General features: G+C 37.4%; 1 long non-coding RNA gene across 2 annotated transcripts; it reads left to right on the top strand.

Annotated features, from left to right (window-relative positions):
- Positions 1-46,625: 46,625 nt before the first annotated feature.
- Positions 46,626-204,444, top strand: LOC149238048 (uncharacterized). Of its 2 annotated transcripts, none has more exons than XR_016245333.1 (5): positions 46,626-46,762; positions 46,910-46,985; positions 47,092-47,177; positions 185,566-185,717; positions 203,982-204,444. It is a non-coding gene; the product is annotated as an uncharacterized LOC149238048 (long non-coding RNA). The 2 variants fall into 2 exon arrangements; XR_016245334.1 differs by having other exon boundaries at positions 46,701-46,762; positions 46,903-46,985.
- The last annotated feature ends 83,914 nt before the right edge of the window (positions 204,445-288,358 follow it).

The following is a 288,358-nucleotide window of genomic DNA, read 5'->3' as shown; positions in this document are numbered from 1 at the left end:
GTGATCTATGATTGGGGTTATGATGGTTACATATGGTTTATGATGTTCATGGTTATGTTTTGAGCTAACAAGATATGATATTTTGTACATGTTGATTGGTCAAATGTGCTAGTTTGACTTGTTGCAACTAATGTAGGGAAATTGCAGGAAGCAAATGTTCAACAAGAACACAAATACATTGGAAGAGCATGAATTTCTTCCTATTATTTAAATACAATGAAAATGAAGAATCATATTTAACTGGCGAAAAATATTAACCTGTATTTACACAAGTAGAAGTATTGTATATCAAGTTATAACATTAACTGTGGTAAAAAAAATTGAGTCTTGTTTTTTATGGAATCTAACAAGATGTTCGTGGTTATGTTTTGAGCTAACAAGGTATGATATTTTGTACATGTTGATTGGTCAAATGTGCTAGTTTGACTTGTTGCAACTAATGCAGGAAAATTGCAGGAAGCAAATGTTCAACAAGAACACAAATACATTGGAAGAGCATGAATTTCTTCCTATTATTTAAATACAATGAAAATGACGAATCATATTTAACTGGCAAGAAATATTAACCTGTATTTACACAAGTAGAAGTATTGTATATCAAGTTATAACATTAACTGTGGTAAAAAAAATTGAGTTTTGTTTTTTATGGCATCTAAAGTCTCTCACATAATTGATTGAAAAAATGTGATAGGTAGAAATTGAAGGACAATTGCCATAGAACTCCTTTGTAAACTCTACATCAGAAGATTTGATTTAGGTGGCAAGGCCATGGGAACCTGAAAATTCGGAAACAACTAGTTGTGAGCAAGGAAACAAATTGTAAGATGCAGTGGCACACCGAGGGCGGCGTAAATTTAAGGGTAGGAGTACGTAACAACCCACCGTTGTATGTAACACTTTGTTACTATCATGCCATAATGTTGAAATGGCTACAAGAAACCTCCAAAATTTAGGTTTGCATGCAAATTTCAGAGCCTACTTTGGATCCTATGATTGATCATCCTTGGTCATTTGTTGGTAAGATGATGATTTCAAACTCCTCACCTTGATCATAAGGGTTGTCCATGTTTTCATCTTTATGCAGCATATGTCATTTTTGGCCATTGGGGTTTTTGTTTGTCACGCAAAGGGAATGATATTTTGCTTCAAGGGAAAGCATGTGCGCATGAGTGGTTGTCATCACATAGACATGGTTCACACTCACCTCATGCACTCTTGTCACAAAGGTTGTTGCATCAAGAAAAGTATGTCTTATGCATTATGGATGGTTTAAATTGTCTGACTAAGTGTTTGTGTGCGATCAGAGTCAAGTCGTATCATGTTTACATATGTTATACTGATCTCACACTTAGCCATTTTCGAGAGCAACCTAGCCTCATCCATCTTCCCTGAAATGTGCACTTTTCTTCTGTAACCATCAATCTTCCTCCCTTGCCTACTAAAACCTCACTGTGCATAGAAACACCAACCTCCTATACCTGCTAAAACCCCGTAGGTCATAGACGCCCCAACGAGCAATGCTCTCTAAAAATACAAAGAGAAGTCTAGTTTCACTACACTTAGAAATTGCGTAGAGGTGTCCTCCCAAGACCCCTGTCCCATAGCAGTGCTTTTAGCCTCAAAATTGCATAGTGTTGTCCAAGTTGTCTTGTCGATCTTGCATGCAAAAATTGTGGAGATGGGCCTCATTCTGGCAGTAGTCACTACCCATTGAAATTGCATAGATCTACCTCTGAGTGTCTACAAGAAAGGGTGACATGCTGAAATTGCTTCCAAGGAGTTGAGGAGAAGGACCAAGGAAATGAGTAATGGAAAATATCAGTACCACATGCATACTCCATCGGATGCATGATCATCTTGAGGGTAAGTATGGTATGTACGGAACATCATTCGAAGTACACCTCTTACATGAGTTTGCAGGACTACTTGTCATTGTCATATCACCCTGTCCTCAATAACATGCATGTGCACAAACGAAAAAAGTCATCTTATGTGTTTCTTCTATATGTCTTGCTTATTTTTCATTTGTTCGACCAATTGTCATATTTCACATGTTGATTGGTATGAAATTCTTGAGACCTCATTTCAGTGAGATTGAAGGTTATGTTTGAGTTGTGTTCACCATGTACACATATATCACACTAACACATGATGTTGTATGACCTGTCACACAAGCGTCGTCACGTTCGTTCAATGATCTAACACAAGTTTCATGCTTGTCACTCAAATCATCGGTTAGTCACGCTGAGTATATGTTGTCTTGATTGTTTGGGGTGTCTTGTTGGCGAGTCATGTTGAGTGTGTATGCGTAAGGTCATGTATGCACAAGTTCACTCATCCACACACTTTGTCATTTTTTTATAATTATAATGACCATATCACCCTACAACAACAGAACCCTCGCTAGCTGCATTGGGCAGTTTTAGCCCCTAGTGAACATGTATTTTTGCCCATAACTGCACAGAGCTTGAGCTTGTCTCCCAGGTAGCCTACACTGCATAATCATGGAATCGACCGGATCGAATATCATCTAGAATAGAGCAGAATTTCCTCAACAATACATCTCAATCTGCACTTCCTACAAGTGAATCATCCAACCCTCCAGCTGGTCAACTAGAGAGTTCGAATAGGCAGTGACCTTGAGACCCACTCCCCCCAAAAAATTCATAAAAGCGGCAGAAATTGCCACTCCACTAACTAAAGAACTTTTGTTGACATGCTAGACATACAACCTATGTTCGTTCTTGTCTCCCTCAAAAAATTTCACATTTTTTCTAGCCAGTCACTCAGACAGTCGGCCTGCTGCTCACCTAGAAAACTACGCAGTTATCATGAGAAGTCAACCAGCTACCCATCATCTTGCTTAGCTCAGAAACTGTGATGTGATGTTCAACGTGCCAGCCTCCTAGCGATTGTGCATTTTTCACTAGCAACACTCCTCGAGCCTACTGCTAGCTCCCTAAAAAAATGCGCATTTTTTCTCGGAAAGCTTCCTGCAGCCCACTGCTAGCTCCTCAGAGGAAATGCGCAGTTTTTCTGCCAAGGCCCTTTGTTTCCTGCACTGCTTTCCCCAAGAAATTGCACAGATATACCCACCAACCAAGCCAAATCTCGTGTAGAGTCACTACTGATTTGGATTGTCCATCTCAGTCTCCTAGTGATTTCTGTGCAACTTTCACCGGTAGTTCCCAGAGCTCGCATGCCAACTTGAAATCTGCCTTACACAGTCTCATAGCCTTGTCCTCTCTCTTGGTCATATGCATCCATAAGAAAACAATAATGCATCATGGTAGACTAGGAGGTTTATGGATTTGACGTTGTCTCATCATGTGTGATTGTACATACAAGTACATGGATAAGACATGAGGGGACAATAGACAGGATGAACAAGGAGAGCACATGCGAGGAGATTTGTTCACAAATGGATGAACGAACAATGCATTTGAGGAGATTTTCTTGTGAACAGATGATGCATGCGAGCATAATTTTTTGTGAATGAATGATGCATGCGAGTATATGTTTTCACGAACCGACGATGCATGCGAGGAGATTTTCTTGCAAACAGACAATGCATGCAATGAGATGTTTTCGCGAAGGGATGAACATGCGAGGATATTTTTTCATGAATGGAAGAACATGTGAAGTAGGCCAAAGTACACATAAAGGAGTGAAGTGCACATGCAACGTCAATTGAACACCAAGACCATCAAAGACTTTGCACACCTTTCCATATGGAGATGAAGTTATGATACACCAAGAGAATACCCATCACTCAGTAGCACTGCAGCTCGAAATGGAAACCACCAGCAGCATGAACATACCAACACCATTGTTTCAAGTCAGGTCATGAGTCATCTAGGCCACATCACTACTGTGGGCCATACTATTGTAGTTAATGTAATGTAACATGGAAGTCTAGGAGACCCACATATAAAGTTGAAGAGACATGTAAAGTGAAGAGTCATGTAAGTCAAACAGTCTTGAGGGAAGTTGAACAGTCAGAAGGGTCAGTTTCACACTTGGCTATAAATACCCCTCATTTGTACATTCAAAAGGCTTTTCACCTTGGCTCCTCCCACATAGCCTTGAGAGTCTGTAATATTTTATTTGAGGAGTGAGCAGTGGCTCTAATGCCCCTGTTATGGGGTTAGTGATGTACAATGTACCGATGTATCTTGGAACTTTCACTTAATTTAGAAGCCTGATAACATGCCAACACGTTTTTAGACATGTATTGTAATTGTTTGTAAGAATAATATTGGAACACTTGTGATGCATGTTACTTTAACCTGTGTTGAAAAAATTGAACTGTTTCAGCTGCTCTAATACATATGTTTATGAAAATTTGTTGTATAAGTTTCTAATGTTGTCTTGCATGTGTGGGCTGCCTCACTGGACATCAGACGAAACCTTTCCCATGGACTTGTTATAACGACCGTCGCACTTGCGCAGACTGCTCCACTGGGTGTTGTATGTGTTATCCCTTCATTAAGTGTTTGTGAATGCCACATCTGTGTGGACTACTCCACTAGAAGCTATGCATGTCCTGTGCACTGTGTGTCTCAGATAGAGTTGGGACTCTTACCTTTTAACTAGAGGCTCACCTCCACCCTCTCCCTCTGTGGTGAAAGAACCTTGACACAAGTAACACTAACACTCACCAAGTACATGAACCTCATTGTTCAAGGATGAAGCATACCACTCTCATGTGCTAACAAACAAGAGATAAGGCATATATTTACGATAATGGAAATGGGGCCATTGTACTATATGAGACTCCTACACCAAATGGTGTGAGGTCTAGTTGGGACATCATACCAGGGATATCCCCTGAATGTTGGCGTGTCCAATACCATCAACATTTTAGCACTAGAAGGAGGGCCAGATGACAAATTTAGTCCTCACAATTTGTTTTGAATCTCTGCATACTTATCATGACTAACTACAGAGTTTCTCTTCCGAAGTGTATGTCTTATGGAAATGACTTTGAAGTCTAGGAAGAACTCTCAGATAACTTGTCATATAAAACATACGATGGTGGAGGCCAAGTATCCTTGGTGAGACACATGGTTGGCATTGTAGGCTCTTGTGAAAGACATGAAATATTTGAAGATTACATGACCTGCACGTTGTTCACATACACACTTTGAGGGCACCCAATGCATCGGTGTGTCACGCTACATGAAAAATCTATTCACTCTCTCTCTCATGTGGTGGTAGAGGTAGACTATTCTTTCAATCATTTTGATCGTAGAGCACTTGATAAAGAAATTATGAAATTATAGAAAGCACCTGATGAAATGTTGAACAATTTCACACATGCTTTTGTAATCTTGCATAAAAATTTCTTGAAGATGAAATTAATTGGGAATTTATCGATGGAAGATTTTAGTATCTTCTTTACGTATCTGAAAATCTGCAATTCTTGGAATCATTCGAACCCCTCCCAACAAACCTAGTTGTTAGAGCCGCCAAATATAAGATGGACGAGGTCTATGTCACAAGCGACTGCCCATCCTCTTCTCATCAAAAAGTGCTAGCTCCACGGTGCAAGGTGGGAGAAGGTGCGCACACATCGATTGAATTGTCACATCCTCCTACACCACTTTCTCTTGATATCTACACATATTTATCTTGCAAGCCCACTAGTTGTCACATGGGTTCATTCTCTCAACCTCCATCCACATGTTACATTAATCCTCTGGATTGTACTATCTTGTGTTCTTTTGTTTTGGACTCCACACTTGTTGTGAATGAGGATCAAGTTGTTGACAGAGTTGGTGTTGTGCAACCAACTTGTGCTATCATTCATGATGAGTGTGTGCGGGAATCTAAATAAGAACCCATGGTGAAGGATGAATCCCTTCCATATGTGACTCATCTGCTTTATCCTAAGATCCCTTGTGATTCTGCCATTATTTATTTCCCCTGTGAAAACTCATTTCTAGATGTTTCTACCTCTAATAATTGACAAGACACATCAGATGTCAGTATGTGATTACATTATAGAGAGGACACATCTTCCTCTGAAAATTTGTCTAATATGTCATCTATAATTTTTGAAAACACAGAGGGTGAACATTCTTACTTGTCATCTACCTCTCTGCATGATACATCAAATCATGACGATGTTGATGAAAATCCCGAATTTTTTTATCGTGGTTGACGTGATCTATGTACTTCGTCATTTGATCACGATGTTGATTCACTCGTTGTTACTATGTCTAGGCCACTGGTCTCCGATGATCTACCAATTGACGGAGTGGAAACCCCACTGGCTATCGAGGCACTTCAACCTGGGCTAATGGTTATGTCAGCCCCTCACTATCTTGAGGTTAGCTCCACTTCTGATCAGAAATTTTTCAAAACACCCAAGGCTCCTTATCACTCTCTACTCCACATTAAAGATCAACCAAACACCCAGATTTTGCTTCCTCCACTCAAATCATATGATCCCATCGCTTAAGATTTAGAGGAATCTTACACAATGAGCATGCTTGCAATGCATAAGATATTGGTATTTCTCATGTTCGATCATATGTCCTAGTACAAGGAGTGTGCATGTTTATCATCTGCACACAGTGTGTCATAGTGCCATGTTAAGTCCACAAAACGTTTGTCTTGTGCACTTACTCATTCCTTTTCCGTTGATGTTTTAGAACTCAGAGCGTGTTGTCCTTCATTATTGTATCTTTTATGTTTTCTAGTTCTCTTGGTTGTGCTTCTCGTGAACCATGCGTTCACCAACATGGGCCAACCAATGGGCCAGTGGCTGCATTGGAAATATCACTTCCCGTAAGTAGGCTCATGCAATGTTTAACATAGGATTAGGAGTAATGTTTGCTTCTTTTCTTTGCTTTGATTTCTTTCTTAATTGCTTATTTTTTCTTGCTTTCTTGCTTTTCTTACTTGTTTTGTTTTCTGTTTACTTCTACTTTTTTCTTTTTTTTCTTTCTTGTACCTATAGGTTAGCCTCTTGTGAAACCGTGTTTGGCTCTCGAGACAAGTTGCGCAAATCTAAGAGGACTTGTACATCTATCAACATATGTTTATCTATTGTACTCTCTCTTTATGAAGAACTTGTTTTCTTTAGTTGATGATGCCTTAACGGAAAATACATTATGTTTAGAGCGAGTCTTGGTGAAAACACAATGCTTGCACTGTTAACTGGTACCGCCTACTTTATTCGGTCCTTTGGGTTAGCCATTGTCATCTCAGTCAAATAAAGTAAGGTGAGGGGGAAAACCTTAACAAGTATGTCAAAGATCTACATAACATACTTCTCTGAAGGAGAAACCTCTTTTTATCTCAATAAGTTGGGATCCCTCTTTTGCATCTAAAATAAATAAATGCCTATGCAGAGTTCTTAAAAAAAATAAAAAAAATTAATAAGGTGAATGAACAGAAAGGCTTCATGTGCAGAGAGTAGATGCAAGTAACTCTGCCGGAGTACTGACCAGTCTCAATGGAAGCGGAGTGATGCTTGTGTTCCTATGTGACTCTGTTGGGGTACTATCTAGGCCTACTAGCAATGGAGAAACACCAGAGATGAAACCTAAACTTTGACAGTCATATTACTTGTGCACCAATATACCCCTCATCCCTAATCAAAATAACTAAGTTTACTTGGATTGGAATGTGTGCTAACCAATCAAGAGAATGGTAGGGACTACATACTTCACACAAGATAGTGCAGAAACCATGATCATCAAAGAATTGAACAATACTTCCAGAATGGTTAGACTCGCTTTTCACGAAAAAAGGTCCATTTAGAGAGTTAGAGTTCTACCAATGTGTCACCAAGTGTTGTAGCGGCAACAACCACCCTCCAAAATTTTGGCTCGCATGCAAATAGCAGAGCCTACTTTGGGTCTTACGATCGATCATCCTTGGTCATTTGTTGGTAAGTTGTTGATTTCAAGCTCCCCTGCTTGATCCTAAGAGTTGTTGACGTTCTCATGTTTATGAAGCATATGTCATTTTTAGGCATAATGGATGTTGTTTGGCATGCAAAGGGAATGATGTTTTACTTCAAGCGAAAGAATGTGCACATGAGTGGTTTTCATCACATAGACATGCTTCACACTCACTTCACACACTCTTGTCACGAAGGTTGTTGCATCAAGAAAACTATGTCTTATGCATTCTAGATTGTTTACTTTGTGTGACTAAGTGTCTGTGTCCGATCATAGACCAGTCCTATCATGTTTAAATATGTTTTATTGATCTCAGACTTAGCCAATTTCCCAAGAAACATAGCCTCATCCATCTTCCTTGAACTGTGCACTTTTCTTCTGCAGCCGTCAAGCTTCCTCCCTTGCTTGTTGAAACCCCGCAGTGCACAGAAACACAAACTTACCTTGCCAGCTGAAAGCCTGTAGCCCACAAAGGCCCCTGCCAGCACTGCTCTCTAAGAATGTGCAAAGCAATCCAGATGCACTACACTCAAAAATTACACAGAGGTGTCCTCCCAGGACCCCTGTCCCATAGTAGTGCTTTGAGCCTCTAAACTATGCAGTGTTCTCCAAGTTGTCTTATCAGTCATGCATGCATAAATTGTGCAAACGTTCCTCCCAGGGCCTCATTCCGATAGTAGTCACTGTTTACTGAAATTGTGTAGATCTACCTCTTAGTGACTAGAGGAAAAGGTGACATGCTGAAATATCTTCCAAGGAGTTGACGAGAAGAACCAAGGAACTGAGTAATGGAAAATATTAGGACCACATGCAAACTCCATCAAATGCATGATCATATTGAGGGTAAGTATGGAAAGTATGAAACATCTTTCAGAGTACGCCTCTTAGTTGAGTTTGCAGGACTGCTTGACTTTGTCATATCACCGTTTCCTCAGTAACATGCATGTACACAAATGTTGAAAGTCATCTTATGTGTTTCTTCTACATGTCTTGCTTCTTTTTCACTTATTCGACCAACTGTCGTCTATCGCATGTTGATTACTATTTCATGCTTGCAATCTTGTTGTGGTTATTTTGAGGGTTGTATTTGAGTTGTGTCCACCATGTACACATCTATCGCACTCACACACAATGTTGTATTCCCTATCGTACAAGTGTCATCGTGGTCATTCAACGATCTATCACAAGTGTTGCACTTGCCACTCGCACCATCATTCGGTCAACTGAGTATATATTTTCTTAATGGCTTGAGGTGTCTTGTCATCGGGTCATGTTGAGTGTGTATTTACATGGTCGTGTATGCATAAGTTCACCTACCCACACAGTTAGTCAATTTTCGAGAAATTCTGACGAGCGGATCACCCTTTAACAACCAAACCCTCGCTAAGCTGCATTTCGCAGTTTTAGCCCTCAGTGAACATGTACTACTGCCCATAATTGCGTAGAGCTTGAGGTTGTCTCCTAGATAGCCTGCACTTCACAATCTTGCAATCGACCAGACCAAATTTCATCCAGAATAACGCAAAAATTCCTTAGCAAGCCATCTCAATCTGTGTTTCTTGCAAGTGAATCAACCAACCTTGTGGCTTGTCAACCGGAGAGTTTGACCAGGTAATGACCTTGGGACTCACTCCCCCAACAAATTGCACAAAAACTACAGACCTTGCTCGCTCTTGTAACTAAAGAAATTGCACTGACATGCCAGACAAACAACCTGTGTCCATCTTTGTCTCGCTCAAAAAATTACATAGTTTTTCAAGCCAATCACCCAGATAGGTGTCGTGTGACTCACACGAAAAACATCGCAGTTTTTATGAGCAGTCACCCATCTTCCTAACATCCCACTTAGGTTAGAAACTACAATAGGATGTCCAGTAGGCCAACCTCCTAGTAATTGCACAGTTTTCACAAGTAGCACTCCTCCATCCTGCTACCAACTCCCTGGAGGAATTGCATAGTTTTTACTTCCAAGCCCTTCTGCTGCCTACCCTACTTCCCCACAAAAAGTTATGTAGATATTCCCACCAGCCGAGCCAAATCTCGTGGATAGTCACTACTCATCTAGATTGTCCAACTTAGTCTCCCACTTACTTTTTCCTAATTTTCACAAGAAATGCCCGGAGTCTGCATCCTAGCTTGAAATATGCCTTACGCAGTTTCATAGCCTTGACCTCTCTTCCAGTCACCTGTGTCCATAAGAAAATGATAATGCATCATGGTAGACCAGGAGGTTTATGGATTTAATGTCATCTTGTCACGAGTGATTGCAGATATAGGTACATGGATAAGACATGACATGACGAGAGATGGGATGAACAAGGAGAGCACAGGCGAGGTGATTTGTTCACAAACAGGTGAACGAATGATGCATGCGAGGATATTTTCTCACTAACAGACGATGCATGTGAGGACACTTTTTTGCAAATGAATGATGCATGTGAGGATATTTTTTCGCGAACAGAATAACATGCTAGGAGATGTTTTTGTGAATGGATGATCATGCGAAGCATGCCAAAGTACAAGAAAAGGAGCGACATGCACATGCAACATCAAGTGAACACCAAGACCATCAAAGACTTCCCACACCTTGCCATTTGAAGATGAAGCTATGATACACCAAGAGCACACCCATCAGTTAGCATCACTGCAGCTCAACATGGACACCACTAGCAGCATGAACATACCATCACTGTTGTGTTAAGTCGTGTCATGAGTCATATCGGAGACATCACTACTGTGGGCCATGTTGTTGTAATCAATGTAATGTAATGTGGAAGTCCAAGAGACCCACTTTAAATTTGAAGAGTCATGTAAGTGAAATATTCATGAGGGAAGTTGAACAGTCAGAAGTGTCAGTTTCACCCTTGGCTATAAATACCCCTCATTTGTACATGCAAACGCCTTTACACCTTGGCTCCTCCCACATAGCCTTGAGAGTCTGTAATATTTTCTTTGAGGAGCGAGTAGTAGCTCCAACTCACCTCTTACATGGTTAGTGATGTATGGTGTACCGATGTGTCTTTGAACATTCGCTTAATTCAGAAGCTTGATAACAGGCCAACACATTTTCACACATGTATTGTAATTGTTTGTTAGGTCGCTATACTACTAGTGTAACCCCTTATTCTTATTAATGCAATGCCCTTATTGTATTATTGTGCCCATATAGTCCCCATGTTGTTATTATTATGCCCCATAGAATCCCACTATTGTTATTGTTGTGCCCTTACAATATTATTTTTATGTAGGCTTAGATTTTATTAGGACGAGGAGGCCTTGTCATTTGTATCATCCAAGAATTGTTCATTTATGTAATGTAAAGGAGGTCTCCCCCTCAAGGAGGCTGATTTTTAAGTCGTTGATATATATTTACTATCTTTTTGTGAGCTGGTTTCATAACATTTTGTATCGGAGGTTTGGATTCTAGGGTTACGCAGCTCCAAATAGGTCATCGTGGAATTTTCACTATAATGTTTTCACTACACAGTTTCAGAAGCTAAAAAAAAACCCATTTGAGTTGAACTCATCTTGAACCTTGGGTCTGAATTTTAAATCTTGTCTTTGTACATTGTCGGACATATGATCTGAGGAGCTTAGGGTGTTTGCAACCTCCATAATTCCATTTCAAATAGGTCATCATGGAAATTTTGCTATAATTTTTTTCCTACAAATGTTTAGAATTTGAAATTAAAACCCATTTGAGCCTAAATCTTGGTGAAGATCGACCCGTATTTCAGATCTTATTTAACTATATTTTTGGAGATACGGTTCAAGACATTTAGGGTTTTTGGAAACTCCCGAATTACATTCCAAACATGTGATCTTGGGAAAATTGTCATAACTTTCTCTCTGAGAATTAGATTGAAATTGCGTAAGAAGTTACAAAAAGTGGACTGGCTTTATTTTTTTTTGTATTTTTTCAGGTCCAAAGTGCAAGTTTTAACCCTGTACAAAAATTACTTGCATAAGAATTCTAAAACATAGAAAATAAATAATGTGAGAGCATAACACATAAAACATATATACACATAGATTTTTCCCTGGATCCCAAAACCAGGACTACCAGTTTGATTTTTCATTATGTTCATTTCAATGTTATAATACATATTTATACATGCTGAAGCATCGAATACCATGGACCAAAAACCATCGCATCCAAAGCCATGGACCGAAAAACATCGCATCCAAAACCATGTGCGAAAAATCATGCACGAACCCCCTGCACCCCTCAAACCCCTTGTGAGCCACCCTCGCTACGCAATCGGCACAATGAAGGGGGGGGCTCCACGCCCCTTCTAACCCCCTGGTTAACTACGTGTGCTAGTCATGGAAAGAATATAACAAAACCCAACATTATCCCACTTGTTCTTTTCTTTCCATAGGGGGTCACAAGAGAGCTTAGTCATTTATATAGCCCTGCAATGCCCATTGTTTCTCTACACCAAGAGAACTTCTCAGAGCTCACAAATTTTGTAAATGCATCTGCAGTATTCTTCAAAATGTCCACCCTTATAGGCAACATGTTTTTGTCTTCTATCATATCCCTCACAAATTGATACTGAACATCAATGTGCTTTGTCTTTGAATGATATGCAGGGTTCTTTGCCAAGAAAATTACACTTTTGTTGTCACAGTCTATCCTTATAGCTCCCTGTGCTAACCCCATACTTGAACACAATCTTTGCAACCAAACTACTTCCCTACTTGCATGGGTGGCTACCATGTATTCTGCCTCTATAGTTGATAGTGCCACTACAGATTGTTTCTTACTCATCCAACTGACTGCACCTCCAAATAGGTTAAACACATACCCGCTTGTAGATCTTCTTTGATCCAGATTTCCAACCTAGTATGCATCAACAAAGCCATGAATATCCAATGCTCTATCCAATCCTGGTCTTCCTTGGTAGCACAAACCATAATCACGAGTGCCACGCAAATAACTGAAAACCCGTTTCACTGTTGTCCAGTGCTCCTTCCCTGGTTTTGACATAAACCTGCTCAATACTCCCACTGCATGTGCAATGTATGGTTTAGTACAGACCATCACATACATCATGCTACTGACCGCACTTGCATATGGAACACGAGACATGTCCTCTTTCTCTTCTTGTGCCTTGGGACACTGTTCAGCATATAACTTTACACCTACAGGAATAAGATCCTTCACCGGTTTACTATCCTGCATATTAAACCTCTGTAATATTGTCTTGACATACTTCCTCTGGTTTAACTAGAGCTTCCTCTTTGTCTGATCTCTTTTAATTTCCATGCCAAAAATACAGTTTGCAGAACCAAAATCTTTCATGTCGAATTTGGAGGACAAATGGGTCTTCAAATCCTGGATAATTTCTTTGTCATTTCCAACTAGCAACATATCATCCACATACAATACCAGATAAATAACACGATCACCAAATAATTTAAAATACACACAGTGATCTACTTTGCTTCTAGTGAAGCCAAGTCCCCGTATAAATGTATCAAATTTCTGGTACCACATCCTTGGTGACTGTTTTAACCCATACATAGACTTCTTTAACTTTCATACTAGTTCTTTCTTACCCTTCACCGCAAAACCTTCAGGTTGCTTCATGTAGATCTCCTCTTCCAGATCCTCATGACGAAATGTTGTCTTCACATCCATCTGTTCTACCTCAAAATCAAAAGCAATAGCAATAGATAAAAGTAATCTAATAGAAGCTACCTTGGCAACAGGAGAAAAAATATCACCAAAATCAATTCTCGACAACTGGCAATAACCTTTTGCTACCAACCAAGCTTTGTATTTCTCCACCTTTCCTTTGAAAGATGCCATTTCATTAACCATGGTCTCTTTCCAGAGTTTTCCGTCCTCTAAATCTACTGCTTCCTTCACAGTTCTAGGATCATCATCAGTAATAGATAAAGGAAAATTTGAACAGAAAGCAGATGGACTATACGCTTCTCACTGCCTTCTTTCTCAAACTAATCTTCTCACACCAGGAGTTTGTGGATCTTCATCTTCTCATTCCTCCTCTGCTGTAGAGTCTGATTCTTCCTCCTTTAGCTCAAACTATATCTTCTCAGGTTCCCTTGAGAGGAATTCATGTTTAGTGACATCTTTCACCTCTCTAAACACCACTTCTCGGCTGTACACAACCTTCCTTGTTACTGGGTTCCAAAGCTGATAACCCTTTAAACCATCCTTATACCCAATAATGATGCACTTTTCATATTTACTATCCAACTTGGTTCTTTTATCCTTTCGAACATGTACATATGCATCACATCCAAATACCCTCAGATGTGAAAGAGAGGGTTTCTTACCAGTCCATATATCTTGTGGAGTCTTATCCTCCAACACACCTGAAGGTGATCTGTTGACCAGGTAAAATGCTGTTAACACTGCCTCTGCCCAAAATTCTTGTCCTAACCCGACACCACTGAGCATGCTTCTTGCCCTTTCCATCAACATCTTGTTCATTCTTTCTGCAACTCCATTTTTCTCAAGTGTATATGGAGTAGTCTTCTGCCGTGCTATACCACACTTCTTACAGAATTCTTCAAATTCCTTACTGTAAAACTCTCCACCATTATCTTCCTCAACACCTTTATCTTCTTCTCTATCTATTTTTCCACCAGAGCCTTAAATTCTTTAAACCTGTCAAAGACTTCAAATTTCTTCTTAAGGAAATAAATCCATGTATTCCTTGAGAAGTCATCTATAAATGATACATAGTACACATACTTACCCAGTGATGGAACCTTCACAGGTCTAAACACATCACTGTGCATAATATCTAATATTTTTTTTGCCCTCTTACCACTAAAGGGGAAACTCACCCGATTCTGCTTCCCATATATATAACTTTCACAGAAATCAAAATCCAGAGAGCTATTACTCATACCTTCTACCATACCTTTACTATGAAGTATTCGAAGGCCCTTCTCTCTAATATATCCAAGCCTTTGATGCCACATCATGGTCTTCTCTCCGAAGAGCCATTGAAAGCGGGTTCTCCCTCACTAAAAGACCCAATGCGATTTCTCCCTGACCCCCCCGCTGGAACCACTGTCTATCGATAAATAATCCTCATTGCTGAAGACACTCGCTTTCATTGCTTAGTTAGCGCCTGGTTCCAACCTTTCAAACAAACCCCATGGATTCAACTTTCTTTCTATTATAGGAATAAGAATATGGATATTCTTCAAATATGGAGAAGAAATAATAACATACTTAGTCTAACTGAGATATCAGAGCTATCTCTCTCACCCATCAACAACAATTCTACCTTGCAGCTTGTACAGAGTTCCAATCTAAACTCCTCGCATTAATACGAGTGCTTCCTGAACCATCTTAAGGTATCCTTCTCTAACACTGTTTTTACACCTACATCATCCAACTTGCTTACGAAAATCAGATTTTTGGCCAACGCAGGAATATGTAGAACACCCAGAAGTGTTCTAACCATTCCACCTTGCAAATTCAACTTTACTTTTCCATGACCCATGATTCTAGCCTTCCTATCATCCCCCAAGAAGACATCACCACCATCATATTTCTCATACTCGTAGAACTACTCTCTATGGGGAGTGAAGTGAAAGGATGCACTTGAGTCAATCAACCTTGCCTCATGATCTACATGTGTACTTGAAGAAGCCAAGTACACATCCCCACCTTCATCTGAGGTGGTTTTAGCCTCTGCAGAAGGAGCATCATGAGATCCCTTTCCTTTGTTAGGAGCTTTAGATTTTACCGTCCCTTTTTTAGTGCCCTTCCTTTCCGCATTTCCAACTCACCACCTTTACAGGTTTTCCTGGAGATTTTGATCTCCCTCTAGATTTAGATCTCCCGCTCAATGACTTATTTTTGTTTCTATTCTGGGACCGTTCTTGTACAGACAAGGCATCAGCATTCTAGCTCCCCATATTTTTCCATCTCATCTCCTCCGTCAGCAAGGATGAGACTATTTCATCAAACTGCAAGGCATTTGTATTGTTAGCTGTTGCAATAAATAGACTATCCCACAAATCTAGTAGAGAACACAACAAACTGATTCACTTATCTTCATCTAAAATTTTAATATCAACAGATAATAACTGACTTACCACAATGTTAAATGCATTCAGATGTTCTGTCACTGAGTCTCCATCCTTCATCCTCAGGTTACACAACTTTTTCCGTAGGAACAATTTATTCACCAGAGACTTAGATTGGTACAAAGTCCCTAACTTGTCCCACAAAGCGTTCGCAGTAGCTTCCCCTGAAACATTCAGCAATACTGAACCTGATACACACAATTGTATTGTGCTCTTAGGCTTCAAATCCAAATTCTTCCATTCTTCATCAGACACTCCTGTTGGTTTAGTAGCTAGATCTACCATGACCCATTGATATTTATCCACTAACAGATCCTCCATCTTGAGTTTCTATAACTTCAAATCTCTGACCATTAAATTTCTTGATCTCTATCTTTCCACTGCTCGCCATCCTCTTTCACCACCAGAATCAGTCTCGTAGATCACCCACTGAATAGGGTATACCACAAGCACGAGCGAAACCCCTCAGTAACAAAGGCGTCCCCTTGAAGCCAAAAAAACTATGATACCAAATGTAGGTTTTAACCCCGTACAGAAATTACCTGCATACAATTTCTAAAACACAGAAAATAAACAATGCGAGAGAATAACACATAAAACACATATACACAAAGATTTTCCCCTGGATCCCAAAACCAGGACTACCAGCTTGATTTTTCATTATCTTCCTTTCAATGTTACAATACATATTTATACATGCTGAAGCATCAAATACCCTAGACCAAAAACCATCGTGTCCAAAACCATGTGCGAAAAATCATGCAGAAAACCATAGGTAGGTCCGCGCAACCTAATATAGGGTCTAAAAACAAAATTTTCTGGGCGCTACCCCGGACCTCATAGAGTTGGGTTACCTGCACCCCTCAAACCCCCTATAAGCCCCCCGCTACACAATCCGCGCAACGAAGGGGGGGGGGGGGGACCTCATAGAGTTGGGTTACCTCCACCCCTCAAACCCCCTATAACCCCCCCGCTACACAATCCGCGCAACGAAGGGGGGGGGGGGGGGGGGGCTCTGCCCCCCTTCTAACCCCTCGGTTAACTATGTGGGCTAGTCATGGAAAGAATATAACACAACCCAACACAAAGGTCGAAACAATGACATTTGGTAGGTCGTACAAGTTCTCTCTACTGAACTAGTATATAATCAGGCCATCGTAGGACATTTGGCATAACACTTTATTGAAGAATCCAAATTTGATTAGACTAGTGGGGTTAGAAATAGGACTCAGAGGGCTACCATAGGTCAAAAATTTAGAATTTCAAGATCTAAAATTACAGAGTTATAGTCATTTAAATATTGAGCTCCTAAAAGAAATAAAAATAATGACTTGAATCAAGAAAATAGAAACACCTAGTAAGCAAAATTGGATGGATTATTTGAAGAATGATATCGAAGCTAAGATGAATAGTTTTATATGTGTCATGGAAGCTAATATATATGGTATGGAAGTAGATTTTAAGAAAGACATGGAACATTTGAAGAAATACATGGAAGGTTTGAAGGAACGTGGGACAAAGGTGCTACAAGAAAGGCCCCCTAATGAATAAAATGTAGTAGAGGAAACTCATGATGAGAAAAAATAAAGTTTATTCATGATTACATAGAATCTAACATTGGATTGAAGACCCAACATATTCCAAAGATAGATATAAGGAATTTTGATGGCAAGGATCCCATAACAAGGATACTACAGATGGAGAAATATTTTGATCTACATGATGTGCAACTATTACAAAAGGTACGTATTGCATATTTATATTTAGAACAAAATCATTTTTTATGGTATAAAGGGATTTTTTCTCGTAAACCACTTGTCACTTGGTCAATTTTCATGGAGGAAATGATAGCACATTATGAGGATATAAAGAGGAACACCTTCTTTAGCCAATTGATAAATCTCAAACAAAAGGGTTCAATGGCAAAGCACATTGAGGACTTCCAAAAATTGAATATGAGGGGTAAATGATATTCCAGATAAGTATAGTATTCATGTCTTCATAGGGCCTTTAAAGGATAACATTCAACATGAGGTTCGACTTTGGGAACCTGATTCATTGGAGAAGGCATTTAGGCTCGAAAGAAAAATTGAAAGAAAAATTATGCAACAAGAAATCCTACCACTCACAATTATATAGATGGAAGTGTTGTTGCTCCTAGCCTTCCACAACCTACAAGGTTGACACCACAACAATTGGAATAAAAATGAGAAATTTTCCTTTGTTACAATTGTGGTAGAAAATACACTAAATGTCATAATTGTGTTGAGAAGAAATTATTTTACATTGATTATGAAGAGGAGGAAGAAAAGGATCAAGAAACGTCAAAAGAAGATGATATACACCAGGAACCAACCCTAGAGAAAGAAGAAATGAACCCAACCATATCTTGTAATCCTTTGGCAGAAATTAACACTACTCAAACTCTCAAGATAGAAGGACATATCAAGAATGAAAAGGATAACCTCACTTTTGCGCATAATCGAATGAAACAAAAGGAATATCAACTTCGTAGAAAAAGAAGTTTTGATATAGGTGAATCAGTATTTTTACGAATACAACCATACAAACAAATGTCCCTCAAGAAAGCTAAGAAGGATAATAAATTATCACCAAAGTACTACGGTCCTTACAAGGTGCTACAAAAGATTAGTACTGTGGCATACAAATTGGAGCTTCCTGCATCTTCCTGAGTGTGCCTAGTTTTCCATGTTTCATGCTTAAAAAACATTATAGCTGACAAGCTCCCAGTTCAAACAATATTTCCAGAACTTGACAAGCAAGGAAAAATCACATTGGAATTCGAAGCAATCACGGAAACAAGAAACTGATAGCTAAAAAATCATTCAATTTCAGAGTATCTCAACAAGTGGAAGAACTTACCCGCTGAAGATTCCATATGGGAGGAAGAGAATTTTATACAGAAGCATCCAAAACTAGTCAATCATTGAGGAAAAACACTTTTTGAATGAGAGGGGCATGTTAGGTCCCTATACTATTAGTGTAAACCCTTATTGTTATTAGTGCAACCCCGTTGTTGTGCCCATGTAGTCCACATATTTTTATTATTTTTCCCCATAGAAGCCCACTATTGTTATTTTTGTGCCCTTACATTATTATTTTTATGTCGGCTCTGATTATATTATGACCCCTTAGACTCCGATATATAGAAAGGATGTCTTGTGATTTGGATCATGCAAGAATTTTTCATTTGTGTAATATAAAGGAGGTTGTCCCTTCAAGCATGCTGATTTTTAAGTCGTTGACCTATCTTTTCTATCTTTTTGTCCACTGGTTTCATAACAGTGATGCATGTTGCTTTAACCTGTGTTAAAATAATTGAACTAATTTTGTTGCTCTAATACATATTCTTATGAAAATGTGTTGTATAAGCTGTTAATGGTGTCTTTCCTACGTGGGCTGCCTCACGAGACATCACGTGAAACATTTCCTATGGACTTGCTATAATGACTGTCACACTCGTGTGAACTACTTCACTAGGTGTTGTACATGCTATCCCTTCATTATGTGTTTGTGGCTGCCGCATTTGTGTGGACTAATCCTCCAGAAACTATGCATGTCCTGTGTGTTGTGCATCTCTGCCAGAGTTCAGACTCTTCCCTTTCGACTCAAAACTCACTTCCACCCTCTCCCTCTGCGGTTAAAGAACCTTAACACAAGTAAGACTAGCACTCAGTAGGCACACGAACCCCTTTGTTCAAAGACGAAGCAGACCACTCTCACATGCTAAAAAGAAAGAGATAAGGCATATATTTAAGATAATGGTAACCAAGACATCGTACCAAATGGGACTCCTACACCAAATGGTGTGAGGTCTAATTGGGAATTCATACTGGGGAAATACCCTAGATGTTGGCAGGTCCAACATTGTCAATGGAGACCTAATCTAAGACTAAGTTGTAACAGAAAATCTAGGTATGAGGTGTACAATGAAAGTAAATACTTTGTTACTAAATAATTAAAGATAATTTAATCGCCTGGAAATTGATACACCAAAAGATGATATTCTTGCTAAATAAAATCCCATTAGCGAATGGGAATGGATAATTATTTCATAAGACTTCTAGAATCCAATTCTAAATAAGCTTAATGTATTGGGAGATAAATATCAATTAAGTTACTTAGGTGGATAAAGATGCTAATTTTAAGAAAAACATAAAAGCCTCGTGGGAGAGAAAGGAAAGGTTTTATGAAGAAAAGCCTCACAGGAGAGGAAGGAAAGATTTTATGGGAAAAGCTTAGGAAAATGGACAAAAAAGTCCATAAAAGAGAGATGCAGCTAAAGGGAACCATATCATGAAAGAGATTATTAAATATCTATTGAAGAGATCAACAACAAGAAGTTAATCCATGGCAAGAACTCTCAGCTCGGGGGTGAACTGGAGGAAGGCAATTCTAGGTTTGGTGGCGGTGCTTGATTTTCCAAGTGACATTCTTTCAGTTACTTTGGTATGATTCAATTTCATGGGATGTACTGTATGTTTTCTCCTCACTCTTTATGTTGTTGAATCTATAAACATATGTTTATAGTTGCATGTGTTATCTTGTTTATGAGAATGATTGAATACTTATGCATGTGACCGCTATTGAATATAAATGAAATCAAAGTGTAAATATAGTGATGGGAGCATAATAGGTGGTTATTAATATTGGGTCAAGGAGGTATGTGACAACATACTTCCCCCCTTCTTTTAACACTCTCCTCGGTGTTTACTTCAACTAATCATGCTCATTGAAAAATGTTGGAAAATGTTTTTGCATCTCATCTTCTTGCTCCCACGTGGCCTCCTGAGGAATATAGTGCTTCCACTGCACTTTAACGTAAGAAATAGATCGATTCTGAAGCTAGATCTTTTTCTGATGAACAATGCAAAGTGGTTCTGTTGTCAATACTCCTTCAGGCTCCACTTGTAACATTTTCCAATCAATAATATGAGCACAATAATGTACATATTTCTTTAGTAAAGAAACATGAAAAACATTATGAACCTTAAAATGACTGGGGAGAGCTAGTTGATAGGCTATAGGTCCTATTATGTCTAGGATTTCAAATGACCCACACTAATGGGGTGCCAATTTTGGGCAAGAACCAGTTCTCTAGGTGATTTTCTTGGGGTTTACCCGAATATACACATGCTCCCCAATTTTAAATTCCTTATGTAGTCTCTTTTTGTTGGCGTAACTATTTTTCCGATCTTGGTCAACCTTACTATTCTGCTAAATTGTGTGCACTATTTGTTCCATTTCCTATAAGGCATCTGGTCCAAGGATCAACCTATCCTCTGGTTGACTCCAACTAAGAGGGGTATGGCATTTTATGTCATACAGGGCTTCAAATGGACTCATTTTAATTGTTGCCTGATATTTTTTGTTATAGGAAAATTCTCCCAAATGTAGAAAATCTTACCATCTAGTTGGTCGATTAATAAAAAAAATGTGAGCAAATCCTTCAAATCTGGTTGGTTCTTTTTGCCTGACCATCAGTTTCAGGATGATATGCACTAGTAAAGTTTAATTTAGTGCCCATATCACCAAACAATTCTTTCCAAAAGTTAGAGGTGACTTTAGCATCTCTCTCAGACACTATCATTTCATGAACCCCATGGAGTAAAGAAAAATCCTTCATAAAATCTGCGAGGTTTGTGCAGTTCCAAAGGTAGACTGTACTAACAGAAAATGGATTTCTTTAGTTAGTAAATCCACCAGTACCATTATAGAATCATGATAACCTTTTGCTCTAGGTGGTCCTATTATGAAATAAAACAATATTGTTTCCCATTTCCATTCTGGAATAGGAAAGGGGTTTAATAGCCCAGTCGGGAATTGGTGTTCCACCTTCACCTATTGGCACTCTAAACATTTTCTTTGAAATTCTGCTATGTCTTTCTTCAATCTTGGGAAAATAATTTATGTCTTAAGGCTATGACCATCTTCTAATATCTTGGGTTTCCTGCATAAGGTATTTTACAATATTTATCAAATATTAGTTGTTTAAGTTCTTCCATTACAGAAATATACAATATGTTTCTATATATCAATAATTTTTCTGCATTTTCACTATACCCCGGAACATTACATTGTTGTATTTTTACTTGTAATTCCTGATACTTTGGGTCAACAAGTGTACATTGTCTAACTTTCCCAATAAAATGGGTAGTAATTCTGCTACTATTGATGTTCATTAGGTTATGAGCATGTCGACTCAAAGTATCATCTATTTTGTTCTCCTTACCTTTTATATGCCTTATGGTGAAGTCCAACTCGCTAAGAAAGGCCATCCACCTCGCTTGCCACACATTTAAATATGGTTGACTAAAGAGGTATTTAAGGTTGATGTGATATGTGGTTAGGATGAATTTCTTGTCTAATAGGTAATTTCTCCACATGTTTAATTCATGTATAACATCAACTAGCTCTAAAGCATATACTGCATAATTTCTTTCACGTCCTTTTAAATTTTTGGGTCCGTAAGAAATTACGGAGTTCCCTTGTAGAATCACTCCTCCTAATCCTTCTAAACTAGCATCCATACACACTATGAAGTCTTCATTATGTCTGCCAGTTTTAAAATAGGAGCTGTCATAAGTAAGTATTTAAGCTTATCAAATATTTTCTAGCATTCTGCAGTCCATTCATACCTGAATCCCTTCCATTGTAATGAGGTGATGGGATGAGCTATTTTTGAAAAACCTTCAATCAACTGGTGGTAATAACCTCCTAGCCCCATAAAATACCGAACAACCGATACATCTTTTGGTATGGTCCAGTTCACCATCGCCTTCACCTTCTTCGGATCAACGACTAACACTTCTTTAGAAATAATATGCCCCAGGTACCATATTTTGGTTTTGTAAAACTCACGTTTGTTGTACTTAGAGTACAAATGATTTTCCCTTAATGTCTACAAAACTAGTTTTAAGTGCTCCTTGTGTTTCGCCTCAGTCCAGGGGTAGATCTGGATATCATCAATAAATAAAAATGCAAAATTTTCTAGGAATTTTTTGAGTATGTTGTTCACTAGGCACATAAAATTTGCCGGAGCATTGGTAAGGCTGAAATAGTTCTGAATGTTGTTTTATGGAAACGATCCTGAAATCAATCTTTGAAAACACCATTGCCCCCCTTACTTGGTCAAATAAATTATCAATGCAGGGAAATGGGTAGTTGTTTTTTATTGTTAACTTGTTCATTTGGTGGTAGCCTATACACATCTTGAAGGTACCATCCTTTTTAACAAACAACACTCATGCCCTCTATGGTGACACACTTGCTCTCATATATCTCTCGTCTAACAATTCATGCAACTGCATTCTTAATTACAGCAGTTCAGGTGGGCTCATTCGAGAAGGAGCTCTTGACACTCGGGATGCACCAAGTACCAATTCTACTGTGAAATCTATATCCATGTGTGGTGGTAAGTTGTAAATTTCTTCCAGGAACACATCTTGAAATTCATTAATGACTGGTAATGTATCCAAAGTCAATTCTTTCCCTTGCTATTTACATTCCTCCACCTGCACTAAATACAACTCACAGCCTCTCTGCACACACTTCTTCATTTGCATTGCGAAAATTTACCGCATCGATACTGTCTTGAGCACACCCTCTATAATCTGGTTCTACCCATACTACCCTAAACAACTTACTGGATTTGTCAAGTAGTTTATTACTTCTCCCTACTTTTTAAGCCAATAAATACCTATCAAAATGTCGTGTGATCCTAAGGGAAGAACATTCAGATTTATCATGGTCGTATATACATGTAAATCTAGAGGGCATTGTCTAACTTGAGTAGTTACTCTTCTCTTAGTACCCATGGCTAGCTGTACTAACCATGCAGTTTTATATTTTTCAGTTTTAAGAGAGGATTTTTCTACTATATGGGGTCCAATATAGCTCAAACTAGCCCCATGTTCAATTAAAATAGAAAATGGTTGGTTTAGGATAATACCTTCAATTTCAATCATGGTTGATCAATTTTTTGTTTGTATGTCTTCTAAGGAATCACTTATCTTGGGAATACTCTGGGAAATATCATTTACTAATCTGAAATTTATCTAGGACAAAGAATTAAAGGTATTACAGACTCATGTGCATGGATGTGCTTAGGTTATTTTATGCAATGGATCGATAAGATTGTGAAATTCATAGGCATTGAGGCAGTTAGAGAAAACATAACAGTCAAACATTCAAACAAAACAAGTTTAATAAACCCAATACTCCTAGGCTACGTCTCCTGATCCAGCCTTTCAGTGGTGGCCTCTCTATTATGTTTTCAAGCAGAGTTTTTACAACAATGAGCTCGATTCTAGACTCACTAAACAGAATGAAATCAGTAGGAATGGAGTGCACAGACTCTCCTTACTGAAACTTGACCTCTGAGTGATCTGATAATATTCTATGAGTGCCATCAGTTAAAGATTTATTAAAACAAAAGGTATTACAGACTCATGTGATGGTGTGTGTGTTCTGTGTTATTGAAACAACGGATCGATCAGATTGCCAATACACAGAGAATAAATGGAAAGACAACAAAGAAACTCAGTAAGCAATGCAAAGACACAAGAATTTTTTAATAAGGAGTTCACCCTATTCTCCAGGGCTACGTCTCCAGTCCAGCCTTAGTGGTGGCCTTGTTTTATTATGTCTTTAAGCAGAGATTTATAAATATAGGGACTCAATGCGAGTTCTCTTGAAATAGGTTTGCTTGGTGGGGTGGTTCTTGGATTCCCCAAGCCACTCAGAGTACACATACTCTTGTTCTTCCTACCAGCTCTGTGACCCTCGTTCTATAGTGGAAAGAGCCAACTATGATGCTCAATCCAGATAGATTCCTCTATGGGAAGGTTTGAATCTTCAAGCTCTCTGGTGCTTAATGCTACCTATGGTAAGCTCGGCCCTCTGTCTCCTCTGCTTGGCTTTACTGTTCTCTGTGTTCAGTCCTACTCTCAGGGTTCACTGTTCTCTGTCTTTCTTGGTTGCTCAGACTCCTCCCTATTCCTCCCTAATTCGACTGTCTCTGTTCATGGCTTTAGCCATTCAATCCTCATGCATGTTCGATTCCTCTCCCGCCTGCGTCGATTCTCCTTTCGCCTACGAGCTAGGAGTTCCTTGTTCATTGTCATCATGAATGCTCGGGAAGTAGCCACGTGTCCCCATTGGAACAGCGCCAGCCTGCTCGTCGATTCATTTCTTCCGTTACGTCGTGTATGCATTCTTTCTCCACTGTGGCGGTCAAACGGATTCCAAATCCCTTTAGAACACAGCTTAATTTCCTGTTGATTCCGCTTCTTTCCATCGAGCGTAATCTCAGCCGTCCGATCTGGGCTCCTCCAGATTCAACGTCATACGCATGTCGAGCATGGTTGACTTGCTCGACCGATAATGCATGATCATAGCAGTTTTTCTCTCACCTCCGCTGCCACGCATCGATCGCTGAGTGTGATCGCTCTGCTTCCTCCAAAACCTCTTACCGTTCAAGGGCACCCTGATCAAAACTGCTGGTTTCTAGGGCGCGGGTCTCGCCTTCGTACGTTAGCCCATTTTCCTTTTTCCGCCTGCGGTCCTTTGGCTCCCAACATGACCAAGGGATTAAGGCCCCTCCATTTCGACCCTATTTGCCCAGCGATAATCGCGCATCGAAAATCAGCTCCTTTTCCCGTTCCGGGGCTCCCAAGGGCTACATCGACCTCCTGTGCAGTCTCCGTGGGCCTCGGTTAGCGCGCTTTGACCGAGGTCCTCGTCGTTCCATGTCGGCTGCCATGGCCACTGGTTCAAGGTGTTTTCGATTGCTGTTTTGGATTTCATTATAGATTTGTTCGACCTGATTTAGTCATGGTTCTTTGATAGTCGTTTATGGATCCGATTTGAATCACAGCCTCCCTATTGAAAAGCTTTTGGACCACCAAAAGTTGGTTTTCTTCAAGCATCAACTAAGTCAGGAAACTGCTGTCTCACTTGTCCAATCTCAATCCACTTTGCACTGCTCGGCTTCAAACCTTTAAGCCCAATCCTGAGGTATTCCACTTGTCCACTGTGCGTCGCCCTTACCTTCCTGTCCAGCACTGTATCGTAGCAGGTCGTCAACAGAAGGTAATTGACTTTGCTCTTCAGGGACCTCAATCATTGAAGGTTCAAACAACCTCAAGCAATCTATGTTCATGACTGAGTAGATGTGCATGTAAGCTGGTAGATCAAGGTGAAAAGCATTTTCACCAATCTTCTCAAGTATCTTGAAGGGTCCATACCTGATAGGTTTTAGCTTTTTACCTTCACCTTGCATCCTGTCATTGCTAATATACAGCCAGACTTGGTCTCCAACTTGAAAACTAGGCTCCATCCGATGCTTATCATGTCGAGGCTTGTACTTGGCCTGGCTCCTTTCCAACTATTCCTGTTCTTCCTGGTGGATCTCCTAGATCTGTTCAATGAACCTAGTTGCCTTGTCCACATCACTGTGTTTATCAACCATGGTATCTTTGCCAAAGACAAAATCCAAAGGATACCTTGGTATGAAACCAAAACAAGTCTCAAAAGGAGATCTCTATGTAGACGAGTGTTTGGCTCTATTGTAAGCATGCTGCACATAGCACAAGTGCTCATCCCAAAGCTTAGGATGTTTGCTGCAATATCCTCTCAGTAACTGGATCAACGTCCCGTTAACTACGTCTGTCTGGCCATCTGTTTGTGGATGAAAAGCTGTTCTTTTCTTAAATTTGGTGTCCATTAGTTCCCACAGACTTGACCAAAACTTCCCCACAAATCGGGTGTCTCGATCAGATACAATAGAAGTGGGCAATCCAAAATGAGCCCATACATGTTCAAAGATAATTTTGTAGTTTGTTCAGCTATAATCTGTTTACTACAGGGTATCAAAATACACATTTTGCTGAACCTATCTACAACAACATACAAATAGTCATGACCTTTCCTAGATTTAGGCAGTCCTCCAACAAAATCCATGGAAATGCTTTCCCAAGGGTGAGAAGGAACTGGTAATGGAGTGTATAAGCCTAGTTTTCTGTTACTGGGCTTGCTTTTAGCACACATAGCACATCCCTTTACATATCTAGAAACTGTCTCATTCATTTTCAGCCAATAGCAGAACCTTTGCAGCTGTGCAACTATTTTAGTTACCCCAAAGTGACCTGATATCAGAGAAGTATGTGCTTCCCTAATTATCCTTACTCTCTCAGTTTGTGGAATGCAGAGTTTCCCACAATGATATAAGAGTCGGTCCTTCACATGATAGTCCAATTATTCTACTCTTTTGCCTTGACTCAAAGTTGCATATACATCTTTAAATTCCATGTCCTGAGCATACTGTTCTATGTAGCTTTCATGCAGCACAGAATTATGCTTAAGTATGGTAGATGCATTTATAATGGGTCTAGATAACATGTCTGCAACCTTGATATGTATGCCCTTTTTGTATCTGATGACTAAATGAAACTGTTGTAGAAAACCCATCCATTTGTAATGTCTTGACTGTTGCAACTTAGTTTGGGAGTGTAGATATTGAAGTGGTTGATGATCACTATGTATTACCGTTTCTTTTCCCATTAAGTAATGTTTCCACTTTTTCACACTCTGAACTAATGCATACAATTCCTTATCATAGGTAGGATAGTTAACTACTACAGGATTAAAAGTCTCAGAATGATAACATATGGGTTTACCGTGCTGTGTCAACACTGCTCCCATGGCATAGTCACTGGCATCAGTTTGGATCTCAAATTGTCTTTGCAATCTGGAAGTGCCAGTACAGGTGTTGTACTAATCTTTTCTTTCAAGGTGTCGAAGGCTTTCTGTTGTTTGCCTCCCCACTGAAACACCTTGTTCAATTATATCAAAGCATGTAAGGGAGCTGCAATTGAGGAAAAATTTGAAATGAACTTCCTCCAATATTGTGTTGCTCCTAAGAAGCTTCTCACTTCTGTAGCAGGCTGGGGTTTAGGCCAGTTTACAATGACTGCCACTTTAGAGGGATCTATTTTCAATTCACCTCCCCCTACTATGTGACCCAAATAATTTAGAGAGGTTTTGCCAAATTTACATTTGGAGAGTTTAACATAAAGTTTTTCTCTTCTCAAAACATCTAATGTCTGCTTAAAATGCTTAAAATGTTCTTCCCACGTTTTACTAAAAATCAGAATGTCATCCAGATACACAATAATGAAATCATCAAGAAAAGGTCTCAATACATCATTCATTAATCTCATGAAAGTAGCAGGAGCATTAGTTAGGCCAAAAGGCATAACCAACCATTCATACAATCCCTGCTTTGTTTTGAAAGCAGTCTTCCATGCATCTTGTTCTGCAACTCTGACCTGATGGTATCCACTATGCAAATCTAGCTTGGTGAAATAAACAACTTCCTTCAATTGAACTAAAATATCATCTATGCGAGGAAGAGGATAACGATTTTTTATTGTTATCTTATTCAGTGCTCGGTAATCAATGCACATTCTCCACGAGCCATCTTTCTTTCTCACCAAAACGATTGGTGACCCACATGGTGACGTGCTAGGCCTGATGAACCCTTTCTTGAGCAACTCCTGCACCTGCTTCTTGATTTCGGCATTCTCTAAAGCAGATAACCTGTACATCCCAATGTTAGGCAAAGGAACATCTTTCTGCAAAATAATATCATGTACTATTCCCTTTTTGGGTGGCAGACCTTGTGGTTCTTGAAATAAGACATCATACACTGAAACAATCTTTTCTATATCAGCTTGCTGATCAACATTACATCCCCCAAATACATTGGTTTTATCAGATTTCTTTTCCTTTACAACCATTAGTAAGAATTGTTTGCATGAATTTATCATTCTTTTCATCTGTCCTGAGTTTATGAGAGTATAATTATTCTTGAGCTTATGAGCCCTTACAAAGTATTCGATTCCATCTTTAACAAGTAGATACTGGTTCTTAGCTCTATATAAAATAGCTATTCTATCATACAAGTAAGGATTTCCTAAAACAATTCCACATATATCCAAAGGAATTAGATCTAACTCAACCTCATCTACAAATGCTGGCCCAAAAGAAAACTTGAGTTTGCACTATCTAGTCACTTGTAGTTGTGCTTTATCATTCAACCATCCTAATGGGTATGGCTTCTTGTGAGGCGTAGTTGCTAATCCCAATTTCTTTACAATTGCCTCGGAAATCAGATTTACTTGTGAGCCACTATCAAACAAAGTATCAATCTTTTGATTTTTGGAAATAACTCGAATATGGAAAAGCTCATGTCTTTTTCTCTCATGTTCTTAATCAAATATAGATTAAGCAGAATTACTAGTAGATGCTTCAGAATTCTTACCTTTTATACCTGTGGCTGCAATGATTATTTCATCTCCCGAGTCTGACCCTAAATCTTTCTGAATAGCTGCAACAATCTTCTTCTTCTTGCCCTCAGAATTCTTAGGTCTCAGCTCTGGATGCAGAATCCAACAGTGCTCGTCATCATGCCCCTCCTTTTTACAGCAGGTGCATGAAGCTTTTCCTTTTTGTACAGTGTTAGCCTTCCTTGCTTTCCACTTCTGCTTCCTTTTCTCCTTGCTCTTGCTTACAGTGGGTTGGGATGGTCCCCCAACTTCTGGATTTCCATTCTTTCCTCTAGCTTCTAGATGAGTAGCTTGTACAGATACCTCATCTATACTAGTGGGATTAAACATGAGGATGGTATGCCTCATGTAGCTGTGTAGACCACCAATGTACTTCAAAAGAGTTTCTGGTGAGTCTAATGAGATACTCAACATCAATGCTCTCTTTCTGAACTCTTGAGTATACCCTTGCACACTTTTCCCCTTCAACTACCGAAGAGTTTTCCAACTCATCATGGCTTGTTGCATGTAGGCCAATGGATAGAACTGCTTTTGGATTGCAGCAACAAATTCACTCCAGATAGAGATGGCCTTACCATGTATTTTCATATCAGCTTGGGTTCTGCCTTCCCACCAAACCAAGGCAGTGCCTCCTAGGCATAGGCTTGCCAACTGAATCTTCCTCTTGTCTGAGTCTATGTTCCGTACTCTGCAATACACATCAATTTGTCTAATCCAATTGTCCAAATTTTCAGCATTTAGCTCTCCATCATATATAGGAAAATCAAATTTAACATCTAGTTTAATCAAAGATGCTTTCTTATTGTGCACAGGGTTATTAGGAGGTGTAGGGAAGCTTTCTTCTTTCCCCTTTCCTTTTGAGTTGTCATGGGAATGAGATTCATCTTCTTCTTTATCTTTCTTAGATCCTGATGAATCTTCATCCTTATGCTTTCTAAAGTCCCTATACATTTTTTCTACCATAGAATTTATAGCTAGGAAACTTTCTATGAATTGAGGGTCTAGCCCTATAGAACCTTCTTCTGACATTGTCTTCCGAGAATAGACTCTCCCAATTTCAGGATTAGTTTCCACCAACTCTCCTTCTCCTAATTTGAGATTTGATCTAGTGAGCATTCATAGCTAAACCAACACAAGCTTGTCTAACCTTACAGCCTAGAGCTCTAATACCACTTGATCCGATAATCACTCTATGAGTGCCATCAGTTAAAGATTTATTAAAACAAAAGGTATTACAGATTCATGTGATGGTGTGTGTGTTCTGTGTTATTGAAACAACGGATCGATCAGATTTCCAATACACAGAAAATAAATGGAACAATAGCAGAGAAACTTAGTAAGCAACACAAAGACACAAGAATTTTTTAATAAGGAGTTCACCCTATTCTCTAGGGCTACGTCTCCGGTCCAGCTTCAGTGGTGGCCTTGTTTTATTGTGTCTTTAAGCAGAGATTTACAAATACAGGGACTTAATGCGAGTTCTCCTGAAATAGGTTTGCTTGGTAGGGTGGTTCTTGGATTCACCAAGCCACTCAGAGTACATAGACTCTTGTTCTTCCTACCAGCTCTGTGACCTTCGGTCTACAGTGGAAAGAGCCAACTGTGATGCTCAATCCGGATAGATTCCTCTATGGGAAGGCTTGAATCTTCAAGCTCTCTGGTGCTCGATGCTGCCTGTGGTCAGGTCGGCCCTCTGTCTCCTTTGCTTGGCTTTACTATTCTCTATGCTCAGTCCTCCTCTCATTGTTCACTGTTCTCTGTCTTTCTTGGTCGCTCGGACTCCTCTCTATTCGTCCCTAATTCGACTGTCTTTGTTCATGGCTTTAGCCATTTGATCCTCATGCCTATTCGGTTCCTCTCTTGCCTGCGTCGATTCTCCTTCTGCCTGTGAGCTGGGAGCTCCCTGTTCAGCGTCAACATGAATGCTCGGGAAGTAGCCATGTGTCCCCATTGGAACAATGCTAGCCTTATCGTCGATTCATTTCTTCCGTTACATCATGTATCTGTTTTTTCTCCACCGTTGCGGTCAAACGGATTCCAAATCCCTTTAGAATGCGGCTTAATTTCCTATCGATTCCACTTCTTTCCATCAGGCGCAATCTCAGCTGTCCGATCTGGGCTCCTCCAGATCCAACGTCATACGCACGTCGAGCACGTTTGACTTGCTCGACCGATAATGCGTGATCATGATGGTTTTTCTCTCACCTCTGCTACCATGCGTCGATCACTGAGTGTGATTGCTCCGCTTCCTCCAAAACCTCTTACCGTTCAAGGTCACCCTGATCAAAACCACCGGTTTCCAGGGTGCGGGTCCCACCTTCGTACGTTAGCCCTTTTTCCGCCCGCGGTCCTCTAGCTCCCAACATGACCAAAGGCTTAAGGCCCCTCCATTTCGGCCCTGTTTGCCCATATTGTGCATCGAAAATCAACTCATTTTCCCGTTCCGAGGCTCCCAGGGGCTACATCGACCTCCTGCGCAGTCTCCATGGGCCTCGGTCAGCGCGCTTTGACCGAGGTCCTCGTCATTCCACGTCGGCTGCCATGGACACTGGTTCAGGGTGTTTTCAATTACTGTTTTGGATTTCATTATAGATTTGTTTGACCTGATTTAGTCATGGTTCTTTGACAGTCATTTATGGATCTGATTCAGATCACTGAGGGTCACAGTAGTATGACAGGCCTATGCTGAGGAGTTTTCTTGAACCTCTCAAGACTCTAATGGAGTACATAGACTCTTTGACTCTCTCTCGCTCTGTCTGGCTCGATGTTGCCTTTAGGTCAGCTCGGCTTCCACTCTCTGTTCTCTGCTATTAGCTTCCTGTGTCCAGCTAACTCTTGTTTGCTCTCCTATCTTCTGTCAGGTCATGGCTTTAAAGCTAGTTTGTTCTTTTGACTATTTGTTTTCGATTCCCGGCCTTCTAGTTTCCTTAGCTCTGTCCATTTGAATTCCTCTACTTTGCGTCATCATCACTGGGTAACGCCTCGCAGGGAGGTGGCCACTTGTTTCCCAATGAACTGGGTGTAAGATTCCTTGAATCATTTTTGAATGGCTGTTAATTATATTTGCTTCAAGATCACCTGCGAATCATGAATCGTTTACCAACTCATCATCCACGTCAGACTTCAAATCCCCTGTCATCTTGCTTTTTGACTTTGTCAAATCCGGTCAGTCATTGGGATGCATCTCCGCCGTTGATCTGGGTCCCCCAGATCCTACGTTCATCCTTCATATTGGGTGGAAAAGTCGCACGATGTTTACCCATCCGATGCGGGCGGTTTTCTCTCTCATTTGCCGGATGCTTGTTGCTCGATGTGTGGCATCAGGTGGGAATCATCCAAAACTTCTTACCACCTCGAGGCCTTCCGATATCCTGCCGGTTTAGGGAATCCCGTGCTACGGAACTGAATGCGTTACTTTTTTGAATTTTATAGCAATTTCGACTATGGGCACTTCGGGGCTTTCCTTCGCTGAGGGGGATGCCATGTGATACACAATTAACACTTAGCACTAATTACATATCAGAAACCACCCTCGTTTCTCGATTTGGCCTCTGGATTTGCTAGTTTGCGCCGGTGCACATTACCATGGGCCAATGGTTTGTGCGCTCGACCGAGGGTCCTCGTTTTTCTGCTCTGGCCACAACTGCAACTGTTATGAGGATTCCTTCTGATAGCTTTGTTTTTATAAGACTTGAATCTTTCAGCATAATTTGAAACAATCATAAAAACTTACAGAGTGTTCTAGGATCCAATTTGGATCACGGCCTTCCCACTGAAAAAGCTTTTGGACCACCAAAAGTTGGTTTTCTTTTAAGCATCAATCAAGTGAGGGTATTTCTTCCTCGCTTGCTCAATTTCTATCCATTTTGCACTGCTTGGTTTTGAACCTTTGAGTCCAATCCTGAGGTATTCAACATCCCCTTTGCGCATAGTTCTTACCTTCCTGTCTAGAACTATATCTTCCTGCAATTCATTAAGATAATTAGGCAACAAATCATCAATAGAAGGCAATTGACTCTGCTCTTCGACATCTTCGATTAATGAAGGTTCAAATAGCCTCAAGTTTTCTGCATTAACGACTGAGTAGATGTGCATGTAAGCTGGTAGATCAAGGTGAAAAGCATTCTCACCAATTTTCTCAAGTATCTTGAAAGGTCCATACCTTATTGGGTTTAGCTTCTTACCTTCACCTTGCATTCTGTCTTTGCTGATATACAGCCAGACTTGATCACCAACTTGGAAACTATACTCCATCTGATGCTTGTTATGCCTTTCCTTGTACTTGGCTTGGCTCTTTTCCAGTAGTTCCTATACTACCTAGTGAATCTCTTGGATTTGTTCAATGAACTTGGTTCCCTTGTCCACATCACCATGTCCATCAACTACTATGTCTTTGCTAAAGACAAAATCCAAGGGAGACTTGGTGTGAAACCAAAACAGGTCTCAAAAGGAGATCTTTGTGTAGAAGAATATTTAGCTTGACTATAAGCATGTTGCACATAACATAAATGTTCATCCCAAAGTTTGGGATGCTTGCTGCAATAGCCTTTGAGAAACTAGATCACTGTCCTATTGACCACTTCAGTTTGGCCATCTATTTGCAGATGAAAAGTTGTGCTCTTCTTTAGCCTGGTGTCCATCAATTACCACAAACTTGACCAAAATTTTCCAACAAATCGGGTATCTCGATATGATATTATGGAAGTGGGTAATCCAAAATGGACCCATACATGCTCGAAGAACAACTTTGCATTTTTCTCAGCTGTAATCTGTTTGTTACAAGGTATTAAAATACACATTTTGTTGAACCTATCCACAACAACATATAAATAGTCATGAAATTTCCTAGATTTAGGCAGTCCTCCAACAATGCCCATGGAAACACTTTCCCAAGGATGAGAAGGAACTAGTATTGGAGTGTACAAGCCTAGTTTTCTATTGATGGGCTTGCTTTTAGCACACATGGTACACCCTCTTACATATCTAGAAACCGTCTCATTCATTTTTGGCCAATAACAAATTCTTTGCAGCTGTGCAAATGTTTTACTTACACCAAAGTGACCTGATATTAGAGAAGTGTGTGCTTCTCGAATTATCTTTACTCTTTTAGTTTGTGGGATACATAGCTTCCCAAAATGATACAAGAGTTGGTCCCTAACATGATAATCCAATTCTTCTACCCGTTTGCCTTGACTTAAAGTTGCATATACATCTTTAAAATCTATATCTTGAGCATATTGTTCAATGTAGCTCTCATGCAATACTAAATTATGCTTAAGTATAGTAGATGCATTTATAATTGGTTTGGAAAACATATCTGCAACTTTATTGTGTATTCCCTTCATAGATCTGATGACTAAATGAAACTGTTGTAGAAAACCCATCCATATATAGTGTCTTGATTGCTGCAACTTAGTTTGGGAGTGTAGATATTGAAGTGGTTGATGATTATTAAGTATAACTGTCTCTTTTCCCATTAAGTAATGTTTCCACTTTTTCACACTTTGTACTAATGCATACAATTCTTTATCATATGTGGGATAGTTAACTACTGCAGAATTAAATGTCTCAGAATGATAACATATGGGTTTACAGTGCTGCATCAACACTGCTCCCATGGCATAGTCACTGGCATTTGTTTCATTCTCAAATGGTCTTTGAAGATCGAGCAATGCTAGTACTGGGGATGTACTAATCTTTTCTTTCAAGGTGAAGGCTTTATGTTGTTTGCCTCCCCATTGAAACACCTTGTTAAATCCTGTTAAAGCATGTAAGGGAGCTACAACTAAGGAAAAGTTAGAAATAAATTTTCTCCAATATTGTGCTGCTCCTAAGAAGCTTCTAACTTCTGTAGTAGATTTGGGTTTAGGCCAGTTTACAATGACTCCAACCTTAGAGGGATCTATCTTCAATTCACTACCCCCTACTATATGTCCCAAATAATTCAAAGATGTTTTGCCAAATTCACATTTTGAGAGGTTAACACAAATATTTTCTCTTTTCAAAACACCTAGAGTCTGCTTGACATGCTTTAAATGTTCTTCCCACGTTTTGCTAAATATAAGAATGTCATCTAGATATACAATAATGAAATCAACAAGAAAAGGTATAAGTACATAATTCATTACTCTCATGAAAATAGCAGGAGCATTAGTTAAGCCAAAAGGCATAACAAACCACTTATACAGTCCCTGCTTTGTTTTGAAAGCAGTCTTCCATGCATCTTGCTTTGCAACTCTGACCTGATGATAGCCACTATGCAAGTCTAACTTGGAAAAATAAAAGCTTCTTTCAACTGATCTAGTAGATCATCTATGCAAGGAAGGGGATAACGATTTTTGATCCTTATCTTATTCAATGCTCGGTAATCAATGCACATTCTCGACGAGCCATCTTTCTTTCTCACCAGAACAATTGGAGACCCGCATGGTGATGTGCTAGGTCTAATGAACCCCTTCTTGAACAGCTCCTGTACCTGCTTCTTGATTTCTGCATTCTCTAAAGCAGACAACCTGTAGATTCTGATGTTAGGCAATGGAGCATCTTGCTGCAAATTAATATCATGCACTATTTCCTTTTTGGGCGGCAGACCTTTAGGTTCTTGAAACAATATATCATATTCTGAAACAACTTTTTCTAAATCATCTTGCTGTTTAGCATCACAACCTCAAATACATAGGTTTTATCAAGTTTCTTTTCCTTTACAACTATTAGTAAAAATTGTTTGCATGAATTTACAATTTGTTTCATCTACCCTGAGTTTATGAGAGTATAATTATTCTTGAGCTTATGAGCTCTTACAATATATTCGATTCCATCTTTATTGAGTAGATACTTGTTCTCAACTCTATAGAAAATAGATTTTCTATCATACAAGTAAGGACTTCCTAAAACAATTCCACATATATCGAAAGGAACTATATCTAACTTAACCTCATCTACAAATGTTGACCCAAAAGAAAACCTAAGTTTACATTGTCTAGTCACTTGTAGCATTGCTTTTTCACATAACCAACCTAATGGATATGGTTTCTTGTGAGGTGTGGTTAATAATTCCAACTTCTTTACAATTGCTTTAGAAATTAAATTTACTTGTGAGCCACTATCGAACAAAGTATCAACCTTTTGATGATTGGAAATAACTCGAATATGAAAAAGCTCATGTATTTTTCTCTCATTTTCTTCATTATCAGTAGATTGTGCAGAATTACTTGTAGGTGCTTCAGAAGTTTTACCTTTTATACCTGTGGCTACGATTGTGGCTTCTTATCTTGAGTCTGACCCCAAATCCTTTTGAATAGCTGCAACAATTTTCTTCTTCTTGCCATCAAACTTCTTAGGTTTCAGCTCCAGATGCAGAATCCAACAGTGTTCATCATCATGTCCATCCTTCTTACAGTGAGTGCATGAAGACTTGCTTTTCTGTACAGTGTTTGTCTTCCTCTCTTTCCATTTCTGTTTTCTTTTCTCCTTATTTTTTGTTTCAGTGGGTTTGGATGATTCCCCAACTTCTGGGTTCCCATTATTACCTCTATCTTCTAGATGCATAGCCTAAACGGATACCTCATCTATGTTGGTGGGATTAAACATGAGGATAGTGTGCCTCATGTAGCTATGTAGACCACCTATATACTTCAATAGAGTCTTAGGTGAGTCTAAAGAAATTCCTAAAATCAAAGCTCTTTTCCTAAATTCTTGGGTGTAACCTTATACACTTTGCCCTTTTAGTTGTCAAAGAGTTTGCCAGCTCATCATGGCTTGTTGCATGTAGGCTACTGGATAGAATTGCTTTTTAATTGCAGAAACACATTCACTCCAGACAGAAAGAATCTTACCATATTTCTTCATGTCAACTTATGTCCTGCCTTCCCGCCATACCAAGGCAGTGCCTCCAAGTCGTAGGCTGGCCAGCTGAATCTTACTCTTGTCTGAGTCAATGCTCTACACTCTGTAATAAAAATCAATCTGTATGATCCAATTATACAGCTTCTCTGCATTCAACTCTCCATCATATATTGGTAAATCAAATTTAACATCTAATTTAATCAAATATGTCTTCTTTTTATTTTCAGGGCTATTAGGAGGCATGAGAAATTTTTCTTCTTTCCCTTTGCCTTTAGAGTAGTCATGGAGGAGAGATTCTTCTACTCCTTTGTCTTGTTTGGAGTTTGATGAATCTTCATCTCTGTTTTTCTTAAATTCCCTATGCATTTCCTCCACCATGGATCTCATCTTCATAAAACTATCCATAAACTGGGGGTCTGATTCCGACAGATTTTCTTCTGACATTTTCCTCATAGACTTCCAATTTCCGAGTTAGTTTAAGCCAACTCTCCTTATACTAATTTAAGCTTTGATCTAGTTAGCATTCAACAACAAGATCCAACACAAGATTGTCTAACCTTAGTAACCTGGCTCTGATACCACTTGATCTGGAATTTATCCAGGACAAAGAATTAAAGGTAATACAGACTCATGTGCATGGATGTGCCTAGCTTACTTTATGCAATGGATCGATAAGATTGTGAAATACATAGGCACTGAGGTAGTTAGAGAAAACATAAAAGTCAAACATGAAAACAAAAAAAGCTTAATAAGGAGTTCACCCAATGCTCCTAGGCTACGCCTCCTAATCCAGCCTTTCAGTGGTGGCCTCTCTATAATGTTTTCAAGTAGAGCTTTTACAACAGTGAGCTCGATTCGAGACTCACTAAATAGAATGAAATCAGTAGGAATGGATTGCACAGACTCTCCTTACTGAAACTCGACCTCTGAGAGTCACAGTAGTATGACAGGCTTATGCCGAGGAGTTTGCTTGAACCTCTCAAGACTCTAATGGAGTACATAGACTCTTTGACTCTCTCTGGATCTGTTTGGCTCGATGCTACATTTAGGTCAGCTCGGCTTCTACTCTCTGTTCTCTGCTATTAGCTTCCTGCGTCTATCTAACTCTTGTCTGCCCTCCTGTCTTCTGTCAGGTCACGGCTTTAAAGCCAGTTTGTTATTTTGACTGTTCATTTCCGCTTCCTGACCTTCTAGTTTCCTTACCTATGTCCATTCGAATTCCTCTACTCTACGTCATCATCACTGGGTAACGCCTCGCAGGGAGGTGGCCACCTGTTTCCCAACGAACTAGGTGTCAGATTCCTTGAATCATTTTTGAATGGCTGTTAATTTCGTTTGCTTCAATATTGCCCACGAATCATGAATCATTTTCCAACTCATCATCCATGTCAGACTTCAAATCCCCTGTCATCTTGCTTTTTGACTTTGTCAAATCTAGTCAGTCATCGAGACGCATCTCTGCCATTGATCTGGGTCCGATGAGGGCAGTCTTCTCTCTCATCCTCTAGATGCACGTCACTCGATGTGTGGCATCGGGTGGGACTCAGCCAAAACTTCTTACCGCCTCGAGGCCAGTTTGGGGAATCTCGTGCTATGGAACTGAATGCGTTACTTTTCTGAATTTTATAGAGACTTCAGGTTTGGGTGCTTCAGGGCTTTCCTTCACTGAGAGGGACGCCCTGCGATACGTGATTAGCACTTAACACTAATCGCGTATCAGAAACCACCCCTGTTTCTCGATTTGGGCTTCGGTTTTGCTAGTTTGCGCCAGTACGCGTTACCATGGGCCAATGGTCTGTGCGCTTGACCGAGGGTCCTTGTTGCTCCGCTCTGGACACAACTGTAACTGTCACGAGGATTCCTTCTGGTAGCTTTGATTTTTCTAAGACTTGAATATTTTAGCATAATTTGAAACAATCATAAAAACTTAGAGAGTGTTGTAGGATCCAATTCGGATCATATATAGTGGTGGTTTCTTACAATATGCAGATTACGTACAGATCGAAGATTGTGGGGACAATCTCTTAGCGAATGAGGCTCACCACATCCCCAGCATTTTAGAGGTTCTCTTTCTTTCCCTCCTCCATTTTTCCTTCCATCCAAGTTCATCGTCCTTGACCCCACTTGAGACTATTCCAGGGGATTGGTATTTCCCTTATTAAGTCTTTTTCGCATATGATATTTTCCAAAAAAATTCAGATATGTGGGTTTATATCATTTTGTGCCAGTAAAAATTTTACTCCAATCCATTTTTGACAAAGCTTTCAAGTTTTCCCCTTTTTTTCTGAAACTATTGATAGAAATGGTGGGCTTTTCTAACCGCCTCTTCCATGGTCTTCAGGTTATCAAACTCGATCCACTCCTTATACATGGTGGGAAGATAGTTCAGGAAGTATTTTACCTTAACTTTTTCTTCTTTAATGTTGGGTATATATCACAGCAGGTTGGTGGATTTTGCAACAAATTCATCCATTGAGAGTTGTCCCAACCTGAGTTCACGAAATTCGTTATCTCGGTCATCATAATATTGTTCGCTTAAGTACCGATTTTTAAACCATTTCTAGAATTCTTCCCATGAAACAGTCCTCTCTTCGAGCAAATGTATTCATTTAGCTTCCTCCTATTAGAGATATGCCTTCCCCTTTAATTGGTAAATAGGCAACCGTGCCTTCAAATTACTCTCATATTCGTATACCTGAAAGTATTTGGTCATATTTAACAGCCATGATTCTACATCTTCTTCCTTTTCTCCATCAAAGGTAGGGGGTTTTATCTTTCAAAATTCTCCATGTAGCTCAACTTGATTATTTTTCTTCTGATTTTGTGGTTAACTTCTATTAGAATCCCCACCACTTTCAGGAGGTTCTAGCTCATTCCCTTCTTTCCCTGTTTTCTCTACTTCTGGTTACAGTGTTCTGTGACTAGACTTTTCTGTCAATACCCTGATTATCTTCTCTTGTCCCTAAGTTGTACCAATTATTGCTGTAAATTTTTTATAAGTTCCAGAAATTAAGTATTTTTTGGGGTGGCCCCCTGGCCTAGCTCAACATATAATCCCACACCTCCATGGTATTGGGTGTGCAACTTGATTATCTTCTTTATTCTGAGGTCTTTGTTTAAGCCAGATGTATACCCCAAGAAGAGTGTACACCCCTCCATGACGGGGGGTGTGGGGGGGGGGACTTGTCCCCCTTACAGGGGTCCAAGGGGCCCATCCCCCCTAGTGTGGGGGACCAGGGGTCAGCAGGGGTTCGGGGGTGCTACCCCTGAAGCTAAAAAATAGATGTAAAATTACCTTGTAAAATGTTGTAATTTCCTAGTCAATCTGATTTTTTCATTAGGTGGATGATCTCATGGTAGAAGTTATGTTTAATTTAGGTTTTATTTCCCTAGAAGGAAACCCCTTGATATATATGATTGAATTGTATTGCGGATGTGAATATGTGTATTCTGAGTGAGAAAGAGAGAGGGGATTGTGTGTGTGAGAGAGGAAATTACAGTGGATCTGATGCAGGTTGTATCTCTTCATTTTTGTCAATAATATAAAAGGAAGGACTAACTATTTCTCCATGAACGTAGCCCAAATTGGTTGAACCATGTATATCTATGTCTTTCTTATTTTATGCATTTTTTTGTGTGTGCATTTCTACAATATTTTATGTGTTTCATTGCTCTATAATATATAATTTTCTAACAACTTGTATGAGAGCTAAAGGTCTATTTGGCTAATAAACTCATAGGAGAGAATGGTTCCTCGTTTGAGTTGCTCGCCAGAAGATGGTAGGTTTAGGGTTGAAAATTTTAATGGCCAAAACTACTAGCCATGTGAAATGGATATGGAATATTATCTATATCAAAAATACCTGTACCTACCATTGAGTGGAAAGGAAAGTAAGCCGACGAGTATGACAGACAAAGAATTGGATATTCCCAATAGAAAGGCAATTGGAACAATACGATTGTGCTTAGCAACATCAGTAGCCTTTAATATTTTAAAAGAAATGACAAGAGAGGGCTTAATGTTAGCATTGTCCAAACGATATTAAAAACACTCTTCATCAAATAAGGTATTTCTTATGAATCATTTATTTAATATGAATATGTCAGAAGGTGGATATGTTTTTGATCATTTAAATTAATTTAATACGATTGCATGTTAGTTAATTTTTGTAGGGGTAAATTTTGATCATGAAGTTAGAGATTTGTCATTTCTATGCTCATTTCTGGAAAGTTGGAATGGATTAGCTATGGCCATTAGTAACTCTGTCTCTCGATCTAGTACTTTAAATTTTGATGATGTTGTCGGTGCAATTCTTAGCAAGGAAATGCGATGGAAAAGCTCAAGTGAGAAATGAGGTAATGCTTTGACGACAAAGACTAGGGGAAGAAAAATGGGAAGAGGAAAGAGCTCAAGATATCATAGTAAATGAAGGAAAGGTAGATCCCAATCTAGATCGGGGATAGTGTGTTGGAATTACGGGAGGAAAGGACACCTGAAGAATGTTTGTAAGTCTCAGAAGGGAAAAGAAGGAGACGTGCAACAAGAAAACAATGATGAAACGAATGTGATAGGTGATGTGTTGCAAGATGATTTCATTATTTCATTAGAAAATATTATTGATGCCTAGGTGGTAGATTCAGGGGCCTCATTCCATGCCACACATGATAGGAAACATTTTCATGACTATGTTTAAGGAGATTTTGGACACGTTTGTTTGGGTGATGATAAACCCTGTAAAATCATTGGAATGGGTAAAGTTTTCATTAAAAAACATAATGGAAACCAATGGCTATTCTAAAGAAAAATCTAATTTCAACAGGGAAGTTGGGAAGTGAAGGTTGTGTAACTACTTTTACAGATAAATTTGGAAGGTCACTAGAGGAGCCCTAGTAATAGCGAAAGGAGAGAAGGTTGGTGCATTGTATTTATGCAATGAAATTTCTAATATTGTTAACTCTTTAACTTCTATAGGAGAATATACAATATTGTGGCATCATAGGCTCAGCCACATGAGTGAGAACTAGATGAAGATTCTTCAGTCAAGAAATTTGTTGTCAGGTTTGAAGCATGTTGGTTTGGAATTCTATGAGAAACCAATGGTTATTCAAGGAGGTAAGGCATGTTCCATATTTGAATAAAAATCTAATTTCAATAGGGAAGTTGGAAATTGAAGGTTGTGTAACTACTTTTACAGATAAAACTTGGAAGGTCACTAAAGGATCCCTAGTAATAGAAAAAGGAGAAAAGGTTGGTGCATTGTATTTATGCAATGGAATTTCTAATACTGTTAACTCTTTAACATCTATAGGAGCAGATACAACACTGTGGCATCATAGGCTCAACCACATGAGTGAGGAGGGGATGAATATTTTTCAGTTAAGAAATTTGTGGTAAGGTTTTAAGCATGTTGATTTGGAATTCTGTGAAAATTGTGTCAGATTTTTTAGAGTTGGGACAGAAAAGAAGAACACAAAATTAGAGCTTCTACATACAAATATATAGGGACCTTCTCATGTATCATCTCTCGATGGATCTCAATATTATGTTAATTTTATTGATGATGCAACTAGAAAAACCTGGATTTATTGTATTCTAAATAAATATGATGTATTTGATACGTTCAAGAAATTGAAATATTTGGTTGAGAATGAGAGAGGGAAAAGGTTGAAGTGTCTCAGATGAGGAAATGGAGGTGAATATTGCAATAGGGAGTTTGATAAGTGCTGTTAAGAGCGTGGAATTTGCAGAGAGAATACAATTCCAGGAACACCACAAGAAATGGTGTGTTAGAAAGGATGAACATGACAATCATGGAGTGTGAAAGGTGCATGAGATTGCATGCAATATTACCTTTACAATTTCCAGAACATGGTGTTAGTTATATAATAAACAGAGGGCCGCCAAGTTCCTTGGATGGAGGTATTCCAGAGGAGGCATGGACAAGCAAAAAGGTACGCTACTCACTTTTAAAGACTTTTGGTTGTGAAGCCTTTGTCCACATTAATAAATAAAATAGAACAAATCTTGAGGAAAAATCAAAGAAATGTACCTTTATCGGATATGGTGTTAATGATTTTGGTTATCACTCGTATGATTATGAAAATCACAAAATCATTAGGAGAAGAGATGTCATATTCAATGAAAATGTTTTATATAAGGATCAGATGCGGGAAAAGAAATAGGAAAAAGAAAATAGAGAATACATAGTGCCTGATGAGATCATAGAAAAAGTAAAGGTGACTGAAAATAATAATGATCAAAACTAGAAAAACAATAGAAACCAAAAGAGCAACAGGCACCTAAAACACCTGAAAGTGGTGTTAGAAGATTTGCGAGGAAAAGTAAACCACATGAATGATATTCTCCTTCATTATATTATGTATTATTTATTGATTCTGGTGAATCAAAATTCTATGAAGAAGCAATGAAGGTATAAACAAGGAAGAAGTGGAAGATCGCCATGAAATAAGAGATGGAATCCTTGTTACATAACTAGACTTGGGACTTAGTCATGTTGCCTACACGTAAAAAAACATTATAGAGTAAATGGGTTTACAGATTGAAGAAAGAAGATTGAGGTAGAAAAAGGTATAACACTAAACTTGTGGTGAAGGGGTTTCTATAGAAAAAGGGTGTAGACTTTGATGAGATATTTTCTCCTGTTGTTAAAATGACTTCAATCAAAACTATTTTAAGTCTAGTAGCAGCAGAAGAGTCGCATCTTGAGCAATTAGACGTAAAGATGAACTTTCTCCATGGGGATTTGGACGAAGAGATAAATATGCAACAACCTCAAGGATAATAGGTCAAAGGGAAGGAGAAACTAGTGTGCAGGTTGAAGAAGAGGTTGTATGGTTTAAAACAAGATCCAAGGCATTGGTATTTAAAATTTGATAGGTTTATGTTTGAACAAGGTTATACTAGATGTCACTTTGATCATTTTTTTTATCTGAAAATGAAAAATGAGGGTGGTTATATTATATTATTATTGTATGTAGATGACATGCTTGTTGCAGGTTGTAACATGTAGGAAATAAATGTGCTCAAATGAAAATTGGCAAATTCATTTGCAATGAAGGATTTGGGTGCTACGAAACAAATACTTGGTATGAGAATAAGTAGAGACACAAAAAATCACAAATTAACGTTGTCTCAAATTGAGTACAAATAAAAGGCGTTGAAAATATTTAATATGCACAATGCAAAACTAGTTAGTATACTTTTGGCTAGCCATTTCAAACTAAGTAAGGAGTTGTGTCCCAAGACTCACGAAGAGATGTCTAAAGGTCCATATGCATGAGCAGTTGGAAGCTTAATGTATCCAATGGTCCTCACAACACCTGATATTGCACATGCAGTGGGATTTGTAAGCATGTACATGAAAATTCCAGGAAAAGGACAATGGATGGTAGTGAAGTGGATTCTCAAGTATTTGAGCAGTACCACATATCAATAAATATGATTTGGTGGTTCAAACATTGCTCTACAGGGATATGTTGTTGCAAATATGGCAGGTTATAGAGATAATAGTAGGAGCACCACAGGGTATGTGTTTACTGTAGGCAGAACAACTATGATTTGGGTTTCAAAATTGCATAGACTTGTTGCACTCTCAACAACAGAAGTAAAGTATGTTTATAATACAAAGGATAGTAAAAAATGATTTGGTTATAGAGGTTTTTGGATGAATTGGGTAAGAAAAGGAGTTGGGCAGGTTGTACAATTCCATCCAGAGTGCCATTCATCTTGCAAAAAACTCATCATTTCATTCCAATACTAAACATATACAACTCAAGTACCACTTCATAAGGCCAATGTTGGAACATGGACAGTTGAAGTTGGAAAACATACACACTAGCCTCATCGTGCAAATATGTTAACAAAAGTTGTAACCAGGGAGAAACTCAGATTCTGCTCGTATTCAATTGGTCTTCAAATATGATGATAAATATGAGAAACAACAAGGTCTAAAGTGGAGTCCTTTTCCAGCAAATGAAGCAGTGGTGGAATTTCTATAATCAATCTCGAGGTGGGAGGTTGGTCGGTGTTAGCCTAATTATCTTCTTTATTCTAAGGTATTTATTTCAACTAGATGTATACCCCAAGAATACTGTACACCCCTCCATAGAGGGGAGACTTCCCCAACCCCCCCTGCAGGAGTCCAGGGGCCAGAGAGGGTTTGGGGGCATTGCCCTCGAAGCTAAAAAATAGATGTAAAATTGCCTTGTAAAATGTTGTAATTTCATAGCCAATATGAGATGTTCATTAGGTAGATAATCTAGCGGTAGAAGTTAGGCTTAATTTACGGTTTTTTTCCCTAGAAGGAAAACCCTCACTATAAATGAGGGAATTGTATTGAGGTCGTGAATATGTGTATTTTGAGTGAGAAAGAGAGAGGAGGTTGTGTGTGAGAGAGAGGAAATTACAGCGAATCTGTTGTAGGTTGTATCTCCTCATTTTGTTGGATAATATAAAAGGAAGAATTGGTTATCTCTTCATGGATGTAGCCCAAATTGGGTGAACCACGTATATCTGTGTCTCTCCTGTTTTATCATTTTCTGTGTTTGTGTTTCTACAATATTTATTTGTTCCATTGCCGTGTAATATATAATTTTCTAACACAGGGTTGGTTGGGATTTCCTCCTCCAATTAACTTTTCTACTTAATACATTTACACAAAACTAATTTAGTATTATTTGAAAATAATTGAAAGAAAATCATTAAATCAGTAGCAAAATTTGTGTAATAAATAGTAAATCAATCTTTCCCAATTACGAGGTCAAGTGGTGTTACTGGGTTCTGATACCATATGTAATATACCTATCTTTAGATTTTTTTCTTTACTATTGTGAACATTCTTAATATCTACTTAATTTAAGGTCCACGTGGATTCATTTATTTATTTTTATATTAAGGGTACCCCTAATTCGATTATGCATGTATATCAACATCATGTATCACACATGGTCCAATAATCAATTCAATGTTGATATCTGATCGGAATTATATTGTATCAAAACAATGTTTTGTGTGCTAGAATGTCACAAGTCTTATGATCATATTTTGTGTTATTACATTATTAATGCTCCCTAAAGTATCCCTAACTCCTCTCTAAATAACACTATCGGGAGATGTCATAAAGGTATTTACCTCCTCGTTTAGTTAAAAAGTTAATTGCAACTATGGTAACCTATTTATAATTCCCCCTCTTGAATGATTGATTAATGTAACCTATCATATATATCGCTCCTCCTTAATGGTTCCTTAATATATCCTTTCTTCCACATGTTAATGTTCCTTCCAAAGTCCAGGTGGATGAACACCTCACTGCCAACTAGTCTAACCCACATGGGTGGACATGGCATCTCCTCATTGGGATGGGTGGATGGCTGAGATTGTATGGATTCCATCGAAAATTCAGATTCGATCTCCTTCGCTTTTGTCACTCTAACCCTAACTTCGCCTCTCATTTCTTCTTTTGGCTTGCCATGTTCCTTTGATGCTACTTCTCCCCTGCGAGTTTGTCCAAGGCTTCAATATTTTCGAAGGTATTTCCATGAAATCTATGGTATTATTGGACATGCATGAGGACTTTGTCTCTGAAATTACCACATTTTATATTCATGCTATGGTTAAACTGTTTCGGCACTAACATATGGAAGTTTCCTATGTTTTCTTTGTCGAGGAGGCTCTAGCTATTACGGCACTGCTACAAGTATGCATATGTGTGGCACACTAGGGAAAACCTTAATGTTCCAAAAAATCCTTAAGGTAATGGAGGTATTCTTACCATGATTCCTTGTTAAGCTATTTTTGATTTGACGTTACTGGGTATTTACTAAAATGGTGCCTTGCCACGCTTTATGGGTCATTACAGGCATACTCACAATGAGAAGAGGATTCCCCCAACTTCTTTGATGGATAGAGCATGAACCCCTTTTCAAAAGCACCATCCATCTCCAGGTATGGTTCATAGAACCCTTGATTGATGAATAAAAACCTCTTCTTTACATTATTACTCTAAGACCATAATAGATAGGGTGATTGTCTTAGAGGATCATAAATTTTATGGACACACAATGTTCTTTGTGTTTATCCTCGGATACTCCTCGAACCCATTTTGAGATTTCCTGGTTACAGTTTACATCATTTTATTAGTTTAACACTTCCTATATATGTTATGTTTTTGTGACCCACTCGCGTAGCGCTTTCTCATCTGCTTTCCTCATCTTTTAGGTTAACCCCGATGGCTTATCCCTAATTTATTTTCAGCATCCAATTGCTCTAGCCCAGACCTCTCTCCTGTATGTTCTATGGTGGGGTTATACTACTTGTGTAACCCTACACTTCCATTGTAGACTAGTTTTATTCATCGGTCTGCACAGAGAGATGTTGTCCCTCAAGTTTGCAAGTGAATTATTTTTGTTTCTATCTCGTCGTCAGGCCTAAGGCCGAATACACATTTGTAAGCTATATAATTTTTCCATTTGAAGTACAATACTAGCAATGAGATGGATTGCCACAGTAGCCTGATAGTATTAGTACTAACTGTGATGCCTCTCTAATGGTTCTTCAATTTAATATAGAACAACATACTATATCTATCTTTTAGTACCTTTCATTTCAGTGGTTAATGCATGGCTCTGCTTCTATAATTATTAAGAACCATGGGTCTTTCTTTCCTGATATATTTTGGCGTAATTAACTAATGGCAATATTAGATATATGATTCACTCTTTTATAATTTGTAGGCGTAAGAGTTAATTAAATTATATAAATTATATCTTCTTGGAATTTCTCAATTTGGGTACTGTTCATTAGGCTTATATTTTTTGACTGTATACTTATGTAACTGTTGTTTAACCAAATTCCTGTATGACGACTTCTTTTCATGTTTTAATCATTTGTCTTGAATGGCACTCTGTATTCACTCATTTCCAGGAAATATAATTGCTTGGAGTGGTGTCGTTTCTCTTGGAAGTCAATTTTATTTCCCCCTTTTATTAGTTTATTTTTCTGAAATTAATATTTTGTGACAGCAACAATGGTACTCTCATTAAATAAGAGGGATATTATTATACATTACTCATTTCACTTACAATGTACTCATGAGTGAGGCTTTTATTTAATTGTAAATACGTTTCATTTAAGAACCGAGGTTGCATTTTTACCATACCACTTTGTAATGTTGATTTTTGTGTCACTTGGAATGTACACCAAGCCCTAGGGTTCGGGGTTTAGAGGGAAAAGCACCATAAGGGCAGGTTGTGTGCATGGAACCCAAGTGTGGGGTTTTTTCACCAATCGATATGTGGCACAAAACATTGATGAATTTACGACATGTGATTGATGAGGATGATAGTTCTCGGAAAGACAATTCCAACACATAAAAAATTGTCCAAATCCAAGTTGTCGTTAGAGAGATATGAATTTTTGAAGTTAACATAATTATTATTGGCTGTCAAGTAGGCTGACTTGAAGAACCCAATGGACATGTTGCGTCAAGCATGATGTTTTGGAAGCCATTATTATGCATATAAATAAGAGGTGATTGGAGTGTCACTTCACTCATCCAAGAAGCATCTTTCATAGACTACACATCAAGAAATCCATCTCGAGTGTGGCCAGTGGGAGTATGGGAACGCGAATCGAGGAACATGCGAGTGCAGGAATGCAGGAGTGCAGGAATGCATGAAGGAACGTGTGAAGTATAGGAACACGTGATTGTATGAACACTCAACTATAGAAATGCAAGTGAAGGAATGTGAGTACAAGAACATCAGTGTAGGAATGTGAGTGCAGGAGCATGTGAGTGTAGGAATGCATGACTGTAAGAATGTGAGTACATGAACAAGCAAGTGCATAAACGGGTTAGGTATGTATTGTATTGATGTGTTGAGGTTGAATTGATGCTAGTGGATGATGTCCTAAGAGAGGAAAATTTGGAAGTGTGTTAGAAGTAATGTGGAATGGTTTTTGAGGTGTTAGATGCCCTAACTAGGGGAATATGCTATAGAGAGGATTGGTCACTCATGGAATATTGGAGGGCTATCTCAAAGTGGACCAAGTGTGGACATGATTGGGAACTTATGGTATATTGGAGGACAACAAGATAGTGTCGAAGTTGGAGCTTAGTGAGAAACACCTTGATGGACAAAGGTAGTTGTGAGAGAGGAAGTTGTTGAGCTCAAGGGTCTGATCACTGAGGAGCAGTTTATGGAGCCCGAGACATGTTTGTGGAGAGGGAAATATACATTAGATGATGGGTATTCCTCCTAGCCTGTGTGTTGGGCCTTGAAATTGTCATACATTTCCATTACACTTTCACCATTATGTCCATTATATCACCTCCATTTCACCTTCATTTCACTACCATGTCACTACATTCATCTCACTTTCATTATCATTGGGTCACATTTATATGTTTTTCTAGACTTTATTAATTCTTAGCCTTTTTAAGTGAATTTGTGGTTAAAAATTAGAAAATAATGTGCATATGATTATACCTAACAAGTGGGTTGAGATTGTTGACACGTGTAGGTCAAAAGGAGGCTTCTAGAAGACCTTTATGTGGCACCCTAAGGCCAAATTCGAATTTGAATGGAGAGGATCATGGGATCATGAGGATATGTGTCACATTTCCTATTTGTATTGAAACTCTAAGAAGACATGTGTCTTATCATTTCCTATTTTGATTAGAACTCTAGAGGTATAGGGAGAGATTCATGGACTCTCATTAATGAGATGACTTCTCATATTTTTGTATAAATAAGAGATATCTCTCCTTCATTTGGTAGTTTTTTTGGTAGCTTTGGAAAGCTTTGGAGAGCTTTGTTGTACTTTATAATTTTGAAGAATTTGAATAAAGCTCGAATGTTCTCAACATGGAAGGAGATGTGAAGTAGATGTCATGGAGCATATTAGAATGTAAGGTAGAGTAGATTTTGTTTTGTAGTTTTGCTCTGATTTCATTCAAGTATGTCATTTTATTGTTTTCAAGTTTAATAGTTTAGATTTTCCATTCATGCAAGTTTAATTCATGCAAGTGTGTTCAACCAGTTGATTGTAGATTTATCTAACTGTGTAATCTATGCTTAGAAAAATATTCCAAGAAAGTATTTTCCAATTGGTGATTGGAGCATTAGAGCACACAATAGATTAGTTTTCCTTTACATGTTTTTGTATTTGCTTATTAGAGTAGTCACTCATTACATAAATAGATATTTCCAGAGCCTTTCGTTGATGGTTTATCCTCAAACTAAATGGCGAAATGTTAAGTTTATGAATGAGATTTCTTGTTGTTCAATGCCTTTTTCTTCTTAGTGTAGTCACTCATGATATAAACAAATATTTCCAAAGCCTTTCATTGATGTTTTATCCTCAAACTAAATGGCAAAATGTTGAGTTTATGAATGAGATTTCTTGTTGTTCAATGCCTTTTTCTTCTTAGTGTAGTCACTCATGATATAAACAAATATTTCCAGAGCCTTTCATTGATGGTTTATCCTCAAACTAAATGGAGAAATGTTGTGTTTATGAATGAGGTTTCTTGATGTTCAATAGCTTAGAGTTAGATAGCTTAATGCCATTTTCTTATCAATTTAGTAACTCATGATTTAAATAGATATTTCCAAAATCCCTTCGTTGATGGTTTGAACCTAAGACTAAGTGGTGAAATGTTTTACTAATGACTAAGTTTTTCCTTGCATTTTCATGTTTACTTCTTTTAGGATGATGAAGATTTTGTTTCAATTTCATGTAGCTGTTATCATTTTTTTTTGCTTTCATTTCATAGACATTTTGTCGTCTTAGATTAATCTAACTGTTCAAAGTTTTGATTTGTTTCCTTTTCTCATTTTTTTAGAAATTAGATTTTAACATTGAAAGTTATTAGATTTAATTGTCCATTAACATTTAGAGATTTCACCTAGAAGCATTGCTTTTCTTTCTTAAATTAATTTCCTTAAGCATAAGAAACAAAACCCCCAAAAACAACATAAACTATAAAACAACGAAGTAAGAGAGAGGTTAACTAAGCACATATGGTGCACCACACTTCATCAGTTTAGGATACCTAGATTGATAATTTATGTAGAAAAATTTAGGACACTAAATTGAATAGACACCATGTTCATTGAAGGAGATGGACATGTTGTAGTGATAGGTGGAAGCCCTTTGTTCCCTATGTTGGTATTCATCGGTGAAAAACATGAAGACCATAGTGGGCTGAAGTCCCTAAGTAGCTCAAGAGCAACAGTGGGTATATCGAGAGTTTTTCATATATGGAGCTGTGAAAAACTCGACAAGAGTCTCGATTTGTTGATGCATTGATGGAAAAAGGCACAACTAGTGAGTAGATTGCATAGCCAAGATTCATTGACTAGATGGACTTTGATTGATAGTGGTATGAGCTGCAGATCAGAAGCCGAAGGATGAGGCAAGTACACGGTATGACCGAGGGGGGCTGAGAAAGTCGACAACATTAGGTAGATGGTAAGAGTATATTGTTGAGGGTAGATTTGTTGTCGATGGACTAACACCAAGCCATAGTTTTGTATCTTGTACTAGTGGATTTATGAGGGCCATTATCCCTCGTACGGGAGCCCTAGACTGTTTTATTATATATATTTTTAATATAACGAAGTTGGGTTGAAAATTGTAAAAAGTTGTCTATATTCTGTGCATGTGTGGTTTAATGTTGTTTATATTCCTCTATTCAAAGTAGTTTATGGTTGAGATTCTTGGTTTGGTAGCGTCAAATATTTTAAGATTCTATCCTAGATCCAAGATCATGGAAATTCAACATGGTATCACATGGTATCTGAGCTACTTTGAGGGACAATGAATCAGAGAGTGCACAATGAAGCAACTCAAAGGGAGTCGTGGGTGACTAGATCATGGAGCAGAGAGTTCAACTGGAGAAATGGTGATGTGGTATCGATATACTACATGATGATTTGGGCTAGGAGTTCTCGTGGATTGATGGTGAACCTATTGCACTTCAGTATGTTGTGTGGCAGTTTGTAGATCGTGGACTTCCTATGTCTTTTAATGGATGGTTGTGACAACTTGAGGGTTTCTTTGGCATGGACGAGATTAGGTTGGTCAAGATGGATTCATGTGATGGACTTCAGATTGATAGGCTAGAGTATTCATCGGATTGTGATGTTGCATATCTGAGACTAGTGGCATTTTCACGAGTGGTATTTGATCCAGGAGGATGAGTGTTTGCAGGACTAAGCTAGTGGAGATCGATTAGGCTCAGAGGGAGTCTAGCCTCAGAGGGAGAAGCCTTATGGAGGTTTAGGATATTTAGGTTTAGATATGATGAGGTAGAGGCACTACCGTCATTGCCGGATTTATTCTATAGGGTATGCTGCAGTGATGGATGCCAGATGGGCTAGTGTCGTTACCGGATGATGATGGTTACTTCATAGTCTTGGAAGTACCTCCCTTGCTAAGAGGGAGTGTTAATTTTTTTTTAGCTTGGGTGGTACTCCAAGCCCCAAGGTTCAGCATTTGGAGGGAAAAGCACCATAAGGGAAACTTGTGCACTTGGAACAAAAGTGTGGGGTTTTCGCATCCATCGAGATTTGGGACAAAACATTGATGAATTTATGACATGTGATGGATGTAGATGATAGTTCTTAGAAAGAAGATTCCAACGCATTGAAAATCGTTTGCATCTGATTTGTCGTTAAAGAGATATGAATTTTTGAAGTTAACCTAATTATTATTGCATGCCAAATAGGCCGACTTGAAGAACCCAATGGACATGTTAATTCAAATAGGAAATTTTGGAAGCTCTTGTTGTGCATATAAATAAGAGGTGATTGGAATGTCATATCACTCATCCAAGAAGCATATTTCATAGTCTACACATCAAGAAATCCATCTCGAGTGCGGGTAGTGCGAGTACAAGAATGCAAGTGCAGGAACACACGAGTGCAGGAATGCGTGAGTGAACAGACACGAGTATAGGAACACACGAGTGTAGGAAAGCACTAAGTTCATGAATGCGAGAGTGAAGAAACATGCGAGTGCGAGAACGAATGAGTGTAGGAACGCGAGTGCGGGAATATGAGTGCAGGAACAGTCTAAGTATTTATTTTATTGACGTGTTAAGGTTGAATTGATGTTAATGGATGATGTCTTAGGGGAGGACAATTTGGAAGTCTTTTAACAGCCATGTGGAAGGGTTTCCTAGGTGTTGGATGCCCTAACTAGGAGCAGATGCTACAACGAGGATTGGTCACTCATGGACTATTGCAAGGCAGCGTGAGAGTGGACCAAGTGTGGATGTGATTGGGAACTTATGGTCTGCTAGAGGACAGCGAGATAATGTCCAAGTTGGAGCTCAGTGAGCAACACTTTGATGGAAAAAGCTAGTTGCGAGAGAGGCAGTTGTTGAGCTCAAGGGTCTGATCAACGAGGAGTAGTTTATGGAGCCTCAAATGTCTGTGTGGAGAAGGAAATCTATATTATATGATGGATACTCCTCCTAGACTGTGTTCATTATAGGAGATGGACATCTTGTAGTGATAGGTGGCAACCTTTCATACCCTATGTTGGTCTTCATGAAAAAAACACGAGAAGACCACAGTGGGTTGAAGTCCCTAAGTATCTGAGGAGCAGTAGTGGGTAGATCGAGATTTTTTCACAAGTAGAGCTATGAATAACTCTACAGGAGTCTCGATGTGTTGATGCCTTGATGGACTAAGGCACAACCAATGAGAAGATTCGATAGTCGAGATTCATTGGTGAGATGGACTTAGATCATTGATAGAGGTAGGAGCTATAGATCTCGAGCTGAAGGATTGGGAATGTACAGGGTACGACTGAGGGGAGCTTAGATATTCGACTGTTGGGTGTGGAGCCTGATTATCTTCTTTATTCAGAGGTATCGCCGCATTCAACCCCAATTTGTAATGTGGTGTCAATGCGCTCGTAAATGTGCGCCGCGATGGGGGGTCATGGTGATTATTTGTAGCCTTGGGGGCAGTGCCCCCAAAGCTAAAAATAGATGTAGAATTGCCTTGTAAAATGTTGTAATTTCGTAGTCAATCTGGGTCTCGTTCATTAGGAGGAGATCTCACTCTAGAAGTTATGTTTAACTTAGGGTTTTTTTCCCTAGAAGGAACCCTTTGCTATATATGAAGGAATTATATTATGTATATGTAGATCTGTATTCTCAGTGTGAAAGAGAGAGGAGATTGTGTGAGAGAGAATAAGGAATTACAACGGATCTGGTGTAGGTTGTATCTCTTCATTTTTCTCGCTAATAAAGGACTCACTATTTCTCCGTGGACGTAGCCCAAATTGGGTAAACCACTTACATTTGTGTCTCTCTTGTTTTATGTGTTTTGTGTGTTTATATATTTCTGCAATATATTTTATGTGTTCCATTGCTTTGTAATATATAATTTTCTAACATCGACTACATAAGCCAAATGGTGAGAGTATCTTGTTGAGGTTAGATTGGTTGTGGATGGACTCACACCAAGCCCTAATTTTGTATCTTGTACTAGTGGATATATGAGGGCCATTATCCCTCATACCCTAGACTGTTGTATTATATGTTGTTTAATATAATGTAGTTGGGTTGAAAAGTGTAAAAAGTTGTCTATATTTTATGCATGTGTGATTTACTGTCATTTATATTCCACTGTGCAAAGTAGTTTATGGTTGAGATTCTTGGTTTGGTAGGGTCAAAGATTTTAAGATTCTATCCTAGACCCAAAATCGTGGAAATTCAACATGTAATATTTAAGTGTCACTTACTAAATATTTACGTCTGCATGCTAAAGTTTACTACATAGAGTAGTAGGATTTTAACTTATAATTTTATATTTATAGTTTATAATTAGCTATGCATTTCCTTCCAAAATCGATGCTCATACTAGTGCTAAGTTTCTTTTCTCTATATGTCATCTATGACATATCATTCCTACTGTTTTTAATTTATATAAAAGTCATACTACACTACATTACAATTATGCAACAATATTTTTACATAAAACTACAATATTCTTTTAACTCCATCATTAGTAGTTTATTCCTCATTTTGCACTAAAATCAACAGAAATATTGTAATTCAATAACTAGTATTTGAACCTAAGCTTCTGTTGGAATTGATAGTAATATATTAAACCAATAACCCATATGTTAATTTTCTGTTACAACACTATACACAAAATTTATTTATATACTATACACCTAATAATTACCCATATGTCATCTATAATTAAAACTACCTCTAACTTGAGATTATCTTGCATTGTGTAAAAGTTTACATAATTGAAATTGTATCCAACATAAAATAACATCAGCCAAACTAGAGGATTGAAGGATACACTATCCTCCCAACCAAAAATTGCCTCTAGTTCTCCCTCGAGCTCAAGTGTAAATTCTGAGAGAATCAACAACCTCCCAACCATGAACTGCCTCTAGTTCTCCCTCAAGCTCAAGTGTAAATTCCGAGAGAATCAACAACCTCTTGTTGATCTCCTCCAAGGGTGTTTAATTCCTTTTCTTCATGATAATGTTTCTATTTCAATGACATCCTTTTTTTGGTAAGCTTACTTGCTTTCTTGCCTAGGATTTTGCTCTTAAAGCCCACCTTTCTCACCCACCGTCCTTTAAAGGAAACCAGGCTAAACTTTTTCTCCTGTTGAGATGTTTCTAAGGGACTTTATCTCCCTCCCTTATCTTATTTAGAATCTTTAAAGATTCTAATCATGAAGAATTTACAATCTTATCTCATGTGTCTCATGGGTGAGTGCACAAATAATTATTTCTTTTATAATCAATTATTTACAATAATCAATCCAATTGTTTGGCTCTATCCCCATTTATTACATACCTACTTAAAGTAATGAGTAGTTACTAGGGGATGTCACAATTTGTTTCCTATACAGTCAACTTATAATCCAATTGTTTGGCTCTATCCCCATTTATTACACACCTACATAGAGTAATGATTAGTTATTAGGGGATGTCAAAATTTGTTTCCTATATAGTCAACTTATAAAAATGTTCAAATTGCTCGTATTCATGAGAGATTTTTTTTCATTTACATGGTATACCTAAAGCAGTAATTTTTGATAGAGATGTGAAGTTTAACTCTCATTTTTGGAAGGCTCTTTTTATAATATAAGGCATTCAAGTACAATTCAATATTTCCTTAAAGCCATAGACATGTGGGAAAACTGAAGGAGTTAATCAAGTGTTGGAAGACATTCCAAGGAAGTACATTATATAACAACCAAAGAGAAGGCTTGTAGACAAAAGGTAGCTAAATATTGACAAAAACCATGTAGAGAAAAGAATGGCCTACACTAAATTTTAGGTAGGTGATCATGTGTATGTGAGGGTCAAGAATAAGAAGAGCACTTTGTGGTGGGGAAGTTGTGAAAAATTGGCACCCCTATTATGTGGGTCTTTCCAAATATTAGTTCGAATTGGACTTGTAGCCTATGAGTTGGATTCTCCTAGTCATATATGTGTACATAACATGTTTCATGTCTCTCTATTAAAGAGGTATGTATATGAACCTAGACACATAATTATTTGACAAGATGTACAAGTAAAACAATCAAGTTGAGATGATTTTATATATGTTTCTTCTTTGATTGGAAACTAATGAGAAATCTAACCAATGTGATTGTAGTTCAATCTGGATGGAGAGTTCCTTTTCAATCTTTTACAGAGAGAAATCATGTGAGAAATCATGTTATGGAAGGTAGTTGTGTTGTTAAAGTGCACTGAAAGCACTTTAGTCAAGAACAAACAACTTGGGAAGATGAAAATTGAATGCATGAAGCATATCCCAAAAGTGCAGTGAAAGCACTTTAGTTAAGAACAGACAACTTGGGAGGATGAAAATTGAATGCATGAAGCATATCCCAACCTATTCTAAAGGCCTTAAAATAAACACTAAGTACAATTCTTTGATAGAGGGGGGAAGATGTAATACCCCTGAGTAGATTGTAAATATTTTAATTTACTTTTATTGAATAACTTGACAAACTATAATAAACATGAATGCTTATATTTTTAATTTCATTAATAAATTAGTTATGAACAACTATGGAAATTAGCTAAGAAAAATATACTAAATGAGATTTTCACTTAAGAGACAATTAGAATGTAGTTATTCCTCTTCCTATAGATAAATCATCTCATTTGGGGAAAAATAAGCCGATAGGGTGCGAGGGAAAAAAATGAGGTTGCCTAGACCCATTAGAGGAAAATTGGAGGTTGGAACCTTAGATAAGGCACTACTAAGGGAGGCACGGAGGAAAGGGAATTCTTGAGTTGAGAATTCCTAGTTAGAGCTATAAGGCCTCTCAAACACTAGGAAAGACCTAGTGTGATCATATAAGCCCTAGGTGGACCTAGTGTGGTCTATATCAAAAGAGTGCTCTAGAAGTGAAACTCACTTGGGAGGGAGCTCTAGTAGTGAGTGTTGTTCTCATTGGTTACATGCACTAATCTTCTTCCTGTGCTATGCTATTTCCCTGGAAGCCTAAACTATTTTCCTCAAAGCCTAAATTGAATTAGGAGATAAGTGTCACATACATGTAATGTTTTGGTTTCCTTCTAGTTGTATATTTTTTTGTATAAATTCTATGGCATGTTTCTTTCATAATGGATAAAGGTATGTATATAGGACTAATGGAATAATTAATATTGTTCTATCAAGATCTAATGTATATAGGATTAATGAAACAATTAAAGTTGGTCTATTATGATCTTAATATTAGTCCATGAAATAATTATTTCCATGTGACAAGTTAGATTAGTTCTAGAAAAGACTAGAAGCTTGGAAATAGTAAAAAAGAGCTATAAATTGTATAGCAAAATTTGTAACTAATTATATAATCTCATCATAAGTCACAAGAATAGGGAAATAATTTACAACTTCAAAAAGTTATTTTGCTAAATACCAAAATATTAATATAGTTACAAAAAAAAATCATATAGTCCCATAATCAAAAGAATCACTAAAAGTATAACCTGGGTGAACATGGCTAAGTTGGTAAATCCATAACTCGAAACAAATTTCTGATAGAATGATAAAAATTAAACGAATATCAGTTCTTCAAACTTATAATTTCCCAAAATTACACAATAAAAGTTGGTTTGTGTATTTGAATGCAAGAGAGACTCATGTATACATATGAAATATAAATTTGGAAAAATAATCCAATATACATTATCCCCCAAATATTTACAAATCCCCTTGCAACAATAACCTAATCCCCTTGCAACAATAACCTAAGCTTGTAAGCGCTGCCATTAACAAAGGATTTACAACAATAACCTAAGCTTGTAAGGGCTGCCATTAACAAAGGATTGACTGTATTAATTAATCACTTAAGAACTAAAAATTAGTTTTGCGACAAAATCTCAAATTTCCTCCGCGAAACCCTTTAGGATACTTCCCTCGGGTTCGAGGTCTAGAACATTCCGCAACGACTAGGGAACGGAAGTATTAGGGTTCCACTATCGGTGTCAAACCCTTAGGAATTTCACAAAACCTGTAAACGAATGAGGGAAAGCATACAGAGAACCTAGATTGTAGAGGAAAGCAATAATTCCCGGAAGTTGAAAACGTATGATGTCTGTCAAACGCTAGGTATGAGGGTAAAATCCTACCAAAAACAACAGAAAGGGTAACATTATAACCTACACGTGGGCATAAAAACACAAAGAACGTAATCATGAGTGATGTGAATAGGCATATACCTGTGGCTATGCAAGGAACAAAATTAATAGGCATATAACAGAGGGTTTGAACACAGACTACAGATCCTAACCAGTAGACTGGAGAGTGCAAATGGGGGTTGCATAGAGTGACGGCAGAAGGGGATAGTTAACCAATTCTTAACATTCTTGGGTGTGTTGACACTTAGATGGCATTCCAGACACGACACGTCTCTAAGGACAAAGCAAGGCAGAGAATGTCAGCGAGCGTAGGGCTCAAGTGATATCGTATGCCTCACCATAATGCGGGCGCCCCCTATGACATCGATTATACCAAAGACTTGCTGCAATGCAAAAACACAAGGCCAAACGAAATAATCGGTCATATATCCACGTCGATATATGATATGTTCAACAAGGTTAACAATTAATTAGCTTAATGATGGAAATAAAAATAAAAAAAATAACATTTAGAGAGTATAAACTTTACAAACACCTGTATACAATTAATTGCTTAGGATCGATGATTGTATTCAAATTTTATAAAAAATAAAATTATTGTGAATAGGAAGAGATGTTATAAAATATGTATATAACTATTATGGTTTAAATAACGAAGATTAAGATGGAGATCAACTCTGTAAATACCACCAAATTTTAAATTTTAAATTTGTGTGGACTCTTTAGGTGGTGTTATGCAATAAGTTGATTTTCGCTTTAATTTTATTTTTACTTTATATAGAAATAAAAAATAATATAATTGAAAATAAAGGAAAAAATAATTTGTTTTTAAATATTAAAGAGATTAGAGATATATGTAAAAATAATAAAATATTTTATTGTTAATCATCAATAAAATATTTCAATATCCACTTTAAATAACATAGTTTTATGTCAAATATATACAAATAAAAGAAAACTAATATATACCATTCAAATATAAGCTTCACATTATATACATAGATATTTGTTATGGAATATAATTTATAGCATAATATAATATTATTATATTCTAATAGAAGTCATATCATATAAATCAGAGTGATATTTTCATTTTTGAAAAGATAAGTGCAAGTTATATAAGGGAAAAAAATATAATAATAAAATAGAAATATATAAAGGATTATAAGAATTAATTCTATTTAGGTAGACAATATTTTTAATTACATAAATAAGTGTTTGTTTTGAAATATGATTTATAATACATAGAGATCCCATAAAAGATAATCATTATAGCCAAAAGAAGTTAATCTTTGATAGAAATAAAAAAGATCTCTTTCTAAATGAATTAAAAACTAATTTACTTCTTTTATCTAGTATAGATAACATAAAGGATCTCTATCATAATTTTACTACAACCCTCTCACATTCTATTAACAAGTTGTCAATTGAAGTTTCAAGTAACAAAAGAAATAGCAAAACCAACCCATGGTATGACAAACATTGTAAAAGTGCGAGGAGAGCAATTAAGGAAGTTGTTGATGAATCTCTTAAAATTGGCAAGATAAAAATATACAAAGCCCTAACTAAAAAGAAAAAAAAAGGTAGTATATTTGTAAAAGACAAGAGAATCTCTTACACCGCTCTAAGGTAGCTCCTAAGAAATTCTAGAGGTAGATTCTAACTACGAAAACTAAAGATAATAATAAAATTGCTTTACATGACTAGAATTCCTATCTTAAAAAGCTTCATGAATCTCCAAATGTCATGGTTAACTTTGTAACCCTACTCACAACGAAAGACGTTTTCTCATTAGAAGACATTGATTTTGGGGTTAATCCCTTGGCTAAGGGGAAAGCTAAGGAAACTGAAGGTTACCAGGCAAAAATCTTAAAAATTGGAGGTCATTTCCTCATCCCCCACATTCACAAGCTTTTCAATCAAGCGATCAAGCAAGGGTTCCCTAAAACATGGACTCATAGCCTCATTATCCCTATTTTTAAAAGTGGGCATACAAATAACCCGTCTAATTATGAGACAATTATGATCAACCCTCTCCTAGCCAAGTTATATGGTATTATTTTGGAAAGGAAGTTGAGCATATGGCTTGAAAGTGAAGGTAAGTGGGCTAAAGGCCAAGTGGGTTTTAGAAAGTAGCACTCAACAATAGACCACCTCATTATGCTTAGGATCATTGTGGAGGAATGCCGCAATGATAAATCCAATCTCTTTTGTTGCTTTGTGGACTTTAGAAAGGCTTTCGATATAGTTCCTAGAAACAACCTTTGGAACAGATTAGAAGAGCTAAAGGTTCCTTTTGAGTTGAGAGCTACTCCTATAAGGTTATATGAGAATGTAATTGCCAAGTTAAAGAGCAATGACGGGTGGTCTAAAGATATTAAGTGTAATATCGGAGTTAAACAAGGTTTCCCCCTCTTCCCTACCCTATTTGGCATTTACATTGACAAGCTAGAAGGTTGTTTAGAGGAAGCGTGATGTTCTGGCATGATCTTAGCTAGGGTAGTCATCATCCTTCTTCTCTACGCTCACAATATTGTTCTTCTCGCAAGGTGCCCATTTGATATTGATAAGCAACTTATACTTCTTAAGGATTTTTGTTCTACCATGGGTATGATTGTTAACATGCACAAAACAAAAGTTATGATTATGAAATCCAAGAAGGACACTTACGCTAATTTTATGTATGACAATAATAACTCGGAGGAAGTGTCTTCCTATAAGTACCTAGGAATTGATATTCATCACAAGCTCAAGTGGAATTATAGCATTGAGAAAAGGATTAATGGGGAATGGAAAGCTTATTTTGGTCTTGAAAATAATTGTAAAATGACAAACCTCGTAATGTGGGATAGAAAGAAGTTCCTCTTTGAAACTTTAGTCACTCCGGTTATCTTATATGGATGTGAGGTTTGGGGTTGTAGCATCTCTAAAGAATCCTCGAGAAAGATTGAGCAAATCCAGAAGCATTTTATAACGTATAACCTCAAAATTAAAAGAAACACACCCTAACATATTCTCCTTATAGACGTGGGTCTTTCTCCTATCGACAGCCTAGCTATGACTAGGCTTCTATTGTACAAGCACAAACTCAATAGCATATGAGACCATAGACTTCCTAAGCTAGCTTTAAATTCAAGCCAAAAACACCTAAGGCTCAAACAAGGTTGGTATAAAGACACGGGCCTCGTTAAACCATTGGAAGATCGACGAGAATGTTACATTGCAAAACATTAATAACATTAAAAATATTGTTACTTCTAAGTTCAAAGAAAAAGTGTGGTGTGAGAAAGATTTAGCAGCTAAAATAAAATTAAGATATTATAAGGAGGTGATCAACCCCACCCTAGAAGATCAAAAGTATCTCTCTCTTTTAACTAGCTCAAAGAAGAAAATTAATATAGACAAGATTAGTTATAAGTATGGAGTCTCGAGTCTCAATGGTAAGCAAGAAAAATACATTTGGGAGTCTACCAATTACCCTATTATTTGTTTTGGACACACCTCTTATGGATTTTATGGTGTTTATGCCATTGCTATATGCCCTTTGCACAACTTCTATGTAATTATTACTTATAGGTTTTACTTAATCAATTTGAAATGTTACAAACAATATTGAATGTACATCCCACCAAATTCTACTTCTAGCTAAATAAATTTATTTTCCCTTAAGTAAATCATTGCACTCTGAATATATGTGTGTTCTACAAAAGTCTTGCTTCTCAAATTTTTGCTATGATTCCATTTGAATACTAAGATATTGAAATGTGAGACTGAAAATCAAGTGATCCTCAATAAACCATCATGAAACCTAACACATCATATCTAGCACAAAATTTACATTTAACATTGTTATTACTAGCTCTAGCTGAAATAATGTATTTTTTATTCTTCTTCGTGTGGAAGTGAGGCCTTCATATACATAGATCTTAACAGTTTCAACATTCTAGATTCTGATAGACACAGGGTGTTTGCTGAGGTTTTTATTATTAATTGGGTTATTGTGGCAGCGGGGTAAACTAGGGTCACAAATACCAACTTTATCTCCCACATCTTTCTTAGAACATTTTATGTACCACTCCAATTGGGTTCTTTGATTTGAAATAGGCTCCCTACTAGTATTTATCTTGAACAATCCTATTATTAATTGAAAATAATTATCACTGCATCATTTTCATACTAAGGAATAGGTTATTATAATATGTAATTCTCTCTACAATATCTATAATTCATTTTTAATGAAGTTTTTTCAATTTTGGGTGGAACTAATCTTCGAAACTGCCCAAATGTTTCAGTTTGTCTCTTAGTGGACTTAGGACTATTCTCTAAGCTATCAAATAATCAACATGGCTTGCTAGCTAACGTGGGTCTCGAGTTTGAATTATCTAAAATATTACCATATCTAGTATATATGAAACAGAGCTCGTGATTTGTCAATCACATTATTATAACTCTAAAATCTGGGAAGGATTTAAACAAAGCACTCTTGAAGAAAAAAAAGCCCTAACACAAGTTTGCTCCAAACATGTGCAATATATATATTAAAGCACAATGTCAAGCATAACATGGAAGAGTCATATTTTTCCCAAATTGCAACACAAATATTCGCCATCGAAGGTTTATTTACCAAAAGAATGAAATAGAAAGAACATTAAATTGCACTATATATGTTATATAATATACTGAAACAACTAAAGTATGTCTTGGGTAATGGGTTACTTCTGCATCAATGTTTTCCTTCGCTAATCCTCCAACGTTAAACTTGCAAAAAAAAACATATAGGGTTACTTCGAACTGAACACAAATTTTTATTTTTAACACAAGGGATTAAGGGGTTTATAAGTACAAGAAACTTCCTCATACTCTAACCTCACAAAAATATTCAGAGAACAATCATGGCCTTGGTCGTTCTAGAAATTTCCAGCAACTAGCTCTCCTATTTAAAAAGGAAAAATGAGTGCTACCTAGTGACTTATGGAAATAAAGAAGAAAAAAACCATTTGGAACAAGGAAAATTCTTTGAATGTTGATAGAAAACTAGCTAATCAATCTAACTGTTGTAATCTACACCAGAAGAGGGGTCGACGAGGAGTTAATTGTGTGGAGTTTACTTTCCTTTATCCATAGTAATTGCATAGAAATGATCGACACACAACGAGGGGGCATCCGAGCTTCATGTGATGTAAAGGAGGAGGGTGGATACTTTGTAGCCCCCTAATCCTTATTCAACCGTCTAATTCAATTCACCATTCCCAAGGGTGTCAAATTGCTAGGTGGCACGTAATCCAATCCCTTCATGATGATTCAAGAACCATTGTTCTGACATCAAGACTATATAATATTATTCACAAGTGAAACTATTCAAGGATTGTTGTGTAAGAATGTACACTTTCAGGAGTTAACTCACCATAGCCTTGGGGTCATCCATGGAATAACTTAAAATAACACTCACAATACAAATCATAGGGGTGGAAAAGCATAAATTTAACATAAACCAAATTAAATAGTATGTAGGCTAAATTATTACCTTTCCATTATGACTCATTGTGGATTAAATGCATTAACCTAAAATGGGAAGGTTACTTTATAATATGTATAATGAAATATAACTAGACAATAAGGGGGGTTTTGCCTCATATATGTGTATAAACATAATGATCTAGGTGGATATTGGTGGCAACCCGCCTATTCCTCTTGGATACCCAAGACTGTCTCTTTGAGTTTCCTTAATTGTAGCACAATTTACTATTTTTTGTTAGGATATTCCGACACATAGGAAATAGTTAAGTATAAATTGGTTTACCGTAGAGTTAGGTAAAGTGTGTTTCTTTACTATGTACATTTGTAACTTACAATCTGATGGTCATGATATGTTCTAGACATGAAGTGGTCTGATGGTTCATTCTCTCCTCGGTATTTCTGACACTTGATCCGTGGCTTAACACTCAATTGGTCCATGATCTCTATTTAAAGAGAATGGAGGGTAATTTATAGGGTGACTGTTCATGAGAGAAGCTTATGTAAATTTTCTTTCTTTTATTAATAAATTTCCTGAATTGGCCACATTGGCTCACGCCGTGGACTGTTTCCCTCTTTGAGGGTTTTAACCATGCCAAGAATACTGGCGTATTGATATGTGATATGTTTGTGAGTGGTTTCATTTGGTGTTCTATCTGAGGAACATACCCTGTAAATTCCTACATGGTATCAGATCTATTTGAGGGCCACATCTGTTGGTGATCCAAATCCGAAGCTGGTAGAACTGCATACGACTGTCATTTCCTAGATCTATTGTTTTTGATGTTGGAAATCATACTAAGATGGGGGGAGGGTGAATCAGTATGAGAAAATAAATAGCTTTTTCACTTCCATAATTAGATTCATATACGCTACTTTAGTTAAGGGAACCCACGTGTACATGCAACTATGTTTAATGCAACTAGCGTATATTCAACAAACTTATGATTCAGTTAATTCATCATATGTTGATCTTTAATTAGTGCATCAGTACTTCGTTAACCATATAAATAGTAACCGGGTGCAGTAAAAATAGAATAGATCATCACACATAAGACACACACATGAACACCATGATATAAGGTGGAAACCCAATGCGCGACAAAAACCACTTGCTGTTGTTTTCTTTAAGATAAGAAAAACCTGTTTACAATCTTGTACTGGCGCAGACTCATACCAATATGCAGGCACCCACCTGCAAAGGGCTACGACCTTCTCTCATTCTCTAGCTTCTACTGGAAGGGAGCTACAACCCCCTAGCTCTTGTACTAGCTGATATATTTACTAGTACATAGGGGGCGACCTACAGAAGGCTACGACCTTCTCTTTTCTTCCAAGGACCATGTTTCATAAATTTTCAGACTAGATCCATCATTAAAAAATCAATCACCACTGCAATACGGCCATCAACTATATCTGCATCATCAATCTCTGAATCACCCAATTACTGAATCACTGAAACCCTGTCGTCAAAACACAGTCACCAAAACACAGAGCAGAACCCAGAACCCTGCAACAACCACTAGAACCAACAACAACCTCAAATATTAAATCTCATAATGTATACGCTACTTGGCTGTGTCGAACCAACATGTATACGCCCTTTCACCAAAGGGAACCAATGTATAGATCTGAAAATAAGTACTTATACCTTCACTGCAATTTTCTACTTCAGATATACCTAGATCATCAGATATAAAGGATAAGACATGCATAAGTATTTAGATATGAACTATTCATGATCATACCATGTAATGATAATTCATTTTAGTCTTCATGATCTCGGTCCATCAACCTTCACTCGCCACATAGGTGCATCCTTAACAAAGCATCACACAGCCATAACCTACATACTAGATCTCACACTTCATCAGATATTCATCACTTGCACACCTACACTTTGGCCTAATGATCTTCATCTCCTTATATAGGTTTAGGCCTCTCTCAATACCATGGTCCAAAACCACATAGGATCGATACCTTGGACCCAATACCTGCGGTCAATACCTTGGACCAAATACCATGGTCGAAATACCATGGACAAAAACTTAGTTTTCCAACATGTAAGTGCCTTTCCTTATGTGAAAGTGCGTGTATACATTATACGTGCCTTTGTATATAGTGAACCTGCGTGTATACGCAACTTGGTATATAGTGAACCTGTGTATACCTTTTTGTACATGTGACTTTATATACAGTGAACCTGTGTGTATAAACGACTTGGTTAATGGTGAACCTGCGTATACCTTTCTTTCTTCATTCTTGCTGTTTACCTGCTACACTATGATATTTCATCTGAGAGATTTGCCATCAAGGACAACACTTGTGTCATACCTGTATTATAATGCCAACAATCTCCCCCTTTGGACTTGATGGCAACAACCACACCAAGTCACTCTCCCCCTTTGGATTTGATGGCAACAACCACACCAAGTCACTCTCCCCCTTTGACGTCAAGGGCAAAGGGCGGACCAAGATATTCTCTCCCTTGATATACATTTTGCTGTCCATACTCCCCCTAAGTACATGTTGAAATCTCTGATTGAGCTCCCCCTTTGTACGTGCTAAGATGTATCAATCCATCCATGCTCCCCCTGAGCACATGCCAAGTCTGCAAAAATATTTTTCAAATGAATAACATGACTCTACAACTCAACTAAGTATGACCTTCCTATCACCAATGACCCACAGACATAAATCTCCCAACTAAGTCGGGATATACCACTTTGACTCATCCATCCAACCAAGTGGGGGTATACCAAATGTTTATACATGATTGAAAATATAAATTATTACATCATGCTTCCCATGCATAGTGGGGGTACAAATTAGGTCTTTGCAAGACCTTTACACCAAATGATATTCATGGTTTTTATAACAAAGACCAGTAATCTAAACAAGACCATGATAGTCATCAGCAACTATCGTACACCATATATGATCTGCACCATAACCATCTATCTCCAACATCCAGACCTATAACCAATAATAAGTGGCAAGATGTATCATTTAGCCACATAAGCATCATCACCAAATATTTCTAACCATAATTCCAACGATGCATTATTCGATGCATATTTCCCCCTGAACCTGTGCCAACCAAAATATACCATGACCAAACCATATCAGACTTGTTTTCCTGAATCTATTCTGCTGCTTTTTCTTTAGAGCTCCATATACGTGACTCTGTAGCACTTAACACGCGTATATACGCGACTTCTTTTCATAATAGCTGCATATGCAATTTGGAATACTGAAGGTTTACACTTTCAGCTTCCCCTGGGTCTATTATGTCTGCTAACTGAGTTATGCCACATATTTCTGACACTAATTCTGTCTTCTGCAATACCTGGGATTGAGATGATGTATGCTCCTTTTGCTTTGGTGTCAGAACTTTGCTCCTGCATTCCTTTACTTTATGTCCAAAATTGTTACATGCATAACATCTTACATGTTTCATATTCCTTTTATTGCAATCAATAGCTTTGTGACCAAACATATTGCAAGAAAAAAAATATCCCTTAAAGTACCTAGAACATGATGATCTTTCTATGTGATGGTCTTGAACCATTCTACTTCTGCATCTAGCTGAAACATGTCGAATATTATGACATTCATAACATTCAACATTACTCATCGGAGGAGATAACTGTCTATCACTTCCACAGTTAGGAGAAAAATATTTTCTTTGAAGAATTTCTTTCCCTGGTTGTTTTTGGGGTTGACCTCTTATCTCCTTGTTGAGAAATTGAAGTTTTTCATTATAGTTCCTTGCCTCACCCTGTGAGTTAGATTCACCTTCAATAGTTTCATAAAAACCAAGACTAGTTTTGATAGAAAGGGATCTTTGACTACTATGAATATCATCCAAAATCTTATTGTTGTCTTGAAATCATAATTGTTTATCCTTTTCTTCTAATTTACCTTTTAAGATATTTACCTCAACCTGATGTTGTTCTTCCTTAGCTTTTCTTCCTTTTTCCACTTGTTGCCTTAATTCGAGCACTTCATGTTCTTGTTCTTCAAGAGCTTCTTCATTCTACTTCTTTGATTCTTAAAGATCTTCTTTTAGAGAGAGGATCTTAGATTCAAGTCTCTAGATTGTTATGCTCTAATCTTTTACTACATCCCGCAGCTACTCCCTTACTCTGGTTACTGTCTCCAGCTGAACTTTTAATATGGTAACTTCTTCTTTTTCTACATCATTATTTTCGTATGCCATGAGAAGTTTAATGTTTTGATTATCCTCATCACTATTGGATGAGTCATCACTATTATCATGAGTATAATAACTTCTATTACCTTCTTCAGACATCTTTCCTTTGTTATGAGGGCATCTAGCAGCGTAATGACCAACTCTACCACAAGAAAAGCTTTTGAGAGCTAGCTTACCTTTGAACCTTCCAGATCCCTGTTGAAGATTCTTGACAAAATTTACCTCACATTATTCTTTTGAAATGTATCCTGATTCATTGAGTTTTTCGTTTCCCTTTGTTGATACTTTAAATGCGGCTCCTCTCATATCTGACAGTCCTCCTTTTTTCATTTCAAACGCAGTTAAGATTCTGTGAAGCTGCATCATAGTGATATTCTACAGATCTTGCTTTTCTTCTATGGTAGAAAATTTAGGTTCAAATTTAGCAGACAAGGATCTCAAAACTTTCTCAACTAAGACAACTTCCTTAATTTCTTCACCCAGATTCTTCATAAAATTGACAATCTCATCTATACATAAGAAGTAATTAGCTATGCTTTCATCACTCCGCATCTTAAGAGTTTCATACTAAATTCTAAGAGTTTGAAGCTTAGAACGGTTTACCTGAGCATCTCCTTGGTAGCTTAGAATGATTTTGTCTCATATTTTTTTGGCTGATTTGAGCTGCATGACCTTGACAAACTCTGATCTTGACAAACTTGCTAATAAGTTAGTAACAACATTGGCATTTATTTCATATTGCTTTCTACCTGTCGTATCTGTAGGAATTGCTGATGGAAATGTATATCCTCCTTCCATGATTTCCCAAATATCCATTCCAAGCGATTGTAGATAGGTTGTGGTTCTTGTCTTCTAGTAAAAACAAAATTGCTCCCATCAAATATTGGTGGTCTGATGGATCCCTCTCTTTCTTGATTACTTATGATGATGGATCTTCCTTCAAGCGATCAAGCTTCTTCTGAAGGACCTGCTCTGATTCCAATTGCTGGAAATAATACTGAGAGGGGGGGGTAAATCAATATTAGCAAATCAATATCTTTTTCATTTCCATAATTAGATTCATATACGCTACTTTAGTTAAGGGAACCCATGTGTACACGCAACTGTGTTTAATGCAACTAGCATATATTCAACAAACTTATGATTCAGTTAATTCATCATATGTTGATCTTTAATCAGTGCATCAGTACTTCATTAACCATATAAACAGTAACTAGGTGCAGTAAAAATAGAACAGATCATCACACATAAGACATACACATGAAGACCATGATATAAGGTGGAAACCCAATGCAGGACAAAAACCACCTGCTGCTGTTTTCTTTAAGATAAGAAAAACCTGTTTACAATCTTGTACTGGCACAGACTCATACCAATATGCGGGCACCCACCTGCAGAAGGATACGAATTTATCTCATTCTCCAGCTTCTACTGGAAGGGAATTACAACCCCCTAGCTCTTGTACTAGCCGATATATTTACTAGTATGTGGGGGCCGACCTAGAGAATGCTACAACTTTCTCGTTTCTTCCAGGGAACACGTTTCATAAATTTTTAGACTGGATCCATCAATACAAAATCAATCACCATTGCAATATGACCATCAACTATATCTCCATCATCAATCTTTGAATCACTGAAACCCTGTCGTCAAAGCATAGTCACCAGAACACAGAGCAGAACCCAAAACCCTGCAATAACCACTAGAACCAACAACAACCTCAAATATCAAATCTCGTAATTTATATGCTACTTAGCTGTGTTGAACCAACATGTATATGCCCTTTCACCAAAGGGAACTAGCATATAGATCTAAAAATGATTACTTATAACTTTGCTGCAATTTTCTATTTCATATATACCGAGATCATCAAATATAAAGGATAAGACATGCATCAGTATTCAGATCTGAACTATTCATGTTCATACCATATAATCATAATGCATTTTAGTCTTCATGATCCTGGTCCATCAACCTTCATTTTCCACATAGGTGTATCCTTAACAAAGCATCACATACCTATAACCGGCATACTAGATCTCACACTTCATCAGATATTCATCACTTTCACACTTGCACTTTGGCCTAATGATCTTCTTCTCCTTATATAGGTTTAGGCCTCTCTCAATAACATGGTCCAAAACCATGTAGTACCAATACCTTGGACCCAATACCTGGGGTCAATACCTCGGACCAAATACCATGGACCAATACCAAGATACTATGGTCCAAATACCACGGAACAAAACTTAGTTTTCCAACATGTACGCACCTTTCCTTCTGTTAAAGTGTGTGTGTACATTATACGCGGCATTTTTATATAATGAACCTATGTGTATAGGTGACTTGGTATATAGTGAACATGCGTATACCTTTTCGTACACATGACTTTCTATACAGTGAACCTGCGTGTATACGCGGCTTGGTCAATGGTGAACCTGCATATACCTTTCTTTCTTCATTCTTGTTGTTTACCTGCTATACTGTGATCTTTCATCTAAGAGAGTTGCCATCAAGGACAACACTTGTGTCATACCTGTATCATAATGCCAACAATCTCCCCCTTTGGACTTGATGGCAACAACCACACCAAGTCACTCTCCCCCTTTGACATCAAGGGCAAAGGGCAGACCAAGATATTATCTCCCATGATATACATTCTGCTATCCATACTCCCCCTGAGTACATGCTAAAATCTCTGATTCAGCTCCCCCTTTATACATGCTAAGATGTATCAATCCATCCATGCTTCCCTTGAGCACATGCTAAGTTTGCAAAAATATTTTTCAAAAGAATAACATGACTCTACAACTCAACTAAGTGAGTATGACCTTCCTATCACCAACGACTCATACATATGTCAATAAGTGGGGACACACCACTTTGACTCATCCACCCAACCAAGTGGGGGTATACCAAATGTTTATACATGAAGAAAATAGAAATTATTACATCATCCTTCCCATGCATAGTGGGGTTACAAATTAGGTCTTTGCAAGACCTATACACCAAATGATATTCATGACTTTTATAACAAAGAATAGCAATCTAAACAAGACCATGATAGTCATCAACAACTATCATACACCATATATGATCTGCACCATAAGCATCTGCACCAGCATCCAAACTTGTAACCAATAATAAGTAGCAAGATGTATCATTTAGCCACATAAGCATCATCACCAAAGACTTCTAACCATAATGTCAACAATGCATTACTCGAAGCATATGCTCCCCCTGAACCTGTGCCAACCAACATATACAATGATCGAACCATATCAGACTTCTTTTCTTGAATCTGTTCTGCTGCTTTTTCTTCAGAGCTCCATATACATGACTCTGCAGCATTGAACTCACGTATATACGTGACTTCTCTTCATAATAGATGTGTATGCAAATTGGAATACTGAAGGTTTACACTTTTAGCTTCCCCTAGGTCTGTTATGTCTGCTAACTGAGTTATGCGACATCTTTCTCACACTAATTCTATCTTATTCAATACATGGGATTGAGATGATGTATGCTCCTTTTGCTTTGGTGTCCGAATTTTTCTCCTACATTCCTTTACTTTATGTCCAAACTTGTTACACGCATACCATCTTACATGTTCCATATTCCTTTTATTTCAATCAATAGCTTTGTGACCAAACATATTGCAAGCAAAACAAAATCCCTTAAAGTACCTGGAACGTGATGATCTTTCTATGTCATGGTCTTGAACCATTCTACTTCTGCATCTGGCTGCAACATGTGCAAGATTATGACATTTATAACATTCAACATTATTCATCGGAGGAAATAACCATCTATCACTTCCATAGTTAGGAGCAAAAGATTTTCTTTGAAGATTTTCTTTCCTTTGTTGTTGTTGCGGTTGACCTCTTATCTCCTTGTTGAGCATTTCAGGTTTTGCATTAGAGTTCCTTGCCTCACCCTGTGAGCTAAATTCACCTTCAATAGTTTCATAAAAACCAGGACGAGTTTTAATAGCGAGGGATCTTTGACTACTAAGAATATCATCCAAAATCTTAGTACTGTATTGAAATCATAACGGTTTATCCTTTTCTTCTACTTTACCTTTTAAGATATTTACCTCAACCTGATGTTGTTCTTCCTTTTCCAGATATTGCTTCTTTATGTTTTCTTCATATTTTCTTCCTTTTTCCACTTGTTTCCTTAATTCAAGCACTTCATATTCTTGTTCTTCAGGAGCTTCTTCATTCTGCTTCTTTGATTCTTCAAGATCTTCTTATAGAGAGAGGATCTTAGATTAAAGTGTCTAGATTGTTATGCTCTGATCTTTTACTACATCCTGCAGCTGCTCCCTTACTATGGTTACTATCTCCAATTGAACTTTTAATCTGGTAACTTCTTCTTTTTCTACGTCATTATTTGCATATGCCATGAGAAATTTAATTTCTTAATTATCTTCATCACTATTGGATGAGTCATCACTATTATCATGAGTATAATAACTTCTATTACCTTCTTCAGAAATATTTCCTTTGTTGTGAGGGCATCTAGTAGTGTAATGACCAACTCTACCACAAGAAAAACATTTGAAAGGTAGCTTCCCTTTTAACCTTCCAGATCCCCATTGAAGCTTCTTGACAAAATTTACCTCATATTCTTCTTCTGAAATGTATCTTGATTCAATGAGTTTTTATTTTCCCTTTGTTCATACTTTAAATGCGGCTTCTCTCATATCTGATGGTCCTTCTTTTCTCATTTCAAAAGTAGTTAAGATTCCTTGAAGCTGTGTCATAGTGATATTATGTAGATCCTACTTTTCTTCTATGGCAGACACTTTGGGTTCAAATTTAGCAGACATGGATCTCAAAACTTTCTCAACTAAGACAACTTCCTTAATTTCTTCACCCAAATTCTTCGTACAATTGACAATCTCATCTATACGTAGGAAGTAATTAGGTATGCTTTCATCACTATGAATCTTAAGGGTTTCGTACTGAATTCTGAGAGTTTGAAACTTAGCATGTCTTACCTAAGCGTCTCCTTTGTAGTTTAGAATGATTTCGTCCCATATTTCTTTGGCTGATTTGACCTGCATGACCTTGACAAACTCTGATTTTGACAAACTTGCCAATAAGATAGTAATAGCTTTGGCATTGATTTCATATTGCTTTCTACCTATCGTATCTGTAGGAATTGTTGATGGAAATGTATATCCTCCTTCCACGATTTCCCAAATATCCATTCCAAGTGATTGTAGATAGGTTGTGATTCTTATCTTCCAGTAAACAAAATTTCTCCCATCGAAGATGGGTGGTCTGATGGATCCCTCTCTTTCTTGATTACTCATGATGATGGATCTTCCTTCAAGCGATCAAGCTTCTTCTGAAGGACCTGCTCTGATTCCAATTGTTGGAAATAATACTGAGAGGGGAAGGGGGGGGTGAATCAATATTAGCAAATCAATATCTTTTTCATTTCCATAATTAGATTCATACACTCTACTTCAATTAAGGGAACCCGCGTGTACATGCAACTGTGTTTAATGCAACTAGTGTATATTCAGCAAAATTATGATTTAGTTAATTCATCATATGTGATCTTTAATCAGTGGATCAGCACATCATTAACCATATAAACAGTAACCAGGTGCAGTAAAAACAGAATAGATCATCACACATAAGACACACACATGAACACCATGATATAAGGTGGAAACCCAATGCCAGACAAAAACCACCTGTTGTTGTTTTCTTTAAGATAAGAAAAACCAGTTTACAATCTTTTACTGGCGCAAACTGATACCAATACGTAGTGTTATTGGGAAAACTAGTGTCCATTCAGAGCTGCTATTCCCACTAAGACGGGTAGCTATCTTAGAAATAAACAAACTAAAGTTACTTGCGTTTCCCTTTATGAGAAGTAGATGAGAGAGAAGCAGAGAGTACCAACCTCAATATTTCGCTTGGCTCCTTGCTTGTTTCCTCTCCCCTTTGACAGATCTTTGCCACTCTTTCCTCGCTTGTCCTGCTTCAAAGAACACCTGTAGAGTCAAAGCAGCATAATACCATCAAAGCATAGAGATCTAAAATCATAAACAATATAGGATCAGATATATATTGACCATAGCAATGCGTATATCAACTCAGACATACAAGAATATGGAGGAAAACTCAAATAGCTTTATTGATAGAAGTGGTAGAAGAGAGGATTACAACCCATTGATCTAACCCAATGCCATCCTCCCAGCATGAAATCCCTTCTTCACCTCATGAAAAGCTAGATCACCCAACACTATGATTTTCCACAAATAAACCAACAACACTTCCTTACAAGATGCAAAATTCTAGCCTCTGGATCTCTAGGATGAGGAATCCATATATAAATGTTTGCAGGTGGGTGAGTCAGCTTCTGGGTTTTTGATTAGTGTCATTTCTCTGATAGTTCTCAATTCCACTTGGAGATTTCATGATGTCTTACTCATCCCTAGGCAAATTCAGAGAGGCAAGTGTCACAGGAGAAGTTTTTGGAAGATTTCATGATCATCCACCTTGCAAACTGTCTCTACCATTTGTCTACTCTCACCCATTGCACCCCATAGAAGGGCTTTTAAGTATGCATTGCACCCCCCGTGTGCATTAGGTGGGATGCATCGCACTTTGACCATGGAGCAGGTGAGATGGTCTAGTTTTGACCAGTTCTGAGCTGTTTTTCATGGAAAACTTCTAGGAGATGATGTAATTAGATGACCTTGTTCCTTTAGGGTATGAAACAACACTTTTAGGGACTTATAAGCCCTTGTTTTATGGACATATAAGATTGGGGTTGCAGTGCCCAAATATGTCTATAACAGTTGCCCCCTAAAGCATGAGGTCGTAAATCTTTTGATGTCGGGTGAAATGCTTTATCATGAGGATCCGAGGTTTTTCCAAGTAGAAGGTGACCTGTAATAAGATATAATACAATACATTAACTTCATAATATTTTCATGATATAGCTGAGGTGGGCATTCCCATGCTCATCTTTATAAATTCATTTTCATGTACATAGGACAGACAACCGTCTGTGTGGTAGACCGATGATTCTGGTAGAGCCATCATCCTTTGGCTTGGATGATTACCTATGTAGCAATGATGTGCATTTGATGTCTTTATTTTCCTAAATATATCGCAGCCACGATGGATGAGACTAGATCCGCGGTCTTCAAACTCATTCAATATTCGCTCGAAGTACAAGTCGATCCATGTGAAAAGATGTTTTGAAGTCGAACATGGAAAGACATCGCCTAATTACCAGCCAACGATGTAAGTTGTTAACATGTGCGAGAGGAATCACCGATAATGATAATTACCCTCAAGGTACTGCAGTACAATTCACATGGTGTGAAAATGGGACTTGACGTCAAACACCGTGCAAAATCTTTCGGTCAAAGGCCATTGATGTAAACCTGTTGCCAGAAGTGAGAAACTTGTCATTGAGGCATGCAAGCTTCAAAGTACTAAAAGGTTTGTTCCTAAGTCAACTTCTTGGATAATGAGCTGATGTCGACAAGAAGTGACCCATTGTAGGAGGGCCTTAATGAATCCCACATCTACGACATGAAATGGAGCAAATGATTTTGTGGAGGTGAAAACGATCCGATGATACAAGGTTTAGGATGGCAGTCATGAAAGAATGAAGGGTGAAGGTATTGCAGCGGATGAGACACAAGCTGGGTTGGTGAATTCTCTAAGCGACTTATCTTGAACATATTGGCAACACTGAAATGGATTGGTAGCGTTAACCCCAAATATGGATGGTACGGTGGACCAATGGTGATATGACCGGTGAATAGAATAACCCAACCCGACTCAATCATGGTGATGGAGTGAAAGTGTCATGTTCAAGAGCGACTTGCTACCAATAAATTTTCTTCAAGTTTTCTTCCCAAATTTTCCCCAGTCATTGCTGACCAGTACCTCTTTATTTTTTTCAAGCTTGAGGAGGATAACATATTCTTGTCCTATAATTTTCCCTTTGGGCAAACCCGTCGCCATGTTTTAACGAGCCTAGCGAAAATGAAACTTGTCCTTGTCTACATGGACAAGTTTGTCGCTATTGTTTTAACGAGTTTAACGACATAGAAAACTCGGTCCTTTTCAATTTTAGAGAGTCTGAAAAGAGTTGGAAAGAAAATTCCAGTAATCCTTTTTCGTAATATAATCCCTTAAGTCTGAAAAAGTATAAAATAATACGAAAGGGATGACTTTTCAATCGTTTTAATGAGCCGAACAAGACAAGTGCTTGATCTTTCTGTGTAATGATCCCTCAGGTCCAAAAATATTAAAATCTAGAGGAGGGATAGCACTTCCGATCATTTTAACGAGCTGGAGAGGCCAATTGCTTGGAAATATTTTCATATTTTATGAGTCAAATGAAAAGTGCTTAAAGGAGACTCGTTTTTTAAGGAACGAGTGATATTTCTGGGTAGTAGCTGGTTCTAGGTGAGCCTTGGAACTTTTCAATCACGACAGTGTAAAGAATATGGCTAACATAATCCCTCATCGTAGCTGTTGCTCAAAAGCGGTAAAGAATCAAATGGAGGCATATGATCGGCTAAGAGGTGATGGTAAGAACACGACCAAGTCTCAAAAGTTGATGATAATGCGATCACAATGGTTATTTACCGAAGGTGGGTTCATTTTTTAATGAGCTTAAACTCTGGTGGAACATATGCTCATTACTAGGTTTATTTTTTAATGAGCTTGAACTTCACGTAAAACTGCTCATGATAATGATCATTGATATTCGATTCACCATTAACACTATTTTCTTTTGATGGTTGTACTACCTGTTCAATTGCTCCATCAAACTGATTAGAAATGAGAAGACATGCTTGAAAAATGAGTTTAAAAACTAATAACTACTTGAATTACGTGAAAAGTAACTTAAAAGTAGTTTTTACCCCTCATTTTATCATTTCATTTGAATTTGGGATTGTTGGAGCTCTGGAGGTGTTTTCCCCCTTGATTTTCATCAGCTAATTCCGGAAGATTATGTGGACGATTTTTGGCACCGTTTAGACTAGGTAGGAGCTAAACCTGAGCTCTTCAATTACATTATTTCCTTTCTGAATTCTGAGCATGCTTTCCTACTTTTCTAAGCCTATGGGATTTGAAAAATTCATTCTACCTCCATGGCACCTAGTATACATCGAAAGGTGTGATGTATACTAGGCTAGCCACTAGCTAGCCAGTACATAGCTAGGGTCCGATGGGCACAAGGAGGAAAACTTTTGCACTGAATTTTCATGGAAATTTTGCCTGTTTTTTGCCAAATCAGGATCCTAATTCTTCTCTTATTTTTTTTTTAGAGATTCATCGAAGAAAAATGGTTGTTACATGGCATGAACGTGAGCATGAAGAAGAGGAAATGGTTGCCTTACAAGATCCAGGTATGGTAACTACATTGCAGAACTGTGGCTTGCTCAAGTTCTTCCGCATATCTAGCATGAGGGAACAAATCAACTTGTTGCAATATTTCCTCGATGCATGGGATCCTACCAACCAAGTGTTCCAAATTAGAGGAAAATCCATCCCTTTAACTGTTGAGGACATCTACTTCTTGACTAGTTTATCGAGGTGTGGTGCCCCTCTCTCACTATTAGGTTCCGCCCGTGGGGGCGAATTTGTGAGGGATTATATTCACCGATACTGTAGAGAAGGATCTCAGCTGAGCAGGGACGGCAATATCAGTATCTGAGATGTCACTAACTGGTCCTTGAGGACTATTTTATTCACCTTTGCTAGATTGGCTAGTAGCGCGACCCTTCACTTGGCCAACAGGTCCTATATGCAGTACGCCTTGGAATGCCTCGAACCAAAGGTATTCAACTGGTGTGATGCAGTACTTCTAGTGATAAAAGAACAACTTACCAAGGTGAAAAATGGAAGATCCAATAACTTTGGCTATGGTTCTATTCTGACCGCTTTTGCCTTGGAGAAGATCCCACTAATGCAACCACAGTACATTTCACTCGGTCTGCCACCATTGACTGAGCCACGGATGCAGAGATGGGTTGACCTTATGGCCAGACATGCTGGTCAATCGTAGGTTTCCTTCTCTGATGCCTTCTTCGAGTGGTTCAATCATCAGTAGATGGTTTATGCCGAGTGTCCGTATGCTGGGATGGATTTCCGGGGTGACCCGGATTTGGTGTTGCTGGCTGGCAAGAAGTGGGGTGTCATAGGTAAAAATCTCTAACCATATCTCTATTTATTGCTTTTATAATGTTATTGTGCTTTTTATATGTTTATCAAGACTAATCAAAACTCATGTGTTCGTGTAGATATTGGACTAGTGCGACCAGCAATGCGCCTGAGAACAGCAGCTGCTGTTCCAGCAGGAGAGGCTGTAGGGAGGGTTGTCCTTCGCGATCTGGATGTAGCTGAGAATCTTGCAGTGTTGCAGGATTAGATCGAGGGTCTCACCCTTGGTATTCAGGATGTGAGGACTGATGAGTTGCCTCTAAGATTACAACACCATACCACTGGTGTGCTGAGCCGATGGACTAGGCTCTTACACATGATTGCACATGCGGTGACCTGTTATCACCAACACCATTAGACTAGGGTGCGCCCTAGAATTTTGAGTTTTTGGGTCATATGACCAATTTTGTCCTGGACACAGAACACTATGTACAAACTATAAATAGTTATATATATTTTTGATTTTCGGAGCTTTATTTTGGTTAAGTTATATGATCCTGATGCAAATATTGATGAAATGTTTTTCTTTTATAAATGTTGCAAATGTCTATCTAACACATAATTTGCTAATGAATTGGTTAATGTGTTTAAGTTTCTGGAAATGTGTTGATATTGAATAGAATCAAACTGCCTTTCCAAAATATTGACCCTTAGGAACATAAGATAGATAGCTATATTCCGAATGGAATAGATGCCAGTAAGTTGTAGAATGATGAGTAGTGAGTCTAGCCTGACAAAAAGTCGGTGTATGCCATGCATGATGGCATCAGAGAGGAGCTCTATCAATGCGCTGTATTCAGTGATGTTGTTCGTCGATCGACCAATACATACCCCTCTAAAACTCACTAACTCGCCGCTTGGATCAAAGATGGCCCGGGCTGTAGAAGATAGGTTCCGCGTACTACGACTTGCTCCGTCAGAATATCCAACAAATGATTCCAATAGGTTTGACATCTGCAAAAAATGAAAAAGTGGATTACCTAACCAAAACGATCACTCTTAACAAAAAAAAAATGTAACAAAAGCATATGAAGAGGTTACTACGCTTAGTCAAGCATAGTAACACTTAAGGTACAACCCATTTCGGGGTTGCGACAGTAGAATCCCATCGTAATCTACTAGATCGTAGGCTCCTTTTGCTAATACACGCTTAACAATATAGGGACCCAACCATAAAGACTGGAACTTACCTGCTCCCAATTTATCGGATTCCTGATCGTAAAGTAAGACCAGGTCACCTTCTGAGAAGACACAGAGTTTGACATTCTTGTCAAATTGCACCTTGACTCATTTTTTATACCCTTCGTTAGCCATGGCGGCGTCACAACGGGTTTCATCCAGTTGGATTAATTCCAAGAAATGAGCCCTCTTCCTCTGAAGTTCTGGGGAGAAGGTTGACTACGAGCTTAAGAGATGAAATTTCATACTGAACTGGTAAGACTGCTTCCATGCCATACACCAGCTGAAAAGGTGTAAACCCAGTTGAATTTCTCATCGATGTCTAGTATGCCCACAAGGCTGAGTACAGGATTAGGTGCCAACTCCATTTATGGACTCCAATCATCCTTTGTAGCATGCACTTCAGGAAACCCGGTTGCATTTCTCACCGATGTCCGGTATGCCCACAAGGCTAAGTATAGGATTAGGTGCCAACTCCGTTTATGGACTCCAATCATCTTTTACAGCATGCGCTTCAGGACTTTGTTGATCACCTCAACTTTCCTGTTAGCTTGCAGATAATATGGAGTAGAGCTATCATGGGACAGTTCTAATTTGGCAACCAATTCAACCATCATGTGATTGCGGAAATGCAATCCATGATCTGTGACTATAGCTTGTGGAACACCGAATCTGGAGACTACATAATTGAAAAAGAAAAGAGTAGCCGTTTCACCGCTGTTTTTTAATGTAGGCATCACCTCGGCCCATTTCGTAAAATAGTCAATTGCGACTATGATATACCCATGCCCCCCGGCCATGGTGGGGTTACATGTCATGAAATCTAGCCCCATTTGGTGAATGGCCCAACAACAATTACTGGATGTAGAGGTGCAGGTGGTATTCTAGTTTTGCGATCGTAGATTTGACATGCATGAAAACGTTTGACTACGGTTATGCAATCTTTGAACATTGTTGGCCAGAAGTAACCTGCTCGTAAAATCTTTTGTGCCGTAGCGTAACCAGATTGATGCCCCCCACACACGCCTGAGTGACAATCATTTAGGACTTTTTCAGCCTGCTCATGGGTGAGGCACCTTCACAGAACTGTATCGATACCGCGACGGTAAAGTGTATCACCGACAATCATGTAGTCTTTTGCTTGGTATCGAGTACGTCATTGTTCTGAGTGAGAGGTATTAGGCCTATATGTTTGTGTTTGGAGATAAATGATTATATCTCCATACCACGGATCACTCAACAATATCAAGAAAAAGATTCATCCACAATTGTTGCTTTGGATGTTGAATCGTTGGATGACGATGGGAAGTCGAATAGTAACTCCGTGAAAACCAGAGATTTCTTTGATTTGGATTTTACGAATTCCAGATCAAACTCTTGCAAAATAGCTATCCATTTCGAATATTTTCCCCCAAGCAACTGTAGCAACAAGATGTAAGTCATTAGGTTGCAATCTGACAAAATGGTAGTTTTACGAAAGAGGATATAATGTCGAAATCTTGTACTGCTTGAACAACTGTGAGAGCCAGCTTTTCAACATAGGAATACTTGCTTTCAGTATCATTTAAGTTTCTACTTAAATAATAGACAGGATCTTCGATTCCATTGTCTTCTTGAACTAAAACCATTGCGATGGTCGTATCTACTGTAGCTAGATACAGGTTAATGTATTTTTGATAGTCAGGGGCGTACATTAATGATGCTTTTATTAGGGATTCCTTTAGAGCATCAAAGGAAGCTTGCGCGACCTGATCCCAGTTGAAGGGAACTTATTTTTTCAATAGATGCGTATAACCTTTAGCAAGTTCGGCGTAATTTGGAATGAATCTCCTCAGAAAGTTTGCTTTCCCTTGGAGTTTCTAAATCTGAAGCAAATTTGAAGGTGGAGGAAAATAGATGATTGCATGAACCTTACATGGGTCAAGGTGAATCCCGTCCTTTGAAACCACAAAGCCAAGTAAATGACCAGAATCGACACAAAACACACATTTTTGCGGATTGAGTCATATCTTGTAGTGTCGACAACGTAGAAATATAGCTTTCAAATTCCATGGATGATCAGTCCACTTTCGCGAATGAGCCGGATGTTCTTGATGTCATGGAAGGCGTAATTCATAGCCCTCTGAAAAGTTGCCCCTGTGTTCTTTAAACCAAAAGGTAGCTTGCGGTACGTGAATGTGCCCCACGGACAGATAAATGCAGTCTTTGACTGGTCCTGTGGGTGGATATTTATTTGATTATACCCGGAAAATCCATCCATGAACGAAAAGATTTCGCATTTGGCGCATTCATCAATTATCTGGTCGATGAAGGGTGTAGGGTAGTTGTCATTTGGACAAGCTTGATTTACATCCCTGTAATCGACGCACACTCTAATCGTTCCTTGCTTTTTCATCACAGGAACAATGTTCGATACCCAATCAGTTAGAGGAACTGGGTAAATGAAACCAGCATGGAGAAGTTTTTCAACTTCTGCCTTGATGGCAGCGGCTTTCTTCGGGTGCACCTGCCGAAGCCGTTGTCGTACTGGTTTGACATCTGGATACATCTTAATTTCGTGTTCAACTATGCTTGAGTCAATGCCTAGCATTTCTTCATATGACCATGCAATCTAAACTCAAGAAAGAGAGCGTAATATACTTCTAGTTCTGAAGAAGAACAAGATTTTCCGACATGAATATTCTCTACAACATTTGGTTTGGTCGAGATATTTATGGCAATAGTTTCTTCAATATTGGATAGATTTCGATCGGAATCCATCATATTTATAGTATTTGATAAAAAATCAAAAACTGAAGGATGATTAAGGTCACTGGAAGAATCTTCGTTGTAATCAGGAAGATTGGAAAGATGGTGGAAATTTTCCCATGGTGCCTCCCCTATCATCATCGATTGAACAATTCGTTCTTCTATATAATGTAATTGTGACCAAGGATTTGAAGAGGTACCATATTCCTTAGTCCTATCTACCCAAACGCTCGATGAGTGTTTCTTTGGGTTTGCCACCCAAGCCGAGAACATTGATTGCTACAATATTTCTATGGGGCTTGGAGGCAGCACCTGGTGATGATCCATGTTAACATCATGTTCGGAAATCCTCTGAATAGAAGATACCATATTGCAAGTTCCCATTATGGCCACTTCCACCAAATTGTTTGGAGGTGGTAGGGAAAAAGTACCCATCAATATAGGGTCCTTTAGCAAGCCTACCCTGATATTTTGAAGTGATTGAGAGCTTTCATGGATCATCAGAATGCTTCCCGTAACTTGTGAACTGTTGGGGAGAAAGGTTTTTTGGTCAACGATTGTAATTCCACCTTGAAAAGGAAATGCAATCTTTCTGAATTATCTCAACACGACAACAGCCATAGCATAAATCCAGGGCCTTCCCAGTAGGATGTTGTAATCGAGGTTTCCATTGATAAATTCAACATCAATTTCTACTGTTTTTCCCTTCAGTTCAACTTGCAAGTTACTTAAAATCCTATACGAGGTGTATGTCCATCCATTGAATGCTTTTAACATCATTGATGATCGTGACAAGGGTGGTGATCCTAAAGTTTTCCAGCAACTCATTGAGATAATGCAGGTAGATGCCCCCTCATGAATGATTGTTCGATGAACAGTTTTGCAAAGGGCTTTCACTTGAATGAGGAAAGCGAGTTGAGTTGGTAATTGAGGTTCATATCCTTTATGATTAAAGGCCACTAGATTGGAATCCGCTGGGTCAATCCCACCTATTGCTGATAATAGAGCCTGCTTTTGGGAGGGGCAATTTTGCAGTACCTCAAGTGTTGACATAGCAGACGGTGATTGGGCCAGGTCCTCCACTATATTATAATTCGGTGCTCCTCTGGCACGAGGATTAAATGTCGATTTGTGTACTACTCCCTTTGGCAGCTTTATCGTTAGCTCGGGAATGATGGGTGGCACAACTTCGATCGAAGTTGTTGTCGAACTACTAGGTTGATCAGTGGCCTTGTTGTTCGACAACTTTGGATTCCCGTAATCTTTATTCCTTATCGATATCAAAGATTCATTTTTCTGTTTCGAAATGGACAACATAAGCACTTGGGATGGGAAAGCATTGTTGCTAGCAACCAGATTGGTTTCTAGGTTTGGAAATGGATCGGTCAATACCACTGAAGTTTTTGAATTCTTAAAGAATTTTTTAATTTCAACTTTATGTGGACAATCTCTTGTCTAATGATCCTCATTGCATATCTGACACCCCGAAGGAGGTTTCCTTTGCCCAAAAGGGTTTGCAAAAGATTTTTCAGGAGAAGGATCATCCTTTTTCTTCTTTTTGCTTTTCACTTTCTTCTTGCCCCCTGGTTGCTTCAGTTCTTTGCCCTTGTCAGTTGACACGGCATTAACCTCCGAGGCAAGAAGTTCTTCATTTGCATTTTGACCAGAAACCATGTGGGCTTTCTTAGATGTAGCCTTTGCGATTTTCGTGCTTGTCGTTCCTATCACACCCTTGCCGGAGGAGGAACGGAAAGCTCTGGTCTAGGAGCATAAGGGATTTTGTCATAGAGTGTGCTAGATTGAGTATAGATCAAGTCTAGATATTGTGCATGAGCGATGACTTGCTCTTTAGTGACAACCCCCCCTTTAGCCACATCTTCCGTAATAGAAGGTAACAATGACTTAATAAACCATTCAGCTAGTAGTTGATCAGGGACATATGTTTTTACCATTCGACGATGACGTCACCACTCATGAATATGATCAGATATGTGAGTGGCTGTCATCTACTTGAAATTGGTAAGAAGCTCCATTCCTGTTTCATACCTTATTGGTAACTGAAAATGGGTTAAAAAGGTTGTGGCAAGGGCACTGAAGTTATCGAATGAAGCTCTAGGCAATTCGATGTACCATTTTGCTGCCGGACCAGTTAACATTCGTTGAAAGAGGCGAAGCCTAATCGAATCATCATTGAGAGTGTTGAATGAACACCACAAATGAAAGGTCATCACATGATTTGATGGATCTTCACCCGGATTTCCAATGAGTTTAGGAATATCTGACGAAAGTTTATGAGGAATCGCCGGCCACCAAGGGGCGTAAGCAATTAGATAAATTGTTAGTCGATTTAGATATGGTAATTCTAAAGTCACAATGAAGGGCAACTGTTGATTCAGGTTTGGCGAATCATACCCAATATAAGATGGGATTGCCTGAGCAGTGGGTCTTTGCATACCAACATAATGTGTTTGATGCTGATAACTTTGATAAGGTTCATGGGCATAACCATTATGATATGATTGATGGTGACCATTTTGAATATATGGCTGCCCATTCCCCGCAAAGCTTTGTTGCTTAGGTCCTCGGTAGGCTTGTTGGAGTTGCAGTTGTTGATATTGCACTAGCCATGGTTATGAAGCCATTTGCTGTTGTCCAATACCAGATGTTTGACCAAGATGAGGGGTAATAGTACCTATTTGAGCCTAAGTCGCTCCAGTTAAGGAGCCACTAATCGACGATTGCGTTTGTGTTGTGGAGACAAGAGGCTGTTTTATTACAACCTGAGAAACTTGAGGTTGACATACAATAGGCAATGCTTGTACTTGCAACACCGTCACAATAGCTGGTGTAGTGGGGATATTCGACATAGGTAGAATCGGTTGCATTGAATATACAACTCTTGGTTGTTGAGGTAGTATTGACACCCAACCACTGGATGTGATTCCAGCTTGACCCAAATTTTGTTGTGAACTCTCATACGGTTGTTCTCCCGGAGGGAACAATGAAAGGGCATACTTCCCCCCATATGGTGGCAATCTAGTGTTCAAAGGAAAGATTGGCCTTTAGAGATTGGACTGTCCAAATTGATACTACTGCGAAGGATCGATTTACTAAGACTCAACATAAGAAATTCCAGATATTATTCCAGACGAATAAAGGGAACAGACCATACTGTCGAAACAGTCCTTGGATGGACTTCATTTAGCGGTTGAGAGCTAGTTTGGACAGATGGTATACCAGCGAACATTGTCGGAGTGGCAGCAGGAGGTTCTGCTGCTGCTATGTCGAATGACACAATCCTAGATGTCGATGGTTGTTCAGAGATATCGAGTCTATCCAAAATATTTCTTAATGATTCTATAGGAACTTGCAATGAAGGGAGACTAACCTCTGAAGTAGAAGGATATAGGTGGATCCCAGTTCCAAAATGCAATGGAGTACTGGATGGGAGATCCTCCGTAATCTCTTCTATAGCAATCAGTCTAGGTGGAAGAGGTAGACTGTCAGGTCCATAAAATATTTATGGTGCCTAAGAAGGTATAGACTTTGCAGTGATAGATATTGGAGGGGTAACACCTTCCGAATCAGCCCTAGATGGAGTTGGTTCAGAAATAGAAGTGTTTACCGTTACACTAGGATCAGTTCTAATGTCCTCTTGTAACTGTAGAACTTCTTCTATAGAGGCAAGGATACCAGAAATTGTTGGAGTAACTGCAGTTTCTGAGGATGTCGAAACACAAGTTTCAAACAAACCAGGAGACTTTGACCCAGTTACACGAGTTTGCTTGGCCCGGAATGGTTTTGTTTCTGGAGTGAAAGATGGTTGACTCGTTAGTTTCCGCGAACGATGGGGTTTTGATTGACTTTCTTCCACGTTTGCGGATTACTTGATCAACTCAAAATAAAAAGGGGAAAATGTTATTCCAAATTAAATGAATTTTATAATGCTTTGACACAACTTGCTTTTTCAATTTTTAAGAGTCAAGAAAAAGCTAAAGATGACTCTATTCACCTTCGGTTTTTAATGAGCCTGAAGTGACAAGTGCTCAGATGGAAATTTTCTTTTAAGGAGTCTGAAAAGGAATGAAAGTGACTACTCTAGAAATCTAGATAGAGGGATTACCAAACCAATCGCGAAATTGTAGAATACTTTTTACGGTACGACAGTCAATATTCCTGAATGTCGTGTTCAATGCATTACGATCGATAGGGCAGTAGACACAGCTTCCTAAGGATAAAGGATATAGCCTATTGTGGTCCCCCAATATATAATCAACAGTATGTGGGAGCACAAGTCCGTACTGGCACTTGTCATCTCAAAGAGGAGGAATCACCCAACCTATGATGAAAGGGATAGTTACCAAGCTTTACGGCGCCAGAATACGTCTCTAGGCTAGACTTCTAAATGTTGTGCGTTAGGTTCCAAAGCATTTTTATGTTCATTGAAACTTATCTTACAACTGATCTTTCTTAAGAAGTTTGCCTTTAAGGTTCACCGCGTGATGTAGATATACAATTCCTAAAAATGCAATCGAAGATGATAAACAATCGTTTACTATTCTCTTTTTGCAATGAAAATCCTAGCTACTAAGGAAAGAGAAGCGAAATTCTTTCCACAAGCAGTCTAAATGCAAATGCACTTGCATATATTTTTTTTTTCTTTCTTGATGTGTGAATGACAAAAAGAATGCTAAGGACAAATTTGAACTATCTTTTCTCTCAAAGTGACAGTACTAACAATTTTCTTTTCAAAAGACGAAAGGAAGAGAAGGACAACACTTTGCGATTTTGAATTGAAACTTCTTTCGACACTTGAAATACTATTAATTCAAATCAAATACAAGAGTAACAGTGTAATTGACTATCAAAAAGAGGAGGATTCTTTTCTCTGACTGAAAACGACACTTGCGACACTTTCCAATCAAAAGACGACAGTTCAATTAAGCTACTGTTTGTAAAGGAGAACTGTAAATGGCGAAAAATACATAAAAACATTCATAATTCTTCATACAATGGAGGTTAAATAATGCAAAGGAAGGGAGTTTCAACAGTGGTATACTGATCACAGACAAAAAAACTCCTAAATAAAGCTGAAGAGAATGAAGAAAAACCAAAATCTGGAGGCAGAAACAGTCTTATCTGATCATCGCACCTGTAACATAGGGAAATAGGGATGCATCTCACCTACAGCACACGAGAGGTGTGATGCATCCAGACTGTCAAAACAATACAGTGGGATGGTCCAGGGACGAGATTTTAACTTGGTTTTTGGTCATAGTTTGTAGCTTAGTTCAGGGATTTAGGCTGAGCTAATGATAGTCAGTAAATACAAAACATAGGGGCTGATCTAATGAGGTTACTTGAGCAACCAACAAGGCACTTAGGATGTTTGCAAGTTAGATGTTCAATTCATAAACTAACCTAGAGATTGGTTGAAGCAACGTTTATCTACTTTGCAGTTGCATAGCAAAAGCAGTTCGAAGGCTAGTTGGCATAACTTCAGGCTCCGTCTGTAGTTTATAAAGTAAACAAACTAGGAATAAGCAAACAAGCTATTCGCTCCCCAGTGGAGTCACCATTTTGTTATCGGGAAACTAGTGTCCATTCAGAGTTGCTAGTCCCACTAAGACAAGTAGCTATCTTAGAAACAAACAAACTAAAGTTACTTGCATTTCCCTTTATGAGAAGTAGATGAGAGAGAAGTAGAGAGTACCTACCTCAGTCTTTCGCTTGGCTCCTTGCTTGTTTCCTCTCCCCTTTGATAGATCCTTACCACTCTTTCCTCTCTTGTCTCGCTTCAAAGAACACCTGTAGAGTCAAAGCAGCATAATACCATCAAAGCATAGAGATCTAAAATCATAAACAATATAGGATCAGATATATATTGACCATAGCAATGCATATATCGACTCAGACATACAAGAATATGGAGGGAAACTCAAATAGCTTTATTGATAGAAGTAGTAGAAGAGAGGATTACAACCCATTGATCTAACCCAACACCATCCTCTCAGCATGAAATCCCTTCTTCACCTCATGAAAAGCTAGATCACCCAACATTATGATGTTCCACAAAGAAACCAACAACACTTCCTTACAAGATGCAAAATTCCAGCCTTTGGATCTCTAGGATGAGGGATCCATATATAGATGTTTGCAGGTGGGTGAGTCAGCTTCTAGGTTTTTGATTAGTGTCATTTCTCTGATAGTTCTCAATTCCACTTGGAGATTTCATGATCTCTTACTCATCCCTGGGCAAATTTAGAGAGGCAAGTGTCAAAGGAGAAGTTTCTGGAAGATTTCACGATCATCCACCTTGCAAATTGTCTCTGCCATTTGTCTACTCTTGCCCATTGCACCCCATAGAAGGGATTTTTACTATCCATCACACCCCCTGTGTGCATTAGGTGGGATGCATCACACTTTGACCATGGAGTAGGTGAGATGGTCCAGTTTTGACCAGTTCTGAGTGGTTTTTCATGGAGAACTTCTGGGAGATGATGTAATTAGCTGACCTTGTTCCTTTAGGGTATGAAACAACACTTTCAGGGACTTAGAAGCCCTTGGTTTATGAACATATAAGATTGGGGTTACAGTGCCCAAATATGTCTATAACACGTAGGCACGCACCTGTAGGAGGCTACAACCTTCTCTCATTCTCCAGCTTCTACTGGAAAGGAGCTACAACCCCCTAGCTCTTGTACTAGCAGATATATTTACTAGTATGTAGGGGCTAACCTACAGAAGGCTACAACCTTCTCTTTTCTTCCAGGGACTACGTTTCATAAATTTTCAGACTGGATACATCAATATGAAATCAATCACCACTACAATATGACCATGAACTATATCTGCATCATCAATCTCTGAATCACCCAACTACTGAATCACTGAAACCTTGTCATCAAAACACAGTCACCAGAACATAGAGCAGAACCTAGAACCCTGCAACAACCACTAGAACCAACAACAAACTCAAATATCAAATCTTGCAATGTATACACTACTTCGCTGTGTTGAACCACTGTGTATACACCCTTTCACCAAAGGGAACAAGCGTACAGATCTAAAAATAATTACTTATACCTTCGCTGCAATTTTCTACTTCAGATATACCTAGATCATCATATATAAAGAATAAGACATGCGCCAGTATTCAGATCTGAACTATTCATGATCATTCCATATAATGATAATGCATTTTATTCTTCATGATCCTGATCCATCAACCTTCATTCACCACATAGGTACATCCTTAACAAAGCATCACATAACCATAGCCTACATACTAGATCTCATACTTCATCAGATATTCATCACTTTCACACTTGCACTTTGGCCTAATGATCTTCTTCTCCTTATATAGGTCTAGGCCTCTCTCAATACCATGGTTCAAAACCACGTAGGACTGATACGTTGGACCCAATACCTGGGGTCAATACCTCAGACCAAATACCATGAACCAATACCAAAATACCATGGTCCAAATACCACGGACCAAAACTTAGTTTTCCAACATGTACGTGCCTTTCGTTCTCTGAAAGTGTGTGTGTACGTTATACGCAACTTTTTATATAGTGAACCTACGTGTATACCCGACTTGGTATATAGTGAACTTGCGTATATCTTTTCATACACGCAACTTTCTATATAGTGAACCTACGTGTATACGCGGCTTGGTCAATGGTGAACCTACGTATACCTTTCTTTCTTCATTCTTGTTGTTTACCTGTTATACTATGATCTTTCATCTGAGAGAGTTGCCATTAAGGACAACACTTGTGTCATACCTATATCATAATGCCAACAATCTCCCCCTTTGGACTTGATAGCAACAACCACACCAAGTCACTCTCCGCCTTTGACATCAAGGGAAAAGGGCAGACCAAGATATTCTCTCCCTTGATATACATTATGTTTCCCACACTCCCCCTGAGTGCATGCTAAAATCTCTGATTGAGTTCCCCCTTTGTACATGCTAAGATGTATCAATCCATCCATTCTCCCCTTGAGCACATGCCGAATCTGCAAAAATATTTTTCAAAAGAGTAACATGACTCTACAACACAGCTAAGTGAGTATGACCTTCCTATCACCAATGACTCATACATACATTAATCTCCCAACTAAGTGGGGATACACCACTTTGACTCATCCACCCAACCAAATGGGGGTATACCAAATGTTTATACATGACTGAAAAATAGAAATTATTACATCATCCTTCCCATGCATAGTGGGGTACAACTTAGGTCTTTGCAAGACCTTTACACCAAATGATATTCATGAATTTTATAACAAAGACCAGCAATCTAAACAAGACCATGATACTCATCAGAAACTATCGTACACCATATATGATTTGCACCATGAGCATCTGTCACCAGCATCTAGACTTGTAACCAATAATAAGTAGCAAGATGTATCATTTAGCCACATAAGCATCATCACCAAAGACTTCTAACCATAATTCCAACAATGCATTATTCAAAGCATATGCTCCCCCTGAACCTATGCCAACCAACATATACCATGACTGAGCCATATCAGACTTCTTTTCCTAAATCTGTTCTGCTGCTTTTTCTTCATAGCTCCATATACACAACTCTGTAGCATTTAAATCGCATATATACGCGACTTCTCTTCATAATAGATGTGTATGCAAATTGGAATACTGAAGGTTCACACTTTTAGCTTCCCCTGGGTCTGTTATGTCTGCTAACTAAGTTATGCCACATCTTTCTGACACTAATTTTGTCTTCTTCAATACCTGGGATTGAGATGATGTATGTTCCTTTTGCTTTGGTGTCCGAATTTTTCTCCTACATTCCTTTACTTTATGTCTAAACTTGTTACATGCATAACATATTACATGTTTCATATTCCTTTTATTGCAATCAATAGCTTTGTGACCAAACATATTGCAAGAAAAACAATATCCATTAAAGTACCTGGAACATGATAATCTTTGTGTGTGATGGTCTTTAACCATTCTACTTTTGCATTTGGCTATAACATGTGAAATATTATGACATTCATGATATTCAACATTATTCATCGGAGGAAATAACCATCTATCACTTCCACAGTTAGAAGCAAAAGAATTTCTTTGAAGAATTTCTTTCCTTGGTTGTTGCTGGGATTGACCTCTTATCTCCTTGTTGAGCATTTCAGGTTTTGTATTAGAGTTCCTTGCCTCACCCTTTGAGCTAGATTCACCTTCAATAGTTTCATAAAAAAAAAGACCAGTTTTGATAGCAGGGGATCTTTGACTACTAAGAATATCATCCAAAATCTTAGTACTATCTTGAAATCGTAATAGTTTATCCTTTTCCTCTAATTTACCATTTAAGATATTTACCTCAGCCTGATGTTGTTCTTCCTTTTCCAGATATTGCTTCTTTATGTTTTCTTTAGTTTTTCTTCCTTTTTCCACTTGTTGTCTTAATTCGAGCACTTCATGTTCTTGTTCTTCAAGAGATTCTTCATTCTTCTTCTTTGATTCTTCAAGATATTCTTTTAGAGATAGGATCTTAGATTTAAGTCTCTGGATTGTTATGCTCTAATCTTTTACTACATCCCGCAGCTGCTCCTTTACTCTGGTTACTATCTCCAGCTAAACTTTTAATCTGGTAACTTCTTCTTTTTCTACATCATTATTTTCATATGCCATAAGAAGTTTAATTTATTGATTATCTTCCTCACTCTTGGATGAGTCATCACTATTATCATGAGTATAATAACTTCTATTAACTTCTTCAGACATCTTTCCTTTGTTATGAGGGCATTTAGCAGCATAATGACCAACTCTACCACAAGAAAAACATTTGAAAGGTAGCTTACCTTTGAACCTTCCAGATCCCCCTTGAAGCTTCTTGACAAAATTTACCTCATATTCTTCTTCTGAAATGTATCCTAATTAATTGAGTTTTTCTTTTCCCTTTGTTGATAATTTAAAAGCGACTTCTCTCATATCTGATGGTCCTCCTTTCCTCATTTCAGAAGGAGTTAAGCTTCCATGAAGCTACGTCATAGTGATATGTTGCAGATCCTACTTTTCTTCTATGGCAGACACTTTGGGTTCAAATTTAGCAGACAAGGATCTGAAAAATTTCTCAACTAAGACAACTTCCTTAATTTATTCACCCATATTCTTCATACAATTGACAATCTCATCTATACGTAGGAAGTAATTAGCTATGCTTTCATCACTATGCATCTCAAGAGTTTCATACTGAATTCTGAGATTTTGAAGCTTAGCACGTTTTACCTGAGGGTCTCCTTCGTAGCCTAGAATGAATTCGCCCCATATTTCTTTGGCTGATTTGAGTTGCATGACCTTGACAAACTCTGATTTTGACAAACTTGCCAATAAGATAGTAACAACTTTGGCATTGATTTCATATTGCTTTCTACCTACCATATTTGTAGGAATTGTTGATGGAAGTGTATATCCTCCTTCCACGATTTCCCAAATATTTGTTCCAAGCGATTGTAGATAGGCTGTGGTTCTTATCTTCCAGTAAAAAAAATTTGCTCCCATCGAAGATTGGTGGTCTAATGGATCCCTCTCTTTCTTGATTACTCATGATGACAGATATTCCTTCAAGCAATCAAGCTTCTTCTGAAGGACCTGCTCTAATTCTAATTGTATTAAATAATACTGAGAGGGGAGGGTGAATCAATATTAGCAAATCAATATCTTTTTCATTTCCATAATTAGATTCATATACACTACTTCAGTTAAAGGAACCTGAGTGTACAGACAACTAGTGTATATTCAACAAACTTATGATTAAGTTAATTCATCATATGTTAATATTTAATCAGTGCATCAGTACTTCATTAACCATATAAATAGTAACCAAGTGCAGTAAAAACATAACAGATCTTCACACATAAGACACACACATGAACATCATGATATAAGGTGGAAACCTAATGCGGGACAAGAACCACCTGCTACTGTTTTCTATAAAATAAGAAAAACTTGTTTACAATTTTGTACTAGCACAGACTCATACCAGAATGCAGGCACCCACCTACAGAAGGCTACGAGCTTCTCTTGTTCTCCAGCTTCTACTAAAAGGGAGCTACAACCCCCTATTTCTTATACTAGCCAATATATTTACTAGTACATATGGCCCGACCTACAGAAGGCTACAACCTTCTCTTTTCTTCCAGGGACCACGTTTCATAAATTTTCAAATAGGATCCATCAATACAAAATTAATCACCACTACAATAAGACCATAAACTATATCTGCATCATCAATCACTGAATCACCCAACTACTAAATCACTGAAACCCTGTCATCAAAACACAGTCACTAGAACATAGAGCAAAACGCAGAACCCTGCAACAACCACTAGAACCAACAACAACCTCAAATATCAAATCTCATAATGTATACACTACTTGGTTGTGTTGAACCAGCGTGTATACACCCTTTCACCAAAGGGAACCAGCGTACAGATCTAAAAATAATTACTTATACCTTCGCTACAATTTTCTACTTTAGATATACCCAGATTATCAGATATAAAGGATAAGACATGCACGAGTGTTCAGATTTGAACTATTCATGATCATACCATATAATGATAATGCATTTTAGTCTTCATGATCCCGGTCCATCAACCTTCATTCGCCACATAGGTGCATCCTTAACAAAGCATCACATACCCATAACCTGCATACTAGATCTCACACTTCATTAGATATTCATCACTTGCACACTTGCACTTTGGCCTAATGGTCTTCTTCTCCTTATATAGGTTTAGGCCTCTCTCAATACCATGGTCCAATACCACGTAGGACTGATACCTTGGACCCAATACCTTGGGTCAATACCTCGGACCAAATACCATGGACCAATACCAAAATACCATGGTCCAAATACCACGAACCAAAACTTAGTTTTCCAACATGTACACACCTTTCCTTCTGTGAAAGTGCGTGTTTACATCATATGCGCCTTTGTATATAGTGAACCTGCGTGTATACATGACTTGGCATACAATCAACCTACGTATACCTTTTTATACACTCGACTTTGTATACAGTGAACATAAGCGTATACGTGGCTTCATCAATTGTGAACCTGCGTATACCTTTCTTTCTTCATTATTGCTGTTTACTTGCTGTTCTGTGATCTTTCATTTGAGAGAGATGCCATCAAGGACAACACTTTTGTCATACCTGTATCATAACGCCAACAATCTCCCCCTTTGGACTTGATGGAAACAACCACACCAAGTCACTCTCCCCCTTTCACATCAAGGGCAAAGGGCAGACCAAGATATTCTCTCCCTTGATATACATTCGGTTTTCCATACTCCCCCTATGTACATGCTGAAATCTCTGATTGAGCTTCACCTTTGTACATGCTAAGATGTATCAATTCATCCATGCTCCCCTTGAGCACATGCCGAATCTACAAAAATATTTTTCAAAAGAATAACATGACTCTACAACTCAAGTATGTGAGTATGACCTTCCTATTACCAACGACCGATACATAAATCAATCTCCCAACTAAGTGGGGATACACCACTTTGACTCATCCACCCAACCAAGTGGGGGTATACCAAATGTTTATACATGACTGAAAAATAGAAATTATTACATCATCCTTCCCATGAATAGTGGTGGTACAAATTAGGTCTTTGCAAGACCTTTACACCAAATGATATTCATGAATTTTATAACAAAGACCAGCAATCTAAACAAGACCATGATAGTCATCAGCAATTATCGTACACCATATTTGATTTGCACCATAAGCATCTGTCACCAGCATCTAGACCTGTAACCAATAATAAGTAGCAAGAGGTATCATTTAGCCACATAAGGATCAGCACCAAAGACTTCTAACCATAATGCCAACAATGCATTATTTGAAGCATATGCTCCACTTGAACCTATGCCAACCAACATATACCATGACTGAACCATATCAGACTTCTTTTCCTGAATCTGTTTTGCTGCTTTTTCTTCAGAGCTCCATATACGCGACTCTGCAGCATTTAACTCACGTATATACATGACTTATCTTCATAATAGCTACATATGCAAATTGGAATACTGAAGGTTTACACTTTCATCTTCCCGTGGGTCTGTTATGTCTGCTAACTAAGTTATGCCGCATCTTTTTGACACTAATTCTATCCTCTTCAATACCTAGGATTGAGATGATGTATGCTCCTTTTGCTTAGGTGTCTGAATTTTTCTCCTGCATTTATTTACTTTATGTCCAAACTTGTTACATGCATAACATATTACATGTTTCATATTCCTTTTATTACAATCAATATCTTTGTGACCAAACATATTGCAAGCAAAACAATATCCCTTAAATTACCTGGAACGTGATGATATGTCTATGTGATGGTCTTGAACCATTATACTTCTGCATCTGGCTACAACATGTCCAAGATTATGACACTCATAACATTCAACATTACTCATCGGAGGAAATAACTGTCTATCACTTCCACAGTTAGGAGCAAAAAATTTTCTTGAAAGAATTTCTTTCCTTGGTTGTTGCTAGGGTTGACCTCTTATCTCCTTGTTGAGCATTTTAGGTTTTGCATTAGAGTTCCTTGCCTCACCCTGTGAGCTAGATTCACCTTCAATAGTTTCATAAAAACCAAGACCAATTTTGATTGTAGGGGATCTTTGACTACTAAGAATGTCATCCAAAATCTTAGTACTGTCTTGAAATTGTAACAATTTATCTTTTTCTTCTATTTTACCTTTTAAGATATTTACCTCAACTTGATGTTGTTCTTCCTTTTCCTGATATTGCTTCTTTATTTTTTCTTCAGCTTTTCTTCCTTTTTCCACTTGTTGCCTTAATTTGAGAACTTCATGTTCTTGTTCTTCATAAGCTTCGTCATTCTTCTTCTTTGTTTCTTCAAGATCTTCTTTTAGAGAGAGGAACTTAGATTCAAGTCTTCGGATTGATGCTCTGATCTTTTACTATATCCTGCAGTTTCTCCCTTACTTTGGTTACTATCTCCAACTGAACTTTGTAACTTCTTCTTTTTCGACGTCATTATTTTCATATACCATGAGAAGTTTAATTTCTTGATTATCTTCATCACTATTGGATGAGTCATCACTATTATCATGAGTATAATAAATTCTATTACCTTCTTCAGACATCTTTCATTTGTTATGAGGGCATCTAGCAGCATAATGACCAACTCTACCACAAGAAAAACATTTGAAAGGTGGCTTACCTTTGAACTTTCCAGATCCCCATTGGAAGCTTCTTGAAAAAATTGACCTCATATTCTTCTTCACAAATGTAACCTCATTCATTGAGTTTTTCTTTTGCCTTTGTTGATACTTTAAATGTGGCTTCTCTCATATCTAATGGTCCTCCTTTTCTCATTTCAAAAGCAGTTCAAATTCCATGAGGCTGCGTCATAGTGATATTCTGTAGATCCTGCTTTTCTTTGATGCAGACACCTTGGGTTCAAATTTAGCAGACAAGGATCTTAAAACTTTCTCAACTAAGACAACTTCCTTAATTTCATCACACAGATTCTTCATACAATTGAAAATCTCATCTATACGTAGGAAGTAATTAGCTATGCTTTCATCACTATGCATCTTAAGAGTTTTATACTGAATTCTAAGATTTTGAAGCTTAGCATGTTTTATCTAAGTGTCTCCTTTGTAGCTTAGAATGGTTTTGTGCCATATTTCTTTGGCTGATTTGACCTACATGACCTTGAAAAACTCTGATTTTGACAAACTTGCCAATAAGATAGTAATAGCTTTGGCATTGATTTCATATTGCTTTATACCTACCGTATCTATAGGAATTGCTAATGGAAATGTATATCCTCCTTCCACGATTTCCCAAATATCCGTTCCAAGTGATTTTAGATAGGCTGTGGTTCTTATCTTCTAGTAAACAAAATTTCTCCCATAGAAGATTGGTGGTCTGATGGTTTCCTCTCTTTCTTTATTACTCATGATGAAGGATCTTCCTTCAAGCAATCAAGCTTCTTCTGAAGGACCTGCTCTAATTCCAACTGTTGGAAATAATACTGAGAGGGGGGGGTGAATCAATATTAGCAAATCAATATATTTTTCATTTACATAATTAGATTCATATAAGCTACTTCAGTTAAGGGAACTCGCGTGTACGTGCATCTGTGTTTAATGCAACTAGTGTATATTCAGCAAACTTATGATTCAATTAATTCATCATTTTGGTCTTTAATCAATGAATTATTACTTAATTAACCATATAAATAGTAACCAAGTGCAGTAAAAGTAGAACAGATTATCACACATAAGAGACACACATGAACACCATGATATAAGGTGGAAACCCAGTGTGGGACAAAAACCACCTGCTACTGTATTCTTTAAAATAAGAAAAACTAGTTTACAATCTTGTACTAGTGCAGACTCATACCAGTACGCAGGCACCCACCTGAAAAAGGCTATGACCTTCTCTCATTCTCCAGCTTCTACTGGAAGGGAGATACAACCCCCTAGCTTATGTACTAGCCGATATATTTACTAGTACGAAGGGGCCGACCTACATAGGGATATGACCTTCTATTTTCTTCCAAGGACCACGTTTCATAAATTTTTATACTAGATCCACTAATACAAAATCAATCACCACTGCAATACGACCATCAACTATATCTACATCATCAATCTCTGAATCACCCAACTACTGAATGACTGAAACCCTGTTGTCAAAACACAGTCACCAGAACACAGAGCAGAACCCAGAACCCTGCAACAACCACTAGAACCAACAACAACCTTAGATATCAAATCTCACAATGTATATGCTACCTCGCTGTGTCGAACCAGCATGTATACGCCCTTTCACCAAAGGGAACCAACATACAGATCTGAAAATAGTTACTTATACCTTCGCTGCAATTTTCTACTTCAAATATACCCACATCATTAGGTAGAAAGGATAAGACATGCATCAGTATTCAGATCTGAACTATTCATGATCATATCATATAATGATAATGCGTTTTAGTCTTCATGATCCCAGTCCATCAACCTTCATTTGCCACATAGGTGCATCCTTAACAAAGCATCACATACCCATAACCTACATACTATATCTCACACTTCATCAGATATTCATCACTAGCACACTTGCTTTTTGGCCTAATGATATTCTTCTCCTTATATAGGTTTAGGCCTCTCTCAATACCATGGTCCAAAACCACGTAGGACCGATACCTTCGACCCAATACCTGGGGTCAATACCTCAGACCAAATACCATGGACCAATACCAAAATACCATGGTCCAAATACCATGGACCAAAACTTAGTTTTCCAAGATGTACATGGCTTTCCTTCTGTGAAAGTGCATGTGTACGTTACACGCACCTTTGTATATAATGAACTTGCGTGTATATGTGACTTGGTATATAGTGAACCTGCGTATACCTTTTTGTACACGTGACTTTTTATATAGTGAACCTGCGTTTATACGCGGCTTGGTCAATGGTGAACCTGCGTATACCTTTCTTTATTCATTCTTGATGTTTACCTGTTATACTGTGATCTTTCATCTGAGAGAGTTTCCTTCAAGGACAACACTTGTGTTGAACCTGTATCATAATGCCAAAAATCTCCCCCTTTGGACATGATGGCAACAACCACACCAAGTCAATCTCCCCTTTTGACATCAAGGGCAAAGGGTAGACCAAGATATTCTCTCCCTTGGTATACATTCTGCTGTCCATACTCCCCCTGAGTACATGTTGAAATCTTTGATTGAGCTCCCCCTTTGTACATGCTAAGATGTGTCAATCCATCCATGCTCCCCCTGAGCAAATGCCGAGTTTGCAAAAATATTTTTCAAAAGAATAAAATGACTCTACAACTCAACTAAGTGAGTATGACCTTCCTATCACCAATGACTCATACGTACATAAATCTCCCAACTAAGTGGGGATACACCACTTTGACTCATCCACCCAACCAAGTGGGGGTATACCAAATGTTTATAGATGACTGAAAATAGAAATTATTACATCATCCTTCCCATGCGTAGTGGGGGTACAAATTAGGTCTTTGCAATACCTTTACACCAAATGATATTCATGACTTTTATAACAAAGACTAGCAATCTAAACAAGACCATGATAGTCTTCAACAACTATCGTACACCATATATGATCTGCACCATAAGCATCTGTCACTAGCATCTAGACTTGTAACCAATAATAAGTAGTAAGATGTATCATTTAGCCACATAAGTATCATCACCAAAGACTTCTAACCATAATCCCAATAATGCATTATTCGAAGCATATGCTCCCCCTTAACATGTGCCAACCAACATATACCATGACTGAACCATAACAGACTTCTTTTCCTGAATCTCTTCTGTTGTTGTTTCTTCAGAGCTCCATATACCCGACTCTGCAACACTTAACTCGAGTATATACACGACTTCTCTTCATAATTGCTGTGTATGCAAATTGGAATACTGAAGGTTTACACTTTTAGCTTCCCCTGGGTCTGTTATGTCTGCTAACTGAGTTATGTCACATCTTTCTGACACTAATTTTGTCTTCTTCAATACCTAGGATTGAGATGATGTATGCTCCTTTTGCTTTGGTGTCCGAATTTGGCTCCTGCATTCCTTTACTTTATGTCCAAACTTGTTACATGCATAACATGTTTCGAATTCCTTTTATTGCAGTCAATAGCTTTGTGACCAAACATATTACAAGCAAAATAATATCCCTTTAAGTACATGGAACGTGATGATCTTTCTGTGTGATGGTCTTGAACTATTCTACTTCTGCATTTGGCTGCAACATGTCCAAGATTATGAAATCCATAACATTCAACATTATTCATTGAAGGAAATAACCTTCTATCACTTCCACAGTTAGAAGCAAAATATTTTCTTTGAATAATTTCTTTCCTTCGTTGTTGCTGGGTTTGACCTCTTATCTCCTTGTTGAGAATTTCTGGTTTCGCATTAGAGTTCTTTGCCTCACCCTGTGAGCTAGATTCACTTTCAATAGTTTCACAAAAGCCAAGACCATTTTTTATAGCAGGGGATCTTTGAATACTAAGAATATCATCCAAAATCTTAGTACTATCTTGAAATCGTAACAATTTATCCTTTTCTTCTAATTTACCTTTTAAGATATTTACCTCAACCTGATATTTTTCTTCCTTTTCTAGATATTGCTTCTTTATGTTTTCTTCAGCTTTTCTTCCTTTTTCCACTTGTTGCCTTAATTCGAGCACTTCATGTTCTTGTTCTTCAAGAGCTTCTTCATTTTGCTTCTTTGATTCTTCAAGATATTCTTTTAGAGAGAGGATCTTAGATTCAAGTCTCTGGATTGTTATGCTCTGATCTTTTACTACATCCTGCATCTACTCCCTTACTCTGGTTACTGTCTCCAGCTGAACTTTTAATCTGGTAACTTCTTCTTTTTCTACGTCATTATTTTCATATGCCATGAGAAGTTTAATTTCTTGATTATCTTCATCACTATTGGATGATTCATCACTATTATCATGAGTATAATAACTTCTATTACCTTCCTCAGACATCTTTCCTTTGTTATAAGGGCATCTAGTAGCGTAATGACCAACTCCACCACAAGAAAAACATTTGAAAGGTAGCTTACCTTTGAACCTTCCAGATCCCCGTTGAAGCTTCTTGACAAAATTTACCTCATACTATTCTTCTGAAATGTATCCTGATTCATTTATTTTTTCTTTTCCCTTTATTGATACTTTAAATGCAGCTTCTCTCATATCCGATGGTCCTCCTTTTCTCATTTCAAAAGTAGTTAAGATTCCATGAAGCTGCGTTATAGTGATATTCTACAGATCTTGCTTTTCTTCTATGGTTGACACTTTGGGTTCGAATTTAGCAGACAAGGATCTCAAAACTTTCTCAACTAAGACAACTTCCTTAATTTCTTCACCCAGATTCTTCATACAATTGACAATCTCATCTATACGTAGGAAGTAATTAGCTATGCTTTCATCACTATGCATCTTAAGAGTTTCATACTGAATTCTGACAGTTTGAAGCTTAGCACATTTTACTTGAGCGTCTCCTTCATAGCTTAGAATGATTTTGTCGCATATTTCTTTGGCTGATTTGAGCTGCATGACCTTGACAAACTCTGATTTTGACAAAATTGCCAATAAGATAGTAACAACTTTGGCATTGATTTCATATTGCTTTCTACCTGCCGTATTTGTAGGAATTACTGATGGACATGTATATTCTCCTTCCATGATTTCCCAAATATCCATTCCAAGTGATTGTAGATAGGCTGTGCCTCAAATCAAGTGCCTCGCCAATGGGAGGTCACAGGGTCGAATCCCGAAAGCTCTTGGGCTTAGGTCAGTAAATAGGCCGAGGGGTTTTGATGCCCTTTGGGTGGTGTCCACTCAGTGTTGAAAAACCCTGGACGTAGCGGCTACCCACTGACCCGGGTATCCGTGAACCAGTAAGTGAAAAAAAAAAAAAGATAGGCTGTGCCTCTTATCTTCTAGAAAAAAAAATTGCTCCCATCAAAGATTAGTGGTCTAATGGATCCTTCTCTTTCTTGATTACTCATGATGATGGATCTTCCTTCAAGTGATCAAGCTTCTTCTGAACGACCTATTTTGATTCCAATTGTTGAAAATAATACTGAGATGGGTGGGGGGGGGGGGGGGTGAATCAATATTAGCAAATCAATATCTTTTTCATTTCCATAAGCAGATTCATATATGCTATGTTAGGGTCCCACCCTAACCCCCTTATTTATGTAATGGGATCATGTCATAGTCAAGAGTCAATAAAGCCCATATTAATAATTGTAAGTGGTTAACCTGCAATTAATGACGGGACCACAGTTAGTTGCAAATGGGCCGTAGTATTAGATAGATGGTATTAATAAAACCCATGGTATTGATCCATGGTATTGCATGTATGAGTCATATATAAAGGATAGAGACTCCCTGCGAGGAGCATCGTGTCTTATTTTGTAATCAAGCTCTGCTCTATCGGAGGTTGCCCCCTCGAAGAGGCAAGTGAACATTACTCTCTGAATAATAAAATCATTGATGTTCTATGTTCTGGGTATCTTCTCTTCACATATTCTGTATTTGGGTATCGTTTTTCAGGTTAAGAGCATAACAAGTGGTATCAGATCACTTTCCTGGGCCGGTGGGATCTCCATTTCTTAGCAATTTTTTTTTGGCTAGAGACGTGTTCCGGCGTCTTTAAACCACAGGATCTATTGTTGAGTGCATAAACATGCAGATTTGGGGAGGCATGCACGCAGGAAATACAAGAGGTGGTCACGTCTGTTGGACTCCCTTGTAACCCCTGTGGGTACCCCTTCGAGTAGTTGCGCATTAGACAGAACCGCGCATGGACTGTCTTCCACGTACCCTCTGGGTATATCGGAAGCCCCCTAGGCTCCCTTGAAACCTCACCATAGATAAACTGTCGGTCGTCTTGAGGCTACAGTACACCGAGAAGAGCACTCACAGAGATTACTCGCCCGTACGATAGGGTAGTCAGGTTGTACGGCTAAGGGTACGGTCAATTCTCCTTAGTTAGAGCCCTGAAACATTGGGCCGAGTACTACTGCCAAACCCTTATGTATATTGCGATCTGTAGCACCTGACACTCCTCAAGACCATAGTTCCCTTTTCTTTCAGGGGATCACACATCATCTCTTCTAGATCCGCTTGTGCAAAGGGGTGCAGCAGCAGCAGACATCAGTCCCACAGTCTCGAGTTCGCAGATCAACCATTCCAATCTATTAGATCCATCAGATCAACAGCAGTAGTCTGTTCTGCAGCCCAGAGCTATCCGATCCGCCATTCAGATATCTCAGATCCACCAGATCGGACTCGTTGTGAAGGGTTCCTATACCGGGGTATAATTTTCGCAGGACTTTTGACTACATTTACATTTTGAGGAATTGGCAATTGCAATATTGATAAAGGAGGAGTAAAACTCTGTTAGGAGTTTACAAAAAAAAAAAAAAAATTGAGATCTTCCGGGGTGCTTATTGGTGATCTAGCCCATCAGAATCAGGACGATGAGCTGAGCACAGTGGTACCATTCAATTCTTAGTGAAAATTTTTTAGGCGGTCCCAACTTTCAAAAAAATCAGGTTGGTGTATGGTAGAAACTAGAGCTCAAGCAATGGCCAATGAAAGGATGGACAAACTTGAAGAATCCATGCAAACCGTCCACGTTCAGCTTAACCGACTAAGTAGCCTGGTCGAGGGCATGATCTAGAAGGGCAAGGAGCATGCCCATGAGGAGGTGTATATTGGCAATGGACACAATGAGGGTGAGTCTAGCCACTCTCCTCACATCTGGCACACCCACCAACAACCCCGTCAACAACCTCCCAAGTTGGATATGCATAAATTTGATGGTTCTCACCTGTCGGCATGGATAGCCCAAATGGAGCAGTATTTCAATTTGAATCACATCTTAGATGATGAGACTCAGCTTATGGTGGGGAGCATGTACTTGGACAATGAAAGGTGGCAATCGTGGGAATGGCATCAACGTTGCAATGGACTTTTTAGGACTTGGACCAAATTCACAAAAGCTCTTCAAGACCGCTTTGACCAGGAATCTTCTTTTTTGGGTCGTCCTACTAAGCTCCGACAGACTGGTACAGTGGATGAATATATTACAGCTTTTGAAGCCTTAGCCTTCCGCACTTGGGGTCTCTTAGATGTGTTCTACATGGAATGTTTTATCAGCGGTCTTAAAGAAGCTATTAAAGCCCAAGTCCTACTGCACCACCCTCCCACATGGACAGAGGCTTGCAAGGTAGCTCGTAACGTGGAACGTGCATTAGCAGCCCAATACATTCGCCCAAATTTCTTTGCTAAAGGTCACCCCCCACAGGCTCACAACACGACTCAAACACTTAAGGTCCAAAAGGTGTCACCTACGGAAATGGCCGAAAGAAGAAAGCAAGGCCTATGTTACTACTGTGATGAAAAATACTCCCCAGGTCATAAATGCAAGGAGCCCAAATTTTTTCAAATTGATGCCACTGACTACAGCTCAACAGAGGAAGATCCACCACTTGAGGAACATGAGCCGCTAGAAGAAGACAACCAAAAGGACAATGTCTCTAATGAACCAGTTATTTCGTTGCATGCTTTGGCAGGGATTTCTTCCCCTCAAACTCTCAAAATCAGAGGTTTTATTAAACATCGCCTAGTAGTAGTCTTGATTGATAGTGGAAGTACACATAATTTCATCCATCAAAAAGTCGTAGAAGCAGTGGATTGTTTTGTACGAGTAGTTTCTAACTTCCAAGTCCAAATTGCGGATGGAGGCACAATGAAATGTGAAGGCCGCTGTGAAAATGTCAAACTTCAAATGGGGGATTATCAGTTGAAAACCCACATGTTTTCCATACACATGGGGGGTTGGGACATTGTCCTCGGCGCTGAATGGCTCCGCACTCTTGGGCCAATCACAATGGATTTCCAGGAGTTATATATGAGTTTTAAGCAAAACAACTACACACATACCCTCCGTGGACTCCAGGCGGGAGCCCCCTCTATCATCATAGGATGGAAAAATTGTTAAAAAAGGGAAATCATGGAGTTGTAGCTCAATTTAATGCCATCCAGGCAGTCGAAACCAAGCCTCTGCCAATTCATCCTGAGATGCAACAGATTTTAAATAACCATCTGCCGGTCTTTGACAAGCCTCATGAGCTTCCACCCTCGCAAGGGGAACATGATCATAGCATCACCTTGGTTCCAGGGGCCCAACCCCCAAATGTGTGCCCATACAGATATCTGTTCACCCAAAAGAATGAAATAGAAAAAATAATCAAGGAACTTTTGGAAGTAGGTGTCATTCATCCCAGCATTAGTCCTTATTAATCCCCAGTGGTCATGGTGCTCAAGAAAGATGGGGAGTGGCGGATGTGTCCCGACTTCAGGGCCCTCAATAAGTTGACAGTCAAAGATAAATTTCCCATCCCGATGGTTGACGATTTGTTGGATGAACTCAATGGGGCTCAATTATTCACTAAGCTGGATCTTCGCTCAGGCTACCACCAAATTCGCATGAAGGAAGTTGACATTCCCAAGACTTCTTTCAGAACTCATGAAGGCCATTATGAGTTCCTGGTCATGCCATTTGGTCTTTGTAATGCCCCCTCTACTTTTCAGAGCCTTATGAACCACATTCTCAAACCATATCTCAGGAAATTTGTCCTTGTCTTCTTCGATGACATCTTCATCTATAGTTGCACTTGGGCCGCACATCTTCAGCATGTAGATCTACTCTTGCAACTACTCTGTAAGCATAAATTATTTTTCAAGATGTCCAAGTGTTCGTTTTGCATGGAAGAATTTGAGTATTTGGGCCACATTGTGGGGCGTGAAGGTGTCAAGGTGGACCCCAAAAAGATCCAGGCAATGCAGGAATGGCCTCAACCTAAGACCTTGAAGAGCTTGAGAGGATTTTTGGGTCTCACAGGCTATTATCGTAAATTTGTCCGCAACTATGGTCGCATAGTGAAGCCCCTCACCCAACTCCTAAAGAAAAATTCATCCTTCTGGAATGAGGAAGCACAACAGGTCTTTACAGCTCTAAAAAATGCCATGTTGTTCCACTCCAGTCTTAGCACTACCTGACTTCACCAAATCTTTTGTCATTGAATGTGATGCTTCGGGTACAGGTATTGGGGCAGCCTTAATGCAGGAAGGGCGACCTTTGGCCTTCACAACCCAACAACTAAGTGGGAGGAATCTGGGCCAATCTACCTACGAGAAGGAAATCATGGCCATCTTACATGCAGTCGAGACCTGGCGACCTTACTTATTGGGGTGACGTTTCCAAATCTGCACAGATCATCACAGTCTTAAATATTTTTTGGAGCAATGCCTATCCTCCCCACAACAAAATAAATGGCTCGCCAAAATGTTGGGATATGATTATGAGATCATTTACAAGAAAGGGAAAGAAAATAGTGTAGCAGATGCCTTATCTCGCCAATTTGAGGAGGAAAGTACTCTGCTAGCAATTTCCCTCCCCATTCCAGAATGGATTGAAGAGGCTCGCAGGGAATGGTTTTCACACCCCGGGCTCTCCCAACTCATTTCTCAACTGCAAGTAGATCCAAATTCCACCAAGGGCTACTCGTGGCAGGATGATATTCTTCACTACAAGGACAGAGTCATAATATCACCAACATCCACCCTCAAAAGTCGCATTTTGGCAGAATTGCACTCATCTCCCATTGCAGGACATTCAGGCTTTCAGAAAACGTATGCTCGCACCAGAAGATCATTTTTTTGGACAGGCATGAAAAAGGACATCCTTACTTTCGTAGCAGAATGCGATGTCTGTCAACGCCACAAAGGGGAAACCGTCAACACACCAGGCACATTACAACCATTGCCCATTCCGACATCAATTTGGATGGAGGTTTCTATGGATTTCATTACAGGTCTTCCAAAGTCAGGGAACAAGTCAGTCATCATGGTGGTTGTGGACCGACTGTCGAAGTATGCTCATTTCTGCGCCCTACCCCACCCGTTTACACCAACTTTGGTCACTCAATCTTTCATGGATCAGATCTTCAAATTGCATGGCATGCCCACTTCTATTGTGTCCGACTGCGACCCGATCTTCACCAGTAATTTTTGGCAGGAACTCTTCAGGATACAAGGCACTCAACTAAAACTCAGTACTTCCTATCATCCGCAAATGGATGGCCAAACCGAAGCCGTCAACAAATGTCAAGAAACCTACCTTAGGTGTTTCACTTCAGAAAAGCAACACCTTTGGGTATAGTGGTTACCTCTGGTTGAATGGTGGTATAACACCAACTATCATGCCACCACCAAAATGACTCCCTATGAAGCAGTATATTGTCAACTCCCACCTTCGCCTACTTTGTATCTTAAGGGTTGCTCAAAAGTACAAACAGTGGATCAACTCCTACAACACCGCGCAACCATGCTCGACCATCTTAGAGAGAATCTTCATCAAGCTCAGAACCGCATGAAGCAACAGGTAGACCAGCATTGCTCAGAGCGCCAATTTCAAGAAGGGGATCAGGTCTTTTTACGGCTACAACCATATAAGCAAACATCACTCAAAGACAAGGGGTGTTAGAAACTATCTCCCAAATTCTATGGACCATATCAAGTACTTCAGCGCATTGGAGAAGTGGCTTACAAGTTGGCCTTGCAACCTACTGCAAAAATCCATCTAGTTTTCCATGTCTCATGCCTCAAGAAAGTGATTGGGAACAATTGCAGAATTCAGACCAGTCTACCTGAATTGGACGAAGAAGGGTCCATCTGGCTTCAACCCGAACAGGTCCTAGACACACGAGACAAGCAACTGCGCGGCCGCATGATTAAGGAAGTCCTCGTCAAATGGAATGACACCTCTCCGGAAGATGCAACTTGGGAACCAACCACTATTCTGCAGTAGTTTCCGCAGCTTCAGCCTTGAGGACAAGGCTAGTCCTAAGGGGGAGGGCATGTTAGGGTCCCACCCTAACCCCCTTATTTATGTAATGGGATCACGTCATAGTCAAGAGTCAATAAAGCCCATATTAATAATTGTAAGTGGTTAACCCGCAATTAATGACGGGACCACAGTTAGTTGCAAATGGGATGTAGTATTAGATAGATGGTATTAATAAAACCCACTGTATTGATCCGTGGTATTGCATGTATGAGTCATATATAAAGGATAGAGACTCCATGCGAGGAGCATCGTGTCTTATTTTGTTATTGAGATCTGCTCTATCGGAGGTTGCCCCCTCGAAGAGGCAAGTGAACATTACTCTCTGAATAATAAAATAATTGCTGTTCTGTGTTATGGGTATCTTCTCTTTGCATATTCTGTATTTGGGTATCGTTTTGCAGCTTAAGAGCATAACATGCTACTTCAGTTAAGGGAACTCGCATGTACACGCAACTGTGTTTAATGCAACTAGTGTATATTCAACAAACGTATGATTAAGTTAATTCATCATATGTTGATATTTAATCAGCACATCAGTACTTCATTAACCATATAAACTGTAACCAGGTGTAGTAAAAATAGAACAGATCATCACAGATAAGGCACACACATGAACACCATGAGATAAGGTGGAAACCCAATGCAAGACAAAAGCCACCTGCTGTTGTTTTCGTCAAGATAAGAAAAACCTGTTTACAATCTTGTACTGGTGCAGACTCATACCAGTACGCAGGCACCCACTTGAAAAAGGCTATGACATTCTCTCATTCTCCAGCTTCTACTGGAAGGGAGCTACAACCTTGTAGATCTTGTACTAGCCGATATAATTACTAGTACGTAGGGGCTGACCTATAGGAGGCTACGCCCTTCGATTTTCTTCCAGGGACCATGTTTCATAAACTTTCCGATTGGATCCATGAATACAAAATCAATCACCACTGTAATATGATGATCAACTATATCTGCATCATCAATCTTTGAATCACCCAACTACTGAATCACTGAAACCCTGCCATCAAAACACAGTCACCAGAACATAGAGTAGAACCCAAAACCTTGCAACAACCACTAGAACCAATAACAACCTCAAATATCAAATCTCATAACGTATATGCTACTTGGTTGTGTCGAACCAATGTGTATATGCCCTTCCACAAAAGGAACCAGTGTACAGATCTGAAAATAATTACTTATACCTTCACTACAATTTTCTACTACAGATATACCCAGATCATCAGATATAAAGGATAAGACATGCATCAGTATTCAGATCTGAACTATTCATGATCATACTATATAATGATAATGCATTTTAGTCTTCATGATCCCGGTCCATCAACCTTCATTCGCCACATAGGTGCATCCTTAACAAAGCATCACATACCCATAACCTGCATACTAGATCTCACACTTCATCAGATATTCATCACTTGCACACTTGCACTTTGGCCTAATGATCTTCTTCTCCTTATATAGGTTTATGCCTCTCTCAATACCAAGGTCCAAAATCACATAGGACCGATACCTTGGATAAAATACCATGGGTCAATACCTCGGACCAAATACCATGGACCAATACCAAAATACCATGGTCCAAATACCACGGACCAAAATTTAGTATTCCAAGATGTATGTGCCTTTCCTTCTGTGAAAGTGTGTGTGTACATTATACGCGCCTTTGTATATAGTGAACCTGCGTGTATACGTGACTTGGTATATAGTGACCCTGCATATACCTTTTCATACACACAACTTTGTATACAGTGACCATGCATGTATACACAGCTTGGTCAATGGTAAACCTGCGTATACCTTTCTTTCTTCATTTTTGTTGTTTACTTGTTATACTGTGATCTTTCATATGAGAGAGTTTCCATCAAGGACAACACTTGTGTCATACCTGTATCATAATGCCAACAATCTCCCCCTTTGGACTTGATGGCAACAACCACACCAAGTCACTCTCCTTTATTATGAGGGCATCTAGCAGCGTAATGACCAACTCTACCACAAGAAAAACATTTGAAAGGTAGCTTACCTTTGAACCTTCCAGATCCCCATTGAAGCTTCTTGACAGAATTTACCTCATACCCTTCTTCTGAAATGTATCCTGATTCATTGAGTTTTTCTTTTCCCTTTGTTGATACTTTAAATGTGGCTTCTCTCATATCTGATGGTCCTCCTTTTCTCATTTCAAAAGTAGTTAAGATTCCGTGAAGCTACGTCATAGTGATATTTTGCAGATCCTCCTTTACTTCTATGGCAGACACTTTGGCTTGAAATTTAGCAGACAAGGATCTCAAAACTTTCTCAACTAAGACAACTTCCTTAATTTCTTCACCTAGATTCTCCATATAATTGACAATCTCATCTATATGTAGGAAGTAATTAGCTATGCTTTCATCACTATGCATCTTAAGAGTTTCATACTGAATTCTGAGAGTTTGAAGCTTAGCACGTTTTACCTGAGCATCTCCTTTGTAGCTTAGAATGATTTTGTCCCATATTTCTTTGGCTGATTTGAGCTGCATGACCTTGACAAACTCTGATTTTGACAAACTTGCCAATAAGATAGTAACAACTTTGGCATTGATTTCATATTGCTTTCTACCTGCCGTATTTATAGGAATTGCTGATGGAAATGTATATCCTCCTTCCACGATTTCCCAAATATCCATTCCAAGTGATTGTAGATAGGTTGTGGTTCTTATCTTCCAGTAAACAAAATTGCTCCCATCGAAGATTGGTGGTTTGATGGATCCCTCTCTTTCTTGATTACTCATGATGATGGATCTTCCTTCAAGCAATTAAGATTTTTCTGAAGGACCTGCTCTGATTCCAATAGTTGGAAATAATACTAAGAGGGGGGGTGAATCAATATTAGAAAATCAATATCTTTTTCATTTCCATAATTAGATTCATATACGCTACTTTAGTTAAGGGAACCTACGTGTACACACAACTGTGTTTAATGCAACTAGTGTATATTCAACAAACTTATGATTAAGTTAATTCATCATATGTTGATCTTTAATCAGTGCATCGGTACTTCATTAACCATATAAACATTAACCAGATGCAGTAAAAATAGAACAAATCATCACACATAAGACACACACATGAACACCATGATATGATGTGGAAACCCAATGCGGGACAAAAACCACTAGCTGCTGTTTTCTTTAAGATAAGTAAAACCTATTTACAATCTTGTACTGGCGCAGAATCATTCCAGTACATAGGCACCCACTTGCAGAAGGCTACGACCTTCTCTCATTCTCCAGATTCTACTAGAAGGGATCTATGACCCCTTAGCTCTTGTACTAGCCGATATATTTACTAGTACATAGGGGCTAACCTACAGAAGGCTATGACCTTCTGTTTTCTTCCAAGGACCATGTTTCATAAATTTTCAAACTCGATCCATCAATACAAAATCAATCACCATTGCAGTATGACCGTCAACTATATCTGCATCATTAATCTCTTAATCACCCAACTACTGAATCACTGAAACCCTGTCATCAAGACACAGTCACCAGAACACAGAGCAGAACCGAGAACCCCGCAACAACCACTATAACCAACAACAACCTCAAATATCAAATCCCATAATGTAGACACTACTTAGCTGTGTCAAAACAGCATGTATACACCCTTTCACCAAAGGGAACCAGTGTACAGATCTGAAAATAGTTACTTATACCTTCGCTACAATTTTTTACTTCAGATGTACACAGATCATCAAATATGAAGGATAAGACATGCGTCAATATTCAGATCTTAACTATTCGTGATCATACCATATAATGATAATGCATTTTAGTCTTCATGATCCCCGTCCATCAACCTTCATTCGCCACATAGGTGCATCCTTAACAAAGCATCACATACCCATAACCTGCATACTAGATCTCACACTTCATCAGATATTCATCACTTGCACACTTGCACTTTGGCCTAATGATCTTCTTCTCCTTATATAGGTTTAGGCCTCTCTCAATACCATGGTCCAAAACCACATAGGACTGATACCTTGGACCCAATAACTATTGTCAATACCTTAGACCAAATACCATGGACCAATACCAAAATACCATGGTCCAAATACCATGGACCAAAAATGTTTTCGAACATGTACGTGCATTTCATTTTGTGAAAGTGCGTGTGTACGTTATACACGCCTTTGTATATAGTGAACCTGTGTGTATACGCAACTTGGTATATAGTGAACTTGCGTATACCTTTTTGTACACATGACTTTGTATATAGTGAACCTACGTGTATATGTGGCTTGGTCAATGGTGAACCTGCGTATACCTTTCTTTCTTCATTCTTGTTGTTTACCTGCTATACTATGATCTTTCATCTGAGAGAGTTGCCATTAAGGACAACCCTTGTGTCATATCTGTATCATAATGCCAACATATAATTTCTTTCAGGCCGAGAGTACTGTTCGATTGTGTTAGGAGAATTCGTTTCAGTGAGGAACGCCTTTCATTTCACACGTAAATGTTTCTGGCAGCCTTAGCTATGTCATTTCTAGGATGTGCAGGTATACAATCTTTATTTACATTTTTAGTTATTCATCTCTATCTTTATTTCGGTTTATTTATCTTTCTGTTTTCTATTACCGGATCTATACCTTTCATTTCTGCGTATGCTCTTTGCCCCGTGACACTATATGATATGGGCAAATTAGAAATACAAATGAAGAATTTTTCTCATGCGTGTGCTCTTTCTTGCCGCGCCTTAGTGTGATCTCAAAAAATGAGAAACATTGAGGAAAATATTTAGTTTCTCACGAAAGCTAACTTCAGGCCATAAGGTTTTGTTTTTTTGCATGTCCATGCTGGGTTGTGTGTTCTTTTGTTTTGTAGGAAAAAAGGGTTTTTTCAAGTAAGCATGAAGCCCAAAGCTTCAGTGACAAAAAAAACGAAAAACAAAAAAAAAACCCTTCCTCTTTTCCAAAAATTACTAACCTTTTAAACTAGCTCACTTTTTCCTAAGTTACTTTATGAGAATAGAGGTCTTGGGTTCAAGTCTTTCTTTTTGTTCAGTTACTTTTTCAAAAAGCACATGTAACTTATGTTTTAAATTTACTTTATGTAAAAGTGTTCTCATCCATTATAGAAAGTGAGTCACTTATAATTCTAAAGTCTCTTTATCTTTTATTTAAGTTACAATTTAGTGAGAAGCTCATAAAGTACCATTGTAAAAGTTACTTTCACTTATTTATAAAAGTGGGTCACATAAAATGTTTTTTTAAAGTGATATAATTAGATTAAGATTGGAAGGAGGGGGATTTTTTTTAAATATAACATTATCATTCACTTTCGTGCCTTCATGCACTTCATCGGCATCTTCAACAACTTTTCTTTAAAAAGCCATAACTTCATCTGAAAGAAGTTTTCAGAGCCGTTTTTTTTAATCGGCCTAATTTTCTGAGATCTCTCCTTTGGAACACTTAGTTTCATCATTTATGGCTTCAGTTTCTACTAAAATGAAAAGTCCATTCAAAGTTATTCTTGACAGCACCAACTACTTCCAATAGTGGTCTTACTTTGTTGATTTACTTAGAAGTAAAGGTCTTTAGCCTCATGCTAAGAACTAAACCTAAAGATGAAGATAAGGCAACCAAATGGGAAAATAGGAAAGATCAAGCATGTGGGTTGATAGGGATGTCTATTTCTATAGACCTTAGATTCCATATCACAAAACTTGATACCCCTAATGAAGCAATGAAACAACTCACCAAAGTTTTTGGAATTAAAAATGAAATTAGAGCCCATCAACTCGAAAATGAGTTGCCTACATTGGACTCCAATAATTTTTCTTCCATTGAAGATTTTTTTTCCAAGTTCAAGACCCTTAGACTTCTCTTGGAAGCTGTTAAGGTTAAGAAAGAAGATGGCAGCCTTATATATTCCATTCTCATTAAGTTGGGACCAGCCTACTCTGTGTTTGTTTCCACCTTCCATTCTTCTAAAGAAGCATTTATTTCTCAAGGACAAGACTACAAGTCTCCCTCTTTTGATGGCTTTTGTTATTATTTAATAAGAGAAAAAGAAAAACTCTTACATCTTGGTCTTCTTAATCTTGGAAACTCCTCTAAGAAAGCCTTAGCCTCACAACAACAACCAAATTCAAAGAATCCTAAGAAGCAATATCATAAAAAGAATGGTCCTAAACCAAACAAGGGTCTTAAGCAATTTCAATCTCAAAATGAAAAATCAATTCAACAAAATGATAAGGCAAATAAAAACAAATGGAATAAGAGTGATAGACATTGCAACTTTTGTAATCGAGATGGCCACTTAGAATCCAAAATATTTAACAATATGGATGCCTTGGAAGCAGCAATGAAGAAGCATAACATCCATTTGGAGTACTCATCAACTTCAACTTCATCTTCAGGAATTGTACTTTCTGCATGTGGTTGTCAAGCATCTTGGTCTGGTTATGCACTAAATGTATCTTCTTCTTCTCATTCTCATGAGTGGCTCATTGATTCTGGAGCTTCTTATCACATGCCCAGAAACAAAGCCATGTTTTCTTCTTTAATTGATTGTAACACCAAAAATGTATATGTTGGTGATGATAGATATCTTAATGTTGTAGGGACTAGAACTATTCATGTAGACAATGGTCAATTTAATGATGTATTATGTGTTCCAACCTTATCGTGCAACCTTCTATCTGCATATGAGATAACTCATTCAGGTGAAGGTAAAATCGTTGAATTCTCACCTCATGATGTTGTAATTAAGGACTTAAGAGATCCTAGACAAATTTTAGCTATTGGCATTGTTGATGATTCTAGAAGGTTATATAATTTTAACAACTCTGGGTCATCAACTCTTCCCTCGGTATTTGTTTCTCATAACGAAGAAGTGAGTGAACTTTGGCATGAACGATTTGGTCACTTAAACTATCACTCCCTTCAAAATCGATGTAAAGAAAATATAGTGACAGGTCTTCCTATAGTATCTTATAGAGATGGTGTTTGTTCTAGACGTGTACTCATAAAACATCATCAGGATAGTTTCGAAAAACATGCCTCTTGGCGTGCCTCAGCCCCTTTACAACTTGTGCATAGTGATTTATGTGGTCCACTTCCAGTTGTTCATTCTCTGGCTACAAGTATTTCTTAAATTTCATTGATGATTTCTCCATACGCACTTGGGTATACTTTTTAAAACCTAAGAGTGAAGCATTTAAGATGTTCTTGGCCTTTAAGGCATTCGTTGAAAAATAATCTGGACATCAAATTCTTAAAATAAGATCTGATAATGATGGAGAATATGTTAACAACAAATTCATCAACTTTTTCATTGAGAATGGAATTCAAATGAAACATATTGTTCCATATACTCCACAACAAAATGGTGTAGATGAAAGGAAGAATCACACATTAAAGTAAATGGCTAATTATATGCTTCAATATAAAGGACATAGTCTTAATTTTTGGGAAGAAGCAATTAACTGTGCAAATTACATAGTAAATCACACTCCTACTAAAGTTTAAAGAATATACTCCAGAAGAAGCATGGAGCTCAATTAAACAAGATGTAAGTCACTTTCGGGTTTTTCAAAGTGAAGCACGGGCCCATATTCCAGATGAGAAACATACATATTTAGAACCTAAGAGTGAAAAATGTATTTTTGTTGGATATTCTGAAGATGTCAAAGGATATATACTTATTCCACTTAAGTAAAAAAATGTTATCATTAGAAGAGATGTAAAGTTTGCTGAAAATATATCAACCTACAAGCCTAGTTCGGAGGATGTGACACCTCTATTTATCCCTTCTACTTCTGAAAATATTTCTTCTTCAGATGAAAATAGCGAGGATGACAATCCTCCCCCACCTTCTCAGGATCCTCCTTCAGCTCCTCCTCTTCCAAAGTGGGTCCGTGCTACTTGTGATGCACTAGGTGCTCTTGTAGGTGATCCTACAGATTAGCGATGTACACATTCTCAGTTCGATAGAGCCTCTTCTTTACTAGCTCAAGCTTTAGTGAATTATGATCCTTACACCTTTGCAGAAGCTTCAGTTCATCCATATTTGGATGCAACTATGAATGAAGAATATCGTTCATTATTGGCAAAGATAAATGGGATCTTGTTCCTATTCCAAAGGGATGAAAACTTGTTAGATGCAAATGGGTTTACAAAACCAAGTATGGACCAGATGGAAAAGTTGATAAACATAAAGCTTGTCTTGTTGCTAAGGGTTATTCACAAGTTGAAGGCATTGACTATACTGAAACCTTCTCCGTTGTTTCCAAAATGAACTCTATCCGCCTTACTCTGTCCCTTGCTACCTCTTTCAAATGGGAATTCCATCAGATGAATGTTAAATATGCCTTCTTGCATGAGGACTTGCATGAATAAATGTATATGGAATAACATACTATCTCTACATAGACAGACTCCAGCCTTGTATGTTGGCTTAAGAAATACCCTTATGGTCTGAAGCAAGCCCCTCAGGCTTGGTATGCCAAAATGGATATCTTTCTTTTAGATACTGGCTTTTCTAGGTGTCATTCTGACAATACTGTCTACACCAAGAAAGTGGGTAAGTATCTTATCATTCCTGTTCTTTATGTTGATGATATTATCCTTACTGGTAGTGATCCCAACTTTATAAAACATGTGAAGTTGAGCCTTAAAAAGAAGTTTGAAATGACAGACTTGGGACACTTGCATTATTTTCATGGCCTTCAAGTCTTGCAATCCAAGGAAGGTATTCCCCTTTCCCAGTCCATGTATGCCTATGATCTTCTATACAACTTTCACATGGAATACTGTAAGCCAGCCCCTTCTCCCTTTTAGTCTAGAGCCAAAATTTCAGTCACTTGTACTTCCCCTAAAGTTGATGCTACCTTATATTGTCAGCTTGTAGGAAAATTTTTGTATTTGACCCATACCCATCTTGACCTTTCCTTTCCTGTTGGCCTTATTGCTCAGTTTACGCAAAACCCACATGAAAGTCATTGGAAAGCAACTAAAAGAATACTTCATTATGTTTGAGGTACAATTTTGTTTGGGATTCATTATAGTGTAGAAGCATTTCCTCTATTGGTTGGTTTCACTGATTCCAATTGGGCTGGTGACCCTAATGATCGGAAGTCTACTGTAGGTTATGTCTTCACTCTTGGTTCTAGACCTATTACATGGGCTTGCAAGACATAAAGTGCCATTTCTCTTTCTTTAGTAGAAGTAGAGTATCGTGGTGTCGTAGAAGCTAGTAAGGAAGACCTGTGGCTTCATTAGATCCTGTCAGAGTTTGGCTTTTAGCAGCAGCATCTGACTGCACTTTGGTGTAATAATCAAAGTGCCATTCAACTTTGCAAAGATCCAGTCCAACATCAGCGTAGTAAACACATTGAACTACACATGCACTTCATTAGAAAGCTCATTCATGACCATGTTCTTGAAGTGCAATATTGTTCAACCAATGATCAAGTTGCAAACATCTTTAAAAAGGCTCTCACAGAGGCAAAGTTTACGAAACTTCGATTTATGGTTGGAGTTCACGAAGTTGGAACTAAGGGGGGATAGGCTCTAATGCCTCCTTCCTTCTCTTATTGTGTCATATTTGTACATCCTTCAATCCTAAAATCCTATCCCAAGTTTTTCTTAAGGGGGGATGTTAGGATATTCCGACACATAGGAAATAGTTAAGTATAACTTGGTCTAGTGTAGAGTTAGGTAAAGTGTGTTTCTTTACTATGTATATTTGTAACTTACAATCCGACGGTCATGATATTTTCTAGACATGAAGTGATCTGATGGTTCATTCTCTCATCGGTATTACCGACACTTGATCCGTGGATTAACACCTGATTGGTCCATGATCTCTATATAAAGAGCATGGAGGGTCATTTGTAGGGTGATCTTTCATGAGAGAAACTTATGTAAAGTTTCTTTCTTTTATTAGTAAATTTCCTAAAGTGGCTGCATTGGCTCAGGCCGTGGACTGTTTCCCTCTTTGAGGGTTTTAACCAGGTCGAGAATACTCGTGTATTGGTCTATGAACTGTTTGTGAGCAGTGTCCTTTGGTGTTCTATTTGAGGAACTTACCCTGTAAATTCCTACAGTTTTGGGAGTTTTTTCGGGTTGTGAAATTCTAGAGTGGTTTTGAGGCCCTAAATGACATTTTTAGGGAAAACCGAGGGATTGAAAAAGTTTCATCATAGTTGATTGGAAATTTTTGTCTTCCTCCTTGAGCTCTTCCATGTCTTCAAAATGAGGTATTATGATAGCCAAACAGAGATTGTATGCAAAAGCTACAAGCCCGGGAAGTTGATATACGAATTTACCCAAACATGGCCCTTGAGCCTCATTGTAACAAATTTCAAAGGCATGTAGCCACCACATCTCTTCTTAGAGATAAGCTACCATTGCTCAAGCTATTTTCTTTCCATTATATGTATAAGCATATTTCACTATTTGATATTAATGAAATGAAATTTTATTTCTATTGCATCTTTGTATTTACGGTTATATGTGTGATTTGTTGCATTCTTGTTTAAGTTTAGATGAGTGGTATGAGAGAATTTTTCTCTTTCTTTGTTTTTATTTGCATGTCCACAACAAGGTCGGGCTATAAGGAGTTAGGGTTCGAACTCGTCGAACCCTTCTAAGACGAGCCTCACAAATCCCGACAGCCTCCCATGGAAGAGGATAAGAATGACAAGGGGCAGCAGATCCTTTCAAAATCTTGCTTGAAGAAGCCCGCGAGTGATAGAGGAATGAAATGATGGAAAACTTTGTTGAGATCCTTCAGCATCTTCCGAAAGGTGACACATATTCTTCAAGCAGCCACTCTTGTACAAGTTAAATTTGACATCCACTTATTTGAAGGTCAGATAGGCATGAACGTTGTATATAAATGGTTAAATCTACTAGAAGGATATTTTTCTATTCATGATTTTTCAAGCTGGGAAAGGATTAATTTTTCACTTGTAAAAGCCGCCCCCCACATCAGAGACTGGTGGGAAGCCTACTATGAGAAGAAGGATGTAATTACACCCTCACTATTTTTAGCCCTAGCCACTTGGAATTCATTCTGGGATGCCATCAAGGAGTAGTACTACCCTGTCGAGAGCTATGAGGATTAATACATAAACTCAACAACCTTATCGCAGGGAAGGGACCAAGACATGTCGATGTTTACCAAAAAATTTCATACTCTTCACATGAACTTGGGTATCAAGGATTTTGAGTGATAGTTGAAACTCAAGTACTACAACTATCTACACGGATACATCCAGGACAATATGGAGTTCCTAGACATCTCACTCGGCACACCATACCAATATGTTGTCAAGATTAAGCAGAAGTTTAAACAGAAGAAGCAAGACTTTGGATGTACAAATCTAAAGCAAGGGAAGGACACCACGAGACTATAGAACAAAGGAAAAATCCAAGGTGGGGCAACCCAGGACAACCCTCCAAATTCGCAAGAAAAGAAAAACACCTCAAAGACAAAGAAGGACATGGGAAAATTGTGTGAGTTCCATAAGAGCTTCACTCACAAAAAAAGTGAGTGCATGGCCAAGCAGTCACTGGTGGCCGAGCTGAAGGCTTCCTAATCAAATGCATGTTCTAACTCTGAATGAGAGCCAAACAAAGGGAATGACAAAGGGAAGTATATCATTAACGTGGAGCCTAGTTCCACCATGGCCACCAACAATATCCAGAAGAATGAACGTGAATATCTAGAGGAGGGGAAACACCTCTTCCACTCATAGATGTGGTTGAAGGGTTCTCTGCTGCAATTCATTGTCGACAACCAGAGCTGTACAACTTCATTTCAGTAGAGGTCATGAAGTTTCTGGGTCTCTCGACCACAACATATCAACTACCATACACCATCTGGTGGCTTCATGAAGGACGAGATCTCCATGTTAGGTAGCACTATCACCTTCCCTACAACATCATGCCCTTCACAGATGAGGTGCTGTGTGATGTTGCTCCTCTTGAAGTTTGTGATGTATTATTAGGAAAACCATACTTGTGGAAGCAACATGTTGTATATGATTCTAGACCTTTCTTTGTGATTACTACTTTGGGAGAAAAATTGTACAGGATACGGGCTGTAGCCTCGCCTACCACCATCTCATTGATATTTGTAAATTAATGCAGTAAGATCATTTCATAAACTAGGAAATTTGTTTTCCTTATGATTTTCTATCAAGGGAAGAAGAATATTGTGGCCATGGTTTCCAAACAAGGCTCCTCCGCACAACAACAACAAATCAATATCATCGTCAAGGAGTATAGGGACACTTTCGCCTCACTTACAGTGGTGCCTTTGCACTGTGAGGTCAAGCACTCCATCGATCTGACCACGAGCGCACCACTACCCAATGATCTAATCGATCAACGCTCTATTCTAGAGAAGGATGAGATCAAGAGGTAGATTCAGGAGATGTTGCAAAAGGGGAACATAAGGCCAAGCTCATCACCTTGTGGGAGCCCAATTGTATTGGTATAGAAGAAGGATGGGACTTGGAGACTCTGTATTGATTATCAGGTGCTCAAAAAAATCACTGTTGGGAATAGGTACTCAATCCCATAGATTGATGACATGATGGACCAGCTCAACGGGGCCAAATATTTCAGTAGGATTGAATTGAAGTCTCGTTATCACAAGGTGCCCAACAAACCCTCCGATGTGTGGAAGACTACGTTCAAATCCAATTAGGACCTTTTTGAATGGTTGGTGATGACTTTCAAGTTGACGAATGTGTGTGAAACCTTCATGAGATTGATGGAAGACATCTTGCGAGCCTTCACCAATGCATTTGTTGTGGTTTATTTAGATAACATCTTTATTTTCATCTAGAGTTGGGAAGAGCACCTCCATCATATTCAACATGTCCACCAAACCTTGCGACAACACAAGTTGTGTGAAAATATGGAGAAATGCACTTTTCGCATGACCCACTTTTAATATATTGGGTACATCATTGATGAGAAGGGTGTGCATGTGAATGCATCCAAGATATAAGGAATTTGGGATTGGCTAGACCCAACCAGTCTAACAGAGCTCTACAGCTTTCTTGGCCTTTACCAGTTTTTATTGTAGGTTCATGGTGGGGTTCTCTAATATCACTTGGCCTTTAAGTCAAGTCACCAAGGGTGGATCAAAAGTGAAGTTCTTTTTGTGTGAAACCCAACATAAGGAATTTTTTGAGTTGAAGCGACACCGCTATGTTGCACCAGTTCTCACATCACCAAACTTGCAGTAACGACTTGAGATTGAGAGAGATGCCTCTGACTATGCTATTAGTGCAGTTCTTCCTCAACTTGGGCATTAAGTGGCTTACCATAATGAGACACTTTTAAACATAGTCCATAAGTATCCTACGTATGACAAAGAAATGTATTCCATTATGCAGGCTTGCCATCAATGGAAGTATTATATACTTGAGAAGGAAATGGTCATCCACACAGACCACCGACCCCTACAGTTCATAAAAACACAAGGGAAGTTGCGGAACGATCGCCATCCGAAATGGTCCACATACTTGCAAGAATTCCATTTGAACATTAAGTACAATAAGTGCAGCGCCAAGAATGTTGCAGACTGCCTCAGCTGACCACAATTCATGGCGCTGATCACTTTTCTCGACTCATTTGCGCACAAGACTTAGGGGTTATTGCATCTTCATTAGAGTGATCCAAAATTTGGTAGCACATACCAAACACTCCTCAAAGGTAAGAAAGTTCCAAATTTTCACCTCTAGGATGCATTGTTATCCCACCTGGGAGACATATGTGTTCCTTCAAGTGATTGTGCTAAGATGATTTTGGAGGTTCCCTACAATTGGGTCACTGGTAATTTTAGAGTACAAAAAATAGTGGTAGTACTACATAAGTATTTTTATTGGTCGAACCTTCATCAAGCTATTGGGAGGTACATTAAATCCTACACTTCCTGCATCATTGCCAAAAAAACAACCAGGAAGCAAGACCTACATTCTCCTCTACCTACTCCTAGTTGACCTTGGGAATCCATCTCCATGCATTATATGTTAGGCTTTCCTTCTACTAAACATGGAAACAACTGCATTTTCGTAATCATCTACAAATTCTCTAAGATGGCCATTATGGTGACCTGTAAGAAGAGTATTACATAAGAGGCCATTGCTAAGCTCTTCTTTGACTGAGTGTTGGTGCACTTTGGGATCCCACATTCCATTGTCTTAGATTGGGAAAATAGAATCCTAAGTGCATTTTGTTCAAGTCTCTAGTCGATGGTGGATACCAAACTCAGTAAGTCCACGACTTTCCATCCCTAAACTGATGGCTAAACAGAAGTCGTCGACAAGATGATTGTACAAATTTTCAACATGTGAAACTAAAATCATCCATGTACATGGAATGAAAGCCTCCCCTATGTCCAACACATCTACAACAAAGCTCCACACATCTCAAAGAGCCACAACCCCTTTCAGCTAGGGATGTGATTTCAGCCATTATGTCCCATTGATGTGGCCATACCATTTGAAGCTACTCAACCAGATTCTGATAATGTCAATTGTGAGGCTGAGAGGGCTAACAACTTCAATGAGTGTATTCAACACATCTGCCAGTAGTTCCATGATATATTGGATAGAGTCAATGCTAAGTACAAGAAGCACCATGATCAGCATTAGGTATCGAACAAGTTCGAGGGTCGTGACAAGGTTTGGTTACATTTGTAGAAGGGATGTCTCGCTAGACCCCACCACAAGCTTTTCCCACTCTAATATGGTCCGTACACCATCACCAAGGTTGTAGGGGACAATGCCTTCGAGCTCATCATTCCACATTCTTTGGTCTTCACCTAGTGTTGAATGTAGACTTCCTTTGGCCATACTTTTTACCATTCCTTGACACATCCGATATTGCATAAAAACTCACACCAATAGAGATAAAACCATACTTCATGGAACATGTCACAACTCATTGGATCATAGACACAAAGATCAAGAAAAATTGCCAATAGAAGATCCAAATTTATCATGTTGTTAAAGCTGGCCAACTCCTGGACCAAGGCAAGTGGCTCACGAGGGACCAAATTCAATAGAAGTTTCCCCATCTCATGGAGGCACTCAACACAATGGAGACCATTGCTTCCTAATGGGGGAGGATTGATCTGGGTGAATATTGGTGGCCACCCACCTATTCCACTTGGATCCCCAACATTGTCTCTTTCATATTTTTAGTTTCCTTAATTATAGCACAATTTACTCTTTTTGGAAGTTTTTTGGGTCGTGAACTTCAAGAGCCATTTTGAGGCCCTAAATGACTTTTTTATGGAAAAATAAAAGAGACTAAAAAAAATCCCTCGCTAGATTATAGATAACCACTTAGCCTACTCTTTGAGATATTTGAAATGAAGTATTATGAAAGCCAAACAGAGATTATATGCCAAAGTTATGACCCCGGGAAGCTGATGTCCCAATTTACCCAAACGGGGCACACACTTTTGGCACTTCATCTCCTAGGGTTAGGTTTTTTTATGTTTGTGGTTTTCCATTATTTCTCAATAATCAATAAGCATTGGAGCCTCATTTTAAAATAGTTCAAAGACATGTAGCTGTCACATCTCTTCTCATAGATAATCTACAATCGATTGAGCTAGTTTATTTCCATTCTGTTTGTAAGCATATTTCGGTATTTGATATTAATGAAATGAAGTGTTATTTCTACTGCATCTCTGTATTTATGGTTATATGTGTGATTTGTTGCATTGTTCTTTAATTTCACACCACATAATGAAATATGTTGCGAGAAGTGTTAAATGGAAAAAAACAAATATTGAGAATTTAAGTTATTAAGTCATGAGGGATAAATTGTACTTATAATTGTGGCAAATCTTATAAAAAAATATTGTGGTGAGGGAGGGCTACAAGTTGTCTAAAAGTTGAAGGGTTAAGAAATGTGGCTTGACTATCATGTGTTGACATAAACACCTATACAAAAAAAAAAAAAACTTATTTTATATACATATGAACAGAGAATACTATTATCATTGTATTATTTCCTTGGTTTCTATCTAAAACTCCAAGAGTTTTCTGTCCTTAAACCCACTATATGTGAAATCTATTTCCTATGATATTGTTTGTTCCTAAGTGTGGATTCCTTTTAAGGAGCTACTATGAATTACTATGTTTGTGCATTCTTCCCTCATTGGCATTTCGACCAAAGGTTAAATATTAAAGGGCCTATAGCTTTACCATAGTAGAAGAGATAAGATAATTTGTTAATTATGGAGTGTTTTTTCTTATGTAACCATCACATGGATTGAACCTATTATAACCATGTTAATTTATTGATTTCAATAACCAAAGTTCTATCTCCAGGATACTGATATACATCCTGCGCTCTGTGAGAGATATGTCATTTAATTTCAATGCTCCATTCCAAAACCTTCTAATCATATGCCAAGTGGAATCCTTTGACTTGTTCACCCAATTAATTGGGTCCATGAAACCCTACCCATGTGGTTTACCACCTCCCTTGATGTGAATTCTAAGGGTTTATTTACCCTGCCTTAGGATTGGCATACTGTGACATAATGGGTGGCCAATATGGTTTCAGTTAGATCCAACAATATGCATTTGAGGTTTGAAATGCTAATACCTCCTATGTGTCTTTTCCAACGCCTTTGGGTTGCAAAATGATGAAAGGTGTCTTCCTCCTCCTCATCTTTCCTACAACTGCTAAAGGTGTCTCTTCCTTTGAGATTCTCTCCCTTATGTCAACTAACATCTAGACAAGGATGTGGTATTGAGACAGGTCTTGTTGTAAGACGAGGGAATTGTGTATGCCTACGATGAGCTCTATTTTTTTTATTATCGATTATTTCCTATTGTTAAGTTCTGGCTGGTTGTTACCCCTCGGTCACAGGTTATGATGGTGTTGGAAATAGAGGCAATGTTTCCAATAACTTATCCAAAGTGGCCCATGTGGGTTGTGTACTATCATCAGGAAAGGTCAAAATGCAAAAGTGGATGGGTTGATGCCACTTAACCAGATGAAACAGGTCCTAGGACTCATTTGGTTTAGGTCAATTTTTTCTGAGTTTTCCCTTTTTCCCTCTCGGATGGGTTTTTTTTGTTTCTTTTGTCTCAAGTTGAATGTTAACCATTAAGTTTTTTCTTCCTTTTTCTTTTTATTGGGGCACTAAGAAATTCTTCCTTCCCTACAAGAGAAGACATAGATCAAGTATCCATTCACTAGGTATAATCTGCCACCTTCTATCCTGATGGTTTCTTCTTTTGCTTTATTTTTTATTTTCCTTCCTGCTTCCTATCTTATTCCCCTGCTTTCTCACTCCATCAAAGGTTTAATATTGACATATCTCTCCCTATCCAGGTACCATAATGGCGACCTTGGAAGTTCCTAGCTAATCTCACTCAAGTTTTTCTCTTTTGTTAGTTGATCGTTAATATATTTTATTCCCACTCGAGATTGTTGCTCTATGCTTGTCCTTAAATATTTAACCCTTTAGTGATGAGCTTAGGGTCGTTAATTAAAGTGGAATTCAACCCACAGATTATCACATGAGAAAAATATTTTCATTTCTAATATTATGATGATTCTCGTGTGTGTTAATCACCATATAGGATGTAGGATTTGTTTAATAACTCACAATCTTGTTTTTATTATTTTGGAAGGAAGTTCCTTTCAGTTTCTGAAAGAACACGTGAAGTGATGTACTCACTATAACCCATTTGGGAATTAGTCTGTAAATTATCATTACCCACTGTCTACACTATGGTTTATTTTGAATTTTAGAACAGTTTTATATTTCTTAAATTGAGAAATTTTATTTATATATGATGATGTCATTAAGTCTAATCCGAATTGCATCCATGAAGAAAAATCAGAGAACCATGATTGTATCAGATCAAGAGAAAACTCTGAATTCAAAGAGAAAGGAGCGATCAGAAAAACCTCTGAATAGTGGCAGTTGGCAGCCAGTTTGGAAGGCCCATGGAGACTTCGTAGGAGGCGAAACTAGCCCCTAGGAAGCCCAGATCGAGAAAAGGAGGTAAGCCATTTCTCGCTCCAAAAACCAGCGGTATTTATTGGGGGCACCCTTGGGTGGTAAGCAGATTTGGCAAAAAAGGAGTGATTCCACTTAGCACCCAACGTGTGGCAAGCGGAGGAGAGAGAAAACCACCACTCATTGCTAGCTAATGGTCAAGCAAGTCAACCACGCGAAATGAACGAAAGGTGTCAGATTTGGGGGCTCGAGATCTAACGGCTGAGATTGCACCTGATGGGAACGCTGGAATTGACAGGGTATTAAGCTGTTAAAAAGAGAAATTTGACGTCCGATTTAACCACCAAAGTGGTAGATGACTTATTCCACGATGTGACAAAAGAATCAAACTGACGAGGAAAAATCTGGCGCAGTTCACAAGAGGACAAGTGGCCACTCCCTCTAAGCCTGATGATGATGCCGAGACAGGGAACTCTAAGAAAAGCTGCAACAGGCAATCCGATGGAGGTGGAAGGGGAATCAAATAGCCATGAGATCGAATGGTTTTAAAGCCTAAACAAACAAAGAAGAAGACACTGAAGATGGAGAAGAGAAGAAAAGGAATAAGACAGAGAAAATGAAGGAGAGATAGTGAAGCAAAAAGCAGAAAGAAGACAGAGGGCCGAGCTGACCAAAGGCAGCATCGAGCAATAGAGAGGTTGAGAGATTCAAGCCATCCTTGAGAAGATCTGTCAGGACTGAGCACGAAATTGGGATCCTTCCATTAAATACCAGAGAGGTCAAGAGTTGGTAATGCAAAGAGTCTGTGTACTCTAGTGTCTTGGAGAATCCAAGAACCACCCTGCCAAGCAATTCTATTTTAAGAGACTTGTATTGAGCTCCTTCATTGTAATTCTCTGCTTTAAGACACAATAAAATAGGGCCACCACTGAAAGCTGGACCGAAGACGTAGCCTTGGAGGATAGGGTGAACTCCTTATTAATTGTTGTGTTCTTGTATTTGCTTACTGTGTTTCTCTGTTGTTTTCCATATTTTCAGTTTCTGTGTATTTTGCAATCTGATCAATCCGTTGCCTAAATAACATAGACACACATCAGCACATGATTCTATAATACCTTCATAAATATTTAACTGAGATCACTCATAGGGTGATTTTCAGATCAAAGTCATTCAAATGAAGACTACAATTCTAGTTCTTGTGCATATGGGTTGCATTTTCTCTGGACAATATTCATTGTTATTTTATATACCCTCCTTGACTCTTATAAATTGCGATGTGGCCTTAAATATCCTCCTTGACTATTATAACTTATAAGATCCAACCTGACATATTTATTTTACTACTCAAGAATCCTGAAGTATATAAATAATGTAACAGCGAATTATTAGTACTTTAGTTTGATTTATTTGGGTATAGTTGGCTACGTGTTTCTCTGCATATAATTTTTCTTCAATTTTTATTTTTTTACAATTGCAGAGAGTACATCAATTTATTTAAAACAAGGTGTCATCAACTTACATAGCTTTATACCTTTGTTAATGTGTTGTGATTTACCTAGGTTTCTAAGTCAATTTGGAATCGACATTTAATAATACACTTGTTAACAACTCTACATCATATCTTTTGAGTTTATGATTCATGGTCAAGAAATCCTTTTGGAAATTATGAATTATATACTAACCCCTAACTCAACCTTTTAGTTTTCCTGGGTTTTACATATTTTGTATAATAACTGGTATAAACTATATAACCCTATTTATTAATTATCTACTTTATTTTCATCTTAGATGTGGGATACTATATAAGTGCAATTCAGTTGCCTTGACTGAGTTTACCTTTGCATTGGTGCCTTACTTCTCACTAATAAAACTACTGAAGCTAATTGTTCCTATTTTAGATATTTTCATCAGTGGTTTGTAGCGTGGATTTGGTCTTAAGACTAAATTCCACCTCGTTCCGTGAGAACAGAGTCTCACGAGATGAAAGGTTTGAAATTACAAAATACTCCCTTTATTATGATTATTTTCTTTCTCTTCAAACTATTCTACCATGTGGGATTCATAATGGCCTAACCAATTTGAACTAATACCTAGATTATAAGGGTTACTACTAACACCCTTCTAAAAAAAATAGGCAATTTTCAATAACCATTATTTTTTTTATCGAATTGGAGTACCTGTTATCTATATTATCCACAGTTCTCAAATACAATTAGGCATCTGAGCCATTAAAATGGATTTGTGTAGCTTAAGAAATCAATCGATAACTTAGTAGGATGCAACATACTTATACATTCACATGAGAATATTAATTACTACTTCTTCTATCGAGGATCATATTTTTTGTGGATTTACACATCATTCATATTTATGTGTAAGAATGTATTCATTAATATTGTATAATAGAATCACAATAACCCAAACAGACATTTTGCATTCACATTTCCTGCTATAGTTTTTATCTCAGTTTAAACTTTTGTAGACTATAAACACAAAAGGCCCATGCTCAAATAAATTATTACTAATTTATCCATTCCATCCATTATAATAACTATAGCATACCTCAAGAGATGTATTAATAAATTTCATAAACAATACCCATGAAGTTTAACTTTGGGTTTCAAATATACAAAATCCACAATTTAACACTAAAGAGAATTTATGACCGACTATTGGGTGAGTATTGACCTGGGAAAACACTTTTCCTCCCAACCTTGAACTAAATCCTTAGGTTCCCCCTAAGCTAAGTTGCACTTTCCTAGAATCAACCACCTCTTATGATTCCGAATTATGTATTTTAAACATTATTTCTTAGAAAAAATTTCTTAGCAGTGTCCTGCCTTCCATGGGTCTACCAGTCCATGCTTCTAGGCTTTTTTTACTTCTTTTTTTTTTTTTTTTTCCTTTCAAGCCTTCTTTTCTCTCCTGCAGTGCTTTACTTTCCCATTTTTTAGTGTTTTTCTACAACTGAGAGATTTTAAGGAAAAATTATCTTACTTTCCCATTTCTCAGTATTTTTCTACAACTCAGAGCTTTTAAGGAAAAATTATTTTGATCCTATCCACCACATTGGTTTCTAGATCTTGGCAGGCATCTCTTACTCAAGTGTTTCTTTACTAATTAATTTCTAGCCTTTTCTCTTTCCATTAATAAAATTCATTTATTACATCATCATACTCTATTGTTTATTTGATTCAAGTCGACCATGGCTTCCTATCATGTAAATCTAAAAATAGTTTAGTCTAGAAACAAAATATATTTACATAGAGACAAAGGGGTATTACATTTCCACCCTATTAAAATAACATTATCTTTGGTGTTTCTTATTAATTTTCATCTTTATCAAACAATGTCGGGTAAGATTATTTCATTTTATTCTCAGGCTCCCCAATCAGCTCATGAGGTGTAAAGTGTTGCCACTGCACTTTAATGCAAGCGACGACTTGATTCTAAAGCAAGATGTCTTTTTGATATAATATGCTGAGTGGCTTTAGTAGAAAGTCTCCTTCGGGTTTTAGCTATATCAATTTCCAATCAACCACATGGGGAATATATTGAATATATTTTTTTAATAAAGATACATGAAAAACATTATGAATTTTAATATCATTGGGGAAAGCGAACTCATAGGCCACTGGAACAATTATGCCAAAGATTTCAAAAGTTCAACAAAATTTTGGTGCTAACTTTGGACACATTCATGTTCTTAAGGTACTTTTCCTTGGTTTTACCCTCGATAAAAATGATCGCCAATTTTGAATTCCGTGTGTGCTTTATTTTATTCTACATAGATTTTTTGTGGGTCCTATGTGATTTTAATATTCTATTGAATCCTCCGTACTATCAGAGGAAATTCCATCTTTTCTAAAGGCAGAAAAGAGATGCCTATTGTCTTTCATACCTACAACCTTCACTTCAGTAGAAAGTGTTTCCACTTCACTTGATTTTGTGTTATAGCTCAACTCTGAAGCACACATATGCTTACATTTATTTCATGCTCCTTTTCTAGCACATTTTCATACATGTTAGACATGTGCTTAATGCATTTCACCTGCACCCAACAAACTATCCAGATGCATCCAATCAAGGTTAGTAACCTCAATATAGCATCACAACAATACCATAAATCCTTTTTTGAACATTTATTCATAGTTATACCAAGTGACGTGGCCATTATTGAATCCATCATTCAAAGTGTGGAATTACCACTTTTCCTTTCATATTGCTTTCAAAGAGGAAATCATAATTAATAGACTAGTTGCATCATTTTATCTTATGTTGTTATTTTTATACCATTGTGTCAAACATGCATCTATCATGCATACTTAAGTGTAATACAATCTACTATCTTAGCCACTTCCATGGTTATATTTTTTTCTAGTTCCATTTAAAGGTGGACCTATTCAAGTACATTTTTTGGTTTTGCCACTTATTTCCATATCCTTCCATAAACTCATAAAAGTATGAGGACATAAACAAGGAATTCACAACACCAACTGAGATAATTAAAGAGTATTTTTGTATGCTTAAATTTCATGTTTTAAGTGACAAGTCTAATTTATGAGGACATAAATGAGGAATTCACAACAACAACTGAGATAATTAAAGAGTATTTTGATATGCTTAAATTTCATGTTTTAAGAGACAAGTACAATTTCCCAAACCTATAACACTCCTTTTCTTTTTACATCTTATTCACTATTGTGTTTTAACTCACTCAATTGATTTGTATAATATTGGCCTACACCATTTAGCAATTTTTCATTTTAAAGTATGTTAGGTCACTCCAAAGTAATTCTTATCAATATTCCTAATTTTCCTAGTGATATCATTACAATCCACCAATTTATAGTCATTTTTATTTCATTTGACATCTAATTTACGAGGTTTCTGACAAAACCATAATAATGATCTCTAATCCCACAAAGTTTTTATATTTAAAATTGATGCCCAATCAAGGATTTCGTCACCATTTTATGGTCTATTCAGCTTCACCTCAAAAACCTCGTTTTTTAAATCTTGATTTTAGATTTGGTCCATTTTACCTTATTCATTTATATGTAAGGCTTATGGTTTATTCATCATTTTAGAACCCTCTTTGAGTGTCATGGTGTTTTTTTCTAGTCTCTCAGGCTCTTAAAATACCAATATTACAACTATTCTCACTTGATAGTTTGTAATTCATCTATATAATTTCTTCATTTTTGGATTACTTTATCCATTAACCACAATTTTCAGTGATATTCTATCTTGTCTCACGTATATTCCACTTATTTAGTAGATTCTTCACCTATCTCTTGTGTGCACATTAAACATGTCCCCACCTCGTGTAGTGTGCACACTTTATACAAGGCTTCCACATCTCTTAGGATTGGCCAACCGAGCTCCCCAAGGTCTCTTTTTGTGAACAAATTTTATTGGTTATTAATGCTTTATATTAACATGTATAACTTTTGAAGAAAACTTAAAATAAACCTTTATCAAGTAGGTTTGAATCTGAGAATTCTATTTATGTTTTTCATTATAACATCATGGACTTATTTCGTTAGATAGTTCTTCCTTCTTTTACTATCAAGAATAAGTTAATGAGGTTCCCCTATTCGCCTATTCATGTTTGTTTGTTTTTATTACTTGTTACATGAGCTTAAATATTGGCAAATAAATCTTCGAAATATGTTGGTGTACTCAATTTGTAGGAAATTCTTACCTATGTTTCTTTTAATCCTCTATTTAATTCTTTCTCCCACAATACCATTTTACTATAGGATTTCAAGTGTAAATTTCCACTTTCTATTTATTTACTTGTAAATTTACATTTTTTATTTATTTACTTTTACAGTATTACATTCCATGGTTCCATTAATATCATTATAACTAATCCAGAATCGAGAGTGTGTTAAGGTGCATAAATTTCTCCTATAATCAACCTATTTTGGTTTCCCAACTAAAAATGAGTATCTTTGTTTTCCAAAACATTGTTTCAAAGATTATTAAGGAAATATCAAATTAATTATACACTGTGTGCACCCATGTGTTTGTATTTGTGTTAATTTATGTCACTGAGTTGTTTGATGTTTTCAGGAAATCAACAATGAAAAAAGTTGTAGGTGGACTTTAACTTACCTATGAGGATTCTTTATATTACATTCTCGAGTCTGTATATTTCAAGTTTGTCGTAAGAAAAAATTCCATAGAAAAAATTCAAAACTTTAAATATGTTTAACCACAAGAAGAAATTTAGCATGTTACCAACCTGTTAGCGTCCTCTACCAATAGGGTTTCATTTTTCATGATTGACAGTGGGAGTGCCAAAAATGTTCATCTTTGATGATACAAAGGTTCCATTTTTGTGAAAGAAACAAACAGTTAAAACATGTAAAGAGGGTATGCCTTAAAAGAATAATCAAAAGGCAAGAAAATGAATTGGTCAGAAAAAATAATTGAAATGAACCCCAAAGAAAGACCAGGAAAGTGGCCAACCCAAATGCCACTGCTATCTAGATGGATGGCTCAACAGTTCAAGCTGGGCCATGTCATGTTTTAAATTGCCTGTTCTAGACTAGAGAATGAATACCTGTTCAAACAGTTCAAGCTTGACAGATGAGTAGCTGGATAGAGAAAGGAAGGAGCCCATCAGCTTAATCTGGGCCATTGGAAGATATAAGGGTAGATTTAGATAGGAGGGCAGCAAAACGAAAAGAGCATATGAGGGTTTGCAAGTCTAAGTGCACCCTCCCTGAAGTAACAAACAATGCTAGGTACTAAGCTGGGTAGGTAGCCAGAAGTTGCAGAAGCCTGATTCTATTCACTTTTGGCCTTGATCAAGAAGGCACATATTAGCATTTGCAAAGGTATCTATGCAACATTTTGATGACAAAATATGGAAGCATGTCTAACTTCCCCTGCTTTCCCCAGAGACTCTCTTTCTAACATCCCCTTGAGGACTTTAGGACCTCCCTAAATAGTCCTTCTTGTATTTCTCCTTGGAAAAATTCATGACAAGTTTTGACCTTCTTCTCCGAAAAGAAGCCACATTTCTGGTGTAAAAACATTCCTCACTTTCATCTACTTCTAAATCTAAGTTTACTCTTTAAACTTAGCTCGTTGTTCCTCTTTCACATCCCCAATTCACATTGACTTCTAACCCTATTATCTAACTCCCTAAGTGCTCCTCTTCCCCTACTATTATAGCATTATTGTGAAAAAACCAAAAAAAAATAAAAAATATGTAAATACACCCCCTTGGGCATTATAGCCATATATTTAAAGTTCGGCAAACATTACAAAATCAAAGGCTTTCATGTATATAGTTCATACTATAATTGGGGATTAAATTAACATTTGGTTGGTTTAATAACCCTTACCCACCTTATAAACTGCAATGTTGTATTCTCCCCGCTTATTATGTGAATTTTTGAAAAAACCCACTCTAAGCCATTTGTCCAATGTTTACATTGCGGTGCGCTTCACAAAAAAGAAAAAAATATTAAAAAAAAACCCGCCGGGTCCCGCCGTATCGCGCTGACATATTCGCAGCCCGTCATCCGTCGGATTCGGGCCCTCCCATCCGACGGTCCACGTCGATTTCGGACCTCCCCCGATCGTCGTCCTTTACCGCCCGAAATCTGTCAGAGGGTGACGTAGGGCCTGGGACGCGTGCCCATTTGTTACTGGATCGGGCGGCCTCTGACCATTACCGAGCTCATACCTTAAGCGGTCTGATAATACCGCTAACCACCCGTTGTTACTGCTCTCCCTTTCCGCTCCACGTCATTGCCGCATCAGCGTTATGTCAGCTTCCATTCCTACATTTTTCCGACCTGTCTGCCACGTCGCTCGTCCACGTCGACCCAATCACCAGTTGACACGTCATTCCTTCGTACCCGACCGGACCAATGACGTCATGCTGTCGTCATCCATCAAAAAGGCACCAAATACGAATTTTTCCATATTATCGCGCAAAAATCATTTTTTTCCCATTTTCTTACCAAATGCGCACTGTATTTCCTGCATGCCGTTTACGTCGTCCGTCCGCCAACTCCAAAGTTCGCTCCCTAGCTTCCAGCGCTGTGAGTTCAATCAATCTTCAACACCATCGGCCACATAGTCCCCAGGTATTTATCAATTCCCTCTGCATACCCTGGTCCTTCCAAGTTCACTGTATTAAACGAGAGGAAAGAAAAAAGCATAAGAACTGCTAAAAAATTCCTAAGCATGAAGAACCTCCATCTCCCACTTTAAGCCCCAAATTCACTTGTAGGGGCTCCCATTGTTCAAAATTTACCAAGCTCCCACAGCTTCTCGCGCATTTGCGACTTAAAGCCATTAGCAGACAAATTCCACTGTAAAAGCAGCACTCAGTCCCAGCATTGGCTCTTTTAACCTCTCTCAGCAGCATTTTAACTCTGTTTCACCCCAATTTACCCGTGTTCTCTCTGCAAATTGCCTTATCCATCGAAATTCACTGCTCTGTGTTACCTTTTTCTGAAAGTCAAGTTCAATACAACTCCAAATAACAGCTAAACAATGGAGACCCCTGTAGCGTTGAATATTGCACCTCTGAATGCCCCACATAAAGACCTAGAATGGTTGGCCCTTGCTGACAGAGATTATCAAATGAAGGAAACAATTGAACTATGTAACAAATATCACATAGAAACCGTTTGTGAGCTAAAGAAAAAACACAGAGATGGTACTGACATCTTGGGAATCTGGAAGTCCCACTTACCAATCTATTATCTCCCTCAGGTGAATGATTTCCCTGATTTGATTCACCAACGCTGCACAAGTTATGACCCCAATCAAAGGGTTGTTCTGAGTCCTTCAGGCTCTGTATTATTCCATATCACTCCTGAAGCCATCAACCAAATGCTACAGTTTCAATCTGCAAGGCCACTTACTCCTCTTTCTATGTAACTTTTGCTGTAGCAAGGTGCCAAGCTGTCCAACTCACAAATTACAAGAATTGGCCAATTGTTCATGCTCCCACATTACCAGCCCGGGCAGCCTCCCCCTTATCTACATGTCTGGTTCAATGACATAGGGAGACTGCTAGTAGACATGATATCCTCCATCTTAGGATTCAAAACCAGTGAGTTTGTGGATGAGACAACCTTGGTAATGCTATCCATGTTCACTCCAGGACAGCCCCCTGTTTTCCAGTATGACTATGCTACATTTATAGCCGACAAGATTCATGAACAGTTCATGAACCTGGAGAGAGAGAGGGTATTCAAATACACCTCCTATATATATCATCTGCTATTGTACAATCAGCCTGATAGCTTTCCTGTTTTCCTCAAGAAGTTAGATGCAAAGGGAAACAGAAGATCTATAATGTTCTGGACATTAGTCTGTCACCATATTCATTACTCACCATACAACTACTGTGAGTTCATTGACCTGTTCATTCATCCAGCCTTGTCCCTGCTGCAAAGTTCCCCTCCTCCTAGACTCACCAATGATATGCAGAAAATCCTCCAGCTTTCAAAGAACTATAGCATTGGAGATTGGTACTTCTACCAAGACCACATAGTGATCAGAATATATGGCTGTGAGCTAGCCCCATACAGACTGCCAAAGTACGTTCCCATGAGACTTTTTGCATTAGAATACTTCCGGCAGTTTGGCAATGCAGACATGATCCACTTTCATAGCAGAAATAACAAAGCACAACTGAAAATTAAGCACCAGCTGGGTCCATTTATCTTTAACAAGAGCGAAGAAGCTTGGGAAGAGGCAGACAATATTCTAAAAAGCCTCCTTCTTAAGACAAGCTTCTATTGGGCACCATATGACCCTAACCATTTCATAAGCCTCAGAAGAATCAAGTATATGCTTGCTACCTATGATCACTTTAGCATTCCAGAAATTGAAAAACATGCTAACCAACTAGAGTGGAGAGAAGGCACATTAGTGGAGGATTATTCTAAAGAGGAATTAGCAGAAAGAGCCATTAAGAATTTAGAAAAATCAGTTGACTTGGAATATTTTGGACAGGTTTGGTCTTCAGCCCCTCAGCATCTTGGAGAAACTGCCTCATCGTCCACTGTTCCCCAACAGTCTGCCAAAGCAACTGATCAAGCAGCAAACATTGCTAAAGGCAAAACTGTACAACAAGAGGAGTCACCTCTTAATTTGGAGCAGCAAGTAGAACAGCAAGAAGGCATGGCTAAGACACCTACCTCCACAGAGCAGCAAACACAAGAGCAAATCCCTCTAAGGCAGGAGGTAACAGTTGAGTCTACAGTTTTACAAACACCAGCTAATGAGGAAAGAATGAGGAAAAGAGATAGGCAAGAGGATACTCCTCCTACCACTTCAATGGATCAGCAAGGTGAGAAAAGGCAAAGGTTAAATCCCTTCTTTGAAGAGGAAGTGCCTGAAAGACCAACCGATACTATGCTCCCTCCTAGCATTGAAACATCGGCTAGCTCCTTGCAGCAAGAACAAGAGATGCAACATGGGACAGAGGTAAGTTCTTCGAAGCAGCGGTCCAAGGCAGACTCTAGCATCAAGAAGCAGTTCATAGACATCAAGAAAAGAAATGAGCCTCTCAAATACCAGATCTACAATCAACTTTTAAAGATGGCACCAACTAATCAGCAGAGGCTAATGTCGGCTTATGATATTCAAGAACAAAAAATGACTCTCAGTCATTTTAGGCCTACCATGCAACAACCTTAATCAGCTGCTGACTATATCAGAACTAACTTGGAAATTTTTGCCAAAGACATCCACCCCATGGACCAGATCGAGCTACACAGGAAAAGAGGGGAGATGCTCTATTCCACGTTGGCTGATAAAACTCTATTGGCACACCGATTACAAAATTCTCTACACAATACTACTGCTCAGCTAGAATTAGAAAAGGCATCATCTCAAGCCAAGGACAACAGAATCAAGTCCTTGGAAGAAATTATTATAGAGCTGGGACATGATCCAAAGGACCCTAAGGGTGTGCAGGCACTATTGAAGAAAAGAGATGAAGACATAGCAGCTCTGAGAAAGCATATCAAGCTGCCAGCTACCCTTCACCCTCAGACTGAAGAGGTTGCAGAACAAAAGAAGGATCAGGATGTGGTTGCTTTACTCTTGAGTTTATATAAGAGATTGATGGAGACAGAGGGTGCATTGGAGGTAGCATTAAAAGAAAAACAAGGTGAAGTACCAACTCAGCCAGCGCAGACATCTACAGCCACTGAAGATGTGCCACTTGCAACTACTGCAGCAGGTCCTCCCACCGGACAAACATCAGAGGCAGCCCCTTCAGGTTCAGCACCAGCTACAGAAATGACAGCACCAGCAACAACATCAGAATAGGTACCAAGCCTTGATATGCAAAATATGATGAAATAACTTCAAGCTCTTGAGGCTCAGATGGCATAACTAAATGAGGCTAAAGAAAATTGGTTATGCTTGAAGAAAAATATGACAAATCAAAAAAGAACATAGCTGAGAGGACAAGGGAGGTAAGGGCTCTTGAAAAAAGAATAAAGGAACTAGAAAAAGAGCTTACTCTTGATAAGGTTATAGCTGAAGTTAAGAAAATCCTATGGGCCAACATTGGTCAATCCATTACAGACCAATGGCAGTATATTGAAACTATCCATGAGCATATGGATCTCCTAGGTAGCGCCCAATCAGAAAATCAGAGAGCCAGGGCATCTCTAGGGAATATGCCTGAAATAGCCAACAGAATGATTAATGTCCTTAACAATCGCACTGGCCCCTAGCTGGCAGGAATAGGTATCACCAGTAGAACTAATACTATTTTACTGATAAAGAGCGTGCTTACCTTAAGAAATTATGTGCAGACATTGGATAGAAGGTGTCAAGAAATGCAGGCAGAGGTGAATAAATTTATTGAAAAAATCACAGCATTGCATAACAGAGGTCTTCCCAGCTTGGTAACTAGTGGAGGAAGGTTACTATCACATGAGCACTATGCCAAAAGGGTCAGTAGCTATGCCACAAACCAGATCACTGCATCAGCAAGTGCCCCAGAGGGAACAGGGCCTCCATATTGGCAGAGTCTCTATGACAATCTAGAAAATTTATTCTTTATTATGAATGAGATGAAACATCTTTTTGAAGTGCCTCCAAACTATTACAAATACACTGAGGCAGATGAGACCTTAGGTAAAATTCTGAGACACCAATTGCGTACGCAGGAATGGTGGATGGGCATGATACAAACTTTGCTGTGAAGAAACAGGTTTATTTACCAGGTTTGTCTGTATCGATCACAAGTCAGCATTTTCAGAATATTGATATAGTTGCTTTGACTGGGAAAGGAGTGGAAAAGGCCAACTCAGCAATCAAATTTGGCGATCAAAGCAGGACCTACAAATGCAGATGACGGGGCTAAGACAGCCGCACCATGACAAGGCAGTAAAAGGCAGATTTCTCAAGATAAATGCAAAGCACTCGGCCGACCCCGGTTTCCTCCAAAAGTCAAAGGATTTCTAACAGAAGTGAACAGCCATTGATTATTCACTTAAAGTAGCAATAACTATTGCATCTAATATTTTTGAGAGTTGGTAAATAAAGTTATTAAGCAAATGACTCATCGTTAAGATATTTTTGTAAAACAATTGTACATATATCCCCACACATAACTTGTTGGTTTTTGTTGATTCTCTTCTGAAGAGCTATACTGTAATTTCAGACTTTCAATATAAGAAGCTGATGGAATTTCTGAAGTTCTGCGTTGTTTGAAGTGCTGTGATGAGATTGCTTGCTGCTGTAGGATTCCTACGTTATTTCATGTTACAATAAGTTTTTTGAACCGTGTCATTATGTTCTCTTCGCTTACATAATCCGCCTATGCTGTATATTTCTTAGTCTTAGCATTAGAGAAAAAGAATAGTTCAGGATTTGTTTATTGAACACCCTAAATTCAATCACTATTGTTAATCATGTCTTCTTTAGAGTTAGTTATGAATGTGAAATTCTTAATTGCTCACATTTACACAGAATCTTTCATAGTAAATACTGTTCAGGAATTCTGAGTTGCTCCTGAGTAATATTTCATTTCTCCATATCACCAGCATAGTGAAAGATTCTTAAATGCCTCTCACTGGCTGGTAACAGTCCATATTCCCAAATTTGAAGATTGTTTCTTGAGTGCCCATCTGGCTCTACAGTATCATCATTCTCACTAAATACCTCAAGCAACACATAATCACAGACTCCAATGCCCAACGGACTAAAACCCTCTGAACATTGCATTTCAGTTGTTAGAAGTTATCATTCAACCAAACTTTAAACAAAATTCAGTGCATCATAACTAGCCTAAAACATTACAAAACAAAGCTAAATCAGAAAGAGAGAGCCCTCTCTGATTGCAGGTGGGCTAGAACCTGCAATCCAAAGATTGGTTTGTGGTTACCTCGGCCATATTCCCTTGCGAGTCAAAGGGAACAACCTAAGTGATAACATAACTGGTGACTCAACTGGGGACAGAAAGAATTTTTCAACTACTATCTGCTTTAGATAGCTGTTCCAAAATTTGAGTAGTTCCTTGAAAATTTGGAAAATATTCTTAAAAATACCAAAAATAGGTTTGGAAGCTGGCTCCTAAAAAGAGAACTAGGCATACCAGGTCAAATCCTGACCCAAATCCTCCACCTGTTTTCGATAATCCTAATTTGATTCCCAAGACTCTTAGTGATCCAGGTGGATGTTGGTGGCTACCAACCTATCCCATTTGGACCCCCACAACTCTCTCTTTCAGTCTTTTCAGTTTCCTAAATTGTAGAACAGTTTACTATTTTTAGCAGTTTTTCGAGTCCTGAACTTTCGGAGCCGTTTTGAGGCCCTAAACGACGTTTTTTTGGGAATCTAGGGCAACATGGGTCCATGGACCGATGTTGCCTCCCAAAGTGGTAGTTCTCAGATAGATCTTTCTAACGAGCTATCAAACGCGTCAAATGGAGATTGTATGCCAAAGTTACGACCCCGGGAAATTGATGTACCAATTTACCCAAACGGGGCCCACAATTTGGCGTTTCATCTTCTAGGGTTAGGTTTCGGGATGTAATAGGTTTTCCATTGTTTCTCAACAATAAATAGGCCTTCGAGCCTCATTGTAACACAGTTCAGAACAGTTCAGAGGCATGTAGCCACCACATCTCTTCTCAGAGATAAGCTACCATCGCACTAGCTGGTTTATTTTCATTTCTGGTTGTAAGCATATTTCAGTATTTTCCATTAATGAAATGAAGTATTATTTCCGCTGCATATCTGTCTTTATGGTTATCGCATCTCTGTTTTTATGGTTATCTCTGTAATTAATTGCGTTCCTGTCTAAATCCGGATCAGTGGTATCAGAGCGGTCTGCTTTTTCTCTGTTTTTCTTTGCATGTCCCCAACGAGGTCGGGATAGAAGGAGTTAGGGCTTGAACTAGTCGAACCTTTGCAAGACCAGCCTCGAAAATCCCGATGGCCTCCCATGGCGGATGAGAAGAAAGACGAGGGGGCAGGAGATCCTATCAAAATCTTGCTCGAAGAAGCGCTCGAGCGGGAAAGGAACGCGATGATGGACAGCTTTGCGCAGATTCTTCAGCGGCTACCCAGAGGCGACACATCGGCTTCCAACGGCTACTTTGGAAATGCCACACCGTTTAAGGTACAAGTTAATTTTGAAATCCCCATCTTCGAGGGTCAAATAGATGCAGATGCCGTAGATAAATGGTTAAATCTGCTAGATGGGTATTTTTCTGTTCATGAATTTTCAAATCAGGAAAAGATTTTTTTCGCTCTTCTCAAAGCAGCCCCCCACATCAAGGACTGGTGGGAAACCTACTGTGAGCAGAAGGATGAAAGTACAGGCTCACTATTTTCAGCCGCACCCACTTGGAATGACTTCCGGGATGCCATCAAGGAGCAGTACTACCCTGTCGGAAGCTATGAGGACAAATACATCAAATGGACCACACTGCGGCAGGGATGAGACCAAGATGTGCCGGAGTTCACAAACATTTTTCATACCCTTCGCACACAGTTGGGTATCAAAGATCCTGAGCTACATCTGGTACTAAAATACCGCGGATGCCTACACAGATACATCCAGGAAGAGATGGTGTTCTTGAACATCTACTCACTCGGCACAGCATACCGATACGCTGTCAAAATCGAGCAAAAGTTCAAACAGAAGAAGCGAGACTTTGGATCTACAAATCCGAAGCCCAAAGGACAAAGCCAAGGCGGGGTGACCCAAGACAACCCGTCGAAGCCGCAAGAAAAGAACAATACCACGAAGCCGAAGAAGGACACAGGAAAGTGGTGTGAGTTCCACAAGAGTCCCACTCATAACACAAGTGAGTGTCGGACCAAGCAGTTGCTGGTGGCCGAGTTGTAGGCTTCCGAATCAGATGCATGTTCTGACCCTGAGCCAGAACCTGAAAAGGGGAATGGAAAAGGGAAGCAGATTATTGATGCAGATCCTAGCGCCACTGTTGCCACTACCAAGATCCAGAAGAATGAACCTGCAGATCCAGAAGAGGGGGAGTGTCTTTTCCACTCACAGATGTGGGTGAAGGGGTCACCGCTGCAATTCATTGTTGACAGTGGCAGCCAAAAGAACCTCATTTCAGCAGAGGTCATGAAATGGTTGGGCCTACCGACTACACCACACCCGCAGCCATACAGTATCGGGTGGCTTCACGAAGGACGAGATCTCAAAGTTCGCCAGCAGTGCCGCCTTCCCTACAGCATCAAGCCCTTCACAGATGAGGTATTGTGTGATGTTACACCTCTGGATGTTTGTGATGTACTATTAGGCCAGCCATACTTGTGGAGGCGACATGCTGTGTATGAGTCTAGGCGTCGTGCTGTCATTATTTCATTGAATAATTCATTATACAGGATACCGGAGGTAGCCCCACCTACTGCCACATCTTTGATCACTACCAAGAAATGCAGCAAGCTCATATCAAAGACCAGGAAATTCATCTGTCTGGTTCACTCCCAAAATAAGGGGAAGATCGTTGCTACATCCATGACCCCTGCAAAGGGTTCCTCCATGCAGCAGCAGCAGCAAAGGGATACGGTCATGAAAAAACACAGGAACAACTTCTCCTCACCTACACGGGTACCACACAAGTTTCAGGTGGGCAACAAAGTCTGGTTGCATCGACAGAAAGAACGCCTTACCAGAACCCATCAGAAGCTCAGACCACTCCGACATGGTCCTTACAGCAGTACCAAGGCTATGGGGAACAATGCTTTGGAGCACATCATTCCTCCATTCCTTCACCTGCACCAAATGTTCAATGTGGACCATCGTCGACCATGCCTCCTACCATCACTGGACACATCAGAGATTGCAGGACAAGTTCAGCAGATGGAGGAACTCAACGCAATGGGGACCATTGCTTCCTAAGGGGGGAGGAATGATCCAGGTGGATGTTGGTGGCCACCCACCTATCCCATTTGGACCCCCACAACTGTCTCTTTCAGTCTTTTCAGTTTCATAAATTGTAGAACAGTTTACTATTTTTAGCAGTTTTTCGAGTCCTGAACTTCCGGAGCCGTTTTGAGGCCCTAAAAGACGTTTTTTTGGGAATCTGGGGCAACATGGGTCCATGGACCCATGTTGCTTCCCAAAGTGGTAGTTCTTAGATAGATCTTTCTAATGAGCTATCGCGTCAAATGGAGATTGTATGCCAAAGTTACGACCCCGGGAAATTGATGTACCAATTTACCCAAACGGGGCCCACAATTTGGAGTTTCATCTTCTAGGGTTAGGTTTCGGGATGTAAAAGGTTTTCCATTGTTTCTCAACAATAAATAGGCCTTCGAGCCTCATTGTAACACAGTTCAGAACAGTTCAGAGGCATGTAGCCACCACATCTCTTCTCAGAGATAAGCTACCATCGCCCTAGCTGGTTTATTTCCATTTCTGGTTGTAAGCATATTTCAGTATTTTCCATTAATGAAATGAAGTATTATTTCCGCTGCATATCTGTCTTTATGGTTATCGCATCTCTGTGTTTATGGTTATCTCTGTAATTAATTGCGTTCCTGTCTAAATCCGGATCAGTGGTATCAGAGCGGTCTGCTTTTTCTCTGTTTTTCTTTGCATGTCCCCAACGAGGTCGGGATACAAGGAGTTAGGGCTTGAACTAGTCGAACCTTTGCAAGACCAGCCTCGAAAATCCCGATGGCCTCCCATGGCGGATGAGAAGAAAGACGAGGGGGCAGGAGATCCTATCAAAATCTTGCTCGAAGAAGCGCTTGAGCGGCAAAGGAACGCGATGATGGATAGCTTTGCGCAGATTCTTCAGCGGCTACCCAGAGGCGACACATCGGCTTCCAACGACTACTTTGGAAATGCCACACCGTTTAAGGTACAAGTTAATTTTGAAATCCCCATCTTCGAGGGTCAAATAGATGCAGATGCCGTAGATAAATGGTTAAATCTGCTAGATGGGTATTTTTCTGTTCATGAATTTTCAAATCAGGAAAAGATTTTTTTCGCTCTTCTCAAATCAGCCCCCCACGTCAAGGACTGGTGGGAAACCTACTGTGAGCAGAAGGATGAAAGTACAGGCTCACTATTTTCAGCCGCACCCACTTGGAATGACTTCTGGGATGCCATCAAGGAGCAGTACTACCCTGTCGGAAGCTATGAGGACAAATACATCAAATGGACCACACTGCAGCAGGGACGAGACCAAGATGTGCCGGAGTTCACAAACATTTTTCATACCCTTCGCACACAGTTGGGTATCAAAGATCCTGAGCTACATCTGGTACTAAAATACCGCGGCTGCCTACATAGATACATCCAGGAAGAGATGGTGTTCTTGAACATCTACTCACTCGGCACAGCATACCGATACGCTGTCAAAATCGAGCAAAAGTTCAAACAGAAGAAGCGAGACTTTGGATCTACAAATCCGAAGCCCAAAGGACAAAGCCAAGGTGGGGTGACCCAAGACAACCCGTCGAAGCCGCAAGAAAAGAACAATACCACGGAGCCGAAGAAGGACACAGGAAAGTGGTGTGAGTTCCACTAGAGTCCCACTCATAACACAAGTGAGTGTCGGACCAAGCAGTTGCTGGTGGCCGAGTTGAAGGCTTCCGAATCAGATGCATGTTCTGACCCTGAGCCAGAACCTGAAAAGGGGAATGGAAAAGGGAAGCAGATTATTGATGCAGATCCCAGCGCCACTGTTGCCACTACCAAGATCCAGAAGAATGAACCTGCAGATCCGGAAGAGGGGGAGTGTCTTTTCCACTCACAGATGTGGGTGAAGGGGTCGCCGCTGCAATTCATTGTCGATAGTGGCAGCCAAAAGAACCTCATTTCAGCAGAGGTCGTGAAGCGGTTGGGCCTACCGACTACACCACACCCGCAGCCATACAGTATTGGGTGGCTTCACGAAGGACGAGATCTCAAAGTTCGCCAGCAGTGCCGCCTTCCCTACAGCATCAAGCCCTTCACAGATGAGGTATTGTGTGATGTTACACCTCTGGATGTTTGTGATGTACTATTAGGCCAGCCATACTTGTGGAGGCGACATGCTGTGTATGAGTCCAGGCGTCGTGCTGTCATTATTTCATTGAATAATTCATTATACAGGATACCGGAGGTAGCCCCACCTACTGCCACATCTTTGATCACTACCAAGAAATGCAGCAAGCTCATATCAAAGACCAGGAAATTCATCTGTCTGGTTCACTCCCAAAATAAGGGGAAGATCGTTGCTACATCCATGACCCCTGCAAAGGGTTCCTCCATGCAGCAGCAGCAGCAAAGGGATACGGTCATGAAAAAACACAGGAACAACTTCTCCTCACCTACACGGGTACCACACAAGTTTCAGGTGGGCAACAAAGTCTGGTTGCATCGACAGAAAGAACGCCTTACCAGAACCCATCAGAAGCTCAGACCACTCCGACATGGTCCTTACAGCAGTACCAAGGCTATGGGGAACAATGCTTTGGAGCACATCATTCCTCCATTCCTTCACCTGCACCAAATGTTCAATGTGGACCATCGTCGACCATGCTTCCTACCATCACTGGACACATCAGAGATTGCAGGACAAGTTCAGCAGATGGAGGAACTCAACGCAATGGGGACCATTGCTTCCTAAGGGGGGAGGAATGATCCAGGTGGATGTTGGTGGCCACCCACCTATCCCATTTGGACCCCCACAACTATCTCTTTCAGTCTTTTCAGTTTCATAAATTGTAGAATACTTTACTATTTTTAGCAGTTTTTCGAGTCCTGAACTTCCGGAGCCGTTTTGAGGCCCTAAAAGACGTTTTTTTGGGAATCTGGGGCAACATGGGTCCATGGACCCATGTTGCTTCCCAAAGTGGTAGTTCTTAGATAGATCTTTCTAACGAGCTATCGCGTCAAATGGAGATTGTATGCCAAAGTTACGACCCCGGGAAATTGATGTACCAATTTACCCAAACGGGGCCCACAATTTGGAGTTTCATCTTCTAGGGTTAGGTTTCGGGATGTAAAAGGTTTTCCATTGTTTCTCAACAATAAATAGGCCTTCGAGCCTCATTGTAACACAGTTCAGAACAGTTCAGAGGCATGTAGCCACCACATCTCTTCTCAGAGATAAGCTACCATCGCCCTAGCTGGTTTATTTCCATTTCTGGTTGTAAGCATATTTCGGTATTTTCCATTAATGAAATGAAGTATTATTTCCGCTGCATATCTGTCTTTATGGTTATCGCATCTCTGTGTTTATGGTTATCTCTGTAATTTATTGTGTTCCTGTCTAAATCCGGATCACTTAGGAACCAAAAGGAACCAGAAGAATTTGCTTAGTCCAGCCCTGAGGCAGTTCAGCAAAGTTATATCCCAACCCTTGCTAAACCATCGGTTCATCCTCACATAACCAGTCTTCCCTCTCTTCCTCATCCACTTCCCAAAATATACTATTCACACCTCCACCCAATACACAAACTGCTATTGTTGTTCCTGTTGTTCTAGTCGTTCCCCTTCTACCTGTTGTCGCATTGATCCCTGCAAATATGGCAAATCGTTATGCTCCCCTTCAGCTACTTGCTAATCCTGGGGCTATGCCTCAGGACTACCAAAGTAAGATCACTTATTTTTATGGAACTAATACATACACTGCCTTACAGCATACCAAGAAAATGCAAGATTACTTTGAAAACTATGAAATAGACGATGATGATGTGAGAATGAAAATTTTTGTCCAAAGTTTAACAGGTGAAGTAAGAACCTGGTTCAGAGCACTTGCTGCAAATTCCATAGCTAATTCGAGCGCTCTTTATCAATCCTTCCTGAACAGATGGGAAAAGAAAAAGGATCCTCTACACATTTTATCTGAGTATGACACCATAAGGAGAGGCCCACAAGAAACTGTCCTAGATTATTGTACCAGATTCAACACTGTTTATGATGCCATTCCTCAAAATCTTAGGCCTCCACCTGATTTAGCCTTAATCAAATTTCCGGATGGGTTTGATGCTGATATGGCATATCAACTAAGGGAAAGAGCCCCTGCGACCCTGGCAGACATGCAAAACATAGCTGTAAGTGTAGAGGCAAATCTGATTGCCAAAAGAAATCGGGCAAGAGCTGAAAGAAGAACCACTTTTAAGGAAGAACCCTCAGCATTTGAGCAAAAGCTAGATGCAATCATCAAAGGTATGGACAGACTTGGGGACAGGGTAGAAACCATAGAAAGAAAATCATCATGGGAAGGTCAACCAAGCACTGCTAGAAATCCAAATTTTAGAAAGAATCAAAATCCAAATGTTGGAAGGACTGATCTTGACCAGCACATTAGACCTCCTTTCCAAGAAAATTATGCTGAGGCCTCAACATCTAACGAACCAACTGAGGAGCCTCACATCAACCTAATGGGTTTAGACAGTGAACATCAAGTCTTTTTAACACAAGAAGATCAAGAGGTTTATAATGACAATCAATTTCACACTAAGTCAGGAGAATCATTTGATTTTAGAGAAGGTTATGATGCAGCGGTCTATGAGGTACAAAAATAGTATAAACTAAGGAGTAGAACTATAGATGCAGCTGAAACTCTTAAACCAAGGGACAGTAAGCAGCCAAAAAAGACTAATGACAAGACTGTCCTTCGAGAATCTACTGGCAACTCAAACCCACATACCACAGAAGTCACTGTGGAGGATATCTCAGAACAAAAATCCTCTGAGAACCAGCCAGCCCCACCCCATCCTTTAAAGGTAAGGTCAAATAACATCCCTGAAAATAAATATGGTACCAAGTTCACTCAAAATCGTACCAACCAAGAAGAAAGGACCACTGAAAACCCAGCCGAAAAGGAAAAACCTGTTGCACTTAATGCCAAGATTCAAATAGAAAAGCCCTTTAACTTGGAAACAGAAATAAGTAAGCTAAAGATATCAGTCCCTCTTTCTGAATTGGCCAAACATCAAGTGTACAGACAGCAGATTAATAGGTCACTCCAAATATCAGACAATAAAGATGTTGTGAATGTCCTAGATGATCAACCAGAGTTACTGTTTGGTCCTGAGGTTAACGGAAAAATAGCTAATGGAGGGGTTCCACCCTTCTATGTCAGCTTAAACATTCATGATAAGGTTCTACACAATGCAATGTTTGATTCCAGGGCCTCACACAACTTAATGCCCAAATCTGTAATGGAAAAACTCGACTTAGACATCGCAAGACCTTATAAAGATCTATTCTCGTTTGATTCAAGCCAAGTCAGGTGCTTAGACTTGATTAAAGATTTATGTGTCTCCCTGGTCCAATACCCAACCAAAACAATTTTGATGGATGTGGTGGTAGCTGACATTCCACCTAAGTACAGTATGCTCCTATCCAGATCTTGGGGGGCCAAACTCCAAGGATCTTTGCAATTAGACATGTCCTATGCTACCATTTCAGTCTTTGGACAGCCAAAGAGATTATACTGCGAAACATTAATGAAATATGTGGTAAGCAGTCAAGAGAAAGCCCAAAACTTCCCCATCTATTCAATACATTCAATACATTCGGACATGGATTCATTCATTTTGTATAATGATTACATATGCACCAAAGCTTATTCCAAATTATTAGTGGCGGCACAGACAAAGAGAGTGAATCAACTATGTGCTTCTCAAGATCAAGGAAATTTTCATATAGATAATACAAAAGAGAAGGATGATGCATCAAATGACTTGCAAGAAACCAATCTGCCCATAATCCAACTTTCTAGGAGTCTCAATCCAAGCCTTGACCACGAAACCTTATGGTATTTAGAATTTGATGGTTCTATAAATAAGTTGGGAGCTGGGGCAGGAGTCTGGATTCACAACATGCAGAATGACCAGGCTGAGGGTCATGCATATAGGTTAAACTTTCAATGCACAAACAATATGGCTGAGTATGAGGCCCTTTTGTTAGGTCTCAAACTCATAAAAAATCTGGGTGCAACCAAAGTTTCAATCTTAGGAGATTCAGATCTGATCATACAACAGATGAAAGGAAACTTTACCACAAATGATCTAAGGTTGAGAGCTTATAAGGGAGCAACTATCCAGGTACTCGATACCTTCTCCGAATCTCAGTTAACTAAAATTTCTAGAGAATTTGAGATATCATTTGAATCAAACAGATCCTCCAAAGGGGTTAAAGCATTACCACCTAATCAAAAATTGAAATACATTGAGTTATTTAAAGAGTTCCAAGATGTCTTTGCCTGGAGCTATGAGGACCTCAAATCCTATGATACCTCAGTCATCCAGCACACCATACCTTTAAAAGAAAACCAAAAACCTTTCAAACAAAAACTTAGAAGAGTGAACCCTATGCTCCTTCCTCTCATTGAAAAAGAAGTTAAATGTATGTATGAAGCATGAATCATTGCTCCAATCAGGTTCTCAGAATGGATTTCAAACCTAGTGCCTACTAGGAAAAAGATGGGAGAGATCAGACTGTGTGTTGACCTAAGAAATTTGAATAAAGTCTCTCTCAAATACCATTACCCCTTACCAAAAATGGATCATATCCTACAAAGGGTAGTGGGAGCCTCTAGGATCTCATTATTAGATGGATTCTCTGGATTCAATCAGATTCTAGTACACCCAGATGATCAAGACAAAATTGCCTTCACAACACCTTGGGGAACTTTCAAATATGTCAAAATGCCTTTTGGGCTTAAGAATGCGGGGGCCACCTTCCAAAGAGCAATGGATATAGCCTTCGCCAAGGAAATCCATGATTTTCTGGTGGTCTACCTGGATGATCTTACTGCCTTTTCAAAATCAGACCAAGAACACTTAGAACACTTGAGGCAGGTTTTCATAATTTGTAGAAAATATGGCATATCTTTAAATCCAAAGAAATCACTGTTCGGCCTGGAGGAAGGTAAACTCCTAGGGCATATCATCTCAAAAGATGGTATTAGGATTGATCCAGACAGAATTCAAGCCATCCTTCAAGTGCCTCACCCGAGAAATATCAAAGAACTACAAGGCTTTCTAGGAAAGATCAACTTCTTGAGAAGATTCATTCCTAATCTGGCTGAGCTCATAAGACTGTTAAACAATATGTTGAAAAAGGATTCCAAGGTCAAATGGACCATGGAAGCTAGACAAGCCTTTGAGGATATCAAAAGAGCATTGACAAACACACCAGTCCTAACAAGCCCCAGGTTTGATAGAGATTTCATCATTTTTTCTTTTGCATCTGAGCATACAATTGTTGCGGTACTATTACAAAAAGATGACCAGGGCTGTGAAAAACCCATTGCATTCTTTAGCATAGACCTTAGAGATGGTCCCTTGAAATATCAGATCATGGAAAAGCAAGCCTATGCATTGGTAAAAGCCATCAAAGACTTCAGAATCTATATCCTATACTCTCATATAATTGCCTATGTCCCAAATGCAGTGGTTAAGGACATTTTAACCCAAGAAGGAATTGAAGGTAGGAGGGGCAAGTGGATTGCCAATATCTTAGAATATGACATGGAAATCAAGCCTACCAAACTAATAAAAGGACAAGGTCTAGCCAAGTTGATGACTGAAACCAATTTCCAAGCCCTTGATATTAATGAACTGGACAACGAACAGGAGATGGCGACTCCACAGATCAACCAAGCCATTATGCAATCTCCCTGGTATGCTGATATATGTTTTGTATTGTTAAACCTGCAAGCTCCTCCAAGGTTGTCCAGAACTAAGAAAAGGTTCTTGAAAATGAAAGCATCTAAATTTTGTATCATAGACAATGTTTTGTTTTGGAGAAATCATGAAGGAATCTTACTTAATTGCCTAACATTGGATGAAACTGACAATGTCCTCAAGGAATTTCATGCAGGTGACTGTGGAGGACATTTATACTGGAAATCCACAGCTGATAAAATCCTAAGGGCTGGTTTTTATTGGCCCTCCTTGTTTACTGATGTGAGAAAATTTGTAATGTCTTGTCACAAATGCCAAATCTTTGAAGGGAAGAGAAAGCTGTTGCCTTTACCACTCAAACCTATTTCAACTGAGAGACCATTTCAGCAATGGGGTTTAGACTTCATTGGTGAAATCCACCCTTCATCCTTTGGTCAGCATAGGTGGATTTTGACTGCTACAGACTATTTTACTAAGTGGATAGAGGCATCCCTTGTAGGCAAGCCAATGACTACATCATTATACAGTTTCTACAAACCAACATCTTGTCCAGTTTTGGCTGTCCAGATAAAATTATTACAGACAATGCTGCTGCTTTCAAGTCCAAAAAAATGATCAACTTTTTCCATAAATATCATATGACCTTGGGTCATTCCACAGCTTATTATCCTCAAGGAAATGGCCTAGCTGAGTCTTCCAATAAAAGCCTCATCAATATCATCAAAAAGGTTTTGGAGGAAAACAAAAAGAATTGGCATAAAAATTTAGTGAATGCACTATGGGCAGACAGGTTGACCACCAAGAGATCCATTGGCACAAGCCCATACGAACTAGTTTATGGAATGGAAGCTAGATTTCCTTCATCTTTAGGCATTCCGATAATCAAGTTACTACAGGAGACACAAGCTGAGCCAAATGATATTCAAAGAAGGATCAACTAGACAATTCACCTACAGCAAACAAGAGAGGAAGTCTACCAAAGAACTCAAGTACTGCAGGATAAGCTCAAGAGAATATTTGACAAAAGAACCAAAGCTGAAGACTTCTTCATAGGAAGCAAAGTGCTGAGATGGGATTCCAGGAGGGAGGACAAAGGAAAACATGGTAAATTTGATTTCTTGTGGAAGGGACCTTATGTAATTTATGTTGTACAAGGCAATAACACCTATTTTCTGAAAAGTTTGGATGGCCCAAACACTGAAGAAGGCCCAGTCAATGGGAGGATGCTCAAGCATTATTTTGACCCCCTTTGATCAAGCACTGCTCAATTGTATATTGTACATAAATATTTGTATTTTCAGTGTGTTTATTTACAGCGGATAGATGAAGGTCCAAGTGAAGTAGATTTTGAGAAAGACTAAGGTGCTGCACCATTTTTTTTATATATATTATTGACCTTGTCATGGGAAAGCAAGAGAAGGTACTTGGGAACTATCTAGGTGATGAGAAACACTCAGAGAAGCAAGACTGCAAAAAGAATGGAAAAACAAGGCGGTCTGACCTGCTGATCTTGACTTTTCATCTGGAAAAGTCATCCCCAAGTGGAGCCACTGTTAGCCTCCTATACCAATAGGGTTTCATTTTTCATGATTGACAGTGGGAGTGCCAAAAATGTTCATCTTTGATGATACAAAGGTTCCATTTTTGTGAAAGAAACAAACAGTTAAAAAATGTAAAGAGGGTATGCCTTAAAAGAATAATCAAAAGGCAAGAAAATGAATTGGTCAGAAAAAATAATTGAAATGAACCCCAAAGAAAGACCAGGAAAGTGGCCAACCCAAATGCCACTGCTATCTAGATGGATGGCTCAACAGTTCAAGCTGGGCCATGCCATGTTTTAAATTGCCTGTTCTAGACTAGAGAATGAATACCTGTTCAAACAGTTCAAGCTTGACAGATGAGTAGCTGGATAGAGAAAGGAAGGAGCCCATCAGCTTAATCTGGGCCCTTGGAAGATATAAGGGTAGATTTACATAGGAGGGCAGCAAAAAGAAAAGAGCATCTGAGGGTTTGCAAGTCTAATTGCACCCTCCCTGAAGTAACAAAAAATGCTAGGTACTAAGCTGGGTAGGTAGCCAGAAGTTGCAGAAGCCTGATTCTATTCAGTTTTGGCCTTGATCAAGAAGGCACATATTAGCATTTGCAGAGGTATCTATGCAGCATTTTGATGACAAAATATGGAAGCATGTCTAACTTCCCCTGTTTTCCCCAGAGACTCTCTTTCTAACATCCCCTTGAGGACTTTAGGACCTCCCTAAATAGTCCTTCTTGTATTTCTCCTTGGAAAAATTCATGACAAGTTTTGACCTTCTTCTCCGAAAAGAAGCCACATTTCTGGTGTAAAACCATTCCTCACTTTCATCTACTTCTAAATCTAAGTTTACTCTTTAAACTTAGCTCGTTGTTCCTCTTTCACATCCCCAATTCACATTGACTTCTAACCCTATTATCTAACTCCCTAAGTGCTCCTCTTCCCCTACTATTATAGCATTATTGTGAAAAAACCAAAAAAAAAAAAGATATGTAAATACCCCCCCTTGGGCATTATAGCCATATATTTAAAGTTCGGCAAACGTTACAGAATCAAAGGCTTTCATGTATATAGTTCATACTATAATTGGGGATTAAATTAACATTTGGTTGGTTTAATAACCCTTACCCACCTTATAAACTGCAATGTCGTATTCTCCCCGCTTATTATGTGAATTTTTGAAAAAACCCACTCTAAGCCGTTTTTCCAATGTTTACATTGCGGCGCGCTTCACCAAAAAGCAAAAAATATAAAAAAAAAAACCCGCCGGGTCCCGCCGTATCGCGCTGACATATTCGCGGCCCGTCATCCGTCGGATCCGGGCCCTCCCATCCGACGGTCCACGGCGATTTCGGACCTCCCCCGATCGCCGTCCTTTACCGCCCGAAATCTGTCAGAGGGTGACGTAGGGCCTGGGACGCGTGCCCATTTGTTACTGGATCGGGCGGCCTCTGACCATTACCGGGCCCGTACCTTAAGCGGTCCGATAATACCGCTAACCACCCTTTGTTACCGCTCTCCCTTTCCGCTCCACGTCATTGCCGCATCAGCGTTACGTCAGCTTCCATTCCGCCATTTTTCCGACCTGTCCGCCACATCACTCGTCCACGACGACCCAATCACCAGGTGACACGTCATTCCTCCGTACCCGACCGGACCAATGACGTCATGCTGACATCATCCATCAAAAAGGTGCCAAATACCAATTTTTCCATATTATCGTGCAAAAATCATTTTTTTTTTCCCATTTTCTTACCAAACGCGCACTGTATTTCCTGCATGCCGTTTACGTCGTCTGTCTGCCAACTCCAAAGTTCGCTCCCTAGCTGCCGGCACTGTGAGTTCAATCAACCTTCAACACCGTCGGCCACACAGTCCCCAGGTATTTATCAATTCCCTCTGCATACCCTGGTCCTTCCAAGTTCACTGTATTAAACGAGAGGAAAGAAAAAAGCATAAGAACTGCTAAAAAATTCCTAAGCATGAAGAACCTCCATCTCCCACTTTAAGCCCCAAATTCACTTGTAGGGGCTCCCATTGTTCAAAATTTACCAAGCTCCCATAGCTTCTCGTGCATTTGCGACTTAAAGCCATTAGCAGACAAATTCCATTGTAAAAGCAGCACTCAGTCCCAGCATTGGCTCTTTTAACCTCTCTCAGCAGCATTTTAACTCTGTTTCACCCCAATTTACTCGTGTTCTCTCTGCAAATTGCCTTATCCATCAAAATTCACTGCTCTGTGTTACCTTTTTCTAAAAGTCAAGTTCAATACAACTCCAAATAACAGCTAAACAATGGAGACCCCTGTAGCGTTGAATATTTCACCTCTGAATGCCCCACATAAAAACCTAGAATGGTTGGCCCTTGCTGACAGAGATTATCAAATGAAGGAAACCGTTGAACTATGTAACAAATATCAGATAGAAACCATTTGTGAGCTAAAGAAAAAACACAGAGATGGTACTGACATCTTGGGAATCTGGAAGTCCCACTTACCAATCTATTATCTCCCTCAGGTGAATGATTTCCCTGATTTGATTCACCAATGCTGCACAAGTGTTGACCCCAATCAAAGGGCTATTCTGAGTCCTTTAGGCTCTGTATTATTCCATATCACTACTGAAGCCATCAACCAAATGCTACAGTTTCAATCTGCAAGGCCACTGACTCCTCTTTCTATGCAACTTTTGCTGGAGCAAGGTGCCAAGCTGTCCAACTCACAAATTACAAGAATTGGCCAATTGTTCATGCTCCCAGATTACCAGCCCCGGCAGCCTCCCCCTTATCTACATGTCTGGTTCAATGACATAGGGAGACTGCTAGTAGACATGATATCCTCCATCTTAGGATTCAAAACCAGTGAGTTTGTGGATGAGACAACCTTGGTAATGCTATCCATGTTCACTCCAGGACAGCCCCCTATTGTCCAATATGACTATGCTAGATTTATAGCCAACAAGATTCATGAACAGTTCATGAACCTCGAGAGAGAGAGGGTATTCAAATACACCTCCTATATATATCATCTGCTATTGTACAATCAGCCTGATAGCTTTCCTGTTTTCCTCAAGAAGTTAGATGCAAAGGGAAACAGAAGATTTGTAATGTTCTGGACATCAGTCTGTCACCATATTCACTATTCACCATACAACTACTGTGAGTTCATTGACCTGTTCATTCATCCAGCCTTGTCCCTGCTGTAGAGTTCCCCTCCTCCTAGACTCACCGATGATATGCAGAAAATCCTCCAGATTTCAAAGAACTATAGCATTGGAGATTGGTACTTCTACCAAGACCACACAGTGATAAGAATATATGGCTGTGAGCTAGCCCCATACAGACTGCCAAAGTACGTTCCGATGAGACTTTTTGCATTAGAATACTTCCGGCAGTTTGGCAATGCAGACATGATCCACTTTCATAGCAGAAATAAGAAATCACAACTGAAAATTAAGCACCAGCTGGGTCCATTTATCTTTAACAAGAGGGAAGAAGCTTGGGAAGAGGCAGACAATATTCTAAAAAGCCTCCTTCTCAAGACAAGCTTCTATTGGGCACCATATGACCCTAACCATTTGTTATAGACATTTTTGTGCCTTGCAGCCCCAAGTATGAAATGTCCATAAACCAAGGGCTCCTAAGTCCCTAAAAGTGTTGTTCCAACCCCTAAAGGAACAAGGTCAACAAATTACAGCTTCTCCCAGAAGTTCTCCACCAGAAACTGCTCAAAATAAGTCAAAACAGGATCATTTCAGCTGCTCCACTAGCTAGCCGCGTTGCATAGCACCTAAACACACTAGCTAGGTGCGTTGCAACGCACCTAAATGCACTATCAGGGTGCGTTGAGTGGGAAATTAAAAATGGTAGTGCCATTCTGCGAGGTGGAAAGATAATGGAAGCTTCCAGAATCTTCTCCTATGACACTTGCCTCACTGAATTCGACCAAGGATGAGTAAGAGGCTCTCAGTCTCCAAGTGGAAGCAAGAACTGACAGAGAGAAGACACTAGTCAAATCACAGGCTGACTCATCCTCCTTGCATACATCTATATATGGATCCCTCATCCCAGAGATCCGGAGGCTGGAATTTTGCACATTGTAAGGAATTGCTGTTGGTTTTGAGATAGAGATCAGAGTATTGGGTGATTTATGCTTTGTTGGAGGTGAAGAGGGGCTTCTTTGCTAGGAGGTTGATGCTGGGTCAGGAATCATCGGTTGTAACTCCTCCTGGATCTTCTTGTTATATCAATAAAACTATTTGAGTTTTTCCTCCATTCTTGTGTATCATTGATGCTTGTTACATTTGTATGGTTAGCTTAAATCTGATCCTAAGCTGTTTATGAATATAGATCCATGTCTTTGTATAGTTTTCTTCTTCTGTGATCTTACAGGTACTTTGTGAAGCTGGGCAAGTAAGAGAGCAAGCAGCTGGAAGCTGTCAAAGAAGAGAGGGATTGAATCAAAGGATTAGCGCAAGACACAGGTCGGTTCTTTCTATCCCCCTCTATCTTTTATTCATAAAGGAAATACAAAAGTAGTTTTCTCTGTTTGTTTCTACGGAAGTTGTCACACCTTAGTGGATAGAGCAGTTCTAAATAGACACTTTTCCCGGTAACAAAATGGCGACCACAGTGGGAGCGATTGTCTAATTAGTTTGTTTGTGTATCTCTTTGTTGTTTGTTTCATAAACTTATAAGTAGCATTCAAACTGCATTTGTCATAACAAATGCAAAGTAGACATCTTCTGCTTCAATCCATTCACTGGATCTGTTTATGATTTGAACATCTGATTTACAAATGATCTGATTGCCCTTTGTGATAGCTCTTAGACCCTCCTTAGATCTACCCCCTGATTGTGCATTACTAATTGCTTTTACTCGGCCAAAAACCAAAGACTAAACTGCAAACTATGACCCAGACCCAGATAGAATTCTCGTTTCTGGCCCACCGCAGGCACTGTGAAGAGATCCTGCATTTCAATGCACTTCCCGAAAGCGCAACCTGCGCTGCAATGCAGTTTCTCTGTGTAACAGGTGCGCTGATCAGCCTAGCCCTGTGCAGCTGAGGTTCTTATGCTTCATTCTTTCCAGTTTTGTCTCTGATTTTTGCAGCCTGTGATCAGTATATGACTGTGTCAAACCCCTTTTCCTTACTGATATTCCACCTCATTTGTACAAAAGAATTGTAGATGTTTTTGTGTGTTTGTTGAGTCATTTACAGTTTTCCATTGCAAAAGTATAATAATCGTACTGTCGTCCTTTGATTTAGATCTGTCGCAAGTGTCGATTTCGATCATAGGAGAAAGTTTATTTGCTGTTGATAGTCGGTTATGCTTTTACTATTGCCTTTGGTTTGAATTTGTGACTTTCTAGTGTCAAAACGAGTATTTATTTCAAAATCATAAAGTGTCGTAATCATCTCTACCTTTTGATTTCGAAAAGAAGCTTGTTTGTGTTTGTCGCTTGAAAGCAAATTCAGATTTGTACATCAACTTTCTTTTTAGCATCAATACTAAGAAAGTGAAAAACAAATACATGCACATGTGCATTTGCATATTGACAGTCTGTTTGGCTTGATTTAGGAAAGTGCATTTACAGTGTGCTCTTTGCTCTTTGTGAAAAGATTATGTCTTTCTTTTCCCCTAGTAGCTAGGATTTTCATTGTTGAAAAGAGATAAAAGTTTGTTTATCATCTTTAGATTGCATTTTAGGAATTACATCTACATCTCGTGGTGAACCCGAAAGGAAAACTTCATAAGAAAGATCAACTTAAAATAAATTCAATGAATCTAACAACCCTTTGGAACTTAACGCACAACATTTAGAGGTCTAGGCTAGAGACGTATTCCGGTGTCGTAAAGCCTGGTAACTGTTGTCCTCATTGATGGTTGGGTGATTCCTCCACTTTGAGACGATAAGTGCCAGTACGGACTTGTGCTCCCACGTACCATCGAGTATATTTTGGGAGACCCCTATAGGCTTAAATCCTTTATCCATAGGAATCCGTGTCTGCCGCCCTATCGATCGCAATGCACTGAACACAACATTCGGGAAGATTGACTGCCGTACTGTAAAAAGTATTCCGTAGTTTTGAAATTGGTTTGGTACTCCCTCTACCTATATCTCCAGAGCAGTCCCTTTCATTCCTTTTCAGACTCCTTAATGGAAAAGGTCCATCTGAGCACTTGTCACTTCAGGCTCATTAAAAATCGAAGGAGACTAGAGTCATCTTTTGTTTTTTCTCAACTCTTTAAAACTGAAAAAACAAGTTGTGTCAAAGAGTCTAAAATTTATTTTAAATGGAATATTCATTACCCTTTCCTACGTTGATCTTCGGTTGAGAAAATGGAGTCTACCAACCAAGGAATTCCCCTTGGAGGAAATCCTAGTCCCTTCTCCTCTTGGGGAGATGTTGGTGCACCCCATATGGTCACATTGTCGCTTCCAGGACTGACAATTGGTTTGCCTGTATGGCTCTTCTCAACCTCTGTCATTCAGAACACCACTATTCCTGAACAATCGAATCAGCAACTAGACGAGTCCAGATTTGCCCACCAGCCTTCTACTTCCTCTAATTCTTCTTCTCCTCCTTCCTCTTCGCTTGATGGGGCTGGTAAAGCCAAAAATCAAGTTCCTAAGGAGAAGAAGGAAAAGAAGAAGAAAGAGAAGAAGAAGAAGGAGCCAAAGGCGAATGGGGGAAAACGAGTGTCGTCTAACGAAAATCCACACACTGCATCGACCATGCCTAAATCGCCATGCATCATTTGCAAAGGAGACCACTTTCACAAAGATTGTCCTTGCATCCCTCGGATATTAAAGGACTGGTCTCCTAGATTACACAACCCGGTGTCGTCAACCTCTGGTAATCATGTTGAAAGCACACCGTCGACTAGTGAAAGTGAAGTCCCAGGACAAAAAGGAAAATATAGATTTCCTTGTAAACTGTGTGAAGGCGATCATGCCGTCCACCGCTGTCCCTTCTTAGACGAAGCTAAAAGAGTTTTGGATGATTGTTCGGTTTCACCGTTATGACTTCCTCCTGGATATAAAAAACTCTTGCCGAGTCCATCACTAGTTGAAAATCCAACTGGCCCGCTCAGGTGGTCAGCTGAAGCACCTATCATTGAAGATAAAGCATCTGGATCCATACCAGACGAAAGTCAAAAGGTCGAGGCGGTAGTTGACCCGGTCTTGCCTTCAAAGGTTTCATCTTCAGATGATACACTCACTGAGGAGAACAAGGATGACACCATCCAAATTCTCTTCATAAGCACAGACTCCAACGAACATGGGGGCAATTTACCCGTTCCTTTACCACAGGAAGGAAGTTCGTTAGAGTCATACCCGGCCGTCTATTCGGTCCCACCTCCAAGCAACCTAGTTGTCTCCTTCGACTGGAATCAACTAGGCAGACCCCATTTACCGGCAAGCATACCATTCCGAATTATTGTTCAAATATATAGAATGGTTATGGCTGGTACCATCATAGATGAGGGGGCTTCTGTGAGTATCCTTTCCTAAACTGCTTGGAAAGCGCTTGGTTTGCCATCGCTTTTTCCTGAGATGAGAAATCTGACAGGCTTTGATAAAGGAACCAGTCGACCTTTAGGGATCCTTCCCAATGTGCCCATAACATTGAGGGGGAAAACCATTCACCTGAACGTAATGGTAGTTCAAGGACCCCTAGATTACAATATACTCCTTGGATGAGATTATATTTATTACATGGGAGCCATTGTCTCCTCACTCTTTAGAGTAATGTGTCTTCCGCACGAAGGAAGAGTGGTCAAGCTCGTGGACCAGCTTTCATTTCCCGGATCATACAGAGCAAATAGTCATATACCATCCCTGAATGGTATTTTCACGCAAGAAATGTCTCAATCTCTAGTCCGTCCTCCCGATGAGCGCGAGTAATACGGAGGGATACGACTGAAACCCAGGGGGCATGCATCCTGGTCTGCTTCGACAGGAAAAATTCGGGTATAGGGTAAGTTTTCGCGGGAGAATATGCCTAGTCTGTACCCCCGTCCATGAGTGGAAGAGGGGGTTATTCTAGTACATGATTCTCTTGTCAAAGTTATGTGAGTTGGCGAGCACCGCCACTCACCTTTCTTTATCTAGGTAGATATCGCCGAAGAAGTGTCTTGTTTGCGCCACGAATAGAACAATCTTTTGGTAACCTGTAAGAGGTAGGCCTCTCTCGGTAAAACAAATGCTTTAATGGACTAAAGAAGGGGTAACCTTGAAACTCTGTTTTATACCTGGGGGCATGCAAACCTTTTGGAATGCAAGCGAAGAGCGACTATTTATTTTTTAAATTTTTAGGACCTCTAACCCTTTAAACTCGTAGGATTGGTCGTCTCCTAACTTGCACAAAGAAAGGATGTGGGGCGAAGCTCTAAAAGTTGCCATTTTTTATATGAGACATTCTTACCATACGACTGGATTAATCGAGCAGTGTTACCGCAAGGTTCAAGCTTGTTAGGAAATAAACCCGCACCGAGAAAATGTTTCCACCTGCGTTTAAGCTCGTTAAAAAATGAACTATTCCCCGGTAAATAACCACCGTGAATGTAGTACTTCAGCCATTAAAGCCTTGGTCATGTTTGCACCGTCACCTCCACTTTTTCTTTGGCCAATCATTCACCTCCATTTGATTATTTACCCATTTTGAGGAACAGCTGCAAAGAGTGATTTCACTAGCCATCCTTGTGACACTGCCGTGATTGGAAAATTCCAAACCTTACCTGGAATCAGCTGCTACCCATTTTATCACTCGTTCTTCAAAAGACGAGTCTCCTTTAAGATCTTTTCAACTGACTCGTAAAATATGAAAAGATTGTCGAGCCATTGGCCTCTCCAGCTTGTTAAAGGGACAGGAAGTGCCATCCCTCCTCTAGATTTTAATCTTTTTGGACCTGAGGGATTATTACACAAAAAGATCGAGCGCTTGTTTTGTTTGGCTCATTAAAACTATCGAAAATTCATCCCTTCTGTATTGTTTTATACTTTTTCAGACTTAAGGGATTAGATGACGAAAAAGGAATTTTGGAGTTACCTTTATGTACCTTTTCAGACTCTCTAAAAATGAAAAGGACCGAGTTATCTTTGTCGTTAAACTCATTAAAAAGACTAATAGCGACAAACTTGTCTTTAGACGAGAACGAGTTTCACTATCGCTAGGCTTGTTAAAACATAGCGATGGGTTTGCCCGAAGGGAAAATTATAGAACAAGCATATGTTATCCTCCTCAAGCTTGACAAAAATAAAGAGGTACTGGTCAGCAATGACTGGGGAAAAATTGGGAAGAAAACTCAAAGAATCTTCATTGGTAGCAAGTCGCTCTTGAACATGACACTTCCACTCCGTGTCCGAGTCGGGTTGGGTTGTGTCATTCACCGGTCACATCACCATGGTCACGCCATACCATCCACATTTGGGGTTAATGATACCAATCCATCACATAAGTGTCGCCGACATGTTCAAGAGAAGTCATCCAGAGAAGTCACCTGTGTCCCACCCACTACCATACATTATACTCCATACTTTCATGACCGCCACCCTGAACCGTATATCATCAGATCGTTTTCACCTCCATCAAAATCATTTACTCCATTCCGTGTCATTGATGTGGGATTCATTAAGGCCCTCCTTTGACGGATCACTTCTTGTCGACATCAGCTCATTATCCAAGAAGTTGATCTAGGAACACCCCATTCAGTACTTTGAAGCTTGCATGCCTCAATGGCAAGTTTCTCACTTCCAGCGACAGGTTTACATCAATGACCTTCGACCGAAAGATTTTGTGTGGTGTTCGACGCCAAATCCTTTATTCACACTACGTGAATTGTACTACAGTACCTTGAGGATCATTATCATTATCGGTGATTCCTCTCGCGCTTGTTAACAGTTTACATCATTGACTGGTAATCAAGCGATGTCCTTCCATGTTCGACTTCAAAACATTTCTAACATGGATCGACTTGTACTTCGAGTGAAGATCGGACGAGATTGAAGACCCTAGATCTAGTTTCATCCATCTGGGCTGCGATATATATTCAGGGAAATAAAGACATTAAAATGTACAGCATTGCAGCACAGATAATCATCCTACCAAAAGGATGGTGGCTCTATCAGAATCATCAGTCTACATCAGACGATTGTCTGTCCTATGTACATGAAAATGAATTTATAAAGCTGAGCATGGGAATGCCCGCCTCAGCTAGATCATGAAAAACAGTATGAAGATAATGTATTGTATTGTATCTTATTACAGGTCTCCTCCCAGCATTAAAAGAACTTCGGATCCTCATAATAAAGCATTTCACCCGATTAACGGCCTCATACTTTAGGGGGCAACTGTTATAGACATTTTTGTGCCTTGCAGCTACAAGAATGAAATGTCCATAAACTAAGGGCTCCTAAGTCCCTAAAAGTGTTGTTCCAACCCCTAAAGGAACAAGGTCAACAAATTACATCTTCTCCCAGAAGTTCTCTGCCAGAAACTGCTCAGAATAAGTCAAAACAGGATCATTTCAGCTGCTCCACTGGCTAGCTGCGTTGCATAGCACCTAAACACACTAGCTAGGTGCATTGCAATGCACCTAAATGCACTATCAGGGTGCGTTGAGCGGGAAATGACAAATGGCAGTGCCATTCCGTGAGGTGGAAAGACAATGGAAGCTTCTAGAATCTTCTCCTATGACACTTGCCTCAACGAATTTGACCAAGGATGAGTAAGAGGCTCTCAGTCTCCAAGTGGAAGCAAGAACTGACAGAGGGAAGACACTAGTCAAATCACAGGCTGACTCATCCTCCTTGCATACATCTATATATGGATCCCTCATCCCAGAGATCCAGAGGCTGGAATTTTGCACATTGTAAGGAATTGTTGTTGGTTTTGAGATAGAGATCAGAGTATTAGGTGATTTATGCTTTGTTGGAGGTGAAGAGGGGCTTCTTTGCTGGGAGGTTGATGCTGGGTCAGGAATCATCGGTTGTAACTCCTCCTGGATCTTCTTGTTATATCAATAAAACTATTTGAGTTTTTCCTCCATTCTTGTGTATCATTGATGCTTGTTACATTTGTATGGTTAGCTTAAATATGATCCTAAGCTGTTTATGAATATAGATCCATGTCTTTGTATAGTTTTCTTCTTCTGTGATCTTACAGGTACTTGGTGAAGCTGGGCAAGTAAGAGAGCAAGTAGCTGGAAGTTGTCAAAGAAGAGAGGGATTGAATCAAAGGATTAGCGCAAGACACAGGTCGGTTCTTTCTATCCCCCTCTATCTTTGATTCATAAAGGAAATATAAAAGCAGTTTTCTCTGTTTGTTTCTAAGGCAGCTGTCACACCTTAGTGGGATAGAGCAATTCTAAATAGACACTTTTCCCGGTAACACCATTTCATAAGCCTCAGAAGAATCAAGTATAGGCTTGCTACCTATGATCACTTTAGCATTCCAGAAATTGAAAAACATGCTAACCAACTAGAGTGGAGAGAAGGCACATTAGTGGAGGATTATTCTGAAGAGGAATTAGCAGAAAGAGCCATTAAGAATTTAGAAAAAGTAGTTGACTTGGAATATTTTGGACAGGTTTGGTCTTCAGCCCCTCATCATCTTGGAGAAACTGCCTCATCGTCCACTGTTCCCCAATAGTCTGCCAAAGCAACTGATCAAGCAACAAACATGGCTAAAGGCAAAACAGTACAACAAGAGGAGTCACCTCCTAATTTGGAGCAGCAAGTAGAACAACAAGAAGGCATGGCTAAGGCACCTGCCTCCACAGAGCAGCAAACACAGGAGAAAATCCCTCTAAGGCAGGAGGTAACAGTTGAGTCTAAAATTTTACAAACACCAACTAATGAGGAAAGAATGAGGAAAAGTGATAGGCAAGAGGATACTCCTCCTACCACTTCAATGGATCAGCAAGGTGAGAAAAGGCAAAGGCTAAATCCCTTCTCTGAAGAGGAAGTGCCTGAAAGACCAACCGATACTATGCTCCCTCCTAGCATTGAAACATCGGCCAGCTCCTTGCAGCAAGAACAAGAGATGCAACATGGGACAGAGGTAAGTTCTTCGAAGCAATGGTCCATGGCGGACTCTAGCATCAAGAAGCAGTTCATAGACATCAAGAAAAGAAATGAGCCTCTCAAATACCAGATCTACAATCAACTTTTAAAGATGGCACCAACTAATCAGCAGAGGCTAATGTCGGCTTATGATATTCAAGAACAAAAAATGACTCTCAGTCATTTTAGGCCTACTATGCAGCAACCTCAATCAGCTGCTGACTATATCAGAACTAACTTGGAAATTTTTGCCAAAGACATCCACCCCATAGACCAGATCGAGCTACACAGGCAAATAGGGGAGATGCTCTATTCCACGTTGGCTGATAAAACTCTATTGGCACACTGATTACAAAATTCTCTACACAATACTACTGCTAAGCTAGAATTAAAAAAGGCATCATCTCAAGCCAAGGAGAACAGAATCAAGTCCTTGGAAGAAATTATTATAGAGCTGGGACATGATCCAAAGTACCCTAAGGGTGTGCAAGAACTATTGAAGAAAAGAGATGAAGACATAGCAGCTCTGAGAAAGCATATCAAGCTGCCAGCTACCCTTCACCCTCAGACTGAAGAGGTTTCAGAACAAAAGAAGGATCAGGATGTGGTTTCTTTACTCTTGAGATTATATAAGAGATTGATGGAGACAGAGGGTGCATTGGAGGTAGCATTAAAAGCAAAACAAGGTGAAGTACCAACTTAGCCAGCGCAGACATCTACAGCCACTGAAGATGTGCCACTTGCAACTACTGCAGCAGGTCCTCCCACCGGACAAACATCAGAGGCAGCCCCTTCAGGTTCAGCACCAGCTACAGAAATGACAGCACCAGCAACAACATCAGAACAGGTACCAAGCCTTGATATGCAAAATATGATGAAAGAACTTCAAGCTCTTGAGGCTCAGATGGCAGAACTAAATGAGGCTAAAGAAAAATTGGTTACGCTTGAAGAAAAATATGACAAATCAAAACAGAACATAGCTGAGAGGACAAGGGAGGTAAGGGCTCTTGAAAAAAGAATAAAGGAACTAGAAAAAGAGCTTACTCTTGATAAGGTTATAGCTGAAGTTAAGAAAATCCTATGGGCCAACATTGGTCAATCCATTACAGACCAATGGCAGTATATTGAAACTATCCATGAGCATATGGATCTCCTAGGCAGGGCCCAATCAGAAAATCAGAGAGCCAGGGCATCTCTACGGAATATGCCTGAAATAGCCAACAGAATGATTAATGTCCTTAACAATCGCACTGGCCCCCAGCTGGCAGGAATGGGTATCACCAGTAGAACTGATACTATTTTACTGATAAAGAGGGTGCTTACCTTAAGAAATTATGTGCGGACATTGGACAGAAGGTGTCAAGAAATGCAGGCAGAGGTGAATAAATTTATTGAAAAAATCACAACATTGCATAACAGAGGTCTTCCCAGCTTGGTAACTAGTGCAGGAAGGTTACTATCACATGAGCACTATGCCAAAAGGGTCAGTAGCTATGCCACAAACTAGATCACTGCATCAGCAAGTGCCCTAGAGGGAACAGGGCCTCCATCTGGGTAGAGTCTCTATGACAAGCTAGAAAATTTATTCTTTATTATGAATGAGATTAAACATCTTTTTGAAATGCCTCCAAACTATTACAAATACACTGAGGCAGATGAGATCTTAGGTAAAATTCTGAGACACCAATTGCCTACGTAGGAATGGTGGATGGGCATGATACAAACTTTGCTGTGAAGAAACAGGTTTATTTACCAGGTTTGTGTGTATCGATCACAAGTCAGCATTTTCAGAATATTGATATAGTTGCTCTGACTGGGAAAGGAGCAGAAAAGGCCAACTCAGCAATCAAATTTGGCGACCAAAGCAGGACCTACAAATGCAGATGATGGGGCTAAGGCAGCCGCACCATGACAAGGCAGTAAAAGGCATATTTCTCAAGATCAATGCAAAGCACTCGGCCGACCCCGGTTGCCTCCAAAAGTCAAAGGATTTCTGACAGAAGTGAACAGCCATTGATTATTCACTTAAAGTAGCAATAACTATTGCATCTACTATTTTTGAGAGTTGGTAAAGAAAGTTATTAAGCAAATGACTCATCGTTAAGATATTTTTGTAAAACAATTGTATATATATCCCCACGCATAACTTGTTGGTTGTTGTTGATTCTCTTCTGAAGAGCTATACTGTAATTTCAGACTTTCAATACAAGAAGCTGATGGAATTTCTGAAGTTCTGCATTGTTTGAAGTGTTGTGATGAGATTGCTTGCTGCTGCAGGGTTCCTACGTTATTTCATGTTACAATAAGTTTTATGAACCGTGTCATTATGTTCTCTTCGCTTACATAATCCGCCTATGCTGTATATTTCTTAGTCTTAGCATTAGAGAAAAAGAATAGTTCAGGATTTGTTTATTGAACACCCTAAACTCAATCTCTGTTGTTAATCATGTCTTCTTCAGAATTAGTTATGAATGTGAAACTCTTAATTGCTCACATGTACACTGAATCTTTCATAGTAAATACTGTTCAAGAATTCTGAGTTGCTCCTAAGTAATATTTCATTTCTCCATATCACCAGCATAGTGAAAGATTCTTAAATGCCTCTCACTAGCTGGTAACAGTCCATATTCCCAAATTTGAATATTGTTTCATGAGTGCCCATCTGGCTCTGCAGTATCATCATTCTCACTAAATACCTCAAGCAACACATAATCACAGACTCCAATGCCCAATGGACTAAAACCCTCTAAACATTTCATTTCAACTGTTAGAAGATATCATTCAACCAAACTTTAAACAAAATTCAGTGCATCATAACTAGCCTAAAACATTACAAAACAAAGCTAAATCAGAAAGAGAGAGCCCTCTCTGATTGCAGGTGGGCTAGAACCTGCAATCCAAAGATTGGTTTGTGGTTACCTCGGCCGTATTCCCTTGGGAGTCAAAGGGAACAACCTGAGTGATAACACAACCCATGTCAATGTCTTCTTACAGTTCTGTGTGTACCCTATCGTGTTGGATTTAATTTTCATCTCAATGTTTAATTTACAGCAATGGGTTACTATGATAGTTTTTTCATTTATTTTCCTAACTCATAAGACTAGAGTATCTCATCTCATAGGCAAGGAATAACATTTGAGTAGCATCAATGATGTGAAATTTTGTTGATTGCCAATATTATTTTCCCAAATCCTATTCACACACAAATTACATGGTCTGTTTAGGTAGCCAACCATTCCACAATTATCACAATCCACTAATACGAACTAAATATGCTTAATACAAATGTTGTGGTATTTCTTACTCCCGCGACTTATTTCATACTGGAAATAAGGAGTGTTTCACAGAAACAACATTCAATTATCCTAAATTATTGGGCTTAGAATAGATCACAGCTTACCCTGAAGTTTTTTCATAGTGCGAGTCAATTTTTTTGTTAGATTTATAGAGTACTAATTGTCACATTCCTAAGGAAACAAGGATCACCTTACTTCCACTAGGCTTGGTAACTGGTACCTAATTCTATTATTATTATTATTTAAAGAATTCTGAGATCTTCACTAATGCAAGAGAATCCGACTAGGGAGGCGACAGCTAGACATGCTGTTTTGATTAAGTTCACTTTTAGTTAGTTTTATTTTTATTTTTAAATGAAGGCTGTTACAGCCAATGTTTTTATTTATAAATTGAACAATAGTTAGAATGGGATTTGTTTAAAATAAATTAGAAATGAAACTGAAAAATAACTATAATGTAATTGAGGGTGGTTCCTTAAGAGTATGGGGCTGCCAACAAGCATAAATAGGAAACCCAAAATCAAAAAGGGGGTTGCTACCATCTAGATGAATAAAAAGGAAAGAAAGCATAACTCTGAACAATTATTTTTTTATGGATTTAAAGAAAGCTCATAGATATTCTCTGTTTCAGAAGCAACAAGTATAAATTACTGTGCATAGAAATCAAACAACAAATTGTGTGATTAACATTCAAACTACACACCGAGACTGAAAGGATCAAATACGACAGAGCCAAACCATCCTGGTACATTACCAAATACATACTATTCGATTGAAATTAGAATTTACAATATCTATATATATATATATATATATATATATATATATATATATATATATATATATATATATATATATATATATATATATATATATATATATATATATATATATAGATATACACATTCATCAAGTCCACAGAAGTACAGGATAGAACTTCCAGATTCCACATAGGCTTCAAGGCACAAATCTCTCAAAAAAATAACCAATAGTCCTTCATACAAACGAGATAGGCCGAGGAGAGTTTCCACAACCCAGATAGACCAAAGAAATACACAAACAAAACAACAAACATGACAACCAACAGCAGAAGGCCGAAACACATTCCCAAAACAGAAAACAAAATCAACAGGATGGGCTTGTTGCACAGGAGGCAACCAAGTAATGACACACCAACAAACTAAAACCCAAAGGGTTAAATAACTATAGCCCAAAACCAAAATGCAACTGCAGAGTGCAGTCAAGGAAGGACCCTACCTGATTTAAGCACATCGAACCCAAATCTTCAATGATGAGACCACGACGTTTCCTCCCCGTGAGCCAGCCCCTTACAGCCACAATAAAGAGGATAGGGATACCTGCATAGTGACAAGAAGATTGTCAAAGAGGAAGAATAGCTATATAGCACACAACAACACCAGAGAAAAAACAAGGAACTTGACCCCCGACGAATACCTAAATGGGAGGCCAGACTCCAACCGAGCCATGAGTTGAAACCCCATCTTGAGCACAACCAACGATCGAAGTGCCATGATACCGCAGCTTGCTCACCAGGAGAAAGGCCATTAATAAAAACTACAAGAAGGTGAAATAGTGAAATCAGAATAGGGTTTTTACTTGTCAAATAAGCAGCCAAGCCATCGATGAGAGTAATAGGCGAAGGGCCTGTGAAATGCGACCAAAACCCAGTTAGAAAACATCACCTGCAAGTTGTAAAAGAATCATTCACAGATAGTCGAAATAAGGCATAGCCAGGATGACAAACCAAATCTGAGACCTCTAGGGAAAACCAGGTATACAAAAGCCACCAAGTCCAACGAAAAACATTCATATAACTAGCAAACAATAGAGGACTGGAACTAGAGAAGAACCAAGAGGATAGCACGCAACAGAGACCCATCTTCTTCCAGAGCCAAACCAGACGAGCCACAGAGGAACAAAAGCATAACTCAAATGAACAACAATGAAAATGAGCCCATGTCAAGCCATACCATAGATGTCGTGCTCACACAAAATGAGACCAACCTCAAGCCGTATGTGCATTGAAGGCACCATAAGCCCTCACCAAACTTCGGTGTGTGCTAATGCGGGAAGGACCAAGGATGGGCTAGCTGACACGTAAGTCTTGCCATGCAACCGTCTCGGGATCACCATCAAATTTTGGTATCAAAGGAAGTTGTTTTCTCAAAAGAAAAAAATGGAAGTAGGAAGAAGAGGTCGAGGTAGAGCTATCAAGAGAGTAGCTGATGAAGGGCTGCGAGAAGAAATTAGGATCCTAAGTGCCTGATTGGCAGCAGTGGAAGCATGGAGGCATAGGGATCCAGAAGGTGGTGATGATAGTGAAGAAGAAGTTGCAGCCGCGATGGATGGGCCAAATAAAGAGGGACTAGAGATAAAATTATTGAGATCAATTTTGTTGGCAAGTAGCAAGTCGGAGCCAGAGATTTTGAGTTATGATGGCCGTTTATCTACCGAGGTATTGTTGGACTGGGTTAGTGAGTTGGATAAATTTTTAGAATGTGAATAAATCAATGAAGATAATAAGGTCAGGTTTGTAGCCACCAAACTGAAGGGACATGCAGCACTATGGTGGGACAGTGTGCAGGCAGAAAAGAGAAGGTTAAATAAACCATTGATCAAAAAGTGGAATAGGATGATTGCCAAGATGAAGAGTAAATTTCTACCCAAATATTATCAGATTGCTCTATATAGGTAGGTGCAGAACCTGAAGCAAAGAGTAATGACATTGAAGGAGTATAAGGAAGAATTCTACAGAGTGAACCTTCGAGGGGGTTATGTTGAAGATACCCTGGAAAAGATAGCAAGGTTTGTGAATGGCTTACAGATGGAGATACTAGATGAGATTAGTATTCTTTCCCCCAAGTCCATAGAGGAAGCCTATCAAAATGATTTAAAGGCAAAAGAAAAGATCACCAGAAAGCAGAATTCCAGAAGAGGACATGGATCTGGCAGAGGTAGATGAAATTCCTATTAGTGTTACAAGTGTCACAAGAGGGGACACAGGTCTTTCGAATGTCCTGAAAGTGATCAAGCAGGGCAAAGAGGAGCATATGTTTCTCAACTGGAAGAAGAAGAGGCACCACCACAAGAAGTGGAGAACATGCCTGAAACGAGAGAAGCCTTAGTGCTAAACAAGGTATTGTTGAAACCAGCTAAAGAATTAGCTGACCAGACACAGTGGAAAGCATTGTTCTGAACTGTGCCTAAATCACATGGGAAATGCTATAAATTTATTATTGACAGCGAGAGCACTCACAACTTGGTAGCCACTGAAATGGTAGAAAAACTGGGTTTAAAAAGATTGAAGCACCCAACACCGTACAAGGTGTCTTGGTTACAAAAAGGACACCAACTGCTCGTTAATGAGCAATGCGAAGTGGAGTTTTACATGGGTAGGTATAAGGATAAATTAACTTGTGATATCATGCCGATGGATGTGTGCCATTTACTACTGGGTAAACCATGGCACTATGATGAGAAAGTTGTCCATGATGGGAAGACAAACTGTTACAAGTTTGCTAAGGATGGGATAAATCATAGGCTAGTACCCATGAAAGAGGAGGATACGACAAAAAACAGTGGAACAAAAGCATTACTGTTAGGAGGAAAAGTGTTTCTACATCAGATTGGAGATGATGAGGTAAAATATGCAATTGTGCGAAGGCCAAGGGTGTTGTTAATCCATACTGAGATTACTAACTTACCTGAGGAGATACAGGATATGCTGCAGGAGTTTAGTGACATTGTGGTGGATGATCTACCAGATAAATTGCCACCAAAAAGGAGTATCAGTCACCATATTGATTTCATTCCAGGGACTAGTTTACCAAACAAAGCTGCTTATCGGATGAGTCCAAAGGACAATGAAGAGATGAGGAAGCAGGTATAAGAGTTGTTGGTTAAAGGGTTGATTTGGGAGAGTTTAAGTCCTTGTGTGGTCCAAACTGTTTTAGATCCCAAGAAAGGAGGTGAATGGCAGATGAGTACTGACTCTCAAGCAATTAACAAGATCACTATTAGGTACGGGTTTCCTTTACTGTGAATGGATGACATGATGGATTGTTTGAGTGGAGCGACATATTTTTAGAAGATTGATTTGAAAAGTGGATATCACCAGATTCAGATTCGTGAAGGGGACGAATGGAAGACAACTTTCAAGACCAATGAAGGCCTTTATGAATGGCTGGTCATGCCATTTGGACTGAGCAATGCACCCAGCACATTCATGCACTTGATGAACAAGATGCTGAAGGAATACATTGGAAAGTTCGTGATTGTATATCTAGATGATATCGTTATTTTTAGTATGACAGAGGAAGAAGATTTCCGACATGTAGGTATGTCCTGGAAAAGTTGCAGCAAAACAAGTTGTTGTTAAATTTTAAGAAGTGTACTATTTTTAAGAAAGAATTGATTTATTTAGGATTTGTGATTTCAGAAAATGAATTAAGGATGGAACCGGAAAAGGTTGCAACCATAGTTAGCTGGCCATCCCCTAGTCGTTTGTTTGAAGTGCGAAGCTTTCATGGGTTGGTGAGTTTTTATCGAAAATTTATAAAATATTTTAGTGGGATTTGTGCACCCATGGTGGATACCGTTAAAAAGAAAAATCAACCTTTTCATTGGATGGAGTCAGCAGAAAAGGGTTTTCAGCTGCTGAAAAAGAAGATCACCGAAAGACCAATTTTGAGGTTGCCATATTTCAACAAACTTTTTCAAGTTCGTTGTGATGCCAGTGGGATAGCCATTAAAGTAGTACTCGGCCAAGAGGACAAGCTAGTGGCCTATTTCAGCGAGAAGTTGAATGATAGTAGGTAGAAGTATACGTCATATGACAAGGAATTTTATGGAGTGGTCCAAGCACTAAAACGTTGGAGACATTACTTGATGGCAAATGAATTTGTTTTGTTTTCAGACAATTGGTAATTATTTGGAGAGGACCATGTCTTCTCCCAAGTAAATGTGAGAGTACATTTTGGGATGTGATATGAATATAAAATTGGGTTATTAATTGGAGAGGACCATGTCTTCTCCCAAGTAAATGTGAGAGTACATTTGGGAATATGATATGAATATATAAATTGGTAATAATGGAAGGAGACCATATCCTATCCAAGATTAATTTTGAGAAGATAAGTTGGGAATTTGAATAATATAAATAATAAATTTTACATCAGTAAATAAAATTTACAGTTTCCCAAATGAAGGTATTCACCAATATTTCTCAATATTTTCAGGTAATGTAAACATTAATAAAATTTGCATGATAAGATTAAGTGGGGCATTACATATACCCCTCCCTCAGAAAACTTCGCCTTGCAGTATGTTATGCAACAACACGAGCTGAACCATAAAAATGCGAAGTGGGTGGAGTACCTCCAGAGTTTTACATTTGTATTGAAACACATCAGCGATCAAGCCAACAAAGTGGTAGATGCGTTAAGCAGAAGAAATTCAATTTTATAGGAAAGAAGAGTGCAGGTGTTAGTATTTGAGCATCTTAAGGATTTGTATGAAACACATGCAGAATTTAAGGAAGTGTACGAAGCTTGCTGGGATCCGTTGTTGAGAGACAACAGTTCATGGCTAGATTATAACATACAAGAAGGATTGTTGTTTGGGGGAGGATAGTTGTGTATTCCATAATGTTCGATGAGGGAAAGCTTAATCTAGGAAAAACATAGTGGGGGTTTATCCAAACATTTTGGCATTGATAAGACTTTGGATCAAGTGAGAAACTTCTATTATTGGCCAAAAATGCGTAGAGACGTACAAAGATTTGTGGCTAGGTGTAAGATGGGTCAGCTTGCGAAGGGACACAGTCAAAATACAGGATTATATACACCCCTGCCTATTTCGGACAGACCATGGGACTCAGTGAGTTTAGACTTTGTCTTAGGTTTGCCAAGAACACATAAGGGGTTTGATTCAATCATGGTGGTGGTGGATCGCTTCACGAAGATTGCACACTTCATTCTCTGTAGGAAGGCCAACGATGTCACACATGTAGCACACTTGTTCTTCACAGAGATTGTCAGATTACATGGCTTGTCGAAGTTTATTGTTTCAGATTAGGACGTGAAGTTCACAGGTCATTTTTGGCGGAATTTGTGGAAAAACCTAGATACGAAACTAAACTTCAGCTCAGCTTATCACCCACACACTCATGAGTAGACTGAGGTGGTGAATCGAAGTCTGGGGAATCTATTACATAGTCTCATTGGTGAAAATTCATGACAATGGGATCACGTACTCGCACAAGTAGAGCTCGCTTATAATGATTCACCCAATAGGAGTACGGGAAGAAGTCCTTTCAAGATCCTATATGGGATGCACCCCCGTGGTGTGCATGAGTTACGGGATTTGGGTCGGTTGGAACGAAGGAGTGTTGATGGTGAAGACTTCGCGAAGGTGATCAGTGAACTTCATGAACAAGTGAAATCCAAATTACAGGACAACAGCCAAAGGTATAAATAGAAGGCAGATTTAAAATGGCGGGAAGTGAAATTCAATGTAGGGGACCTGGTACTGGCACATCTACGCAAAGAAAGGTTTCCTAAAGGTGAATATAACAAACTGAAACTGAGAAAAATAGGACCTTGCAAGATACTGCGAAAGTTCTCTACAAATGCATATGAACTGCAACTACCCCCTGGGTATAGGGATCTCACCCATCTTCAATGTGGCAGACCTGTACCCTTACATTACTAGTAATGTGGAGGACAGTTTGATAGAACACACACGAGACACCCAGGGAGAGACTGAGTCATGGGTCAAACAGATGCCTCCAGCCAAGCCTCTAAAGATCGAACAAATCTTAGATACTCAGGTGGCCAGGCGGACTTGATGGAAAGAGTACTTACAGTACCTGGTCAAATGGAAGGACCATCCAATTGAGGACAGTTCTTGGTTGGATGCAGGCTAGATTCAAAGTGTTGGGTACTCGATTGAAGAGCTCATGGACAAGAGCCATGAGATTCATTCACCCCGGGAGCCTGATGCAGGAGCATCCAACTACGAAGGTGACAGCTTGACAAGCTGTTTTGATTAAGTTCACTTTTAGTTAGTTTTATTTTTATTTTAAAATGAAAGTTGTTATAGCCAATGTTTTTATTTATAAACTGAACAGTAGTTAGAATAGGATTTCTTTAAAATAAGTTAGAATTGAAACTGGAAAGTAACTATAATGCAACTGAGGGTGGTTTCTCAATAGTATGAGGCTGCTAGCAAGCATAAATAGGCAACCCGGAATCAAAAGTGGGGTTGCTGCCATCTAGATGAATAGAAAGGAAAGAAAGCATAACTCTGAACAATTATTTTTTTATGAATTTAAGGAAATATTATAGGTATTCACTGTTTCAGAAGCAACAAGTATAAATTACTATGCATAGAAATTAAACAACAAATTATGTGATTAACATTCAAACTATGCACCGAGACTGAAAGGATCAAATAGGATAGAGCCAAACCATCCAGGTACATTACCAAATACATACTATTTGATTTAAATTAGAAATTTACATATATATATATATAGATATATATATATATATATATATATATATATATATATATATATATATATATATATATATATATATATATATATATATATATATATATATTCATATTCGTCGGGTCCACGGAAGTACAGGACATAACTTCTAGATTCCACACAGGCCTCAAGACATGGAGCCCTCAAAAAAATAACCAATAGTCCTTCATACAAATGAGATAGGTCGAGGAGGGTTGCCACAACCCAGATAGACCAAAGTAGTACACAGACATAACAACAAACACGATAACCAACAACAGAAGGCCGAAACACATTCCTAGAACATAAACAAAATTGACAGGATGGGCTCGTTGCACAGGAGGCAACCAAGTAACGACAGACCAACAAACTGAAACCCCAAGGGTTAAACAACTATAGACCAAAAGCAAAATGCAAGCACGGATCACAGTCAAGGAAGGAGCCTACCCGATTTAAGCACATCAGATCCAAATCTTCAAGGACGAGACCATGATGTTTCATCCCCAAGAGCCAGCCCCTTGCAACTAGAACAAAGAGGATAGGGATACATGCACAGTAATAAGAAGATTTTCACAGAGGAAGCATAGCTATATATCACACAACAACACTAGAGAAAAAACAAGGAACTTGACCCACAGCGAATACCTGAAGGGGAGGCTGGACTCCACAACCAAGCCACGAATTGAAACCCCAACCTGAGCGAAACCAATGGCCGAAGTGCCATGATACCACAACCTGCTCACCAGGAGCAAGTCTGTTAATAGAAACTATAGGAAGGTGAAACAGTGGAATCAGAACAGGGTTTCTACCTATCAAATAAGAATCCAAACCATCGACAAGAGTAATAGGCAGAGGGCCTATGAAATGCGACCAAAACCCAGTTAGAAAACATCACCAGCAAGTTGTAAACGAATCATTCACACACAGTCAAAATAAGGCATACCTAGAATGAAAAAGCAAAACTGAGACCTCCACAGAAAACCAAGTGTACAGTAGCCACCATGTCCAACGAAAAACATTCATATAACTAGAAAATGATAGAGGACTGGAACTAGAGAAGAGCTAAGAGGATAGCGGGCAACAGAGACCCATCTTCTTCCAGAGTTGAACCAAACAAGCCATAGAGGAACGGAAGCATAACTCAAACGAACAACAATGCAAATGAGTCCAAGTCGATCCATACCATAGACATCATTCTCACACAAAATGAGACCAACCTCAACCGTATGCACATTGAAGGTGCCATAAACCCTCACCAAACCTCGGTGTGTGCCAGCGCGAGAAGGACCAAGGACGAGCTAGCTGCCACGTAAGTCTTGCCATGCAACCGTCTCTGGATCACCATCATTAGCTAAATACAATTTTGGCCCTTTCCAAAAAGCAGTTGATTTTAGAGTAGCTTTCATAATACTTATATATTCTAAAGCTCATTTGACACAATAGAAAACTGTAAGCTAAATCAGTGTCCAAATGTCCATTCAGGTACATCCACATTAATATCCAAGAAAATTGTACTTCAAAATATAGGCTTTGCTACAATGTTGAATCATAAACTTAAAGAAAAATGGACCAAATTATTTCATACATGTAACACAACAAAGGAGTGTGATCTTTATTGATTGGTGTATATCATCTCACACAAAATTATGATGAATGGACTGATGATGAGTGAGTCATAACATATTGAGATCAACTAGATTAACCTGGTTAGACATAGTGAGAGTGGATACAAAACAACTGTAGGATCCGTATTCCTTCAACTTGGTTGTTTCTGGGTCCATTAATTAGTAACTATGGGTCGTTGATCTACTCTTTGGTGTAGCTTTGTGAGCCAAGAATTGAAGAAAAAGAAGTTTAACTTGCAAGTCAAGCATCAAGCACCACTCCTATAAGGTCTTGTATTTGAATGGGACCAAAAATTATGACTAGAGAATCAAGACCTTGGGAAGAAACTTGAAAACTCATTAGATTCAGAAGAATGACATATACATATAATTGTTAAGAAACCGAATCCCCAACAAGTGATCATATTTCAAAGCTCGACAACTTTTAATAGCAACTATATTTTTAAGACTACTACTATAAATATATACAAATCCTAAAAAAGGTATTCACCTTCTTATGCACTATATTTTTCTCACACAAAATAGTGTAGATGAGGCTATGATAACATAACACTAATGATATTCAATCGTACTTAATTTTACAACAGAGCCCATTAGGTCCAAGAATTGAACCTAGAGCTCTCATACAATTTTGTCATGTGTCTAGGTCAACATCGATAGAAATTTTTTTCTTCTTTTATATACATATGAACTGAGAATATAGAACTCTAAGATATTTTTGTCTTTAATCCCACTATATGTGGAATCTGTTTCCTATGATATTGTTTGTTCATAAGTGTCGACTCCTTTTAAGGTGCTATTATGAATTACTATGTTTGTGCATTCTTCCCTCATTGGAATTTCAGCCAAATGTTAAATATTAAAGGACCTATAGTTTTACCATAGCAGAAGGTACAATAAAATTTGTTAATCATGGAGTGCTTTTTCTTACATAACCATCACATGGATGGAACCTATTATAACCATGTTAATTTATTGATTTCAATAACCAAAGTTGTATCACTAGCCTATTGATATATGTCTTGTGCTCTATGAGAGGTATTCCATTTCATTTCATTTCTCCATTCCAAAACCTTCTAATGATATGGAAACATGAATAATTCGAATTGTTCGCCCAATTAATTGGTTCCATGAGACCATGCCCACCCGGTTTATCACCTACCTTCATGTGAACTCCAGAGGATTCATGTACCATGCATTAGGATTGGCATACTGTAGTATAATCGACAGCCAAGATGGTTTCTCTTAGAGCCAATGATATGCATTTGAGATTCGAAACCCCAATACCTTCTATGCATATTTTCCAACACCTTTGGGTTGTAGAACAACTGAAGGTGTCTTGGTCCTCCCCATCTGCCATGCAACTACTAAAGGTGTCTTTTCCTCCAAGAATCCCTCCCTTCTACTAGCTAACATCTGGATGATGCCATAGAATTAAGGTGAGTCTTGTGGTAAGACAAGGGGATGACGCACTCCTACCCTTAGCTCTTTTTTTTAAAGTTAATCGATTATTTCCTATTGTTAAGTTTTGGCTAAATGTTGCGCCTCTTTCATAGGTTATGATGGTGTTGGTGAGGAAGTAGAGTTTTCCAAGGACTTACCCTGCAACTAGAGTAGGTTTTCTTTTAGTTTTCCCCTTTTCCTTGTCGAATGGGTTTTTTTTGTTTCTTCTTTCTCAAGTTGAATGTTCACCATTAATTTTTTTTTCCTTTTTATTTTTCTTTGGGAGCTAATATGTCCTTCCTTTCCTATAGGAGCATACATAGATCAACTCTCCATTGACCAAGTATACTCTGCCCAATTCTATCCTCACGGTTTGTATTTCTTTTTTGCTTAGTGTTGTTGAAACTCACAAAGTAAGCTTGAAGAATCACAGAGTGGGCTTCAACATTTTATTGAAGCTAATGCAGTGCTAGTTATGCAAGATTCAAACTTGTGAGTTAAGTGAATGACAAAGAATGAAACTGAAAGGTGGAGTAGAGATTGCTCTTCTTAATATTCTGAATGATTAAATAGATTACATTGTAAACATCAATAATAAATTATTGAAGTAGAACTCGACACCTATGGAGTAGAACTCAAGTAAAACTAAACTGTCTATTACACCTAGTAGGCAACATAATCAATTTGATGACACTTAATTGACAACTAACTGACAGTGAGATTAATATCTCAACATCCTCTCCTAATCTCAACTGTTACATATAGTTACACTTAAAATACCTCATTGTTCTCTTTGAAATTCAAATATATTCTTTTCTAGTTGCTTTGTGCAAATATCTGCTAGTTGATCTTTGGAACCACACAAAGCAAGTAGTATGTCCCCATTGTTGAAAAGCTTATGAATGAAATGAAAATGAGTGTCAATGTGCTTTCTCTTTTTGTGGAAAACATGATTTTTTTTTAAAATAAATTGTTGAACTGTTATTAGAGTACATTGGAGTTGGATCCTTCTGAATATTTGAAATATATTTCAATAATCTTCTCAACCACACAACTTGACAAGCTGTTGAATTTTCTGATACATATTATACCTCTTGAGAAGATATTGAAACGATTGACTGTTTCTTGGATGCCCATGAAATCAAATTGGTTCCAAGATAAAAATCATACCCTCACATGCTTTTGCAATCATCTAAACTCCCTCCATAATCACTGTCTATATAACCTAAAAGTGAAAAAAAATTTAGAATAATAAATTGGAGATTTTCGTTGTGTAACTGTTGGTTTTGAGAACTTAGATATTCCAATGTCTACATTTTTCTATTTCTACGTTTCGAGTCTAGAACATGCTCGTCTTCAGGACTTCGATCTACAAATAAGAGAAATGGAAGCTATAAATATGATATGCAATGTTGCATGGGTTAGGGAGCCGGTTGGCTCAAGGAGAACAATCAGATTCAGAATGTGTATAGAACAAACCATAGTCTATTATCCCTACAATATAGCTTATGATCATTTTCACAACCTTCCAATGAGAAATGTTAGGTGACTTAATAATCCTCGAGACAAAACTTGTTGCAAACATAATATCAGGTCTAGCTGAAGTGTGATATAACAATTTAACAACTAGACTTTTATATATTGTGGAATCAACTCGTAGTGTTGCATCTTCTTTGCTTAATTTTGTTCCTTGAGCAATTGGTGTATCTGCAAGTTTGCAATTGGTAATTCTGAACTTTTTGTTGATATTAGTGGCATAATTTCGTTGTCCGACAAAAATTTCATTAGCAGGTTGATGAATTTCAATGCCTAAGAAGTATTTCATAACTCCTAGATATGTCATATCAAAATTTGTTTGCATTGCTCCTTTGAAACCTTCTAAAATCATATTTCCTGTATAAAGAAGATAATCTACATAAAGGCACACAGTGAGAAATTTACCTTCATGCATTTTGGTATACAAAGTTGGCTCATGATTTCTTGTGCAATGGCCACTTTTGATGAGATAGGTGTCAATGCGACTGTACCAAGCTCTCAGAGCTTGTTTCAAACCATACAAGCCTTTCTTCAATCTGTGAAGCTTATGCTCCTATCCTGGAACTTAAAAACGAGGAGGATTCTCTACATAAAATTCTTTCTGCAATATACCATTTAGGAAAGCTGATTTTACATCAAGTTGATAGACTTTCAATTTGTGTTGAGCTATTGTGGAAAAAAAGGTTCTAACAATGTCTAACCTTACTACTGGAGCAAAGGTTTGACCATAGTTGACACCAAACTGTTGTGAGAATCCTTTGGCAACCAACCTTGCCTTATGTTTCTCAATTTCTCTTTTCTCATTCAACTTGGTCTTATATACCCATTTTACACCAATTTTGGTTTTGTCTCTTAGGAGATCAAATAATTCTGAAGTTTGATTCTTCTCTATGGTAGCAATTTCTTGGTTCATTTCTTCTACCCAATGCTTTTCTTCAGTTGCTTCCTCAAAATGAGTTAGTTAAGATGAAAGAAATGCAAACATATTATGTTGGTCAAACTCATGCTCTTGCTCATATATTTCCCTAACGCTTCTTGTTTTTTGATTGTCTTGTGAAGTTGTTGAATCACTAGTGGATTCACTATTTGACGATGTACCATTTTCATAATGGTATGGATCTTCTTCAACCTACAATCTTGGTGGTTTTGGAGGATAAAAAGACTGAATTGAAGCTTCATCAACTTGATGAGACCAAGATTTGTTTTCAAAAAAAATTACATCTCTACTTAAAACAAACTTCTTTGTAACTGGATTATAAAGTTTATAGGCCTTTGACTCCTCACTATAGCCTACGAAAATACATATTTCACTCTTATCATCAAGATTATTTCTTATCTTATCATGAACATGTGAAAATGCTACTAATCCAAAAATTCTAAAGTTAGATACATTTACCCTTTTACTATCCTATGCTTCTTGAGGTACTGTATCTTGGAGAGTGGTTGTTGGTGATTCGTTGAGAACATACACTATTGCGAAAACTACTTCAACCCAATAATTGTTTGTCAACTTCTTCTCATGAAGGACACATCTAGCCATGTTCATGATTAACTGATTTTTCCTTTCTATTACTCCATTATACACTGGAGTATATCTTGTTGTGTTCTGCATTATGATTCCTTGTTGTTGACAAAATGCTTTGAAGTGATTGGAGTTGTACTCTCCTCCTCTGTCGAATCTGAGTACTTTCAAAGGCTTTCCACTCTGCTTTTATACTTCTGCTTTGAATTATTTGAACCTTGAGAATGTATCTCATTTGTTTTTGAGAAAATACACCCATGTCTTCCTGCTATAATCATCAATGAATGTTAAAAAATAAAGACTACCACCAATAGATTGTGTCTTCATTAGGCCACATATATTTGTATGGACAAGCTCTAAAGGTTGTTTTATTCTAGAGGAATATGTGGGAAAGTTGTCTCTTTTATGCTTGGACAAAACACAAATTTCACAATTACAATTTTTTTCATTCATAGTAGGGAGACCAATGACGATTGATTGTTTCCAAAGCTGACTTAGACTTTTGAATGGTGTGAGGCCATCTCTAGAATACCATAGCTGAGACTCATCTATTCTTGACACATTATCGACAAAAGACTGTGAAAGATTTTGACTTCTAAGAGTCAAAGGAAACATCCTATTCTTGGTTTTTTCAACCTTTGTTATGAGTCTTCTATTGGGAGGTTTGTTATAGATATAACATGTTTTCCTTTGAAATATTACATCATGACCATGTTCCATCAATTGCCCTACACTAATGATGTTATGCTTCCATAACATCACGAATGTATTTTTGCTGATTATGTTTAGTAAAATTAGGAACAATACCTTTTCATTCACCTTTAATGCAAGAACAATCTCCAAGAGTAATTTCTGATGTTATGGAAGCATCAAGATAAGAAAGGAGGTTTTTGTTACCTGTCATATGATTGCTGCAACCACTGTATAGCAACCAAAGGTCCTTGTTGTCAATGTCTTCATAAAGATTGCATGAAATAAACATTGTTTCAAAGGATTCTCCTTCATTGTTGGAGAGACGGAAATTGCCTATGTATTGATCTGACTGCTTATTTTTGCATTCATGTTCATAATGCCCAAATTTATTGTAGTAATAACACTCCACATTATATTTTCTCCATGGTATGTTTCGTTGAGTTTGGTTTTGTTGAGGTCTCCGCTGCTCTGCTGCATGATGATGTTCTCATCTTGCCTCTGCTTCGGCCTCTTACTTGCTTGTTTCCGCCTCTATATCCTCTGCCTCTGCCTCTGCCAAAAGAAGGTTGTGCTCTCAAAGCTTGTTCCATGGAATCTTTTGTCAAGTCGAGTCTTGTTTCGTGTGTTAGAAGTGATCCGGTCAATTGTTCTACTAAGAAAGTTGTAAAATCTTTGGATTCTAGAATGGTTGTTACAATCATGTCATATTTCTTGTGTAGACATCGAAGGACTTTCTGAACAATTTTATCATCTGAAATTGTTTCACCGATGAGCTTGATCTCGTTGACTATTCCCACGACTTTAGTCATGAACTGATCCACATTTTCTGTGTAAATCACCTTTAGGGTTTCAAAATGTGATCTCAATTTCTGTAATTTCACTCTCTCCACTATATCATTACCTTGATACACAACTTTCGAGATTTCCCAATCTTCATGTGTTGTAGATGCCCGAGTTATCTTGTTGAAAATAGAGTCATCCACTCAATTTTGAATCCAACATTTCGTTTTGTGTTCTTTCTTTCTTAGTTCAATCACAACATTTCTTTGATTATTAGTCATGGCCACCCATGCTTCTTGAGTCAACTCTACATATGCAGTCTGAAGTGTATCTCAACACTCTTGGGATTGCATGAACATCTTCATTATCAAAACCAAAACTCATAATTTTTGCCAATGAGAATCAGGGTGCCTAGGGTGTGGCTCAAGGAAACCATTTCTTTAAATGCAAAATGTGCATCTTTTCTTTTAAATCTCCTTTAAAATTCCTTTTGCTTTACAACTTTTTATTAAAAAAACTCTTTTATTTTTACTCCAATTTTTTATTTAAAAAAAGTTTTTAAAAAAATTACAAACCCAATACTCTTTTTTAATACTTCTTTTAAAGCTTAAGAAAACTTCGTACTGTTAAATTTTTAGAAAACATACATTTTTAAAAAAATGCATTTTTAGAAAACATACATTTTTAAAAATATGCAATGAACTTTTAGAATACGATGGAGCTTAGAGAATATATATGAATACTTGAAAAAGAGATAATAGAAATAAATGACTTAACTCTTTGAATTTGATTTTTGGTGGCTCCTGTAGAGCTGTTAATATCTCTAACACTGCTCCTTGTACCACTATGCCGGGTTAATTTGAAATAGGAAACTCCACTAAACGTTAATAAGGTTGTGGTTTGACTACTCGATGCTTTACTTTCCAAACTCTTTGATGCTTTACTTTCTAAAGAAATACATGTTTTCTTTTCCCAACAACTTTTTAATGATTTCGCAACAACTTTCCCTTTTGCAGCAGGAGGCTTCCCTTTGTTGTGATCTTTTATTTTTTCTTGTGAATACACACACTAATGAAATGCTAATCTCAATTAGTCTTATGCAACCTTACTCTAACTCTGCTGCTTTTTGAAAGAGTTTTATGCCATCTAAAATCTAATACTATGATGCTTTTTGAAAGAGTTTTATGCCATCTAAAATCTAATACTATGAGTGAAAGGAGTAGATTGTTATTCCATATTCTGAATGATTAAATAGATTACATTGTAAACATTAATAATAAATGACTAAAGTAAAACTCCACACCTATGGAGTAGAACTCAAGTAAAACTTGAGTAAAACTAAACTGTCTATAACACCTAGCAGACAACAGAATCAATATGATAATAGCTAATTGACAACTAACTAACAGTGAGATTAATATCTCAACAGTGAAGTCAAACATGCTGCCAAACCTGAGAGTGTATTGTTGTTGGAGAGCCAAAAAAAGGCTTGTGCGTTGTGAATCTTGTATGAAATGATATGAAGTGAGCTAAGTTGTATCTGTGTGGTGTGTTGTTGCTACAAGTTGAGTGGTTTTTACAAAACTGTGTGTTGTTGGTGCATAGTAGCTGTTGTATTGGGTATTGAATACTGAACCTGTGAGTTTCAAGATGTTGAAACTCACTGAGTAGAGCTTCAAGACTGTCCAAGAGAGATTGAAAACATTATTGTAAACTCTTTAATTTATGGACCCTATAGTTTCTCACTTTGTGAAGGCACCATAATGGTGCCCTTGGAATTTCCTAGCTAACTGAACTTCTACTTTTTCTCTTTTGTTCGTTCATGGCTGATATAGTTTTATTATCCCTCCACGTTGGTGCTCTACACTTGCCCTTAAAAGTGTACTCCTTCATTTAAGGTGTATTCCTTCCGTGATGATCTTGGTGTCGTTAATTAAAATGGAGGTCAACATAAGCATTGGGATTTTCCCATGAGAAAAAGATTTTTGTTTGTAATATTATGTTGATTTTACTATGTGCTAATCACTGTATAAGGAGACATGATTTTTTTAATAGCTCACAATCATGTTTTGAATATTTCGAAAGGAAGTTCTTTACACTTTCTAAAAGAACATGTGAAGTAATGTACTCATGGTTTATTATCATTACCCATTGTGTGCACTATGGTTTATTATGAGTTTTAGAATGGATTTATATTCCTTAAATCAACCAAATTTATTTATATATGATGATGTAGTTACTTGGTTCAAATTAAGGTTATAGTGCTAGTTCTTGTGCATATGCATTGCATTTTCTCTCGACAGTATTCATTGTTGTTTTATATGTCCTCCTTCACTGGTATAAATTGTGATGTGGATTTAAATATCCTCTTTGACTGTTATAATTTCTAAGGTCCAAACCCACATATTTATTTTACTGCTCAAGAATCGTGAAGTATATCAGTAACGTAACAACGAAATGTTAGTACTTTGGTTGGATTTGTTTGTGTATAGTGGGCTATGGTTTTCTCTGCATACAAATTGTCTTTATAATTTTTTTTTACAATTGCTAAGAATACATCAATTTATTTAAAACAAGGTGTCATCAACTTATATACCTTCATTAACACGTGTTGTAATTTACAGATGTTTTTGAGTTAATTTGGAATCAACTTTTAATACTACACTAGTTAACAACTCTACATAGTACCTTTTGGGTTTATGATTCTATTGGGGATAATGCTTAAAGTGAATTATGTAATTGCTGAAAAATGAGCCAACAAATTTTGTGTTCTAAGTTATCAGAATTAGGGCAAAAAATTTATAGATGCAGTGAGTTATCATTTAGCAAATTATTAGGGACAGTAGATTAGTGAGATAATGGATAATAAAATTAGAAATATGTCCGCTATATAATAATGTATTCATTGCTCCTATGTAGATATGAGATTCCAATAAGAGTTCAGCTCATGGAATGAGAATCAGAATTCTCTTATTTTTGATCATTATTTTTGTTTATGTTTTCATATGTATGCTCTTGTTAGATTTAACATGGTATCAGAGGTAGGCTAACAGAGATGATTTATATGTAAAATGTGTGTTGTTGGCAGGAGGTTTCAAAAGTTTGTGAAAGCCATTCGCAATAGTTTTCATAATTTTGTGAAGTGTGTGCAGATTCAAGTTATTGGTGGGAGTGATGAGCAGTTAGGAGCAATGCCCAACAATATGAATATTTCTCAGCCACAAATACCAATGTTTAAAGGTGAGAACTTTTGTTTTTGGAGCATTAAGATGAAAGCATTGTTTCTCTCACAAGATTTGTGGATTTCGTAGAGAATGGATATACAAAACCAGATGCTCAAACACCAAGATCAAAGAAATCAATTAAACTAAAATCTTAAGAAATATTCAAAGTCTTTCTTCCTAATCTAGCAAGAAGTGCATGATTCTACTTTTCCAAGACTAGTTGGAGTAACAAAATCAAAGGATGCATGGGATGCTTTGGAGCAAGCATATCAAGGAACTGATAAGGTAAACATTGTTAAGTTGCAGTCCTTAACAAGAGAATTTGAAACTTTGTGCATGCAAAACTTTGAATCTATTCAAGATTTTCTCACTAGAGTTATGGGTATAGTGAATGAAATTAGGTCTTATGGAGAAGATTTAAAAGATAAAAAAATTGTTGAGAAAATTTTAAGAAATTTTCTAGCAAAAGTTGATGGGGTTGTTGTTTCTATTAAGGAGTCTAAGGATCTAACTCAGTTGTATGTCAATGACCTAATGGGGTCTCTTCAATCTCATGAGTAAAGACTCAATAGATCTTCTAAAAAATCTATTGAGCGAGATTTTCAAGCAAGAGGAAATATTTTCAAAGACAAAAGTGGTTTCTATCATGAGGAAAACCATAACACGTTTGGAAGAGGAAGAGGAAGAGGAAAAACATACAGAGGAGGCAAAGGGAGAGGAATATTTTTTTCTACATACAACAAAGGAAGACGTAATGGTGAGAGTGATGGAGGTAAAAGTTCAGTGTTTTTATTGTAAAAGATTTGGCCATTATGAAAGAAATTGTTGGAAAAGAAAAAACAACAAGTTAATTTTTCTGAAGAAATAGAAGAGGTTGGCACTTTATTCTTGGCTTCTCATTCAACTAATAATGTTTCCAAAGAGGTGTGGCATATGGATAGTGGTTGCAGAAATCACATGATAGGAAACAAAGGTGGCTTTGTAGAGATAGATGAATCTACAAATCTCATGTACTATTGGGAGATGATAAGGGAGCTGAAACTAAAGGCAAGGGAATAATTGTTGTCAAGTCAAAACAAGGAAAACCGAAGCCCATTAATGATGTTTTATATGTTTATATGTTCATGGTCTAGCACATAATTTGTTGAGTGTGGGGAAGCTCCCTCAAAAGGGATATTTAATTGTTTTCAAGGACAAGCAATGCATAATCTATGATAAAAATGATCAAAGTAAAATTATTGCTAAGACTAATATGCTACAAAACAAAAAAAATTCTTTCCATCTCCCTTGCAAAGCAAGTACAACATTAAATGTTTCTTGCGATGATAGTTCCTCGCTATGGCACATAAGGTATGGACATTCGAATATGAAAGGCTTGAAATTCTTATATAACAAGAAAATGGTCAAAGGGTTACCACTTATTCGTTCTATTGACAAAGTGTGTGAAGGGTGTATTCTTGGTAAGAAAAATAGAGATTCATTTCCAGTAGGAAAGTCATGGAGAGGAAGTAAACCATTGGAACTAGTGCATGCATATATATGTGGTCCTATGAAAACCTTGTCTCTGAACAAAAATAAGTATTTCATTATTTTTTTGGATTATTTTAGTAGAATAACATGGGAATATTTCATTAAAGAAAAATTTGATGCATTTGTCATATTTAAAAAATTTAAAGCTCTTGTGTAAAAGAAAAGTGGTTATTGTCTAAAAACATTACACATAGAGCGGGAGAATTAATTTCTAATAAGTTTGATTCTTATTGTAAACTGAATGGCATTCAAAGGCAATTGACAACTAGTTATACTCCCCAATAGAATGGCATTGTTGAACATAAGAATAGAACAATTGTTGAGATGGCTAGGAGCAAGATGAAAGGTAAAAGCCTTCCAAACACTTTTTGGGCTCACGTTGTAGCTACATCTGTTTATTTGCTTAACAGAGGCCCAACAAGAAGTGTGAAAAATATTACCCCTTAGAAAGCATGGTGTGGAAGAAAACCCAATATTTCTCATTTAAGAGTCTTTCGCTGCATTGCCTATGCTCATGTTCCTACTGAAAAGAGAAGAAAGTTTGATGATAAAAGTGTGAAATGTATTTTTGTTAGATATTGGGGGAAACCAAAGGTTATAGATTGTACAATCTAGAAATTGAAAAATTAATGATTAGTCGTGATGTGTTATTTGATGAGAAAGAAGAATGGTGGTGGAATCATGATGTGCATCAACAAACTCCAAGTATTCTTGTACAAGAAGATGAATCTTTTGTTTCTTCAAATCCATACATCCACTCCATCATCTTCTGCTACTTCAAGTAGTGTTTCAAGTCTACGTCCTCCTCCAAAAAAGACAAAATCTTTAAATGAAATTTATCGTTGTACTAATTTCTTTGATGTCTTAGATTGAAGCAAAGCCAAGATGTTTTGAAGATGTAGTAAAATAGTTAGTTTGGTGAAAAGAAATGGATGAAGAGATCACAGGGAGTAAAAAAAATGAAGCGTGGGAGCTTGTGGATCCTCCTACTGAAAAAAGAAGTTATTAGGGTGAAATGGTTGTATAAAACCAAGTATGGAGCTGATGGATCAATACAAAGGCACAAAGCAAGGTTAGTAGCAAAGGGATATGCTCAAAAACTAAGTATTGACTACAATGGAACATATGCTCCTCTTGCAAGATTTGATACAATGAGAATTGTTTTGGCATTGGCAGCACAATATAAATGGTTAGTTTATTAATTTGATGTTAAATCGGCCTTTCTAAATGGTGAGTTCAAAGAACATGTATATGTTCACTAGCCCCAAGGATATGAAGAAGGAAATGAACACAAAGTCTACAAACTCAAAAAGGCTCTTTATGGGCTTAAACAATATCCAAGAGCATGGTATAGTATAATTGACACCTATTTTTTGAAAAAGTGGTTTAATATTAGTGAAAATGAACACACATTATATATCAAGTCAAATGGTAATGATATAATAATTGTGTGCTTATATGTAGAGCACTTGATATACACATATTCAAGTAATTTGTTAGTGGAAGAGTTCAGGGAGGCTATGATGACTGAATTTGAAATGACTCGTTTGGGTTTGATCCATTATTTTCTTAGCATAGAAGTGACACAAATGAATGATGGAATTTTTATTTCATAAGAAAAATATGTTTCCAATCTTCTTGAAAAATGGAAAATGAGAAATTGTAAACCCATGAGCACACCCATGAATATAAATGAAAAATTTTCTATAGAAGATGGAGGTGAAAAGGTAGATGCTCAATCCTATAGGAGTGTGGTAGGAAGCCTTTTGTATCTTACTACCAATAGGAGTGATATTATGCATGAAATAGGCTTGATTTCCATATTCATGCAAAGTCCAAGTAAGATTCATTTTGGAGCAACAAAAAGAATTTTGATGTATGTGTGTAGAACAAGAAATTGTGGAATTTGGTATACTTCATCAAATAATTTTGGGTTGGTTGGTTATACAGATAGTGACTTGGCTGGATCTTTTGATGATAGAAAAATCACTTGAGAGGTGCAGTATTATGGTGTTCAAAGAAGCAACCAACTATTTCATTGTCTTGTCTATAGGGAGAGTTTATTGCAGCAGCAACAGCGACATGCTAAGCAATTTGGTTCAAGAAAGTATTGTTAGATCTAAAACAAGAACCAAAATATGCCACAACTATTTATTGTGATAACTTTTCTACCATTGCCATAACTAAAAATCCAGTGTTTCATAATCACACCAAACACATTGATATAAAATATCATTTCGTAAGAGACTATGTGGAAAAAGGAGAAATGAAATAAAGTTTTGTACAACAAATGAATAGTTTGCAGATATATTTACCAAAGCACTGCCTAAAGGGAAGTTTGAATACATGACAGATATGGTTGGAATCACCTCTTTGAGCATTAAGGGGGAGTGTTGAGGATAATTCTTAAACTGAGTTATGTAATTGCTCACAAATTAGGGAGAAAATTTTGTGTTCTAAGTTATCAAAATTAGGGCAGAAATTTATAGATGTAGTGAGTTATCATTCATAAAATTATTAGGGACAGTAGATTAGTGAGATAATGGATAATCAAATTAGAAATATGTGAGTTATATAATAATGTATTTGTTGCTCCTATGTAGATATGAGATTCGAATGAGAGTTCAGCTCATGGATTGAGAATCCGAATTCTCTTATTTTTGTTCGTTAGTTTTGTTTATGTTTTCATATATATTCTCTTGATAGATTTAAATTCATGGTCAAGTAATCATTATAGGAATTACGACTTAGATACTCATGCCTAAATCAATCTTTCAGTTTTCTTGGGTTTTACTAATTTTGTATACTGACTCGTATAAACTATATAACCCTCTTTATTACTTATCTACTTTATTTTCATCTTAGATGTCTCATATTGTATAATTGTAATTCCTAGACTGAGGTTACTTTGTGGTGGTTCCCTACTACTCATCAATACAACTACTAAAGCTAATTGTTCCTATTTTAAATAATGGCATCAGTGGTTTGTTGGGTGGATTTGGTTTTAAGGCTAAATCCCACCTAGTTCTACTAGCATAGAGTCTCACTAGACGAATGGTTAGAAATTACAAAATACTCCATTGCAATTATTTTCTTTATTTACAAATTGTTCCACCATGTGGGATTCATACTAGCCCAACCCATTTGAGCTAGTACCCAGATTATGAGGGTTACTACTAACGCCTTTCTAAAAAATTCATCAGTTGTCAAAAAACCTTACTTTTATGGAAAAGGCATACCTTTTATCTGTAGTGTGTGCAGTTCTTAAATATAGTCAGGCATATGAGCCATTAAAATGGATTTCTATAGCTTAAGAAATGAGTCTATAACTTAGTAGGATCTAACATAATAATAAATTCACCTAAGAATATTAACTACTACTTGTGCTCGACACGATATTTTATGTGGATTTACTCATCACCCATATTTAAGGGTAAGAATGTATTCATTAATCATATATAACACAATTAGAGTAACCCTAATGAACATCTTGCTTTCACATTTCCCACTGCAATTTTTATCTCACACTTAAACTTATGTAGACTCAATACACACATAACCCATGCCGAGAGAAATTATTACTAATTTATCCATTCCCTCCATTCGGCTAACTATTGCATATCTCAAAAATTGTATTAATAAAATTAGGTAAACAACAACGATTAACTTTAACATTAGGTTTCAAATATACAAAATTCGCAATTTAACAATAAAGAGAATTTTGAGGGACTAACGGCTCACAATTCAACTAGGAAAACACTTTTCCTCCCAACCTTGAACCAAATACTCAGGTTCCCTAAGGGAGATGCATTTTTCTGAACCAACCAACTCTTGTGATTCCTAATAATGTATTTTATACATTATTTCTCAAGAGATTTTTCCTTAGCTCCCCTTCCATGGGTCTACCAACCCACTAGTCTAGATTTTTTTTACAACTGATAAATTTTAAGGAAAAAATATCTAGATCCTACCCACTACATTCTTTTCAGGATCTTGGCAAGCAAGATTTTTTTACTGAAATGATTTTCTCCCAATCAATTTTTAACCTTTTCTTTTTCCATTAATAAAATTCATTTATTACATCATTATACTCTATTGTCTTTGTTTGAGTCAAATCCACAATGACTTCTTAGCAAATCAATTTAAAAATAGTTCCCTGTAAAAACATAATATATTTACCTTAAGTAGACAGTAAAGGATTTCATATTGACTAAGCCTCAATTTCTAGAATCTATTGAAAAACTTCCCTAACATGAATTAATTTATTAAAATATTAATTATCAAAATATTAATTTTTACTCATTTAGAAGGCGAGCCTCATTTACAAAGATTGAGTTATTGAGCTCCTAAGAGAACAAATAACTCCTTGAAATATTTTTTTAATTATTGATAATTATGTAAATCATGTTATGTCACTGCATTGGACAATGAACCGACCTTGAATATAAAGCGATAAGGAATGAGGTGTATAAAAAAATCAAAATATTAATACAGTAGAGAAAAGTCTTAAGAGGGAATATGGGTGTTTCCTGTAAGATTATTTTGAGAAATTTAGAGTTGTGAAATTATTTTATTAATTTTCAATACCTAGCTTATGAGAGCAATATGCATAAATAAATAAAAAATAATGTACTAAATTTAACTTAGAAAAAGAAATATAGTATTACTTTGCAAAAACAGTAAAAAGTAACATAAAGATTATTATTTATTATTTCTGGATATAAAGAGAACTTACAGACATATTTCTATATTATATGTACTTAAACATGTACATAGAATATTAAATAAAATAAAACTATCCTCGTATAAGATAGAGAACCTTGTTCCTAAAATATGGAAACATTGGCTACCTTAAACAGGAACTAATGTTAATATGATATAGAGACAATTCTCACGTATCACAGACAAAATTATCTATGAACATAGCTAGTCAAAGTAATTTTGTCACGTGGATAATGGAATACTAATTATTGTAAGAGTTATCTTAGCCTCTCAGAAAAGCTTGAAATTTTGAACTAAGGATTAAATTTGTATGTGTTATATATGATCCATAATGTTATAAAAAATCAATATGATGAACTCATTTAAAAATAATAAAAAATAAAAATAAAAAACAACACCTATTATATATAAAGCAAAGTATAGGGTATATGGATATACTAAAGGAAGTCTCTTGGGCATACTGAAGATTAATTTTGTTTCAAGTTGAATGAAGACTTAGGATGTTGATGATAAAAAAACATATGTACAAAATTAAAAGGTCCATTTCTTCTTGTATGGAGATTCTATTCACCATAGCAGGTATGGGCTAATGACTTATTTTTGTAGAAAATCTTAAATTTGGTTTTCTAGTGACCAATTCACACATTTTCTCATGTGTGGCTTGCTAATTCCTTCTAGGGTGGTCTTGGTCACACAAAGATAAAGATAATGACAATGGTTACCATAGTAGAGCATCTCACACAAACTGTTAGCATGGATAATTATAAGTGATTGTGAGTGGGAGTTGAAAAACTCCAAATAGATATAAGTGTGATAAATTGGATGGAAGGATGATAATCTTGAAAGTAATAAGTAAACAATATATTGGAATCTTTAAGTTGGAAAGAGAATAGAAAATGTATTGGGTTATTCCTAATACCAAATAGATGTGAACACCGGTCAGAAAAGTTTTGAGATGATCTATAGAAAATATCCACATTATCTAAAATTTAGCATGTATAAATAAGATCACAGTTAAACCATGGAAATTTATTAAGTTGTATAATAATTCTAAAACATGGGAAAATAATCAATATAACAATAGTAATTAAGTTAATTGAAATTTAAAATACTTGAGATAAGTTGATACACTAAGCAACAAGAGTAAATGTATATTAAAAGTTTTGAGTAATTTGGGGTAATTGTAGGAAACTATATTCACACCAAATGACACAATTATAAATTTTGATCCTACTCGTTTGATACCTTTACTATCAAAAAAAATATGGCCAACATCATAGAGTTGGAATAGACATCATAAAATATAAGTGTATGTCTCGCACTCCTTGGAGAATGCGTAGAAGGTTCAAATGAAATGAAGAGATAGTGGAGTAATATAATGAAGCAATGTGGAAAAAGTGTAAAAAAAGAGGGGTAAGGTTGATAGTATATTACAAGTTTAACGTTACTAGGATAAGTACCTTATAAAGTTAATATAGAAAGATCACCCCATGTTGATGAAGTATTGAAGGGAAAGGGATTTCCCTAATTAGTAGTTTTAGAACAAAAGGACACAAACACCAAGATGAAGGCTAAGAGGAACTCTTAAGTGAGGAAGGTTAGCAAAATATAAAGTTAATATAGAAAGATCACCCCATGTTGATGAAGTATTGAAGGGAAAGGGATTTCCCTAATTAGTAGTTTTAGAACAAAAGGACACAAACACCAATATGAAGGCTAAGAGGAACTCCTAAGTGAGGAAGGTTAGCAAAATATTGTTAAGAAATTTGGTTACTATAACTTTTTATCCTAGTTGATTGGTTATAAGTACTCTTCTAAGTTGTGTTCTTAAGTCATCACGGTGACTCCATTAATAAAAACTCGTGCTTTTAAATTTTGGTGGTATTAGATTTAAAAAAAATAATAACAAAATGATGGTGATAACAAATATTCTTAGAGTAGAATGAATAGTTAATAGTGTATAGAGATAATTTTGTTTTTTTTGCAACCCATATTAAAGATATTAAAGTTACTTGCTCATTGAATGAGGCAAATGAAATTGTAAGAACTGGTATATATATATAAGGAAAACACTATACTATACTATTGAGGGAGTATGGGATAGTTTATATACTTACAATGTAAAAGAGATAATTTTTATGACCAATTATGGAAGAAAATGGCATACATGTTTTATGTGTCAAGTGAAGTGCATCATGACAAAAGGAAAAAATGAACTAGTGGTAACATTTGATGTTGCCATCCAAGAAGACAACAAGAAATCTAAGATGGACATAAAAGATGCTTCTTGTGTAAGTAGGCAAGAAAAGGAAGAGAAGGGAGTTGTCTCAAACTCTATTTGAAGAATAATTAATGCATATGTAACATAAAAGCATAAGAATATAGTGATGCTAACAAGTACAATAATTCCCTAAGGGTAATCCATCTTTAAAAAAGGAAAAGTAAGAACTTTTATAATGTTAGTACCATGTTAAAAATTGATTCTTCTATGAATTAGATTTATGATAGAACCACATAAGTAAAAAAGAAATAAAGGTTATCATTGATAAGCTATAATGATGTTGCTAACTCTTGCTGAGTGTGGGTTGTTAATCTTAAGAAGTGGTGTTGATGGCCTTCTTGGGTACATGAATAAAAATTGGTGATGTCTATGATAACACTGAATGATTATAGATATGTGTATGTATTTTAAATAATAATCCATGAAAACTAAGGATCCCTTGATGATGGTATATATAAGTCAATTTAAATGAAAGTTCATGATAAAACCTCTATGTGTTCTTAGGTGGACAAAATCATGTTGAGGACGTGAAGGATCACTCAGAATAAGTGTGGTGAAGGCACTTCATCTTCGAGAGACTACCTTGAAGGTGAAGATTATATGCACCACAAATGTTATAGCCTATGTTCAGGGATAGGAAAATAGGGAGGACTTACTTTCATTGAAGGGGGGAGATGTAACACCCACCTAAAAGATGTAAATATTTTCTTTTACAAAATACTTCGTAAAAATTGTGGGCCAATTAGCGTTGGTGGATGGTAAAACATAAATGTTATTTTACTATTTCAATTTATTTTATAAACAATATAAGCTCTAAACAACCATAAAATTACTTTGAAATTTGCTAAAATAGATTTTCTTTTACCTGACATTTAGAACACAATTATTCATCTCCCTACACCTAAATAATCTTATTTGGGACAAGGGAGAAACAAGGGTGAGAGGAAAGAAACCCGAGGCAGCCTTCAAGACTTGGTACATGGTTGAAGGAGGTCCAAGAGAGGAGTTGAAGTTGTAAGTGTTGGAACATGGAACATGATGTTGTTGATGGTAAAGCATGACCCTGCTAGTTAGGGTCTTGGTGAGCTCGTTGGGGACTAGTGGGAACACTAAGAGAGTGTTGTGATTGTGTCTCTAGACTTGTAAAGTCTTGATGCCTCATAACAAACCTTAAAAGTTCATTGTCAAGTTATTTTGTCCTAAGATACTAGCTAGAGAGAGTCTTGTGGTGCAAGAACAATAATCATTGGTTGGGTGGAGCACTCCTTTTTCCTAGTGATTTATGTGAGATCCCAACAATTCAAGAGAATATAAGTAACCTCATTTGTTTTATGTGATTTATTATTTTTCTCTTTAATGGTTCATAGTGGTATAATAATGTGATTGAGAAATTACTCACTTTGATGCATATATATTAGATATGATAATACTTTAGATAATCCAACAATAAGGCCAGATGCCGTAGAAAGCTAAGTAGGTTACTCTCATATGATAATAGTTTAGATAATTCAAACAATAGGACCACATTACCTAGAAAGCTAATCAGGTTACTCCACAGCCACGAGAACAATGCTAATTCTATTAAGAGGCAAACTGAAACACTTCGGCACTTACAACGATTGGTTCCCCCTATAATTGACAAGACTTTGTTAAAAAATAATTATATATATTTTAGAGAGCATTACATATTCTCATAACCTATTCCTTAGCATGAAAATTCTTCAATAATAATTATTGTCAATTAATAATAAGACGCGTCAAGATAAATATTGGTTAGGGAGCATATTGCAAAACTCAGAACCCGATTACAGTGGTACAAAAGAAGTATTAAGGAAGATGTCACTGTGACCTTAATTTACCTCACTACAACAATAACCCAATTAATAATATAAACCTCAATACACACCCAACATTTATCATAATCTATAATGTTGAAACTCTTAAGATCTAGGTCTATGAAGGCCTCACTTCGAGAGGAAAACAATATATATTATTTCAATGAGAAATAGTAATACAACCTTGTTGGGGATAATGCTTAAAATAACCTATGTAATTACTCACAAATTAGCTAGAAAATTTTGTGTTCTGGGTTATCAGAATTAGGGCAACAAATTTATAGATGTAGTCACTTATCATTCAACAAATTATTACGGGGTATTAGATTAATCACATAATAAATAATCAAATTAGAAATATGTTCGCTATAATAATGTATTCATTGCTCCTATGGAGATATGAGATTCCAATGAGAGTTCAACTCATGGATTGAGAATAAGACTTCTCTTATTTTTGTTCATTAGTTTTGTTTATGTTTTCATATGTATGCTCTTGATATATTTAACATGGTATTGGAACTAGGTTAAGAGAGATGATTTATATGTAAAGTGTGTGTTGTTGGGAGGAGGTTTCAAAAGTTTGTGAATGGCCAACAATATGAATATTTCTAAGCAACAAATACTAGTGTTTAAAGGTGAGAAATTTGGTTTTTGGAGCAATAAGATGAAAACATTGTTTCTCTCACAAGATTTGTGGGATTTCGTAGAGAATGGATATACAAAACCACATGATCAAACACTTGTCCACTTGACTCAAGACCAAAGAAACCATCTAAAGGAAAATCATAAGAATGATTGAAAGGCTCTCTTCCTAATCCAAAATCAATGCATGATTCTATTTTTCCAATACTAGTTGGATTAACAAAATCAAAGGAGGCATGGGATGCTTTGCATCAAGCATATCAAGGAAGTGATAAGGTAAAAATTGTTAAGTTGCATTCCTTAAGACGAGAATTTGAAACTTTGTGCATGCAAAACTATGAATCTATTCAAGATTTTCTCACTAGAGTTATGGGTATAGTGAATGAAATTAGGTCTTATGGAGAAGATTTAAAAGATCAAAAAAATGTTGAGAAGATTTTAAGCTGTTTGCTTGCAAAATTTGATGGGGTTGTTGTTTCTATTGAAGAGTCTAAGGGTCTAACTTAGTTGTGTGTGAATGTGAATGAGCTAATGGGGTGTCTTTAATCTCATGAGCAAAGAATCAATAGATCTTCTGAAAAATCTATTGACGAAGCTTTTCAAGCAAGAGGAGATATTTTCAAAGACAAAAGTGGTTCCTCTCATGAGGAAAGTGAGAAAAATTTTGGAAGAGGAAGAGGAAGAGGAAGAGGAGGTAAAAGATTTAATAAATCCCAAGTTAAGTGTTTTTACTATAAAATATTTTTCCATTATGAAAGAAATTGTTGGAAAAAAACAAATAAAAAAAGCTATTTTTTCTCAAGAATAGGTTGGCACTTTATTCTTGGCTTCTCATTCAACTAATAATGTTTCCAAAGAGGTGTGGCTTATGGATAGTGGTTGCAACAATCACATGATAGGAAACAAAGATGGGTTTGTAGAGACAGATGAATCTACAAAATATGATGTACTATTGGGAGATGAAAAGAGAGATGAAGCTAAAGGTAAGGGAACAATTGTTGTGAAGACAAAACAAGGAAAATCAAAGCACATTAATGATGTCTTATATGTTACTAGTCTACCACATTATTTGTTGAGTGTGGGGCAGCTCCATGAAAAGGGATATTTAATTATTTTCAAGAACAAACAATGCATTATCTATGATAAATATGATCACAGTAAAATTATTGCTAAGACTAATATGCTACAAAATAGATTTTTTGCTTTAAATCTCGCCTGTAAACCAAGTAGAACATTAAATGTTGCTTATGATGATAGTTCCTCGCTATGGCAGATAAGGTATGGACATTTGAATATGAAAGGCTTGAAATTGTTATATAACAAGCAAATGGTCAAAGGGTTACCACTTATTGGTTCTAGTGATAAAGTCTCTGTGAACGGTGTATTCTTGGTAAGCAACATAGAGATTCATTTCAGGTAGGAAAGTCATGGAGAGAACGTAAACCATTGGAACTAGTGCATGCAGATATATGTGGTCCTATGCAAACCTTATCTCTCAACAAAAATAAGTATTTCATTATTTTTATGGATGATTTTAATATAAGAACATGGGTATATTTCATTAAAGAAAAATCTGGTGCATTTGTCATATTTCAACAATTTAAAGCTCTTGTGGAAAAGCAAAGTGGTTATTTTCTAAAAACATTACACACAGATAGAGGGGGAGAATTTAGTTCTAATAAGTTTGATTCTTATTGTAAAACTAATGGAATTCAAAGGCAATTGACAACTAGTTATACTCCCAAAGATAATGGAATTGTTGAACGTAAGAATAGAACAATTGTTGAGATCGCCACAATGATGAAAGGTAAAACCCTTCCAAAAATTTTCTGGGTGACGTTGTAGCTACATCTTTTTATTTGGTTAATAGATGCCCAACAAGAAGTGTGCAAAATATTACACCTTATGAAGCATGTTGTGGAAGAAAACCCAATATTTCTCATCAATGCCTATGATCATGTTCCTTCTTAAAAGAGAAGAATGCTTCATTATAAAAGTGTGAAATTCATTTTTATTGGATATTGTGAGGAAACCAAAGGTTATAGATTGTACAATCCAGAAACAGAAAAATTAATGATTAGTGTTGTTGTGTTATTTGATGAGAAAGAAGAATGGAAGTGGAATCATGATGTGCAACAACAAACTCCAAGTATTGTTGTACAAGAACATGAATCTTTTCTTTCTGCAAATGCATTGAGTAATCAAAATACTTGAGAGGCCACATCGACTCCATCATCTTCTGCTACTTCAAGTTATGTTTTGTCCAAGTCCTCCTCCATAAAAGACAAAATCATTAAATGAAATTTATGGTTATACTAATTTTTCTTTGATGTCTAAGATTGAATGAGAGCCAAGATGTTTTGAAGATGCAGTAAAAATAGTTAGTTTGGTGCACAACAATGGATGAAGAGATGGAAGCTCCTCTTACTGAAAAATAAGTCATGGGGGTGAAATGGTTGTACAAAACCAAGTCTGCACCTCATGGATCAATACAAAGGCACAAAGAAAGGTTAGTAGCAAAGGGATATGCTCAACAAAGAGGTATTGACTACAATGAAACATATGTTGGTGTTGCAAGACTTGATACAATGAGATTTGTTTTGGCATTGGCAACAAAATATAAATGGTTAGTTTATCAATTTGATGTTAAATGAGCCTTTTAAATGGTGATTTGAAAGAAGATGTATATGTTCACAAGTGCCAAAGATATGAGGAAGCATGAAATGGACACAAAGTCTACAAAGTGAAAAAGGCTCTTTATGGGCTTAAACAAGCTCTAAGAGCATGGTATAGTAGAATTGACACTTATTTTTTGAAAACTGGGTTTAATAGAAGCGAAAATGAACACACATTATATATCAAGTCAAATGGTAATGATATAATAATTGTGTGCTTATATGTAGACGACTTGATATACACATATTCAAGTGATTTGTTAGTGGAAGAGTTCACTCACACTATGATGACAAGAATGAATTTGAAGTGACTCATTTGGGTTTGGTCCATTATTTTCTTAGCATAGAAGTGACACAAATGAATGATGGAATTTTTATTTCACAAGAAAAACATATTTCAAATATTCTTAGAAAATGGAAAATGGGAAATTGTAAAGCCATGACCACACCCATCAATACAAATGAAAAAATTTCTCATGGAGCTGAAAAGTTAGATGCTCAATCCTAGTAAACCTTTTATATCTTAATACCACTAGGCTTGATATTATGCATTATGCATAGAGTAGGCTTGATATCCATATTCATGCAAAGTCCAAGTAAGATTCATTTTGGAGCAACAAAATGAATTTTAAGACTATATAAGAATATTCACCAATAAAACTATTCAATAATAGTTGTGCAAGAATGTATACTTTTTGGAGTTAACTCACCATAGCCTTGGGGTCATCCAAGGAACAACTTAAAAGAACACTCACAATAGAAAATCATAAAGTTAACCTAAAACAAGTAAAATAGGATGTCCCAAAATTGTTAGTTTTGTATTATGACTCATTGTGGATTAAGTGCATTAACCTCAAACCTGAAGATTACTCTATAAAAAGTATAATGCCATTACTTTATAAAAAGTATAATGCCATATAAGTGGATAGTGAGGGGGTTTTTCTCTCATATCTATAAATACACATAATGAAATATCTTGGGAGCAGTATTACATGGAAATAAATAAGGAGAATTTAAGTTAGATGCAATTTTACCAAAAAAAAAAAAAAGTGCAGTGAGAGAGTGTTACAGAAATTATATTATCAAAATAAAAATGTAAAATATTACAATAATTAAAATAGATAGTATTTTTACTCATATTTATACATTTTTATTTTGGAATATCATTTATGATATAATATAATGTTAGAATATTATATTATAATATAAAATAGTTATATATATATATATATATATATATATATATATATATATATATAAAAGTAAAATTAAGATGAAATAATACATAAATACAGGAGACTGGATTTTAAAATACAAATAAATTTAAAATCTTGAATTTACTTTTAAAAATAACATAATAATATTTTTAATAACAAATATTTTAAAATAATAATAACAAAAAATATTTAATGTTGGTCATTAATAAAATACTTTAAGTTCCCGTGAATTTTACATTAACTTTATATAGAAATAAAAATAAAGTAATTGAAAGTAAAGTCAAAAAGAAATAATTTACATTTAAATATTAAAACTATTTGTAAGTTGTGTCCTCACATGTAAAAATAATATAATTATATAACATCATATGTGATTTATTCTAGGTTTCATATAATAGTTAGTAAAAATATTTTAATAAAAAAAAAGCATTGTTAGTTACAAATAAAATATTTCAATGTGCACATTAAATAATATAGTTTGATATGAATATTATATAAAGAAACACAAACTAATTTAAATTATCTAGAGTTGAACTTGATATTATATAGATAGATACTTGTTTTGAAGTATAATTTATAACATAATATAATATAATATTATAATATTATATTTTATTATAAAGCATATTATGCAAATGGGAGTGATATTTTCAATTTTGAAAACATAAATGAAAGTTATATTAGGAAAAGAATTATAATATTAAAATAAAATTATATAAATTGTTATAATAATTAACTGTAATTTAATTATATCTAAATAAGTTGTATTTTTAATCACGCACATAGATGTTTATTTTGAAATATTTTTTTTAAAATGAGAATTTTGTATTAAATTAATTGGTTTGAATGTCAATACTTTTACATTCAAAACAAATTCTTCAACTTTAATGTTCCAAAATTACAAGGTAAAACACTTTTTCTTACCTTACCAACTGCTAACGAAGACTCTTACCACACTTATTTTATTAAGACTCCTAAATACATTATATACTTACCAGGCTCCAAAAAAACTCCAAATACACTGTATACTTACCAAACATATAAAAAAACTAAAACCAAAAGACTCCAAATACACTCTATACTTACCAAGCATATTTAAAAAAAACTAAAACATGATCTTTGCAGTTTTCCGAGGTAAAGAGCTTCTAGCATGATATGCCTAAATGAATTCCAGTTATTGAGGAGGGGCTTCTTCCATCGTTTTCTCCCTAAGTTCCTCATCCTCCTACCCTACTTACCCTCCATTCGACAAACCATTTGTTAACGCGAACAATTCTTTAAAAATTTCTAGAGTCGTTGACTGTCAATTTAATCTTGTCCAATCTCACTAACAAACTATTAACCGTCTGTAGTCATTTCATGGCGACTAGCATTGATTCCAACTGCGGACTAAGTAGAGCAAAGTGGCCGCTCACCTCCTAAGCTACTTTCCTCTTTCAGTGGAGATAAGAAAAGATAAATAGGACATGCTTAATCCCAATTACACTTTCAATTAATCGTCCTGTTTCTGTCTGGCCAGGTAATCCATACTGCATAGGACCCTAATGCAAGTGGAATTCAATGCTTGAGGCCAATTACACCTTCAATTCATCGTCTTGCTCCTGCTTTGCCAGGTACTCCATACTGCATACAACCCTATTGCAAGTGGAATTCAATGAGAGATCCATCACCATAAATCTCCATTACCCCTCTCCATCAAACGAACTCCTATGTGCAGTCACTACTGGAGTCCTACTCCATAGAATGCCTAACAAGATTTGCCATAATTCTATCATCCATTCTGCTGCAACGTTGGATCAAAATTAACAATATTTGAATTAGCAGGATGCAAGTATGCTCATATGTTAGACTTCTGTTGGCATTATGGCCTAATCTGTTGGATCAAAGTATCGTGGTCATTAACCATAGTAATTACTCATGGTAATGACTAGAATGTTCAATGAGGTCCTCCATGTGGAAGTGTACTTAATGGTTGATTTGGTTACTAAATTACCTTAAAATTGTCTATAATATTGGCCCATGGTATATCTTGGGTCTAAAATTATAAATATCTCACCAAAAGGAGCATTTGATATATTGATCTGTGATGGAAATCTCTCATGAATATGTGATCTGAGGAGGTTGACAACACCACTTCTTCTGTATTGTTTTGGATTTTCATTTATATTTCTCTAGCATAGGTCACAAGTGCTGCAGAGATCGATACAAACATTTGTTGATCGACCACTATGTCAATATCTCGAACAAAATTGCGATTTGAGATCAATACTAAAATCTGGTATTATGAACATACAAGATCAATGAAGCATTCAGTGGTACAAGTTTGTGTGTGAGGAGCGCTACTACCAGAAAATCGGTGCATATGGAGCGGACCCTTGATTTAAGTCTAAGGGTGTGAGTTCTGATGTATGCAATTTAGTGAGTGTATTGAGTTTTTATATCTGGTGTGTTCAAGGATATATCTATTCTTTAATGTGTGCAGGGCAGTCGTAGTATATAACGTATTTATGGAAAACTTTGATCTGGTAATAAGAACATATAGTTAAAGTTGTCACAAGAGTGTGCTCGAATTAATTATTGCAGTGACTAATGAATTTTGAAGAAATAAATTGTAGGGAACAGTGCATTGGTATCATTTGTATGTGCACTATATGACATGGCTTATATTGTCCTCCAGATATTGTCATAAAATCTTTTGTGGGTTTTAATCGATCTTCATGTCCCTGCTATTGTTGCAATGACAAAAATACAGCAGTGTTTTATGCAAAATGATTACATGTAGAAAGTATTGTGTGGATGGATGAGACTACTAGTGCATTGATGATATGATTTTTAAACCAATGTAGGGTCAAACGCACCAACGCGTAAATATTGTAACTATTTGTGCATTAATTAATCTAATAAGAATCCAAAAGAAGGGTTTACTACGGCATGCGTGGTGCTTGGATCAACTACACATTCTGAACTAAATCTCCATTTTCATGAGGATCGTTGGCCATTTTTTTAATAGTTTTATCATTGGAGGTTTTTGAAGGCCATATATACCATGCGCACCCTTTTAATAAATACATAGAGATATACTGTTCTGCAGAGATCATTCGTTTGTTTCTACTAGTAATCCAATTAATGGATTCTGTTTTAGTTGATACAGATTTATATATGCTCCAGAGAACAAAGTGTTATGCCATAACTAATATTACAGAGAATTGATTGCTAAATACTGTATGCAAGAGCCAGTAGTGGGAAAGATAGAAGTTATCTATACTTAGGATGTTATTGTGTGCAATTGATAGAGTGTCGATTTGACAAAGGTTTACAAATATAGGGTATATGTAGGATTTATTGCTTGTTTTGAAGTTTTATTTCTCCATATTGCAGAGATTGAAAGCACACGGAAGAAATCCATACATTGAAGGTTTGACATTTTGGATACGGAGTTTTGATTAAGACAATCTTGATGACAGTATTGACACTACCTATCATGATTCTTTGAGATAGTTTTTGTTGGTATTATGCAAAGGACTATTTTAGGTATGGTTATGCTGAATTGATAAGTTGTGTATTTGTTTTATTGGTGATTATGAGTTAGTTGATGTCTGCCTTTAAAAATATGTAGTGTTGATGTATGAGAACTTGTGGCAATTGAGTCTGATATTGTGATGATGTTTTAGAAGGCACTGCATGCATGGTCATATATGTTGATGTATTATTAGAGGAAAATTGTTTTTGTAGTGAGCTGGTTTAGTTGAAGTATGATTGTATTGAGATTGAATTGTACAAGGGCTTGGTAGTAGATGCATATATTGAAAAAAATAAGAGATGTCCTTATGTTATGATGCATTGTGGCACTTGAGTCTGATATTGTAATGATGTTCTAGAAGGCATTCATATATGTTGATGTATTATTAGAGGAAAATTATTTTTGCATTGAGTTGGTTTAGTTGAAGTATGATTGTATTGAGATTGAATTGTAAGAGGGCTTGCTAGTGGAAGCATATATTGAACAAAAGAAGATATTTTGTGTCCTTATGTTATGATGCATTGTGATTTATGTCAATATCAAGTAAAATTTTAAGGATGAAAATTTATCTTAATTAAGTTTACAAAACTTGGCAAATCTTATGTGTCCCTAATATGTAGACTATAAAAAGTTTCTTGATATTTTTTGAAGATATCCAAATCTTTGGGCGAATGACTTTAGAAAATATTGGAAAATGGGGATTTTTTTTTGGAAAAACCATGCAAAATGAGCAGACTTGCCAATATTGGCCCTTAAAATGTTCCTTGGTCAATATTGTTAGGCATTGGCCAAGTAACAGATTGTTGTTGATTTTGATAGTGCATTGATTTTGATAGTCTAGCATGAGCTAGGGTTTTCTGCATAAAGGGGTTTGGCATTATTAAGAGTTGTGGGTTGTTAATTGTTAAGGATGTATTTATCAATATGTTTTGCATTGGGAATTCTGTTATCATTAAGTATGACTATTTGATGTTGATGGTAAATCTTGCCTTGTGAGGCTTGATTGGTTACTAAGATTTATGCACAAGATTGATTATGTACATAGGGAATGGTTGATTTTTATAATGTTCCTTTAGATTTTTTGACTATTGTAGAGTGTATGGTTTGATCTCATTAAAGACATTCATGTATACTGTATAATTAGGGTTTGATGGTTTAATAAGCAAAATTCTCTATTGATGGAAGATTTTTTGAAAAAAAAGGTTTTGGTTATTATGATTGAGTATAATGGTTGATGTGAGTCTAATTTGAAAATTGGATGAAACATGGTTTGTAGGTTTTCTGTTGTGTTTGAGATAGGTGGATCTTGTGTGAAAGTTTTTAAGCTAATCCACTAAGGACTTAGAGTTGGAAATCTAAGTGTGGGAGTGGTAGCTTCATGCTGGCTGATTTAGAGTTGGAACTATGAGTGTGAGAGTGGTAGCTTCATGCCACTAGTGGGTGGTAAACTTCATTAGGAAGTGCTAGATTCCTTCCACTTGTAGCTAAAGAAAAGAGAAGGTTGTAGCCTCCAAAAGGTAGGAGCTTGAGCAATAGTAAGAGTATGCAATAGCACAAGATGTAACACTATTTACCTGCAAAAATAATATTTCAATGAAAATGATTTTGTTGACCAAAATCTTAAGAATAATAAGAGGAAGAAAAACACAATAACAACTATTGTTTTTCCTGCTTTGGTTTTCCACCTAAAATTTTTGGTGTCCTTATGTGTTGATGCAATGATGTGTTCTTATGATTTACTTGCTCTTACATTGCATGTTGTTCATGATTTACTCATTTAGTACACATGCCTAGATCTAATGTATACTATATTGTTAATGATAGGTTGGTTCAATCCCTAGGCTCATTATTTCTAAAAATAGTTATTACATGACTGCCTGGTAAAGCCTAACTACTTGAGAGTAGATGACAAACCATGGGAAAGAAGCACAATATGAAGATAACTCAATGGAAGAAATCAATTCATGAAAGTTATGATTGTGCTAGTGATGTAACACATGCACTAGTAGTATAAACAATTATAGATCAAGGTCAATCACTATGTGCACAAGCCATGGATAATGAAGGTATGCCTCTACTTAATGATGCAAATTAACATGATTGGAAAGAAATGATTAATCTAGGTTAATGGCTCTTGGATGTCATGATTTTCAGTGTAGTAAAACTCCCCCATCTAGTCAAGAATCGTAGAAGAATTATCACTCATTAAATGCAATCTATTGTAGCATAGCTGAGTCCAAATTTGAGAAGGAAAATGTCACTAATTAAATGCAATCTATTGTAACATACTTGAGTTGGAATTTGAGAAAATCCTGGGCTATGAATCTATGAAAGTGGTATGGGATATCTATGAAGGAAAAGGAAATACAATTACTGAAGAAGTTTGTAATATAAAATAATAGGTAATATTGCTTTTAAAATATTCAATGTCTCTAAAGAATAAATTGGTATCCCATCAAAAGATGAGTATGGTCATCAAATAACCTTGACCATATCAAATGGTGTTACTAAGTTAGAAGAAGAGAGATTAGAGGAAGTATTTAAACTTAGAAGGCAATTTGTTTCTACTTTGAAAACAACTCACAATGTTAAGGTTAAGGTGAAGGAATATGAAAACAAAAAATATGATGAAACATTAAGCAATACGTCACTAACTGAATAACTAAACAAAAGAAACCATATTGTGAAGGACTTAAAGCTCAGATGTGAAGTATGATGTGGAAAAGTCAAATAAACAAAGTCATGAACTACTTCAAGTATTTGACTAACATGAAAATGGGCTTAAAGAAAAAATTACCTAGTTAAGAACATAACTCGAAGAGATAATATGATAAAGAGAGGATAAGGTAAGATCATTAAAAGATAAAGTAACACAAAAGGAGAAACATTCGATATTTCAAGATAGTACAAATATATTGAAATTCTTTCTTAGTAGTCAAAGGCCCCCTTCATCAAATTAACCTTTGGTTTCCATAAAACTATTAAAAGAGAATCTAAATCACAAGCTTGTGTAAGAAATTTTGAATACAAAAAAAATAAACTCTGAAAATCATACTAAATAATTAAAAATACAACTAAATTAGGAACAAAGAAAAGTCAACTTTTAAAGGAAATCATTTGCTCCCAATGAGTATGGGAGAAATAGAAACAAAAATTCATTCTCTCCCTTGATCAATGATATCAAAATTTTTATATGTCATTGCAAAATAAGATTTTTCGTACCTCAAGAAAATAGTCTCTCCATAGGAAAATCACCATTTCACATGTACTCAAATTTCTTGAAAGGGTACTCTTTGACAAGTAATTTATTTTCTTATAAATATATTGATTTCATATCATATAGAAATGAGAAAACCACTAATTGAAAATACTATGATTCTCTTGCCCCATTCTCTCCTCATGTAAGGTGCTATACACAAAATAAATTTAGACATGTAGCAAAAGAATGGAGTACCAAGTCAATGAATTCATTCAAACATCTCAGACAAGAAGTAGAAGCTATCCAAGATATGCAACTAAATAAGAATTTAGCAATCAAAAGACTTGAAGAAGATGAATCTACATTGATCATATTAGAGAAAAGGAAGAAATACAAGTGAAGTGTGACCTTGCTCTTTGTGCACTAGAAGAAGAAGTTTAGTGGTACATTGACAATATATTCTCTCATCACATGTCAAGAAATAAGAGAAGATTTATCTCTCTTAAGAAGTCAAAGGGGGGTAAAGTAATTCTTGGAAACAAAGCACTCACAAAGGTAATTAAAAAAGGTAGAGATGATCTAGATGTCAAAAATACATAAGAAAATAATGGGTTGTGGTTGAAGGGATAAAGAAGAACATTCTTAGTGTTGGTAAAATAAATTATAAAGAGAATGTACTTATATTTACCTCAATAGGATTCAAAATTATAGAAAAAGACACTAGAAAGGTGATAATAAAATAAATTAAAAATGCATACAAGTTATATGTACTAAAGAAAAATATTAAAAAACATAAGAGGTTAGTCTCCTCTCCTCATATTCTACATAGGGGAAGATAGTCCCCACTTCATTCAATCATACCATATGCATATTTCCGAAAGGATTATGGAAGTGAATGTGAAGCATATGATAGATTTATGATAATCAGGTCCATAAGAGTAACATGTTAGAAGGAGGTGCATGATCTCGAGGGAGTGACGCATGTGTGCTATTTCACTTGTTCAACTTTAATGATAACCCTATGTGTCGCTAGATTATAACCCCATGAAATTTCTACATATCACATTGATACCAATACCGTATGTGGGATAGTTGACCTATGATGAACTCATGGGCTTCTCATGATGTCCAATTATGAAATCCTATATTGTTGTCGATGTATGGGTTTCCTTAAGTTTCCTTATATTTCTTCCCTAATGCTTTGCTTACTTTTGCTTGATACTTTAATTGATATGGAGGAGGTACATATTGTTATCACTAGGCCATTTTTGTTATCATATCATTAGGTTGTAGTTAAATATACAAAGCATGGTGGTTGCTAGTTAATTGTTCGTGTTGTTGGGTCTTTGATATGTTGTTGATCAACTTTATCTTCCTTACTCACTTGTGATTTATATATATGGCTAAGGTATTGAGAGTATCCATGTGATTTACTTATATTTTCATGCTATGTATGTTTCATATATCATTGTATTGATCATGTATTGAGGAGAGGACATATACATGTATTTGAATAGTAATGTATCATCGTTCACTCTTATTTTTGTGCATTGGTCATGAAAAGACCCATGTTGTCTTCCATGTATGGGATATTGGGTGTTGAAGCCATGTATTATCTCGTATATTGTGGCAATAGAGTCATTAGGCATTCCAATGTAAAACCATGTACTAGCTTCATAAATCCTTGTACCTGCATTATATATGACTATAAGTTGTCGTTAGGGGAGTAGGGTTCATATGAGAATATTATTGTGCAACCAAGTTCTTTGTTTTACTTGCAGAAGATTAGTCAACATAGTGTGAAAGACTTCAAGGGGAGTACTTCTCTTTGTTCAATATTCTCCTTTGCCCTAGATGTCAAAAGGGACGAGAAGGACTTGGTGTTTTGCACTAGGTTGACCTCAAGTCCAAAGGGGGAGGTTGTTGTCATTATGGCCTAATGTGTTGGCCTCGATGTCACTTTAGACTATGATAAACCTAGATAGAACTATAATGGGCCTTAATAGTGACAATTTCTCATGGTAATGATGAGAATATTTAATTTGGTCCTCTGTGTTAAAATGTACTAAATGGTTGACTTGGTCACAAAAATACCATCAAATTATGCACAATATTGACCCATGTTACACTAGTAGAAAATGATAAAACTAGTGACTAATGACTAAAAACTTTAGTCATCGTAGCTTTCCCAACTGAAATACTACCAAAAATTAGCATGCTTAGGTGACCAAACTAAAAACTACTAACACAAACAACTAATTTAGTCGTAGTTTAAAACTTGTGACTAGCTAATAAGTGACACAAATAAAAATGACTAATGTGAAATACTAATTTAGTCTAGGAACAAAAATACTACTATCTAACAAGTATTACAATAATAGAAACTAGTAGTTTATGTTAGTAATTTTAATTGTGTCACTTCAAGAATCTAAACTTACTAGGTGTAATATTCAAAGGTTGTTATAGATTGACTAAAAGCTTATACTTAAACACTTATTTATTGGATTAGTGAATGATTAGAATCATGGAGCTTATTTGAAACTTCACTTTTATATTATGTGATCACAATCACACATAATTAAGTTCAAAGGGTGACAAATTATCCAAAATGGGAGTAGGATTACAACTAAGTCAAATACATTATGAATAATACATGAAAGACTTTGATCCTAGAAAATGAATTTAAACATAGATTTATCATTATATAGCGAAAGGAGCAACTTAAGATATGCTATATTAATGATTAGACTCAAATGTAGAATGGCATTGTTTGAGCCCTCTAGAATGATTAACTTATGGATTGAAACACTTTTAGCTAACTTTATTCCTTGCAAGAGGTCATGTCATTCTTCTTGATTATTTGAAGTAATATCTAGATTCCACTAATACAATTTCTCAATTTATCCATCTAAACAAAAAATCCCTTCCTCACACTAACCCTCTATATGAGACTTTTATTAAAACAACTCTATATATATTTTATATTTAAATTTAATTGTCAATATTTATATTTATATTTAAGTGTCTATGTATATTTTATATTTAACTATACTTTTTATTGTGTTCCCAAATATATTTTTTTGGCCACAATCTAGAAATTTGTACTTTATTGGATGCTGCTTTTTATTGTTTAACTATTTTTTATTTAATTATATATTTTATATTTTTCACAGGAATGTGCTAATTTGTCCTTTATGGAATATTTTTTTTAGCTATTTAGCTAATTTTTAAGTAATTTGTCATTTAGTAATTTAGTAATTTGTCATTTTGGAATATGTTTTTCAACTAACTATTTATTAAAATATTTTTTAACTAGTTAGCTATTTTATATTTACCTATAACTATATTTTATTTTTACATATTTTATATTTAACTTTTTTTTTGGTGTTTTTTTGCGTGTCTATTAATGATACAATGAGACATCATTTTTAATCTATGTTTTTTCACTAACATTAAGATTTACATTGCATTAATAACTTTTGTTAGACTCTAGGTCATATGGGTAAGGTAGTTAAATAACATTAATAAAATATTTCTGGAATACCAAAATTAATAATAAAATATTTCAAGGATATATAAATTAATAAAAAAATATTTCACCCATAACCTAACTAAACAACTTAAAATTACTTAATACATGTAACTCTTTTTAAATTTAAAGTATTTTGATTAGGTTACATATTATGACATGGAAATTATGTGAAAATTTCATGGGCACTTTTAAGCTAAAATTTCTCTAATGGACTTGTCTTTTACTTGTGCAAATTGTTAGGGAGTGGCCTCAACCCTTTCTCTAATGTTTCTTGTCTTTCAGTGTGTAAATTGTTAGGTAGTGGGCTCAACCCTTGACTCAATCTAAATAATCATCACTCCAAAATGCACTGTTCAAAAACTCTAGGAGTGTGAATTACAATTTACACCAAGAGATGTAAGTTGATGATCAAAGCATGTACACAAGAAAAATAAGACATACAAGGCAAATTCTGCCATTGAATTTGAATTGAGATAAGACATCAATGGAACCAAATTCAAACCTTAGGTTTATTACAACCCATCTTCTAAATGACATATTCTATCCTTTTTCTTTATGGAGGATCATGCTACAACTTAGCCTGACCAAGATTTTGTTGTCATTCTATTTCTTGTAGATGTGAGGTGAGGTCCTTATTACGTTTGGCATGGTATAGTCTATATAATTTATATATTGTGTTATATCACATAAAATTGTTATTTCTTTGCATGCTCTAGTAGTCACTACAATAGGGCATGAGAACATCCTTGTTGTTGTATCACATGCTTCAAATCCTCTTATTTCACGTAAAATTATTATCTAGAAATTGTAAAATCAATTTGTTTGATGTGTATTTTTACTTAATATTATCTACATATAAATTCATATTCTACAACAATTTGCGTCTTATATTAGTTAAAATTCTAGCTTGTGTTGAAGTGCTCAGCCTTATTGTGTACTTTGGAATTCGAGAAAAAATAAAATAATACCATAGTTATTAGGAGATGTAGGCGCTATTATGGTACACCATTTTCAAAATCTAGGGAAAGGGAGAAGTGGGTGTATGGGTCATCAAAGGGTGCTCTGAGTTAAAATTTTAAAAAAATTACAAATTAAAATTTTAAAATTTTATTTTTGACACCGCAAAAGTCTGAACATTTGAACAAAGATGGCATGCCAAATTTGTTGTTGTATATCATTATAGTATCCATGTTTGTCTTTAATATCATTTAAGAAAGATTAGCTCTAGCCTTAATAATAGCTGCACATGCATTAAACTCTAAATAGTCGTGCACATTATTTTGTGAGGAGAGAAACTAACTTCTCACAAGGAAAGACATGCAATGATAGTGTAAATAATATGTGTGAAAGTAGAACTACTACATGCTGGTAGCCCTTTGGAGCATGAGAACAACAACATTTTTTCACTTCCTCTCCTCCCTCCCCACCATGAAACATTATCCCGGGATTGATCCAGAATCCAAAAACTACTCATAAAATTTTTATATACAATAATTGTTAGGTCCCTATAATACTAGTGATTCCCCCATTACTATAGTCATTGTATCCCTTATTGTTATTGTTGTGCCCCTATTGTCCCCATATTGTTATTATTATGCCCCATAGAATTCATCTATTATTATTTTTGTGCCTTTCTATTATTATTGTTAGGTCAGCTTGGTTATATTGTGATCCCTTAGACTCCTATATATAGAAAGGAGGTTTTGTCATTGGAATCATCCAAGAAATGTTCATTTGTGTAATATAAAGGAGGTTGTCCCCTTGAAGAGGTTGAATTTTAAGGCGTTGATCTATCGTTTCTATCTTTTTGTGAGGTGGTTTCATAATATTTGGTATCACACCTTTGGATTCAAGGGATTCGTTGCTCCAAATAGGTCATCGTGGAATTTTCACTATAACCTTTTTTCTGCAATGTTTTAGAAGAAAAAAAACCAATTTGAGACTAAATCGTGTTGAACTTCGGGTCCAAATTTTAGATCTTGTCTCACTATATTTTTGGAGATATGATTTGAGGAAGTGAGAACTTTTGTAAGCTCCAAAATTTCATCTAAACACGTAATCATGGAATTTGTGCTATAACACATTCGCTATGAAGTTTTAGAAGCTAAAAAAACCCATATGAGAAGAAATCAATCTGTACCTTGGCTCCTAATTTCAGATCTTGTCTCGCTATATTTTTAGAGATATAATCTGAGGAAGTTAGGGTTGTTGTAGACCCCCAAATTACATTGAAAGTCACCTTGGGGAAATCATCGTAACTTTCGCTCTGAGCATTAGATTGAATTTTTGTAAGAAGTTACAGAAAGTGGACAGATTGTAGTTTTTTGGGTATCATTTTCATAACCTAAGGTTGAAAAAGGGACCCACAGCACATCGTAAAAGTTCGATCTACTAAACAAGTCTATACTCAGGTCATCGTGGGATATTTGGCATAACTCTTCATTGGAGAATCCAATATTGATCGGAGTTGTGGGGTTAGAAATATTACTTGAAGGTTTACAACACAAAGAAATTTCAGACCTGGGAGATCCAAAATTACAGAGATACATCAGATTCAATATTGACCTCCTACAAAGTGAAGAAAAGGGTGTGTAGTTTTTCTTTAAATTTTTGCATAAGCTTGGTTTGAAAAATTAGTTTGAAGGAATTCAAAGGGCATAGTGAAGCATTACTATCAGTAATTCATGCCCCGAAGAAAGAAAATGGAAACACCTAGTAAGCAATCTGAAAGCTCTAGCATGACTCATGAACAAGAGGAAGAAATGCAACATGATATATCAAAATTACGAAACCAAGTGCAACAAATTTCACTCGCACAAAAAGGAATAGAAGCTAAGATGGATGGTTTAAATAAAGGCGTGGAAGCTAAGATGGATGATTTAAAGAAAGGCATAGAAGCTAAGATGAATGACGTGGAAGCTAATATGGAAGGTTTAAAGATAGGTGTAGAAGCTAAGATGAATGAAGTGGAAGCTAAGATGGACGGCATGGAAGCTAAGATGGATGGCGTGGAAGCTAATATTGATGAGTTAAAGAAAGGCATGGAAGATTTGAAGATAGATTTCACAAAGTCTCTACAAGAAATGCTTACTAATGGCGAAAGGGTAGTAAAGGAAACTCATGATGAGAAAAAAATAAATGATAATCATGATTTCATAGACTCTAACATTGAATCGAAGGACCACCATGTTCCAAACATCGATGTGAGGAAGTTTGACGGCAAGGATCCCAGAACATGGATACTACAGATGCAACAATTTTCCGATCTCCATAATGTGCAAAACACACAAAAGGTACGCATTGCAACTTTATATTTCGAACCAAATCAGTTTGAATGGTATCGATGGCTTTGCTCTCATAAAAAAATGGTCACTTGGGCTATTTTTATGGATGAAACGATAGCACATTATGAGGATACAAAAAGCAACACTTTTTTTAGCCAATTTATAAATCTCAAACAAAAGGGTTAAATGATAAAGCACATTGAGGACTTCCAAAAATTGAATATAAGAGTAAAATATATTCCAGAGGGGCATAAAAATGATGTGTTCATAGGGACTTTAAAAGATAACATCAAACATGAGGTTCGCCTTTGGGAATGAGATTCATTGGAGAAGGCATTCTGGTTGGCATGAAAAATGGAAAGAAAAATTAAGGCGGCAATGAAGCCTATGACTCACAATCATAAAGATGGAAGTTTTGGTGCTCCTAGCCATCCACAACCTATAAGGTTGACACCACAACAATTAGAAGAAAAAAGAGCAAAAGGGCCTTGTTACAGTTGTGATAGAAAATACATTAAAGGTCATAAGTGTGCGAAAAAGAAATTATTTTACATAGATTTTGAAGAGGAGGAAGAAAAGGAACAAGAAACATCAAAAGAAGAGCATATACACCAGGAATAAACCCTAGAAAAAGAAGAAATGAATCCAACCATATCTTGTAATGCATTGGCTAGAATTACCACTCCTCAAACTATCAAGATAGAAGGGCATATCAAGAAGAAAATGGTAATAGTATTGATTGATTTGGGAAGTACCCATAATTTTAATCATTGTAAGATAGCCAAGGAATTGAATTTCTTCCTATATCCGGCACGAGAGTGTCAAGTGATGCTTGCAAGTGGAGGAACCATAAATTTCTCTGGAAAGTGTCATAATATCAAGCTATCCATTGGAGAATATGTATTGAATATCCCAATGCTTTTCATTCCAATGGGTGGTGTTGATGTTTTACTATGAGTCCAGTGGCTACAAACCTTGGGTACAATAGCTTTTAATTTTCAAGAACTTTTCATGAAATTCTCTCTAGAAGGAAAGGAAGTTGAATTAAGGGGTATCGCAGGGAAACCGAGAAAGATAATGAGCTCTAATGGAATGACAAAGCTTATAAAGAAAGAGCAATGAGGCATAATTGCACAATTATGTTCACTAGAGGTTCCCACATCGAAATCATCCATTTTTCTAGATGTCCAAAAAGTTTTGGACAATCATTCCAAGATATTTGAGACTCCCAAAGGCCTCCCACCTATTCGTTAATTTGATTCCAGGAAGTGTTCCTCCAAACATGAGGCCTTACAGATATCCTTATGTCCAAAAGAGTGAAATTGAATGTATGGTTACAGAAATGCTAGAGGATGGTATAATTCAACCTAGTCAAAGTTCTTTCTCTGCTCTAGTAGTATTGGTTCACCAGAAGGATGGATCATGGTGAATGTGTCCACATTATAGGGAGCTCAGCAAGCTCACTATTAAAGATAACTTTATCATTCCTCTCATTGATGAATTATTGGATGAATTGCATGGATCAATTTACTTCACCAAGTTATCATCAAATCAGAATGAAGACTGAAGACATTCCAAAATTAGCATTTAGAACTCATGAGGGTCATTATGAATTTCTGGTCATGCCTTTTGGCCTTACTAATGCACCTTCTACATTTCAAGGTTTGATGAATTCCATTTTCAAACCATTCCTTAGAAAATTTGTGTTAGTATTTTTTTGATGATATACTAATCTACAGCGAGTCTTGGAAGGATCATGTCCAACATGTTGACATGGTTCTCAAACTATTGGAGGAGAAACAATTATATGCAAAAATCTCCAAAAGTTTCTTTGGAGTACAAGAGGTGGAATATTTGGGTCATATTGTATCTCATGAAGGTGTTAAGGTAGACTCTAGCAAAATTAAAACCATTAAGGAATGGAAAATACCCACATCCATAAAGCATCGATGAGGATTTCTCAGGTCGACACGGTATTATCGCAAGTTTGTTAAGAATTATGGGAGAATAACAGCACCTCTAACAACACTATTGAAGAAAGATGCATTTTCATGGACTTCAGAAGCAATGAATTCCTTTGAACATCTTAAAGGGGCAATGTGCCAAGCACTAGTCTTAACTACACCAGACTTCACAAAAACCTTTATTGTAGAATGTGATGCCTCAGGAAATGGAATTGGTGTTGTTTTAATGCAAGAAGAAAGACCCATTGTTTTAGAAAGTCATCCAATCAAAGGAAAGTATTTACACAAAGCTATTTATGAGAAGGAAATGTTGGAAATACTACATGCACTTAAGAAATGGTGACCCTACCTAATGGGAAGACACTTCAAGGTAAAAACAGATCATGATAGTCTTAAATACCTTTTAGAACAAAGATTATCTTCAGAAGAGTAGCAAAAATGGGTCCCAAAGATGTTGGGTTATGACTTTGAAATCTTCTACAAGAAAGGGAAGCCAAATTTTGTGGCAAATGCACTCTCAAGAAAGGATGAGGATGTGGAAACATTTCTTTGGGCCATTTCTATTATCCAACTAGATTGGATAAATGAGGCAAGGGATGAATGGAAGAATGATGAGGAAGTGTGGACACTCATTCAAAAGATACAACAAGATACTAGTACATCTGATACATTTAGATGGAAAAATGATTCGTTATGGTAGAAGGATCGGTTATACCTATGTAAGAATTCCCAACTCAAACAAAGATTCATTGGGAATTGCACACCTCTCCCTTAGGAGGGCACTTAGGATTTCTAGAAACCTACCACAGGGTTAATAAGGTTTTTTTTGGATGGCCTTAAATCGGATATTCAAAAGTTTGTGGTGGAATGTTTGGCTTTCCAACAAAATAAAGTTGAAACAATTAAGATCCCAAGACTATTACAACCTTTATCTATTCCAAGCCAACATTGGGAGGAGGTTTCAATGGATTTTATCACAGGTTTACCCAAGTCCTAAGGAAAGAGTGTTATCATGGTGGAAGTTGACAGACTTACCAAGTATGTACAATTTTGTGCATTATCTCATCCACTTAAAGTCAGTACAATTTCTATTGCATTTATGGAAGCAATTCAAAAGCTACATGGAAACCCAAAGATTGTTGTAAGTGACACAGATCCCATTTTCACTCGCAATTTTTGGACAGATTTATTTTCTTCTCTTGGTACTCAGTTAGCTCATAGCTCATCTTATCATCCTCAATCTAATGGGCAAATTGAGATAGTAAACAAATGCTTGGAAGGATATCTTCATTTCTTTGTATCTAATAAACAAACACAATGGGTCAAATGGTTGCCTCTCGCTGAATGGTGGTATAACACTTCCTTCCATGGTGCAACAAAAATGACCCCATTTATGGCACTTTATGGATATCATCCACCATGCATCACATCATATTTAAGACAAAATTCTAAGGTTCAAGTAGTGGAATATCACATCGAGCATCAACAACAAGTTCTCCAACTCTTAAAGGATAACCTGACCTTGGCGCAAAATAGAATGAAACAACAGGCATATCAACATCGCAATGAAAGAAGACTTGATGTAGGTGATTGGGTATTCCTATGGCTACAACCATATAAACAAATGTCCCTCAAGCAAGCTAAGAAGGATAATAAATTATCACCAAAGTGTTATGGTCCGTACAAGGTGTTGCAAAAGATAGGTACTATGGCATACAAATTGGAGCTTCCTGCAGCCTCCCAAGTGCACCTAGTTTTCTATGTTTCATGCTTAAAGAAGGTTATAGGTGACAAGCTTAGAGTTTAAAAAATATTGCCAAAACTTCATGAGGAAGGAAAAATCATATTGGAACCTGAAGCAGTGAAAAAAACAAGAACTCGACAACTACAAAATCGATCAATTTCAGAGTATCTCATCAAGTGGAAGAACTTACCCGTTGAAGATTCCACATGAGAGGATGAGAATTTTATACAGAAACATCCAGAACTACTCAAGTGTTGAGGACAACACTTTTTTGAAGGAGAGGGGCATGTTAGGTCCCTATAATACTAGTGATTCCCCCATTACTATTGTCGTTCTATCCCTTATTGTTATTGTTGTGCCCCTATTATCCCCATATTGTTATTATTATGCCCCATAGAATTCCTCTATTGTTATTTTTGTGCCTTTATATTATTATTGTTAGGTCGGCTTGGTTATATTGTGGCCCCTTAGACTCCTATATATAGAAAGGAAGTTTTGTCATTGGAATCATCCAAGAATTGTTCATTTGTGCAATATAAAGGAGGTTACCCCCTCGAAGAGGCTAAATTCTAAGGCGTTGATCTATCTTTTCTATCTTTTTGTGAGCTAGTTTCATAACAATAATGCACGATCTTATTTTTCATTGGAACTGTTATATGTCCAAGGTTCAATATCGAAATCATTTTCGAAGTTTTCCGTGATTGTTTCAACAACCTCCGCCTCCTGAAAATGCTATAATAGGAGGGTGAGGGTGAGCCTGTCGAACTCTCGACCTCTGGGAGAGGCAACGAACGCTCGACCACCGGGAGAGGGAAAGATGTGAAAACCTCCGCCAAAGCATAATTACATACTCCTCCGGAAAGTGCTTTCACAAAAACGACTTCCTTTATGCGCGACTCATTTTCAAATGATGGAAAAAGGTCCCGGCAAATCTTCCAAAGGTTATGAATATTTTCTTGAATCTTATGTGGCCCTTATAGTGATTTTTATATGTGGTTGTCAATGGAGTAAAATCTTTATAAATTTTTTCTTGAATGAGGTATCATGTTGATTCTTATGATTGCATTTAGGATGTTGATTGAAACTTTTCAACAAGTCACCTCACTATAGGGTTTGATATACCAGTGAAGATAAAGAGTTATGGAGTTCCAAAAATCCCTCCTGATGTTGTACTTCAATCAGCAAGGATATTGGTCCAAACAGATACATTATCTTACAACTTCCAACTTGACGAGGGGAAAATTACCTTGTAATTTCCTATTTGGGGAGGATTGTACAAGCACACTATTATTTTCATGTATTGGTTAACGAAGATATTTTAACATCCAATTACACTTTCCAAATCTCTGAGACAAGAACAATTTCTTCCATTTCAAACAATAGTTTTGTGATAAATATCACAATCAACAATGTCAGCTTTCCTCCACAAATCAATGCTCTAAAAGTATGCCCGATAGCTTACATCCCTCTAGCAAGTTCACAAAGTCAAGGTAGAGATTTTCAACATAGCATGTTTCTTACCTCTCATTTTAGATATTGAGGCATATTAATAAGATTTTCATTTCTTGCATAATGAATTATGTCACTTTTACATCCAATTTAATAGCGGGGTCTGCTGTATAATGTGATCAAAATGCACTGTTTGCTTCTCAGGCTATTCAAAAAGCTTATCCTTTAAACTTGGGCTAGGAAAATGATCCATGTTCTCTAGTTCCATGGATATGTCTTCAATGTAATGAAGCAAATGAGATTGTCTTTTTGTAAGTAGTACAATGACCATGGTGAATGACCTCGGAATCCTGAAAACCTTGAGAATATGTTGTGTACTAGTTATAATTGAAAAGAAGTAATATTCACAACGTGGAATTATCTAAAATAATTGAGGAATTCATAATTAAGATGTAAAATGTTTGATTTAAAATTACTAAAGAACAATTATTCACTTTATAGGGACCTCTCAAACATGAATCTGCAAGGACCAATATCTGTTGCATTTGGGGATCTTCTGGAGCTTCAAAACTTGTTCTCTAAACTCAACCCTCTACTAAATGACAAATATAGTATTGTTTTTATTTTGTATTGCTTGTAACTAGATATCACGAGACTTATTTGAGTAAAAGAAGTTATTTAGCCTTATTGAAGCCTTTTTACTACAGGAATTTGCATAATAACTCTCACTAATTGGACAAACTGAGAACATTAATACTCTCTCTCTATTTCAATCATTCTGAGCATTATTTTTATAATGAGATTCTCACAACATATACATGTTCTGATATACCTTTCACATAGAAAGTATTAAATAGTATTATATTCTGCAGAAATTTGAGCTTCAACAAACTAATGCACACATACCTAACCTGAGTTCTTTAACGCTCACAGAAATTGTGAGTCCCATTTTCCATTTTCTTTTTATCCATGTTGTATCTGTTCTTGTACCATATGCACATCTATGTCAATATGTGATTAGGTGTTGGTCTTGAGTTTCATTTTTGAAATTAACTTGCTCAAAATGAAAATATAATGAATCTAGAGAAACTCGTTGCATCCTTTAAGTTAGCAGTCTCAATATAAAATACTAGTCATGGAGTGTTCATTTTATGTGGGTACTTTTCCAAGTATATTATGCAACTTGATTGCTTCAAATATTTGGATTTTGCAAATTTAGAGATGGCCATTTTGTTTTATGACTAAATAAACTATTTTCTATGATTTAGACAACTATACATTGAGATCATTTTGTGGGGTCAACTTCTTTCACTTTTACTCTCCTTAATATGGTGCTAGAGCTTAAATGCTTGTGCATGGAGATCCTCATCAAAAGGACTAGTCTAACTTGCACCACCTCCTCTTTATTTATGCCTTTTTCTTCTTCAAGGAGAGTCTTCTTCTCTCATTGTTTTGGTGGTTATAAACAAAAATAATTTTTATTTATTTAAATATATGCTCATATTACTAGAAGCACATGCTTAAAAAGGATGTTTGTTCAGTAGGATGGAAAGGGGAATTCTAGTAAGTTTCATTGTATTATTGATAATATATTCCCTTTCTATAACCCAGAACAAATAACCCTTTAAGACTAACTGTATTAAACAAAGGATCATGAATCTTGATAGAAAACAATAGAACGATACAAAAAAACATGACTAAGGCTGGATACAAGCATAAACAAGACTTGAGTAGATGTCTGATTGATTTTATGACAGTAGTAGATATCGTTCCTTAAACCATTTAGTAAACTAAGAACAATCTAAGAAGATAATGTTCCATTCTATGTCTTTCATGTGCACAAATATCTTTCCTTTGTATCATCTCCTTGGTAGTTTCTTAGGATCCAGGTTTGAGAAATTTATATTCTATAATAATAGTGTTACATGAACCACCCCCCTCCAACAAATTGGAAACCAGAGCCACGAACTACTCAAATTTGTGAGCAAACTGTAAATGGAACTCTACACCAAAATTTCCAAGCCATGCTTTACTTGGAAAATTGTGGTTCCTATAACTGTGGGAACTGTGATGGTTCCATTTATGGTTCTTTAGGATGAACCATAATTCAAACACTATGTGAGGAACTTTGTTTCTCTGAATATCTCAAGTTGTTCCCTTGATGCTTCCCATATGTTTCCTAGATGCTTTCTAGATGCTCTTTATTGGTAATTCTAAATTCTTGAAGTAAAAGTGACATTTTTCTATCCTTTCATGAAATGAGAATGTCACTTTTACTTAAATTTTTAACATTACCATGCAGGGAAAATTTTAAGAACCCCCCCTAAATTTATAAATATAATAAATGGGCGAATCTCCATGGTATATAGGAAAAATGGAAGGCGATTTTATCAATAATATAATATGTATATATAATATTTTGGCGAATCTCTCACGAGGCATGGCGAATATTTTACTCAATTATAAAATCTTGTAAGATCTTGGCGAGTCTTTCATAATAAAACTTTGTATGGATCTAAGACGATAGAATTTCCCCTTTAAATAGTCTATGCTCACATGAATACCATGGTATTACCATGGGTCAATACCATGCGTTATCATAAACCTGGAGCTTAAAAATTACTATTAGTAATTTATAAAAATTAAATTTAATAGTTGATTTTTATTTTATTTTTTATTTTAACCAAGCTAAAATGTTTAACCTACATTAAATTACAACATCCATTTTTACTCTTGACCAAGCCCCAAGAGGATCAAATATTTTTTCACTCTATGCTAGTTTGCATATCATGATATTTGATACCTCTCGGGGGTTAGTAGATCCAGAGTAAAGATGGATCTATGTTGGTTTAATTCCCCCATTTAAATAGGCTACATTCCAGGTGAATACCATGGGTCAATACCATGTGCCATTTTTATTTTTATTAATTCTAATATTAGGGTTAATAATGGTTTTTTGCATGGTATTAATAACAATCTAGTCCATGGTATTTGTCCCATAGTATTTTGCCCATAGGTTTCACCTAAATATAACCCATTTTTTGAGTGTTGGTAAATATAAGGTGACTTATGGAGTAAATATAAAAAGATGTTTTATTTGTTTACCATACCTCTCGTTTATTTATATTTTTATTAATTTACCATATCTCTATTACAAATATGGTATTTGGCCCATAGGATTCACTTAAATAAAACCTCTTTCTTGAGCCTTCATAAATATAACGAGGGTTATGGACTAAATATAAAAAGAGGTTTTATTTATTTACCATACGTCTAGTTTATTTATATTTTTATTTATTTACCATACCTTTTGAGTAAGTATAAAAATACATTTTATATATTTACCATACCTCCACTTTACTTATATTTTTATTTATTTACACCAGGTGACTTATGGAGTAAATATAAAAAATGTTTTATTTATTTACCATACCTCTCATTTATTTATATTTTTATTAATTTACCATACCTCTTTTATAAATATGGTATTTGGCCCATATGATTCACTTAAATAAAACCTATTCTTGAAAATGGGCGAATGGAAGGTTGTAACTCCTAATTTCAAGGGCTAAATTTACCTTTTTTACCCTCTCCCTTAAAATAAGGTGGGCTATTTGAGGTGATTTGTAAAAATGTACTATGATACAAAATATTCGCCCACTAAAAATTTAAAACCCCTTAATTTCGCCAAAGGGCGAACATTCGCCCCTAAAATTATCCTTGTTACCATGAAATGAATTAGGATGTATGAGATTGGTTCCCATCTCATATGTGTTGAATTTGACAACAAATTATGTAAATATGTGTAAAACTATATTAGTTACTGTTCACTTAGTTTTATACCGAAACAACTCTTATGTTATATAAAATTGATGAATGCCCAAACTATTGTATCATGGAGAATCATTCTTGATCAAATAAAGAATCTAATCCCTTGCCTCGTGGATGTTTCCTTGACTCCCTGTCAAGGTTTTACCATGTAAACATTGTGTTTTACTTGTGTAATTTATTTTTGGTTTCCGTTCAGTTTTCATTTCTTTCAGGCTTTATCAACTGCTCGAACAAACAATTGGTACCAGAGCTTGAGGTTAAACACACAATGTGTTGAAGCCCACCGTGAGAGAAAGAGTTGTGTTGCCATTGTTGAGGAAGAGGGTTGTCAGTTGCTCACCGCTGGAGAGAGATGCAATGTGTGTTGGAGCCCATTGTCATAGGGAAAGAATCTAGCTAATGGAAAGAGGTGAGGAAGACGATTTTTCCTGAAGGGTCATTTGTCGATTGCTCAAGTCTGACACCGATGTCTGCCCGTCGTGAAGAAAGGTCGACTACTGAATTCTAATGCCGTTGTCTGCTTGTCGTGAAGAACGATCGATTACTAAATCCTGACACCAGAGGGAGGAGCCTGTCATGAAGAAATATCTCTCCAATCTATGTGTAAAGTATTTTGGAGAAAAAAATAAAAAATTGAGAGTTGCAGAGGCATCGACCGAGACAGTCGTGCAGATTGCTAGAAGACAGCGACTGTTTGAAGTGTGTAAATTTAAGAAAAAAAATGTCCCGGTAGCATTAGAATTTAGAGAGTCCATGTCAAAGTAGAAAACAGCAGAAAGAAGCAGAAAGCCCCCTTTTTGAAGAACAACTCCTATTTTTAAAGAAATCCAGGTAATATTTTTTTATAGCAGAAACAAAGATATTTTTTTTTAATTGGAGTAGGGAAATTTTGAACTTAAGATGAGTAGAGTTTATTAAAAAAAGAGGAAGAAGGAATTTTTTTTGTTTTTTGTTTTTTTTTTTTAATGAAAATTTGAACTAAAATGGATACAGAAAAAGTTGAATAGGGTTTGAAGTTTTTTGTGGAAGTTTTGGAAATTTATTAAAGGGGAACATAGTCACATTTTTTTTATAAAAGAAATCAAAGGAAGACAAATTGAGAGAAACCCTACTTGAAAGCATAAAGTGAACTCATAAACCCTAGAAATAAAATCTAGAAATAAGATTTTAATAGCCCTATAGAAAGAAATGGAAAAAATAATGAATGCAAAGTTCAAGGTGGAGAAGTTAACGTGCAAGAACATCTTTGGTTTATGGAAACTGAAATTTAGGGATTTGCTTATGCAACAAGGGTTGCACAAAGAATTGGATGAGGTGAGTAAGAAACGTGCTACCATGATAGATTTGGACTTGGAGGACTTGGATGCCCGAGCTCTCACTACCATCAAGTTATGCATGGCAGATGAAGTTCTCTTCAACATTGTTGAAGAGAGTACACCTACACGTTTATGGGAAAAACTGGAAAAACTATATATGACAAAATCATTAACCAATAGAATTTATTTGAAAAGACAATTGTACAGTATACGAATGAAGGAGGGTACAAAAGTTGCAAAGCATTTAAATATTTTTAATACACTTATATGCCCATTATCAGATATGGTAGTTAAAACTGAGGAAGAAGACAAAGCTATAACCTTCTTGTGTTCTCTGCGCAAGTCAAATACCACTTTGTATCTTCAATCAGTTTGAGTACTGCTCATTCTTTGAAATCTGAATGAGTTGTGGGAGCTCTCTTGTCTGAATAATTATGAAGGAAATGCAGTACTCAAAGAGTTGCACGAGAAGCCATGAGAGCTAGAGGATGGTCAAAGGATAGAGGAGAAAAAATAAGGGGATCTTCCAAATCAAAATCAAAGGGAAAGAATTGTAAGGCAAAATGTTGGCACTCGAATAAAATTGGACACCTCAAGAAAGACTGTTGGAAATGAAAAGAGTCTCATAACCCAAAGAAGGAAGCAAATCAAGTTCATTTAGGTATGATAGACGAAGTTTTTATTTGCTAAAGAATTATGTATGATAGATGAAACTTTACCTATGTGTAATGTCTCTCAAGATTTTGAAATTTGGTTGTTAGACTCTCGTGCTTCCCATCACATGTGTCCACATAGGAATTGGTTTAATTTATACGAAGTTGTAAATGGTAGTTCTGTGTTTATGGGTAATAATGTATCATGTCACACTGTTGGGATAGGAAATATTAGGATTAAAATGTATGATAACACAGTTAGAACATTAACTAGTGTTAGACGTGTACCTGAATTGAAGAAAAATTTGATTTCTTTGGAAGTGTTGGATTCAGATGTTTATAAGTTTACAGGTCAGAATGGAGTACTGAAAGTCTCAAAAGGCACCCTAGTTGTTATGAAAGCAGAAAAGGTCGGAAACCTTTATAGACTCAAAGGAAGTACTTAGGTCAATGAAGCTACGATTGTGTCAGAGAAAGAAGAAGAAGGTACTCACCTATGGCATCAATGATTGGGTCACATGAGTGAGAAAGGTCTTGAGGTACTCATGAACCGTGAATTACTTGCTAATTTGAAATCCTTGAAGTTGGATTTCTGTAAACATTGTGTGTATGGAAAAGAGTGTAAAGATAGGTTTAAAATTGGAAGTCATAATAGTAAAGAAATTTTGGACTATATTCATTCTAATGTGTGGGGACCATCTCCTGTTGTATCGTATGGAGGTGCTTTATATTTTTTAACGTTTATTGATGATTTTTCTTGTAAATTTTGGGTCTTTATGTTGAAAAAGAAAGATGATGTATTCAATGTCTTTAAACAATTTAAAGCAATGGTAGAAAAAAGAACAGGAAAATCAATTAAATGTTTAAGAACTCACAATGGTGGTGAATTTACTTCTCTAGAATTTGAAAAGTATTGTAAGGATGAAGGAATTGTTAGACACAAAAATACTATTTATATTCCTCAGCAAAATGGTGTTGCTAAATGTATGAATCAGACTCTTATGGAAAGAGTGGGAAGCATGATCAACAATGCTAACCCGCAAAAGGAGTTGTGGGCAGAAGTAGTATCCATTGCTTGTTACTTACTTAATAGATCACCTTCAGTAGCAATTCATTGTAAAATTCCTGAAGAAGTTTGGTGAGGTTAGTCTTGTGATTATTCACATTTAAGGATATTTGGTTATGATGCATATTCTGTTATTCGTAAAAATTAGCGTTCAAACTTTGATGAATCTTCTCTTTTAAAATCAAATGTTGAAAGAATCGAACAGGGACAGGTATCACCAAATCAACAAATTCACTTCGAGGCTAGACCTTTTCTTGAAAGTTAAAAGGAAGAAGAGACTTCTTGAGGAAAAGGTGTTGAAGATACAAAGGAGGTTGTTGAAGTTTTTGAACGAGTTCAACAACCAATCACTCTAAGAAGGTCTACAAGGGAAAGAAAAACTCCCAAAAGGTATGAAGATTATGCTTCATCTTTTGCCTTGATTATTGAAGATGGGGAACCTTCTTGTTATCATGAAGTAGTAGATGATACAGATAGCGAAAAAAGGAAAAGAACTATGAAAGAAGAAATGGATTCCTTAGCCAAGAACAATACCTAGGATCTTGTAGAACTTCCTAAAGGGAGAAGTGTTTTTGGATGCAAATGGGTCTTCAAATTGAAATGGAAAATTGATGGCAGTATCAAAAGGTATAAGGCGAGACTAGTAGCAAAAGGGTATTCTTAGGTTGAAGGTATTGACTTTCATGATATTTCTTCACCAGTTGTAAAAATTGTTTCTATTGATACTATGTTGGCACTAACTTCATTACTTAACCTTGAGTTAGAACAGTTAGATGTTAAAACATGTTTTCTACATGGTGATTTGAAGAGATATATATGGAAGAACCAAAAGGTTTTGTACAAGGTCTTAGCAGAAGATTAGTTTGAAAACTCAGGAAATCATTGTATGGCCTGAGGCAGTCTCCGAGGCAAGGGTACAAGAAGTTTGACTCCTTCATGGTGAGCAAGAAATTTATTAGAAGTGAGTATGATCATTGTGTATACTTAAAGAGTTTGAGTGGCATATTCATTATCTTAGTTTTGTATGTTGATGATATGCTTATTGCAAGCAAAAGGATGGAAGAGATCAACAGGTTAAAGGCTCAACTCTCTAGGATGTTTGATATGAAGGATCTTGGAGTAGAAAAACATATCTTTGGCATGGAGATACACAAAGAAACGAAAAATGGTAAGATTTGGTTATCACAACAGAAGTATCTGGAAAGAGTACTTGAAAAGTTCGATATGAACAATGTGAAACTTGTTAATGTTCCATTAACTTCCCATTTTAAGCTTTCTTTGGTTTTGAGTCCTAGAACTCATGAAGAAAAACAATATATGTATCATGTACCATATGCAAATGTTGTAGGAAACTTAATGTATGCGATGGTATCTACAAGACCTAACATTTCACACGCAGTTGGAGTTGTGAGCACGTTCATGGAAAATCCAGGTGAAGAACATTGGCAAGCAGTGAAATGGGTGCTTCGATATTTAAGAGGCACAAGTGATCATTGCACCATCTTTAATGGTAGTGAAGGATGGGTCTGTGGATATGTGGATGTTGATTATGCAGATGATTTTGAAAAAAAAGGAGATCTACAACACGTTATGTTTTTACCCTTGCAGGTGGAGCAATTAGTTGGATGTCAAAGCTTCAAGAAACAATTGCGTTGTCTACTATCGAAAGAAGATGCCTATAAAGAAGAAATCTGGTTAAAGGGTCTACTTGATGAGATTGGAAGGACGCAGGAGAGAGTGAATGTACTCTGTGACAGTCAGAGTGCTATTCACTTGGCTACGAACCCAGCTTATCACACCAACACCAAGCACATTGATGTAAGGTATCATTTCCTGAGACATGTGATCGATGGTGGAAAAGTAGCTCTCAAGAAGGTCCATACATGGGAGAATTATGGAGACATATTCATGAAGCTAGTTACACTAGAGATGTTGCGATGGTGTTTAGCTTCTCTTGGCTTGCAGAAGAGATGATCAATGGGCATGGGCAAGGGATTAGGAAAATTGTTGTCAAGGTGGAGCTTGTTGAATTTGACAACAAATTACGTAAATATGTGTAAAACTGTATTAGTTATTGTTCAGTTAGTTTTATACCGAAACAATGGTTATGTAAAGGAGGAGGCTCTTATATAAAACTCATGAATTCCCAAACTATTGTATCATGGAGAATCATTCTTGACCAAATAAATAATCCAATCCCTTGCCCCGTGGATGTTTCCTTGACATCGTGTCAAGGTTTTACCATGTAAACATTGTGTTTTACTTGTGTAATTTATTTTTTCTTTCCATTGAGTTTTCATTTCTTTCTTGCTTTATCAATTGATCGAACCAACAATACTACTTCATATGGGGAAAACAAAATTTCATATCCCATTCAAAATTCAATAGACTTAATAGTTTTCATGATTTTGGGATGAATGAGATTGTGGAATTTCATTACATTATACCATGTATGAGGGGATGTGATTGGCATTTAATCAAGAGTGCCAATCCCTATATGCACCTAAGTGTTTGTGGTGTTGATTGTTGAACTCTTTGTGATCCCCTTAGTAAAAATGTACCCTTCACTGAAGTAAAAATCATTGATCAATCATGTTAAGTTTTTTCTACCATATTTTGAGGCTTAGATTATGCAATTTGATCAAAATTGGGAAGTGCTAACTAATATCCCTAGAGAATAGAGGTAGAGGCATAGGCAAGACAAGAGGAGAAGAATCTAGATTCTAAATGGTTTATGCTCAAAGCATGCATTTTGTACACAAATCAAGATAGAATATGGCATCCATAATACATAAATGATTAATTCTTTGAGCATAAACCATTTAGAATCTAGATTCTTCTCCTCTTGTCATATATATATATATATATATATATATATATATATATATATATATATATATATAGTTTGGGACCTTAGCTTCCAAAAAATGCAACTGCTTCATCCCTGATTCATGTAACATTGTTTTAGATCATCTATTTTCTATTTTTTACTTCTAATGGAGATGCTTCAGCTAGTTCACCAAGCATTTTGTTCTTTTAGACATGAATTTTTTTTTAACACATATAGAGTTGTTGAAGCTCCACCCTCAAGGTGCACTAGTCATGGCTAGGATACCAAATATTATCTATACAAAAATCCATATCTTATTTGGTCTGACCATTGGAAAGATGAGTGGCAAAGGGCATCATTAGTAGAAAATCTATTGAAACAAACTTTGATGTGATACCTATTCTCTCGTTGTTAGCTATTATGAAGGTTTTCCCGGCCTGAGTTTGTCCATTTCTTACCAAGTATTAACAGGTAGGAGTTTTATTCCCTTCTGTGATGTGCCTTGTGCAGGGATTTGCAAAACAACATTCTTCACGGGAAAGTTCCAGAGAGCCTCGGAAGATTGCCAAGTATTGATTTATTGTGAGTTAATTTTCCATATAATAAAAAATGATAGGATTTTGTTGAGAATGAAAAGAAAGTTATAATTGAGAGACATTTATGGGTTAATGCAATTTTGAACAAAAATTTGGAAACTATCAACTTGATGGGAACTTACCCATCTAGTTGAACAAGACCACACTGGATTTAAGGCATGGGTTGGTAAAATTTCCAATTTAATGTATCTTTGAATACAAACTTAATATGTTATTTTTTTTTACCTAATTTAGAATATTGTTATGATGTAATTTAAATTTTCTTTCTCCTTTGTTTCCTATGTAGAAAATGAGGCAATCCATGTCTCACTTCCCCTCATACAAGATGTTCTCATGCACCTCCTTTAGTTGAGATGGTAAAAGTTATAAAACCTAACATATCCAAAAGAAAAATCCACATGAAGGTTATTATTGGAGGCCTTGTAGGTGGAATAGAATTTGTCATAATCATGTGTTCAACTATGTTAATATGGTACAAAAGAAAACACAAATTGGAGGATGGAAGGTCCATGTCAAGTATGGTTCCATGGACATTTGAGTTTAAGCTATACCCATTCTCCTAATTCTTGTTTCACTTGAACTATTTTTAAAATCCAATTATATTACACTACTTAAATATGGTATATCACTTGATTTGCAGAAGTAGACATGAGAAATTGGAATGCAGCAAGAAGGTTTACCTTCAATGAAATTAAATAGGCAACAAATAGTTTCATGGAAACAATAGGTCTTGGAAGCTTTTTGATCTATTTATCTTGGAAATCTTCCATACGGAAACCATGTAGGATTGAAAGTATGCTTTGATCCATCACAACTAGCATGTGGCTCTTTTATTAATGAGGTATGTGAACATTAGAGCAACTAAATAATGTCAGCAACATACATAGTAATATAATAATCAAAATGTCCATTTTCCTTGTCAATGATTGAAATATTCAAATTTTCCCTTTTCTTAGAATGATTCCGTATATTTAGTATTCTTTTTTTCTTTCTTTCAAGATGAGATATTTCATCAATGATAAGAAAAGTACATCACAAATAATAGATTAAGAAAAATAACAACCACACCTGTACTCTTCCCTTCATAATGAGGAGGAGAAGCATCTCTTATTTGGCACTCACCTTAGGATAATTTACATCTTTCTTAAAATTATCCATAGTGGTTGAGTTTAATAGCCAACTTCGATCTACAATTTGTTAGCTTTTCCAAATGGATCAGATTAATTACTTAATAAAAGTTTTTTTTGACACTAAATTTGATCACCCCCTAAACTTTCCTTCAAGTGTGTGGAATCATCCATTTATTCTTATAAAAGATCCCTTTCCATGAAGAGGAGACACAAAAATATTATTATACTAAACAATAAGCCATGCCCAAAAGACTTTGGCAACCATTTCATATAACATGCTTAATTGATTATGCCTTATTGCAAAGCATGCAACATCTATTTGTTAAGCCATTACAATTATGAAGCATGTAGTCAATAGTTAACCACCTAACAATTATGAAGAAGTAGCCACCTAAGTAATTGAGACTTAAAAGAAGAGAGGAACTTCCAAATATATTGACACTGCCTAATCCATTTTGTCTTATGATCTTGAAAGGTCCACTTTAGATGAAGAAGTTCATGAATAAGTTAATGTGGTTGAATCATAAAATAAATATATTCAGTTTTTTGTATATAAATAACTTCTCATAAGACCATTTGTCTTTTGGGATGGGTTTTTGAACCTTCAAGTTTAGTTGAACAAATTTCTTCCTTAGGAATCAATTGAAAAAGTATGGGGAAAGCAGCTCTCTCCATAGCCCAAAGCTTCAGGTATTGATTGAGAGTTCTCCAATATAATTGGTTACCCATTATTATTCAATGAACTTTTCCATTTTCCATTGTACCTTATTTGGATTTTGGCTATAGTAGGTTGTCAATGTTCTCAACTTTATATATGTGCTTATATACATTTAATATTTCCTCCCACAAAGATTGAAAAGCTAATTTTTCAAGGTCAAAGTTAGACAAGTATCAGATATGCATTTCAAACTTTTAACTATAAAACATCCCTAACCAACGTCAAAAACGTAGTTAGGAAAAGGAGTTTCCAGCACTAATCAATAAATGTGTCAATGTGAACAATATATGATTTATTTTTCATGTGGTAGCTTCTCTTACTTCTAGAAAATATAACTTTCAGACAAACATCATAAATGCAGTAAATAAAATATGTTTTATGTTTCTCTATTGGAATACACCTTATGATAAATTCCAGGAAGGCGATTACAATGTGAACCTCGCATTAAGTTCGATGAGTTTTTAAGTTGTTAATTCACACTAAGTGGATATAAATCAGACTTCTAGACATTAAGGATTGTTGAAATGGTAACATTTGAGTCGTATCTAACGGGTAGTTTCTTTCAATTAGATTTACCATGCAATCAAAGAATCAACATGGGATAAGTTTGTTCAATTTGTTATTTTGTGGTTGGTTGGTCATCAGATTTCATTGTCAGATCTCAGTTCTAATTTAATTTTTAAATCATGGTTTTCAAGACCACTAGTATTTAGTCTTTTATTATTTTTACATCTCATGTTTTTTATTATTATTTTTACATCTAGCCTTGAGAGACTGAGTAGTCGACATGCAACATCTGTATGAGTCTAAGAGAGTTTCAAGTCTGAGATTGATGCCCACTATTTCTTAGGAAAGCCACTTCCGCATTGTATTGTTCGATAGAGTTGTTACAATCTATAAAGCTCTGATTTATGTTACTCTCACACGCATTGTTGAGTTTTAGATTTATTACTTTGTAATGCTGGTTTTTTATTTTGTTTTTTGTTATATAAAAAGCTAAATATATTATCCACTATTTGTGGTGTGGTACAAGCCTAGGTGGTTGTTTATTTTGTTTTTTGTTATATAAAAGGTAAAAATATTTTCCACTATTTGAGGAGTGGTACAGGCCTAGGTGGCTTTCTCACAACGTTACTGAAGTGGTTTCTTACTGGTCTGTGCTTTCAAAAATTAAAAAATGGTATATAATTAGAGAGTACTACTTGATGGATGAAAAAAATGTTGCACTTAATGTCTTAGAAAATGGTTTAAAGATGTACCTCAACTTCAGAAACTTGTAACTCATTGCATGATATGATGGAAAGCCTTGAGGTCTTGAGCGAAGAACTGGTTGACAATCACTAAGACAAAGTTAGAAGAGTGGAGAACAAAAAGCATTCTAATACTAGAGGAAAGTATTCTATTGGAGAAGGATTTTGAATTCATAACAAAGTACAAACTTGAAAGTATTCTAGTGGAGAAGGATTTTGAATTCATAAGAAAAGTGACAACCTAGGAAAGCCCTTACAGTTTAATTTAGATGTCAAACTAGAGACAATAAATGAAGATTTTAAGGATATAATCACTGAGTTTTTGGGAGCATACAAGCTTAAACAATAAACTAGGGAAGTTTTTGTCAATGAGTTCTATGATCTTCAATGTTTTTAAAGGGGAGGAAGCTATGGGACCTATACCACAATGTCTTTAAGATGCCTTACCTCAACAAATTTTAGGATTATAACTCATGTAAATGGATATGCTTATGGTGCTTGATTTTTTTTCCTTGCTTATCATGATGTTGGTTATGGCAATGTACTTATGTATGTGAGATGTTGCTAAGCAATTCTCCCTCAAGGCTACACATTGCCCAAATTATAAATTACCCAAGATGTCAAGTGGTCTCTTAAATTAGGTCAATGTTGGTTTATTTCCTAGAACATTATATCATGAGTGTCTTGCATCATATCAAACTACAACCACATGTTCTGGTCAAAAAATTGTTTGAGTAATGCCATAAATTCAATGCTAGAAAGTTGTTCATCAATTAATTATTTTGTGAATGAGGAAAAGAATGTGAGTTTTTGTATTTCTCTCCAATCAACATTCTAATGTTATAAATAATTGGTTGTGTGATTTGAGTTGAGTGGGGACATTCAACTAATAATGTGCAATCTACATTTGGTGTGACTCCATTTTTAAGTAATATATCAATTCATTCATTTGTATATGTAGCATGTGATATTTGACTTGATAATTTCTCAATTAAGATAATTAAGGAAGGAATTAGAGTTTTTTATTAACATTTATCCCTTTACTCAGAGTGTTCGGGTCCTATAATTTTACACAATAGTTTAGCTCATGATTATTATATCTCAGATGTTGTAAACAATATTCCATGTTGTGAATTATTTCCAAAAATAGAATAAAAAAATATGCTTGCAAGTCCAAATGCATCATTAGAGAATAATTAAGTGTGTTTAAATTAAATTAATCACATCATTTAAATTTGATTAAATAAATTGTAATAAGGAACTCGTACCATAGCTTTCATTTTATTGTAAAATTGACGAGGAGCCTACAACTAAAAGAGCGGCACTTGTCCACCGAGGGATCGTCCTACCTTTCAGATCCACCACGCATATTTGTTTTCGACCGCCCCCCTCTCCATCCTAAATTTACCACCAAGGGGGTCCAAAAATGCAATATTCCCCACCAGGTCCCATGACCACATGGCTCGTTCTCTACGTTTCGCACCCCCCACCCTAAACCACTAATTGCTCCCTACCCTCCAAAACCGTTTCCCCCTCACTTCTTTACTGTTGTCCCTACCTAATCACCTTCTCGCCAACCATGTACCTCCATATTATCCCTCACCTCCATGTCACCTCTAGCCTCCACGTCATAAGTCTCTTTCATGGCCAAGTGAAACTAAGTTTTTCAATATACAACATAGTACTTTCAAACATGATTTACAAACAACTTAGAAAGTATTTTAAAATACTCAAAAAGGTTTTTGTTGCTAACATCCTCTTGTAAAAAAATATATGTGAGTTTTCTAACAGCTATTATGGTTTGGGAGATGCTAATGATTCTTTGAAGGCATATTTTCGAGAAATTTCATGTTTTAGTCATGTTTTTGCACAGCATATTGTGGATCAGAAGAAATGAATTTTGGTAAGGTAAGCTAAGCTAAGATTTTTGGAGGAGGATTTTGTTCCTCACTTTCTAAGCTACAAAAACCTCTCTCAGTTTTCAAACAACTAGTTCGGATTGACATCTTCAAAGGTATGATTCGACCCTATTTTTCATAATTTTGGGGGTGGGAAAGATCAAAGACACTTAATGACTTGGAGGCCACTTCATCAAATAAGAGTTGCTATCAAATTCAATTTGCTCTCCTTTGTCACGATAAATCCACAAAGATAGTGCCAAGTAGATTCATTAGTTTTGAATGTCCTATATTTTAGTTCTATTTGTGTAAGATAGTTTGAGATATTTGTAAACAAATCTTGATACTTTTTCAAGATATTTTAGTTTAGAATTTTTATAAATACTTCATAGTTTGAATTAATAGATGTTGACTGTGGAATATAATTTCCTGTGTGAATTGTAATTTTCTAATTGCTTGAAGCATCAATAGTACAAGGACATTCTTCACAGGATCCATGTGGTGTACAAATTGGTGATGTTTTTCTTCTCTTCATGTGTTTAATCATTGTCTTTTTTCTTTGTCATTTCAAAAAGGCTTAATTACATAACAGAAACTATGAAAAATAGGATATGTTATACAAAACACCCTATTATTGATGTTGGTAATTTATATGTTTTCTACTGAAGTCAAATTAAGGAATTCTTCATTACTCCTTAGTTTCTACTCAATGTTACACTTCTTCTATTTCATAATATATTTAAAATTCTGAAAGATCCAAATAGTGCAACCTAGCTTTCCGTGTGAAACTCCTTCAAAATTTGATGCAGATCGAGTTAATCTTTAGACTCCATAACATAATGGAATTATAACAATTTAATGAACCAAGCAATCCAATCAAAAAATAATCAGTACACTAATAACTAGCCTAAAATTTACACCAAACATAGCTAAATTTTACAGAGAGATCCCTCTTTGAAGCTCACATGGCTAGATCCCATCTTCCAAAGTAGTTTTGATGTTGTCCTATGTGTTTACTCCTTCAACCTCAAAAATACAGAATGACAACATACTGACGACCATACTGGGGACCTGAACATTTCAGGTTCCTAAGAAAATCATATCAAGTTCCAGATCTGATTATTGATGGTGGACAGTGATCATACACAAGAAAGATGAATCACCCACCTCGCAAACACAATTTCACGTCAATCGGAAGACTCCACTGGCAGAAGAATCGAGAAATCAAGACATTCATTGCGACTCCACTACTTACTCATCAGGTTGTTTACTAAAAACAAGATTCCATGGTATGTGGTAAACCGTGTATCTTGTGAAGTTATAAAAGAAATTAGGGACGAGTTAGTGGATTTTCAAATAGATGAAGTATTTTCAACGATTGTACTTCATTGTTTGAGATCTACCAAGTTTTCTCATGAAGGTAAAACTTGTTTTTCCAAATTAGTTGTTGAAAGGTTTGAAAAGGATATTGAGCTTTTGGATGTTCAAATCCAATCATATAACTTCCAAGATCCTAAAAAGTTCTTGGAAATTCTCCCTCCTCCCAAATGAGAAATATTAGTGCTACATTTTGATGTTGAAATTTAGCATTGTTTTGAGAGTAAATTAGATGACCCATATTAGAAATTGTATAATGATATAGAAAGAATATGTGGAATACCTAATCATGACCATAAATTTGAAAAATAAATTGAGCATCAAGTAATAGGTCATGTCTTTCATGATCGCATAGCTATCTATATGGAGAAATTTTTCACTATAGAGTCCCAATCAATTTCTAGTGCCTCCCATGTTTTTCATGATTCCAAAGCTCTCTGTCATGAAGATAAAGGTCACAATCAATTTCTAGTGCCCTTACAAGCTCTAGTTCTAATTCTTCTTAAATATGGTGAAGGAGCTAATGTATTGGATCAAATTTTTGATTGGTTATATTAGATATTTTACATTGCATAAAGTCAAGCATTTGGTGTTAGAATAGGATTGTATATATATAAATAAGCTTACTAGGTAAGCAACTTTTCAACATTCATATTTTCAGTGTGCAACAGTGATTTCAGTTGTTAGTTTGTAGTTTTATAGTTTTCCATAAAACGTTCAGTTTATAGTTTCAGTTCAAATTTTAGTACACATATCATATTTATGTTTAAAGTTTAGAACAAATGACTAAGGTTTTTAGTTGCAAAGGTTATTATGAGAGATCAAGTTGCATATTCGAGATCAACCCAATGGATCAGGTGATGCGGGAGCATGTGACTCAGAGGGGAAAAATCTTCCAAATTATTCCAAAAATCCAAAAAAATTTACAGGCAAGGGAGTGGGGTCCTTTAGCCTGCAATTTCTATGTTTTCTTAGTTAAAAATAGAATAAATTCTAGCAATAAATCATGCTATTTGTAACAGAGCTTTTCAAGCTTTAAATCATCCTGTAAAGCATGCTTTTCTTTGTCTCGGATAAGGACCGAGAAGGCCTATCCTTAGTTATAAATAAAGAGGCAGCGAAGCTCTAAAGAGAGGGAGGAGAGGAGCAAGTGCCATATCATTATTTTAAATACTGTTCTCTCGGCGTCTCTTATTAAATGACGCTGTAATATGCATGCATAGATTATTGATTATTGTGTAGTGCCTTAATAGTGTTGAATCTGTGACTGTTTTCCGCATGCTGCAATACTATGTGTTAACATCTGAGCCGCCTTCCCTTTCATTTATGTTTATACAGGCTATTACTTTTATTTTAAAACTACGCATATATTTCTGTTTATGCTAAGAATCCTTGAAATCTTGCATTAAGTGGTTGTAGCGGACGCGAAATAATATAATTGTAAGTTCTTACCCATATCATGTCCGAACTCATATCGGCGTCGGGGAGAACCTTTGGAACACTTAGTTGTGCACTCCGCATTTCCAGAGCCGATTTGTTATAGAGGCCAGTGCATAAAGCTTTTCGGGTCCGAAAGGATCCCATAGCGCAAAACCTCTGACTGAGCTTCCATAACCAGAGCCGAAATCATATAAATTACAATATATTTATCGCCGGGTCCGACAGTTCGGAGGTGGGAGAATTGTTAATTGTGGCGACCGCCGAAAAGCGGACCTGCCAAAATTATAAAGGCGTGTATATAAGTGAATCGGGTCCGCGGAGGCCTTGAAAGATCCGGACCTGAAATCTTTATAGGGCAAGTCTGGAAGGAGGCATCGGGTCCATTTAGTTCGGAGGAGGAGATCAATTGGTTGGAGCGATTGCGGATACATGTATCGGACCCGAACTCAACATAGGGGGGAATATATATATATATATATATATATATATATATATATATATATATACATCGGGTCCGTAATATATCGGAGCCTGTGTTCCATTGCAAAGCCGCCGATAGTGATCGCCGATGCGATATCGCATCGGGGAAAAGATTAAAGAGACATTATAAAGCGGGGTATGTTATAAGGTAATTCTCTAGAATTACTGCCCGATAGATTATATTGTATAAGTCCTCCATTTGTAAAGTGATCGCCGATAGTGTTGGGGTTTTGACCCTTCTTATAAGACCTCCGATATTGTGTTGGCGTAATTCTTTTAGAATTACTACCGATACAAATAAAGCCACTGTTTTAGCCAATAGCACTTGGAAAATTATTTTAAGAATTTTCCAATACAACCACTATGTGTTAACAAAGCCCGATTAGGGGGTTGTTAAAGAAAGAAATGAATATATCAGTTTAATGACTGATACGCCTAAAGAAAGGGAAGTTGATCAGAACATTGAAGAACTTGCTTGCAGATTAGAGAGATTGTCTCTAACGCCTGCACGCTCTCCATCATTAGTGGTATCAGAGCCATCAACTGACATTGAATTGAATCTCAGGAGTGGAAGAAGGATGGCTTTCAGAGTTGGAAGAGGACGAGGACGTGGTGGAAGAGGACGACTTGTTGCAAATGTTGAACTAATGGAAACAGTAGAAGAGCTGTGAGCTCGAGTAGATGCATTAACTTCAGATAGAAATATAGATGATGGAGATGTCAGTGAGCCCGAAATTGAAGCTGCGGAAGAGGAGGAAGCTGTACAGGTTACTCCTGAGATGAGATTCTTTCAGTCAGTGTTAAAATCCACAGCCAGGCCATGGAACCAATTAGTACCGCTATATCAAGGAGGATTGAATCCAGAAGAATTGATCGACTGGATTAACAGCATGGAGAAATTCTTCGATTACGAAGAAACAGAAGAGGAGAAGAAAGTAAAGTTTGTTGTCACCAAGTTAAAATGCCATGCAGCACTGTGGTGGGATGGTGTGCAGGTGGAAAGGAAGAGACTTGGTAAGCAGCCAATCAAGAACTAGAGCCGAATGGTAGCAAAGTTAAGAGGTAAGTTCTTGCCAAGTAATTATCAGCAAACATTGTTTAGACAAATGCAAAATCTTAGACAGAGAGCTTTAATAGTAAAAGAATATACAGAAGAGTTTTATAAAGTAAGCATAAGAGCTGGAGAAGCCCAAGACACAGATGAGAAGGTGGCTAGATATATGAATGGCCTCAGGATGGACATTCAGGATGAGATAAGTTTGATGTCTCCTGAAACAGTAGAGGAAGCTTATCAGATAGCGCTGAAAGCTGAGGAAAAACTCATGAGGAAGCAGTCTGCCAAAGGGAGAGGGACTTTCAGAGGAAAAGGAAGCCAAGGTGGTAGAGGAAGATCTACAGCACCTAGAGATGGAGCTAGCAGTAGCTCAACCCAACATGCACCCAGAGAAGGTGATGCAAGAGGCAGAGGGAGTTTTTCCAAAGGAAGAGGAGGCAGAGGAAGAGGCAGAGAATTAAGATGTTACAAATGTAACAAGCTGGGACACAGAGCTTTTGAGTGCCCAGAAAATGCAGACATAAAGTAGACGAATGCAATTGTTGCTCCAGCTGAAGAAGAAGCACCAGCGACAGCGGTAGCAGAAGAAGAAAATACACCAGAAAGAGGAGAATCTTTGGTGGTTAATAAAGTCTTACTTAAGCCAATGAAGGAGGTGGCTGCTGAACCACCACAAAGGAAAACTTTATTCAGGACAGTGTGCAAAGTCCAAGGGAAATGTTTCCAGATGATCATTGATAGTGGCAGCACTGATAATTTGGTCTCTACAGAAGTAGTGGAGAAATTGAAGTTGAAGACAATGAAGCATCCAACACCTTATAAGGTGTCATGGTTACAAAAGGGACATCAACTGTTGGTAAGTGAACAGTGTGAAGTGGAATTTCAAGTGGGCAAGTACAAAGATAAAATTTTTGTGATGTGATGCCAATGGACGTGTGTCACATATTGCTTGGAAGACCCTGGCAATATGACAGAGGAGCCACACATGATGGGAAGAGGAACACCTACAAGTTTGGAAAGGATGGTGTTAATCATACATTGTTGCCTTTGCAAGAAGAAGAGGCGCATGGGCAGAAGACTAGTCCAAAAACTCTGTTGCTTGGAGGGAAGAAATATTTGAAGCAGATTGAAGAAAATGAGGTGAACTTTGCTGTAATTTGCAAGCCTAAGGTAATATTGACTTCTACTAAAATTTCTGAATTACCCATTGAAATTCAAGAAATGCTGGAGAATTATTGTGATATTATTGTTGATGATTTGCCTAATGAATTACTGCCAATACGAAAAATCAGTCATCATATAGATTTGAATCCTGGAGCAAGCTTACCTAACAAAGCAGTATATAGAATGACTCCTGCAGAAAATGAAGAAGTTAAGAAACAGGTGCAAGAATTGCTTGACAAGGGGTTGATCAAAGAAAGCCTGAGTCCTTGTGCAGTGCCAACAGTGTTGAGCCCGAAGAAAGATGGAGGCTGGAGAATGTGTACAGATTCAAGAGCCATCAATAAGATTACAATCAGGTATAGATTTCCGTTTTCTAGAATTGAAGATTTAATGGATTGCTTGTCTGGCGCAAAATATTTTTCAAAGTTAGATCTTAAAAGTGGCTATCATGAGATAAGGATAAGGGAAGGGGATGAATGGAAAACCGCTTTTAAGACCAATGAAGGATTATATGAGTGGAGAGTGATGCCTTTTGGGTTGTCCAATGCACCAAGTACATTCATGAGGTTGATGAATGAAGTTCTTAAAGAATTCATTGGTAAATTTGTAATAGTATATCTAGATGATATATTAGTCTATAGCAGGTCCAAAGAGGAGCACTTGAGGCATTTACATTATGTCTTACAGAAGCTACAGTAAGAAAAATTATTGTTGAATTTGAAGAAATGTTTATTCATGAAAGAGGAGCTGGTGTACTTGGGATTTGTTATCTCAGCTGAAGGATTAAAGATGGATCCAGAAAAGATCAAAGCAATTGTGGAGTGGCCTTCACCCAAGAGTATTTTTGAGTGTGATGCCAGTGCAGAAGCAATTGGAGGAGTTTTAAGCCAAGAAGATAGACCAATAGCTTATTTCATTGAAAAGCTAAATGATGCCAAAAGGAAGTATTCTTCTTATGATAAGGATTTTTACGCAGTTGTGCAGGCACTAAAGAAGTGGAGGCATTATTTAATGTCGAAGGAATTTATCCTTTATTCAGATAACCATGCATTGCAGTTTATAATGCAGCAGCCAAAACTCAGCCAGAGACATGCTAAATGGGTAGAATATCTTCAAGGCTTTCATTTTGTGTTGAAGCATATAACTGGACAATCAAACAAAGTGGGAGATGCCTTAAGTAGGGGAAGTGTATTGCTGCAAGAAAGTCAAATCCAAGTGTTGGGTTTTGATTTTCTTAAAGAATTATATGAGACCGATTCAGATTTTAAAGAGGCATTGGAGGCTTGTAAGAATCCTGTTTTGGCGGACAGGAGCAAGTGGCTGGATTATTTTATACAAGATGGACTGTTATTTAAAAAAAATCAGCTTTGCATACCCAACTGTTCAATGAGAGAGAATTTAATCAAAGAGAAGCATAGTGGAGGACTTGTAGGACATTTTGGTAGAGAGAAGACCTTTGAACAGCTCAACAGATTTTACTTCTAGCCGAAAATGAAATCTGAAGTAGAGAAGTATGTAAGAAATTGTAAAGTCTGCCAGTATGCAAAAGGAAGGAGCCAGAACACAAGGTTGTATATTCCATTGCCAATTCCAGATAGGCCTTGGGATATGGTAAGTATGGATTTTGTGCTAGGATTGCCAAAGACTCAAAGAGGCTATGATTCAATTTTTGTTGTAGTGGACAAATTTTCAAAATTGACACACTTTATTCCATGTTATAAAACTAGTGATGCTTCTCATATTGCTAACTTATTTTTTAAAGAAATTGTAAGATTACATGGATTGCCCAAAAGCATTGTTTCAGACAGGGATTCAAAGTTCGTTGGACATTTCTGGAGAACACTATGGAAGAAGCTGGAAACTAAATTAAATTTCAGTTCTGCCTATCATCCACAAACTGATGGACAGAGTGAAGTTGTGAACAAAAGTTTAGGCAATCTTTTGAGGAGCTTCACTGCAGAGAATCCAAAGCAATGGGATCAAGTGTTACCACAAGTTGAATATGCATATAATGACTCACCAAATAGGAGCATAGGACAGAGTCCATTCCATATTGTTTATGGAATGCACCCAAGGGGAATATCTGAATTAAGGAATTTGGGAAAAGAAGAAGTGAGAAGTGCAGAAGGTGAAGACTTTGCTTCAAGAATGCAGGCGATACATGAACAGGTGAAACAGTAGCTACAGGACAACAACATTCAATATAAAACCAAAGCTGACATGAGGAGAAGAGAAATGAAATTTGAAGTTGGAGACTTGGTTTTAGCACACCTCAGAAAGGAGAGATTTCCAAAGGGAGCATATAATAAGTTAAAATCCAAGAAAATTGGGCCATGCAGGATACTGAGAAAGTTCTCTGCAAACGCTTATGAGATTGAATTACCACCTGGTGTGGGAATATCACCAATTTTTAATGTTGCAGACTTGTACAAGTATGAGAATGAAACTACAGATGATACAGCACAGGATCAAGAGACTCCAGAGATTGACTGGGTAAAACAGTTACCCACAGCCAAGAATTTACAGCCAGAAAGAATTCTGGATAAGAAAGTGTATAAGAAGACAAGGGCACGAGAGTATTTCCAGTATCTGGTGAAATGGAAGGGATAGCCGATCGCTGAAGCTACTTGGGTTACAGAAGACATTCTACAGAAATTGGGCAAATCTGTAGATGAGCTCATGGACAGGAGCCCATGAAGAATTTTGTCCTCAGGAGTCTGATGCGGGAGCATGTGACTCAGAGGGGAAAAATCTTCCAAATTATTCCAAAAATCCAAAAAAAATTACAGGCAAGGGAGTGGGGTCCTTTAGCCTGCAATTTCTATGCTTTCTTAGTTAAAAATAGAATAAATTCTAGCAATAAATCATGCTATTTGTAACAGAGCTTTTCAAGCTTTAAATCATCCTGTAAAGCATGCTTTTCTTTGTATCGGATAAGGATTGAGAAGGCCTATCCTTAGTTATAAATAAAGAGGCAGCGAAGCTCTAAAGAGAGGGAGGAGAGGAGCGAGTGCCATAGCATTATTTTAAAAACTGTTCTCTCGGCGTCTCTTATTAAATGACTCTTTAATATGCATGCATAGATTATTGATTATTGTGTAGTGCCTTAATAGTGTTGAATGTGTGACTGTTTTCCGCATGCTGCAATATTGTGTGTTAACATCTGAGTCGCCTTCCCTTTCATTTATGTTTATACAGGCTGTTACTTTTATTTTAAAACTGCGCATATATTTCTGTTTATGCTAAGAATCCTTGAAATCTTTCATTAAGTGGTTGTAGCGAACGCGAAATAATATAATTGTAAGTTCTTACCCATATCGGGTCGGAACCCATATCGGCGTCGGGGAGAACCTTTGGAACACTTAGTTGTGCACTCTGAATTTCTGGAGCCGATTTGTTATAGAGGCCGGTGCATAAAGCTTTTCAGGTCCGAAAGGATCCCATAGCGCAAAACCTTCGACTGAGCTTCCATAACCGGAGCCGAAATCATATAAATTACAATATATTTATCGCCGGGTCCGACAGTTCGGAGGTGGGAGAATTGTTAATTGTGGCGACTGCCGAAAAGCGGACCCGCCGAAATTAATAAGGCGTGTATATAAGTGAATCGGGTCCGTGGAGGCCTTGAAAGATCTGGACCCGAAATCTTTATAGGGCAAGTTTGGAAGGAGGCATCGGGTCCGTTTAGTTCGGAGGAGGAGATCAATTGGTTGGAGCGACTGCTGATACATGTATTGGACCCGAACTCAACATAGGGGGGAATATATATATACATCGGGTCCGTAATATATCGGAGCCTGTGTTCCATTGCAAAGCCGCCGATAGTGATCGCCGATGCGATATCGCATCGGGGAAAAGATTAAAGAGACATTATAAAGCGGGGTATGTTATAAGGTAATTCTCCAGAATTACTGCCCGATAGATTATATTGTATAAGTCCTCCATTTGTAAAGTGATCGCCAATAGTGTTTGGGTTTTGACCCTTCTTATAAGACCTCCGATATTGTGTTGGCGTAATTCTTTTAGAATTACTGCCGATACAAATAAAGCCACTGTTTTAGCCAATAGCACTTGGAAAATTCTTTTAAGAATTTTCCAATACAGCCACTATGTGTTAACAAAGCCCGATTAGGGGGTTGTTAAAGAAAGAAATGAATATATCAGTTTAATGACTGATACGCCTAAAGAAAGGGAAGTTGATCAGAACATTGAAGAACTTGCTTGCAGATTAGAGAGATTGTCTCTAACGCCTGCACGCTCTCCATCATCAGGCTACTAGTCTATGTTGTTCTCGGCACTTCCAAGGAGACTACCATACCAACTGGAGCCTATGTTAGGGTCATATAATTTTATGGGATCTTTTAGCTCATGATTATTATATTTCAGATGTTGTAAATAATATTACATAATGTAAATTATTTCCTAAAAGGGTCAAAACCTTGAGAAAATAAAAAAATATCCTCGCAAGTCGAAATGCGGCATTATATAATAATTAAGTGTGTTTAGATTAAATTAATCACATCATTTAAATGTGATTAAATAAATTGTAATAAGGCCTTGGTACCATAGCCTTGATTTTATTGTAAAATTGACCACGACAAAAGGAGATTTGTTGCATATGGTTACAAGAGCAACAATTGTCCACTGAGCGATCGTCCTACCTTTCAAATCGATGACATAGATTCCCCGCCCCTTTCCATCCTATCTTTACCGTCGAGGGGGGGGGGGGGTTCCAAAAGGTGGTATTCCCCACCGGGTCCCATGACCATGTGGCCCGCTCTCTACATTTCGCACCCCCCCAGCCTAAACCACTAACCACTCCCTACCCCCTCTGAAACTGCTTCCCCTTCACTTATTTAACATTGTCCCTACCTAATCACCTTCTCGCCAACCATGTACCTCCATATTATCCCTCACCTCCATATCACCTCTCGCCTCCACGTCATACATCTATTTCATGGCCAAGTAAAACCATGTTTTTCCCTATACAACACAGTACTTTCAAACATGGTTTACAAACAACTCAGAACATGTTTTTGAATATTGAAAGAGGTTTTTGTTTCTAACATCCTCTTCTACAAAAAAATCCCTTAGTTTTCTAACATGTGTTATGGTTTGGGAGATGCTAATGATCCTTTGAAGGCATATTTTCCAGAAATTTCCTGTTTTAGTCACCTTTTTGTAGAGCATATTGTGGATAATCATAAATGAATTTTGGTAAACTGGTGGCATTTGTTTTTCCTCAGATGCTAATCTACAAAAACCTCTCTCAGTTTTCGGTTACCTAGCTCGGATTGATATCTTCAAAGGTATGACTCGATCCTATTTTTCAGAATTTCAGGAGGAAAAAGCTCAAGGAGAGTTAATGACTTGGAGGCCACCTCATCAAACAAGAGTTCCTATCGAAATCAAATTTCTCTTCTTTGTCACCAGCAATCCACAAACATAGTGCCAAGTAGATTCATTAGTTTTGAATGTCCTATATTTTAGTTCTGTTTGTCTAAGACACTTTGAGATATTTGTAAACAAATCTTGATAATTTTTCGAGATATTTTAGTTTACAATTTATATAAATACTTCAAAGTTTGAAGTAATAGATGTTGATTGTTGAATATAATTTCCTCTACGAATTGTAATTTTCTAGTTGCTCGAAGCATCAATAATACAAGGACATTCTTCACAGGATTCATGTGGTGTATGAATTGGTGATGTTTTTCTTTTGTTCATGTGTTTAACCATTGTTTCTTTTCTCTGTCATTTCGGAAATGCTTAATTACATAACAAAAATTGTGATGAATAGGATATGTTATACATAACACCCTATTCTCGTTGTTCGTAATTTATATGTTTTCTTCTAAAGTCAAATTAAGGAATTCTTCATTGCTCCTTAGACCTTAGATTTCTTCTATTTCATAATCCATTTAAAATTATGAAAGATCCAACTAGTGCAACCTAGCTTTCCCTCTGAAACTCCTTGAAAATTGATGCAAATCTAGTTAATCTTTTGACTCCATATCCCAATGGAATTATAACAATTTGATCAACCAAGCAATCCAATCAAAAAACAATAAGTACACTAATAACTAGCCTAAAATTTACACCAAACATATCTAAATTTTACATAGGGATCCCTCTTTGAAGCTCGCAAGGCTAGATCCCAACTTCCGAAGTGGTTTTGATGTTGTCCTATGTGTTTACTCCAACCTAAAAAATACAAAATGAAAACACAAAGAACTATCATATCTCTGCAATTGTTGATTTTCTTCCTTCTCACTTGATATTCTTTACCTATCTTTTGCACACTTCATTATATGTTAGCATCCAAGTCACCATGATAAATTTGTAATTTTTTTGTGATAAGAAAACATTTTTGAAGAAAGTAATGGTTTTCAAAAAATTGAAAATATTTGTCATAATGTTAGGCAAAGACGTATAAGAAAATTCTATATCCATAGTATCATATCCACATTCCTTAGTAATACACGAAAACAAAAAAGCATCATGGAAGAAGCTTCCTTTTGAGTTACCTAGAAAAAAAGAATGTATCCTACAACATCCGAAAACATTCTCTATAATTTGCACCATGGCTTGTTCAATAAAAAGCACTCCTCCATAACTTACTCGAGAGTCTAACGTGCGTCATGTGTCCAACATGACCGTTTTTGAGCTTGAATTTGATTTTCATGTGGTATTTGAGACTTACAGTAGTTGTCACAGTGTAAAATAAAAACAAATTCATGTTTGAGATGAGTTTCATGCTTAGTGTTAAACATAAGTATTGTTTTCCCACAATGAAAAATGAAAAAAATGTAAAGCGTGATATGACTTTCATGTTGTTTTGAAGCTAAATTTTATTTGAATTATTCATTGTTTAAAATATAATTATTTTTTGATGGTTGCATTTCTAAATTAGCAAGATAGAAAATGTGCAAAATGACTTACTTCGGAACATGCATGGCTTAACCATTTACTCACCTTGGCACAAAAATCACAAAGGTCCTTTCACATTATTTTGTTGATTTTTTCTATATCTAAATCCATTGCACTCCCTACTCTCAACTACATCACCACGATGACTAGCTCTAAGTTGTAAAAAGCTAAAAACAATAAGTGTTGATGGGTTTAGCATATGATGTTGGGGAATTTTACTTTTGTTAACCTACGTTTAAATCTTAAATGTCTTGACCCATCTAGTTTGGTATTTAATAAAAGCTCTACTAGTCTTCTTATTCTATGAAATTCGTTATTATATTTTTGTTTCATGTTTTAACCTGTTAACTTAGCCTGGAATTTATAATATGCATATGTTGTGATTATTTGATTCTCTTTTTGATTGGCCATTTGTTTTACTTCATACCCCTACTTTACGTTGTACTATGATGTTTAGTTTTTAAAGTTTCATGTTTTCATAGGTTATTGCTAAAGTGAAGTGCCCTCTAATGTGTCCTTAGGGAGGTACATTTGAGATAATTGCTCTTTGTCCTCCTAGTTGTTTTCAGTATAAATGAAATCTATGTGTTTTTTGCAAGATCATTCAATAAGTGTGTTTTTTTTGTTCGTGACTAATTTTCAAATATATATATATATATATATATATATATATAATTTTTTACCACAGATTGATGTTCCATCTACCATGTTGTTGTGGGGAAAAGTATCCGACTCGGATGACCCTATCCCTACTCTAAGGGTGACAGTCCTTAGCAACAACTGAAAGTAAAGCTTTGATATTTTCCTTTATGAAAGTACAGAGAAGGAAGAAAAGATTGACCAACCGGTGTCTTTCGCTTTTGTCGATCCTGTCCTCTCTCTTTGTCTCTTGTTCCCAGCTCCTTGCTCCCTTTGCCGGCCCAGCTACACACAGATCCTGCACAAACAAGAGATGGAAACTACAAGAAACATGTACTCATAACTGATGCATGGATTAGAGTGAATCAGATATACAAGTAAATACAATACATCAATGCAATACAAGTATATAGGAGAACATTCAAAGCTTTATTGATAGAAGTAAAAGGGTTCTGAGAAGGTTACAACCATCAATGGCTCCAATCCAGCAGCACCTCCCCAGCAGCAAGAAATCTCCTCTTCACCTCTATAAAAGCAATCACCCAATAGCTCTAACTGTAAACCAACAGCACTTCCTTGCTTTGCACAAAATTCCAGCTTCCCTAGACCTCATGAGAGAGCTCTATATATAGGAGATTTGGAGAAAGGATGAGTCAGCTTGAGGCTGGCTTCAAGCTGACTAGTGTCCTCTCCCACTTCAGTTATACTTCAGTTCTTGAGTCCACTTGGAGATCCTTGCTTCCACTTGGAGTTTAAGAACCTCTTACTCATCACTGGGCGAATTCCCTGATCCAAGTGTCACTTTGGAAGCTTCCTGGGCATTGACACCTTGAGAAATGAGCCTGCCACTTGTCCAAACACGTTCAGCGCAGGTAGCTAGTGTTGGAGTTGACATTCAGCGCAGGTAGCCAGTGTAGCAGTTGACATTCAGTTCAGGTAGCCAGTGTAGCAGTTGACATTCAGTGCAGGTAGCCAGTGTAGCAGTTGACATGATCCAGGATTGCCTTGTTTTTGAGCGTTTTCAGGTGGAGAACTGATTTGAAGTGCTGTGGTTTGCTGACCTTGTTCCTCTAGGGGTAAGAACAACATGTTTAGGGACTTTGGATCCCTTTGATTATGGACATTTCATGCTTCATGCTGTAAAGCACAAAAATGTCTATAACAGTTGCCCCCTAAAGTATGAGGTCGTTTATCGGGTGAAATGCTTTATCCAGAGGATCCGAAGTTCATTCAAGTGCTGAGAGGTGCCCTGTAATACGATACAATACAATACATTATTTTTCATTCTGTTTTCATGATCTAGCTGAGGCGGGCATTCCCATGCTCAACTTTATAAATACATTTTGGTACATAGAACAGACGATCGTCTGATGGTAGACTGATAATTCTCTGCTGAAATTATCATCCTTTGAATAGGATGATCATCTGCTGCAATGATGTACATGACAAATGTTTTTATATTTCCTGAATATATTTCGCAGCCCGGATGGATGAAACTAGATCCGGGGTCTTCAAACTCGCTCGATCTTCACTCTAAGTACAAGTCGATCCATGTGAGAATTGCACTGAAGTCGAACATGGAAAGACATCGCTTGATTACCGGTCAATGATGAAAACCGTTAACAAGCGTGAGAGGAATCACCGATAATGATAATGACCCTCAAGGTACTGCAGTACAATTCTCGTGGCGTGAATAAAGGACTTGGCGTCGAACGCCACGCAAAATCTTCTGGTCGAAGGTCATTGATGTATACCTGTCGCCGGAAGTGAGAAACTTGCCATTGAGGCATGCAAGCTTCAAAGTACTGATGGGGTTGTTCCTAGATCAACTTCTTGGATAATGAGCTGAAGTCGACAAGAAGCGATCCGTCAAAGGAGGGCCTTAATGAATCCCACATCAATGACACGAAACGGAGCTAATGATTTTAGTGGAGGTGAAAAAAAACTGTGACATATGATTCAGGGTGGCGATCATGAATGGATGAAGGATAATGTATGGCAGTGGATGGGACACGGTTGACACTTTCAGAATGACCTCTCTTGAACATATAACGACACTGATGCGATGGATCGGTAGCATTACCCCAAAATGTGGATGGTTTGGCGAAGACCATGGCGATGAGACCGGTGAATGAAACAACCCAACCCGATGTGGTACGGAGGAAAAGTGTCATGTTCAAGAGCGACTTGCTACCATTAAGCTTTGATGTTCTCCCAATTTTTCCCCAGTCATTTCTGACCAGTACCTCTTTATTTTTGTCAAGCTTGAGGAGGATAACATATGCTTGTTCTATAACCTGCCCTTCGGGCAAGCCCATCGCTATGTTTTAACGAGCCTAGTGATAGGGAAACTCGTTCTCGTCTAAAGACAAGTTTGTCACTATTTAATCATTTTAACGAGTCTAACGACAAGGAAAACTCGGTCCTTTTCATTTTTAGAGAGTCTGAAAAGGTACGAAAAGTTAACTTCAAAATTCCTTTTTCGTCATCTAATCCCTTTAGTCCGAAAAAGTTTAAAACAATACAGAAGGGATGAATTTTCGGTTGCTTTAACGAGCCGAACAAAACAAGCGCTCGATCTTTTTGTGCAATAATCCCTCAGGTCCAAAAAGATTAAAATCTAGAGGAGGGATAGGTTTCCGGTCGCTTTAACGAGCTGGAAGGCCAAAACTCGGCAAACTTTTCATATTTTACGAGTCAGTGAAAAGAGCTTAAAGAAGACTCGTCTTTTGAGGAACGAGTGATGAACAGGGATAGCAGCAGATTCCAGGTACAGGTTGGAATTCTCCAATCACGGCAGTGTCACAAGGATGGCTAAGTGAAATCACTCTTCGCAGCTGTTCCTCAAAATGGGTAAACAAACATATGGAGGTGAACGATTGGCCAAATGAATAGATGGAGGTGATGGCATATAAACATGACCAAGGGCTTTTAATATGGCTTTCAAAGGTTACATTTCTCGAAGTTGTTTACTGGTTCATTTTTCTGGATGAGCTTGAACTGCTAGGGAAAGATTGCTCACAATTTACGTTTATTTTTTAACGAGCATGAACTTCTGCACAAAAACTGCTCGATGATTGCTTTTATTTTTTAACGAGCATGAACATTGCTAAAACTGCTCGATGATTGCTTTGCATGCCCCCAGCATAATAATGCAAATCGAGGTGCATGCCCCCCAAGCTTCATTGCATTCAACTTTGTTGATTGGAATGAAGGTTTACCATTGAGATCTGGAAAGGGGATTGTTTCATTTTTTAATGAGGTTGACATAGTAAAAGAACTATCCTCATGGTTTTTCATTTTTTAACGAGGTTGACCTGAGATAGGAACTATCCTCGAAGCCGACAAAATATCTAGGAATCTTCCGAATCCAACCAGAAGAATGGATTAGATTTCATTTTGTAGGTTTCCACTGTGGCCACTCCCACCAGATTACTTGGAGGCGGTAGGGCGAAAGTACCCATTAAGGCAGGGTCTTTTAGGAGACCTACTCCGATATTTTGGAGCAAATGATTCCTTCCATGGATCATTGGAATGCTCTCTGTAACTTGTGAACTGTCGTGGAGAAAAGTTTGTTGGTCAACGATTGTAATTCCCCCTTGGAAGGGGAATGCAATCTTCCTGAAGTAGGTTGACACAATTGCGGCCATGGAATAGATCCATGGTCTTCCAAGTAGGATGTTGTAATCGAGGTTTCCATCAATTACTTCAACATCAATTCCTACTGTTTTGCCCCCCAGTTCAACTTGCAAGTTACTTAAAATCCTGTATGGAGTGTATGATCGTCCATCAAATGCTTTTAACGTCGTTGACGATTTCGATAAGGGTGGTGAGCCTAAATTTTTCCAGCAACTCATCGACATAAGACATGTAGATGCCCCCTCATCAATAATTGTTCGATGAACAGTTTTGTTGAGGGCTTTCACTTGAATAAGGAAAGCTAGTTGAGCTGGTAACTTAGGGTCATATCCTTTATGATCAAAGGCCACAAGATTGGAATCCATTGGGCCAATCCCACCTATTGCTGATAATAAAGTTTGCTCTTGGGAGGGGCAATTTTGCGGTACCTCAAGTGTCGACATAGCGGACGGCGATTGGGCCAGGTCATCTATTATATTATAATTCTGTGCTATTTTGGCACGAGGATTAAATGTCGATTTGTGTACTACTCCCTTTGGCAACTTTACCATTGGTTCAGGAATGATGGGTGGCACAACTTTGGTCAAAGCTGTCGTCGAACTACTAGGTTGTTCATTAGCCTTGTTATTTGACAGCCATGGATTCCCGTAATCTTTATTCCTTGTCAAAGCATTATTCTGCTGCTTTGAGGTAGACAACATAAGCACTTGGGATCGGGAAGCATTTTGATTAGCAACCAGATTTTGACCAGGATTAGGAAACGGATCAGTCAACACAGCTAAAGTTTTCGGACTCTTAAAGAATCTTTTAAGCTCAGCTTTGCATGGACAATCTGCTGTCCAATGATCCTCATCGCATATATGACACCCCGAAGGGGGTTTCCCTTTTCTCCCTTTCTTTTTCTTCTTGTTTCCTGGTTGCTTCAGTTGTTTGCCCTTGTCGTCCGACACGGCACTTACTTCCGAGGCAAGAAGTTCTTCATTTGCATTTTGATTCGAAGTCGTACGGGCTTTCTTAGACGAATCCCGTGTTGACTTTGCATTTGCAGTGCCAATCACACCATCGCCGGCATGCGAGTCACTATTTGATCCGGGAGGAGGAGGGATTGAAAATTCCGGTCTGGGGGCGTCAGGTATCTTATCATAGAGCGTGCCCGACTGAGTATATACTAAGTCCAAATATTGAGCACGAGCAATAACCTGCTCCTCTGTTACGACGCCTCCCTTGGCCACATCTTCTGTTATAGCAGGAAGAAGCGACTTTATAAACCACTCAGCTAATAGCTGATCTGGGACATAGGTCTTTACCATTCTGCGACGACGACGCCACTCATGTATATGATCTGATATATGTGTGGCCGTTGTCTTCTTGAAATTGGTCAAGATCTCTGTTCCAGTTTCGTACCTTATAGGTAACTGAAAGTGTGTTAAGAAAGTCGTGGCTAGGGAACTAAAATTGTCGAAAGAGGCTCTAGGTAATTCAATATACCATTTAGCCGCCGGACCAGTCAATGTCCTCTGGAAAAGGCGAAGCCTTATCGAATCATCATTCAAGGTATTCGACGAACACCACAGATGGAATGTCATCACATGATTCGACGGGTCTTCGCCAGGATTTCCATTGAATTTAGGAATGTCCGAAGGAAGTTTGTGAGGAATCGCTGGCCACCAATGGGCATAGGCGATTGGATCGTTCGTCAATCGATGTAAATCTGGTAATTCTAGAGTTGCCACGAATGGCAACTGCTGATTCAGGTTTGGCGAGGCGTACCCAGGATACGATGGAATCGCCTGAGCAGTAGGCCTTTGCATACCAGCATAATGCAACTGATGTTGATATGACTGATATGGCTGGTGGGCTTGGCCACTGTAAAGTGGTTGATTTAACCCGTTCTGAATATAGGGTTGCCCACTATTCGCAAAGATCTGTTGTTCAGATCCCTGGTACACCTGTTGAAACTGAGGTTGTTGGTATTGCACCATCCATGGTTGCGAAGCCATGTTTTGCTGTGCGATACTAACCGACGGACCAAGATGCGGGGTTATGGTTCCCGTTTGTGTCTGTGTCGTCCCGGCAGTTGGCGATTGTGGTTGTGTTGCAGGTTCAATGGGCTGTTGCATTACAACTTGGGGTTGACATACAACAGGCATCGATTGAACTTGCGACACGGTTACAATTGCTGGCGTCGTCGGGATACTAGACATAGGTACACACTGTTGCATGGAATATACAACTCTTGGTTGTTGGGGTAACGTAGGTACCCAACCACTCGTCGTTACTTCAGTCAAACCTGAATGTTGTTGAAAACTGCCGTATGGGTATCCCCCCGGAAGGGGAAGTGAAAGGGCATATTGCCCCCCATATGGTAACAATCCGGAACTCAAGGGTATAGATTGCCTTTGAGGACTGGATGGTCCAAACTGATTTCCAAAGAGATCAATTTGTCTAGTTTCAACATAAGAATTACCGGGTATTATACCGGAAGAACAAACTGGAACAGACCAAGTTGTCGTAATAGTCCCTGGGTGGACTCCTTCTAGCTGATGAGAGCTAGTCGGGACAGCTGGTATGCCGGCAAACATCGTTGGAGTGACAGCAGGAGCTTCTGCTGTTGCTGTGTCATTTGGCACAGTCCTAGATGTCGACGGTTGCTCAGACATTTTAAGTCTATCCAATAAACTGCCTAACGATTCTACAGGAACTTCCAGTGGCGATGGACAAACTTCTGATGCAGAAGGAAAAAGAGTGGCGCCCACTCCAAAATGAGTTGGAGTATTTGCTTGCTGGTCCTCTACGATTTCCTCTATTGCAATCAGACCAGGAGGAAGAGGAAGACCGTCAGGTCCGTAAAAGATTTCTGGTGCTGAAGAAGGGGTTGTTTCGACAGCGACAGTTGTTTGAGTGACAAGACTCTGTGGACCGGTTTCAGATGGAACTGGTTCAGTTATGCAAGTGCTTGTTCTCAGACTAGGATCAGTACAACTGTCCCTCTGTTGCTGTTGAACTTCTTCAATAGGGGCAGGGTTTCCAGAAATACTAGGAGTGACCAGAATCTCAGATGTTGTTGGAACTGTTGTTCTAACTTTAATGGGAGATTTTGACCCGGTCAAGCGAGTTTGCTTCGTCCGTACTACTCTCGATTCCGGAGACAAAGACGGTTGACTCGCGAGTCTCCTCGAACGACGGAGTTCTAATTGACTTTCCTCCACGGTTGCGGATTACTCGATCAACTAAAATACAAAAAGGGGAATTATGTTTCCGTATTGAATGAATTTTTTTAGACGCTTTTAGACACAACTTTGCTTTTTCATGTTTTAAGAGTCGAGAAAAAGCTAAAGATGACTCTAGTCGCCTTCGATGTATTAACGAGCCTGAAGTGACAAATGCTCGGTTGGACTTTTTCAGTTATAGAGTTTGAAAAAGGCCAAAAGAAACTGCTCTGGAGATCTAGGCAGAGGGTGTGCCAAACCTTTCGCGAAACCACAGAATACGTTTTACGGTACGGGTGGTCGATCTTCGTGAATGCTGTGTTCACTGCATCGCGATCAGTAGGGCGGCCGACACGGCTTCCTAAGGATAAAGGATAAATGCCTATAGGGGTCTCCCAATATACGCGACGGTACGCGGGAGCACAAGTCCGTATTAGTGCTATCGTCCCTCAGGAGGAATCACCCACCTTCGTAGAGATCGACAGTCACTACGTTTAACGACGCCGGAACACGTCTCTACCTAGACCTCTATTGTGAGCATTATGTTACAAAGCGTTTTTAGATTCATTCAATATATTTTAAGTTGATCTTGTTTAGCAGTTTGTCTTTCAGGATCACCACGAGATGTATTGGTACAAATTCCTAAATGCAGCTAAAATGATAAGCAAGCTTTTCAATCTATTTAGCTTTGAAAATCCTAACTACTGAGGGAAAAGAAAGACATCATCTTTTCACACAGATCACAAAGCACAAACTAATGCACTTTCTCCTAGATCAATCACGCAAACTTATCAAAAAATGCAAATGCAAGATGCAGGTATTTCTTTTCTTTTTTCCTTAATGTTGATGTAAGACAAAAAGGAAACTGTTGTATAATTTCGAATTCAATTTGAAGCGTAAACAAACAAGTTTTGTCTAAAATCAAAAGACGCCTTACAGGTACTTGTTTCGACACTAAAAATGTATGAATTCAAACCATAGTATGAAAAACAAACAAACTCAATCAGCTATGAACAGCAATAAAACTAACTCTCAAGACCACTACGACACTTTTACAGTTCAAGATCTAAGAGGCCACAGCTATACTGGTTTGCTTTTCACAATGGGAAACTGTAACTGAAACAAGAAATACTGAAAGAACAATCACAGTTTCATCACACAACTGAGGCGGAATAATGTCAAGGAAAGTTGGTTTACAGCAAGTACAAATGACAAGCAATCAGCAGCAAAACAACAGTGAAAACAGGGCCAAGACTCAGTAGGAAACCTCAGCAAGACACTGGCTAACTGGTCCAGCGCAGGCTCTGGTCTGTCAAACTGACTTTCAGCGCAGTTCCCGAAGGGAGTACCTGCGCTGAAATGCAGACTGCCTTTGGGCAGCCTGCACTGAGACACGAGAGTTGCGTTTACAAGGGTTTTCGGGTCATAAAAAGCTCAAAAATTCACTGTTTTTGCTGAAATAAAAAGCTATAGGTCAAGTACAAGCTAAGGGATGATCAAGAGGATGAAAAGCTATCATAAAGAGCACAAGAGTCCTTGTGGATTAGCTCTTCAAATCATAAACTTGCTCAGAAACCGAGCCAGAGCAGCTGCCCTCTACTTTGCAATTGAAGGACTCAATCGCAGTTCGATTTGGTGCTCTCCTTGTTTATGAGATGAATAGCAAGAAACACAATAAACCAACAAGATACTAGCTCCCCAGCGGAGTCGCCAGTTTGTTGTGGGGAAAAGTATCCGACTCGGATGACCCTATCCCTACTCTAAGGGTGACAGTCCTTAGCAACAACTGAAAGTAAAGCTTTGATATTTTCCTTTATGAAAGTACAGAGAAGGAAGAAAAGATTGACCAACCGGTGTCTTTCGCTTTTGTCGATCCTGTCCTCTCTCTTTCTCTCTTGTTCCCAGCTCCTTGCTCCCTTTGCCGGCCCAGCTACACACAGATCCTGCACAAACAAGAGATGGAAACTACAAGAAACATGTACTCATAACTGATGCATGGATTAGAGTGAATCAGATATACAAGTAAATACAATACATCAATGCAATACAAGTATATAGGAGAACATTCAAAGCTTTATTGATAGAAGTAAAAGGGTTCTGAGAAGGTTACAACCATCAATGGCTCCAATCCAGCAGCACCTCCCCAGCAGCAAGAAATCTCCTCTTCACCTCTATAAAAGCAATCACCCAATAGCTCTAACTGTAAACCAACAGCACTTCCTTGCTTTGCACAAAATTCCAGCCTCCCTAGACCTCATGAGAGAGCTCTATATATAGGAGATTTGGAGAAAGGATGAGTCAGCTTGAGGCTGGCTTCAAGCTGACTAGTGTCCTCTCCCACTTCAGTTATACTTCAGTTCTTGAGTCCACTTGGAGATCCTTGCTTCCACTTGGAGTTTAAGAACCTCTTACTCATCACTGGGCGAACTCCCTGATCCAAGTGTCATTTTGGAAGCTTCCTGGGCATTGACACCTTGAGAAATGAGCCTGCCACTTGTCCAAACACGTTCAGCGCAGGTAGCTAGTGTTGGAGTTGACATTCAGCGCAGGTAGCCAGTGTAGCAGTTGACATTCAGTTCAGGTAGCCAGTGTAGCAGTTGACATTCAGTGCAGGTAGCCAGTGTAGCAGTTGACATGATCCAGGATTGCCTTGTTTTTTAGCGTTTTCAGGTGGAGAACTGATTTGAAGTGCTGTGGTTTGCTGACCTTGTTCCTCTAGGGGTAAGAACAACATGTTTAGGGACTTTGGATCCCTTTGATTATGGACATTTCATGCTTCATGCTGTAAAGCACAAAAATGTCTATAACACATGTAACTTAAGAATACATATTCTTCTACAAACAATAGTAATTTTGTTTCATTGCCATTTTTAGAAAGGCTTCTCTTGCATATGGAGTGGTACTAATACAGGTTTAGCATTGGCCATACCTACTCGAAGTGCCCTTCTAGATTACGGTGGAATTTTGAGTACGATTCGTGTCAAGGATGTGATATTGAGAAGATGTTTTAATAAAATGTAGTTTATGAGTTATTATTATTAGCTAGAGGTGGAGCCTAGATTGCTGTGTGGTATGCTTATGTATTTTCAATGACTGGCTATTGGTCGTGTGGGTAATTATTTCTCAACATTAAAAATACTCAATTTTGGGATTCAAGAGAATATGAAATGTAGAACTGGATTTATTTGTAAGAAGTTTTACATGTGGACTTATGTACACATGGTTTCTGTATTTCTGGTTATATTTAATTATACTCTATAATACATTGGTAATGTTTGGATATTCTATTTGATTTATGTTTCATTTCATTGCTTATTTACAACGATTTCGTATGTGATTGATAGAATTTATTGAACAAGTTTTGATTTGCTACTCTATTTAGATACAATTGTGCATTTTATTTCTATTTCTTGAAGTGCTTACATTTTTTTGTCAATAAGGTAGGAATATATTTACCTTACTATGACATTTTTCTAGAATGGATTGAAATATTTTTGAGTAAAAATGCACCCCAATTCACGAGATATGGACTATCAATAGCATAATCAATAGCATGGTCATTAGTGTGTAAAAATTTCTCTCCTATTGAATTAGTGAGAACACATATCACTACTACATAAAGGAGGGTTTTAAGACAATATTTGAGATAATTTTTGGGTAAATTGTTTTAACTTAAGAAAAGAAAAACTTGTGTATTGTCTTAAATATTGTCTTTAAGTGGGTGTCTCAAAAATTATTGTGTTAAAGATTATTGTCTTAAAAAATATTGTCTTCAAAAATTGTCTCTACAAAGACAATATATAACACAAGCATTATTGTCTCTTAGGAGACAATTTCAATTTTATCTCTCTGGAGACAATTTCATTTTTGTCTCTCTAGAGACAACACTCGGATTAGAGACAATATTTCTTTAATACTAGCTCTTGGACAATAGATTTCTTATTTAAAGATCACTTTTGTCTCTTTAAAGAAAATATAAAACAATGAATCTAGAAATATCTCACCATTGAAATAAATCAATATAAAAACATTTAATTAAAAATAAACTACAAAATCATTGATTAATTCATGTTAGGGAACAGTAGAATCGAACCACCAACCTCCCGCTTGTAAGGCAGACACTCTTCCATTGAGCTAGCACACTTTAAAGGATTATGTGAAGACTTATGACAATCCGCAAAATTACATTTATAGCTATTGATTTAAGAAAAAAATTATTAACACATGATATATAATCTTTATAAAAACCATAATCATGCAGACCATATTTTAACTTACTAAAATAACTCAAGGGAGTTCCCTGAATGCCACACCCTTCAGCATGACCCACACAACTTGTGGAGCCCACTAAATGTATTGCTACAATGCCATATTATCAGCATAAGAATGAATCTCAGCATGAAAGCACCAATAATATTAGTCATCCACATAACCCACTAAAAACCTTGTTTCCATATTGCTAACATACTATATGCTGCAGGTTAATGAAATTTTCCTAATCACCCAAGATATTGATTTAAATTGTCCATTTTACATAATAATTGTAACTTGAATTTCAACCCATTTACAATGAATTATGTGTACAAAAACAGATCGAACATAGTCCATCTGGACATTGATATAAAATTTCCATTTCACATAATAATTCAAAGTAAGAAAAGCATTGGCCTAAAGTGGAAGAATTTCCGAAGAGACGATGGAAAAACTTCCTAAGTACCCCTACAGTTAAACTTTGTTAAAAGACTCTGTAAAATTCAAAGTTTCATTGAAAATCATATTAAAATATAATATTAATTTGACAACATAAACTATCATTACAAATTGCACAGATAAAATTTGTAGTGGAGATCTAACTCAAAGCGACAAAAAGTGGATATCAACATGGAATATTAAACCAATATCTCAAAATCAAGGCATCATAAATCAAGAATAGCTCAAGAGAACCAATACTCCCAAAATAACTCATAAAGTAGTGATAGTAGCAAGTGGATCTATAGTCAAAGGATGTATGCATTATCATTGATCAGCCCCGAAAGGTAACTAGGCCCTCTCAAGCTTGCAAAGAGTCATATATATTGCAAAGGAACAAACATTGTTGAAATATTCATGGAATATTAGGGAAACAAACAGTAATATTGAAAAATCATCATCTCTTCTAAAAGGAGTTCCATTATTGAGCAATATTACTTCAAAAAACATTGCAATGTGGGGGGCTCAAATTATAATCTCCCATCTCACTAGTTTCTCTCACGCTTCGACTATCCAAATTGAAATAAATGTCAGTAAAGCTAAAGCTATTGTTCAAGTCATTTGACAGTTGGGAGGGAAATCACATCCTCAAAATGAACGATACATAGACTCCAATGGCCAATCAAGCAATTCAAGCCACCCATTAATTGAACTGTAATTGCATTTGATAATAAATTAAGAAAATAAAAATGAAATATTGCATTGCCCTTAACTTCCGAGAACACCACCCAACGATAATTAGAAAATGGACTCCAAGTTCTAGATATATCTAGAGATTAGATAAAGTAGGATCATAGAGAAAAGATAATAAGGAGTCAAATATAAAGAATGGGCAGAGAATGAAGGTTGCTATCAAATGATGATGCAAACCAAAACCATGATATTTCTACCAAAACTAGGGTAATGTTTCATCTATACTTAACATCTTTAAGCTCTTTTTATTATCCTTCTTTCAATTTAGATTCTCAAGGGACAAATAAACCACTAAATTCCCTGTCTACTTATATGATGAGCCCAAAAGAGATACAATTACCCTGTCCTCCAATTCCAAATCAAAACCTTCTCTACTCACATGCATGTTCCATCTAAACAAGTTGACTATCATCCAAACACTTTTGAAGATAGACAAAAAGAGACCCAGAATAGGTAGGAAGAAAAAAGACTACCAACACGTTGCCAACATGCTACAGTAGAGAAAATTGATGTTGTAAGAGCCCCTACAAGGGAATTCCCCTCCAAACGATTTCATAGCAAGGATACACTTACAAGTTACAAGTATCCAAATCAATCAAACCAAGCGCTCTCTAATTCATGGGCAATTGACCCTCTCTCGACCATACTTTGACCATAAATAGGAATGTAAGATCTATTCCAAAGACCAACATTATAATTAACTATGAAAACTAACGTGAAACATAATACATCCTCCCAACCATTGTTAATAAATAGAAAATTAGATCCTTATGTTGTTGGACATGATGCTTAGCTTAAAACTATTGAAAACACCAATCCCACATAGCAACAGTTGAAAGCCTAACTCCAAATGAGTCCAAGCTACAAGCACTTATTTCCTATACCCCTCTAATATAATAGTAGCTCCATGAATGACATGATTCAATTAACATTCATTATTCACCTTTATTTCAGATGACAACATGTTTTTGCAAATATGAATCAGATTCCGTAATTGATTATGCATAATGTTCTACATGCATACCTTTGTTGCATTCAAGGCATCTTCCACTCTTAAATTATTTTCCTCAACTTTGTCTTTATTTGTGCTCCAAGCTATCAACAATTATGAACACTATCATATACCCCCCATTCTTACTTTAAACAAATATACATTAAAACGCAGTCACCAACATCCATCAAGTAGATTTAGATTGCTATAATGCCAATAATAGTGAATTGTTACAAATAGCTACCATTAATTCAATCATGCCAAACTTTACCTCGATAACAAAAAATCCACCAGAAATATTGGTAATTCTTTTATTCAATTTTTCCTTTTTGTAGTCTTGTTCTGCAACCTGCAAAGAAAGTGAGAATGATATCATTCGTGAAAACCTTTAATAAAATATATTGATAGGGAAGTTAACCATCAAGTCAAACATATTTTGATATTAAAGCAACCTTAAGTTATTTAAATTTAATGTTTATAATTATTGTTGCATGTTCCTTCGGAGGCACATATATTTGAAGTATAAATCGTGCATCAAATTTTTTGCTTTCTGTATTCCTGTCTTGACAACTCACAACTCAAATTTGAGATTAATACCATCATCACGAATGATATTAATGAGGATATCCCTCCCCAAAAGGTGATGGCCACTTTATAATATATTTTGGCCATACAAAGCAAACAAGACAATAACTTCAATCCTCCATTTAGATAAAGAAACCTATTTTTAAGTTATAGAGAAATAACACACCTCAATCAAGCTTCTATTTTGAGACTCTCTTTTATTAACAGCTTCCTGAGTGCTCCCATCACCAACTATCGTTGTTGAATCCTTGGTAAGTACCACCTTGGCAGCAATACCCAAAACCTTACTTCCAACTTTATCCAAGGGAAAATCCAACCTCATCCCCAATAACAGTGCTTGCACAGAGAAAGAATAAAAAAACAAGAGCTACATAAGATATTAGAAACCTGTGACTAGAGACATAGTGGAGATATTTTATTCTCAACACCTCTCACTCAGTAAGAATTTATCCTATTAACATGAAAATTTGAACTTGTAGAGAAAACCCATTACCAAATAAAGATTGTTTCCACAAAAAATGATATAAGATTGCTTATAGACACATCAAGCTTTGTACTTAAGCTCTTAGTGCATGTAACTACTTAATGTAGCTAAACTTGCAAAATACCTCGAGTCAATATAGCAATGTCATCCAAATATTGGATTTTCCTCTCTCCAAATCGAGGAGATTTCAAAGTGACAACCTTCAATGCAGCACAAAGCTTGTTCACAACAAGAGTACCCAAGGCTTCTTGCTCAATGTCCTTGAAAATGATCAAGATAGGACAACCCACACGGACGACCTTTTCCAATATTGTGGTCAAGGCTCTTGCAGTTGTGATCTTTTTTTCAACCAATAATAGCTTCAGATTATAAGAAACTATAAATATGGAAGTTCATTTCAAAATTCCTAATCAATAAATTTTAAAAATCAAGCGCAAATAGATAGAAATTTAGAGACCGTCTTCCCATGCTTAGTAGTGGTCATATTTCTTTGTGACCAGTATTCTAAATCCAACATTGTACAAATTCAAGAAATAAGAGAAGGTTCATAAGGAACATATTTTAAAATTCCATACAAAACCAACACCAACCCAAATTGAACTAGAAGGATGTGCCATGAATATATGACAGATGAAGGTAATCGGGAAACAATTCCACAACTTGCATGAGAGTTTATTCTAAAAATGTTACACATGATTTCTATCGATTCTATTTTAATTACAAGGAGCACTAACAAATAACAACACAAAAAGAAGGAAAGAAGCTTTCAATTCACATCAATTACCTTGCAATTTTCATACTCCACAGATATCTTCTCACTGTATGTCACAAAATATAGAGAAATATATCCATGATCAAATTGCACTCCCTCAACGACATACGGATTTTTTTCTGCACTTTTCCCCTCTTAAAGTGTTACAACACATTTCCTTCCAACTTTACTCATAGCCTATGATATCATGTTTCCTATTTCATAATTATTCCCAACACTTACTGTATAAACATCTGCTAATTCACTATCTTCAACCTAGAGAATAATGCCGATTACAAGGTCTTAAGTTTTTCCATGTACACTCCCTTACAGATAACATTTGTCCTAGATGTTTCACAAGTATCTCCTCAATATTCTACCCTAAAGTCTTCAATAAACTCTAGCTAAAATTTAGGATCAACTAATCTAGCATGTTGAACTCACAATTAATCTAGTGAACGATGAAGCGAGTACCTATACCAGGGGGACTACTTAAGAAGGATTTCTTTATTCCTAGAAAGGTTCCCTACATTGGAATGATTAAATATCTAGTGGTTAATCTGGTACATATTCCATGAAAGCACGTAATGATGGATGTAGTCAATCAATGATCGTAAATGTCCATCCTACTTATCGTTTGTTGATGTCACTCAACTAGGGTACTCCTTTGGGGGGAATGTTACACTAAAATTTGTCACCATGACTATTTGCAGTCAGTATGGCTCCATTAATTGTCATACTGTCCTCCTTGGCAAGTCTTATACCTCTGCTCCTCATGTCAAACTCCAAGAAAGAGAGAAAGTCCTTAAAAATCAATATAACTCTAGTTACGCAGTTTCTCTTACCCTTACCTGCGTGTACGCACCTCAAGTTCATAATACCTGCGTACTTGTACGCTCTGTCTATAAAGGGGTGGGTGCGTACTCCTGTAAATGTCAAAAGGCGCAAGATTTACTTCAAAAAAGTTACTTGTGGTCGAATCTAGAGCATTCTAAAAGATGGTTTGACGTGGATTGAGCACCTCCAGATGGTTCATGCATCCCAATGAAAGAGGAACTTATCCCATGAAGAAGGGAGCTATCCCTTTGAAAGAGGGGCTTATCCCATTCATGGTGGACCTGATTAACTTCCTCCAAAGCATTATAAATACAGGCATTGGGCCAGAGGGAGGGGAGGTTGAAAGCTGAACATTCCTAAGGGTAGATGCTGCTGAAATTAGGACTACCTTATAGAGCTTGAGAGGAGAGATTCCCATCCTTTCTTAGCTTCATTTGGAAGTGGGTGAGCTGATCAAAGTAAAGGAGAACTCTTGCTGGACCCTGGGAGGGACCTGCACAACACCAAGGCACTGGTTGTAATGGTTTCTTTTGTTTCCAATTAATACAATTAAGTTCACTTTTCTCAACAAGTTGTTATATATAATTTGTTTCATATACTCCTTGGTCTTTATGATGAATATGCTTTATTATATGAGTTATTCAGGTGCTATGTAATCGTTTGCTTGTTAGTGAATGCAGGTTTCAAAGAGAAGGAGGAGCTCATCTGGATCGAAGAGGCTTGGCTGCTACAAACAGCGTTGGACTAAAGGTATGCCTTAAACACCTGGTTGCTTTTATTTTAAATGCATATTTAGGGAAAGATAGTGCTTGATTTTCTTGTTTGTCACTAGAAAGCCTTAGCTTCTAGGGAGGTCGGTTTTTTCTGCAAAATTGACTCTTTCCGCATGAAAAAATGGTGACTCCACTGGGGAATCCATGGATTTGATTGATTTCTTTTTGATTCATACTTTGATTTGAGAAAAGTCGATTTCTTTCTAGTTTTTGGCTGATTGACTGTGAATTTGGGTGGAATAGCTTAGGGTTAAGTTAGATTTTATTTTTCTTTGTTTTTCTAGCACTATGCACCCTCTGCGTTAAGCACAGTGCGTACTTGTACGCACTGCAGCTTTGTACACAGAGCGTGGCCGCACCTGTGCAAACAGGCTACCTGCGTACCCTGTCAAAAGTTGAGAAAATTCCATTTTTTCCTTTTTGCCTCTTAGATTTTGTTTATAATTTGCTTTTTGCTGCCCAGATCCACTGGTTACCTGTTAAAAGTTTTCATCTAAGTTTTTTTCATTAGTATCAAGGGTTTTAGTGAAGTTCATATAAGTTCTAGCCCTAGGTTTGATTTTTGCATTGGTCTTGTAGTGACTTTGGCTTTGGAAGTTGTAAAAACCTTGGATATCCCTGGTCTTTTCAGTCTTCTTAGGAGTCGGACCTTTCGTAAAATCCACCTTTGTGAGAAACCTACCTTTGTGTTGTCTCTTTGCGGAATTTCGAGAAAGCTTGTTTGTTAAAGCTGTGAATTTCATTCTTAAGAAATAGAACAAAAGATTTTGATTTTTGTTTTTGATTGATTTATGATCTGCATGAATTAGTCCTTGGTTGAATTGTAACCGAGTAAAACATCCTGGAATTATATTTTGTAAGCTTTTACCTCATTAGATTTGCTTTTAGGTAGATTTCTCTTAGATTTTCATAGATCTTAAAATTGATTTTTTGTTAAGTAGTTTTTCATGCTTTGTCAAAATAAAAAAATAAAAAATGGTTTGGAATTGATTTGCATTAGTTTTTCTTGATAAAATTAGTGCATTAGAGAATTTGTTATATTTTCTCTTAGTGATCAATTTTTGCATTGTTGGAAGTGAATGGAAACTCTCTCCTTACTTTAGATAGGATTCATCGAATTGAAAATATTACATTATCATATTCGATTGCATTCAGTTGAGTCGGGTCATAACACCATTGGTTTCGTATCCATTTACCCATTTGAGTAATAACAACCTTAATAACACAACGCTTAATTAAAATTCATCTAGTAATTTTTACATTTCTAGGGCTCTGATACACCAACATAGCTTAGGCTAGTGTCTTGGAGTAGGAGAGTAATTAACTCTCCAAGACAGTAAAACCAAACAAGTAGCTTATCTTGCGGTAGGATAAATCCAACTGTTACATTTATACTCTGGGAAAGCTCCTCTTAAAGGAGAAGCACGAGATCGTGTCCGAACCAGTGAGGGAATCAATCCTCCTTCATTGGGAGTGACGCCAGATACGCACGTACTACAAATGGTAAACCTCGGATTGACCATTGTCGAGGAGCCTGGGGTCACTTGTCAGTAAACCTTGGATTATTGTCAAGGAGCCGGCAAGGGGATTGAGCTTGTTACTCTGCCCTTGCGTGCTATCGGATCGTAGACTGTTCCCCCAGGTATATTTGTTGCTGTTGGTGACCTTAGTGACTATTATCTTTAGGGTTCTACCCAAGGTGACGGTGGAGGGAAGATCCCACTGTACCTGGAGCAGACGTCGGCTAGACTCACTTGGATTTTCTGGGGGGTTCACTTCACTCGAGACGGTTAAAGTGGAGGAACTTGGTCCAGTCTATTCATTAAGCAGGTTGCCGGGGTAACTGTTCCACCCGCCACTTCTGTACCGAATTCTGCGATGTTGGATTTCATCACCAACTAGTGTTTTTGGTCTGGAAGGTTACTGTTTGTGTGTGGTTTGACTCCTAGATTTGATAGCGCGTGTTAATTTGTTTATTTTTTACTTTTAGAGACCATATGTGTGAATTGTGAATTTTAATTGTTAAGTGTGAATTGTGAATTGTTAATTTAAGTTTTAAATTGTTAATAAAATTCACTAAAGTTGAATATAATGGCAAATGTTCCGGAATTTACCAACCTAGGAACCCCTCCTAACGAGAATCCTAGTACTTTTCCTTACTTTGGAAATGTTGGTCCTCCTTATATGGCTACTTTGTCATTACCTGGATTTACAATAGGTTTACCGATATGGTTATTTTCAACTTCGTTGGCCCAAAATACTCCAATTGTTCCACCTCAACCGAATGCTTCACCTCAACAGAGTTCACCATCTCAACATCACCAACCTTCTGTTGGCCCTTTACCTTCTTCGCCTAATTTTTCTTCCTCCATTTCTTCCTCTTCGCTTGGTAAAAGCCTTGATGCTAGTAACCAGGTGGCTAAGAAGAAGAAGAAAGGGAAGAAGAAGAAGAAGAAGAAGAAGAAGAAGAAGAAGAAGCAAGATAAGAAAGAGGTCAACCAACCAACCACGACTGTAAGTGTTAGTTGTGTTGAGGAAAACTCCGACATGCATCGTAAACCCAAATACCCTTGCAAGCTCTGTAAGGGTGACCACTTCCTTATCAATTGTCCTGGTATTCCAAAGGTCTTGGAAGTATGGTCAGAAAAATCTCATCAACTTTCCATTGATCCATCAACCAGTGATAGTCAGGTTCCTGGGAAAAAGGGTAAAGTTAGGTTTCCTTGTAAGTTATGCAAAGGGAGTCATAAAACTCACATTTTCCCTCACATGGATGAAGCCTCAACATTGTTGGAAAACCTTACTGTTCCACAGCAAGAATTTCCAACTGGTTACCGTAAACTTTCTCCCAACCTACCGTCAACTGACGGAGTGATTGATCTAATTTCAAGTATATTCGATCACACTCTTCCATTGGAGAGTGAAACTCATGTCACTCAAGTTGATGATCCATTAGTTGATCAAGTGGTCGATTCAATTTCACATTCGGTCGATCCCACTTTCCCTTTAGAGAGTGAACTTCATACCGCTCAGGTTCTTCTTGTTACATCAGATTCTTCTATGCCGGGGGGCATTTCACCTGTTCATACAGAACCCCCTCCAAGTATTGAGGTCTTTTCCTTTGATTGGAATAGACTGACAGAACCTCGTCTTCCTTCCTCCATCCCTTTCCAAATCATTATTAAGGCTGGTGGTAGGGACATACATCGTACTCAGGTAGATGAAGGTGCTTCTGTTAGTATTTTATCCTCAACTGTTTGGAAAGCTTTGGGTTCCCCTCAGCTTGCGCCTATTACGCAGAATCTGAAAGCTTTTAACAGAACCATTAATGAACCTTTAGGGATCCTTCCTAATTTTTCCATTACCTTGGAAGGTAAAACTGTCTATATTGATCTTATGGTAGTTCGAGGTCCCTTGGATTTCAATTTACTCCTTGGGCGAGACTATGTTTATGCAATGAAAGCTGTCGTATCGACACTCTTTCGCGTGATGTCTTTCCCTCACAATGGAAATATTGTGACTGTAGACCAGCTTTCGTTCCCTAGTCTTGTTTCAACTACAAATAATATGACACCCTTAAATGTTCTTGATTCTAAAGTGGTATCTATCCCGCCACGGGTTAATTATGTGGCAACTGGTCCCATGTTTTCAGTTACCGATGTAAGTGAACCTCTCACTGTTTGCTCATCTTCCTTTGATTTAGATCCGGTAATTGACATGGAAAACTCTATGAGATTACTTGAACACGATGTTCTTATCCCTTTTGAGTCCCTTGACATGTGTTCTTTCCAGAGAACTATTCTTCCTTCTGATGAAAACCTCTTGGAAGCCATGATCAAGGTGTGTCCATTGACATGTCTTTCTTCCAGTTGGAAGTCATGATCAGTGAGCACGGGGATAGTTTCTTTTCCTATACCAACCTCGTTAAAAAATGAAACAGGTGTCCGCGAGGATAGTTTTTCCTGTATCAACCTCGTTAAAAAATGAAACAGGTTGTATGAGGATAGTTCTTTTCCTGTGTCAACCTCATTAAAAAATGAATCAAGTCCGAGGAAAGTTCCTTTTACTGTGTCGACCTCGTTAAAAAATGAATCAGTGAGTATGAGCATAGTTCCTTGTCTTGTGTCAAGCTCGTTAAAAAATGAATCAAGGTTCTTTAGAGCATAGTTCCTTGTCTTGTGTCAAGCTCGTTAAAAAATGAATCAAGGTTTTTTAGAGCATAGTTCCTTGTCTTGTGTCAAGCTCTTTAAAAAATGAAACAAAGGTAGGTTAAGTAGGTAGATCGTAGAGAGTAGAAGCGAGGATAGTTCCTGATACTGAGTCAACCTCGTTAAAAAATGAATAAGGTTTGAGGATAGTTCCTGTTACTGAGTCAACCTCATTAAAAAATGAATCAGGTAGCTTCTAGGTTATATAGGTAGAGAGTAGTTATGAGCATAGTTCCTTGTCTTGTGTCAAGCTCGTTAAAAAATGAATCAAGGATTTTAGAGCATAGTTCCTTGTCTTGTGTCAAGCTCGTTAAAAAATGAATCAAGGATTTTAGAGCATAGTACCTTTTCCTATGTCAACCTCGTTAAAAAATGAATCAGTGAGTGTGAGGAAAGTTCCTTTTACTGTGTCAACCTCGTTAAAAAATGAATCAGTGTGTACGGGGATAGTTTTTTCCTGTATCAACCTCGTTAAAAAATGAAACATGCTTCCATGAGGACAGTTCTTTTCCTGTGTCAACCTCGTTAAAAAATGAATCAGTTGTGTGAGGAAAGTTCCTTTTACTGTGTCAACCTCGTTAAAAAATGAATCAGTGTGAGCGAGGATAGTTTGTTCCCGTCTCAACCTCATTAAAAAATGAAACTGGATGTAGAGAGGATAGTTCCTGTTACTGAGTCAACCTCGTTAAAAAATGAATCAGGTTAGAGGATAGTTCCTGTTACTGAGTCAACCTCGTTAAAAAATGAATCAGTGAGTTCGAGGAAAGTTCCTTTTACTGTGTCGACCTCGTTAAAAAATGAATCAGTGAGTTCGAGGAAAGTTCCTTTTACTGTGTCGACCTCGTTAAAAAATGAATCAGTGAGTTCGAGGAAAGTTCCTTTTACTGTGTCGACCTCGTTAAAAAATGAATCAGTGAGTTCGAGGAAAGTTCCTTTTACTGTGTCGACCTCGTTAAAAAATGAATCAGTGAGTGTGAGGAAAGTTCCTTTTACTGTGTCAACCTCATTAAAAAATGAATCAGTGTGTACGAGGATAGTTTTTTCCTGTATCAACCTCGTTAAAAAATGAAACAGGCTAGTATGAGGATAGTTCTTTTACTGAGTCAACCTCATTAAAAAATGAATCAGCTAGATTTTAGGATATGTAGGTAGATTGTAGAAAGTAGGATTTTGAGGATAGTTCCTGTTACTGAGTCAACCTCGTTAAAAAATGAATCAGGTATGAGGATAGTTATTTTCTTGTGTCAACCTCCTTAAAAATGAAACAACTCCCTTTTCAAGTTAAATATTGAAAGTTAACCTTCATTTCATCCACCTGGTTGAATGAAATGAAGCTTGGGGGGCATGTACCTTGATTTGCGTCATTATGCTGGGGGCATGCGAACTTATAACAAGCATAGTTTTTCGTTTCAAGCTTGCGTAAACATGAAACCGAATCCGAGCATAGTTCTTTTCCTGTGTCAAGCTCGTTAAAAAATGAAACAAATCCTCCTCTACTTAAGTCGAGAGTTTGACTAGATCTCATAAATGTTAAGTTGTATATTTAGGTTAGTTATTTCAGTGTTTTGCATAATTTTCTTACAGTTTTAGGTCGAGTCTTTCAAATGATCTCGTAACTGAACCTTCATTCCATCCAGCTATTAATTAATGTACTTAGTTGAATGAAATGAAGCTGGGGGGGGCATGCACTCTAGCAGTTATGCTTAGGGGGCATCAAGCACAGTTTTCTCTCTGTTTCAAGCTTGGGTAAAAATGAAACTACTTTGAAGCACAGTTTTTCTCTGTTTCAAGCTTTTGTAAAAATGAAACCTATCTCGAGTCAATTTCAGTTATTTTCAAGACTTGTTAAACTCATGAAAATCCCGAGATTATTTTTCCATTTTTCATTCTCGTAAAACAAATGAAAATGTCGAGTTCTTTCCGTCTTTTCCTGCTCGTAAATTAAATTGAAAGTCGGCCATATGAGTACATTTTTATAAAAAATGAAAACCATGAGTACATTTTTATCATTTTTTCGAACTCGTTAAAATTTACGAAAAAGTGAAACCTTGGAGTTCTCTTTTAAGCCCTTTTCAGACTCTCAAAATATGAAAAGATCATCAAGCGTTTCTTTTACACTCGTTAAAACGGAATTAAAAGACGGTCCTCTTACAGCCCTTTTCTGACCGTAAAAACATGAAAAGATTGCCGGATTTTTGTTGTTTCAAATTCAATATTGGAAATAAAACGATGTGTCCTTGGTCACTTTTTACTTTTCAGATCAGAGACACTAATCATGAAAGTATTCCTTGGTCGTAAAGATCAAGTGGTTCTCTCAAGTATTATTTTATACTTTTTCGGGCTTGGGAGACACAAATTTACGAAAAAGGTCAACCCTGGAGTCTTCTTAAGTTTTTTCAGACTCTCTAAAATTAAAAAACGGCGAGTTTCTCCTATACTGGACTCGTTAAAATTTCACAGTAAAGGACCTGTTCGATTACAAACAGGAACGGACCACTCCTTCTTAGGGTTCAAATCTAAACTAAGTTGGACTCATCCGAAGGATGAGCTTATAATCAAGCAAATGTTATCCTCCTCAAGCTTGTAAAAAATAAAGAGGTACTTGCCAGAAATGGTGGGGGAAAAGAGAGAAAAATGAGCCTATTTGTTATCCTTTGTCACAGAAAAACCTTATCACCACTCTTGAACACAACACTTTTCATTCACCTGGGTTGGGAAATCCTTTGCCTAATAGTTGATCAAACCACATTGAAAATCTTCAGCCGGTTTCTGGGTATTAACTTTGGGTCACTCGTCACCAAGCCATCTGTTGTGTCGTTATGTGTTCAAGAGGTCACTGCAAATAAACCATTCATCTGCAAAATATCTGTCATCCATCTTGAACATCCCTGAGTCAGTCCTTACAGCTACATTTCTTCAACTTGAACTATGATTTCATGTTGTGGGCTTGCCTGCAACGGATCGCTTTCTATCGACATCAGCACATTATCTAGCAAGATGACCTAGAAATCGTCAGTACCTTGAAATCTGCATGCATCAATGGCAGGTTTCTCGCCTTTGACGATAGTTTACATCATTGACTTTCGATTGAAGGATTCCGTGACATGTTCGACATCAATACATTTATTCACATCTCATGGATTGTATTGGGTACTTTGAGAACCATTGACATCACTGGTGGTCTCTCTCACACTTGTTAACAGTTTACATCATCGACTGGTAATCAAGTGGTTTCTACCATGTTCGACATCAACTCATTTACTCGCATGGATAAAATCGTACTATTTCAGGAAGTAGAAATGAAGACCCTGGATCTAGTTTCCACCATCCAGGCTGCAAGGAGTTTTGTATTCATTATATAGTAGACTAATCATAAACAGATGGCTGCGTCCATACTGTGTCTACATTAGTCTATGATTATGATGTACTGCGAAATCATTCCTATATCAGAGCAGTAGTTAGTTTGTTAGTTAAAGTTTTCAATCTGAGTATGGGAATGTCTACCTCAGCGATGATATGATCTCACATATGTATTTTGTGTTGAATATTTGCAGGTTCCGACTGGGATCTCCACAAGATAATCCTTGAAATGATAAAGTGCTTCACCCTTCCTAGATGATATAAAACCATAATCTACTACAGGCTTCGCACTTTAGGGGGCAATCTATTACACTAAAATTTGTCACCATGACTATTTGCAGTCAGTATGGCTCCCTTAATTGTCATATTGTCCTCCTTGGCAAGTCTTATACCTCTGCTCCTCATGTCAAACTCCAAGAAAGAGAGAAAGTCCTTAAAAATCAATATAACTCTAGTTACGCAGTTTCTCTTACCCTTACCTGCGTGTACGCACCTCAAGTTCATAATACCTGCGTACTTGTACGCTCTGTCTGTAAAGGGGTGGGTGCGTACTCCTGTAAAGGTCAAAAGGCACAAGATTTACTTCAAAAAAGTTACTTGTGGTCGAATCTAGAGCATTCTAGAAGATGGTTTGACGTGGATTGAGCGCCACCAGATGGTTCATGCATCCCAATGAAAGAGGAACTTATCCCATGAAGAAGGGAGCTATCCCTTTGAAAGAGGGGCTTATCCCATTCATGGTGGACCTGATTAACTTCCTCCAAAGCATTATAAATACAAGCATTGGGCCAGAGGGAGGGGAGGTTGAAAGCTGAACATTCCTAAGGATAGATGCTGCTGAAATTAGGACTCCCTTATAGAGCTTGAGAGGAGAGATTCCCATCCTTTCTTAGCTTCATTTGGAAGTGGGTGAGCTGATCAAAGTAAAGGAGAACTCTTGCTGGACCCTGGGAGGGACCTGCACAACACCAAGGCACTAGTTGTAATGGTTTCTTTTGTTTCCAATTAATATAATTAAGTTCATTTTTCTCAACAAGTTGTTATATATAATTTGTTTCATATACTCCTTGGTCTTTATGATGAATATGTTTTATTATATGAGTTATTCAGGTGCTATGTAATCGTTTGCTTGTTAGTGAATGTAGGTTTCAAAGAGAAGGAGGAGCTCATCTGGATCGAAGAGGCTTGGCTGCTACAAACAGCGTTGGACTAAAGGTATGCCTTAAACACCTGGTTGCTTTTATTTTAAATGCATATTTAGGGAAAGATAGTGCTTGGTTGTCTTGTTTGTCACTAGAAAGCCTTAGCTTCTAGGGAGGTCGGTTTTGTCCGCAAAATTGACTCTTTCCGCATGACAGGGAAATATTGGGTTTGGCTTGTAATAGGCCACAATCCTTGTCTTCACAGGGAGAACTTGTAGATTATAGAGGGAACCCTACCAATTACAAAAATTATCTCATGTCTACAACTGATGAGATGGGTGAATATGTAGTGAGTCTTAATGTTGAGCTTGTGGAAATTTCTAAGGATTTGATGAATGAGGATGAGAGGCATGAGCTTGCTTGCCTATGGAATATTAGTTTTGATCTAGATTTTTCTAAAGATGGTTTGGGGTAACTATTTTTCCAGTTTCTCTTATGGCTACTCATCATTCTTTTTCCTTTAGATTGGAGTTTTAATGTACCAACAATGTGGCTAAGTATGAACCCATGGTGTTACGTATTAAGAATTCTAGGAAGATAGGAATGAAAATGTTGAAGATTGTGGGTGATTCCAAGCTATATATCAAAAAGGTGAAAAAAAATGTCAAGCTAAGCATCCAATACTGAGGTAGTACAGAAAGAAATTATAGGATCTGTTTTATTTCTGCATCAGTATATATATCTATTTCATTAGTCACGAGTACACAATATCAGTGTATGACTATGCACTCACATCCCTGAGGCTAGCTGCATAAAAAATATGATGATTGAGTGAAAAAATCGCATGGAATACATCATAGGTGTGTCGTGGATACATCATGTATACTCAGTACATCAGGAGATGAGTATAACTATGGCTCTAGCCCTCTCCCTCAAGAGGATCATTTGTCAGTATCTACTACAAGCCCTATCCACATCTATATCCCATGCCTCATAGGGTGATTTGTGAGGTGGTAGTCCTCACTCTCATAACTCTATCACTTCTCATTGTATGTGATGTCACTAACCTCTTCCTACCTTACCTACTAGCCTCCTTATATCCCCTTAACTCCGTCTATAGGCTCTCCTTCTCTCTCCTTGGCTAGATAATATTCGTCTCCCTAGCTACTAGCATTGTACCCAGCAGAGCTATATCTATGCCATAGTGTTTCATGGCCTAAACTAGTTGTATCTCTAATAAACATATGCCACAGTCACTAGATATATGGCCACCTGTGTCGGTGTGTATCTGTGCGATCTCAATCACCATCTAGATCATTTATCTTTGTTGCATCCTGTCTTACCAACTTGGCCAAAATATTTTCAACTGGGTCCTCTAATTCAACTTGTCAGAAGCAGGGTGTAGCATTTAAATGCATTAACTAGAATGGTAATAACAATTGACCTTGACTCATCAACATATGGCACACAAGTCTTTGTTTTCAACTATTTAAATCTTGATTCATTACTTTACTGTGGCTACTCCATAAATCAGGTAGACCATCAAAAGAGAAATATGTTGTCTATGACCTGTGAGAAATATTTCTCTGAGGTATAAGGTAGTAAGACATTTAGGAAAGCAAAACTATATAGAATATATAAAATTTAAAACCCACATCTACAATTTACATCCTTAGCTATTGTCATACCATCAATGACAATCTTCGAAGAACCATACTTGCTTTCTAAAACAACATTTGTGCCCTTTGGTCCAAGGGTGACTCCGACAAGATCAACAAGCTTGTTCACACTTGAATGCAACACAATTTGAAAATATTTTCAATAGATTCACAATAAAATGCTGGAATATATGTCATACCAAACCTACATACAAACCACACATTAACATCAAATGTATATGGACAAAGAAATATCTATCGCAGTAAAGTTTTATTTGAAAAGAACCTTCCTTTAGATGGCCTTTTCTTCTGTGACCTGCAATTCTTTTGTTGCTGACCCATCTTGGTTGAAGTACAACTCCTTTGCTAGATCTCTTGGATTGACTACCCTCTCTCTGCTATGTAATATTGTGGCCTACCTTCTTCTTAAAAAATTGAAGGATATGGGTGAAAAAGCAACAAGAGAAGACAAATTACCTAAAAATTTTCGAACATATTGCACCCAAATCCCTCTCCTTTCCAATGTTACCCATGGAGACAGAAGTGGCAACTATTGTCATACTACCCATAGCATAGGCCATCTTCCCTTATTCTGAATAGAGAATTACAATATCTTCATATTATCTATTATTTCACAAACATGAATGCCAAAGTAACAAAAAACACCTATAACTAACACACTAAATAGCTATTAAGGCTTCTCGAAAAATCTGTAGCCTCACGATAGACATAGCCTAAGAGAAACCCAACCACCATCCTCATCTTAAACAAGAGAAGTTTCTATACTTTCACTCTTATTTTGTAAAAATAGACAAAATATGGCTAAATTAATACTATAACAAAACAATATGAACCCAATTTCGATATGCACCCTAAGGTTGCCAAGTGAGCTTAATATGCACCTTTAAGGTTACCAAGCTAAAGTGTAGTCACCAAGGTTGAGGTTGCATATTTTTTAATTTCAATATTTACCCTCTAGTGTCCATGTTTTCAATTGCATCCAATTGGCCATCTAGATTTAATTCACCACTACTATACATAAACAATCCTTTATACACAAGCACTAGATATTGAAGGATCTTCCCAACTCACTCAAACTGTAAAGAACTCTATATCAAAAATGTATCACTACTAGAAACTGAAAAATAATTTCTAAGTTACTGCATGAAAGTTTCTTACAAATCGGAAACAACTTTAAGGAAATTTCATCAGACCATACTAAGAATTTTCTGTAAGAAGAGATGAAATCAAATTTTGAACCAACAGTTCTGGTGGAACAAAACTATCTTACATGCTAATGAAAGAGAACTCCCACTTTCGAACCTATGGAAAGAACCCCATCCTAAAATCAAGAACAATGAGAGTCAATCATTAACACTATTGTACTAGAAGACTACTAAGGTCTTAGCAATGGGAACAAAGATTCAGGCAATGTAAGCATCTCGAATCCAAGAGAAGCTAGACTTATTAAAGTGGCTATTCAAGTGAGAGGGAGACTCCAATCCAAAAATCATGTTTGTGTTGGTTTATTTGGATAATGAAATGAATATTCTTTTTAGAAATTTTGTAATAGCATCAAGGAGCTAAAATACTACTTCTTAATGACTTTGACTCCTATAGAAATTCAATATTTCAAGTGTTACATGGTTATAAATATTATGTACTACAGACAACGGGAATGGCCAGCTTGCGCCACAATTTCCATGTAAGATAAATCCTCGTTTATGTAAATAATAGCAGAGATGATGAAATATGGAGTTGAAACAGAGATCATGAAATGCAAAGCTGGAAGAGAGATCATCTTTACTAAGTCACCATATGTCATGTAATTCTTTGACACTAAGGAAATTTATTCAGCCAAATGTAGTCAAATTCCAATAATCAAATTCAACCTTCTTCTAGAAAGGCTTGCAAAAGTTTCACTTACAATATTTAGCCCTAGCAGGGCACCCCTTTATCCACCAAACACAATAGAATTTTCAGGTGGTTGTCTGGAAAATCACACAGGTGAGTGACACTAGCGGAATTTCACTTATGGGGTCTTATTGATCTGGATATTTGGGGGAGACCCCCAAGATCTAAAAAATTGAAATGCCAGAATAAAATGAGGATAATGACCAATAAACAAAACTACAATTTTTTTTTTATCAAAATAGAGAATAATTGTAAAAGCTACATTGTGGCGGACCAACTCTCCTTTTACAAAATGCAACTTGTTACTTATAGTATTTTTCAGTTACAATACAATGGGTCAATTCCATGGGTGAATGAATACCATGGGTGGATGTCACAATACCACTAGTTAATTCCATGGGTGAATGAATACCATGGGTGGGTGTCACAATACCATGGGTCAATTCCATGGGTGAATGAATACCATGGGTGGATGTCACAATACCATGGGCAAATACCATGGGTGAATGAATACCATGGGTGGATGTCACTTACAATACCATGGGCGAATAAATACCATGAGTGGATGCCACTTACAATACCATGGGTAAATTCCAAGGGTAGATGAATAACATGGGTGGATGAATACCATGGGTCAATGCCATTTTCCATTCGAATCATTCCTCCCTCCTTAAGAAGCAATGGTCCCCATTGCATGAAGTTCCCTCGTGGGAAGCCTTTGTTGAATATGAAGAGTCACTGAAGAGAAGGGTTTTATGTGGTTAACCCATAACCATGATGAACGAAGATCTAAGGATAGAGATACCCTGTAATGCTTATGACCAACTGTGATACTGACAGTGTGCAGCCTAGAAAATGGACTTCGATGAAGTGTGGGTTTGTGGATGACCCATAACCATGATGAACGAAGATCCGAGGATAGAGATACCATGTAATGCTTGTGACCAACTATGATACTGACAGTGTGCGGCCTAGCAAATGGACTTCGATGAAGTGTGGGTTTGTGGATGACCCATAACCATGACAAACAAAGATCCGAGGATAGAGATACCCTGTAATGCTTGTGACCAACTGTGATGCTAACAGTGTGTGGCCTAGCAAATGGACTTCGATGACAAGGATTTTGTGTGGTTGACCCATAACCGTGATGTTGGTTGTTGATGAAGTAGCAAGTGCCTACATAGCCTGGGGTGGGAGGCCACATCTCCAAAGAACCCAAGCCGAATGTTGCTATGTTAAAAGCGATGAATGTGAAGCAAGTGCCTACTAAAGTGGGGTGGGAGGGAACATCTTGAAAGGGAACCCGCTCTGAATGCTGCTCCAAAATTAAAATGGACATAACTTAGTCAATATAACTCAAAATCCTTATTATAACCTGTTTTTTGAAATAGAATGACCATTCTGCATCTTCTCATGTGTTGGAAATCTTTATCTAGACACTTTGAATCTAAGATTTGCGCTGCAATTGTTCTGCCTTAACAAAACGTTCTGAAAAAATATTTGATTTTAAATCAGCTATATCTCCCACATATGAACTTCGATTCGACCCATTTTTTTTTTAAATTGCGTGAATTTTTTAGAGTAGCTTAGATCTATAATCAATTTTCTAAAAATTTTCACACAAAGTGCAAAGAAAAAGATAGGAGAGTCGCCATCCACAAATTGTCATCAAAAACATTTATGCAACATAACTGATTTTAAATCAGCAATATCTCCCTCATCCAGACTCCGATTCGGCTAATTTTTTTTTGAATTCGGGTATTTTTTTTCATAGGGAATCCAGATATGTTATCCGTTTTCATAAATTTTTCACCAAAAATTTTATATCTAATCTATAAACTCGCCGCCCAAAAACATTCCTGCAAAAAAATTAAAAAATAAAAATTCTTCCCGCTTAGCCCAAGAAAATGCTATGTGGAGGACATAACACATGCTTAAAGTTTGTTGAATATTGCTGCAAAATTTGAAACTAAAATATGCATCAAACCCTCATTCCCATGGAATCATAACCTACTCTGATAACACTAATTTGGATCTTGGGGGCAGACCCCCAAGATCTAAAAAATTGAAATGCCAGAAGAAAAAGAGGAGAATGCCCAATAAACAAAACCACAAATATTTTTTGTATTAAAATGAAGAATAACTATAAAAGCTACATTGTGGCATACCAACTCTCCTTTTATAAAATGCAACTTGTTACTTATAGTATTTTTCAATTACAATACCATGGGCCAATTCCATGGGTGAATGAATGCCATGGGTGGATGTCACAATACCATTGGTCAATTCCATGGGTGAATGAATATCATGGGTGGATGTCACAATACAATGGGTCAATTCCATGGGTGAATGAATACCATGGGTGGATGTCACAATACCATGAGAAAATACCATGGGTGAATGAATACCATGGGTGGATGTCACTTACAATACCATGGGTGGATGCCACTTACAGTAGAATGGGCAAATTCCATGGGTGGATGAATAACATGGGTGGATGAATACCATGGCTTGATGCCATTTTCCATTTGGATCACTTATCGACTTTCGTATAGCCCAGAAATAGAGAAAATTTGAGTGCACATCCAAAGACGCACAGAATACCAAAAATTGTCCAACAGTTCATTTGCATCTAGCTATGTTATTAGAAATTGGAACTCGAAAGCGAAATGAGAATGAAATAAGAAATAGGGACAAAGGATTTTGGGGAAAATAACTCTTATGAAACCATATCACAAAAAGATAGAAAATATAGATAAATGACTTCAAAATCAACCTCTTCGAGGGGGAAATCTACTTTACATTACAAAAATGAACAATTCTTGGATGATACAAATGACAAGAACTCCTTTCTATATATAGGAGTCTAAGCGGTCATAATATAATCAGAGCCAACATAACAATATTAATATAAAGGCTGGGCTTCTATGGGGCACAATAATAACAATATGGGGACTACATGGGCACAACAATATAACAAGGGGGCTGCACTAATAACAATAAGGGGTTACACTAGTAGTATAGGGACCTAACATGCCCCTCTCCTTCAAAAGGTGTTTTCCTCAATGCTTGAGTTCTTATGGATGCTTTTGTATAAAATTCTCATCCTCCCATGTGGAATCTTCAATGGGTAAGTTATTGCACTTGACAAGATAATCTGAAATTGATCAATTTCATAGCTATCAGGTTCTTATCTTCATGACTTCTTTAGGTTCCAATATGATTTTTCCTTCCTCATCAAGTTCTAACAATAATGTTTGAACTGGGAGCTTCTCACTTATAACCTTATTTAAGCATGAAACATGGAAAATTGGGTGCACTAGGGAAGATGAAGCAAGCTCCAATTTGTATTGCATAGTACCAATCTTTTGTAACTCCTTGTATGAACCATAATACTTTGCCAATAATTTATCATCCTTCTTAGCTTGCTTGAGGGACAATTTTTGTATGGTGGTAGTCGTAGAAATATCCAATCACCTACATCAAAACTTCTTTCACTGCAATGTTGATCTACATGTTGTTTCATTCTATTATGCACCAAAGTGAGGTTATACTTTAAGAGTTTTAGAACTTATTGTTGATGCTCGATGTGATATGCCACTGCTTGAACCCTAGAATTTTCTTTTAAAGATGATGTGATGGATAGTGGATGATATCCATAAAGTGCCATAAATGGGTTCATTTTTTTTGTAGTATGGAAGGAAGTGTTATACCACCATTCGGCTAGAGGAAACCACTTGACCCATTGTGCCTCTTTATCAGATACAAAACAACAAAGATATCCTTCCAAACATTTGTTCACTATCACAATTTTCCCATCAAATTCAGGATGGTAGGATGAGCTGTGAGTTAACTGAGTACCCAAATATTCCACCTCTTGTACTTCAAAGAAACAGTTGGAGATTTTTGCATATAATTTTTTCTCCTCCAATAGTCTAAGCACTCTATCAACATGTTGAACATGATCCTTCCAAGACATGATGTAGATTAGTATATTATCAAAAAATACTAACACAAATTTTCTATGTAAGTGTTTGAAAATGGAATTCATCCAACCTTGAAATGTAGAGGGTGCATTAGTAAGGCCCATGACAAAAAATTATAATGACCCTCATGAGTTCTAAATGTTGTTTTTGGAATGTATTCAATCTTCATTCTAATTTGATGATATCCTGAACAAAGATCCAACTTGGTGAAGTAAATTGCTCCATGTAATTCATCCAATATGTTGGCATTATGACACAGGTTTGGCTTGATGACATAAGTGTTGTCCTTAATGGCAACTCACTCAAGTAGCAGATCACAAGTTTCAGGCTCTCAGAATGGTAGAAAATGGCAAGTTCGCAGGTTCCTATTCACAAAGCTGCAGTCATCGGCAGGTTCTGCAAGCACGCAGAAAAAAAGGTGCAGATATGTTCACAGGCGTACTGAACAAAAAAGTGCGGTCGTAAAGTACACAAACTTTCATGCATAGAAAATCACGCGCACATGGGAAATCTTATGGATGGTCCATGGTATTTGTCCGACGTTTTTAATCCTATGGTTTTGGTCTGTGGTTTTGCTTCTAAAGTATTGAACCCAGGTTTTGGGTCCCTTGTATTGGGTTTCTATGGTTTTGGTCCATGGCTTGAGTAAGGGCTCATCTATAAAAAGGAAAGGAGATCATTTGGCTCAGCACTCATGTGTTGAATATTTTAAGAAGAGCAAGATTTGAAATTCTGGTGATCGGTTGGTGAGTGATAGCTGGATCTGAATCAAGGAGAAACCTAAGCATTACAAGACGGATCTACTGATGGGTCGAGATCTCCTTGGTGCATGATCAGATCTGTAAATCTGTTAGTCTGGGGAATACTTGATGTCTAAAAAATATCTATACCTTTAGGACTGCAGGCCAGTCAAGGCGCAGGTGTGAAGAACCGCAGGCCAGTCAAGGCGCAGGTGTCGAGACCCACAGGCCAGTCAAGGCACAGGTGCATAGAAACGCAGGCCAGTCAAGGCGCAAGTGCGGAGACCCGCAGGCTAGTCAAGGCGCAGGTGTGGAGGTTTGCAGGTTTTGCACACCGCAGGTGAGAAGTTCGTAGGACAGACACAGTGTGGGCGCAAAGACCCGCAGATTCGACACAGAGAAGGCGTGGATGTGCGCAGGTTACTATTGGTGAAGTTGTGGACTTTTCTTGAAATATTGTTTAGCTGCTTTTGCTTATTACCACAGTGTTCAGGGTTCTGAATTGTTTACTGGTACTGTGTTCTGAGAAGTTATTGATTCAGTAGTTGCACAAGGAAGTTGGTTAATTAAAGATCTATTTGATGTTTGATTGATATTCATGGATCCAGTCTAAAAATTCATGAAACATCGGAAAAGAGAAGGTTGTAGCCTTTCGCAGGTTGAAGCCACCATGATGGTATAAGACTACTCCAGTACAGAATCATTGTAAAAAGAAGTTTCTAATTGAAAGAAGATAGAGACATATTGCAGCAGGTGGTTTTCACCCACATTAGGTTTCCACCTTATATCTTGTGTTCTTTGGTGTGATTGTTTGCTCTATTCCTGTTTACTGTTATATGGTTCTGACACACAGATTAATAATCCACATTTGAAGAATATATTAAATTATAAGTCTGGAAGGTATACGCAAGTTTCATTAGTAAAATCCGAAAATATTTGTATAAATTGAAAAGAGTTTGATAATACTGATTCACCCCCCCTCTCAGTATTATTTCCAACAATTGGCATTAGAGCTGGTCCTTCAGGAAAAGCTTGATCACTTGAAGGAAGATCATTCATCATGAGCAACTACGAAAGAGAAGCATCTATCAGGGCACTGATTTTTGATGGGAGAAACTTCGTCTATTGGAAGGTAAGAATTACTGCCTATCTTCAATCTCTTGGTACAGAAGTTTGGGATATTGTGGAAATAGGAAACACATTTCCATCAGCAACTCCTACAGATGCAGCTCGTAAGAAGCAGTATGAAACAAATGCAAAAGCAGTCAAGACTCTGTTGGGAAGCCTATCTCAATCAGAATTTGTTAAGGTTATGTAGCTCAAAACCGCAAAAGATATATGGGACAAGATCATTCTGAGCTATGAAGGAGATGAACAGGTAAAACGAGAAAAATTACAAACTCTTAGAATTCAATATGAAAGTATCAAAATGCATAATGATGAAAGTGTGGCTAGATATTTCCTACGTATAGATGAGATCGTAAATTGTATGAAAAACTTGGGTGAAGAAATAAAAGAAGTTGTTTTGGTTGAAAAGGTTCTAAGATCTTTGTCTCCTAAGTTTGATTCAAAAGTATCTCCCATAGAAGAAAAGCAGAATCTATAGAATCTTACCATGTCACAGCTGCACGAAATTCTAACTGCTTGCAAAATGAGAAAAGGAGGACCATCAGACAGGAGAGAAGTTGCATTCAAGGCTTCAGGAAAAGGAGATTACTATGAGTCAGGACATATGTCAGAAGAAGAGGAAGAATAAAATTTTGTCAAGAACCTTCAACGGGGAACTGGAAGATTCAGAGGTAAGTTGCCCTTCAAATGCTTTGCTTATTGAAGGGTTGGTCATTATGCTACAAAATGTCCACATAAAGATAAACTAGACAAAGGTAAGGAACCTGTTAGATGGAACAGAAAACAGAATAAGAAGAGCTATTACATGCATGAAGACAGTGAAGGATTGTCAAATAGTGATGAAGATGAACAAGGTAATTATGATAGACTTTTGATGGCTTTTGAAGATGATGATTTCTTGGATGCTATAAATGAAGAAGGTCTTTATGAAGAAATTTCTAAACTTAAAGTTTGTTTAGAAGAAAATAATATGATTATAGATACTCTAACATTCCAACTTGCTGAAAAATATAAACACAATGAAGAGTTAGAATGTGAAATTGTGGGACTTAGAAAAGAAATTGAGAAAACAAAAGCCCTTAATCTTAGATTTGCTAAAGGATTTGAAACTCTAGATGAAATTATCAAAGTGCAGCATTCTCCTCTAATCAAGACAAGTCTCGGATATTCCGAAGAAGCATCTCAAGCTTAGAAGCAAGCGCAAAAGCCATCCACCTCCAAAAGTTATCTTGATGCAACAAGGAGAAATGAACAAGTTGACAATCGACAGCAAAAGCATAATGCAGATCACCAGGTAAATCAAGGACAATTTTCTTCAAGAATGATCAAAGATTATGAAGCAAATCGGGGGCAATCTACTTCAGGGATGAACAGAAGCCTCAATCGACCACAGGTAAATCGTTCTCAATTTAGCTCAAGAATAGATGGAAATTACAATCATATGGCTGGTAGATTTGATAGTCGCAGAAATTTCTTCAATAGCCAATGTTTTTCTTGTCATAACTTTGGTCATAAAGCTACTCAATGTGTTTCCTACAAGACCATCATGACTAGGGAAGCTCAAAAACAAAGGAGTATGACAGGAATCATGAAAAGAACCTGCAATAACTTCTCTGCTTTTGAAAATGAAATAGAATGTTATATCTGTAACAACTTCGGTCATGAAGATTCTGAATCTAGAAGCAGGTTTCGGCAAACAACTCACAAGGAGCAAGCTACATTGAGTTCCAAAACATGGAAAAAGAAAGAAACGCAACCGGAAAGATGCGGGATAGCCTTATATGCAGAAGGACATGAAAATCAATGGTACATCGACAGTGGATGCTCGAAACATATGACAAGTAATAAAGAAAAACTTTAGTCATATAGTGCCTTAGAAAAGGAAAAGAAGGTCTCATTTGGAAATGACACCTCGGCATTCATAAAAGGTAAAGGCTCTGTTCGTTTGAAAGAAAAGGTCAAGGCTAGAAATGTGATGTATGTTGATGGCTTAAAGCATAATCTATTAAGTGTCAGTCAGATGTGTGATCAAGGAACTGAGGTAATATTTCGATCAAATGGATGTATTGTTCGTGAGCTTGATACAGGAAAAACAATGATCAGAGGCATAAGAACTCCAAATAACTTATATGTACTCAAGGGAGAACATCAACAATGCTACTTAAGCAAGAATGATGAACACTGGCTATGGCACAGAAGACTGGGGCATCTTAGCTTCTCTCAGATCAGGAAAGCATGCAAATATTAGGCAGATCGTGATCTTCCTGGCATCAGAATTCCAGACAATACAATATGAAAATCATGTCAAATTGGTAAGCAAACCAGAACTAATTTCCCTGAGAAGGAAGGATTAGCTAGTAGGCCACTTGAACTTGTCCACACTGATATATGTGGTCCAACTAGGAAGAGGTCACCTAGAGGAGAAGAGTATTTCATATTGTTCATTGATGATTTTTCAAGGATGTGTTGGATAGGACTCATGAAGTATAAAGATGAAGCTTTCGAAAAATTCAAGTCATTCAAAGCTTTGGTTGAAAACCAATCAGATCGCAAAATCAAATGCCTTAGATCTGATCGAGGAGGGGAATTTACTTCAGATGAATTTTTCGATTTTTGTGAAGAACATGGAATCAGAAGGGAATTTTCTGCTGCAAGGACTCCTCAGCAAAATGGAGTAGTGGAAAGGATGAACAAAACGGTTCAACAAATGGCCCGTGCTATGCTTGATGAGTCTAGAACTCCCGCAACCTTCTGGGGTGAAGCCGCATTTTCCGCTGTTACTATTCTCAACAAGACAAACATCCACATAAACAGCACTCAGACTCCTCATGAACTTTGGTATGGTAAGACTCCCACAGTTAAATACTTCAAAATCTTTGGAAGCAATTGCTACATTAAAAGGACTGATGAAAATCTTGGCAAGTTTGAACCTAGAGCAGATGAAGGCATTCTACTTGGCTACTCTCCCCACAGCAAAGCTTACAAATGTTACAACAAAATACTTGGTAAAATTGTTGAAAGCATTGATGTAGTGGTTGTTGAAGAAGGAAACACTCCTAGGCAGGTAAAATCTAAAGATTTCGAAGAAGACTATCTGTCAACATCAAATCAGATTCATGATGAAGAAGAAACCCATGAGGCACCAGAAGAACAGATAAGGATAGAAGAAAAGACTCCATCCAGATATGTTCAAAAGAATCATCCAGAATCTCAAATTTTGGGGCAGAAAGAGGCAGGTGTGCAAACAAGAAGAACCATTTCAGAAGCTTCAAGCTATCTAGCATTGCTCTCCTCCACTGAACCGCAAAATGTAAGAGAGGCTTGCAAAGATGAATGCTGGGTCAAGGCCATGGAGGAAGAACTTGAGCAGATTGAAAAGAATAACACTTGGGAGTTGGTTCCTAGACCAAAAGACAAGAATGTCATAGGGACAAAATGGATTTTCAAAAATAAGCTGAATGAAAATGGGGATGTGGTTAGAAATAAGGAAAGACTTGTTTGTAAAGGATATGCGCAACAAGAAGGCATAGACTTTGAAGAAACTTTTGCTCCAGTTGCCAGACTTGAGGCTATAAGAATGTTCCTTGCTCTCTCTAGCTTTCAGAAGTTCAAAGTATTTCAGATGGACGTAAAATCTTCCTTTCTGAATGGAGACTTAAATGAATAAGTATATATTGAACAACCAGATGGGTTTATTCTTGGAAATGATCCAAAACTTGTATGCAGGCTCAAAAAGGCTCTCTATGGCCTTAAACAGGCTCCAAGGGCATGGTATTATTGGTTGGATAAGTACCTCCATCAACAAGGTTTTATAAAAGGATCAACTGATAGCAATATGTATATAAAAATTTACAATGATAAGTTGTTGATACTTGTTGTGTATGTTGATGATATCATCTTTGGTAGCAATGAAGAAGACATGAGTCAAAATTTTTCCTTGGTGATGCAGAAAGAGTTTGAAATGTCCATGCTTGGTGAGCTCACATATTTTCTTGGTTTACAAGTCCAACAAAACAAAGATGGAATTTTTCTATCACAAACCAAATATCTCAAGTAGATCTTGAATAAATATGGGATGGAGGATTCGAAACCAATATGTACCCCTATGGTGACAGGATGCAGCCTCAGTGCAAATGATGAATCGGTAGCAATACATCAACCAACCTATAGATCCATGATTAGTAGTCTACTCTATCTAACTGGTACTCGACCAGACATTATGCATGCAGTGGGAATAGTTGGAAGGTTTCAAGCAAATCCAAAGGAAACTCATCTTTAGTTAGTTAAGAGAATTTTCAAGTATCTTCAAGGAACTCAAAACTATGGCTTATGGTATCCTAGAGGTACAGATCTCACACTTCATGCATACACAGATGCGGATTGGGCAGGAAGCGTGGATGACAGGAAAAACACTAGTGGTGGTGCATTCTTCATGGGTCCTAGATTAGTATCTTGGTTCAGCAAGAAACAAAGCTCTATTGCATTATCTACAGCTGAAGCAGAATATGTAGCTTCTACATCTTGTTGCACACAACTCCTTTGGATGATGCAAACATTGCAAGATCTTCAAATCACTTGTACTCCACCTATCTCCATTTTTTGTGATAATACAAGTGCAATCAGTATTTCAAAGAATCCTATCATGCATTCAAAGACTAAGAACATACCAATCAAGTATGATTTTCTCCGAGAAAAAGTGCTTGAACAAAAGGTCAAATTGGAGTATGTTCCCTCCAAGGAACAAGTTGCTGATATCCTCACCAAACCACTACCCAAAGAGACCTTTGAATACCTCAGACAAAAGTTGGGGGTAGTTGATGCATCATCTTGTTGTTGAATCTTGTCTGGTTCAAAGACTGTTGTACGTGAGTTTCATATGGGGTATACGTATACATACATTGGTTTATGTAGGTGCAGTCGACTTGAAGAAAAGCTTATATGGGTCTGTTAGAGACCTTCTGGCACAGGTTTAGGGGGATCATATATTCTTCTAATAATGCATTGTTGGCATTATCATAGAAGATCTTGGTTCAGTTGTTTTTGATTTCAGGAGGAGCAAGTGCAGAAGGAGAACATGGATTCTGATCTGAATAATGATTGACAGATGCTGCTGATGTTTTGTCTCTATTTCTTTTGTCAAGGTCATGTAACGACCTATTTTGGTTGCCCCACTATGCCTGGGATGGATAATGTAGTGTGCTTATTATATCATGTATCCCCATTTGGTTGGGAGTTGTATGTATGAGTCTTTGGTGATAGGAAGGTCAGTTATGATGTGTATAGTCACATTTCTTTTGTAGAACATCTTCTTGTAGATCTTGCCCATATGTCAGGGGGAGCTTGGACAGCACAGCAGAGCAGAGATTTCAGCATGCATTCAGGGGGAGCATAACCCTTTTCCCTTGATGTCAAAGGGGGAGGAAAGACCTTGAGTGACTTTGGGTTGCCATCAAGTCCAAAGGGGGAGATTGTTGGCATTATGACACAAGTTTGGCTCGATGACATAAGTGTTGTCCTTGATGGAAACTCACTCAAGTAGCAGATCACAAGTTTCAGGCTCTCAGAATGGTAGAAAATGGCAGGTTCGCAGGTTCCTGTTCACAAAGCTGCGGTCATCGGCAGGTTCCGTAGGCGCACAGAACAAAAGGTGTGGATATGTTCGCAGGTGTACCGAACAAAAAAGTGTGGTCGTAAAGTACACACACTTTCATGCAGAGAAAATCGCGTGCATGTGGGAAATCTTATGGATGGTCCATGGTATTTGTCTGACGTTTTTGATCCTATGGTTTTGGTCCGTGGTTTTGCTTCTAAAGTATTGAACCCAAGTTTTGGGTCCCTTGTATT

The sequence above is a fragment of the Pinus tabuliformis genome, chromosome 8, assembly GCF_031772625.1.
Source record: "Pinus tabuliformis cultivar Carrire ecotype Pingquan chromosome 8, CPIR1, whole genome shotgun sequence".
Taxonomy (NCBI): Eukaryota; Viridiplantae; Streptophyta; class Pinopsida; order Pinales; family Pinaceae; genus Pinus; species Pinus tabuliformis.
Note: the sequence above shows the minus strand (reverse complement) of the source record. Positions and strands in the feature narration are given on the sequence as shown.